Below are 244,275 nucleotides of genomic sequence, written 5' to 3'. Positions count from 1 at the left end.
TTCAGCAGTTGCGAATGAACTTGCCGCCTCAACGCGTCACCCGTTTGTGCACGTTCCTAACGGCATAAATCCTAAAGGACGCTTTAGGCGGGCCTGGGAGGGGAAGATCAACGCGACTTACCTGGAGGAGCCGCTCTCAAAACAAACAACAAAAAGCGGAAACTTTATTCACACGCCCCGTTCCCCCGAACATATGCTCATCCGCTGAGTCTGTAAACCGAGTTTGCAAGCGTACCCAACGAACATTTGACTTCGACTCCCCAAGAGTCTCAAGAAAAGACCGAAGGGAGCCAAACTGTTAAGAAAACCCTTTGTACCCTTTCGCTCAACTAACTTTAGGACGCGGACACCGTTTGAACGTGCTTCACGGAATCCGAAACTTTTCCAGGGAGACCGCGAGTCCCTCACACCCGCATCCCTTGCAAAGCGCCGTGGGGCGCCCAGTTTAACCCTACCCTCGCTCTAACGTTCTCGGGCCTGTGCTGATATCGTTCGTTGCGACAACCGGTCCGTCTGGCCTCTTCAGCAGCAAATACTGGTTCCACGATAGCCGTAACATACCGGCAAAAGGGTTACTCATACAAAAACGTACAAGGCTTGGCGTTTTCTGTAGAGGAGGGGGAAAATATTTCTAAAATTTACCTCAGTGAGGGTTTGTAAAGAGAGGCCAGAGAAGCCGGCCGACAGAACTATTCTTATTACTAGCCAGTGGGTGGAATTTCTGCACCTTTTATTCGCTGTAAGGCAAGGCCCAAAACAGGTGCCTCATTTTTCAGAGTTGATTGCGGCAGTTAAGCAATTGTTAGAAACGCAGCGCGAAGCACGAGGTTATTTTGTACTTCGTTATCTCCCTTTTGTGTGTGTGTGCGCGCGCGCGCTTGTGGCATGGCGCTCTCTTTTAAAACAGTTCAGTTTCGTTTCTTTGCAAATCCTTTCCCCGCCATGAATCAACTCAGCTGGCCTCTTCTTCTTTTCGCATCCTCTGCACATTTGGATCCATCCCTCTTCTATCTATGCTTAGTACTTAAGTATGGCTCAGCGCAGAAGTAGCTGTTAACACGACGAGTGAATATAACATAGAAACCAAGTATAATATACCATGACACTGGGATGAAATGAGAACAGGCTACTAAATAGGAGAGTTAAACCAGGGTTGTCAACCTCCAGGTGGGCCCTGGAAATTTCCTGAATTACCCCAGATTACAGAGATTAGTTCCCCTGGAGAAAATGGTTTCTTTGGTGGGTGAACTCCATGGCATTGTATCAGCTGAAGACCCTCTCTTTTAGACCCAAGATCCCATCCTTAGCACAAACATGCATTATGGTACTTGGATTAAGGGAGGCCGCTGACAGACTGGAAAACTGGGCTAAAACTAACATGAATTTCAACAGAGATAAATGCAAAGTTGTATATTTAGGTAGGAAAAATTAACTTGTCTTGGCAGTAGTACATATGAAAAGGATCTAGGGTTCTTAGTAGATCGAACAATGAACATGAGTCAGTGTGATGTGGGAGCTAAAAAGGCAAATACAATTTTGGGCTGCATCAACAGAAGTATAGTGTGCAGATCATGCTAACTGATGGTGTCCCTTTACACTGCTCTGGTTAGACCTCACTTGGAGTAATGTGTTCAGTTTTGGGCACCACAGTTTAAGAAGGATGTTGATAAGCTAGAACATGTCCAAAGGAGGGCAAATACAAATACAGTGAAGGGTCTGGGCACCATGAGGAAAGGCTGAAAGGCTGTATGTTTAGCCTGGAGAGGAGACAACTGAGAGTAATATGATAGTCATCTTCAAGTATTTTAAAAACTGTCACACAAAGGATGAAATGGAGTTGTTTTCTATTGCCTAGAGGGTCGGACCAGAACTAATAGGTTAAAATTAATCCAATAGAGTTTTCAGCTAAATGTTAGGAAGAACTTCCTAACAGAGTGATTCTTCAATGGAACAGGCTTCCTCGGGAGGTGATGGGCTCTCCTTTGGAGATTTTTAAGTTGAGGCTTGATGGCCATTGTACAACTGAATCAAAATGGTCTTGGCTAAACAACTCTACTTAACACACACAAGCCCTGTTCACGACCTGAGTTTGATCCTGGTGGAAGCCGGGTTCAAGTAGCTAGCTCAAGGTTGACTCAGCCTTCTATCCTTCCAAGGTTGGTAAAATGAGTACCCAGTTTCTGGGGGTAAAGTGCAGATGACTGGGGAAGGCAATGGTAAACCACCCCATAAAATGTCTGCCAAGAAAACGTTGTGATGCGACATCCCCCCATGAGTCAGCAGGGCCGGATTGAGGGGGGGCAGGGGGGTAGTCTGCCCCCAGCACCGCCAGGAAGGGGGCACCGGGAGCAGCTGCCAGCCGCCGGAGCGTGCCAGCAGCCTCACAGCCCCCCACGCTGCCTTTCGCCTGCCCCGTGGGACGGGACAGCCGGCTGCCCACGCCATTCGCCTGCCCAGCAGGAGAGGGGGCAGCCGGCCGCCCCGTCCTGCAGGGCAGGTGCATGGCGCGGGCGGCCTCACAGCCCCCCGCACTGCTTTTTGCCTGCCCTGCAGGACGGGGTGCGCGGCAAGCCGGCCGCCCCCTGTCCTGCGGGGCAGGCGAAAGGCAGCATGGGGGGCTGTGAGGCCGCCCGCACCATTCGCCTGCGGGGAGGCTAATGGTGTGGGTGGCTTCCCAGCCCTGCATGCTGCTTCCGCCGCCCTGTGCGATGTCACCAAAATGACATCATCATGCCATGCCAGGAGCGCGCACGCGCGAGGTCAGACTAGGGTTGCCCCAGGCACCGGCAACCCTAGATCCAGCCCTGTGAGTCAGTAATACACAGGGGACTACATTTACTTACATACCAACCAGTCCATGTATTCCTATCTCTGAACTTTATGCTCCTCTTGGTTAACCTCAAACCATATATATCCGTCCATTGGTTACCAGGCTTAGCAACTCAGGTCTCCGGCTATTCAGTCTTGCATCCAGCATTATTAGAGCTTGTTATACTAAAAATATAGAAGCAATCGCTTCTGTTTAATGCGTCAACTTAGCTTCTAAGGGGGGAATTGTGAGCAAAAGCACAGCCATTTTTTCTTGATAGCTTGAAATACAAAACTGCTTTTGTGCGGCCTTGAGTGTAACTTTACAGAGAAATGCTTGGCCAGCAAGAATAGAAGCAGTAAACAACTACTGGTTGAAACCAGCTAGATGACATGGGAAAGTTTCACTTAAGAGCTGAGAAGCTTCTCAGCAAGAATGTGAGCTTTGTCTTAAAATGTAGCAAGGGGTATAAAAAGATGCTCTCCACCATTTTAGGGTGGGCTCAGAGTATTTTTACTGGCTTGAAACTCTGTACCCCTTTATTCCTGGAATAAACTCTTTTCCTCTTCAAAGTTGTCCAAGTCTTGGTGTAATCACTGGGCAAATCACCAGGTCACGAATCGTGCTATTTTTGCAACAGCAATGCTACTCTGACTCAGTGGTTGATTCCGCACACGTTGGATAATGCACTTCCAAACCTCTTTAGAGATCATTTGGAACTGAATTTTTCCTGTGTGAAACAAAAAATCCACTTCCAAACAATTGCTAAAGTGCATTGAGAGTGCATTATCCAATGTGTGCGGAATCAGCCAGTGTGAATAGGCAGATTGGGAAAGAGTGAGAGCAGGAAGGGATGAGCTGGTGTTAGGTTCTCATGGCCTCTTTTTATATGCCCAGGGTAAAGCTGATCTCCACTTCAGGGGTCAGGAAGGAATTTTCTTCCAGGCGAGATTGGACAGGAATCCTGGAGGTTTTTTACCTTCCTGTGGGCATAGAGCAGTCACTGTGGGAGTAGGAGGTAGCTGTGAATTTCCTGTACTGAGCAGAGGGTTGGATTAGATATATATTAGAGTATCGATTCAAATGAGTTAGAAAACATTAGAGGAATGAACTCTCCAACAGAAATAATACGGGTGGAAATACTAGGGCCTAAGTTTTTTTTTAAAGTGGGGGTATACTGTCAACCTCCCAAATCAAACCCTTGAGACTAATCTCGAGATGGAGAGGGAAACAAGGAAGGTAACATAAAGCAGATAATGTTGTGATAATGAGTTGCCTCAACTACCTTTATATTGTCTGGGTAAATATGTGCTCTAATCATGCTGTAAAAATGAAATTCCTAGACCTCTTACATGACTGCAGTGGAAGAGTGGATCCCTGAGCCACCTAGTGGGGTAGTGATCTTGGAGTTGGTTCTCAGTGGCACTAAGGACCTGATGAGAGATGTAGATATTGTTGGGAACATTGATTAAAATGCTATTAAATTCAGCATTTTTATCTTTACCCTTAAAGTCCAAACCGTTTGATTTCAAGAGAGGGAATGTTACAAAAACGAGGGGAAGCTGAAAGGAAAACAGTCATCCTTACAATGGAAGCTCCTTAAAACCACACTGTAATGTTTTTGGATAAAAGTAAGGTTGACTATTTTATTTCTGTTTGCTAATGTGGGTTTTAAAAATTGTTAAAGAGTTTAAATACAGGCCTCTGAAGAAAAGAGGAGGGGGGTTGGATGGGTGAGTAGAGTGTAATCTGATTTGATAGTAGCTGTACCCTAGGGAGTGAACTACAGTTTTTAGTCTCTGCTGAGGGAAAGCATCTTCCAAGTTCAGTGAAACTGTGTGTTCCTCAAACAGTCTGTGTGTTTTTCAGAAAAAGGATTTTGGCTAAATCGGACAAAGTGAGGAGCCTGAGAGCCTAATTCTGTCTAAGTTAGGCAGACTGAGTGTGCCTGAGCTAAGTCTACCTACGTGGAGGTAGACTAGATAGACCTACGTCTATCTAGGTCAGGCAAGCTGTGTGGAAAGGCCTGAGTGAATCTATGTCTGTGTGATTGTGAAGAGAGTTTGTTCTGTTAGTGAAGATCTGTGTGGTAAATTACTGTGTCTTCTTACCTTTAAAGTAGAAATAACTATATTTGAAAACACAAGCTTAAGAACTATACTGAAACCAATAAGCTTATCAAACTCTGCAACATCATAGTTATGTACTTAAAAATACCTAATAACTATTCTCACGTGCTGACAGTTCTGTCAAATTACCATCCAATAACAAACCTTCCTATATATTACCAGTTAAACTGAGGTATAGTGGCAGTGAAAATCTTTTGGGGAGGCAGCAATATACAGGTCACACAAACACTAAAAGGTGTTCTTGAGGTAAAGGGTTGGGTAAGGTAGAGAATACCTAAATGCTGTGTGAGAGAAATTAAAAAGTTTGTTAGCTGTGACCAGAGCCATCCTGAGGTATAAGTTTAAGGTAATGTAAGGAGGAGCCAAATTTAAGGTCCAAAGGCAAAATTTTTAAAAAGTTATAAAAACAGGGCAAACCATTACAGGGTGGTATAAAAACGAAGCAAATGGTTCAATGTATATAAATTTTTGTATTTAAAAAAAAATGTGATAACTGTGTGATGTGTTATATACATCATAAAATAACTTCACTGATAATTTAGTTAACTGAACTTTCATAAACAGTAATCTTTTTCTCGGGAAACCAGTTCCTGAGTTTAATTCATTAGCAGTACACATCATAAAACAACTGCTAAAGGTGCTATCTAAGGAAGGGTTGCCAGGTTCCTATACTCTTCCAGTGGGAGGGGCAGGGACCTGGCACTTACCTCATGTCTTGAGCGTGCTTCTCATCGCACGGCTGATTCAGCCCAAATTGGCCCCAACGAAGCTCAAGAGCATTCCCATGGCCGGCGCAATGACATCACTTCTGGAAGTGACGTCGCGTCTGTTGGGAGCGCATATGCCTGTGCATAGTCTCTGCCTGTGGTGGGTAATCTCTGAGGGGGCTTGCAACAGGGCAACCCTCCTGGAGTGTGCCTGTCATCAGCGAGCAACTGGGAACCCTAATCTAAGTGCATATGTTCCTGTCCTGAGTACTTTGGATGAGATTTTGACTATACTGGATATAGTAAGACCATGATTTCCCCAATTCAGGCCGGAGTAACTCTGCATAAGACTGCATTGTGCTTTTGTTTTAAAATACTGGGCTGTTTTTAAAAACCCTACATTTATAACATATTAACTTTTATTCCCGGTATAAGAAACTTAAAATAATTTCACACAGGCAATCACAGTTTCATAAATTATACAGAAATTATACAATATGCATGGGCAAGAAAAAGTCACTCATGGAATCACATTACTCAAAGAGGAATTCAGTGTTATGGCCAGCAAAAGTTCTGAAAATTCACAGTTAATCTGTAGTTCAAAGATGCAGAATATTGCACATCATAAAATTGTGAATGCTAAACAGCAGCTTTAGAGTTCTCTTCACAAACATTGGTCATGCAATACTAAAATGAATACAAAATGGCATCATATACCATGGTAAACAGTTACTCACAATGTCAATCAAGTTTTAAATATAGTAGCAAAAAGCTGTAAGTTTTTTCAGTGTAAATCATACTTAAAATTTTACAATTGAACACAGTGTAAAATGAAAAGATATAAAATGCATGTTTGCCACATTAATTTATGAATATCTTCAGTGATCTTCCTTGTCTCTTCCTTTCTTTTCTTTTTCATCCTGCAGTGCACTGCCAAGCTTTTTGATAAGAACAGACAGAACCTTGTCCAAAGGGTCCATAACTCCTCGTTGAAGCCATTTCGGAATTGTAGTTCTTGCATGATGAAAGCCCAGCTTTTGAAGAATATAATCAACACCCACTGGATCAATCTTTCTTCCAGTCCAAGAAATTAATCTAAATTTAAAACATGTTGCCTATGTCAATATGTGAATAAATACACGAAATCCCATTTTTAGAATGTATACATTTTTCTTCTAGGCCAATTAAAGTATTTTACTACTTTCTATATCAGTAATATTTTAGGGAGCATGGTGGTTAAAAAGGATGGTATAGAACAATTAAGTTAATAGGGATGTGCGCTTTGGGTTTCTGATTCGGGAAAAATACCCGAATCAGACCCAATTCGCAAAGATTTGGGATTTCTGAAATGGCTCCAGCATACACGGACCATTTTGGAAACCCTGAATCAAAGATTCCCAAAGCTATTTGTATAGCTTCGGGAAGCTTCAGGGCAAGGGGCTGAAATGTCCCTCTCCATGCTGCTGTGCAGCAGGAGGGAGAGGGACATTTAAACCACTGATCAGCTGTTTGTCAGGGTTTCTGACAAGCAGCTGAGTACAGCTTGCTGGGGTTTAAATTTCCCTCTCCCTGCTGCTGCACAGGCAGGGAGAGGGACATTTAAATCCTGGACTCAGCCGTTGTCAGGGGTTTCCCCCTGCTGCCTGCCAGCTGATAGTTTAAAGGGACCTTTAAAAGGCCAGGTAAGTGGGTTGGAGTGGAGGGGGGTAACTGGGGAGTTGAGGGGGTGGGGCGGGTGGGGGTGCTGGGAGAAAACCCAGCTCCCTGAATCACTTTGGAATGCTCCGAATCTTTACGGAGCATTCTGAAACGATTGAAATACCTGAATCCAAAGTGGCTTGCCGCTTTGGGTTTGGGGTGTTTCTGAATGTTATTTTCTTCCCATCTGAACTAGCATAATCCAATAATAACTCTACCATAGAATTTTACTGGCCATGCAGATTAATGGTTAGATGTAGCATATCACAAAACTCAGTATCAAATACAAAAAAAAATACTGAGCTACCTAAACTAAGCTAAAGCAGTTTGATTTTAACTAAATGCCATACAATTTTTGGTTTTTTAAAAACAAAAAGCAGATTTTTTTTTAAACATTTCAAAATACTTCCCAGTTTTCACTGGAATTAGACCACAGCATCATTTTTGACAGCGTTTTAGCTGCTATCAGATACTCCTTGTTACGGAGACTATTACAAAAATTGTCGCTATTTTCTGAGCGGTACTATTGGATTGGTACAAGTCCTTGTAAATAAAGGGGAAAATCCTGCTAGAAAAACTATTCATTTCTTATGTAATAGACATAGGCCTTCAACTCTGGATTTGTATTGAGCACTCCCAAATGGTAACAAGTTGCAAAAGAAAAATTGATTTAGCTGAGAAATTATTGAGTTGTTATTTGGGCTGTGCTGCTGACTCTGGAAATCTCATCCCCATATTAGGTGGCTTTAAAACAATTAATATATGGCTCACATGTCTCAGGGGCACCAAAGCACTGATTATTCAGGACACTGCTAAGATTCTGTACAGCAGCACTCAAAGAAATACACTGTACTCAGACATTGTGTACAAAAAGTCAATCAGTTAACTGACAAAGTGGGAAGAAAATTAAAATACATACATTAGAATGGCTAAATTGTGTATATACACACACACACACACGGCTTTTTTTCAGCTAGAACGCGGTGGAACGGGGTTCCGGCACCTCTTGAAAATGGTCATATGGCTGGTGGCCCTGCCCTCTGCGCAGCACAGAGGGCAATCTAAACTCCCTTCTATCTAGAGATCAGGGGGCGGGGCCACCAGCCATGTAACCATTTTCTCTGGGGGCAACCCACTGAGTTCCACCACCTCTTTTCACAGAAAAAGCACCCCCCTCTCTCTAACATTTATGTCTTTCTCTATTTTCTATACCTTGAATGAATATGAAATTTTTCTAAACATTCTATACTCCCCCCACCATAAGAATATTAAATTTTTGGATTCCTATGAACAGATGTCTTAGTCTTGTACTGCATATTGATAATTTTTTTATGTGGACTGACCTCATAGGAATATTTTGAAACAGCAGATGCAGAACTGAAATATATGTATCAACATGTTTGCAATATATATTCACACTGGACACTGACTATACTTGAAGCAAAATGTGAATTACCTGAGTGTGGGTTCCAGATGCCATGTGTTGCAGATAAACTCTCTCCAATCTACAGTAGTGTAAGTAATACTGTCTTCTCTCTCAGCAGTGCTGTCATCAACTATGCTGACAGGACTTTTCTGTCCTGGTCGACTAGATAAAATTCGAGGTGGAAAGATGGCTAGGAGATGATAAAAAGTAAAGTTTGCCTCTTAGATCAATATCCAGATCAGATTGTTCATGGAATACAAAAAAGACACTGCTACAGGTATAGAGACACAAGTAATATAAATCTATTTTAGTGGAAGGTTCCTTGCCCTTACCAGGAGTGTTTTGTTTATGACAAAGAAGAGTCACCTACAAAGACCAGTTAGGTGTTGTGCTGCCACTGTTACAGTCTTAGGCTTGCTGGCATGTTGGCCAATGGTTCCTTTTATTATGGCAATCAGGGCAACACTGGTTTGCTGCGTGGGCAGGGCCAACCAGGACAGACTGAACTGGGGATTTCTTTCTGGTCCATTCAATCCTTATTTAAAGAGGCCAGCCCTGAGTGACCTCCTCTTGCAATTTTATTGGATTTTATCTGATTTTACCCAACTTTGATGTTTCACTTGTTTTGCTCCTTGTTTGTATCTTTTTAGCTTTTTTTGTACACCTCTTACAAGATTTTTCAAAATGGCTTAGATGTTTCTTATTACAACTCACAATCAATTATGAATTATGGTAGTTACTACAAAGTTAATTTACCGGTTCGTTACATTTTAAGTGTATTTCGGGAAAAAGATTTTTCAATTCATTTACATTTTTAGTAGATTTACTTTACCTCCATGAACATCTGAACCTAAAGCAATTTGGAGCTAATCAGCAGAAGACAAAAAGCTGTAACACATTGTCCTTCAAGATATAAAAACAGGGTATAAAAACAGAGCCTTCAAAGGGGAAGTGCTCAGTTTTCACACTTGTGACAATTTTTAATTATAACCCATGCCTTCTTCAGATTTCAGGATAGTTTACAAAATAAATTAAAATACAGAATCATAAAACCAATAAGCAATAAAAAGGAACAATAATTACACAAACACTGTGGATTAAATCATATTAAAGTAAAAACGCTCTTTGAAAGAAAAATGTTTTGCATGCCTTCCAAAAAGAAATCCGAGTATGGTATTTCTGTGTTTCCTGGTCTTTCAGGTATATAACTTTTCTACTTGTAAAGAATTTTAAAGTTAAGAACTGGTCTGGCACCTTGAACTGAGCCCAGAAACAAATAGGCAGTCAATGAAGCTGTTTCAAATAGTGGCAGTCCAACCAGTTAAAAGGTGGGTTGCTTTATTCCTCACTCTGTGTAGCTTTGAGACCCTTTGCAAGAGTAGAGATTTACTTGTACAGTGTTCACATCTAAATTATTAGTACTGTCTGCAACAGAATTTCAGCATCATTCCTTATCTTTGGGCTCGGGCAGTAACTCTAAAGGGACAATAAAAATATTTTTTTTAAAAATTGTTTACATTGGCTACATTTGGATGTCATGACAAAAATAGGATTCTAAAATGGATTAAACAAGGACTCTAAACTGAAATTAAAACCTTGGTTTAAATTCCCAGTTTGCAGGAAGGAAACACTCCGATTTGCCCAGAAATCTACATTCAAATGTCATAGCAAACGAGTTTGAATTGAATCTCAAACCAAAATGCTTTCAATCACACTTGGCATATAAGGGTAACAGAGAAGCAATGGGTCGGATGTAGTAGTAGATTTACACTAATATAAGCAGGGGGATTTTTGCTGTATCCATCTTTCAACTGCAAATTTATTCCTCATGTTTTTCGTTGTGGGTCCCCTATCCCTCAAGAACAGCATTTCAGGGAACCCTCTGGGCCTCAGTGAGATGGGGGTGGTGAGAAAATTCCAGTCTGCTGATGGAAATCCCTTCCACTGGATCCAACCCAATATTCATGCCTGTCATGAACAGAAGCTTATTCTGATATCTAAATACAGTGCTGGTGAAAGCCAAAGCAAATTCCATTTTTCTATTGTTGCTCTGAAACACAGCTTGCAAAATGATGTCTCTTTACAGCAGAGAATTAAAAAATTAATTAATGCTGCTGGCTTCTTACTGATTTTGGTGAGTAATGACTGAGGATTTTTTCTGGAAGAAATGTATTAATCAAGAGAAATGCATGTCATCGTTTTTTCTAGCCACTTTTCTACTCTCTAGTTACTCAAAGTGACATACAACTACATTAAAACAAGGGTTATCATATTGAAATATTGTATAAATAATATACTAGTGATAGAAAATGTTATTGTTAATGGATTTGTAACACAAATCAAGACATTGACCTGTATACCTTTTTCCTTTTCTTTAAGGTAGGCAGATACCAAGTCATGCAGGAACATGATCAGTTCAGCATCCATAGTTACACATATGTGATCAGTGAATTCTGTTACTACGCTGCATTCCACCTTTGGCTTAGCATCAGCATCTGAAATGAGATTCTATAAATCAATCTGGCAAAATGAAGTTTACATGTAAGCATGCCCATGTAAAATAGTTATTTTTATCAGCGTGATTAATCAAGGTGTGATCTTGAAGTGAAATGCCTGATGATGCCAGTGGTTCAAGAAACATAGCCTTAGAGCAGTTCTGTACGGGTGATTCTCTTAAGCATTTAAAAAAACAAGCATGATTAACGATTTATAGGAATAACGCAATACCTTTAACATCCTTTTTTTAAAAACCCTCATATTTGTAGAACCTCTGAGATACTAAGGACTGAGTAACTTTTCCCTTCTCTTTTCTGAAGCACTGTAACGCTTAGTTAATGGCTAACTCAAAGTTGAAATTCAATCTGTATTTACCAATGATGTTGTAGTACCAGAATCATACCAGAATCTAGTTCCTTGTTAACTGATTTAAGTTTTTTTTACTTGCTTATGTATCCTCTCCATCTAGTTTTCAAGGTGTGACTTATCTACACTTTGACAAATATTTCTGCATTTTAAGTGAAGGGCTATTAAATTGTTTGCTGTTTAATCGCTAGTGATTTTTTGATATCAGATATGTATAATGTTACAATTACCAAGACTGAAGATCCGTCTGTCACTACCTTCTCTTCTGTCCTTTGTAAGCAACAACTGGAACTAATTTTCTATAATGTTGGAGCTCCATGAAAGCCCTGTTCATTCAAAAGCAGCCAGAACTGGAACCATAGAGAATCTTCCCACTGGAAGGAACCAAGGATGAAGGCACAGTTCTGCCTCCAAAGCAAGAGGGAGGCATAAACTACACCTGAAGTACCTCTACCACTTGTGATCTGATTTCACAAGCATATAGACTTGCGATATATTGTGCATGTCTGAAGATGTTGTGTCTTTTAGTTGGGCTTGTTTGGACCTCTTCAGACCCTGTATTTTTGGGGAGTGCCCGAAGGGGGTGGAGTGTGTAAATTCTCACTGTGTATAGATAGCAAACAAGAAGTCACCCACAATCAGTAGTTAAATTTTATTTTCTTAACATTTTTAGGCCAGATTGAAAACTAAGATCAATTCTCTTGAGCTCTGATATGCAGTAGGCTCACTGTTTAAAAGAATTAAACATGCTATTTTACCTAGCAATGAAGGTTCTTGTGGTTGTTGAACATGAATGGATTTGAAGTCCAACTGCATCCTTGGTAATGCAAAGATTGTTTCAGTCTCATGATTGTAGCTGGAACCACCTCTGAATCCACTTAACAAGCTAGAGCTTTTCACTGTTGTGCTATGCTCTGTGTTGCTTGCATCAACATTTCGAAGGAGATTTAACTCTGGAGAAGAAAAGCAAACACTATCTTTAGTTATCTTGCATAAAACCTCAGATCAGTGTGATAGCTTGACAGCTGGCAAGTTCTACATGGCTACACAGAATTCACTTTAACCATCTCTTTATTCTTGGTAATAATACTAAAAGATACTAATTCTAAAGTTGTCACAGAATCCCCATTCTTAATATATTGCTCTTATTTCAGTTATGTTGTCTGATAATACTGAAGCAGTACTCAAACTTTTAAAACACGCCCCAAATTACCTTCATACAAAAGTATAAGTTAATTATAGATTGTTCTTAATTTATAAAAACTAAATGAAGAACAAATAGTGTGAAGAATGCATTTCCTGTGGAATGTTAATATTATAATGCTTCCCTTCCTTCCAGAGGACTACTAGTAACATATAATGATCAGATACTTCACATTTACAGCCCTGTCCCTCCATTAACACAAACTAGATTAATCAAGGAAAAAAACTGACCATATGCTACATACAGCAGTAAGTAACAGTGCAATCCTATACAGATTTACTCCAATCTAAACCTACTGAAATCTTTTAGCATGGACTGGCGTAACTCTGCAAAGGATTGCACTGTAAATCACTCAAATACTGTTAACTAAGGAGATGCAAGAAATGCTTTGCACCTCTCCTATCCCAGCTAAGTGAGGCAGAGCCATTCTATATACCCCATCTATTAAAATGAGCTAATTAGCTGCCTCAGCTGATTACTTTGAAGATTTGGAAGGAATGCTGGAGTGAGGGAAGAAAGTTTTAATCCTTTCCTTTAATCTCAAATTTAAATAACTCCTCCAAAGTTACAATTAGCTCTGCATATGGAGACTGACACAAGGGTTGAATTAGCTTTTATGTTTTTTGTTTATTAAAAAAAAATAGAAACTCCTAATCATGTTTTCTCCCCCATGTTATCCAGTTTTGCCCTGATAGCAGGTATGTTAAAAGTATTTATAAGGGAAGGAAATATGCTACATGTAATTTAAGCAAAGATTAGAAAATTAACTTAATCTAAAATTTAGACTAAGTCAAAATATTTACCCTATATCAGAATCAAATTCAAGTTGTAAAATTTGTAGACAAAGAACTATTATGATGCAAAAAAAGAGATGCCACAAATAATTAAGAGTCAGACTGGGGTGCAAAATGCAAATAGGAAGACCAGAATGGACTTCAATTGGAGTGAAGAGGGCTGCATCTGACCGCACCCCACATCATCACCTGGCCTCTAGAAAGGGTCCAGAACAGCTAAACATGAGGTTTTGCATTTTTAAATGTCTCTGCCCCTAGCCTGTTCTCAGCTCTTACTTTCCTTTCCCTACCTGTAATCTGAGAGGGACTGGGATATCCTTGGGCTATGCCACCCCACCCCTAACAATCTGGATGGGTCAGTGCTTTCCAAGTTATTCCAAGTACCTCGTGATCAGAGGTGGGAAAGACAAGAAGGGCAGAGAGCAGGCAAGAGAGAGTCCTTAAAATGGAAAGCCTTTGTCTCTAGCTTGCTCTAGACCCAAGTGGAGGCAGCAACATTGAAGGAGAAGGTACTGCTGCTCTAAGACAGCAAGGGGAGGGCTGGTCACCCTGGTTGCTACCCAGAGCAACTGTCCAAATAAAGTGAGTGGCCACTTGGGGGTGCGAAACCTGTGGGAAGAGCAAAGAAGGAAGTGAGTAGCACATAGCAAGACCGAATGCTAAGACATCTCTGCTACCCCCTCAGAAGCAGCATTTTTAGCTTTCCTCAAAGGAGGGGAAATTTCTTTGAGGCAAGAGGGTCACAAGCCTGTCTGATGCAGAGGAAATGTTTTCCCTACTCTGGGGAGAGATTAATGCTTCATAGTGGTGTTCTTTCCACAGGGGAAGGACAATTTCTCCCCTGAGAAGCCTGTGATGATGCAAGCCACTTGGACTCAGGCTGAAGTATGAATGCTTCCCTTCCCCAGTTGCACAGGAGAGGGCACCAGGGGCTGTGCTGCATGGCTCCATGGTGTGCAGGTTTTGCCCCCTTGAGTTAGAGAATTTCTGATCTTCACTTTACAACAATTCATATCTTTAATACTGCTACTCACTGATCAATTAAGATAGTACTTGAAATATAAATTAGCATTGTAGCATTCTTTAGTAAATATGCCACAGTCCAAGGGAACAACTATTTACTGGAAACACAGTAACCACTATCCACATTCTCAGCAATAATATCATTTGTATATCTGGTTGCTTTACCAAGTAGATGTTGTAAAACACTTCTAAAGGATTTACATTGGAAAGGCTACAAATCTATACCATTCAGTAACCAGTAATCAGGTCAGCAAACAGAAATCTGGCAGACTTGTAAGGCCTCACCTTCATTTCTTGTAGCTGTAACATAATTGAACCATTCTTTTACACTTGCAACTCCATGTGGTGGGTTTTCATGACGCCGCCTTGTGATCTTGGTGATTGTTGCCATTGGACTCTCTAGAGCTCCACAAGGCTTTGTGACCATAGTATTATGTCCCAAATGGAAGTCCAGTGTTTGCACAACGTATGTAGAATGCTCACTAGAACCTGTGGGGATAGAAGTTTAAAAACATGGCTATTTGATCACTGAGTAAGTTCATAATCTTGTTAGATATGATTTAGTTAAAAACTGTCAAGTTGACCCAAACCCAAATTTGAAACCCTTTATGTACCTCATATACTACACACACACACACACACTTGATCTTAGCCAAAAGGCCAAGAAGCGATGTACCTCATATATACATTGGTACGATGTGTGCCAATATTAAGTCTGACATACAGCCCTCACTTCAGCTGGTTTGGTTAGAGTGGTCTGGCTGGGACCATGGAGACATGGGTTTAAATACTCTGTCATGAAGCTTACTTAATTACCCTGGGCTAGTTACGATATCTTAGACTGTTATTTACAGGGAAGTTGTGAAGATAAAATGGAGGAAGGAAAAACCACACATTTTGCCTCGAGCTCTTTGGAAGAGGAAGAGTGGGATAAAAATGTGATAGCTACCTGGCTAGCTAAGGAGATGTGCTTCTAAAAAGGTTTAGAAATCTAAATTACAATTAAAGTGAAAAAGTCCCCTTTAAAAAGTTACAAAAATATTTAGCTACCTTCTTGCCAAATTTTCTGCGCTTCTGTCCAAAAGGCAATGTTTGGTTCTTCAAGGTGAAATAAAGCCCATGATTTTGAGCGAAAATTAGGTCCATGGAAACATGCCAATGTCATGTGATTTCCATGCAAGCTCATAGAGCCTCCAAATTGCATTCCATCTTCCGGTAAAGGATTCTGAAATAAGGATATGTGGCACCCTGACACCACCTTTAAGACTCCCGGCCAGTGGCGATGATGAGCTGCATCAAGTACTAGAAAATAACATACACAGGAAGCTCAAATCTGTACTGATGTGAACTTCAAAGAAGCAAACAATATATAAAGTCTAAAACTCGTATGCCAACTCACAAAGATGACAAGGAATTTCACTGATATACATCCAACTCTGCTGAATTTATTCACCCCAAAGGAAAGAGGGAAACAGCAATATCAAGAACTTTTTTTTTTTGCAAATATCAGCCAGATTTGGCTCTTAAAGAAATTTGATCAACCCAGTATATGAATTTACTTTTCATATCAACTTGGAAACAACAGTTCTAGTCATTGGGTTGGATCCAATGATCCATAAGAACAAAGAATATGGATCTTTCCCTTGTTCCCCTTTCTGACCACAGGAAAGTTGACTCCCAGGGTTATGGTGCTCACATAGACTAACAGACATGCAGTTGGGCATGGAAACAAAATTGCCCTCTCCTCCCTCTTCTGTCAGCACAGCTCCACTGATAGAAAAAATTAAGCAGGCCAATTTTAGCCCTTCCCCTACTCTGTGCAGCCTCCCTGAGTCTATGTGAGTTCCACAGCCCTCAGAATCAATTTTCCTGGGGTCAGAAAGGACTGCTGGCAGGAAGGAAACAACAGAAAGATTTGTATATGTCAGTGCTTTCTGCTAATGGATTGTTGAATCCGACTCTTTAAAAGGTATAATACTCATAAAGGTAGGCTGACCATTGTACAAGAGGAACTGGATTTGTTTTAAGAATCGTAAAGCTTTGATGCACATATAGACTGTTATGTTTCTGCTTCCAAACTTCCATTTTGGCAATGGAAAAGGATCTTCATCTCAAAGCACTTATGCCTTAATGCTGTGAAGGTTTACAACAACTTATCAGCATTTGTTAAACATACATGTGACAACATTTAATACCAACATTAATATTTACATGTTCAGTATATCTAAGTCTGAAATGTAGCTTTTAATTAAGAAACAACCTGGAAAAGGAAAATATACACATTAATACACACATTGCTGATGTGAGCTTTTCTCTACATTGACCACAGTTTTGGGAGGCAGATAAGGAACAGGTCCCCAGGTGGACAAAGCTCTCTTGCTGGTATCAAACTGCTGAGTAAAGAATTCTTGGAGCTTCATTCCTATTTTGATGAGGTCTGGAGTAGTTGATCTGGAAATCATTACTTGAAAAATATCCCATTTTAAATCTCCATGGACAAATATTTCACTAGAATGCAAAAATGAGAATATCCCTTGTGAGCTTGTTTATTTAAACTATCTCTAAGTATACAAAAATATACAGGGTGGTTTACAAAAGGGTGGTTAACAGAAAGAAAGAGTAATAAATGCAAATTTAAAGAGTCACTCAATAAAATTGATCTCTCATCAGTGAAACCATCGACATATATAAAAACAGAAATCAATATAATCTAAACCATAAAATCTATTTGAGAAGCATAAAAGCAAGCCACAAAGGCCAATAAAATAAAACAAATAAAATATGGAATAAAATTACAGTTAAAAGCTTGGGTAAATGCAAATGTTTAGTCTGGCACTTAAATACAGTACGGCACAAGTGGGGGACCCACAAGGACTTGCAAGGGGAATCTCATTTTTTCTTTCCCCATGATTTCCTCTTTTGCTTCCCTGAAAGCCAGTTAAGCCTTTCTACTTTTCTTGCTTCCTTCTCTCCTTCTAACCCAGCAGCCAACATACCTTTATCTGTCTCCCTGTCCATCTTCAGCTTTCCTCCTTGGCTCTCCTCCTTGGGAAAACTCTGTGCAGTGCTGAACACCGGGCCAGGTGTATTTGCATAGCAGGGAACCTGCAAGGACTTGTGTGTGTGTGTGGGGGGGGGTCCAGTTTCCCCTTTATCCCCTTCCCTACACCTCTTTCCCTCCTCTTGGCAGCCTTGTACCTTCACTTTTCCTGGCCTCCTTCCCATCCACCAAGCAACCTACCTTTTATCTGCGCCCAACCTTCAACTATATTTATTATTTATTTACTTCATGTATATCTCACCATTTTCCACAAAAGGGACCCAAAACAGCTTACATCATTCTCCTCTCCTCCATTTTATCCTCACAACAACCCAGTGCGGTAGCCTGAGAGTATGAGACTGGCGCAAGATCACCCAGTGAACTTCCATGGCAGAGTTGGGAGTCAAACCTGTGCCTCTCAGATCCTAGTCTGAAACTCTAACAACACAACACTGTCTTGTGTGATGGCTGCTGTTGAACAGTAGTGAGTAGCTTGGCCTGGGTGAGTCATGGAACTGGTAGCAAACTGCCCAGTGCATGCTGCCAGGCCTGGCCCTGGTGTCTCCTCTCTCAAGGGCTAAAACATTCCTGGAAGTGGCCCTGTTCCCTCCCCTGTATTTTACTGACAGAAACCAAGGCTTGAAGGCTAGTAATACAGTTTTAGTTGCCACCTACCAATGGCCAAATAAGGCATTTATTTCTTAAAGCTACAGGTGCTGCTTAGATTCTTTAGATTCTTCTACAAACCTGTGTTTTTCGCAGGTTTGTAGAAAGATCTGTCTTGTCTGTTCATTACTCAAATCACTAGATTTAAGTATATACAGATGGGACCATGTTGAGAATTAGATATACAGTTATTACAGATGAGCCTAAAGGAGGGAAGGTATTCCAAAGTCCAAGTGACACTACCAAGCAAGCTGTCTCTAGTCACCTCACTTTTGCAGGTGGGAGCACAGAGAGAAGGGATTGAGATTATTATTTTTAATATTATTATTTTATTCCATTTTTAGCCTGCCCTCCCTGTGAATGCAGATGAAGTCCTTAACTGGTCAACCAGAATTGGTGTTATCTGCCAAAGGTAATAAAAGGCACTGAGAATAAAAGGCACGGAGAAGATCTGAAACTTAAACTGCAAGCAAGGATCCAGCAGCACCCCAAAGCTATGAACCTGCTCTTAGGAAATACAACAACCTCCAGGACTAGCTGAACCCGCAGTCCTCAACCAGTCTTCCACCTGGTCTGAACTATGTGTCAGTTTATTTGCCCTCAGATATCCCATTGACTTCTCCAATCATTTGTTCAGTGCATGTGCATGATTCAGAAAAGGGAGAAGTAGAACTGGGTATCATCTACATCTGGCTGGCACCTCACTCCAAATCCCCAGCTGGTCTTTCCCAATGGTTTTACGTACACATTAAATAGCGTGGGAGACAAGATGGACTCCTGCAGGGCCCCACAGAATAAATGTCATGGGGCTGAGCAGCAGTGTTCCAGTACTATCTTGTGCAACTGCCTGGCCAAGTAAGCGCAGAACCACTGAAGCACTGCGCCCACACTCTCATCCCAGCTGGCCTCATCAGAACAATACTATGTTGTCTGATGATACTGAAAGGTGCAGAGAGGTCCAGGACAATCAACAGAATCCTATCACCCTTTGGACAAAGACAGTGAAAAAGGGTGACCAAGGACGTTTCTCAAACCCAACCCTGAATCCCTGTTGAAATTGGTCATATTCTTTGATTCTGAAGAAATCTTGTTTAATATATACAACTTTAGCAGGCACAACATGTATGACTTAAGGAAGCATTATTCTTTGATTTGAAATCACATGTGCAAGCGCATACATCTTACCTTTTATCAGTAATGCTGGAATCCAAAGTGTTATATAGATTAACTTTCCATTCATCCTGTAGTTTAAGGTCAGCATTACTGAAAATGCCCATTAAGATACTGGATCCCATGTAGTCAACACGTGCTTCAGTAGAGCCCATAGTAATCTGAATTTTGTGACTTGGTTGCTGGTTTGGATGTTCAGAAATATGAGCTGAAAAACAATTATTAATTCAGTGGCTTAGCAGCAAAGGGATCTCCTTTCCTGTAAGATCTGGAGTTCCCCATTATCTTCTGAGGAACAAGCAGCCCTCTCCTGCAGTATATGACTTGAACTGCATAAGCTAGCTACAACTGTTTGCTCTACTTGTATCCCAAATTCCTTTGAACTCAAGGCAGTTCACATTATGATAAACAATACAACCTAATAAAATATCAACGATTTAGAACTAAAGAGCAAAGCAGAAATTGATACTTACCAAATATGCCAACAGTAGATAAACACCTGAACAATTAAAATTGTCTCACTCCTTTCATAGTTTTCCTTTAATAGACTTTACAACCTTTACAAAAAAATAGATAGTGAAGTTGCTTGCCTAACCTCTGCAGGGAGCTGATTCCACAAAGCAGGTGCAAACCACCAAAAGGCCCTTTTTCTCACAGTTACAGACTTGGGTAAGCAGTACAAGGGACTGCCCATTAAGACTATAGAGCAGATCTTGAGAGCTGTGTAAATTCAGCTTTTGGGTTTGCCAAAACACCAGCCGTTTTCTGAGTAAGAAAATATGTCTAAAATGGTATTGAGGGTAGGTGGGCAAGAGCTAAGCCAGTATAAGGCAACCCCCTCCCCATATTTGTTTAACTTTGTATTTTTCAACTTTAATAAATTACTTTGGATTAGGCTGCAGCAGGTTTTTAAAATTACAATAAGGCTAGCATGTATAGCAGTGCATTTAAGTGTATACAGCCCTTCACATATTATCTCTTTAAAAACCCTTACAAAAGCCTGTTTAGGTAGATTGATACTATTAATTAGATTGATACTATTAATTAGATTGATACTATTAATTGATACTATTCTTTGACAAGCAGTATTTGAGGTGATCTAATTAATTTGCCTACCTACCAATGTTTGTACTAAGTACCCAAATGTTCAGAAAGTTAACAGCCAGTGAACATATGTCATTCAGGTTTTGCCAGCTCATTAAATGAAATGTGCTATGGAAATCAGCTCTCAAGATCTAAACAGCACACTAGGAGATGGCGATGAGCAGAATGAAGGAGTGAATGCTGGGCACAATCCAGCTAAAGTCGTGACTTTTAAAAGCCAGTGACTTCACAGCTTAGCATAATAGGAATGATGTAACTGCCTCCATTCTCTTTTAAGGATGTGATAACTTGTTCTAACTGTAGGGAGAACCAAAATTAGTAACACATACCTTTTTAAAGAACGCATAACTGATATGCTTGCTCAGTTAATACAGTCAGCAATAACAGATGCAAGCTGTTTTCCCAACTTACCCACCATCTCCAAGGCGTTAACATCTATGGTTCCTCCAACCACTCCTCCTCTAGAATCCAAATGGGATCTTCCCAGACCAACTGACATGCTAATTTCCCGATCTCTGTTACTGCCCACAGATAAACGACCTTGGCTCTTCAAACCACTAGTAGTCCACCTGAAATAGACACAAAAAGAAAAATATGGTCCAGCACATGAACCGATCATATGCCAAATACACACAAGTTGCAAGAAGCATTTAAAACTGCCAAAGTAGTAATATCATTGTTTTTGTTGCAACAGATAGAAAAGAGTTGTGTAGTAAATTTCCCATTTTAAAAAGAAAATGTACTTATGGATCTGAGAAACAAAACTGAAACTCTCTCCCCCTAGGCCCACTTAGAGGGAGGTTCTATCACAGGATAACAGATCTAAAGATATTTGTCTCTTCCTGTGATCAATCTATGGTCCTCAATGTTGCTCACTGATGTTTGAAGAGTTCCACATTCATCTAACAGGAAGTGGGGTGAAAGTGAGTACCTTCATGGACCAAAAGCTGATTCTCAACACACAAACTATGATGAAAAATTTCTTCTCATCACAGAAGATCAGAAATTATAATTTTAATAAACTATGTATTAACTTACGTAGTGTTTCCCATTACATTGCTCATGTTCATCTGGACATTTAGTTGTTTTAAATTCATAGCAAACACAACCAGGGTTTCCCACGGAGTCACCTGCTGACCTCCAGCTTTGTTCGATTTATTGAAAGGAGTTGAGGTTTTTGAGAGTGCATCTAAACCAAAACAAGACCAGGACAATTTCATTTTAAAACAGCAACCTCTCAGCTTGTTGAAGTGAGACCCACTTGTAAACTTACTCTGGTAAGTATTTGGGGCAGGGGAGAATATGTGCAAAGCAATTCCATACAACCTCCCCAATGTAAAATACAAAAGTCTTACATCTGTTACCAATGAACAAGTTCACACTTTTAAATTTTTTAAAATATTTATGACTATATACCTTTACTGAGTCATGTATTTCATGACAATTTCCCACATTATGCTGAGGCAAACCCCAATTTGCTCTCAAGCCTCCCAGAGCTCTCACTCCTAGCTCACTGTGTTCCATCTCCTGGCCTTGCAGGCCACCTGAGATAGCTGCAATGCACTTTTGAGAACCATTGTATTAAAAAGAACTGCAATGTATGTATTTATTGTAGACTTAGCCCAGACAAGCCTGATCGCATCAGATCTCAGAAGCTAAGCAGGGTCAGCCTTGGTTAGTAATTGGATGGGAAACCTCCAAAGAAGACAAGAGTTCAAGAAAACACACTGTTCCCAAATCACCAAATATATATATTAAAAAATTTCTTGTTGGTCATGTATATTATGAGCTCTTCATTCATTAGCTTCCTCATTAAAACACATCAATCAAATTTGTTTCCACCAAACAGACTAATTTCAAGATTGTGACAATATTCTCACACTATGGTTGCATTCACCAAGAACATCCATTTGGCATATTAACAGGGCATTTAAAAAAATGGAAATGCTCCTATCCTGTGATATTGAATCATGTGAGCCTTCCCCCCCCCTCTTGTGTCTATACATCTTGAATTATGATCATTTTTCCCCTTTAGGATTATGGGTAGAACTTCATCTCATTTCAACCTATTCTAACTTTCAGTGAGATTTAGTCAGCCAAAACAGATTCTCTAGTATTTGTGGTTCAGGTGACCATAATGTAAATAAACAGATTTTCCATAGCGAATTATGGATACTCTTATTAGCTCCAGCTGCATATATACACTTAGTAATATTACACAGTAATCTATGAATTTAAACAGTACAAATTATCTTTGTACCTCTCTGGGGAACTGAAGAGTCTGATACACTCCTGGATCTTGAAACTGCAGGGGATTTTAAGTTATGAGCTGCTGCTCCAGGTGACATATTACTGCTCGTGCTGTGGTCATTGAAAACATTAGGGGACTGAGCCATGTGGGTAAATGAAGCAGACTGGCTGGGCTGCTCCCAGGTCCTACAGTATGCTTTTCGTGATGATTCCGGAGACATGTGTTGGTTTACTCCTTCAATAGAATCCGGAGTCCCAGGGCCAGAAGTTTCTGCAAAATTTTATTTTATTAGCATTGCACAAGAGATGACTAGGAGCTAAAATAAGATTATTGCAGCATGCATTGCTCTGTAGTGTACTCTATTTTTTATGCCCCTCCAATGTCAGTGGGTCACCAACTTGAAGTAGAACGATTAGTAACTCCTAAGACTGATCCTCATTTGCAAAATGCTCAACTTTAAAGCTAGAGGAGAGTAAACAAAGGAAGGGATAACTCAAAATATATCTGCACATATTAAAAAAATACCCGCTCAGTAACATTTCCATACTAGAGGTCTTTTCTACACAATGTACTGTCAACATCTGCCAGTCAGATCCTCTGTACAAGCCTTCCAAGTCTCCCTCCCACATATATCTCCAACTCATCTACTCAAGAGAACGAAAAAGAGAATTATTTCATCGCAGTTTTACAGGCTATGCAATTTCTTATTACACCTTTCAGAGTACATTAAAAGAAAGACGTTATCTCTCCATGTATCTTAGTATGGTTAGCTTACTCCCTGAAGACTTACAGCAAAAAACAGTTATGTTTATACCATGTGAGAGAATCTGGCTTAAAGCAGAAGGACGAAGCAATTAGTAAAGCTGTCTCCAAGTTCTGGCAATTCAGGCCTTCGTTGCTTCACCAGGGAGAGAACTGCAGCAGATTATGATTCTCCTTCTGCCTGTTAGATTTTATGCAATTATTCCTGTGCAGCAGCTTTGCCTCTGAAGCAACAATGACTGTACAAAAATGTCATTCTGAAGATTCTTCTGATTGTTCCCTCCAGGAGGGACCCAGAAAACCACAAGGAGAGTTACAATTGCAAAACACAGAAGTCCTCCGTGCCCTATACAAGTACTGCAGGTCAGGGAAACCTCAGGAAAACGAGGAATGTAGTGAAAGAAGAAGTCATGGACACTGCAGAGCCCTCCTTCCATGAGCATCTTCCATTTGTGCAAGGGGTGTGGAAATGATTCTTTGATCAATTCTGTTTTCCTAATTAAAGTCTGTTACTCAGATTCCCATAAATCAATAAAGCAGCAAAAAGCCAATTTTAAATTTTCTATTAAGGAAACTTTGAAGATGACAATGCATGTGAAGGGAAAGTTCAGCCTTCCATCTTTTTTTACATTTTGAAGAACTTTCAAAATAAGCCATGCTGGGTTCTCCTATATTATCTTTGAATAACTACATTTTCCTATCGCCTCAGCATCTAGTCATTGTTGACCCTCACTGAGATTGCTGTACCTTTGCTGCCTTCTGTTGCCCTATGTATTTCCACCATAAAAAGTCTCTGTAAAAAACATCACAAGAGGCCATTTCCACTGCACCTTTGAATGTTTTCTTTCCATGTTCAAACAGCCCTATACTTCAAATGCAGAAATAATTACAGGAACGATTATTATTAAATTGTATAAATTAATTATTTAAAGTAAATGAAATTATAGATATCCAACATGATGTTGTGGTTAGAGTGCTGAACTAGGATGTGGGACTACCAGGTTCAAATCCACAATTTACCATGGAAGCTCGCTCAGAGACCTTGGGCCAGTCACACAGTTTCAGCATAACCTACCTCACAAGGTTGTTGTGAAGATAATACAGAGGAGAAGAGAATAACATAAGCTGCTTTGGGTCCCGATTTGGTAGAGAAGTGAAATAAAGGAATCAAATCAAAAATGCGAAGTAAGTAGCAATTTAAAAAATCTTTATAGTGTAACGTGGGCTATTTTTCCTTCCAAATTCATGGGCAGCATACTTAAGACTTATTAATTGTTCACTTACCTGGCAAATTTATGGTTTGGTCACCCAGAAAAAGACGCCTTGCGATGCTCCTTCTGTACCAGGCTCGTGGGAAAGCTAAAATCTCACTTAGTCTCCTCATGTCATACTTAAAAGAAGCAGATCCTATATCACAAACAGCTAAAAAAAATAAGGAATCAGCATTATGAAAGAAGTTTGTTTTACCTTATATGTTTTACCTTATACTCAGTACCTTAAACATGTGAAACATTTCTAAAGGAAAAGAGAAGTACTGATTATAATGCAAAGCATATTAGAAGCCGAAATAGCAGAAGTTTTCCCTCTGAAGCTTCTCAGTGTGGCCCCCACCCTCTGCTTTACCTGCTTACTCTTTGCCTTCTGAAAGTTGTGGCCACCACCAGACAGGTCTATAACCCAGTCAGCAACCGTTAAATGGTGTGCCTACAGCAGTAGAAGATTCCTCTAAGTAAGTGCTAATAGATTCTTATAAGTCTGTACTCCTTTGGTAATAAAAACTAGATTTTTCACCTCAATAGCTAATGCCACAATTCTCTGTCATCAGTTATAAACAGATCAAAGGACTCATCTCGATTAGAGATATTGAGGTGGATCCTTTTCTCAATCACCAACCAGGCTTGCTGCCAAACCCACAGATTCCAATTTTCTTTTTGGAATTTTGGAGCTTTGCCTTGGGTGGACTCCGGCTCAAAACAAAGCCTTGTTACTAAAGAACATGAGTCCTGGTAAGTCATGGTAGGCTCAACTTATTTCCATTGTTTGGAAACTGCAAACACAGTGGAAAGGCAGTGCTCTCTGTTCGGCAGGATTCTGCTGTTTGAAAGCATTGAAGGCCTAACCTGAAAAAATTTACATCTCACTCATTTAAAACCGTTTTATTGAAGTGAAAATATGTATCGAAGGATATGCTACCATTATTTATTTGTTTGGTTTTAATACCACTTTCATTTGGTTAAAAACTAGACTGAGGCCAACACTTTAAAAATGTATAAATACCAGATATGTTTATTAACGTGGTGTCCATCTTGCTTGCAGTTTTGCTTGAAGATGGACTCTCAAAAAAGGAAGCACCTCCTGAACGCCTTATTCTTGACAGACTAACTTTCACAAACTCAAGATTGATGCTTAATGAATCTTTTCGGCCAGTAACTGAAGAGGGTTCTTCATCTACATTTCCTGAAAGCATGAAACACAAAACAGCTGACTTCATTGAATAAGGAAAAACCCAAAGTGTTGCCAGTTCTGAGTTTAGTGCAGTGGGGGCACATACTTTGGTTTATATGATGATTAAATATAATACCAAAATTAGAATATTCAGTCCTTTGCAAAAACATATTTGCAAATTATATTCCATGTACTATATCAAGGGAATGGGATTATGCATAAACAAATTCTAAGATGAGCATATGCAGAATGTACATTCACAAGCATGCTAACGTTTTGTTTGTTCGAATAGTTTACTTTGAACAAGGGTTGGACATCTGACTGATCATAAAAGATTTGGTCAATTGAGTTGTCAAATATTGGTCATATTTTTAAGTAATTAAATTTACTCAGAACAAAAACCTCCCTAAGATCAACAGATTTGGCACCTATGTTAATTAATATAGGAAATAAATTTAATTTGTTTCACAATAAAAGGTGTTTAAACATGTAATAAACTAACTTTTAATAATGTTAAGTTTTCTACAATTAATTAAACGCTTTCATTTGGCTTTTATAGTCCGTGGGCCAGGAGCTAAAATTTGACATGCTAGTATCAACAAGGTGGCAAAACTTTACGTTTTTCTGAAAGGTGTATGTCTATGTATTATGTTTTGATGTGATAAACATTCTAATTGGTAGCTTAAACTTCTTATGATGTCATCAAGATGTCTGAAGCCAATTTTCCTACCTTGTCTAATTTGAGCTATTATTCTTGAACCCAGTGACCCATTTCAAATTTTAAACACTGTTAGAGAGCTAATAAATTCCCTTCAAATGACTAATACTAATAATTACTACTATCCTTTACTGTTTTTGTGATGTAAAGCATAACTCAAAGAAAAAGTCAGTTTTTCCTATATTTTTATAGGGTTCACAGCATATGGCACTTTGCCTAATCTAAAGACAATTGTAGCTTGTTGTTCTGCCTTTCCAATAAGCCACAGCATGAAGAAATTCATTGTGATATGCCATACTAAGGTACAGGAGAATGGATCCACGTGATGATTTTTATACAACGTAACTAGATAACAGGTAATTTTATGTTACTGCAAAGAAACATTTTTAAAGTTTGTGAGTTCAGCAAATGCTCAACGTGTTAGAAGATGATTACGATGATTACAATGTACCAGAATCCATTACCAAATTCTTATATGCAATACTCACTGCAACACAAAAGACAAGTAATAGCCCTGTATGTGTCTGAAGGCTTGTCTCCTCCTCTGGTCAGGATCTGGTATGTGCTGTTACCCCTGGCAAGACAAAGCCCTCCAAGCATATACTTCTTCCATTTGCAGTAGAGTGTATAACAGAAAATGCTGAAGTGATCAAGATCCAGTATTTCATACTCCCAACTTCAAGATACAGTTTTCTGCATAAAAAAGCTTGCAATGTCAGAAGGAGATGCTCCACTTCCACCTAGTATTAACACTGGAATCCCTACCATCTTAGCATGGCATAATATAGGCCAGTTAGAAGACACACTCAGTGACGAGGCAACATCCCACAGAATCAATGAGACTGCTAACCAGCCAAAGATCATTGGGCTTCATTTGCTCAAGTGAATGCCTTATGTCATGTGTTGAAAACCAAGAACAGCCATTTATGTCACCAATGTACAATGCTGGCAAAAGGGAGGGTCCACCACTAATTTATAGACTAGAGGTCCAAGACATCATTCTTCTGTGCCTTACAAAAGAATCTCATATGGCTTCTGGCATACATGTCTAACCATGAAGATCAATGAGCATTCAGCTGGACAGGCTTTAACATACTTTTTCATGATGATCTCAGAGTTGTGCAAAACAACATTGGCTATTTGCCCACAATAAGTACTCCTGCAACTGAAAGGTGAACATTTTATGAGGTCCTGAACCAGTCTATCAACATCATGAAGTCTCTGCAATGGCCCAAGATTGTGTGTGTTTGATCAGGCAATGTATGCAAAAGCAGTAGAAATCATATGGAAAGTTTCAAGATGCTGGACTTTGGGATTTGTGCATTGAGCTGACTCAATGCACGACTGCAGAAGGTTCAGTAGCTGGGGTAGTATATGGTCACAAGTATAACCACGCTGTCAAGACTTCACGAGTTAGTTTATGAAGTGTACATGTGGCTAACCTGGGAGGGTTTCTAGTCACAGTTGAAGGACATTCATGCGGAAGATATTGGGTATCTGGATGAAATGTTGAATGACAGAGGCAACCTTTGTCAAGATGAATGCACAGCTCTGCTGAATGAAATCCTTGATAATCCATCATGTTCAAGAATTACAGACCTCTTTGAAGACTACTGTAATTACCTCAGATACGAAGACTGTCTGCATTCTGAGTATCCTATCTGGACATGGTAGAAAATTTTCTCAGCTTAATTAGAGCATCCCAAGAAGGTGATTGGATGCTTTATGCCCATTACCTTCCACACTATTATGCCCAGATGACTAGTCTTTCCCTTGAATATGAAGACATACATGAGAGTTTCATGCAAGACGGATTTTCAGTGCAGCTAAGATCTCACCAACTCATCTGGGCAATTTCCTGTAGACCACAGAAGAAAGAGTAAGCAAAGATTCTCAAACACCAGGAAGAACAGAGAGATTTAACCTCAATGCAGGAGCTATCAGTGTCCTGTGCTCTGCAGGGCCAGACTCCTCAGGAGTAAGTCAGTTGCTGGACAGCTGAGCTCAGAAATGCGGAGCAGCAGGGGCCTGGAGCTGCAAACTGGAAGCTGGAGCTGAGAGTAGAGAGCTAGCCCCTAGTAAAGCCATTGATCCAGCAATGTTGCCTTCTCAAGCCTCAGCCTAAATAGGTTGAGTGGTAATATGGCACAGCTGCATCTGCTGGCAGGTGTACAGGCTCTTGAGGTTGTGCTTGGGTTCTGGCCAGGATTCTGTGAAGACTCGCTGTTCTCAGCACTCTGCTTTGGGTTTATAGGGAGGTTGAGTGCAGCCACTCTGGCACTTCGCCTCCTTTGTGCTACCTTAGCCTGGACTTTTTGCCACCACAGTCTCTGTGGAGTGGAGGAGGGTCCTGAGGGACTGGACACCTTTGCTGCGTGGCAGAGGCCTGTGATTGTCTCAGGGGGCAGCAGTGAGGGTTTGCTTGCAATTTCTGGCAGGGTGGCTTCTGGTGATGATGAGACATCGTCAACAGGTGTCTCTGCAAAGTCAATCCCTCTCTGATCCTGCTGGTATTGGTCCCCTGGTCCAGGCTCCTCAGGCTTGTCTCCTGGATACTCTTGAGTCAGGCCACTCTGAGCCAGGATCCTCTGAGTCTGAGTCACTGAGCTGGTCACAGCGGGTCAAGACAACCAGTATTATCTGACATCAGAATACAGGAGCGCATTTCTGAAGAAGCTGAGAGGCATGATTGTTCAATGCAGCAGTAAGATGACACATCTGGATTTCCATCTGACTAAAATAAAAAATGAGGAGGCAAATGTCCCAGCTTTAGTTGACCTGATGATGAACAATTGGCTGAATCCAACAAACCACGATCAAACAAATCTGGCTGACTTGACCACTGCTGTTGTAGATACCTTGAGGTTGTTAGGGATCTTCTCACAGCTCATGAAATTGGAGAAGCAGCATATTTGGAATTCAGAAGATGCATTTGGAAATAAGCTTACAACTAGCAATTTTGATGCAAGCTGTCGAAGCAGAACCCGAGACCATTTTCCAGGGTCAATGAAAAAACAAAATGCAGTTACGATAAGCCAAAGGAAGTTGATCTCAAGGCTGACCAAACCCCCTGTGGGCATATGGTCCTTGTTGCCCAAAGCAGATGGTTGCTGTGACAGACTCAGCTTCATTTTTTATTATTTTTTATTATTATTTTCAAAATAAAAGGGGTACAGAAAGAAGAGGGGGAGATACAGGGTCAAAGGAGGGGTAGGATTTTGTACTACAAGAGTTATTAGAATACAGAGTACTCAAAACATATCTTATTCAGAGTTAATCAATATTAAAATAAAGAATACATATACTATCCCAGCTACTGTATATTTTCACATTTGCCTTCCCAAACTAAATACATCATGCAATCTACCTCGTCATTAATATTTGCCCATTTCCATCTTATCATAGCTTTATATTCAATATTTAACAATATATCAATATATAATCCTCATTCCATTATTGCTGCACTATTTCATCTTAACTCTTTATATAACTGATTACTATAGCAATCCTCTCTACTTGTGATAGACTCAGCTTCAGATGCTGAGATTTCCAGTCAGTAAGCTATGATTGACATCTCTCCTCCCCACCCCCTCCCCAATGTGGCTAGCCTGAAATGGCAGTTGGGGATGGAATGTTGGGGAAGCTGTCAGTTGGAGTGGGAGAGAAGAGAGTGGAAGAGAGTTGGAGCCTGGCTTTAGACCACAGAGGGTCAGCCAGAGAATCCTCTGTGAGAGGAAATAATGTTTGTGAAACACTTTTAGTCCTAGGACTAAATTGGGGGAAACCAGCACTAACTCCTGCTTAGACTCAAGAGATCTGGGAATCATAGAGGGCCAAGGAAGTGGGTAGAGAGGAGTCTCCCCTTCAGTGCCAGGAACAGGGTTATAGCTCATAACTATAACGCCTGCCCAGTATCTAGGACGGGCTTGTCTCAGTGGAGCACCCATAAGGTCTGGAGAGGAGGGAAAGTCGTGCCGTGTTTGTGTTTGAGTATATAAAGTGTAACATCTGTGAAGCAGTGTCAACCTCTGAAAGAAGCCAGCAACCTAGTGTTATACCAAGTGTTTTGTGCCTCACACCAGTGAAGTTCTTGTATAAAAACCTTTGTTACATCAGTTCAAACATCTGCCTACATGCCTTTTGATTTTAACCTTCTGTAAATAAACCTTCAGTTACGTTTTGAACCTCCCCAAGCCTTGTGTGCCAGTTTCTGCTAAAGGGAAGCGCAAACCCCTGATGTGTCCCCTACTAAGACTTGGCTGGGTAACCATTCCATTTTTAATAATCCTTAAGGGTGGGACAAGAAGGAAAGTTGAAGCTACACATCAACCACACTACCAGAGGCTGCCCAGCCCAGTATACAGCTTCATAGGCTTAAAGAGCAGAAGTTTTACCTCAGGGTAGGGGAAGGTCAGCCTAAGCCTGAGTTGGACGTGGGTTTGTGGCAGTTGTGTATGAGAAATGTCTCAGCTCATCTTCTGGGAACTTTGCCTTAGGCACTGGCAAATGTAGATGGATCCGTTTGGAAGATTAACAAGGCAGTGCCTGCCAGAGTGTTGGAAAAAAGTGTTTATCCAAAGTTACTTATTTTCCAGTTAAACTGGATAAAAATCACATAACATGGGCATCCATTCTCATGTACCTAACTTTGGCATATCAAAATGAATTTCTGCACACCATGGCTTATTGGAAAGGCAAAAGAATAAGCTACAATTGTCTAATATACTTTAGGTGACTATTTGAATTAGGTAAAGCACCATACGCTATGAACCTTACAAAACTGTAAAAATGAACTTTTTCTTTGATTTCTGCCTTACATTGCAGAAAAGACATTATTAGTATTAGTCATTTGTAGGGAAACTTATTCACTTTCCAACATTGGTTTAAAATTTGAAATTGGTCACTTGGTTCAAGAGGAATAGATCAAATCAGAAAAGGTACGAAAAATTAGCTTCAGCCATCTTGATGACATCATAAAAAGTTTATGCTACCAATCAGAATGGATTTGATCACATCAGTATATAACACACAGACATACACCTTTCAGAAAAACATAAAGAAGTTTTCTACCTTACCTGATACCGACATCTGGTCTGGCCCATGGACTATTGCCGTAGAACACCAGGGTCCACCTACAGTTACAAAATTGAAAGAAAGAAATTGAATTAGAAACAAAACAAAGTGACAGCAACAATATACAAACATGCCCATTTTAAAATGTAGATGTGCTAGGCAGGTAGCAGGCAAATTTTCCAGTAGCGCTAGCATCAAATGGTTTTTCACCACTATCTACATCATCCAATTTATCATCCTCATCATCATCTGAATACTAACTGCCACAGAGTTGCAGAGTTGGGGGACAAATAGCGTTTATTTTTGCCTTACTAACAAATGATACCAACATTACCAAATGAAAAAAATTATGCTCCAGCTACACAGCAGTATTCTTGCCTTTGTGGAATATCTGACAACTGTCAAACAGAAGGCAGTCAACTGACTCCTCTACCAACCCTATTTGGAGTGGACAGTATTCAAATTTTGCAATGAGCCATGTTTGCTTGTAAACTGTGATATTACCTAGGGACCCTGATCCAGCACTCAGGCCAGTCACACTGGTTTTCTGCTTTCCTGCTCCATATGGATGAAATACATAAAGGGAGAAATCAGACATGCAGGCTGTGAAGCTCAAACCAGAAGAGCTACTACTAGAACCGGTCAAATCTGATTGGCTACTACTATGTCGTGTTCTGCCAAAGGGGCTGCCCAATCCAGGTGATGAACCTATAGTGGGTGAAAAAACACAAGTTAATGATATTAAAGCAAACATGTCCCAGCACAATCTTCAAATTCAGCCAACAGCACTATTTTGATTATTATTAAAATCTGCAACACCAATCTTTATGACATGGACATGCTCTTGGTGCCTGTCTGTCAACCAGGAAATGTCTTTTGGTCTTTGAAAAATACTCCTAAGAATATTTATCTGGATTACTGAGCTAAAATTACTTGGAGAAGGGGAGCTTAATATTTTCAGAAATTTCAATTGATACAGATCATTGCAGCCACAAGTGGGTCATAGCTCTAGTCTTGGCCCATCTACACTGGCTTCCAATTTGTTTCCAGGCAAAATTCAAGGTGCTGGTGGTTGCCCTTTAAAGCCCAATATGGTTTGAGTCCAGCATACCTAAAGGCTACCTTCTCAGTCACGGCATCTAAATCACGGAACACCCTCCACAGGGATATTTGCTATCCCCTTCTATCACTGTTTTCCGTCAAGGTGAAGACTTGCTTAGTTTCAGCTGGTGTTCCCTCAATGATCCCTCTTTCCTGACATATGTTTTAATTGTTGTCTTTGGGTTTTATATATGTATTTTAATTTTGGTTTTAATGTCAGACTTTTATAATGCTTTGTTTTCCAATTGTTAGCTACCGTGGCCCTCGTTGAACAGAAAAACAGGATGTAAATTTGGTAAAAAATATTAATAATACATATTGGCTGGGAATAAACTAGGTATTCTAGGTTGCACTCCCAGTGGGATATACTCTCTTCCCCTGAATAGATACCACTCATGGTCCACACCATATCACAAACAACTGTTTTTGAAACTTATATTCTCACCATTTGAAAAACATCTTGACACAAGGCAACTCTTTCAGAAACACAAGTCTTGAGTTCCCTTATTTAACAATATGTATGGTGCTTCAAAGAGCAAAGAGAAAAATGAAATGTCCATGTCTTATTTATTTTACAAAATTTATACCATTCGTTTCCACCCTCAAAGGACCACAAAGGCAGCCTTGTTGTGCTTGAGCCTACATTTCAACAGTAGGAAACAGAGGAAAGGAAAACAAACCATTTCTAGTGATGTCAATAGCAGTTTAGTATATTCTCAAATAGATAGGGATGTAAAACTTCTAGAAATTTTGAAGCCACGGAAAAAAGGGCTTTTTTCCGAAAAAAACCCCAAAGATTTGAGGGGGAATTGAAACATATGCAATACCTACTTTCCTATCAAATGTAAACTTCTTTCACCAATTTAAGTACATATAATGCATTGTTTTTAACTTTGTATATAAAATTGTGCTCTGACTTGGTTAATCCAGGCAAGCCCTATCTCGTCAGATCTTGGAAGCTAGTAAGGGTCAGCATTGGTTAGAAATTGGATGCAGGTTGGATGAAGACTGGATGCAGGTTGCAGAGGCAGGCAATGGCAAACCACCTCTGTTAGTCTCTTGCCATGAAAATCCTACCAGGAGTTGCCATAAGTCAGCTATGACTTGACGGCACTCTCCACCACCACATATAAAATTGAACTACCTGGCATATTTATGGAAGTTAAAAGTAAAATCTTTGTTTTCTATAAAACTGCAAGTAAAACCAGTATTTGAGAAAGAGTTGTAAACAGTTGCACCTCTGAAAGGTAGGAAAAAATAAAAGTTGAAGGCAGAAAAATTCTGTAGTAAACAAAAGACAGAAACTCTCTCATCAAGTCACAGGCTGGTAGTCTAAAGCTAAACTTTACAACATTAAAAACACTGAACTCTTCAATACTGTATTATCAGTAAACACATTATATCATATTAATTACAGCCAAGATTGTATATTTAAACAAAAATTCTTGAAAATATTGCTTATGTCTACAGAATAAGATTTTTTTTCAACACATCCCAAAATTTCCCTTTTTTTCCCCACTGGAAAAATTAAGGAAGTCCTCAAACTTTTTTACGCTATACATTAGGAATGAGTGAAATACTTTCTAAGACAGACTTTTCTTACTCAAAAAGTTTTTTTGTAATGCTACCCCAAATTATCCCAGTTTTCCAACTGAAAAAAAGTGAGAAGTCCTCAGAACTTTTCACCATCACTCCTAATTTTGCAATTGTTCCCATCAGGAAAACTGTAAAAATGCCCTTGGAAAAAATGAAAAAAGAATTTCCCCTTTTCCCCACCAGAACCTTCACATCTTTATACACAAATTATTTTTTATCATCTGTCATGGCCATCTCCAATCAGCTCAGCAACTCAGAGTCCTCAGGGGAAGAGCATGAGGAGCCAAGGCCAGCAGCTGAAGAGCACCAGAGGGACCAGAGAGGGCCTAACACTGCAGAGGTGCCAGCCAAGCATGTGCCAGTGGCACCAAAGGCCATCCAGCCAGAGCCTACAAGAGAGTTCTCACCGCTGGCAGCTGAGATGGCCACCAGCATTCTGCCAAGCATGTCTTGAACCTGGGCTTATAGCCCCATTCCTACTCAGCAGGAACTGCAGCAGCAGAAGGCCCAGGCTGAGGTGGCCCAAGGAGGCGAAGTGCAGGGCTGGCTGCATGCAGTCCCATCATGGATCCAGAACAGTGCTGTGTGAGCAATACCTCCTTGCATAGTCCTGGCCAAAGCACAGTGCAGCCTCAGGAGCTTCAATACCTGCCAGCAGTGCAGCTAAGCCTGATTACCTCCTAGCTTTGAGAAGGCTGTCTTGCTGGATCAACCAGTTCACTAGGTGCAAGCCTTGTACTCCAGCTCCTTATTTTCAGGTCCAGTTTATGCTCCCAAGTCTAACCAGACCTGAGGTCTTACTCCAGAGGAGACTTGACCAGGCCTGCCTGCAGAGTGCAAGGTAGTATTTAACTACTTCTGTCACGATTTAGACATGATACTAAACATAAAGACCAACCAAAATACCTACATTTATACAATAGTACTTGTAACCAGATTTTCTTTCTTTGTTCTAAGCCCTGACTAGTAATTCATTCATCTAGGCTATGGACTAATAATTTAAAAGCATTTTAAATATTAAGTTTTACCTGGTGACACAGTTTTAATCTTTGGTCCACTCTGTGCAGCGTTTTCTACAGGGCAGGTTGTACCTAAAGTTTCCAGTTCCCCTCGATTAGAAGAAAATACAAGATCAAGTGAAGGAAGCTTCAGCATACATTCTACCCTTGATACAGGTAAGCAGCTGAACTTGATCTGTGATGGCTAAATAACAGGGGGAAATAGAAAAATGCAGAACAGTAACTCTGGCCATAAATCACCATAAAAACCAACTGTATTAATTAGTGTTAGATTATGATATACAATTAAAATACAATTTTTAAAAAATGTGATTGATTTGAAAATGGCTTCATATTAACAAAAATTAAATCTCTTGCTTTCTTGTGCAGAAATATAAAAATAAAAGCTATTGAAGTCAATAGTGTGCCACATTCTAACTCTTTCAAGGTAACTGTTGCTCAGTTTGGGAGCAACAAAACATTTTAATTTTTTAAAATTTTAACTATTTATACCCTGAATATTAATATTTGCAAAATGGCTTACACAGGTAAATAACATTGGAACCACCATATAAAATAAAATGGCAGACATGCATCATAAATATTTATAAAAATGGGGAATGTCTTTGGAAGGATGTCGCTGAGGACCTTTAAGGTGACTGAGAGCAGCGAATGCAGCGGAAGGATGGCTTCATTTGCAAGAGGTGAAACTTCACTCAATGTGTAGTTTCACATATTTAGAAGCTAGCTGTCATAGGGGCCAGAAGCTGAAAAGAATATTTCCCCAGCAGAAACTAGTATTGAACCTTAACAGTATGAAAGTTAACTGCGGAGTTAAACATTTGTGAGTAGCCAAGGCATTCACTTCTGATGTATTTGGCCACTAATGCACTTCTAGTATCACTTCCCATACTCATGGCATACTATAACAGAATCCCACAATTTGTTCAGGATCAGTATGACTCCATATACAGAACTTTAATTTCCACCATTCACTCCAGTCACACTCCATTTGCATTCCAGTAAAGGGAGGGAAAGCATGAACCAGTGGGGCTAAACAGCCCATAATACTGTTGAAAAATATGAACTGATACAAGTTTGCTCAAAAGACTGAATGATTTTTTAAATCTTGTGTTATCTCTGGGGTACAATGCAGCATCACAGCTGGAAGAAGGTTTAAGACAACAGCTGAATTTTAAAGACTGACTCCAATTAACATTTTGGAGTATTAGGAAGTGATCTAGCAAATCTAAATGAAGTGATCTAAGAACTGAACAGCTTCCGAATGCACAGTGAATAAATAAAACTATCAGTTTAAGAGCAGTTTCTCAGAGTATGCCCATTCTAAATATTATCAAGAGTAGAGATGGGCATGAAACGAACCACGGAACAAAATTCCGTATGGAACGGCTGGTTCGTTTGAAGAGAGAAGCACGTTCCATGGGACCACATTTTTCAGGAACAAACAAATTTTTCCAGCCATTCCGTGGCCGATTTGGAGTTTCACAGATCCCGCACTGGTTTCGGCCCATCGGCTGAACCCAGCACGGGGTCTGTGAAACTGACAGCACCTGCTGCCCAGGCTGTCAGTTTCACAGACCCCCACACTGGAACCGGTGTGGGGGGTCTGTGAAACTGACAACCCAGGCAGTAGGAGAAAGGGGCTGTCAGTTTCACAGACCCCGCGCCAGTTCCAGTGTGGGGTCTGTGAAAGTGACAGCCTCTTTCTCCTGCTGTCAGAGTGGCAGGCGAAAGGGGCTGTCAGTTTCACAGCCCCTGCACTTGGTTCAGCCAGTGCAGGGTCTGTAAAACTGACAGTCCAGGCAGCAGGAGAAAGGGGCTGTCAGTTTCACAGACCCTGCGCTGGTTTCTAGCATGGGGGCTGTGAAACTGACAGCCCCTTTCTCCTGCTGCCTGAGCTTCAGCAGCTGGTGCGGGGCAGTTGAAATGCTATGAACCACAAACCAATTCCCGAACTGGGAAAAGGTTGGAAGTTCACAGTTCGAAGTTCCATGGAATGAATCACATGGTTCGGGTTTTTTGGTTTGTGCTCATGTCTAGTCAAGAGCATTATGATATTTCAAACAATTCCCACCCATTATGCCATTGGCTTCAATGGGAGAGAAACCACCTCCATGTCATAATCTGTGCTGTCTTTCTCCTCACCTGAACTCTTACATAAACTACCACATCCACGGGGAAGGACGAGTATGCTGAGGTTGATGAGGACACCAAGGAGGCACTGGACTCTTCTAATGGATCCTGCATATCGAACTGCCCAATATCCTCATCTTGTGAGCTGACGGCTTTCAATAGTACAAAGAAATTAGTTTTAAAAATAATGCAAGGGAAGTTAAAAGCAAATTACAACTGTGATAGAAATGAGTTATTTTGTCATGTGATACCTGCATAGTTCCTTTCTATTGGTGTTATTGGAATGGTTTCAAGGGCCTTTTCCAGGAAGTCCAACAGGCAGGGGCTAATCACCATTTCCTCCGGCAAAGACTGGAGAGCAACCCAAGCGTACAATTTTGCTGTTTTCACACCACCACTTCCCTTTCCTTTGGCTGAAAGTTTTTTAAAAAAAATTGTTTCAACAACTTTAATCAGAATACAAATGAAAGAAATAGGTTTTCCAGCTCACTGGCTTAAAAACATATCTTTGCTCATCAGCAGCCAGAATCCTGGCCTTCTGCATACACGTCATCAATGGGGAACAATTTAAATGTATGTGATTGGAAACACCAAGAAAAAAGGCCACCAAATCACTGAACAAGTTTTCTATAAAATTAAACATAAGCCAATTAAAGAGAACAATTGAAGTATGTATGCTTGCATCTCCACAGCCCATTTGGCAGAAAAGCAATTATGCAAGGTTAGGGACAGGTCTTGAGAGAGGCTTGATGGTCTTCTGCCAGTTTTCTTCAGCTTCAGAAAAGGGGGAGGGAGTTTAAGTTGAGCCTATAGTCATCCTCCTCTTTCCCTGGCTGAGCAATGCAGCCAGCTCATGCAATGTTTGAAAAGGGATTCAGAGGGAAACCAGGAAACTCCCGGACAATTAGCCTGACCTCTGTTCCAGGCAGATTAGCAGAAACTGTTGCTAGCTAAAGACAGAATTATCAAACACACAGAAGAACAAAGCCTGCTGAGGGGCCATCAGCACAGCTTCCAAGACAGAAAGTTCTGCCTCTCCACCTTTACAGAGTTCTTAGGGGTTAACAAACACAGAATAAAGGTGATCGAGTAGATATTATATGCTTGGACTTCCAAAAGGTTTCTGACAAGGTATCTCACCAAAGACTTGAGAGTAACCTTAGCAGTCACGAGAATTGGTTAAATGCCAGGAAGCAGAGAGCAGGCTTAAATGGACAGTTCTTGCAGTGGAGGAAAGTGAGCAATAGGGTTGGTATTGAGACTTTTTAATGTGTTCAGAAATCATCTGGAATTGGGGGGTAAGCAGTATATTGTCCAAGCTTGCAGGTGATACCAAATTATTCAGGATGGTGAAAACCGAAGTGGATTGTGGAGAGCTCCAGGAAGACCTCTCTAAACTGGGTTAGAGAGGAATCGTGTGAGAAGAGAACGGGTCCAAAGGCAATGAGGAGGAGCAGGGCAGATCAAGTAAAGGAGGAGTAAGAGAGAGAGACAGAGAAAGGAAAGAGGGAAAGTGAGGAATCAGAATGCAAAAAGAAGCTAGAAATCCTGAGGAGTGGCAGAGTACTCTGCCGCTACAACTGCTCTCCCTGGAGGCAGGAAAGAACTGGAAGGGGTGTTCCAACTGCCAACAGGGAAGAGGAAGAAAAAGTGAACTTCCTGCCTCCCTGATTGGATGAAGGGAAACACCCCAGGATGTCTTCCGCCTAAGAAGGAGAACAAAAAATTCTTACTGTAAACATATGCAGAAGAGGTACGAACTGGCCAAAAATAAGAGGGAAAGAGAGCTGGGCATTGGAGTGGATAGATTAGTGAAAATGCTGGGAAATTCCACGTTCAGAGGCAGTGAGCCTCTGAATACCAGTACTAGGAAGCAACACCAGGGGAAGGCCTTGACCTCTATATTTTTTGTTGGCTATCCAAGGCAATTGATTGGCCACTATGTGAAACAGGATGCTACACTAGATGGGCCACTGATCTGATCCAGCAGGACTCTTATGCCTCCCTGGGCCCTCTGTCTGCTGAGGAATAAATGCACCCATGTGGGCCTCACACCGCCTTTGTCCACTGCTCTTAGGGCCACTCGTGATGCTCAATCCCTACCATTATTAGACATGCTGCCCTGGCACAGTCACCTGTGCCAGAACATCTCCTGCAGCTTCTATCTCCTCAGAGCTTGCTGTTTTGGCTCTTGGTGCGTCAACAACCTGTGCCATTGGCAGTAGCCGAGGAAAGTACTGTAGGAGGTGAGTAAGTGAAGTTAAGACTTCCATATAGAAGCAATCAGGGGGTTTTATGAGTTTAAACAAGAGACCTATGCAAAAACACAATTCAAGAATTCCCATCATTAGCCCATGTGCCCTTTTAAGTACAGAATTCAGTGTAGTTTTGGAAGCTAGTGTAAAATTAAGGATTTCTCTTAAGTTCTCTCCATATGCAGGACCAGGGCTGGTGCCAGGGTTTCTGGCACCTAAGGTCAGATACCTGCACCTGGGGGCAGCTTCAGAGGTGTTTCTGCCCCTAAGTGTGTGCACGCACACACCCAAACTGCGTGATGATGTCACTGCGCGTGATGTTATCACGCAGGGTGTGCCGCTACAAGCCGGCTGCCCCATTGGCATGGCAGGCAGCTGGGATGGTGCGCGGGTGGCCTCCCCGCCCTCCCGCTCAGTTGCCCCACACCACCTGCCACGCTTGGCTGGCCTGCAGCTGTGTGCTGGCAGCAGCAGCGGCAGCAGAGGGCAACTGAGCTCAGCTGCGGGCCAGGCGCGGCATGCAGCTTGGGCATCACAGGGTGGCTTTCCAGCCCTCCTGCTCAGTTGCCCCACACTGCCTGCCACGCTTGGCTGGCCTGCAGCTGTGTGCTGGCAGCTGCAGAGGCAGCACGGGGCAACTGAGTTCAGTTGTGGGCCAAGCACGGCAGGCAGCCGGAGCGGTACACGGGCAGCTTCCCAGCCCTCCTGCTCAGCCGCCAGCACCACGGTGCGCGCCCCTGCCCCCAGTCAGCGCTCAAAGCGGCTGCCGGCACCACCTCCATGGACACGCCAGCCCTGTGCAGGGCAATATGCAAGATCACTTATTTGAATAGAAGTATCTGGAAGCAATTAGTGGGCTGAAAAGTTTTTGTTTCATTAATGGAAAGTAAACAGCAATACAATTTTTATGGACAGAGGCAAAATCTTTACACATAATACGAAAATACGTATCATATTTGATGTTATGTTTATAATGCTTGACCTCAAAAATCTCACCTTGAAATGTCTGCAACTAACTAGACTATTTACAGTCCATTTAAGCTTGACCTTAAAAACCATGTATTTTTAGCCTTGGTTCATTCTCCTATATCCAAAAGCAAGCTTTAGCTCAATGTGTTTTATAAGAAGTCATGGATTCAGTTTGAATTAATATTATAGACTTTTAATATGTTTGCCAGGATTGCATCTAAACATTGTAAACCGGGTTGAACCTCTATCTTCAAATCAAAATCTATCTGAGTGAAAAGTTGCAGGACTCTAGTTTTCCAACAATACATGCAGAGAATAAAACTGAAAGAGAATGTTCAAGAATAAATTTTTATACGTTCAGGATCTAGATCCCAGTATCAGATTTTTAGCATGTAAATTACTTGATGTGAACGTATATGTTTTTTCAGGAGTCATGCAAATAAGATACATCCTAACCAAATCATGATAGATTAGACCAGGGGTCCTCCTCAACCTTTGTGAGCTTGTGGACGTCTATGGAATTCTGACACATGGGTGGTGCATGCAACCACAAAATGGCTGTCATAGAATGTGGAGACAGCCATAAAATCACTGCTGGAAGAGGCAGACCCAACCAAAAATGTGAGGAAGTGACAATCAGAAACCCAGATGGGCAGATGTGCCACCCACGTTCTAAAAACATTTGGCAGGAGCCATGAGAGGTGTCAGCAGATGCCATGGTATCTATGGGTGCCACACTGGGGACCCCTGGATGTCTTTCCCACATCTTGTGGTTTTCTGCAGCATTTTGTGCTACATGGTAAATCTGCTCCTGAGGGCCGGGAACAACGTGGAACTACATCATAAGTACAAAATGCAAGGAAATCTTGGACACCTTCCCCCCGACACCCAGCACAAGCATATCTGCTTGTGCAGTGTGGGCCTCCAAAATTTCTAGGGGTTTTGTACTTGTGCTGTAACCCCCATACCATACCTGATATTCAGAAGCAAATTCCTATGTAGCACAAGGGGCTGTAGAAGACTGATAGAAATAGAGCAAAAATCCCTTCTGTAATTGGAACTCTACTTATGGTTCTTTGAAACACTTATGGTTCTTTGAATCCAACCTGATACTTCTATAATAACAAAAAGAGTCTGCATAATTTACTTATTTAATGCAATCTCAACTATTTCTCATTTGTACAATGGGGAATTACAGTAGTTAAAATGTGGAAAAATAAAATTAATGCATTAAAAAGCAAAAGTTGTTATTTGATAACCAAAACAAAGTAATTTTATCTCTAAAATATGCACATTCTTTAAAAAACTGGAGTTCAGTATACACAAATTAACATTTCATTAATATTTCAAAGCTATTAGGCAATGATTTTAAGTGCTACAAGCCACTGTAGTATACACTGAACTAAGGACAAAATGGAGGACAAATGTTCTTATTTGGTGAAATAAAAGTTAATTCAAAGGGGAAATCTAAAGCAGAAATGAATGAAGAGTCAGCCAGGTCATAAACAAGAATACAGATCTAAGCTTTGATCACAACATGGAAAGAATTAAATCGAAGGGTATAGTTGAAGAGAGAAATATCTACCTGATGGGATGGGTGGGGGTTGGGGAGGAAGTAAAGTTTTAGCCTTGAGGTGAGAAAAAGGCAGGGCAGTATCTTTCATACCATACAGCTTGGATTCTTTGGAAAGGGTTCTTGGCAGTGATGAACCACGGGATGCATTTGGCGATTCAGTCTTTAACATCTTGGAATTGTAATGTAGCTGAAAAGAGACAAATTATTCGTTTCACATCAGCACAGGCATTCTGTTACTAGAGGCATTCGTAGCCCTTGCCACTACGTAAACAGAAAAATTAATTTATTACAATAACACATTTTGGAATATGGGACATTTGACTGAATAACATTTAATAATTAAAAACTTGTTGTAATACACTAGAAAAAAGTGTAGTAAATTGGAACATGTTTTTAGCTGTCGCTTTGCCCAAGTTTCTTTTCTCTATGCTGGGTTTTTTATGTATTTGTGTTTTGATTGGGCTTTATTCTTTACTATGTTTTAATGAGTTTTGGATGTTGCCTGGAAAATAAATAGATTTCCAGTTTAGGCTGTAGTTTGCACTCAACAGAATCAGAATACTGAGTAACAGATATTCATGCAATTGTTGGTAGAAGTATTGTTGGTAGAAAAAAACCAAACAACAAAGCTTTATGAAGTGTTCTTTAAAACCAATATGACATTGAGGTCACATAAATGTGACCTTCTGGGCATGGAGCAGGGGTCACTGGGGCAGTCGGGGGGGTAGTTGTGAATGTCCTGCATTGTGCAGGGCGTTGGACTAGATTACCCTAGAAGTCCCTTCCAACCCTATAATTCTATGTATTTAGCAAAGCAAAACAATAGCATCACTTAGGGATGCCAGGTCCCTTGGGGTTGAAACCGGGGGACAGGTTTTTTTTGGAGGGGGGCATACCTGGAGGACTCACCTTGTATACACTGGAGCACTTCCTCATTGCACTAGGAATGACATGATTCCCAGTGCAACGCAGAAGTGAAAGGACCCGTGTGGGGCTAATTTGATAAAACACTAGACCTAGCCCAACATTCTGTTTCCACCAAGGTGGAAGCCTTATCACAACAGACCATTGTTCCCTGTGCTTAACTTGACAACATGGTTCCTCTATTAAATTGCAAAGGAGAACATACACTAAGAAAGCCACACATGTAACCATAATCGTATGCAGAATGACCACACCTAGAGGTAGTATGAGAATTTGTACTAGGAGCTGGACAGATTGGGAATTCTACAGATGCACTACCCACTGCGCTATTAAACACTTCGTATCGGAGTAAAGAATATAGGGCCTGGAATTGATTTAGTTCTTTGCTTATTCTGGTTTATAATGATTGCCTTATTAAGAGAGGGGATAGTATCACCTTCCTTCAAGGACTATTCCTTTAAGACCTGCCCTGCAGCCAAACATACTTTCTAGCTACTAGCTAACAGTTATCTCTTCTTCAGGGGGAAAGGCACTGAAATAGGTGGTGGCTATTCAAATTCAAATATTTCTGGATTAAACAAACTATCATTTCAGTAAGGTTTCTATTATTTTCATTCTGATGGATGATAATTGCTGTGAAGCAGACATGGAGCATACAATGCTGATAATTCTCCTGGAATTCTTAGTGATGTATAAAACTTACAGTCATGGTATCCCTCTGAACTGTCTGCCTGAGATGGAAACGGTACATTCCAATTGTCTCATCCAGTTCTGGTGGGTTTATTCCAAAAGGCAGATTAGGAGAGTTGTGATCCATTCCATTCACATTTATGCTATTGATGTTAACAAGGTTATAGCTTTTGTCTCTCATGCTTTTTAACATTCACGTTAAAAACTTTGGGAGAAGTTATCTGGGGATTAGGAGTGAGGTATATGGACTGAACATCCAGACAAGATGGAAGTATAGTTGGTAGAAAGTAAAGTTCCTCAGGGAATTTTTATATATAACATGGCAGCACCTCTGGAAGTACCATGGCAGTAGGGAAGAAAATAAGAGATGGAAAGCTAGGCTTACACTTTCCCATATTTGCCTCAAAGAGGAGCGCAGCATTTCTCAGCCTCCCTCTACTTTTTACCTTTACGTCCACACCAGGAATGTAAAATACTGTTGTCTCCAGGTCATTGGACTTTGTCTGCAGAGATGATGGCACTTTCTTTCCAGCCAGTAGGTGAGTAGTTGATGCATAGTTAGTTTGGAATTTCTTCTTTTTTGAAGGAGACTCTTGATCTAAACTTCTAGAACTCCGATCATAGCTCCTGAAAGTAAGTAGCAATACACAATAGTTTTCAACAGGTCCTAATATTGCATTATTTCTAAAGTTCAAAGTGAAAGGTGATAAAACAATTGAAGCCAAATAATATACTGCCAGTCTGCCATACATCTTGCTGGTTTTTCTATAGCCATACTTTTTACCATTCATTCATGTATCATGCAGTCTACTTTTTACAGTCTGCATGATGAAATAACGCCTCCGTGGTAGAGCATCTATTTGGCATGCCCAAGGTCCCAGGTTCAATCCTCAGCATCTCCACCTAAAAGGATCAGGTGGTAGGTGACATGAATGTCCTTCACCCGAGACCCTGAAGACCCACTGCCAGTCTGAGTAGGCAATGATGTTGAAGGACCAAGGTTTTGTTATATGGCAGCTTCATGTTTGTTTGTGTGTGTAATTTAATCAATAACACCTTCAAATGTGTTTTCTTACTTAGAGCCAGTGACAGAAACACACAGTAGCAGAGGCCTCCTGCTTAATTAAGGAAACAGAACGAACACCTAAAACTCAACAGGCTAGGCAGGTAGCTGTGTGGGAACTGAGGTGTCACTACAGTAAAGGCTCCGTCTCTAGGGACCATGTAATTTATTTCTTGGGACATATGGAACATAGCCTCCAAAAGATCAAAGTTGTTGAGCAGGTTCATATGGAGCAAGTAGTCCTTTCAATAAGACCATTTAGAACTTTGAAAGAAATTAATATCAACACTTTAAGATCTGCTCAAAAGAAAACAGGCTTCTTTTAAGATGGGGCAGATATGCATATTCGTCAGTAATCTTGCCATGACGCTGGTTTGAAGCTGAATTTCTGAAAGGAGAAGATCGTTGCACCAAAACCTTCGTTCTAGAAATTTCCAAATTCTTGTTCCGTGCAGGTTCAAACTCCATCAGTGTGAAGCACAGAGATCACAAAGAGGTAACAAGGAAATTGCAGAGATCATTTGCAGGAGAACTCTGTACATGAATGAGAATCACATACTAAACTTCCAAAGTTTTGTTACGAAAACCCCGATATGATGGAAATGCTACTTTAAGACTCTTTAAAAGTTCTTACCTCCTTAAGCTTATGTCATCATGTTCTTGCTGAAGTGTCGTTGGATGAAGAACACACTTCCCACAGTCAATTTCAACTCTCACATCAAGTTCAAAGTCAATATTCCTCTCTGTAGTGGTGCCAGTCACGCTCCTGTTGGCTGGAGTTGTTGGCCACCGTTCAGTAAATAGTTGGTGAACTGCAGCAAAACCTGTTGCTTTCTTACGAGAAACAGTTCTGCAGAAAGCAAATAATTGTTTACAAGTCTGAAAAAATAGACTTGCTTGTCTCAGGTAGTATTTTACTATGTTAAAAGAGACTGCGTACAGTAAACCTACCAAAGCTATCAGGAAGGTGTGGAAGTGGCTCTGATTAATTACCACATGTCCAAGTAGCAATAAACAGTGATAATTTCCTGTAGCTTCAGCCTATGCAAGGTCTTTTGTAAACTTATATTTTAAGAAAGTGTAAATGAAAGTGCCCTGACCTGGATTTTGTTAGATCTCACAAGCTAAGCAGGGCCAGCCTTGGTTAGTAATTGGATGAAAGACCTCCAATGAAGTCCAGTGTTGCAGAAATACACAATGGCAAGCCACCTCTATTAGTCTCTTGCCATGAAAACCCCACCAGAGGTCGCCATAAATCAACTATGACTTGAGGGCAGGATTTCATTCATTTCATAAATTAAAGTAAAATTGATGCAGCATATTCATCATAAATGTTCATTTGTATTTGAAGCGCTCCAAATGTTTAAAGGAAATATCATGTCCATCTACTCAAAACATTTTAAAATAAAGAACAGCAACAGAAATAAAATAAAGAACAGCAAGTTCCCTTAACATAGATAATAATAACACTAACAAATTTTAACTGTTGCTGTATTCACTTCATAGTTTAAAAATACACTTTCCTCACTATAGGAATGCATATTTGTATGTAGATGTGAGATTAGTACTCAAAATTACTAAAAGATGAACATTCATATAGTCTCCCTCTTTTTTCGGTGCCGACTTACGGTGCCCACATAGGATTTTCAAGGCAACTGATGTTCAGAGGTGGTTTGCCATCACCTGCCTCTGTGTAGCAACTCTGACCTTCCTTGGTGGTCTCCCATTCAACTACTGAGCTTAGCTTCTAAGACAAAATCAGGCTACCTGGACCATTCAGATCAGGGCCTGCTTTACATGTGTATACATATTTCAAATAAATAATCTATGGACAGCAGCTACTCAGTAAGAATAAATGATACTGGTACCATGAACACATTATGGAACGGATATGTTACACACAATCATCCTGATACTAGCGACTGGCATTTCTTCCGAAAGGGGCTATGCATGGATGTTTAGACTTGATGTTTGGTATGGATATTCCGGGGCTGAAAATCCATGTGTTGCCCCTTTCAAAAGATAGGGCAATTGCATGCATTGGCAGGATCAAGTGCTGTGCATTTATCCCACATGCACAGTTAAACAAAGACTTTAAAAAGGCTACTGTCTTGCTTTCTGTTTTCACTCCTCACAGTACTAGAATACTAACCATTCAAGCCCCCTTAGACAAGTAGATAGCTCCTTAGACAAGTAGATAGCTGGGTGGCACAACCGCGTTCTGACCGTATGGTGACTTGCCTGCCTGGTGCGAAGGTAGCGGACATTACGCGTGTTATAGATAGGCTGGTAGATAGTGCTGGGGAAGAGTCAGCGGTCGTGGTCCATGTTGGAACCAACGATGTTGGGAAATGCAGTCGTGAGGTCTTGGAACAAAAATTTAGGCTGTTAGGCAGGAGACTCAAGGCCAGGACCTCCAAGGTAGCCTTCTCAGAAGTGCTACCTGTTCCACGCGCAGGGCCAGAGAGACAAACGCAGATCAGGAGTCTCAATGCGTGGATGAGACGATGGTGTAGGGAGGAAGGGTTCAAGTTTGTTAGGCACTGGGATTCTTTTTGGGACAAGCGGGAGCTGTACAAGAGAGACGGTCTCCACTTGTCCCGAGAAGGAACCCGGCTGCTGGCACTTAAAATCAAAAAGGTGGCAGAGCAGTTTTTAAACTAAATGCTAGGGGAAAGCCGACAAGAGATAAAGTGTCTCTGGTTCAGGATGGTTCATCTCAGAGAGATGAAGGGCTAGGTATAACACTTCTACAGGGAGATAGATTAGAGTTGTCAACTGAGATGGAGACAAACAGTGCAGATGACCTAACTACGTCTCGAGGCAAAGTGTGCCGGGGAAGTTACAGGTGTTTATATACAAATGCTAGAAGTGTCCGAGGTAAAATTGGGGAGCTGGAATGTTTAGTGTTGGGCGAATCCATAGACATTGTGGGCATATCAGAAACTTAGTGGGATGAGGAAAATCAGTGGGACACGGTGATTCCTGGATATAAATTATATCGGAAGGATAGGGAGGGAAGGGTTGGTGGTGGGGTGGCTCTATATGTCAGAGAAGGTATACATTCCAGTAAGATTGAGAAGGTAACTGAATTAGATTCGCTTCTGGAAATGCTATGGGTTGAAATTACGGGCCCAAATGGAAACTTAACTGTGGGAGTTTGTTATCGCCCTCCAGATCAGAAAATAGAGGAGGATTATAAAATGATGACAGGATTAAAGATGGCTGCTAAACAAAAAAACTGTGTTGTAATGGGTGATTTTAACTACCCACACATTGACTGGGCCAATGGGTGTTCGAATCGGGGGAGAGAAAGTGAGTTTCTAGACTGTCTCAATGACTGTGCTATGGAACAGATGGTTACAGAACCTACTAGGGGAGAGGTGATCCTGGATTTGGTCCTCAGTAATGCTGAAGACCTGGTGAGAGATGTAAATGTGATTGCACCACTTGGGAACAGTGACCATAATGTTATTGAGTACAACATATGTATAAATAGGAAATTGCCAAATAAGACCAACACAGCCATGTTTAACTTCAAAAGGGGTAACTTTTCTGAGATGAGGGGGTACGTGAAGAAGAAACTGAAAGGGAAAGTAAAAAAGGTCAAAACACTTGGGGAATCTTGGAGACTATTTAAAACTACAATCCTGGAAGCTCAAATTAAATATATACCGCTGGTTAGGAAAGGCACAAATAGGTTTAGGAAAAGGCCAGCATGGTTAACAAGCAATGTAATAGAAGCTGTAAAAGGTAAAAAGGATTCTTTTAGGCAGTGGAAAACTAGTCGGAGTGAGGTTGATAAAAAGGAGCATAAGCTGTGGCAAAAAAAGTGCAAGTCTGTGATCAGACAGGCAAAAAGGGAATATGAGGAGCATATTGCAAAGAACATAAAGAAAAACAATAAACAATTCTTTAAATATATTAGGAGTAGGAAACCAGCTAGGGAGGCCGTGGGGCCCTTGGATGACCAAGGCGTAAAAGGATTACTAAAGGGTGATAGGGAAATGGCCGAGAAGCTGAATGCGTTCTTTGCTTCTGTCTTCACTGTGGAAGATAAGAAGTGCATGCCCACTCCGGAAGCACTGACTTTGGGAGGGGTTTTGAAAGACCTGAGTCACATTGAGGTGACGAGAGAGGAGGTTATGCGACTGCTAGATAATTTAAAAACTGATAAATCACCGGGCCCAGATGGCATACATCCAAGAGTTCTGAAAGAACTCAAGTGTGAACTTGTAGATCTCCTCACAAAAATATGTAATCTGTCATTAAACTCTGCATCTGTTCCTGAGGACTGGAAGGTAGCTAATGTTGTCCCCATCTTTAAAAAAGGTTCCAGGGGAGATCTGGGAAATTACAGGCCAGTCAGCCTGACGTCAATACCGGGTAAGTTGGTGGAAACTATTATCAAAAATAAAATTAGTGGGCACATTGATGACCAAAAGCTGATGAGGAAAACTCAGCATGGGTTCTGTAAGGGAAGATCTTGTCTCACCAATCTGTTAGAGTTCTTTGAGGGAGTGAACAAACAAGTGGACAAGGGAGACCCGATAGATATTGTTTATCTTGACTTCCAGAAAGCTTTTGACAAAGTTCCTCATCAAAGGCTCCTAAGTAAGCTCAGTAGCTATGGGATAAAGGGCCAAGTCCTCTTGTGGATCGAAAACTGGCTAATTAATAGGAAACAGAGAGTGAGCATAAACGGGCACTTCTCACAGTGGAGGGTGGTGAGCAGTGGGGTGCCACAGGGGTCGGTATTGGGTCCAATGCTTTTTAACTTGTTTATTAATGATTTGGAATTGGGATTAAGCAGTGAAGTGGCTAAATTTGCAGATGACACGAAATTGTTCAGGGTGGTGAAAGCCAGAGAGGATTGTGAGGCACTCCAAAGGGATCTGTCGAGGCTAGAAGAGTGGGCATCCATGTGGCAAATGAGGTTCAATGTAGCCAAGTGCAAAGTAATGCACATTGGAACCAAAAATCCAAAATATAAATACAAGTTGATGGGGTCTGAACTGGCGGAGACTGACCAAGAGAGAGATCTTGGAGTCATGATAGATAACTCACTAAAAACGTCAGCACAGTGTGCGACTGCCATAAAAAAAGCTAATGCTATGCTAGGGGTTATTAGGAAAGGGATTGAAAACAAATCAGCCGGTATCATAATGCCTCTGTATAAATCGATGGTGAGGCCTCATTTGGAGTACTGTGTACAGTTCTGGTCGCCACACCTTAAAAAAGATATCATAGCACTGGAAAAAGTACAGAGAAGGGCAACTAAAATGATTAAAGGGTTGGAACACTTTCCCTATGAGGAAAGATTGAGGCGCTTGGGGCTCTTTAGCCTGGAGAAAAGACGACTGAGGGGAGACATGATAGAGGTTTACAAGATAATGCACGGGTTAGAGAAGGTCGAGAAAGATGTGTTTTTCTCCCTTTCTCACAATACAAGAACTCGTGGGCACTCTATGAAATTATTGAGCAGTCGGGTTAGAACAGATAGAAGAAAATACTACTTTACACAAAGGGTGATAAACACATGGAATTCGTTGCCACAGGAGGTGGTGGCAGCTACAAGCATTGCCAGCTTCAAGAGGGGACTGGACAAATATATGGAGCAGAGGTCCATCAGTGGCTATTAGCCACAGGAGATAGATGGTATTCTCTTTGTGGGGAGGTGGTGCTCTGTTGTCTTGGTGCTGGAAGGAAGGCAGTGGGAGGGCTTCTGGTGTCCTGGCCTCACTGACAGTCCTTTAGATGGCACTGGATTTCTAGCCACTGTGTGTGACAGAATGTTGGACTGGATGGGCCACTGGCCTGATCCAACATGGCTTTGCTTATGTTCTTATGTTCTTCACAGTGAAGATTTCATACAGAATGGACTACTTCTTTATAGAAAGTAGTCTTAAGTAAAAAGCTATACCATTTACAACAATAACAAGTATTTTATTCTTAAGAATAGACTTACTGTGTTTTTCGATAAAAATAAGGCTTCTCTCTCTCATGGTCTTCCTCTTTTTCAGAGTCCTCACTGGTTGAAGACAAACTGTCATCTCGTCTTCCTTCTTCAGGCTGGAAGGGAATGCTTGGTGAGAAGACAGCTGGAGTTTTGGGGGAATTGAATACTGAGCATGATCCTTCACTAGTGGATGAATAATGGGATGGACCATCAATGGTTACTGATAAAAGATCCGTTTCGGATTCCTCTGGAAACTGATTATAAAGAGACAAAAAAGACATTGAGATTATAGCGGTTGCTTCTACCAGGGTAAATAATCAGGTTTCTTAAATGCAAGGTTTCTTAAAGGCAAGGAAATAATCTTCAAAATCATATTTAGGACAGGTCAAACTATTCATACTATGCCATGAATTATGTTTCATAAATAAAAGCATGAATGAGCTTGAACAAATCCCTCAGAAAGAGAAATGAAAATCAAGCTATACAAACAACATCAAGCTTAGACTGGCATAAAAATTGATTGTTTAAAGCAAAGATGTAGAAGAGGAAGAAATCCTAAGGCTGCCTCAAACTGAGAAAAAATGAACAGAAATTGTTAGTGAATGAAAGTGCATGCTCAATGTTGGAACAGAATGTACTCCCTAACAGAGATATTTTTAAAAATACTACTAAACCTCTAACAGAATATTGCGATTTTTAGGACAATGCTTTGAAGTAGCCGCTCTCATAGTTCATCTTTGGATCAGCAAAGATCTACAAATGCAGGTTTCAAGTGACATTTCATTAAGAGTATGCAACAGGTGTTTTATGAAGACATGGCTACTTTTAGGCTTTTACACCAAACACACTTAACGCGATTTGGGATCATCAATGTTTACTTGATGAGGAGTACTGATCTGGGTTGACAGTCATCTCCTACGTATTCATATGAATGCCACATTTTTTGTCAGTTCAGGTATCTGGAAACTTTCTGATAAGAAATAACACATCAATTAAAAGACTGGGTCATGCCAATAATACATAAATTGGCTTCAAATAATAAAAGTCTCCAGTGCATCTCTTTGCAACCTGCCTGTATGATAGACTATAATTAGAATTATGAAAAAAAATTTGGAGTCCAAGACTTTAAAAGTCATTTAATAGGCTAACTTGACAACATTGGGCTTTTAGGACAAGATCAGGAAAAGAAGATACTGGATTATGCCATATTGGAAGATTTCTGCCTGTATGTATTATTATGATACATTCTGCTTTGTGAAGAGAGATGATCAATGAAGCAGATTTTTCCATGCAATTGATTAGAACACTTGTTCGTTTTAAAAGTACCTGAAAATACCCTTCCCCTGGACAGCTGGATTGTTGTGTAATCCCCAAAACTGTTTTATTCAACTTAATTAAAATGAAAAAGAAAACAAATTAAAACAAATATAGAAAAGAAACTGATACAGGGAAAAGTGATATAAAATTAAATTTCTCTAATAAACATAAAAATGGTTATATTTGACAAAGTACAAATTGCTTAATTACTACAACATCCCAAACACTAACCAAGACGGAAATGAATCATATGGACAGCATACATATATATGTAGCATTGTGAATGTATATTAAACATATACACACACACACTCTACCTAAATGTTTGTATTTGTTGAGTACCAGTTACTGAAATCAAGACAGATCATGTAGTACTAATCTGAATATATTTAAATTTTCTGTGCTTGCAATTTTGTTAACAAAAAAAAAGCTACCTTCCTAGCACACTGAATTTATCAGATGACATCCTATCCACAAATCTACCTTAGGATCTATCCTATCCACAAATCTCCAATGCCTAGTATGTACTTCATCATGATATTTAATGAAATGAACAATAACATATAGAGATTGCCTTACTGTGTCTTGTATGTTGAAAGTTACTCTGGGTCCAGGAGATGCACCATCTACACGTATTTCTGGAAGTTCTTCACTCTCTCCAAGGCGTGTGCTAATCAGCAAAATAAAATAAAAAGAATAGATCAAATTTATCATTACAAAGATCCCTATGGATGACTATACACCAGACATTTTTACGACTGTTTCATTCCTGTGCAATTATTTATATAAAAATAGATACTATCATTCTAGTGAATGAAAGAATAGATATTTAGCAGTTTAGAGCCAACACTAATATTGTAGATTTAAAAAGTCACATAGTAATAAAAGTGATAAATATGTGCAATAGAAGAACCTTAGGTAGACAAGCTTCATAAACCTATTGAAAGATTTATTTATTTATTTTATTCAATTTAAACTCCGCCCTCCCCACAAATGGGCTCAGGGCGGCTAATAACATTAAAAAATACATTAAAATCACAAAAACATAAACATAAAATAAGATAGATTGTGATAATATCATTGATATGTAAAAAGCTGGATTCTAGATCAGAAATTCATTATGTGATAGTCATACCAACACATGGAACGTGGAGTTAAGTACGCAGTTAAAGAACTGAGACTATGCAGTTAGGGAGTTGAATTCCAAAAATATAAAAATGTATTTAATGAACATTAGCACCTTCCTCCATTGAATAGCCTCTTGGGTCATGTGAAGGTGCCCTCACTCTATTGGTGTTCATTAATCCTCCCTTGCAATAAATTTCCATTCATTCATACTAGAAACAATTAAGCATTTGTTTTTAAAAGTCACTTTACCTTGTCCTGTCCATTCTTTTTAGAGGTGGTCTTCCAGATGCAGAAATGCTTTTTGATCGATTGTAACTAGGTTTGTAACCTAGGCCCCATTTGTCTTTTAGAGATGCTGCCTAAACATATACATACAACATTATTTCTATATTAAATCTCAGCGTAACTCCTAGGTATCTTGACAGTCTATCAAATATATATTTGTGAATACTACACACAAAACAGCAAGCATAATAAACTCACCTGAAAATCTAGAAAAAGTTAAGCATGCTGTACTGGGGCTTGACTTTGCCTGTATGGAAACCCTAAGGCTGAAATCACATGCATGCTAACTTGGAAGTAAGCACCATTTAATGTAATGGGAATTGCTTGTGAGTAGACTTACATAGAACTGTGCTGTAAATTATGTCTGCACAACATAAGGCCAATGTTTTGCAAGGGTTTTTATTCTGGGGAAACAGGCGGGGGAACTCTCACCCAGGGCAACTCCTGGGAGGAGGTGGTGCCCGTTACTACACGTGTGTGAGTGCAGCATGTGCGCGCTCCTGGGGCTACGTGATGATGTCACTTCCGGGAAATGACATCATCACGCAGACCATCCCAAGAGTGCTCCCATGCTGTTTTGGGCCCGTTTTAGCCATTTGGGGCCCCAAACATCCAGGATTGGGCTGCTGCTGGTTGGGATAGTGTTCCCCCACCCGGCAGTGACCCGTTCCAGGCAGATTCAGGCCCGATCCTGGCCATTTTGGCCCGTTTTAGGCCTGAAATGGCCAGGAACGGGGGGGGGAGCCGTTTTGAGGAGCACTGTTCCAGAGTGTTCCAGCAGAAAAAAAGCCCTGGTTTTAACTGCAGGCCATTGATGGAACATCAATAAACCATTAGACTTCCTTTTGTACAACTCTGTAGGAACATCTAAGGACCATCATCCCATCAAATGTAGGTGTGGGAAATGCCTGTATTGTTGGATCTGCATTCTACTCTTCCACTAGAAGCTCAGAGGAGTTTGGTGACTATTTTTCCATCCCATTATGCTGTGCTGCCCAACTGTGTCTGAGATTCTATTACTACAAAAATCATTGAGAGCAAGGCTTTTGTATTGTTGCTGCCATAGAATGGAAGGAATAGTGATTAAATGGCAATTGGAGTAGGAAGACAGAACAATGTATTTTATGGGCAGAAACAGTCTCATATAACAATAATAGTATATTTGGATGTGGAGTTAAAACCAACTCTTCAATAGTGTAGTATCATATACATATTATATCATATACAGTGTCATATGTATATTATGGGAAGGAAGGTGGCATGGTATAGCCCAATCTTGTCAGATCTTGGAAGCTAAACAGAGTCAGTACTTGGATGGGTGACCACCAAGGAAGACTGCAGAGGAAGGCAATAGCAAACCACCTCTGCTTCTAACTTATTACCTTGAAAGACCCTTGCTGGGGTCATCATGTCAGTTGTGACTTGATGGCACTTTACATGCACTGACACACACACACACACACACACACACACACAGTATACAAGCAAGGGACCCACAAGGACCTGCAGGAGGCATGTCATCTTCCCCCACTACTGCTTCCTTTTTCACTCCTCCTGGCAGTTCCCATCTTCAATTTTCCCTGCCTCTATCTCTTTGCCCTATTCACCATCCAAACTACTTTTTATCTGCCCACCATCATCCATCGGCAATATTTATTATTTATTTCCTTCATTTATAACCACCTTTCTCCATAATGGGGACTCAAAGTTGCTTACATCATTCTCCAATTCCCCATTTTATCCTCGTAACAACCCTGTGAAATAGCTTAGGCTGAGTGTCTGTGTCTGGCCCAAGGCCACTGAACTTCCATAGCAGAACAGGGATTCCAACCTGGTTCTCCCAGATCCTAATCTGAAAACACTACATCTCACACTGGTTTTCAAGAGGAGGCTGCTGTTCAACTGTAGGAAGCAGCTACCAAGTGATCATGAAAGTCACTTAGCAGAAAGTTGCCCAGTAGCTGCAAGCCAGCCTGGCCCAGATGAATCCTCCCTCAAACACCAAATCAGTCCCTTCCCCAACTTTTTACTGACAGAAAAAAGGCCTGAAGGGCTGGCAATACTGTTGTGGTTGCCATGGCCACTGAAGACACTCATTTACCAAAGCTGCAGGTACGGTTTCTATAATTTTGGAAGGTTTTTTTTTAAAAAAAGATGTCAGATATTCTGCAAACTTGGGAGTATTCTCAGGTTTGTGGAAAGATGTGTCTTGTCTGTCCATGATTCTGGTTTCCAGATATAAGTAACAGATACGGCCTTGATTAGAATTATATATGTAAGATCTTTTATAGACAAAAACCAATCATATTTAAACAACACACACGGAAAATATGTTGTCTATAACTATAGAATATACAGCAATTATAATCCATTAACATCACTACCATTTACATAAAATGTTCTTACTATATATTCTGAGTGTGCAAAACTTTATTTTATAAAGCATTTCATTCATTTCAAAAGATAAAGATATGGGAGGATTTTTCACTGCTCTCTCAAATGTCTATTTTTTCCCACTGGAGAAACTGCCCAATGTTGTCCTCAGGGAGGAAAAAAACACCTTTCCCCAGGGTGCTTTCACATTTTTGCCTATAGAGTAGAGAGTGAGGGGGCAATGGGACATTTAAATATTGTGAAAAAAGAACAAACATGGAATTAGCAATTTATAAAGTGTGAGGCTCCTCCCTCACTGGTGCCCTCCTATGATGATCTGCCATCCTGCCAACTCTCCCCAGCAGATGTCCTCCGGCCTCAGATGGGCAGGGAAGGGGGTTGCACCACCTTGTTCCTTCTCCTGCCATGGAAGTCACAGCACTCTTCAGCTGCCTCTCCCTTCACTTCCTCCTCAGCCTTCATAGGAACCTGATTTTTAAAGGCCTCCCTTTGTCCCACCTCCCTGGAGCCTCTCCCAATCTCCACCCAGACTCCCTGACTGGCCTTGCTCCCAACCTATCTGAAGGGAGGGCCGGGTAAACTCTGCAATTGCCTGGCTCCACCCACTCCATCCCAGCCTACAGTAGGGCATTTGTTCTGCTTTCTGCGTGGCTCGCCCCTGCTGCTTCCGAATCCTCCCCAGTGGCTCCTTTGGCAGCTTGGGGCCTGTGTCTGCCTGGCTCGAGCTCCTGGCAATCCCCTGCAGCCCTGGCTGAGGTAGAACTGCCTGGGAAACAGCAGGAAAAGGGTGAGTCAGCTGGGTGGCTGCAGGCTGCTCCCCAGGGCTGTGCCTGGGTGTCGGCTGCTGCTGGCCTGATGGTGGCGGAGGTCTGGGACCCCATAAAGGCATCTGCAGCTGAGGTATTGCCAGAGGAGGTGCTGCAGGGCCTGATGATGAGCCTGCTGCTGCAGAGGGAGTGGACAGGAGGACGGCATCGCCGGACACAAAGTTCTTTAAGAGGACACTCAAGTGCAAGAAAGACCTTTAAAAAATTGCTCACCCTCATACTTGACCTTCGCAGTTTTTTACGAACATCTCGGCGGATATCATTTACAGCTACTGACTCCAGCTGCTGATAACGTTGAATTTCTTGGTTTATGGTTCCTTCACTTGCACCCAGTTTCCTGAGAACAGTCAAAGTAAAAGAAATTCTCACTAAGTAACCAGAAGCACCAATTAAAGGTTTATGAAACTGTAACACTGCCTGCTAAAAAGGAACCCAGTTATCACTAATCCCATCATTGACCTTTCAAATTTATCTAACCAATACCAATGTTTAACTTGTTAGAACATTTTCCTTTTGACAAGGCTACTGATTTTTTTTTTTGCTCAAAATATATAACAGTTTCTGGTAACTACTAAGAATGTCTTCTAGGCAACAATCTGGTGTGAAAGGCTGAAGTGAGAAAGAGTTCATCCCTCTTTCTTAACGTGCTGCAAGTATAAGAAAAGTGAGCAGATGGAATGGCTGAAAATTCTCTGTAAGTGGTCATTTTCTCTCTCTCAGTGATTCTGGGACAGGGCAGTCTTTACTTCTGGGAAATGCCTTTGCTTGCTAACAGGCAGAGTCCTCTGCAGAATTACAATACCAAGGGGAGGAGGATTCTTATGATCTTCCAGACTTTGATTGCCTCTGCCCCACATATCCACTTTAGATATCTACATGGAATAAATTGGTAAACTGCACCTAAAAAACATGGAACGGTGTATGTCCACACAACCTGGTTAATATGAAAAAGAAAACATAAGATGGAGCGAGGCTATTAATGATAGGATGTTTTGGAGGTCGTTAATTCACAGGGCTGCCCTATGTCAGAAACAACTTGATGGCACACAACACGCACACAGGAAAGAGAAACATCCCACCAGAACTGAACTAAGCCACTTTCAGAAGTATGCCAGTTCTCCCACTTAAAAAGCATGTATAAAATTCCAATAATAACATTCTCAGCAATAAAATAATAAAAAAACAAGCTGTCTGATCATTTACAGACAGTGGGCCAGCTGCAGAAAGGGGATTAGCCACTAAAGTCTTGGAGGTGAGGATTCTGCAATGCAATAGTGTAGAGAGGATGCTGCAATAGCTGCCTCCTTCCAAGATGGTGCCCACTGCTTGAATACCATGATAAACTACATGACATGAGGAAAATTTGACTACAGCTGAACTAAGGATGGCCTGGCTGCCACTGATTCTTTTCCTGGCCCAGGTGGGGACAGAGAGGAACTGCAGTAGCACTGCTGCAGCTTCTGTGGCAGCACTCCTAATAGCAATACAGTTCTCCACAAGCTGATGATATGAAGGAAATGCAGCAAGAAATGCAGCTCCTGCGGTGTTGCAACTGTAGGAGAGATGACCTTCTGTTCTGAGGACATGGGTAGAGTGTGCAGTAATGTTACCATTGCTGCTAACCAAGCATGGATTGTCCGGAATCATGGGAAACTTCCTTCCCTCGATATCATAATTTTACAGAGGACCCTGCTTCCTACAAAGAGGGGTGTTTTCCCAAGAAAATTATCCCACTTGAGAACTACTGAATGGTTCTTGGCCTAATATCTTTGTGGGCTTGTTTTGCAACAATAATGCTTACAATTTTCTGTAACAAAAAAAGGCTCTCATGAAAAATGCAAGCAGATCGTCAGAAAATCAAATCAAGAGTACACAATGAATCGAAGTGTACAATGAAGTTTACACGTTCCTGCATCACGTGATGCCGCTCCTAAGGAATTAATGAGAATGATCAGGAATAACATAAATTGAAGTGTGGATAGGATCCTTGCCCCTGAGAAAGTCATTGACAAAAGCTGAGACGCGCAAGCTGGCCCCAGTTTGAGCAGGGCACAGACAGGCTTGGACTCCTTCCCCCATCCACGCTGCTTTCTACAGAGAGAATAAATAGACTCATTGAATTCACTTTACCTTGTTACTATTTATCTGCTTTGTTGCATCTTCCATTGAGCTTCTTGCCGACTGAGTTAGAAGAAATTTTAAAGACTGTTTCTCTGAAGATATAAATTTGCACAGTCGGGTGTATAGATTGTATTTTTGTATGTCACGTAAGTTATCAGCTGTTAGTATTTGTGAATGGATGCTATTTATTGGTGTGTGTGTGTGTGTGTGTGTGTGTATTTTCCTATGTAATTTTGATGAAATTATATTTATTCTGGTTTCAAAAAATATATAGCACTGTGTATAAGCACCTAGTCACTTTAAGTGTAAATGTAAAAAAAAATGTACATTTAGAGTCACTGTGTAATACAATTTTTCTGTAGACAAACCAAAAGTCCACTGATTTAATCTGAAGCAAAACAAAAATGATCTTCCGATATTATTAAAGAAAAGCAAGGAAACCAGATCACTGAAAGATTCTAAAAGGAAAATGAACGACACATACTTACTTCAGATCATCAATTACTTTGGCTTGTTCATTCAGTTCCCTTATGTCTACTAAACGTTTGACGTACTTTCTTCCTCTCTGCTCTCCTGTCTGGTTGTTAGATGTTCCCTGCCTCCTATACTCAGCATTCTCCTATTTTAAAAAAAAGTATACATTTTAATTTCTTGTTTGCAGTGTTTAAAAAAGCAGAACAGATTTTAGCACAAATCAAAGCAGCATGCAAAATCAGTGTTAAAAGAAGCCAGCTGATTCTTGATTTGCCAATGCCCCACTAATTCCATCATTTGCTGAAAGATACTCTGTATAAACTACCTACATGTCCCCATGAGCAAGACCTGCCCGCTTTTAAGTGTGAACTGTTAGAATCAGTAGTATCACTCGTCGCTGATCCCGACAGATATTCTACAGGAACAGAATAACGTTGGCTTTTGGGGCTCAAACCCAGCAGGTGATTTACAATCCGCTGCCCAAAAGTAAGCTTGTGTACATCGCCACATAGTGGACCACCATCTGATTTCTAAATGATAATAAACAGGAAGATTAATAATTCAGGAAACCTTGATGTCTCAGTTCTGTTTATTGTCTAGCTCTTCTCTGAGAAATTCTGCAAATATTTGATCATTCTATCCCTTTGAACATTTCCATGAGACTTAGGTTCTTTCAACTCTTCTAGGCCTACATATGCAAGTTACTATCTCCTCTTGTTAACTGACAAGTCTGGTTTAGACCTGGAAAGATGGACACCATTCTTCTAGATTTCAGTGGTCCTGGGTATTTCATTCTCTTACATAAATAAGCCCTTGGCTGTCTTTCGTGTGACCTGATCAGGTAACCAGAATTTATCAGAGTGTGCAAAGTGACTTTGAACTAGGTCAAGATTTATTTATAGCCTTTGCCAGACTGAAAAAAAAATCACTATTGAATTGTCAATAGATTCCTCCAGTGGGACTAAATAGCAGCTAACAAACTGATCTTAAGTTTATTTGGAAGTGAGCTCAACTGATCAAGTCCTTCCTTACCCCTGAAACGTCCGCTATGCCGGTTGCTATTTCACTTACAGTGCAATCCTAGGAAGAGTTACTCCAGTCTAAGACCATTGAAATCAATGGGCTATGACTGCAGTAACTACGCTTAGGATTGCACTGTCAGTATATTAGAATTACCTTAGGATATATTAGTTAGTTCACTAACCGTACTAATAGTGGGAGACATTGTATCAACTTCATCTTCATCAGACAGGTCAGCCATGTTAACAGAGTTAAGGTCAGCGATATCATCTAAATCTTCTTCTCCTGTCAATGTTGTAAGGGTATTTCCCAGAGCATTTAATCTTTTCCCAATGTTAGGGTCCATGTGCACATCAATGCCACACATCTTCCACAGCACATTAAGAGTCCATGTTCCAGCACTATTACTTTCTGTTTCATGGAAAAAAAGAATAATGTGCTTCATCAAGAGATCCAAGGTATACTAAAACCAATTTATTTAATCATTTATGCCACACTTTTCCAACCATTTGCTTTCAAGGTGGCTTAGACAAAATTCCAGCAAGATCACAATAAAAATGTAAAATATATAAAATTTCAATTCACACAGCAACAGAACAATATAGCAGCAGCATGGAAATAACAGTATCCAAAAAAACATCTAGAAAGTAGCTCAGGACTTCTTTTCTCAAGGAAGCCATACATAATGTAAAAGATAACTACAGTTTACCAGAATCTGTAATAATTATTTGGTAAAATCTCACTGGTTTAGTACAATTTTTTTTGTCTTGTTGCTTTATTAAACAAAAATGAAGGCAATAATATGGTTATGTTTTAGAGACAATAAAAGAATGGAGAGAGTTTCTGGAAGCATGTCTGGTCCACATAATTCTTCAAATGGGCAATAAAATATTGCTATTACTATTTTTCTTTAGTCATCTATCTTGAATTCTCTCATTTGTTCTTCTAATTCATGGTTGAATATAATGACCAGACTCTATCTCAGAAGATCCCAACTACCTTTTCAGCTTACAAATGTTACTTGCACCGTGCAAACCTTCACGATTTTGGTGGTCTCAGATGACTGCCGCAGGAGGCAATAAGCAAGAAAGTTCTGCTTCTTCTAGTGCAACTCACTTGCACCAGAAAGGATCCATCTCACTGAAATGTATCATACCGTTTTACATTTTCTTAATTTATTTGTTAAGAGAAAAGCCAAAATGTTTAAACACGACAACAGATTGTAGCTAAAGATATGTTTGCTTAATACAGACTAGAAAAGAATGATACACATATACTGGAAAGGGAAAACCAAACCCAGAGACTGAAATATTTTTGATGTACAATTTCAGCTAAGAAAAAAAAAGCTGTACTGTTGGTCACTACAAATTCAACCTTTTAAATAAACCTTACCTGCAGCTGCCTGTCCTGTTGTTCTTGAACACACCTCATAGGTGCCATCTGGAACTACACCTAAAAGTGGAACCAGAATATAGTGAACCTACCATTATAAAAAAGTTTTAGCTCAAACCTGCACTATTATACTCCTTCCTATATCAGAAAAATATACTATTAAGTTGGAATCTAGCAGGAAGCATTGGTATAGGGACAATTTCTGTACTAATTATGAATTCCTAATGCATACTGTATATCTCTATAGAGTAAGCATAATTCTACATGACTTCTCTTTAATGATTCAAAATTACAGCAACATAGGATCTTCTTTTTCATTTCTCTAAATGTGAAGGTGAAATGCAACTTATTCTCTTTCTGAAAATTCTGCAGATTTCAAATTAGCAACAGCCAAGACAATAACAAACAAAAATGCTTACAAGCATTCATGACCAGATCTCCTCGTATTTCTGGCTTCCAGTCATCCCAGCTTGTTTCAAAGCCATCAGCAAAGCGGATACAGAAGTTTTTAAAATGACCTTTGCTAACCAGAGATTCTGAAGAGCAGGCAGTAATTAAGGTACTTTCAATGGTCAAGACTAATGCAGAGCCAGTGTCCAAATCAGCTGAATGGTTAGACTGTTCATAAAATAAAAAAGTAAAGCAATTCTTGTAACAAAGTCTGTATATTTCAATCACCAGATAACTCTAGTTCAGATATTTACAACTGGGGTACTGATTTCTCAGTCAGTCATCTGATTGATACCCCCTACTGTCTTATAAAAAACTATTCTACAACAATTGGGTTTTTTTTTCCTTTCCAAGGGATACTGGCAGGGATTACTTAACAATGGGCTACCTGGCACTTCTTTCACTACTAATCCCCAGAGCGCGCACACCATTTTCTTTACAATTCAATTAAGATGTATTGTCGAAGGCTTTCACGGCCAGAGAACGATGGTTGGTGCTACACCTCTGAAGATGCCAGTCACAGCTGCTGGCGAAACGTCAGGAACTACAATGCCAAGACCACGGCAATACAGCCCGGAAAACCCACAACAACCATAATTCAATTAAGCTTCATCTATGTAAAATTTTTCTTCTCTGCCTGTATGGGTTTTAACAATAAGCAGGCAACTCCTTAATGCTCATTATTTCCCTAGTTTTAGAGTTTCAGATATTATTAACAAGCAAGCTAGCACATGTAGAGGTCCACGCACAACACAAATCTGGAAAACTATCAATGTAATACGATGTTATGGGACTATCGAAAACATCTAAATCACTCTCTTTCAACTACATTCTATTAAACACGGGAAATACAGCTCATCAGATGTGATTGAGATAACACTTATTACTTACATAGTACTTATTCTGTGTTTCTTTCTGTCCCCCAAAATTTATCTTGTGCCCCTGCCTCTGAATCTGTACCAATATTAAAAGCATTATATTTATATATTTTGGTTATTGCTGTCAAAAGATCTCAAAGCATTACAGGATATGCACTGTACTCAAAATGCTGTGTCATTCAAATATTGGCTGGAGTTGTATTCTATAATACAATATAGAGTATACACCATAAAATTCTAATTGTTTTTAGCTATTAAACTGGACTTTTCCAATCCTCATTATGTTAAGTCTCATGGAAGCAATGCAAAACGGGTTTCCTTGGAAATAAGTCCCATTCTAATCAATTGGGCTTACTCCAGCATTCTTAGAATTGCTGCCATAGACTTTTTTTTCTGGTTCCACAAAATTAGGAATATAACAACTTTCAATTTTATTGCCAGATATTAAATAGTATGCTATCTTTTGCGGAAAAGGTTTCAAGGAATATATATCTTAACATTAGATCTGTCAATTAAAAGGTAACTATCCAATACCAATAGAGACATTTTATAATACTGTACTCAAATGGGTATTATTTATTTTATCTATTTGAGCTATTATTTATACACTACCTCGAGAGTCTTGGCTATGAGGGAGTATAAAAATAATACAAAAAATAACAACAGAAATGTCCTTTATATGAGTTCTGAAGGGAAAAAATTCTTTTCAGATGAAGTGAGAGACATCGACTATACTACCTACTCCTTCTTTAAATGAAACAGCACAAATAAAACATGTTCGTTCATAGATTTTTTTCCAGTTTCAGTGACTCAAATGTTCTTTTATTAAATAACTGGTAAGATTATAATGTTTCAGTTTTAATGTTATAATAATTTTAAACTAAAACAGCAATAAAGCTGTATATTGCTAATGGCTACTTCTAGGTATTCAAGATATAAATGATAAGAAAAAAATTAAGGTTATTACATTTAGGTTTAAGGGCAGGATGGAATTTTTCCAAATAAATAGAATAAATAGTAAATAAAATTTTACACTGAGGAAAATATTTTGATGTTTAAATGCATGTATTGTTGACTTTAGCATTTTGGACATGTTCAGTTTCACAATGTCCAACAAACAAATTAGAAGAATTTTTACAACTGATATCCCTTTCTCTCTCAAAATTTAATACAAGTTAAGCATCCCAATGTGGTTGAGACAAATTGTTAGTTTATTAAGTTTTTTTTTGGTTCACATTGTTAGCATCAAAATATTAGTTTGGTATTTCAAATTATAGAGCTAAAGTAATATTAAAATTTCATAAAGTCTTTAAGAACATTTTACAGATGCAGACAAACTGTTACTTCAATAAAACCATATTTTCTTCAATACCTGGGGCGTATTGGTGATAGGCAGGCAAATTCCTAAATCATTAACCGTTAGCTGGAGAAAGAGGGTCCCGAATGCTTGAGCAGAAGTCTGCTGGATTCCAGGAAACATGTCAACTATTTCCTTCGTAGCCATATGAATGTCTTTATGTAAGGCCAGTCTCTGTTCATTCCAGTTGTCATAAGCAGCCTTGTAGTTCAGCCAGAAAAGCACAGCTTTTTAGGGGGGGGGAAACATTTTGCACAATTTTAGACCAAAATTATGCAGAAAGTCATTTTGATTTTACAAAACTCAAATACATTTCCCTGCCCAAATGCTGGTGTTCAGAATGCACTTCTATCTTGATAGAACAACGAAAGACACAAGGTGTAGCCGTACCTCTATCAAAGGCCACAGGCTGAGCAAAAACAATCGGTCTGTTCAAAGTGATGAGCACGGCTTCACGATCCGATGAGCCGCTGATTTCCTCTCTGAGGGCATTTCTTAATCCAATTCGAGTCTTAAAATAAGCAACCTGATGGAAGTCTGATCCAGCTTCTTCATAAACCTTAAGATATTCCAGACAGAGATATCAAACATGAATCTTCAACACAGCAAAAAACCAAACTTGACATCATGCAACCAAAATAAAATTTAAGGGTGGTTTGTTCATTTACGCTCAATGTTTTATGAAGTTGTTTTTGACATCTCCTTTTTTACCTTATTTTGAGAACCCTACAAAGTGTGTGATGTAAAACAGCCATTCTAGAAACTTACCTGATGTTTAACGATTTGTCCTAATGCCAAATTCAAGTCCACTTGGCATTTACCAAAGAGCTTCAAGTAGCTGGTACTACCAGGCATTGCTTTTGTTTGTATTCTATTTGAGAGCTCCAGTTCTATCAATCCTGTTTCAAATCTTACAGCCCTCATGGATGGCGTTGTGGCTGTCACCTGGATGCCCTGATAAGGCAATCAAAAGACACTGAAGGTGTGTTTCAGTCATCTCTCAAACACTTTTTAAAGAGAGGTTTTCAATAGGAAGCTTTCTGTCTTTCAGATTTCATGAAAAAGCAATCATTTGTTTGCTATTCTAAGCTAAACAGACAAATTCCTAGAGATGTCCAACTTGATGGCAGACTGCTTCAAAATGATTTTTCTTACGGGGAAAAAAAGAAGTTAAAAAGACTTTACTAGTTTCTTGCATTGGGGGGGGGGTGTTTTTCCTAAATTGGAATAGGCCAACTACCAGCCACCACTGCCAAGGCCAGATGGAAAACAGGCAGTAGGCAGACACCCTTTATTACCTGGACTTTGTTATACCTGCCATTTACACCCCTGTAAATGACACATAAATGATTATTTGAACTAGCTGTTGTTAATTTCAGTAAGCTACTTTGGAAGCCAATTGTTTTGGTTGAAAAATGAGGCAGAATGCAACAGAATTTTTTTAAAAGCTCTACTTTTTTTTAAACTATAAAACCAAAAGTAGAACAGTAAGGATGTTACCCTATGAAGAAGCAGAACAAACTACTGAGAACCAGTTAATCTAATACCTGACACAGGGCATAACCTATTTGTTATGGTTCAAAGACTGATGCATAATTCAACATGATTTTAAAATGGGGGAAAAAAGTTTTTGCTAATCAGACTTTGATGAACAACACACAAGATGCAAAAAATACCTTAAACTGCAGACTTAAAGAGTAGAGGAGAATCTTTGGCTTTTCTCCATCAGTTGTTCCATCATGTTCATTCCAAAGAGGAATAGGTTGCTCCCCTCCTGCAAGGATATTTAATGTAATTGCAGAATTTTGCTAAGCTTTACACATTTTCATATTATTTATAAATGAAACCAATGTGTGGCATAACGGTTAGTGTTAGACTAGGATCTGGAAAAGTCAGGTTTGAGTCTCCGGTCTGCCATGGAAGCTGCCTTGGTGACCTTGGCCCAATCATATGCTCTCAGCCTAACCTATCTCACAGGGTTATTGTGAGTATAAAACTGAAGAGAGGAGAATGGCGTGAGCTGCTTTGACCTCCCACTGGGGAGAAAGGCAGGGTGGTGTATAAGTAAAGTAAATAAATACGATCCAACCAGTGAAGCCTTCCTGAAGAAGACTTCCACTCTGAAGCCAGCTTTAAAAACAGGCACAAGGTTTGAAAGTTATACCACTGGTTTTTCTGGCATAAAATTAATTACTTTTGTTTCATGTACACCATAAACACTGGGTAGTTTCAGCAAGCTTTTGCAAAAGGACCATTAAAAATGCTATGCTGAGGGGGCGGGGGATTATGGGACCAGAATGAACAAAACGCACGTAGGATGGGGGCTGTAAGTAAGGAGGGGAATTCAGTGAGATCTAGTAGAAAAGCCAGCTAGATCCAGGCTAACAGGAAGTAAGTAAAGTTTCAGTAAAACTTCAAAGCCATTAAAAGCTTACCTGAGACTTTCTGTATTACTTCATTGACCTCTTTCATAAATACTTTCTGCACAAAAACTAAATGGTTCAGAAGGTCTGTTGTAAGATTATGTTCAAAGGAACCAACCTGGCAGAAAAAGAGGTGTTTATTCATGTGCTTATCATGAAAGAATGCATGATAAATGGCTTCAGATAGCAACAAAATTTTTAAAAAAATCCTGCACCAAAAATTTCCCGCTTCAAGTAAACTAGATCAAAAATTTGTTACTTTAAGACAAGTTTCCACTAAATATGTATATGCAAGGAACTGCAGGGTTGCAACAGAGCTATGTTTTATTCTTACATTACAGCAGCAGTTTTCAATCAGTGGTATTTGCACCATTGGTGAGATGCAAGGTTTCCAAAACTGTTACTAAGAAATTGCACACCCTCATTCCCCATGTCCACCTGCAATCATAGAATTATAGAGTTGGAAATGACCTAGACCAACCCCCTGCATGATGCAGGAAATTCACAACTACCTTCCCCCCCGCACACACCCACAGTGACCTGTGCTCCATGCCCAGAAGATGGCAAAAAACCTCCAGGATCCCTGGCTAAACTGGGCTGGAGAAAATTGCTTCCTGATCCCAAAGTGGCAATCGGCATTACCATGGGCGTGTAAGAAAGGGCCACAAGAACTAAGCACTGATGTAAGCCTTACTGCCCTCCTTTTCGTGATCTGCCTAGGTTCACAAGAATCAGCATTCCTGTCAGATGGCTATCTAGCCTCTGCTTTAAAATCTCCAAAGGGGACCTCAGCACCTCCCGAGAAAGCCTGTTCCACTGAGGGACGGCTCTAACCTTCAATCATAATCAATATATCAAATTTGTAAATCCAGAGATTGTACCCATGAGTGAATACGACAGATCTTTCTACAAACCTGAAAAATGCCCCAAGGTGGCAGAAGTACATCAGGGGGAGGGGGGTAGTTGTTTAAAAAAATGATAAAAGAAGCACCAATAGCTCTAAGAAATGGATTACTTCAGTGACCATTGCTAGGAAACCAACAAAATTATTGCCAGCATTCCAAGTTTGGTTTCTGCCAGTAAAAGGCAGGGGGAGGGGCAGGGCCCTTTCAGGGGCCATTCTGACCTTTGAGACAGAACTCATCAGGGATAGGACTGGCAGCAACCCCCAGTCAATTTGCCGCTGCCACCTGACTTGCATGACTCACTGAGGCCTGGCTGCTTGCTACTGTACAACAGCAGCCACCCTATGAAAACCAATAAAAAAAGCTCCCCCCCCCCACTATCATAGTAAGACCCAGGTTCTTTGACAGAGTGATTGCTGAGATGTAAGATACGAAAAGATGAGAACCACTATGTTATAGCATAACAAGAAATTGTTATATGCAGAAATAACTGTTAAAAAACCGAGTTATTCAAAAAGGCCTTTTTTCTCAGCTAAGAGGGTGGTATTGTAGGAAAGGGATCTCAGATGTTTTGCTAATGAGTTAGAAACCACAGATTTCACCATTATGTTGCCTTACATATTATCTGTTGTTTTAAATATGTACTCCTATATCCTACCTGTGCTTTATGCTGTTCAATGTAAGTCCTAGAATTATGTTCTGTTTCAGCAATTTCTCAACCCCATACTGGATCCTTGCTAATTCTATATCTTTGTAAACTTATATTCTTTTACCCCATGACATTGTTTATGGAAATGTTCTTGACACTGTATGGAAATGCCTGCCCTTGTCCTTGCCACTAATCTCACACTATGCAATCCGCCTTGAGTCTCAGTGAGAAAGGCGGAATATAAATAAATAAATAAATAAAAATAATACACATGTATAAGAAATGATTCTGAGATACAGGTAGTCTTGAATACAAACCTCAGCTACACAACGCAAATAATCTCCCTGGAGATAATAACCCTGCTTAGTCGGCAGTTCATCAATACTCCAAGTCTGATCTGTATAGCTTTCATGCTCCTCCATGATGTATTTACCCGACATGGTGACAGGAGGAAGGTTAAGACTGGCTGAAGGAGGGATGGTAGACAAATCGGTGGCAGAGACTTTAGAAGTGAATCGCAACCTGTGATTTGGCAACTCAAATGTAAACCTTGTTTGTGCACCTGTGGAACCAGGAGAATGATTATGCCTAAATTTAGTATTCATTACTAGCAATACAAAGAACTACTGAGTCAGCCACATGCTTTCTGCTTCAGTGGTCAGTGATACCCATTCTTTCTCTGCAAGTGATGCTAAAACAGTTCAGTTCAGCAAGCTGTGGGCAAGGGGAGAGTTTCTCTCATTCCCAATCCGATTTTCATCAAACTTCACATGGGGCTAAGATGATGTGGTTGAACTTCAGCAAATGTAGCCCTCAGAGAAAATGTTGGAAATTCTGAAAACTGGTTGTAAACCCCCCACATTCATGTCCCCCTGCCCAACATTCGCATGACACAGGGATTTTCAATATCATAATATCAACTGAGAATAATTAGTACTTTCCAAATTACAAAAAAGAGTATTGTCTTCTTAAATTCTCCAAAGAAAGCCACTAGTTCCTGCATAAAATATCTAATATGATGTCCCTCAAAGACTGAAGTAATAAGCAAAGAGAAATCTAGGTTTCAGATATTTTTCCACATGAACAAAGATACAAAGCATGTAGCAGGAATGATAACTTTCCGCCATTAAACTGGTTCATTTCCCCCAGTTTTGGCACATTATGAATTGCTTTTTGTTGTATCCTCAAACTTTCAAAAGAAATTCCCCAGCAATACTGAGGTGCTGCTGCTAGGAAATGGCAACAGCCAAAAACCTGAATATGCAAAGTTTGTCATGAGTTACTCTAGATTGTAACCAAAAACAGTATTTCAAACTGCAGCAATTGTTGACCTATAGTAACTATATAAATACTTGACAATACTTTAGATTCTGCACTTTATTCTCATTCAAAATTCTGATTTTGACCTCAGTGTCTGAAAATTTGTGCTTTGCCCTGTGCTTCTAGCAGGTAGTTAAACCCCCCTTCATGACCACATTTGTCCCTCCAAGAATCCCCTCATCCCACAGACATACACTTTATAAAAAAGAGTTTCCCAAATAGTTTAGATTATGGATGGGAGTCAAAGGAAAGCAGTTCAAAAATCTGACTGGAAACGTTTACAGCACAATGTATTGTCGAAGGCTTTCACGGCCGGAGAACGATGGTTGTTGTGGGTTTTCCGGGCTGTATTGCCGTGGTCTTGGCATTGTAGTTCCTGACATTTCGCCAGCAGCTGTGGCCGGCATCCTCAGAGGTGCGGCACCAAAAGACAGAGATCTCTCAGTGTCACTGAGACACAGAGATCTCTGTCTTTTGGTGCTGCACCTCTGAGGATGCCGGCCACAGCTGCTGGCGAAATGTCAGGAACTACAATGCCAAGACCACGGCAATACAGCCCGGAAAACCCACAACAACTATCGTTTACAGCACACATTACAAGTAGAATTATTACATAATTATTGTATGATGAGTGGAATTTGAAGTGACAAGGTATATAATGATGATATGTCATATTCCTCATATATCCTAAAAAGAGATTTATGAAGCTCTTTGGAACACTGTTACCTGTCATTCCATGGCTTCTCATTCTTCCCATCTTGTACTCTGCTTTTAAGGATGGCAAGAGGGCTGCTCCAATAGCAATTCCATCAATCATGGCACTGAATTTAAGAACAATGGGCTTCTTCTCCAAGCCCTCAGGCAACTGTGGGAATTCATTGGTTTCAACAGGTGTCTGGTTTACACTTGTAGGCGTCTTTTCTGCAGGTAATGGCGTTGCAGTATCTTCTTTTGTAGGCTGGGGTCTGTTTATATTTTTTAAAAACCCACAAACATAAATTATTAGACACCATACATGTTGAGTCCCAGCTGCATGATTACAATATAACCAGGCAAATTTACACAGTCCCCTAAATGGCAACCTATATCAATTAACAGTACTCACATTGTAGATGGCTGTCTGATGAGGTCAGAAATCTGTTTTGAAAGCTGATGAGAACTCCGCACCATCATGCTGTGAAGGGTCGCTGGATGCTGAGGAATGTTGATACTAATGGCACCTACTTTGAACACGGCAGCATTGTTTGTTTTCAGCCCCCTTTGAGCACTGTAAAGAGCCTGTGATTTGGCAATGCTGCATTTCACCACCGTTCTAACAAGAAGAAAATGGTTGTTTATATGTTTTTAAAACAGTTTTAAAATGTAGAAATATATTCAACATTACTAATGGATTTACTTAAACCAAGCTAAGTAAGTTATTAGAAATTTAAGGAAGCATATCAGCCATGCTTAATTTGTAAAACATGAGATGAAAGTTTCTAAAAACTATGCTCATCAAATCCAGAAGACTGGATTACACAGAGTTACCCATTGGTAATGTCACAATTCAAGAAGTTTACACATTTGCCAATCAGGCAGGAGCAACTGGTTAGTTATTACAATAACCAAATCCAGGACTTTATACTAGCTTTTGAAACTGGTGCCGTGAGCAAACATCAACCGAAGAGTATCACAAATTAAGCATGGGTAAATGGATGGCTATTGTCAGTTCACACAGTCATTGCATTTAACTAAATATATAGCCGTGCGCAGCAAAATAATTTTAATCACCACAAAAGACCAATACATTTATGAACAGGAAAACTACAAACACACACACAAACACCATGCATCACTCTGCATATGGGTTTATGAACAATATTTGCTACTGGTTTCTACTCGCAGATAATTTTTTCAGTATTGAACTTGAAGAAAACAATTCCTTTATCTGACAAAACATTCACATTTATCTTATTCTCACAACGCACAAGCTTTTAATGACCATTTTATTATATTCCTGCTGTGAACTGAATACACGAAAATGCACTGCACTGCATTAAAAAAAAATTATGACAGAAGTCCAAATACATGGTTATTGTTTGAATACAGCTGATAGTGGATACATTTGAATGACAACCCTCTATGATCTCTCACCCAAACTTAATGTTAAGTTTTTCATGGCTCAGTGAGTAAACCTTAATACCTTCAACCCAATTTTAAATATACGAGATTTCGGTTTGCAAATGATGATATACTGAAACTTGGGGAAAGTGAATCTTTATGAATTATTAAGAAACATAAAAGATCTAGATTACTCTAGCTCATATACAATCTCAGAGAGTATGCTCCACCCAGTTCTTTGGTATCCTTCCATTTCCAACAATCCCAGCCTACATTAAACTCTTTAAGAGCTCCCTGCGATTGCAGAGCATTTCTACTCACACATCTGAATGCTGCCCCTTCAGCAGTTATATTTAGGAGATACCATAATATACCTTACTCAGACAGACTTTGCCAATGCAACTTGGAAAAGGTCAACTCTTTGTCCCATATGATATTGGAATGCCCTCATTATAATTCTTATTGTGAACTGTGGATTGCTCCTATTTTAACTAAACAACCTACTACTGTGTCAAAAGACAATATAATCCCTTATTTGCTGGTGGACAGAGACGCAAGGATCATGTTGGCTTTGGCTAAGTCTCTCTCCACCATATTTTCCTTAAAGAAATAAAAGACTCCTTATCCGCTGCTCAAGATCATTGGATCAAAGGAGCTTAAAAGGAAAGAAGGAAATACGGTACATGGGATCCAGCAAAATCACCGCCAGAACTTCCATTATTGACTCTGACAAATGGAAGTTCCTTCTCCATGTGAGATTTTTGCCATTTCAAAGAGAGCAGCTGGAGATTCATGTTCATTTAAGTCTTCTGAATTCCAGGCACTGAGTTAGATCCAACCATTTTTCAGTGGTAAAAAAGGGAGGAAATAGTCCAGCTTGACACAAAAAAGGTATGTTGGGATTCATGGGATCTACATGGACAAAAGCCTTATGGGTGGTAGTAAGGATGGGAACTACATACATGGACGAAATGGATGGCAGTATCCCATCCATTATAAGAAAGTCCCAGAGATTTCATTATTATTTACTTCTGTATAAGCACATTCATTTGAAACAGCTCTTTTGTACCATCTTGTTCAGAGACCTCTAGCTTATGCAAGAGAATAAACCAATCATTTTTTCTATGCATTGTTTTTGTAAGTCTCGCATCCAAAGTCACTTTAAAATCTCTTATGAACAAAGTAGTTTTGCATACACAAGGGGGCATTTTGACTTAACTACCGTATCAGGGGGCCCCAATCTTGAGCCTGCAGGCACCTTTGGAATGTTAAAAGGGAGAGAGCACCAACTGAAAATGACTCCAATCTCAAAATGACTGCCATAGAAGTCATACCTCCTGGGAAAAAGGAAGTCTGAAGGGGAATGGAACCACACACCGACTAAAGAAAACCCAGGTGCGTACCAGTCATCCTGATCCTCCAGCTGAAAAACCCTGCCTTACAGCGGCCTTGCCCACATTCTGAAAATTTAGCAGACACCATGGTGGACACCATGGTGCTGGGAACCCTGTACTATATCATATAGGAGGGGACAGACCTCAGTCAAGTAAGAGCCATCAGCTCCTGAAGTAAACTGGACTTGAGCTTCTTCTCCATTTGGCATATATTTAAAAATGTTGTCTTTAATTGCATAATTGCAAGCTATTTTGGTTTACAGATTGCTCATTTCATGGAAGATAATAAAAATAAATTAAACAGGAAGGACAATTTTATACCTGGCATTTCTTAACTTCTGAGTGTTCAAACTAAATAATATGAATGCTTATGTGAGGATTTCTCCCTTTCCAAACCTGATGCTGTATAATGGCAGGTCAGTGAGAAATAAGACGACAACCCTCTGGAATACTAGCCAAGAAGGTAGTTTTGACCTGGCATGTTTGAATGAGACCTGGTTGGCGGAAGAGGAGATAGTGCCCCTTACTCAGTTGACCCTCCCATTTTACTCAGTCCTTCATCAGCCTCGAACAGAAGGACAGGGGTGGGGTAGTGATTTTTCTACGGGATGTGTTTTCCTTTAGGAGGATCCCTGTGCCAGAGATCTCTGGACTTGAGTGTGTTGTCCTAGTGTGGAATGCCCAGGAGAAGGTGGGTGTTCTGCTGGTGTACCGTCCATCCATCTCCAATATTCACACTGGTGAAGCTGACAGAGGTTCTGGCCAACTGGATGTTGTGCCTCCTCAGGCTAACAGTTCTAGTGGACTTCAACATTCATGTGGAGACTACTCTGTCAAAAGTTGTTCAGACTGTATGGCTTCCATGGCAACATTAGGATTCTCCCAAGCAGTATTGGACCCCACACGTGAAGTAGACCACATGCTGGATTTGATCTTGTGTGCAGGGGTAGATCTGAATAACATGGTATGTTGTAAGCTGATGCCATGGTCAGATCATTTCTTTCTGAGGGCCAGGACCTCTACTCTTCCATGGAAGGGCAGCGAGTATATTTTTGCTTGCCTGCGGAGACTTATGGATCCAAACGAATTCAGGGAGCCATCGATCAGATTGTTCCCCGATACCCTCTTCTTTCTTTAGCTCCTTGGTTTAATGAGGAGCTAAGAGAGTTTAAGAGGAGACTTAGACAGCTAGAGTGAGATTGGTGTCAGCCCCATGGTGAAGCTATGAGAACATGCTATAGAGTAGGGGTGTGCACCCCAACAATATTCAGGTTTCCCGAAAACAATATTCAGGTTTCCAAAAACAATTCTGAATAACCCGAATCCCAAAATGGCTTGGGTGTTTGAATCGCTTCGGTATGCTCTGTAAAGAGTTGGAGCACACCAAAGACACCCTTTTCATGCCACTCGCAAGCAGCACGGGAAGGGGAACTTTCAAATGCCCTGCCGCTTGAATCACCCGATGCATCCAGTAAAGCCAGCAGCAGGGTGTTTGAAACTGAAACTTCCCCTTCCTGTGCTGCCAGCGAGTGGCACGGGAAGGGGCGCTTTCAAATGGCGGGGCGTTTGAAAATGAAAGCGCCCCTTCCCATGCTTTCAGAAGGGATGCTTTCAGTTTCAAACGCCCCGCTGTTAGCTTCACCCAATGCGAGGGGGAGTCTTTTTGTGCCACTCCCCCATCAAGGGAAAAAAGTGATGGGGCAGGAAGTCTGAAAGCAAGCAGCACGTTTCTAATTGTTTGCAATGCAAACAGCTAGAAAAGTGCTGCAGGAGTGGCTGCTGCTGCTTTGCCCGAAGCTTCCCGAAGCGATACAAATCGCTTTGGAAAGCTTTCATTCAGTATTTCCAAACTGGGACCTCAATGCTGGGCCCAATTCAGGAATCCCATATCTTTCTGAATCAAGCCCTATTTGGGGGGTTTTCCCAAATCGAAATCCCGAATCGCACACTCCTACTATAGAGGCTATTTGAAGGCCTATGAGGTGATGTTGAAGATGGTGAAGAAATCTTCTCCACCTCCACTGCATCCACGTTCATATCCAGTGCAACTGTTTAGATTGATTCGGCAACTTAACTACTCCTCCTATGATGTCTACCTAGGATGATTTGGCCCCAAGCATTTCATCCCTCCCCCTCCTCACTGCAGCCTGCTCCTTCCCAGCCTGAATGTCTGTTAGCCCATACGATTCTGTGACCTCAGGAAAATTTTTCTAGGCTGGGGGTGGCTGGGGGTGGGATATGGCAAGAATCTGCATCCACCAGTGCATTCCACTGACAGATCTACTTGATTCAATCCTAATATTGTTATGTATTGTACCATTGTTACTTATGCTCTCTGGAATGTTCCAGTTCACAATTTTAGCAAGTAAATAAACAATCACACCAGGCCTTTCTTCCCCAATCATTCCTATTAGAATTTATGCCTCTGTAGCCTCAAAAGTGCACTGTGCTACCTCAGACAATTTTACAGCATGGCAACTGCTTTGTGACACTGGTTAATTACCATGAGCAATTTACAAGGAATCTTTTAAAAATACTATTTAATTTCCTCTTTCTCTTTTTAAAACTTTTTAAAACATATCAACAGGGAACCAACTTGCATAATTTAGCAGAAATGCATGCAATTCAAACCAACATAATCGAATTATGTGATCTCACAGTTAGTAGTACTCTATGTATTCAGTGTATTTATATTCCATTTTCTTCCATTCTAATTCCCAAGACAGCTTGCATAGGATTCCCAGCTGGTCTCCCATCAATTATTCTCTACAATTCTCCAAGCTACTCAGGCACATACCAGCTTAACTTCAGCAAGGCTGCTATATCATGTGCCTATCATACCCTGGTATATATTAAAAGTTATTAGCAACTGTAGTAAAGCAGGTCATCAGCAAAGCTACATAAAAAACCTTTAATGACTACATTCTGTGCCGATGTTTCTAAAATAGGCTGATTAGTATGTTATATCAACTATATTTTGTTTTTAGAATTCATCCATTATAATTAAGGAGTAGCTGGGTACATTTCAAGTCAATAAAATGCATCTTAACTATACCACACACAGTGCTAATTGCAAGCCATTTAAACATCATGCAACATACAGAAATTCTTGTTTGGCTGTGCTTGTTGGTGATGTGGGGAAATCCTCCAGTCTACAGGTGAAGATTGGAAATAGCAAAGAAACAAAAACAAAGCAAAATAAAGAATAAATAGTCATGCAGAATTAGTCAGGTATTTGTAACCCACAATATGACCAATCAACTAAAAATAGTAATTTTTGAAGCAACCTCTCATAGGCAAAGGAGCAACGCCATCAAGGAATTGCCCATTTATTTCAGTGCAGATAACATCTATGAGTGCATAAAGAGAGCTGCATGACAGCTGCTGTAGCACAGTGGTTAAGTGGTTGGGCTGCGATTCAGCACTCTTCTTGTTTGAATCCCACTACTGCCATGGACTCAGTAGATGGTCTTAGGTAAGCCATGCTTCTCAGCTCCCCAGCTGTATTGTGAGGATAATAACAACACTGACTCTGAGTGGGGCACTAACCTGTATAGAAGCCTCAACCCCTCTTGACTCACCTGAGGCTGGTTTGCAGGCTGTGGAGTACAGGGCGGAGCTGCTACAGCATTGCCCAGGCCCAGGCAGCTCCCAGAAGCCCCAAGTTACCACATGGGAGATAATGGGTTCAAATTGCTTGGCCAGACAATCAGAAATAGGCTCTCAGGGCCCGGGGGGGCAAGCTTGGTTGGTGGACTGGGAAGTCTTTAGTCAGGTCCGCTGGGCAGGCTTATTAGAGGGATTCGCCTAGCCGCCACATGCACTGCCGGTGCCAGTGTTTCTGGCGCATACGGCACCCCCGTGTGCGTGCCACAGACTGCATGATGACGTCATCGCACAGCACACACCGAGGGCATTCGCTGGCAGATGACTGAGGTGGCAGGCGGAGGCTGCTCCGCGCTCCGCATGCCGCCCCGGCAGCGGCTCGTGGCTGCTGTGCCCGGCTGGGTCGTGTGGTGGCAGCGGCACGGGGCTGGCTGGCTGCAGCAGTTGCGGGCCAGCCACGCCAGCTCCGCAGCGCGTGCCTCCGCCCCCGACACCCCCTCCAGCGCCTCTCCAGTGCCCTCGCGCCTGAGGCCACCGCCTACCTGGCCTCTATGGGCGCGCTGGCCCTGGCCACATGCAGTTGTTTGCAGCCAGCATCTTACCCAGCCCTCCCTCAGTTCAGGATAGGGTATGCATGCTTTACAAGGAGGCGCTCTTTGGGTCTGTCCTCGGGAAGGGTTATATCTTGTTGCTGTTTATATTTCGTCACAACTTTAGGGCGGCGGTTTTGGAATTGGGCATGGATTCTTTTGGGGGGGAAACTCAGTGTGCGTACAATGCTTTCCCATTGCTAGATATTGCTTTAAGGGATCTTGGGGGCAATGCAGGACAGGGAAAGCCCAGCTCAGGGCTGTCAGGGCATGCCTCCTCCCAGGTTACAGGGGAACCACGCAGAGGCATATGCCCAGGTGGAATCCCATTTGCTGTCATCTCATGGTGCCCCCTCCCTCAGTTGGCAGTCTGAGGGGATCATCGGATGGCAGGCAGGTCAGCCAATCATCAGATTCATGCCCTATGTAGTGCCAAGTGAAGGAGCCTGTAAGCTGTGGGGCCTTTTTAACTTCACCAGTGGTGTTCATGTCTTTCTGGACCCTGCCCTCAAACTCACCCCTTAAACTGATCCCACAAGAGTGGCATATAAGAGCAATTATTATTATTACTTGGAACAAAGCCCGTTGTGGGAAAAAAATACAACGGGCCCTAGAAAGGGGAGGGCAGACAGGCAGGCATTCACTCCTCTTCCGTCACTGATTCCAGCTGGTGAAGGGGGGGTGGGCATTGTCATTTGCTCCATGCCTGAACTGCCTGATCTCAGCCATGTGAAGGGATGGTGGGCTTTGCTATTTGCTCCGTGCCTGATACATGCCGGGTAAAGGGGGGGCATTGCCTCCTGTTCTGCGCCTGACTACGGCTGGCTGAAAGGGGGCAGGCATTGCCGCCTGCTCCGAGCCTGATCCCAGCTGGGTGAAGGGGGGTGGGCATTGCTACCTGCTCCTCGCTGGGTGAAGGGAGGAACAGGCATTGCCTCCTGCTCCATGCCTGATCCTGACAGGTGAAGGTGGGCGGCGTGCTTTACTACCTGCTCTGCTCCTGATCCCAGCTGGGTGAAGGGGATGTGGGCATTGCCACCTGCTCTGCTCCTGATTCTGGCAGGTTGAAGGGAGGGCAGGGATTGCTGTATGCTTGGCTCCTGACTCCGGCAGGGTGAAGACAGGGTGGACATTGCTGCCTGCTCAGTGGCTTAATCCAGTAGTTTGAAGAGGGCAGACATTGCCACCTGCTCTGCTCCTTATCCCAGCTGGGTGAAGGGAAGAAGGGCATTGCCTCCTGCTCTGCACTTTATCCCAGCCAAATGAAGGTGTGAGGTGGGCATTGCCACCTGCTCCACTCCTGATCCTAAACGAGTGATGGCGGGTGGTGAGCATTGCCACCTGCTCTGCCACTAATACTACCTGGGTTAAGGCAGGGGAGGGCATTGCCACCTGCTTCACTCCTAATACCAGCTGGGTTAAGGCAGGGAGTGGGCACTGCCACCTGCTCCACTCCTAATATCAGCTGGGTGAAGGCAGGAGACAGCATTGCCACCTGCTCCCATACTGCTCCCGGCCTGGGCTTCCCACAATGGCACATTTTCTGGAGGGACATGGTGCCTTGCCTAGGCTTCCCTCCATGGCACCACCCTCTGGTGGCGCACCAGGGTATAAAGTGAGTTGTCTGAAACACGCTTACTCAATTATATCGTAAGAAGATAAAAGGCTCTGTATACACAGCAGTTCCCTTTCTATTGAAATAAATGGGAAAGTCCATTCCTGTAGGAGCATGCATTTAACTACTGACAGAAAAGCAAGTTCATACTTTTAAGGAATTTTTAAGTAATGCAGAAAACAGTAAAGTCCTTTCAGAAATATAGAACCAAAAGGTAGAAATATGGAACCAAAAGGTTTGCATGGTTTCAAATCTTTCAAGTATATATATTTTAAAAACTAAAATAGAATATTTTATATTTGTAATAAATATTTTATATTTGTAATAATGAAAGTAAATGACTAGTACTTCTTTTTTAAACAAGAATGCTCTGTAGTGTCTTGCTATTCTAATTTAAAAGGATCAAATGGAAGAAAAAATCATGCACTTTCAACTTAGTTGCGCAAAACATTGGAAAAATAGATCAATTAGGAAAAGCCATCACGTATTCATGCACAAAAAGGTGAAGAAGTCATCTGTATTAACATCAGAGTTAAATTATATAAGGTGAAATAATTAGTATTATGCAACAAAGCAATTTAAACATTCTCTAAAAAGAGATGTTTCATGTACAAAGCACCCAGCATAACAAGTCAACAGTTATTTTAAGCATTTCCATAAATGGTCCAGTGGCTCTTTCACAGTTTGGGTTGGATCTGGACAGTCTGTTTCACCGGCAATGGTGAACTATTCCAGTGTAGTAACTTTTTGCTAATGCAAGAGCCTTTTCTACCAGTGGAAGAACCTGTTGCATCAACAAAAGAACCCCTAGATAGAAAGAACAAGACATCAGAACAGACTGGCAAGATTCAACCCAGTATTAATATTCTCTATTGTAAATAAGCTGCATAGTTCATGACATTATTGATCACAAAAATCACACAGAAATTTGCCTACTATTCCATAACCTCATATTCATGACAGAATTCTAACAATAATAAAATGTCTGCTAGAAAGGAAAGAGGAGAGGAAACAAGAGATACTGAATAGAAAATTGGCAAAGTACAAAATGTTTAGGAATTGTCAGAACGTGCCCTGGCCTAGCATCTCTCATATAAGTTCACATTAAACCTGGACAGATCCATGAACTGTGTGGGTTCTGGGCTCTCAAAACCCTCAGCTGCCTCTTTAGTTTCTGAATCTTGTGCACAACTCCTGCACTGATTGCATCTAAGGGTCAAACTAGACATGCAGCTTTTTAAAGTGTTGGATCAGGGTTGCCCAGACCCAAATCAGATTCCCCACAGCCACACAGCAGCTGTATGGAATGGCTGTTAAAAAATAAAGGAGAACCCAAATGGCCTAATAAAGCCATCACAAAGGGCTCCTGTTTCCCCCTCCCAAGCCATTTCCCCATGTCAAAATAGCATGGGGAGAAGCACAACACACACTCCCCTCCCCACACTCGCTATTTTGGGAAATAGCTTGAGAGGCATATCTACTTTGACGCTGAATGGCCAAAGCTTAATCCTGTGGCCCCAGTGACTGAGCAACAGCGCTCACCAAGCTGTAAACAGCATAGGGACATTATTTTCCATCTTCATTTTAAGTATTATTCCAAATAGTATGATAACAAAACAGATGTGAATAAATAACATATGCGATTGCAGCCGCTTCATACTATGATACTATACAATTTTTGTAATGGCTAATATTATTTGCCCCTGAAGATCATTTGCGGGTGCAGTTACATACCTAAAAAAGACAGAGGGACTCATGTAAGATACTTCTTTATTAGTAATTTGCCTCTTTTAGTTTTCTTGCACAGAGCAGCTTCTTGAAATTCAGTTAAGTTAAATATCAAAAAGAGTCCAGTAGCACCTTTAAGACTAACCAACTTTATTGTAGCATAAGCTTTCGAGAATCACAGTTCTCTTCGTCAGATGCATCTGACGAAGAGAACTGTGATTCTCAAAAGCTTATGCTACAATAAAGTTGGTTAGTCTTAAAGGTGCTACTGGACTCTTTTTGATTTTGCTACTACAGACTAACACGGCTAACTCCTCTGCAGTTAAGTTAAATGTCTAAGAAAGGATTATTGTCCCTTGTGTTATATTGTTTGACTACTACAGATGCCTTCCAACTGGTTAGAGAATCCGTGTCAACTTTTTTTACTTTGCACTTACTGAATATTTGGTGTGATCCCTTCCAGCAGAACAATATTAACACCACCTATGTGAGCAGTAGCACTTGTCTCCGTCATCTTTTGATGAAGTATATCTTTAAATTGAAAAAAATAGGTTAAAGCTGTGTGAAATTGTATATTGCTTGTATTTATTTTGATGAGAACATAGGCAAAGCATAAAGGATTAATTACTTTCAATTACTGTAATAGTTTAAGAACAGGATGAGCAACCTGGATGGAATTTTAACACCAACATTTGGAGTTATTTAAAAAAATGTATTAAAACATTTTAACCTTGAATTTCCTTGTAATTCAGGAAAGCTTACCATAGTAGATTAAAAACATTTACAATTAAAACCAAAATAAAATAATCCCCAAATTCCTCCCTCCGCCCTTAAAAGATACTTAAAATACATCATTTGGGAGTAAATACAATACTATGTTTCTATTTAGTTGTATGACAAATACTTTCTCCATGAGTGTAAATTCAGTATCTTCATGTATTTCAATAAAGAACACACAATGTCAGAACGGGGGCTTTCCAAACCATATGTTATATGACATAATGACATCATATTTATTGCACAGACATGTTAAGCAAAAACAGAGAACTGCTCTACCTTTCATTTTTTCTTTGAGTGTAAAACTCCCATGGATTCTCTTCAGTTCAGCTTCCATTGTTAGCCCACCAATATCTGCCTCAAGGTGAGTGCGATTCACCATGCCTATTCCAAAGACTATCAAGGTCACATGCTGAGGCTCAGATGTGACTAAACTGCGCTTCCTCTGGGTTCTGCTTAAGCTGCTGTTATCCTGCTCATTCTCAAATATAACTCTACATACAGGTTCAGCAGGACTCCGAACACCTACGGAAAACAGAAACCAGCAAAGCAAAAGTACAACGACTGATAGAGCAAAATTCTTAGTTACTTTAAACCTTTCTCTGATGAATTGAATATAGAGGTCATACTTAGTGGGTAAGCAGTTTCATATAAGGATCTCTCACATAGCAGCCCCAAATGCCACCCTTCCAAATGCTGCGCCTGGAGGAAAGAGGACCCCAAGGCACAGCAAGGAGGGGACTGGAGGACTACAGTGGAAAGGAAGAAACTGGCAAAAAATCCCCACCCCTTCTTTCTACAGAAATCCTCTGTGAAATCCAAGTAACTAATAGTAATCAAATAGAAAGTTGTCATTAATGATAAAAATAAATATGGTAACATTAAGAGACTGCAAAATGAAAATGTATTTTTAGTATTTAAATTCAGATCACAGATTAAAACATGGAACACAACAGGCTAGCAGTAGCAAGTGGCAATTACTGCTGCATGTCTGAATCCTGATTCTTGTGATTTTTTTAAAGTACTGCAAATGCTCCAAAGGCTCTCTTACCTGTTGGGCAAAATGTTTCAGAAGATTTTTCTAAAATCCCTGTTGGATCTAAGATAAGAGAATAAAAATTTAACAGTTTATACATATTTTGCCAGCATTCTGCGGAAGGTTCACTCTGCTCCGATACTGTAATTGAATCAGAGTCATCCATATGAATGGTCACGTGATCAACCACATCCTTTGAACCTTTCCTAGATACTTTAGAAGTTCTTCTTTCTGATCTCCCAAGAGAGTTTTTGTTTCGAGATTCTTTTTTATTGTTCTCATTGTTAGGCCGCTTGTTTTTTGCATTGTTTATTCTGTTGCCACCATTGAGGCTTCCTCGAGAACTGCGACTGAAGTCAGAAGAACGAAAGTCTCTATGCTTGCGGGTTTTAAAGGTTGGCGTAGGAGAAGCTGAACCAGCTGTATACCTGCTGAGCTTGATGTCTGTCTGTGTAGCTTTGATATCATCTATCATGGTGCTGAACTGGTGAATAAGACGAACCAGTGCCATATCTACATGCTGGCTTATAGACTGGCAAGAGATTGTAAAATTGCAGTGAAAAGTGCTATAATGACGTTTGTTGAAGTCATGAAAGGCAAGGGCGCTGGTGGGGTTCTGAGGTGTGCAAACTGATTTCTCCATTATAACAGCACTGAGGCTGAACGTTTCCAACATTAATGCAGGTTTAAATTCAAGGGGAGGCAGATTGACTGCTCCTTGCCTGAGAAAGAAAAATAAAGGTTTTAAAATAAGATGCTTTAAGTGTTATGCAGTACTTAATTATCACCACTCTCTTTTGAAGGCTAATCCTTCTTGGACAATTTTTGCCAATGTTTACCGTGCGATGCAATCTCCTACATTAACACTATAGCCAGATTACCATGGCAAAGATCTATGAATTATAATTTTTCATGCCTATATTTCCTCATTCAGTGCTGCAAACAGGAACTAAGGACCATTTCCCATGAGTAAACTGAGAGAAGAATAGAGTGTTCCCTGCTTAATAATGGGTTCATGTTGACAGGTGCTCCTTCATCACTTATCCAGCTTTAACATGCCAATATGTTGCTAGAAGCAACATACTGGCAGGAAAACAAAAAAATGCTAAACCCTATGAAAAAGTCAAGAAAAATAAGCTCCTGCATTGTTGCTCCACAAGCACAGTACCAAACCAAATCTACTTGGCTTACATATGCTCACAAGAAGGGAACCAAGAGCAAGTAAAATGGTATTCTAAGGCAAGTTGTATAAAAGTATACCACTCCAACTTCAACATCAACTAATTTCTCATACTCCCAGTCCACAATTTTCTTCTGTTTGACTTACATCTGACTTTTTAGGAAGAGACAAACAGAAATAAGCAAGAGCAACTGTTCAGAAGCAATTAAAAAATATGTGGATGCTCATTAAACTCATTCTTGGGATGTGAGCATGATACCTTCGTGCTCTTTTGCTTCTTCTTTCCTTTGCGGTATCTGAATCCACGATGTCTGCTCTAAGGCAGTCCAGAGTCCCTGAGAAGGAAAGGTGCTCTCCGAAGTACATCCTGTAGCACAGTGGCGCTGCGTCTTGAGACTGAATTCCTATGTGGCTCAGAAGAGGTTTGAAAACAACCTATTAAAATGATATAAAGAATTTTAAAATTATTTTGACATCTGTAAAAACAAAGCTACAATTCTGAAGTTGCTTCTAATATTTTAAATCACTTCATGATAGCAACCTGTATATTGGAAAAGCAATAATTAACCATTATTTAAACTGTTTATTGAGAATATGGTCCAACTGAGGAAAAAAACAATAAAATCATAATATTGTTCACATCATATCAATTTGTTGAAAACCACTGTTTGCAAACTACAAGCCAGACTGACAGTCATATGGTGCTCCTCTCATGTAAATTTATTATTCATATCGTTATTTACACTACGGTAGTAGCTCTGGATTCCTCAATCTAACAGGACCTGCATACACTATCAAATTGAAACAAGCATCCCAGAATAGGCCTAGTCTGCACTTACAGGAGAATGAAGAAATAATGAAGCGGTATAATTAACATACCACTTCAGATTGCAAATCACATTTTTGTACACTCCCCTGAGTGAAAAAAGGATGATCTTGGAATTGGATTTAGGTATCAAATTGGGTTCTTCTCTTTGGGGCTGGTCATCAAATCAAAGCCCAATCTATGGGACTTCCAAGGACCATATACAGGATATTATTACTTACTAGTGATGTGTGTGACAGCTCTATGGCTAAATATGCTTTCCTTCCAATTCAAGTGCCTAGCTGCAGAACTGCATTCCCATTCAAACTAATATACTAACAGTACAAGCCTAAGAGTTACTCCAGGCTACACCAATTGAAATTAATGGGCTTAGACTGGAGTAACTCTTCTTACGACTGCGATGTTTGCGTACTTATCTGATTTATTGAAAATACAACTGACCAAGGTTTTCAGCAGCTAAGGAAAAACTTTGGCAAGGATCCACTGAAGCATTTCCACCAGGTAGAAGGACTTGCATCACTGAAAAGAGTCCAGTAGCACCTTTGAGACTAACCAATTTTACTGTAGCATAAGCTTTCGAGAATCACAGTTCTCTTCGCCAGATGCATCTGATGAAGAGAACTGTGATTCTCAAAAGCTTATGCTACAGTAAAGTTGGTTAGTCTCAAAGGTGCTACTCAGGGCCGGATCGAGGGGGAGGTAGGGGGGTTAGCCTGCCCCCGGCACCGCCAAAGAGGGGGTGCCGGGCGCGGCTGCCAGCTGCCCGGGAGGCTGAGCGCAGGGTTGGGAGAACCTCGCCAGCCCCGCTGATGGGGCGGCTGGCTGGCTTGCCGCGCAGGACCTCCCAGCCCTGTGCTCAGCCACCCCAGCGCATGCCCGCGCCGCCACCAGTTCCATGGCTCACCGGGCGCTGGGGCGGCCGGCTTGCCGCGCATGACTCCCACCCTGCGTGACGACGTCACAAAAGTGACGTCATCACGCAGCGCCCGGAGCGCATGCGCGCTCTGCACGGGCGGAGCGCCCGGGCAAGGTTTGCCCCAGGTATCCGCGCGCCTGGATCCGGCGCTGGTGCTACTGGACTCTTTTCTATTTTGCTACTACAGACTAACATGACTAACTCCTCTGGATCTACTTCCATCACTGAGTATATCTTTCTCATCTTCCCATTCCTGCTAAAGCACAAAATGCTGAGAGGATTCAGGGGCATTTTGGGCTGCAGCAGGAAAGAAGTGCTGAGAATTGTGTTCCAAGGAAGGAAAATGAAATTGACAAGAGATTAGGATCTACCAAAGCATTTTCATGGATGGGAGGACTTCCATCATTGGAACACAACTCTCAGCACTTCCTTCCTACTACAGCCCAAAATACTGAGTGCTTTCAGGGGCACTTTATAATTATTTTAATTGGGTCATCTGCCTTGAATTTGTTTACTGGAAAGGCAGAATATATATGTAATTAAATGTAAAAAAATCTTATTTTATAAAGAGAAACTAGTGAAGAACAATACAAAGCACAGAATCAGATTGCATGCTTAACTTGAAGGTCAGAAAATCAAATACTGGAACTTCTGCAAGTTTACATAATTCCTTGGGAGAATCAAATATAGCCTACGCATTTCATTTGCTGTGCAGACGTTTCTTTTTCAATTTTAAATATGTTCAAACACCCACCTGAGCATCAGCAAGCTGAACAGCAGGAAATCCCTGGTTACCTTCCTCAATACCAGCAATATCATCCTGACTGGTACTGTGTTGTGAATGAGTTCCATCCAATGTGTTCTGATCACTGGAAAGCACTGTATTGAAGTCAGATGCTGAAGGTATAGTAGGGAGATTTGAGGCTACGCCTACAAAACAATACCACATCTGTCTAAATTCTCTAGCATTACATCTAGTTCTGATAAATGCAGACTTAGTCAATTTATACAGAAAAAGGAAAATATTAAACACAAGTGCAAGGAGAAAGATATTTTGCAGGTATTGCCCATATATAGAAGAAATTACTAGGGTTATGAACATTATCATCTCTCTTTTAAAGACTAAACTTTTCAGAGAGTTTTGGGGTCTTTGATCACTTAGCAAAACTAAGAATCATGACTTGTGCCCAAACTAGTGAAAACTAGAGGCCTCCAACCCTTAAAAGAGAGCCAGTTTGGTTCAGTGGTTAAGAGTGGCAAGACTCTAATCTGGAGAGCTGGGTTTGATTCCCCACTCTTCTGCTTGAAGCCAGCTGGGTGACCTTGGGTCATTTACAGCTTCTCGGAGCTCTCTCACCCCAACCCACCTCACAGGGTGATTGTCCAGGCATTTAGGCTACCAGCCAGGATAGCTAAAAAGCACCTGAGTATTCAGAGGACATGGACTCCCTAATTCCAGATGATGGGGAACAGCTTTGGGACTTCTGGAATTTACTGGCTAGAGCAACATGCTGAACTGGTTTAGATGGTAGCCTTGTTGGTCCACAATAGAACAGCCGGATTTTAGTCCAGTGGCACCTAAGAGACCAACAAGATTTTCAGAGTATAAACTTTTGAGAATCAGAGCTACCTTCTTCAGACGAGTGTTTGAAGTAGGGAGCTCTGACTCTTAAAATCTTACACTCTGAATATCTTGTTGGTCTCTAAGGTAGACATGGGTACAAACAGAAATACGAATCAAATTTCATGACGAATCAGGCTGATTTGTGTATCGCGAAAACACATTTTGTGGGGCCATGACTTTTGGGGCCGATTCGTTCAATCGTGAATGCTTCGTGACACCAGAAAGGCTGATGCCGATCCATTATTTCCCTAGGCAACATAAGCCCAGAATGTCTGCAGACCTTTTGTTGCTGTGGAAACTCCAATCTTAGCCCACATAACCTTGATAGGCAGCTCTCCCTGCCAACCTAAGCAATGCGGGTCAGCACAAGTTTACCTGTGAACTGTAGTTAGAGACTCCTTCCCCTCTCTGTTTCCCTTCTCTGTTTTTAAGAACGGGATGGTGGAGTTGCAGCAGCGGTGGCTGCCTCAGCAGATCCTTCTGCCACTGCGTGCTTTTTGCCAGTTTCAGGAACCCTTCCCTGACTCTCTACCTCCCATCCTCCTGCTGCTCTGACATGCCTTCCCACTCCCCAAGCTCCCCGGAGCAGATCCTGAGTGGATCCGCTCTGCTCAGCTTTTCCTTCGAGAACTTGGAGGCGGGGGGGGGGGGAGGGCATGTCAGAGCAGCAGGAGGACGGGAAGGAAGAGTCAGCAAACAGAACCTGAAGAGAGGAAAACTCAAACAGATCCACTCGACTTTTCTTCCAGCAGTGGCAGAAATCAGGAGGCCAGGAGAACAGGAGGGAAAAGTCAGCAAAGAGAGCCAGAAGAGAGCTACTTGGAGGGTGGCTGGAGAAGAGCCTGCTGAAGTCTCCCTGCAAGTTTGGCATCTCTTGGTATGAAGGGGGCCGTTTCGGAGCCCCTGGATCTGATGAATCACGAACCTAACAAATCATTTCACGAAACGGGACAATTTCGTGAAAGTTCATGGTTCGTGTTTTGTGGAACGCGATGAACCACAAAACTCAGGGTTCATTTTCCCCCTCGTTTCGTGCCCATCTCTACTCTAAGGTGCCACTGGACTAAAATCCTGCTGTTATGCTGATCTGGAGAGATCTTTCGTCTCATTCAACAGGACTCTCCTTATGCTTATATTTTAAGTGATCTGAAGACATCCATGTTTGAGGTTTTTCTGGTTCATTAAGAAACCTCAGGAGGCACTTATTTGAGAGAAAAAAAGACGAGCTGCTGAATGTTTTGCTATAATATCAAAAAAAGAATTTCTGGTTAATACCTGTTGGAAGACTATTGTGTCCAGATTTGGTGACAGGAGATTCTTGAACCATGCTTCCTCTGTTGCCCACAGCATTTGACATCCAGTTATAAAAGCTCACAGATGACGGCTCGGTTAATAAAGGATGTTCTGATAACATGTCGGAGGGCACTGTGTTCACTAATTGGGCATAAAGTACAACACAGTTAATGTATCACTGTGTGTCCCATATGACTGGCAATATGAAGTTATACGTAAAAAAATTTCAGTTCTTTACCATAACAACATATACTAAGGAAACCAAAAATGTCAATTGTGGAGCTAATATTAAACCAGTACAACATGAATATAAGAACAGGACATTTAATAGACCCCATCCTCTGGCTGTTTCCCTTACTGAATGAAAAACCCTTCATCAGCATGTCCCTGTTCTGAAAAGACCAGTGTTTAGGCCCCCTTCCCCAAAAGTTCGTTCTTATTTGCCGCTTTGAACGAACTACAATGCATGCTGCTGCAAGGTTCCATGCTTAAACTATCTTCATACTTGGGGTATGCAACAATGTAGACACTCAGCATTTCCACTGCTGAAATTCAGTAGGTCTCCCAACTAAAACAAATGACTTGATGGAGGTGAAAAAAATAAACCTATAAATAATTTATTAAAAATTTTAAGCGTTATTTTCTTAGAAAGTGCAATGCACTCAACTGCTTATTAGAGATATAAACATGATTCAGTAGATGTCAACTGAAAAAGTACCATAACTTCAATAATAATAGCAACACCAGATATACGCAGCGGCAAAATAGGACAACGTTACTGTAGTTTGTGGACTGGCATCTATTACATTCTTCATGCAAACTTAACATATATAAATTTTGCACAGAAACACTGAAGTTAGCTATGACAATGAATTTTGAAAGTATGGTGCTGAATAAGCTGCTTATTTTTGAGTTTTCATGACACGTTTATAGTTTTACTATGGCTTGCCCTCAAAATTTGAAGTTAACATTCCAAATTTAATGTTAAGATCTCCCTATTAAACTGGAAAATGTTGCTTTTAATGTTGCATAAAAATAATATAAACAGAAATCTTTTTTAAAAGCATCAAGCAAATGCCTAATAGCAGTAGCAGTAGTATTTAGTTAACTAAAGAAACAGCAACATGCTATTTCTTCTCTTCACTAGCTTTCATTACTAGATTTAGTGAGATTGTCCATTAAACCTTCAGTGGGTTCCCTAGCAGCAGAGGCTTGCCCACAATAAGAGTCAAAGATAAACTGCAAATGTCTGGATTCACAATAATGAAAACCAATTATCTGATTGATTACACTTTGCTTTAACTGCTCAAAACTGAAGCACTAGTGCAATGTACTGTGTACCTGTTCTTGTTAAAGAACTACTTTTAGGGGCTGATGCATTTCTTTGAGGAGTTCCTTCCAAGAGATTATGTAAGCTAGGAAAACTTCCGGTCAGGTAGCTGAGCAGACTTTCTTTCCTTGGACTTTCTTTGATAAGCATCCCAGAACGACCAACATGCACTGGTGAGTCTGTAGCTGTATCTCCACTAGTGTAGCTCAGGGAGTGATATGGATGGATACCCTGAAACACAAACACAGGACCACATTAAAAGCCTAACAGCCAAATTCTAAACATGGAAATAAATACAAGGTTCTTTATTGGCTTCGTTACAGATTAACATAGCTCTGTAGTTAGAGTACTAGTGCTTGAACTCTCGGGAAACTAATCAAGAAAATAATTCTGCTGTGATTAATGCAATTATCAAATTTCACCAGTGGTGATGACAGCAGTATTCAGAAGAAGCAAATCTCTGAATACCAGTGCTGGGAGGCAGGAGCAGGAGAGGGCCTCAACCCATATTTGTTTGGCTCTCCAGGGCAACTGGCTGGCCACAGCGTGAAACAGGATGCTGGACTAGATGGACCACTAGTTGGATCCAGCTGGCCTCTACTTATGTTCCTATCCACCCCTCACATTTTCCTCACTTCTAAGGATAATTTTTTTTTACCTTTATTTTAAGAGCAGAATCACTATGTGTATGAGACTTTGATAATTTTCTCATAATCTCAGCACCAGTCACAGGTCCAGAAGATACTCCAGCAGGTGGGGGGCGGGTACCAGTTCCTTCCAGAAGCATTGTATGTTCACTAACAGTGGCTGAAACATGCAACAGTTTGTACAAATTAATTGCAAGGGAAATGTAGCCAAACCTATTTGTTACCGAGAACACTTATTACTAGGCTTGCCTGAAAGTTCTCATTTACATTTGGTACACAAATTGCACACATGGATAAAACCTCAATTTAAGACCTAAGCTTGGGCCAGTTGATATTTCTAGGAGGACAATGCATTTTGGAGGAAGCTGTTCTTCACGCCTACATTTTTGTGCCTGTTGGCCACAACTGTAATCTAGCTTACAATGTGTGTGCTCTTTTCACAATAGCCTTTGTATCAAGTTCTCTTCGTCAGTTTACATCATGAGAGTGATGAACTCTACAGAGCAGCTTAATTAGTTCTTTTGACACACTGTATTTAAGATGAAACAAAATGCCAAGAACCCAAATAGCCATTTATTGGCTCTTTTCCAATAAACAATTTACTTTTTCAATGGTTTTGTGCCAAGCAAAGAAGTATTGCAACACAATTAAGTAATGACTAGAAATGGAACTGTAGTTAGAACTACAATATTCTTTCTCTCATTGGATATATTACATCAGAAAGAACTGCCAGCACTGAATGAGTATGTATTAGCTGCCAAAGTACATTATCCACAACTGAATATATGTTCAAGAGCAGAGCTAAAAACTCCTAAAAGTTTCCATTATTTTTTTTTATTTCACCTTAACCCTTATAGCTGAGGACAGCTGCAGCAGCAGATTATCAGATACTGAGTCCACAAGATGGCAGAAACTCTACTTTGAGGACAAGTTGAAAATGTATTTTAAAATGGGTCAACATGCAAGGAGAACTGCAACAGAAGAAATGCACTGTCTTTACAGCCCAATCCTAATCACGTTTAAAACAATCAAGTTCTTGATGCACGATTGACTTCTGATTTAAATGAAACATACTTCCAAGTAACTGTGCCTGGGACTGCAGGTTCAAGCTGATCACCTGAGTAAACTTCTCCAAATAAGTCAATTTAGCAGAAATATCTTTCCCCTCAAGGGCAGAGGGTGGGCTTTGTGTTAAGGAATACACTTCCTCTTGACTGAAAACAAGGAAAAAGATCCTTCCCATATCAGGGCTGTAGCCAGCCTTCCTCACATGCACCATAACTCTGTACACGCTCAGAGATTAACCAGTTTTTCTCAGCGGCTGGTGGACAGAATGTCTGTTTTAGTTGGGCTGGTGATGGACCTAATAGGAGAAGCTGGGGTATCAGAGGGAGGGAAGAGAATAGCTGCCCCCCCTCCCCTGGATCCATAACAACATCTTAAGTTATCTACCAGAGTATTTAGGAACACAAAATGTTATTTTGAAAAGATGGAACTGAAATACAAAGATACCTGCATCAAACTCAAATTCTGCTCCATCAGCACTTGTGTCACTTTGAAGACCACCTCCATTGTCTAAACCAAAGCCATCTTCTTTCTCATTGAGTACAGCTGACTTGAGTTTCATTGGCTGAGCTGGCCTATGTAAACTCACACCTTTGAAGGCTGGTGTTACAACAATGAATTTCATCCATTGCCTAGCTAAGGCAATGAGACCTTTCTTTAATGTTACAAGAGCAGGAAGGCCATCACTCTGGAAAATAAACACATGTCAAAGAAATCCCAACAACAATATGTGGAAAATGTTCATAATAAGAAAATGTTTTTGTTTGTTGCACTTATATCTTGCCTTTCTTCTATGTTAGACATCATGGTGCTTTGCATGAGATTCCTAGGTGGTCTGTCTCTCATCTAGGCACTAACAAGACCCAAATCTGCTTGGCTTCTGTTTGGAATCCAATTACGTTATAACTTTATCCTACCCACATTTTGATGAAATGCATGGAAAATGGGAAGGGGCAGGAAATAATGAAGTTTGTATCAATGTCATTTGCTTAACACTGCAAAAAGGCAGAGTCTTAAAAAATTAAAGTGTTATATTTCAAATGATACAGTGGTTCAGAAATGCAATCAACACAACTGCCTGTGCTATTGAAACTGTTTATTTAAAAAATGTAATTTGTCTGGAAACTGAGCTTAAAATGTAGGATTCCAACTAAAATGGCTGAACATTAGTTCAGTGTATCAAGAGCTGGCAGATCCAGGCCTAGCCGAAACACCTAGTCTCTGTTAATTATAGCAACACCTGCAAGCAGTCTCCGAGTCCCAACTGAATGGCCTTGAAGACCCGTCTCAGAGAAATTCTTTATCTGATCCTCCCTGTATGTTCTCCTAGCAGTAGTGCCAATTAGTTGCTGAATCCTGATTGGCTCCCAAGTTGCCTGGTGACACACTGAGGCCTAGACAACATGGCCTTTCAGTATGCATTGAACCTACCTTCTTCACCTTGGCAAGCCTCCATCCTGCACCAACTCAGCATGGAGAGGGCCTATATGTCACCAGATAGGTAAGCTGAACAGCTTTTGGACGCCAATCAGTGAAGCTTTAGCTCTTAAAGTTTTAGATATGCAGAAATTTAGTTTAGCAACTGCTAGATTGTGTTTTCTGTACCTGGTTCCCTGTTTTTTTGTTGAGTGCTTAATGCTTTTGCAGACACTCTTTAAAAGCTAACATATGTTTTATTCAAGCAATGTCTGGATTTACTTACAGAGACGTGAGTACACCCCAAAGATGGACCCAGGTGTTTGAGAGCCAGGGCCTTGGTGAAGGCAGAGCTCTCAGCCCAAATTTTAAAAAGGTCAAGCTTCTCTCCTGCCTAACTGTCAGAGTGGCTGTTTTCAGCGCCTGAGGTAGGATGCTGGGGGGGGGGGGGGGAGGTGGCGCTTGGACTCACACATAACCGAATTCACATCTACCTTGAATATGTTAAAGGTCTGACCATTTTTATTCTACTTTTGAAAGTTACCGCATAATAAAAATACAAATATTGTGATGAAATAGCAGGTCTGCCACAACAGACATTAACAGCATTTTGAAAATATTCTTAATTGCTAACTTACCATAGTAGCATCTTCAATGATGGAATAGTTTGCCTGATGAAGATAGTGGTGCAGTATATTACACAGCAAACAGGAAGGATTTTCTTGAAGGTAGCGGGCCAATTTAGTGAGCCTGTTGTACTTGCTTCTCAAAGGAAAGTGGACACTTTTGTTCTGAATGTGTAAAGAGATTAAGAGATGACCAGTGTATATTCCCCGCCATGCAGGGCTACTCACTTTTGTTCAGACATGAATGAACGGGGTGGGGGGTGTCTCAGAGTTATATGGTCCTTCCTACTCTTCCCCTCTATCCTCAAGTAGTAAGATTGTTATTTTTTTTACAATTTGTACAGCTAGGCTCATGAATTGTCATCTTAAACCTTTTATAAAAGACTCCAATATACAATTTTTATAAATTCCCGTTAAATTTATTGGGGTAGATGTTATTACAAACATCTGAAGACTTTTTAGTATGATTGCTTGCTAGTTAGGTAAACTAGTTTCAATGAAAACTACTCTAAAGTTTGTTTGGAATACTGACTTTATATAATCTTAGAAAAAAGACAGCAGTTTATCTGGAGAATTTGATATGAACAACTGTTGGATCTGAATGGATCTGTGGGATCCAACCCATGTTAATATTTATATCCTACGTAGGCACTAAGTAGCTGAGGAAGGTATATATGGAGACTAAGTATTCCAAGCATTAAGCTAGATCAACTACTGGACAGACAGTATTTGCAACCATTAACTCCAAATGAATGCAACTTTGAAAATTAAACAACTTTTAAATGCCAAATAATACATATCATTGTTCAGGTATTTTCCTTCAATCCACGTACCTCTAAAGCTTCAGTCATTATACAGCCCATGACAGCACAAACTCGTAGAGTACCTTCTGTTTCCAATTTGTTTAAAGAGGACTTCACTTGATCAATAGGAACAAGCCAAGAGCCAACAGCAGGAGTTGCGGTGCTTAGAAGGTTCAGCTGCCTATTGGAAGAAAAATCTGCTATGAAAGCAGCAAGTATTCCTTTTAAGATGATTTCCAGAAGTCCATCTGTTTTACCAGATAAAAACAGAAGGATTCATTTGATATTATTATGTAAATGCCAATTACCCTGATAGTGTCAATGCTAATCTTTCATTGTTATACATTAGGAACTCATTCCAAGGGCATTTAAGTATGTTTAAGTTACTCTGAGCACAGATGTGCAGAACAGAAGGAACCAATTGTAGAGAGCCATACAGAATTTGAATAATTATGCCCTGGGGCAACTATTAAGCAGAAACCTGCCATGGCCAATCTATCACTGTGCCAAATATTATACTTGCTGCCATATTGGATTGAAAGGTCTCAGCCCAGAAACCTGAGATATTCAAAAGCTACAGAACACTGAAGGCCATCTAACCTCAACACTGTTCCAGTAATTGTAAGCGCTACAGAAAAATTTACATTATTAAAGACATACAAAAGAGGTAAGACAGCAATGAATATCTTGTTGTATTGTCGAAGGCTTTCACGGCCGGAGAACGATGGTTGTTGTAGGTTTTCTGGGCTGTATTGCCGTGGTCTTGGCATTGTAGTTCCTGACGTTTCGCCAGCAGCTGTGGCTGGCATCTTCAGAGGTGTAGCACCAGAAGACAGAGATCTCTCAGTGTCACAGTGTGGAAAAGATGTAGGTCATTTGTATCTACTCAGGAGGGGTGGGGTTGAGCTGAGTCATCCTGTAAGAGTTTCCCAGGGTGTGGAATGCTAATGGCGGGAGGCTTCACTGTATCCTGAGGAGGTTCTTTTGCATATGGATTGGTACTTGATGTGCTAATCTTCTCTGCAGGGCTATTGTCGGGGATAGAATGTTTTGTTAGCCTGGTGTTTTTCAGAACTGGAAACCATGCTCTGTTCATTCTTAAGGTTTCTTCTTTCCTGTTGAAGTTTTGCTTATGCTTGTGAATTTCAATGGCTTCCCTGTGCAGTCTGACAAAGTAGTTGGAAGTGTTGTCCAGTATTTTGGTGTCCTGGAATAAGATACTGTGCCCTGTTTGAGTTAGGCTATGTTCAGCATCCAGACAAGAATAAAAGAACATGAAAGACACTGCAGACTTGGACAACCTGAAAAATCAGTAGTGGCTGAACATAGCCTAACTCAAACAGGGCACAGTATCATATTACAGGACACCAAAATACTGGACAACACTTCCAACTACTTTGTCAGACTGCACAGGGAAGCCATTGAAATTCACAAGCATAAGCAAAACTTCAACAGGAAAGAAGAAACCTTAAGAATGAACAGAGCATGGTTTCCAGTTCTGAAAAACACCAGGCTAACAAAACACTCTATACTCGACAATAGCCCTGCAGAGAAGATTAGCACATCAAGCACCAATCCACATGCAAAAGAACCTCCTCAGGATACAGTGAAGTCTCCCGCCATTAGCATTCCACACCCTGGGAAACTCTTACAGGATGACTCAGCTCAACCCCACCGCTCCTGAGTAGATACAAATGACCTACATCTTTTCCACTCTGTGACACTGAGAGATCTCTGTCTTCTGGTGCTACACCTCTGAAGATGCCAGGCACAGCTGCTGGCGAAACATCAAGAACTACAATGCCAAGACCACGGCAATACAGCCCAGAAAACCCACAACAACCATCAATATCTTGTTCTTCAACTACCAACACGACTTTAAAATTCATTTTCTTTCAGTCCTTTCTAGAGAGACTTCAGAAGAGCTACCTTATTAATGATATAAAATTCATCTGAACAGAGCTTCACATATTTGATGTTTTGTGATCATCCACTAAAAGTAAAACATACAACTGAACTCAACAGTGCAACAGACTAAGATATACAAAGTTTATAGTTTTGTATGAGGTACATTATTTCAAAGCCACTTACATTGTTCTACTCTCCTCCATTTTATCCTTACCACAAAACCCTATGAGGTAGGCTAGGCTGAGAGTGTGACTGGCCCAAGGCCACTCAACAGGCTCCCACGACAGAGCAGGGATCGAACCTGGGAGTCTCCCAGACCCGAGTTGGGGAGCATACACGGCTGCACCACACTGGCTCTCATGACTTGCATTTAACAGTGTTTAACTTAGTGTACATGAGAGGCAATTAACTCCTTAAGTAGAATGCACTGTACCTTGAAAATATGTGGGCAGGAGAACGCACATTTGTGGGAGCAGCAAAACTGAACCAAATTTCCTTGATTGTCAATTTCATACTACTTGAATCAGGTGGGGGAGGCCTTAAAGGATGGTCTTTTTTCAGATCATCAGATTCAACTCCTTCATCCTACACAAAGATAACAATGAACAGGGCAAGAAAGTCACTTTGTTGATAGATAAACACAAACTCACACCCATAACACACTGATTCACGTAAAGATAAAAGTAACTCTTTTAACAAAAAGTGAAAGTGCACATGGTTTGCAAATTTTCCAAGTAGGATGCATCAATATAAGCAACAACTGTAAAAGAAGCTTAATTTAGCACATTGGAAAAGCTTACTTTTATACTTTCACCAAAAGGAGTAGCTAAAAAGCTGGCCTTGAAAACTTCTTCAGAACATGTTTTACCTGTTCATCTGACACAGAATTTGCATGAACATCTGAAGCAGCACTGGTTTGATCACAAGGGAGGTTTTCCTCAGACACATCAGTATTGTAACCACTACCAGTTGGAGAATCTGAAGAATTGTTGGATGCAAGCAGTCCACCCCTATCTGCAGCTGTAGATTTACCCACATTTCCAAATGTGTTGTATAAAACAGCGCCAGATTGTCTGCCTCCTATAAGAATAAAAAGGCAGAAGGAAGGTGGTTCGCTTGTTCAATTTATTATGTGTGCATCCAAAAGAAATAATTGTTTGTACTGTGGCTCTACCTTTTATTGTTAGGTTTTCAATTCCGCATTCAAACATTATCCAGCCCCATTTTTCTTGACTGGGACCAATCCTTGTTACATCTGGAATTCCTTGGTGATCAGTTTCGTCTACAAAGCTAAAGTCATCCAGCTCTTCCAAAGTGAAAAGAACTTTTGATTTTTCAAAAGGAATAGCTGTTATTGCACATGTCCCAATATCTGCAGCAAACAAAAAATAGCATTTACAGGGCAGTTATTAAAAATGGAAGTGTAATACTATGTCAATAAAAATTTGCTTCTAATAATAAAAAAGCTGTTACAGATCTGATCAATATATCCCCCTCCACACCCAAAAAGGTCAGCCAGCATTTCAAAGCCAACAGACAAGTGCCCCTTGCTACATTATCTGGCTTTAATTTTCCTGTAGCCTGATAGTGTAATTCTTCCCTCTAGGCCAGTATGTCCACTGGTATATACAAACATAACCACATAGCCTCCCTCCCTTTCCTCCATCCTATACTGTTCTGTACCTAAAATCTTCTGCATATCAGTTCTTCATGCTGATTGGGTAAAACTGGGAACTTGGCCACTATTCCTATCTTGTGAAAGATGCATCTAAACTGTGCCCTGGCCTTTACTTGTAGGGAATTATGAAAAACTCTTGCAGAGCGCACAAACTGATTATACTTCCAGTATATGAAATCTCAGACAGTTAAAACACAGCAGGGACACTTCTCTATAGAGCGCATACTATAATACACAGCCCAATTCTACTAAAGGACAAAGGGTTTCATAAAGAACATTTCCAAGTTGGGATTACAAAGGAAGTTACCAGCGGTATCAAGGCCTCTGAGCTGCCCATGAATACGGTGAATGTTAAGCTTAGCCGCGATTTCTTTTCCTTTCTCTACTCCAGCATTGGATCTCAGGGAACCAGAAGACTGAGGCTGCATTTTACTGGTATGGACATACTTGTCGAAAGTTACAGAACTTCTCCTAGCTTCAGCACTATTTGTAGACTCTTCGACCACACCTCTTAAAGAAAAAGATTATTTGTAAGATGTACACGCACACGCACACACTAATTTTATGCATTCAGGAAACGATCTATAATAATGGGGACAGGTCAGTGGGTATACTTGCTCCATTGGCTAGTGCCTCAATGGGCATTCACTCTGCACTAGAGTTGGGAGGGAGGAGCTGGGAGGACAACAACTTCCCAGCAGCCCAGATTCAAAGCTGTCTCCACAGCTGAGGAACTGCCTCAGTGACTGCACCAAGTGCATTTGGTAGTCACATTTGGAGTAACTGGGGGGGGGGGGTCTCTATCACATCAGCTACAGCAGATGTCTTCAAAGGTGGTGGCACTATGAAGTGACCAACAAATTAGAAGGTCAGCTATATTGCTTCGTTCCTTTGGATTATATGACATGTGAATTGAAAAACTCTATGCTGTATTTTTTTCTCCTTCAGACTTGTAAAAGCTGCTGGTCATCTTCTTTCCTTCAAATAGCAAGCGATTGCAAAACTGAGTTTTGACATTCTGAAAGGAAGCTAAGAAACATGGATTATATTACTAGTATTTACAAGGTTAAAGCTCTTTCTCTGGATGTATTGATCGACTTTACTCTTATGATAAGACTGTGTGGACTTTTCATGAAGCTCCAATCCAAAAATAGAATTCTACTTTTTTAAAAGTGCTGAATCATTAAACATTTGTTCAGCCTTGGGATTCAGAATTGCAGAGAAATGGTTTCTTCTTTAGGCTTTTTAAAATGAGCGTTATGTGTATTTAAATGTATCCAAATGTTGAACTGATAGTTAATCATTTTTGCGAATTGTCTCAGTCGATGAACCTATTTTTTATTATTTGAATTATTCTGATTTTTCTAATTAATTGATGGGATTGCTTATAATTAGGGGGCTTCATGATGAGTTATTTCCAAAAAAAATGCAAATATAGTGTACAGTCTATAATAATTATAGACTGTAAAAGCCAATCAATGTTCATAATTGGGATTAATACAGACTGTTCAATTCATTGTTTTCAGTAGATAAATCTGTATGGGTTTAGAATCAAAACAGGCAAAATTACTAACTTCTTAGCTAAAATGGCTCCCATAAAACTCCTAAATCTTCAGATAAGAAACAGAAGGAAGAGGGGAAGCCTGGATTATTAAGAAAGGTATTGACAATGTAACAACTAATATTGTTATTTCCCTATATAGATCTATGGTGCAGCCTCATTTGGATTACTATGTACAGTTCTGGTTACTATATCTCAAAAATGATACTGCAGATCTGGAAAAGGTGCAGAAGAGGGCAATGAAGATGATTAGGGAGCTGGACTATCATATGAGGAAAGGCTAAGGAATCTGGGACTTTATTACTTTTAAAAAGGTTAATTAAAAGGGACATAAAAGATGCTTTTAAAATTATGCATATGGTGGAGAAATTAAGATTCTTTTCTCCCCCTCCTATAATAGCAGAATTCAGGGGAATTCAGTAAGTTGATGTCCAACAGATTTAGGATGGACTTCATTCAATGAGTAATTAAACTGTGAAATTCATTGCCAGTGTCATAGTGATTGTCACTAGCAAAGAGCGCTTTAAAAGGGAATCAGATAGATTCATGTAGGAGAGGTCCAAGGTGACTGAAGGGAACCTCCATACCCAGTTGCAGTTACTCTCCGAATACCAGTATTGGAGCCAACATCAAGGGAAGGCCTTGGCCTCTAGAGCCTGTATGTTGCCCCTCCAGGACAACTAGTTGGCTGCTGTGTGAAACAGGTGGACCAAGAGTCTGATCTAGCAAGGATCTTCTTATATTTGTAAGAACTTTGTTAAGCTGTGCTTTTTAGAACAGCAAAGCTCTCTTAATTATGGAAAGATATTGCCTTACCTATTCATGCGAACATGTGTAGCAATCCTATCAAAGCACAAAGCCACTAAGGAAACATGGATGACGCTTTTTCCTGCAGCTGAGCCTGATGATTCTTCCACTGATGCTTGCAGTAAACACAAATTCACCTACATCAAGTGGCCCAGAGAACAATAAACTTATTCTTCTTTTAAAAAATTACATAAAAACAAGTCTTTCATCCCATCCCCTAGGAATCAAAACATTCTTCATCACCCCACTAAACACACTGCTATAGTAATCAACTTTAATGAAGTACGATGTGTCCAGCCACTGTGCTTTGAAGAAGTTAGCTACCAAGAAAAAGTAAAATTGAAAACAAATATGATTAAATTTATATAACCATGCATATTTCTAAAACATATAGTTAATATACAGCCTGGAATTCTCCATCAAGCAAGGCTATTCACTCAAATTTGTTTTTACCTTGGGAAGTGTAACATTGGCCTGAAGTCCTTTAATGGTCACATTATCTTGCTTGAGAGAAAGATTTGTCTGTGTTTTAACTTGAGTACTTCCTGTTGCAGGGGTCTCTATTTTTGATCCTCTAACATCCTGCTTGGAGGATAACTGGGGGGGGGGGAAGGGGGGAGTAATATCAGTTTGTGTTCAACATGTTCAAATGCTATATTTAATTATCATATATTTTATTCATATGCATTCAAATTGCTGGTAAATATATAACAAAAAGATAAAGTATATCCTCTCCTTGATGCCAGTATCAGATTCAGAACTCAAAGTCTTAGCTTTCAGATAGCTCTTGGTCTGGGATTGCATATGACCCCAGACGGGGAGGAGTGGACTTCCCTTTTCCAAAAACAGGAGGTGTGTATGTATGTGTATCCCTTGGAACAGACACAGTCCCAAGCTGGAGTGGAGACCTTCACACCTGTGCCAGCCTCAATCTCAGAGAAAAGCCTCCCCTCCTAGATAAAATAATTCTGGGGGAGGGATGGAAAAAAGGAGGGGGAGGTCACCTTGAATTTTAAATGGCAATTCCAAGCTTGCTTATGATCTCAGCAGAGCCCCTCCTGACTGATAACAACATGGCCAGTTTTGGAAGCCTAAAGAAGCTCTTCCTCTTCGCACTGTGTGCTAGGCAACACTCACTGTGACCAAGAGGATCTATCCCAAAGATCAAGACTGCCCAATTTTGGAACTATGCAAGGACATTCATTCAGAGAGGAAACCTGGTAGCCAAATAACAACAAAGGAAGTATCTGGGTCTACTTGGAGTTAGAAAATGGCAGCACCCTTTGAAGGACTCAGCAGCTGAAACTGACCTGCTTGAGCTGGAGGGGCTTTCAGTAAATTCCTATTGTTGAATGATGAATACTCAGAAAGTTGGGGGTGAACTGGCTGTTCTGCTATGAGATCTGCACATGAGATATTAGAAAGAGAAGGTGGAAGGAGAAGCTGTAGAACCACCTTCTTCAAAACACCTCTGTCTCCTTCTCAGCCTTCCCCATTACTCAGAAGAAATAGACTTTCTTCCGCCCCCTGTCCCAGGCTCATCTCATCCCACCTACTGCAGAAAGCTAAGTCTGCCAGGACACTGCAGCCACAGGAGTAAAGTTAGAGAAAATCCCTGCTGATTACCCCAAGTGAAAGGAATTCAGCAGGAAGTTCTTCCTCTTTCCTACTCCATGCTGGTTGGGAGAGAACACCCCCCTATTCAGCATGACGCCTGCATGTCTACTTGAGATTCCAGTAGCAACATGTGGAGATAAAAAACCTCTAACAAATTTCACACCTGCCCAGGCTCGAGACTCACTTGAATCCTTGTTTTAGGGCTGTGAGGCATCCAGGGATGCGCATGATGGTCACCATTTGGCTGCAGGCCCAAGAGGCTCCCAGCAGCCTTTGAGGGCTGCGCAGGAGCCGATAGGTTTGAATTCCAAGGCCTGTGAGTCAGGGGCTCCTGGCTGGGCTCTGCTAGGCAGGCTTAAATTTCAGAGCTGCCTGGGCCATGCCACAGTTGTTTCTCACATGGCTTTTGAGCAATCCCTCCCTCAGTTCAGGTTCTTGGTTGCTTTGTCCAGCAAGTCAGTATGTGGGATTTTTTGCTGTAAATATTCTGATAGTCATGACCTTAGGGGGCGGTTTGGCATGAGGCACAGATCCTTTGGGGCGGGGCGAAGCAGGGCCTGTGTGCTCTGCTTCTCCATAGCTGGGGTCCCTTAAGGGATCTTGGGAGCAATGCTTGGCAGGGACAAGCCCGGCTCAGGGACTGTTAGGGCATGCTCGCTTCCAGGTGGCAGAGATCCACACAGAGGTTTACACCCATGTAAAATCCCATTTACTGTCAGCCCATGGTTTCCCTCCTCAGTAGGTGGACTGGGGGGTGGTCATTGGCTGGCAGTCAGGTCAGCTGATCCTGGAATCTGTGCCCCATGCTGTGCCAAGGCTCCAATACACTGCAATCAATAAAGTTGTGGCCTTTTAAATGCTGTGTCCCCTTGCCCTCACCAGGCATCCCGATGGTCTCTGTGTCCCCTTGCCCTCACCTGGCACCCCTAAAGTGCACGGCAATCCTTATATCTTGATCGTGCATATCAATTTCACTTCCCCACCTTGGATTGTAGAAATGAAATGAACTAAGTTCATTCACAGAGTTTTGAAAGATAATTTATTGCAGAAACAAAAAAAAACAGGATTTAAAGACTAATCTACCACAGGGGAGAACAAGCACAGGAACACCATTTTTCTTTTTTACAGGGGCCAGACCACACATTAAGATGTGTATTATTTTTTATCCCCTCTTCCTGAAGCAAGACATTCCCTTCTCTGTTACAATTAGATTCTCTAAGAAATGGTGATGCCATTATTGTAATTTGTTGAATACCTCACAAAAAGAAAAAGTGTGATTGGGGAATGCTTACAGTGCAATCCTAAGCAGAGTTACTCCAGTCTAAGCCCACGGAAATCAATTGGCTTAGACTAGAGTAACTCTTTTTAGGATTACAGTGTTCTTAGCATATAGTCATTTAATACACGTACATTTTCTGAGAAAGTTGTTTTCCTGTTCTGTACAGCTTCCCTGAGGACTTTGAAATGCAGATCATCCACAATAGCTGCTGGGTGGCATGTGCTAGCACAGTGAACCATCGCCTCTATATACCTGTGGGGGAAATAAATTCATCACAGTTTAAGACTCATGCCTAAACTGCACGTTAATATTGGGTATGGTTGAATGCCACAAAGGATTTCTTCCAACAGAAAGGAGGGGGTGATTTCCACCAGTTCTCATCTCTAATCGCAGACCTCTGAATCCTCTCTCGTGCCATCCCCAGGGATTCCCTTTCCCCCATGAGCAGCATTTTGGGATGCAGCAAATGAGAATCCAGTCCACTGATGGAAACCCTTTCCTTTAATGGAAGTGTTCTGTGGGATCTAAACCATATTAAATATAACGCTCCCTGTGAAAGGCCTTTCAAAACTTCAATAGATACAGAATACTGTGACCAAGTTAACAATAGGACTTACCTTAGTAAGCAAATTATGCAGGTGTTCAAAGATCTTCACTGGCTTTCCATTTGTTTCCTAGCACAGTTTGAAGAGTTTGTATTGACCTTTAAAACCTGCAGCAGTCTGAAGTAACTGATGGGCAGTTTTCTCCCATATGAGAATGCCCCACTGGGGCAGAAAGGAACAAGCTCCTTTCCAAAAATTAATAAATACATGTCTAGTGCTTTAATACGTATACTTTGTCATAACAATATTACCGCTACAAAAGGGGAAGAGATGCTTCTAATCCTAGTGTTTTGGATATACTCACTACCTTTCCTACCCCAGCCAAGACTTCTTTTGGCTCACACCTGATGTATTCACTAAATCAAAAGGCACCGCAGAATAACAGCAAGAACAAGGAAGATCAGAGATCTTCCGCGGAGAGAATGAGTTAACAATCAATGAAAATTAAAATGCACCATGCCAATTAATTTACAAATTTTCATTCAATAATTCACAAAGTGCAAGTGCTATCTCATCAATAAATATAGCCATAAATAGAAAATAAATAAACATACAATATCAATGTCCTATAAGCAATACAATGAATCAACATACATTCCAAGTTCACATCCAATACAATTCATTACTAAATTAACTATATATAGCAATAGTGTAATCAGTAGATGGTACTTTCCAAGGGAAACTAAGCCCCACTTTCTCTGTGCTCGTGAACTGGAAGTGCTTGCAATATTTACAGGTGGCTCCAGATGACCAGGTAAGTCTATACAGGTGAGTACCTTTTCCCCCCAGTAATTGTCTTTTGTCTCTTTAATTTCAGATGAAATGCAACTGTTCCATGGGAGATCCAAAGAATCAGTGGATACATCCCAAAGAAGCCTCTTAGAAGCAACTTGCCAAGCCCAAAAAATGCTGGCCACAATACAATAAACGCTCTCTTGAATGAACATTTGTAAATTAATTGGCACGGTGCACTTTAATTCTCAGTGATTGTTCATTCATTCATTCTCTCCACGGAAGATCCCTGATCTTTCTTGCTGTTATGCCTGACATATGCAAACCATCTATAGCTTTGCTGCACATTCTCATGTAATTACTGAAATACAATGCCCTTGGTGTTTTGATGAATAAGCATAGTACCATGGCAAAAGTTCATACAAAAGATCTTATCAGCTACTTGGTTAGTAAACAGGCAATTGGTTCATGTAATTAGATTCAGGGTTTTTTCCCTTCAAAATATGAAATACCTGTCTAAAGCTTCTGCTACAAGTGGAGTGAGAACAACATCCACAGTTCCCTTTATTTCCACAATAGCTGTTGTTCTGGTCTGGGAAATTGGGTGATCCAGAGTCCATTCTTCTGTTATTGTTTCATCATCTGTATTGTCAAGGATTTTTTTTTCCAAGGGAGTGTATGGTGTGCTAAACAAAAACCAGAACCAAACTGTTATTTCTCGAAGACGAGTGCTACAGAATAATTTTCAAGTGCTGCAAGATGGTTGGCAGTGGAATTTATTGCAAGTGATTACTTGCCTAGGTGGATAAACAACTTTTCAAGATGCAGCTATCAGTGCTAAGCAGAGAAGGTGAGAGAGTTTAATAAGCTGTCTAATTTGAAGAGTGGCAGACGTTCATACAAGTTGAATGCAATTGCACGGATAAGAATCACTTGGGCTATGGGGACTGCAGGACTGAATCTTTCATTTATTAGTTTTTTTTCTTAAGTTACTTGCTAGCCTAATCTATCCTGAAAGGAATTTTCTTTCAGCAATTTTGATCATTTTTAGACAGATAAAATCATCTTGTCCTGGCAACTGAGAACATTAAAAACAGAATTGTTGTAGCCAAATAGCAAACACTGTAAACAACACTGTTACTCTCAGAAAAGTAACTAGTATAGATAAGGCAAATGTATTTCTTTTCGTCCCCTTCTATATTATCCAGGAGCCTCATCCAATTGTGACTAATGCAGTGAACTATAAAGGAGAATGATATTACTATATATTCCTAGGAGAAACATTTTTAAAAATACTAAAAGATATACTTTTGGGCCTCCAAAATGATCATTATTTAACTTGCAAACATTAACATCACAGAAAATTAAGCAGCAATCTCAGCAGCGTCAGCATTTAACAGCATGAACTGTGGTATGCTAATGGCATGCATTACATGAATGCCTAGATTATGGAAATTAAGATGCAAATGCAAATATGTGAGAGATGATCAACAGCTCTGGTACAAAATACATTTCAATTTAGTATGAGAACAGCTTGCATTAATTTATCACGAACAAACTATACATGGTGAAAAAGTCTTAACAAAAACACCATTGGAAGAAAAGTAGCATATAAGGCAGTCACATTTACATGACACAATGCCACTCCATCAAATATGTATATGGTTTTCATCGGAAAGATAAAATGATAGAATGTCTCCAGTAAGGGTCTATTAATCCCCAGAAAATCTATTTAAGCTCACAGCACGTAGTCAACAGAAACGCACAGCTTGCTATTTATGGAGTTTTAGTGCTTTCTTGCACTGATATTAAACTTTTTTACTGCAGCTGGCTAGATCTTAAGTATATTTATTGTCTTGTTTTATCCCCTGTTTTATTTACACAGGTTTTAAATATTTACATTGTAAAACTTTATTTCTTGTATCACACCTTGTGCACTTTGCTACTTAACTAAATAGAAAGGCTGAATATAAATGCCCTAAACTTTAGCTGAAAATCATCAAATGTCAGGAAAATGCATAGCAAGGAGAATTTTCACAAAACTTAGGCTGCAATCCTAAGTGTACTTTCTGGGAGTAAACCCCATTGAACAATGGGGTTTCTCAGTCATTCCTCAGGAGCATGGGGTAGAAAATTTTCCAAAATGATTTCCAGTACTATATTTTCCACTGAAAATTTTCCACCCCACATGGAAATACAGTTTGTTTACTGTATTATGCTGCAAATCAATCATGTTAAATGGGCTGAATGTGGAATATGAAGCACAGTCAAATGTTTGTATGGTCCAGGCGTGTACATGGAGTATTTTCCTTCTTTTGCTAACATGATGTAGATATTTAAATTTGAATCAAAAATTTACTACTCAAATTTTCCCAGAAAATGCACCACCTCTCGTCCATTTTAAACTCACAAAAACCCTGTAAGGGGTAACAGGGCCAAGGGCACCCAGCAAGCTTCATGGTAAAGTATTCAAACCTGTGTTGTCCAGATCCTAGTCCAACACTTTAACCCCTACACAATCTGTCTCTCAAAAATACTTATTTATACCCTACTTTTCTTCCCAATGCGGGTTGAAAGAGGCTTACTTGTTCTCCCTCCCCCCTCTATCCTCACAACCACTGCCCTGTGGAGTAGTTTAGGCAGAAGAAGTGACTGGCCCAAGCTCACCCAATGGGATTTTATGGCAGAGTTGGGAGGTCAAAACTGGGTCTCCAAGATTCTAGTCTGATGTTTTAAACAGTACACATCGCTCTGGCTCAAAAGACAACAGAAATGCAAGATGTGAACTCTATGCCTCACTCAATGCCAAACATTTTATACTGCATCAACTAAAATATTTTGGCCTGTGGAAGTACAGGATATAAAATATGTTAAAAATGCTACAGAGATTCACTTTTCAAACTCTCCAAAAAGAGTAACTTCATGATAACCAATGTATTTTCTTCTGCAACATACTCAAAATAAGTAAAAAAGTCTCAAGGGAAGAAAACACAGACCACACCCTAGTTTTAGCTTCCCTTCATACATGCTTATGCTTTCAGCTGGTGTGGTACCATGCTGCAAATGGGCAAATCAGAGGAAGGATAAAAATCAAGTGGGACAGGAGTATGGTCCCAACCACATGGCAACATTAGTTACACGCACTGCTCTGCAGAGTAGAATGATGCTATGTGGAAAGAATTAGGATAAATACAGGGAATATATGTAAAGGGGACCTCAGCATATTGCAAACATACTGCAACTTGTTACTCACTTTGATGTTGATCCTGTGAACTGCATACCTCGGTCTAGTAAAGCATTTGCTGTGAGGCCTTGTTTAACAATCTAGAACACATATAAAACCCTGTTACTTTTCTTCTAGAACTTTTCTATACTACATGTATCTTTAAAGGAAGAATCCTATTTTTATTTTCTCCTGCTCAATAAACATTGCTACAACTGCACATTTATCTTTACCTAGAAAAGGGTATTTGTTTTGCATTCTTGAAGAAATACAGCATCTAAGTAGCCCTTAATACTTAAATATAGATTTTAGATACTGTAATGTAAAATACAAATGCTATGGAACACACTTTACATTGAAATACAACAACATGTTTCTTTTAATGATGACCCACTCACATATAATGTATTTATGATTTTACTGGAAGAAGCAAATGGTACTTTGTTAAATAAGATTTATTCCAAGTATATAAACAACACACTAATAGACCATTTATTATGCACATGACAGAAAAGTTCATTAAGGATTCCAAAGACGAGAAAACATGATGTCCAGATCCCAATATTGATAAGGCTGAGGCAGCCAGTCTGGCTGATCCAGTGACCCAGACTGAGATGAAATAGACTGCAGGGTAAATAGCCTCATCAAATGTAATCTTTAGAGCCCATTCCCTCCAGCTGCCAAGCAGAGCCCACTGTAAATCTGCACCAGAGAGTGTGGCCACCACCTACCATAAACACCAGATGACCCACCAAGAAATCTCTGTTAAATTAGTACAATGTATTATGCACAAACACAGGTTCACTATATCCTAGGGAGGCAGAGCCTACCTCAGACCGTTTCTGACCTTTGGACTCTCAGTTAGCCTGGGAGCTCTCCAAGGTCCTGTCGCAACCTGTTCCTGAATACCTGTTCCCTGCTTCTGTGGCTAACGTCTCCTGCTCCTGGAATACCATTCCTGAAAGAATGTTGCCTTGCCCCCAATGCGTCCCAGCCTGAGACAGCACAACTCATATACTTTTCTAATGTCTAGTTTGCCAAGTAATTTGCTAACCGCAGTTTATTATTTATACTCCAGATAAAATAAAATTTGACTATTAAAAGGAACCACTGAACATACATCTTTTTTACCTTAAAGGCTGGGACAGACAGTTGTTCAAAAGACGAAGAGCTTTCTTCACTAGTTGGAGTTTCTAAGTCTAATGGTCGATGTAAAGAGGATTTAGAGGTTCTTTTGTTTGTTGGATGCTTTACTGACCAATTGACTACCTGGTAGTGAGTAAGGTAGTTTTGATAACAGTTCATTACAGGCTGCTGGGAAGTGATCTGTTCAGTCTCTGGAGCCTTCTCGGCTTCTATGATATATAAATGTTCTACAAGGTCATCTTCTCCTCCCAAAGCAGAAACAAATGAAGCAAGGGAGGGATGTGTTTTCATTGATAGACTCTTTGGTTCCTGACTAGCTTCTCCATGTAGTGTAGTAGTTAAGGGTCCTTCTACACTGTGATAGATAGAGCCTCTCCCATAATCAATTTGCTTAGCTTGCTTTTTTTTCTTTTTTCTTCCAGGATAGGTTCCTGGGCCTTCATCGCTGCTTATGGGTTCAAAGTCCTCAGCTGCTGAAAAATAGGCTTCGCTATCAGCCATTGACATGCTGGAATCCATGGAGCGATATTGATGAAATGAGTTTGAATCTGCAGAAGGGGTGTAAGGGAAAGAACCAAAACTTCTCCTTTGCTTAGGAGAATCCAAGACATTTTCATCACTGCGAGAAACATCACTGCTGAACTGAACACCAGCTGGAACAGGTTGCTTGTCTCCATAGAAAGCTGCAGTAAGACTTTTAGTGCTCCCAAGTCGAGTGGAACATACTGATGCTTGACGTTTTAAAGGAGATCTAAGAGGGGACTGACCAACAGGCCTCTCTTGGGAATTAGGAGATACAGGACTACTTCCTGATCCTTCTGCCACAATACTAAGCAAAAAAAGAGAACATTTTCATCTTTAATGATGAGACATCACATAGAAACCATATTAGCAAATGTATGCAAATTTGCAATATATTCAAAGACATTTTTAACTATCTATTGGAAATACAACCTGAAAATACAGATGTTAAAAATATTGCAATGGGATTTAAGTTCCAATTCGATCTATGCACATAGTAAAAATGTGCCAAGTAGTAATACTATGTCTTGTCCATATTTCTGGTATACTGCTAAGGAAAATTGTATTTTCAATATGCAATGTTCAGCATTTTGAAGGGGGGGGGGCGTTTAACAGAAGCAACATACTTACGGTCCATGGACATCATCTCTTTTTGTAGCCACCAAGAATTCTTTTTGCCCCAAGTTGTCCTCAGCTGCAGAAGGGCTTTCCCTCTCACCTGCAAGCAAGGGAAGTGCAGCACTAGAGCTACTATTCTCTTCTGAAGAGGATGAGGAACTGTGAGATCGCAGTGGTACTTGTAAATTCAGGTGCTGAGATTTCCTTTCCAATTCTATACCCATAGGTCGGCACTCCCATTCTTTCCTTTTAATGCCATTTGCTTTACCTAAGAAGAAAGCAGATGCCAAATACTAGACACCAAAAAAACAGCAGCATCGTCATTGCTCTATGGGGTAGCCAATTTTCAAGTACAATTTTTTTGAATGTACAAAAATGCTAAAAACAGTAACAAGCAATAAAATAAACTATGCTAGTGTCCAATTCAAATAATTAACAAGTTGCTAATAATCAAGTTTTTGCATTATACACTGCATCACCATCTAGTGTGATGTGTATGCCTATAAAATTAATGCATAATAATGATTGCATCATTTCTATGTCAAATAGCTCTAATTATGTCAGGAGTGTCTGAAAAATAATGCACTAAAAACTTTAAAAAACTGCAAAATATATTGACAATGTCCTTAATATACACAAATATACACAGATTACCATCTGTTGTTTTTGGAAGTTCTTTAGTAATAATCCATTCTCCTGGTTGTAGTAAAGATTGTCCATAAAACATATCAGATTCTGCACTTGTACTTGAAAAAGCAGAGCTACTTGAGGGTGTCAGATCTTCAAGCTTGAAGAAGTCTAATCCTGACACTGTGCCACCAAAAAACCTACAGCCACCAAGACAGCCACACTTGTTCTTGCTTCTCTTATTCTTCATGTTATCATCTGGCCATAAAAACCATAACCTACAAAATAAAAAGTGACACATGATGAATATGTAAACTTGACTGGAAGATCTAATTCAATTATTTCTTCTTAATGTCAAAATGTTATAGAAATTGCTGCATGCTACTTCTCTGTTTTGAATGGGTGTTCTAGCTAGCCACAAAGGCCTCAGGGTCTCACCACACGAGACAAAATACACTCGAATTACACAGGTAATTCAAGTGTATTTTGTAATTCGAGTGTATTTGAGTGTAATCCAAGTGTAATTCAAGTGTATTTTGTCTCGTGTTGTTTGACCCTTAATCTGCTTAGATCAAAGTTAAATTGGATTGTTACAAGTGAAGGAAGGAAGATGAAGGAAGTCAAATTTCACTAAACAATTAAATGAGTACTTCCACCTTAAAAGAACATATATATAAAACCACTCTCTTTGCCTTGCTCAAAGAAGTGAATAATGATGCCAGGCACTTAGTAAATATCAGAATGAAAGCTATGAAGAAAATAAAACTTAAAACTTGTTTAAGAAAAGTTATCTTAAAACGTCAGAAATAAGTATGTCTAGTAGGAGTCAAGACTGTCAATCTTAATTGTAGATCAATAACTGTTGAAGCACTGATAAAGTTAAATAATTTGCAAGTATGGCCATGAAACAGTGAACAAAACAACTTAAACTTTTAGTTTGACATAATGTGTACACTGGTGCACCATCAATGTTTAAAAATCTGGTAAAATCTCAAAAGTAAAGTAAACACTAGGGGTGTGTGCTTCGGGAATCCGATTCGGGTAAAATACCCGAATAGGGCCCGATTTGGAAAGCTTCAGCATGCTGGCCCCGATTCGGAAATCCCGAATCAAAGCTTCCCGAAGCATTCGTAATGCTTCGGGAAGCTTCGAGGCCCTGGGGGTTAAGTTTAAAGGGCCCTTTCACAAGTGGCAGGGCCCTTTAAACTTTCCCATTCCCTACCCTTACCCCCCACCCCCACTTACCTGGCAACATGCTGGAAGAGGCAGCCTCCCTGCCGGCTTCTAGTGGTGGCAGCGGCCCTCTCTATTGGCCAGCTGGCCGCGCCGGCCGCAGCTGCATGACGACGGTGGCAGGGAAGGCCCTCTCTGCCAGCCAGTGCAGCGTTGGCTTCAGCTTTCTACCTGACCAGGTAAATGGGGTGGGGTGTGTGGAATGGAGTTTAAGGGTAGGGGTGTGCCTCCCCCTCCCCTTCCCCAGTCACTTCAGCATGTTCCAAATCTTTACGGAGCATACTGAAGCGACTTAGAAACTTGAATACGAAGCGGCATGCCGCTTTGGATTTCAGGGTTTTTTCCAAAGCTATTTCCCGCTTTGGGTAAACCTGAAGCAGGAAACCCAAATTTTTTCCGGTGCACACCCCTAGTAAACACATATTCAAAGTCAATGACCAACATGTTTTTGAACCTGAAAGGAGATGAATTCCAGATTACACAATGCTAAATTTTACCTTAGTAATTTCGTTTTTTTTCCTACAATGTTATTTTCTTAAGATTTAAAGAAATACATTAGCCTACATTCTATTTGTTCTACAGAGAAAGACCCGATATTCTGCTAAAAAACACTGCTGGCTTTTTTACTTTATGTTTATTTTATTTATATCCTACTTTTCTCCCAGATCAGGACCCAGCACAGCTTTTCACATTATTCTCCCCTCATCCACTTAATCCTCACTAGAACAATCTTGTGAGGATAGATTGTGGTGGGCCCAAGGTCACCCAGCAACCTTCTATGACAGAGTGGGGATTGAAACCCAGTCAGCCCAGGTCCTAGTCCAACATTCTGACCACTACATCACACTAACTCTCATTATCCACCTATCCATTCAACATACAAGCACATGCACATCTACAGCAACAAGTCCACCTATCTAGAAACATTTCATCCACAGTGTGTCTTACCTCTTAGTTCTGCTATCATGAGTTTCCAAAAAATGTCTCTGCACTTCATGCTTAGAATGATGGTCTGCTGCTAGAGCAATATCAGCAGTGATGAGACCCAAGTTGACTGATCCTGCTTCTAGCCAGTATGCTCTCCGCAGCACCGCAGGCTGAAGACCGACTCTGCAGTTATTCACTTGTTCAATGTATTGTCGCAGTTGGAGGTCTTGAATGGCTGCACTTATACCTTCACGAACAGACTGGTTGTGTAGGTTGCAATTGGCAATGCGTACAGCACCCATCTAAAATAGAAGCAAGATATCCATTGTTCAATTTAAACAGTGTCTTCCTCCCTAACAAAAGACCCTTCCCAAAGAAAGATCTGGAAGACTGTAGAAATCTTGCTGCTCTACATACCTGCTGAAGTACAGGTAAGCAGAACAAAAACAATGTCAGCAGCTATCAAGCTGTAATCAGGCAAGAAATCAAATTACATGCAATGCTACAAGGTGAACATATGGAGGCTGCCAAGAGGAGGGAAGGAGGAGGGAAAATTGAGGAACCCCCTGCAAGTCTTTGCAGTTTCCCCACATGAAACTGGGTCTGGCTCAGCCAGCACCATTCAACTGGGCCACAGAAGAGAGGAAGCCAGGAGGGAGAGGGAAAAGTGAAGGTGGGGCAAACAAAGGTCAGTGAGAAGGAGGAAGGAAAAGAGAAAGAGAGCCTATGGGGGACAGGAAAGGGAAAGAGGATATGGTGAGGAAGGGGGAAATGAGATGCCCTCCACAAGTCCTTGAGGGTCCCACACCCGTAAAATATAGTATTTTTTGCACACAATGTATGTGTAGATATTTAATGCTTTGCAAAAAATTCCTTGTATCTGAAGTGGTCCATTCTTGTACAGAATATATTGTCAATCTTTCTAGAAAATATTTTTCTACAAAGATTGACAATATATTCTGTTCAAAAATGATCACTCTCTATTTTCGAAACGTGAAATGTTTGGAATGAACCCCCAAACAAAGTGATAAAGAGAAAACTCCTACCTTTATATTCGCGGCACACCCATGCTCTACAATAAACATATCTGCTCCATCTACTGCTACGCGAGTCATAGTGTACTTTAATTCATCAGAGGTTGGACAAGGGCCAGAGATACAGGTCATCTAAAGAAGATTTGACACAGAAAACATAATTAAATATTTTCCTTGGTGTAAATTAACTAGCCTTCAGAAAAAAGATGAACATAGACATCAGAGATGAGAACAATGACTAATTCTTTACAAATTAGGATGTACATCAACTGTTTCACACCTTCTCGACTGTGAAACAGACAACTCAAGGATCTTATTTTTAAGACAAACATTCCAGCTTTCAAAATGTCTTCATTCCTTTATTACCATTCTAAATACTAGAACTGTCTTTCATCTCCCATGAATACCTCATACATGCCAGCCAATTTATCTGAGAAAATATTATGAACCTATATTTGCAATCTGAAGTGGAACATTCCAAAAACAAAGTTAGCTATTCATCTACTGTTTAGGCCATAGCCAAAGTAAGGGAAACTATACAACCTACTTGCAAAGGCCCTTTGATTTAGACACAGCAGGATTGTAACATCTTTTTTTATTTACATACTGGCGTAAGAAACTGAGCTTTAGTTGGCTAAAACTATTAAAATAATCTAATGCTTACAAGCCTTACTGTCATAAGAAATTGGCTAATAACATCTTTTAGCCCATCTCTCCAAAATAGCAAAAGCAAAGACTATGAAAAAATTCTAAAAGGTAACCTGTGCATTTATCACTAATAAGCTTAGAAACGAACAAACTTGCTACATAAAGTTTCTTAAGTTACACTCTTACTATAGATCACAATGAGAGAATACCAGACCATGGCACCAAACGTTACCTTCGATTCACAGAAGCGCCGATCAATTCCGTGCTGACATATGGTAACAGATTTTGGCCTTTCCAGTTCAAACTCACGACAAACCACATGGAACACAAATGTTTGTCCCCACTCAAGCAGGCATGCAAGCTGCAAACACAGAGGAACACTTTGATCACAGAGAATTAATCACATTGATCTTGAAGCGGTCTAGTATTATTGAACCAACTTCAAAAAAGTTTCTACCAGCTGATTCTCATACCACTTCTGTAAGATAATTTGATGCCTTAATAGAAGTTGCTAGGGTCTTTTTCATGTTTTTGAAGTATACTGTTCAAAAACCCATTTTTATTGAAAAGAATCTACTTCCACAATTTCTAAAGCAATTGTCCTCTTTTTAAGATAATAGTTTTATAGTTATAAAATTGAATATTTATAGTTTATAGTTTCCCATTCCTGCAGCCAATTCTGCAACATTAACATCACCAGAATGGAAAACCAATATATTTAGAATAGTTTAAAGCAGAATTGCTTATTCTCTTGTTTCAGGAATTCTTCAACTCTGTGTTCGATTTGAATTGTTTTTAAATCTTTGCAAATTTACATTTATATATGCTATTACATTGTTTATTAAAATGTCCTTGAAACTGACTGTACTCATGCTGTGTAATTCACCTTGAGTCTCAGTGAGAAAGACAGATTATAAATAATGTAAATAAATAAAAAATAAAAATAAATTTGCCCAAATATTCTCTGCTTGCAAAATTCGTTGCAATCTTGACTTTCTTTCAAAAATCAATTTCTACCAGAAGATTGTTCTGAAGAGTTTTCATTACAATTTCCTGTGATACATATTCACACAAGGATTTTTACCACAGACAACATTGTGTTGTGCAGAATGTCTTTAAGTAAGCACAACTTTATGAAACATTGGGGGGGGGACTTCTTATGTAACACTAGACTATTTAAAAAAAATATGGATCCAATCAGATTTTCTGCTGCTGAAAAAGGAAGGATGGGATCTCCTTTGACCACCAAAAAGGCTATGGCTCAGGATTGCAGGACATGTATGGACAAAAGCCACGCAGGATGGAACCTGTAATATGGCACAGAAATAGGTGACACTGAGCAAAAAGCTCACGACTGTCTATACATTTGAAATCTGGACAGTATAGAATGGAATGGGCATCAAGTTCTTTGCATACCTTTTGCTTCTGGCCATTTTACCGATGTCCATCCTAAACGTGTTATCCCCTCTCAATACAAAACCTGGCAATGCTTTATTCATCTTAATTATGTTTTACTAGTTCTGTCAGAAATACACAGATTTCAGGAAAATGTTGTACGGCTGTCTACCAACTCACTTTAAACAAATTGGATATTACAGCCAAATACGGGATATGGGTTTCCTTGTAAAACACAGCTAATCAAAGAACAGCCTGTACCTTATTTGAGCTGCTGCACGTTATTTGAGCTGCTGAAGACTATTGGTCCTCAGAAGTTGCACTGAGGTTCAATACAAAACTACACCCATGATTATTTGAGCCACTGTTCACAAGAATCGTTGTTCTCATTCTGATTTTGTTCAAAGACTCCTATCAACACTTCATTTTAACATTTGCTCATCAATTTGGAGCTACAACTCAATTCTGTGGGAGTTTCCATCAATATTTTGTTATTTAAGAAACAACAAGGAAGTTTAAATACATGTATTCTAATCTCTCGGGCAACTATCAAGCTTTAAGCTTCAGTATATCAAAAGTGACTGAGCAGAAAAGCTGCGCACACATCCGGTGCAACCAAGTTGCATACCTGCGGAACTGTAACCTTGGCTGCCAGACTTCCAGCTTGCACATCAATCAGCCATGCATATTCTAACAAGTCATTTCCCAGGGGCAAACCTTCAGCTGAAAACATCGCATGAGCCCGGAGCTGCAGACCCGAAAGGCTGATATGACCCTCACGGAGTACTTCATCCATAGGGGGTCTCTGTTAAGAATGAATAAATTCTTTATTGAACAAAAAGCTAAATAATCTTTGAATCGGGTAGCTAGAATTAGTCATGGCCATTAGACAGTGGTACTTTTTCTATGAAATAAAGAATTAAATATTTACTAACAGGTAAAGTTACATTTTTGTCTTTCAAACTACAACTACAAAGCAAAGAAAAATTAGATTGAAATGCTTGACTTTTTTGCATTTCAGTCAAGTGCCAAAGCACCAGTTTTTGATTAAGGTTACTGCATTCCCCTCCACTGACCTAATATTTATATATTAAACAAGTCACAAGGTTATCAGAATCAATGTAATATAGCCTTTATAAAAAAATACATAAATGTCACTGTAGTAACTATCACTACTAAAAAGGAGAATGCAATGTTACAATATCTAAATAATCTCAGTATGTAGGATTCATGCAGTGTGTGACACCTGGTAAAATGTCCCTTGCTGAGCCATGGGGACCCATCCCCAACACAGACCACATTGACCATTGCCACCCTTCCACCGCTCAATTCACTTTCAATCAATTTACAGTCAGCTGATGTCTCTCTAACTTCAGGAATTATTTTCCATAATTTTTCCTAGATTGCTCCACAAGCCAAACTAGAATTTATTAGTCTGACTTGGATCATTTTATTCTCCTCCTTGAATAAAATTATATTATATTTACACCAGCTGTTTTCTACCAAATAAGTATATCTAGAAAGTTAAGTAACTGATTAAAAATCTTTGAGATTTAGACTGCTATTTTTAGATTGCAATTAACTAGTACCATCTACCATGTATGAACAATTTATACATGAAAGGCTGTACAAGAGTACACTTAATACTGATGAAAATGTACTTGATATATCAGTTTATCTTTTTATTAAAATAAGATCACTAAGGGAAAGATTGATTCCACTACTGATGGAAATGTAATTTAAAACTTCCGCCACACCAAAGAGCCAAACTGGAAGTTCACAGAGATTCAGCAATAACATTTGCTACACAGGAATACCTCCTTTAATGCTTTGGATATGTTCCTAAAACCAAGCACTGTGTGAAACAAAGTTATAGGAGGTCATTCTAACATTGTTCTATGTGAGATGTTTTTACAGGATCACAATTTCTTACATAAGAGTGACATACTAGTGGACAAACTGAAGGAGGCAACAACCATCGCCTGACTGCTGCTGTTAGGCTTTTGTGTAGAAGCACCCTAGGAAGCCCTTCTGGGTCACCTTCCAGGAGAACTGCGGCCACCTCTTCCATCAGCCTGGCAGCTACTGAGGCCCCATTCCTCAGCTGCACAGACCTTTTAGGTTGCAACCGTAACAACACCTTATTGGGAGGAAGAGCCAATGAATAAAATGGGACTTACTTCCAAGCAGACCTGCTTAGGATTGCCCCCTTATACAGGTCGATTGCTGACATGGACGGTGGGAGTGGCTTTCATGGCAGCTGTGCTTCTCTTCCACATGGTATTTCCCTTTAGCTGGGTGACTGTGCTGTGAAGCTGCTGCCTAGTTCTGGTTTCCCCCCTTGCCCCACATTTTATAACAAAAGTTATATCCAGAACAAATAGCACTATAACAAAAAAGCATTAAGGCGAAGCAGTGTTGTAGGAGGCATTAGTGTATATAACAGTGAAATGGCTGGCCCTGTGTTGATGTGTTGATGCCAAGCCCAGACCACTCACAAAAAAGGCTGGGATCTCAATGGGCTCAGGAGACTCCCCAGTTATGTATAAAAATATGGAAATGAAATTAACCAAGAGAACAACAAATAATCTTTTAAAAAACTTTCTGGATGAGAGAAATACCTTAGAAAGGGTGAAAAACTAAAAGCAGACCCCAGGGGAAGAGAGAAAGCCTGCTCAGACGCCTGAGAGCTTAAAGAATCCTGGAGGGGTATATTAGTCTTTACAGAACAAATTTCAAGTTATCCAAGAGTTTCATGTGCATTATTTCAACATTTCTTACAACAGCCTTGAAAACAAAGGCAGTACGCCATATTGCATTTGAGACTAAAAACTACAGTGACTTGCCTAGAGTTTCCTAGTGAGCTCATGAAGACAGGCAAAATTTGGATGGGGGCCTTCTCAGCTCACTGTTACTACTCTTAGGCAATACACTCACACCACACCAGTTTGCATTTTTTTTAATGTTAAGAAATATGGCTTTTCCATTCTCCCACAACAGTGCAAGAGAGACAGTGTGGTGTGAAAGCCAGTTTGGTATAGTGGTTAAGAGCACAGGACTCTAATATGGAGAACTGGGTTTGATTCCCTACTCCTCCACTTGAAGCCAGCTGGGTGACCTTGGGTTAGTCACAGTTTCTCGAAGCTCTCTCAGCCCTAACCACCTCACAGGGTGTTTTGTTGTGAGGATAATAATAATAACATACTTTGTAAACCACTCTGAGTGGCTGTTAAGTTGTCCTGAAGGGCGGTATATAAATTGAATGTTGTTATTATTATGTTATTAAGAGCTGGTGACTTGAATTTTAAGAAATTATGCCAATATACAAACAGCTTGCGACTTCATGCTTAGTCATAAATGGCAACATAGTTATTTTCAGATACATACACACACATTCTTTTGGTTGAAGGACTGCCTGTAGTAGTGTATAGCTTTAGATTTCACTGATTTTCAGGATTAAAGGTACTATTTCACTAAAGTGCATGTATAGGCCTATATATGTTGTAAAGTCTTTGGACTTCTTAGATCTTTCCCTGGGAAGCAGGCCAACTTGGACTTTATTTTATTTACTATCATAACGCAACAGTTACAGTTCCATAGGTAATGTGTTTACTACAAAAACAATTTCAGTACCTTCCAGTATTTTGCTCAACAAAATATCAAGGAGATGTTATAGAAGCTGCTGAAATGGAAACTCTCTCCACCGTCTTGTGTGAGCTTGTGCCATCATGTGCACTTATGCATAAATTTTATTCCAGAAGAGTAACTATGTTAATTTGTTACATCAAACACAACACAATCCTTCAGTGAGTTAAATGCTATTAGTGACCTAAGCTTTCCAAAGGCTCAACCATATGAATTTGAATAGCCATTAATCTTTACTGTTATCTGCAGGAGGCCTCAAATCAGAATACTGCCTACCTATGAGTTCATCTTCCACTTGTTCAAAAGGCAGTAGACCAGACAGTGAAGCCTTAGAAAAGTCAACAATAGCCTCCTTTTTGTTTCCAGCATGCTATTCTTGCCGTACCATATTTTACTACGTAGCTGGCTAGTACCTATGGCTGCCTCTTACTACCACGGCATGGCACTGACTGGCTTGGGTTGCCCCACAGACTTTAAAGGCTGGCCCTGACAAGACCAGATGGCACCAAGTGTACCAAGCTTGAGTCTTTGGCCCTCCAGAAGCAGGCAGTGGCACAGAAAAGTCCAGTTCTTGCCTTGCATTGGCAGCAAGAGTCAGTTAGCAGAATCCATGCCAACAAACAAACCCTGATACAGCAGCATGGCAGAAAAGGAAAAGCAGAAATCAACTCTCCCAAAGTCCCACTGTCTGTATCACAGGGAGACAACACACACATACAGCTCTGAAGCAGGTAACCAAAGCTGCAACAGGTTTTTACCATAAAGAAACTTATTAAAAAACATTGCACTGAATTGTCTATGACTTTTCCTTCTGGACACTTTTAGGTCAAACAGCAGACAAAGGAATTTTCTCCTTTCCGTTCAAAACAATGATTGGAGAGAAATGTATGAAGATGATAAAAGGAGAAATGCTGCTTAGGTGTGTTTTCCTTAGTTGTTTTCTTTCAAGTCAATCCGAAAGCATCTCGCCTGAGGAAAACCTATATGACAGTCTGAATTCATTTTAAAATAATGAATTGCCAAACTCTGACATATTACCTGGTAGTTGTCATTCAAAAACAAGTTCACTGGTGATAGCACAAGTTGCAACATTGTCTCCTTGTATCCTTTTTTCATCTCAAAGCACAATCTTTCCAAGAAAACTGTAGGACATTCAGGGCCATCACTGCTGCAATGCTACAGCGTAAACCACCAAAAAAGTCAGTGAAAGTTGTTAAGAACTTCAAATATTATCAAATTATGAAAGATAACTATAATGTTCAACATAGTAGGCAACAATTGGAAATTCTGTCTAATACTTATACTACTTGCTCTGAAAGTTCAATAAATGGCATATACAACACAGCACAATATAATCCTTTCTCCCACATGTGGCACTATATTTTCACAAAATTACTTCTAACTTGTAGGGAAATGAGACAATAATCCCTTCAGAGTCAGACTGCTGTAACCATGTCGTATCACAGAGGAATGGGGGGAGGGACCAGTATGGTGATGGACTAGGATCTGGGTGACCCAAGTACAATCCTCCTCTCTGCTACGGAAGCTTGCTGGGGGACCCTAGGCCAATCACATTGTCTCAGCCTAACCTGCCTCATAGGATTGTTGTGAGGAAAAAATAAGAGGACAGCAGAATGATGTAAGCTGCTTTGGGTCCCCATTGGGGAGAAAGGTATGGTATAAATGAAGTTTTAAAAAAAGAGAGAACGAGAACGAGAGAGACAGAGAACGAGAACAGGAGAGAACGAACAAATACACTGCTAAGGCTTGCTCAGGATATCGGAATACAGATTGCCTTGTGGTGTTTCATGTCCCTCTTCCCTTGTACACTCTGGGTATATTGGAAACATTTTACCCCAAATTGGATACAAAGGAAAAATGAAAATAACATAAAGGGTGAATAGACAAAATAATATTTTCTTAGTTGTTTTATATGTTCTCTCTGGTGCCTTTGTACTCTTCTGTTCTTTTACAGGCAAAAATACTTAAAAGACTGACTTCTTCACAGCTCATAACAGCATGCTCAGTGCGACCCCCAAGACATTTTTATTTCTATGATTTAGTTTAAGGTCTAGCCAACCCCACACCAGATAAGTACACTTTTAGCTGGGCAAAGGTAAACTTCTTTATATATTGTTTTTATTGCTTTAATTTCATTATGTTGAAAAGTTTCCTTGAATGCTCTACGGCAGGCAGTTTGCCCAGCAAACTTGAAAAATAAATATTACAGAAGGCAAAACAAAAGGTTTGCAAGGTATGTAAATATCTCAGCAGCAGAAAAATCTTATTTAGCATACCCCACTGTGATGTTTCTCTGACATCTAAAGATATTTCAGTATTTCCATGTACTTTCATTGGTTTATTCATATCACTCTTTAATTCAAAAATCTAGTAACTGGCCATCAAATAAACTGCAAGATTAGAAAGAGGTAAGCCAAGCCAGATGTATCCCTCCTCATCCTGCAGAGTCCCAGCAAGACAGGAATGAAAGGGAAAGGGGGAAAGAGTGTCCTCTCTCCCACAGCTGTTCCCTTTGAAGGTAACTTTCACCCAACACTAATTAGAATTCAAATGCTTGAGGATTAGGGGACAGATCTGTGAAGCCAAAACATTCACTCATTGTTTTGAGCCAAACTTCACTTTTTTCAGAAACTGACACTAGAATGGAAAAGGAAGAAAGAAAAAGAGGAAAAATAAAATGAGAGTTCCTGGGAAGTCTTATTGATCAGCATCTAATCAGTCATCATCTGACTATAAAGAAAATAAATTGCTCATTCCTTCTCACAGGTACCGGTATTCCTTGCAGATCAGGTGGGAATATAAATTGAAATGGGTGCGAAAGTCCTGAAAGAGATGCAGAACTGAAATTCCCAAGGTCTTTTCCCAGGCACGCTGCTCCAGCTGCACTGATAACACCACTTGGCCCAAGCGAAGTGTAGCCAAGATACAAAGGAGGAGGAAAGCTGCCCTACTACCTAGCCCCCTCCAGTAGAAATACTTACCTGCCTGACACCAGATTTCAGGGATCTTAGATATTTTCCCACTCTCTGAAACCCAGATCACCCAGATTTTGGGGGGATGGAACACCCCTAACAGCTACTATGTGTAACACATTTCTAAAAGTGATGCAGTTACATGCAGTTCCTCCATGATCCAGTGGTGGCAGCAATACACTCCAAGTACGGGAGAGATAGACTGCCCTCCTCTCCCTCAACTGTATGTTGTTGTATGGGTTGATAAGCACAGCTTCCCTGTATTCCTCAGTCACACTTTCTTCCAGGGTGCTCATGCCCCATTGGAAGAGCTACACCAAAAGCCCACCACATCTCAGAGACCAAAGCCAGCAACTGCATTTACTTTAAAAGTGTCTACCTCACCTTTGCTGAGGCTGCTCTTCAAAAAGTTTCCACGTGTATCTTTGCATGTATGTTTAATTAAGCCTACTATATACATTATGAGCAATAAAGCACTCAAACTCTTACCACGGGTAGTCGTCCATGCACTCTGTACACATTAACAAGCACGGTAATATCCCAAGGACGCAAAGTAAGTGGATGCGCCTGCCTTCCTGATGTCTCGCTCTCCTTCTTGTCAGCATCCACTCCTACTGCAGTCCATCCAGAACTTGAAGATGTCGACATGGATAGCACAGGGCTTGAAATCACTTCTTCAAAGTCGGTGTACATGTCATCTTCACCAAAATAATTTTCCTGGCAGGATGAATTTGCAACACTTTTCATAAGAGAGCATAACATAAACCTTTATGCCTCAATCAAGCTCTAGTTCTGTAATCCACTTTAAACACACCAATAAAACTTGATTTTTGATTATACCAATATAACCTTCAGGATCAAGGTTAGACATCTTATTACATGCTTCAGAAGTAGATGGTTTCCTGTTAATGCTCATTTTAAAAAAATAGGAAGTTGACAAGATGATAAATAACAAAATAAATTATTTATGAAACACCTAAAATTAAGACCTGCATGGAACAAATTAAGATGGGGTAAATGTTAATGTCATCAGCCTCGCGGAGCATCACTGCAAGCTGATCCGTGCCTGAGCCACAATCATCACCCTCAGATCTGAATTTCCCATATTTACTCAAATGGAATATGGCCCTGAATGTAAGACCCCGGCACACTAAAGATATTATACTACCAAAGATTTTTATTATTGGACATAACTGTAATGTATGCAAATTTAAGATGACCTCCTATTAGAAGGTATATCTGGAAAAAACCTAATACTGCATTTGAGAAAATACAATATTTAGACTTTCCTTTGCACAACAAACACCTTTTACTCAGAAGACCCAGATGAAAGCTAATATTAAATTAAGCCCCTAAAGGGAACAATATTCACTACACTCCACCTGTTTCGCTAGGGCAGGGGTCTGCAACATCGTACAATTAAAAAGCCAAACTATGTCAAAATTCAGAGCAAGTGATCAACAAACAGGTAGTATTAAAAAGTTCATTTGTATAGCTGAAATAAGACGTTAACATTTCTGATACGTGACATGTTGATTAATAAACCATAAAGATTCTGCAGCTCAAACACTCATTGTTGCAAGTCTTTTATTAGGAAGTTGCACACATAAAGGCTCACAATAAGTAATAAATATACTGAGGAGTTCCCCGAGCAATTGTTTTAGTGCACTGACATAAAACTGTGCATGATTCGTATCTCAGTTACTGGAACTCTGTTCAATTCTATTATTTTCCTTCGTATAGCATCTTTAAGAAGCCTTTTAGACCAATAATTTTTATAATCTGTCATTCCTTTTACTAACTGGTTATTCTAGCATCCTACCTACTACAAAGATATCCTTCCTAATTCTTCAATATATACCTTATCTTAAAGATTTGTTTCTCTTTTTTAAAGAGCCATATCTGGTTGCATACTGAGCCACATGTGATTCTAGAGCCAAAGGCTGCAGACCCCCTGTGCTAGCTGTCTATATACTTATCACCTAGGGTGTTCTCCATACCTTTATGGACAGGAAGGCTTTCAAAAGAGGTCCATATAAAATTATATGAGAATCTGGAGAGAGTTCCAGTTCCACACGGAGCTGGTCAGGTGGAAGCTCAGAGGGATCAATGGGGAGGCGGGTAGATGCTAAAGGAGATTTCTTCTGGGATGGTCTCAATCCAGATAACATTGTTTCTTCCATTTCTGATACTTTGTATTAACAAAAACATAAAATAACTTTTGTTAACGGGTTAAACATTTAACTGATGTATAGCTCAGCGAAAGGAACATGGAATAAAATACTTGATATGGGTGATTTGTCCACCATGGATATAGGTAAAAGGTAAAGGTTGTCCCCTGTGCAAGCACCGAGTCATTACTGACCCATGAGGGGACGTCGCATCACAGCGTTTTCTTGGCAGACTTTTTACAGGGCGGTTTGCCATTGCCTTCCTCAGTCATCTACACTTTACCCCCAGGAAACTGGGTACTCATTTTACCAACCTCAGAAGTATAGAAGGCTGAGTCAACCTTGAGCCAGCTACCTGAACCTGGCTTCCGCCAGGACTGAACTCAGGTCGTGAGCAGAGCGTGGCCTGCAGTACTGCAGCTTACCACTCTGCGCCACGGGGCTCTTCACTGTGGATATATTCCCTGAGGAAATGAGTTCCACAAAGTTAAAAACATAGACAATTGCAACAAAGTTTCTCTCTTTATTACAACACCTTTGTATCCCACCCAATAAGCTCTTTCAGGCACACATAGTCCTCCAAACCTCTTTCTAAAATCTAAATAAGGATCTGCGATGAATGTGTACCAAACACAAGTTTACCATACAGCTCTCAATCTGCAACAAAACTTGGGCATTCTCTCTGACTGCTGTGGTAATTGCACTTATACGCTACACCTACGCTGATTTTTCCACTGAGCTTCCTTACTGGGAGATATGATATTAAGCCTGACAATAATGAAAACACTGAAAGAAAGCTGGTACACTGAACTTGTGTGCTTTTTATTACATCTAATATATTTTTATGTCAGGGGTTCCTATAAAGCCCGACTACAATAAGAACTGAAGAAGTTACCACAAAAGCCATCAAAAGAGAAAAATATTAGGAAATGTATGATCAATTCTACCCTAGCCTCCTATTCTTCAGGTCCCACTCCCTACCAATTTTTTCAATACAAGTTATGTCTTGTAGCAGGACAGGCTCCATTGGATAGAGTAACAGCAAAATTGTTTACGGTATAACTTAGCAGCAACAAATATTGGTTGTTAAATAGGGGGAAATGTATTTTCTTACATTAGAAATTGCACAGTGCATTTTGGCATCAGGACTGGTACAAAGCCTCTGACAAAACCTGACAGAGTGAGAAGTTCAACACAGCTTTAAGATGGTGAGATTTTTAGGCTCACTCCCTTCAGATTTTCAAAACAGCACTAAAGATCATTTTATTTTGCAGAGAATATAGCAGTGGTGCCGGACCAGGATTTGGTTCCTCTTAATTCTGCATTTGTTAATTATCACTTGTGTTTTATTATTGGCTTTGAGCACGTTTATCTTTCAGTCTTAATATCAAATATCTGGCAGGCCCCTAAATGATAGAAAGGTGGCATATACATTTTTAAAATAACAAACAAGTTTCCTTTGGGAGCCAAGAACTAATTTACAAGCAGCTCAACAGTCAGAACAGGGGCAAGCACTACATCAAATCCTGCTCCCCAAGCAGAAACCTTTCCCAGCAAGAAATTCAAATTATTGCCTATTCAAATATTTCCCCCATGCATTCTGCCCTCAGACCACACTGTTTCAGCTCTCATATTCACATAGAATCATTCACGCTGAAAAAGTACAATGTAACGACCCTATAGTCTAATCCACTCCAAGCCTAGGGAGACACTAAATGGACCATCACGGCTTATATCTACTGTTTCAGTTGGTTTTCAGTTTATTCTGCTTTGGTTCTAGCTTCTCCTTCAAAGTGCTTCCACAACAACTCTACCATTTTCTTCATGTTTTATTGTTTAAAAGTAATTAGGTGATACTTACATGATTGCTTTAACTGCTCATCAGCTTTCTGGGGATATATTGGATGCCACGCATAGCCAATTGTGAGCATAATACTTGGAACTGTCCAGCATTCGACCCAGCCAGCCCTTTTCAAAAAGAACGTTTTTTCTAATAAATGACGGTTAACAAAATGATTTTCAAACACAGAGAGAAAACACAGGAACCAACAACAATGCCCATAACAAAAGGACTAAGGAATCAATATGCAGTTGGTAAAAGAACTCACTCTTCTTGCGTCATGTTCCTCCACTTTGGTTTGCTTGGTTTTTGACCACTCTGACTTTCAGCAGAATTACAGGACTCCAGATTTAGTTTGTTAAGATGACAATCTTTCACCAACATAAAAAGAGAATATTTACTAGGGTGGCAGTCGGGAAGAAATAAGTGAAGATCAAGACCTTCTCCCTGAAAATATAACATGAAAACCAATATTCATACAACAGTCTCCAAAAAAATGGAAAATGATTTAGACAATATATGGATTGTATGCCCATTTTACACATACATATTTTTTGCAAAAACATACAAAACACTGTCAAGTGGCTACAGTTCTCAGCAGTCAGGTCTAAGTATACAAAAGAGTGACAACGCCTCTCAAGAATTTTGTTATTGAAGAGCTAGGGCTTATTTTGTTTATGATGCAAACAGTTTCAAATCCACTGCACAGAAGGAAGGAGACATCGCAAACAGCTTTAACCACATCTCAGATGGCGGCAGGCTAACACCAGGTACAGAGTTATCTGCCATATTATCGCTTATAAATTGGTCCCTGGCTGCCACTGTTTCCCCTAGGTTTGGGGGATGCCCCCTCTGCCATTAGTCTTCTAATTGGACCAAGAAAGCCCTCAGTAATCTCAGAAGCATAGGGCTCCCAGATTAGTGGATCTATGGTCCTCCCATCTCTGACAGGAAAGGCATAGCCTCTTTATTGTCTAAGAAAATTTTGTGACGAACATTTCCAAACCATTTACCATTGAGAAATGCAGAAGTGGTAAGGTTAGGATAACAAGACATAATGAATAACCAGTTCTTTAGACAAGGGTTTCATCCGGTCACCAGTGAAGCAACCATGCTGTGGTGGAAAACTGGAACGAATCTATGCAAGCATCTGAGGATTTAACCCAGGGTCTCCAAAAGGTAGCTCATGAACTACTAGTAGCTTGCCAGCTCTTACGGAGTAGCATGAGCATTCTGAGAAGACCCAGGAAAAGAAGTCAAAACAATCTACTCTGGGCTTCTTTGTTTTAACTTTTATTTCATGTTTTCCCCCCTCTGTACTGTACAGCTGACCGCATAATTCATGAAGTTGTTCTGAGTCTACATACTGTTTGGGGGGGGGGGGGCAAAACTTGATTGCACCTGGTACACAGGGAAGTAGCTCAAGATATTCTTCACTAGACTGAAGTAGCTCTCTTTAAGTGAAAGGCTGATTTAGCCATGTTGTGCATGTGCTTTCCTAAGATGGAGGCTTCATCTAGTCTAAAAGTTTCTCAGACTAGACAGGCACACTGTTAAGAAGACCTTTTTAACTTCTACTCTCTCTAGCAGGCAGGACCAGAACTGGGAGTGGAGCCCAGCCACTAGAGGAGAGGGAAAGAAGGCAGACCTGCTTCCAAACATATTGAGATGCCCCCCTTCTCTGAAGAAGAAGAATGCTTTTTTACCATTTCACCTGGCAAACCAATCACTTCACCTAAGGAAATATCACGGAGAGAAAGCTGATTGAACTATAAAACAATGAAAGATGTTTCAAGAACAACTGGGCAAATATCTGGTTAACTACTATCATACCAAAGACAATGTGGTGCATAACAGATTACATTATAAGGCTGAGCCAAAATAAGGAGCCCCTTTTCACCAGTTTGCCTCACCCCATGAATAGGTCACCAGATGTGCAGTGCTATGCAGTGAAGACCAATCACTGCATATTCCGCTGTAAAGCAGGATGTTGCCCTTAAAAGCTGCAGTAACATTTAAGCAAGGAAAATCACTCCACTGGACAACCCATCCATCCACCTCTTGCCAAGAAGGACACAGTGGATTGCATATTACTGTGTTATCATATTGCTGATAATTGTGATATTACACAAAGCAGCTACTGACACTATCTTAAGAGAATTGCTCTCCAGCGATATAAGCAACACAGTTCCGACCTCCCTTGCCAAAAGGGGGAAACAATCTGGTCAGGCTCCACATATGGCTTAGACTTCCTTCTGTTAAAGGGCCTGTTACAGAGAGAGTGAGAGAGCGTGTGCAGGGAGGGGGAGGAGGGGGAGGAGGAGGAGGAGGAGAGGGATTATCAAGTGTGTAAAAGAAAATAATTTTGACCAATATACACAGTAGAAAGAAAAGTCAGACTTCATAAAGTGTAATAAACCATGGTATTTGAGCTCTCTGCTATTTAAAGGCAGATTTTTCTTTTCTAAACCAATATTGTGGAAAGACTATGCTACCACAAAAACCCAGGCATTATAAACATGATAAATCCACTTACCCTTAAAGAGAATTTAGTACTGCACATGCTTGGAACAAACTCATCAAAAGGCAAAGAAAAATCTATGTTTAATGTTTCCCCACAGGCTGCCACATAAACTACAAGAGAACAGAAACAATTAAATAACAGTCATCCAAGTTAACTCTGTCCTTGTTAAGACTATCACAACTGCACTGGAATTTGAGCTTCAAGGCCACTTTCATCCTGGAGAGCTTAGAGAGAAGCGAGAAAAAGGAGGAGGGGGAGCTCTTCCTCACTCTTCTCCTTCTCACAGTCTGAAAGCATATTCTTACAGCACAACAGGAGTGGGATAAGTATATATTATTCAGCTAAAGTAGGACATTAGAACAATAGCCAAGCAAGCCAATAAAACAATATGTGGTCAGCACATTTCTGGTCCCCGTGAGAGGTAGCTTTGCTAGTTAAGGAGTTGCAATGAGAAGACTCTATGATGTTACTGTGTGGATCCCTTTGGTCAATCAGTAGGACTGTGTGGTCAGGTGGAGGAGCAGGTACTCGCTTCTGCAAACTTCTCTTTCCAATTTCTGCAACTGCTTTGGCAGCCTGGCAGACAGGGTGAACTGTGGCAAGAGAGGCCTTCCGGTGATTCTTTTTAAAAACATGTACTGCCAGGTAAGGGCTTCAGCTCTGGGGTTTGTGCTTTCCAGCAATAGCATAAGCTCTGGAAAAGTACAATATAGCAGAAAAAGAAAACATCTGGGAATGCGTACTTGAAATGTTCATAGCATATCAACATAGTTGATGCAAGAAATCATATGATGCTTTTGTTTATTGCTGCCTGTGCTCTTTCATTTGCTTTCACTGACTCAGAGGGCGTAACTACATAACACACCTGAAACATGTTGGGTTATGGGTGTGCAATTGGACTTGCAGTCAGATATACATTAGGGGAATTCACTTTAAAAAGCACTTGTTCACTTCATGCTGCAAGGAAGCATTGTGAGAGGAGACAGAGCAATCACTCTCTCTCTCACCCTGCTTTCACCAGTGAAAAGGGCAGCAGGGGGGCTTTCCAACCCATTTCTCTGGCTCCATGTGCCCTAGGAAGGACACATGGAGCCAGAGAAAAGGGGTGAAAACCTCTCTCTTTCCAAAGATGAAAGCAAGGTGGCAGGGAAACCAGAAGTGCCTTCTCCTTCTCACACCACTTCCTTGCAGCGCTGAGCAAATGAACATTTTTATGATGTGTTCCCCCTGATGTCTGTCTGACTGCAAGTCCAGTCACACATCCATGACCTGACATGCGTTGGGTGTATCACGCAGGCTGGCTCTGAGACAGGGGCGGATCTAGGGTTGCCGGCGCCCAGGGCAACCCAAGTCCGGCTCCTCTCACATGCACGCACATGCAGCACGCACGCTCCTGGCGCTGTGTGATGACGTCACTTCCGTGGGGTTGCTCCCTCACTTTAGTATGCTCCGAATATTTACGGAGCATACCGAAGCGAGTAAAAATACCAGAATTCCAAAGTGGCTTGGTACTTCCAAATTTTCCCCCTGCTTCAGGTAAGCCCGAAGCTGGAAACCCGAATCTTTTCAGGATGCACACCCCTAGTAATAAGTCCTTGTATTTCTGGCCCAGGATGGTAAAACACTCCCTGCCTCAAGCCAACTTCAAAACTCCTTAAAGAGTTTTTAAAATTTTCATTTATTTAAATAATGTATATCAAAGTCTGACCTAAATAGCCTATGCAAGCCCAACCTCATCACACCTCAGAAGATAAGCAGGGTCAGACTTGGTCAATAACTGGATGGGTGACCTCCAAAGATGACAAGGGTTGCTAAGCAGAAGCAAGCAATGGCAAACCACCCCTGTTAGTCTTTTGCCTTGAAAATCCCAGCAGAGGTCAACATAAGTCAACTATGACTTGAGGGCACTCTCTATTACCAATGAATATCACACCTTTCCAGAAAACTACACGAGGTGGCTCATGAGATACAAAGAATATTATAAAAAATGAGAAGCATAAAATTATTGTTATCTTTCACTTAGAACAAGAGAGAAAGGGGCATTTGAATTTTGTTTGCACTTTGCTCCTTGTTAAGAGATCAATACATCCACACTAATATGAATCACTGGGTCAAAAGGGGAGCTCATAACCTCAGCACAAGTTATGCCTGAGATATGCTCACCAAAAATCATGAAAGAAGTAGCTGTTCTAATATATGCGCAAATTAAAGCTTCCAGGTTAATTGCTGCTGAGTTTGTCCTTGTAACACACTGAAAATAAAATAGAAATTTATAAACTGGAGTAACATGACAGCAGAATAAATAGGTAGTGCAGCTATATGAGAGAGTCCAAGGACATTTATAGAGTTCCTCTGCTTGTCACCAACAAAAACAGCAAATTCTTTTCAGGTGAGATTGTATTTGTTTTCATTTTCAGTAGCATCACTTCTTGATATGTGAAGGGAAGCTGTATGCCTGCTTAAAATATATTTATATATACTCCTTACCATTTTCCTGTTGCTTTGTGGAACAATCAATCCAATTGTGCTGATTTGCTGCCCAAATCATTTCGAACTGATGAAACATGATTTTAAAATTCCATGTATAGGGAACAAATGCATAGATATCCGGAGCACTGTCACTGGACCAATCTTGGATCAGATCTAAAAACAAAGGGCACGCAGCACAGAGTATCATTCAGAAAAAATAATGTGTTAGTTTAAAAGTCTACATCTTCATCTTTTCAGTTGCAGAAATACTAAAACAGAGCAAATAACTTCTGCCAGATGTATTGTGAAAACCATCCCATCTTTTTACTTCCCCATTCACAAACATATTTGTTTTTTTAACAGTAAATTAATTTCAAGAATAAATATAGCATCGCTGCTCCTTCCTGAGGACCCAGATTGTCCCACGCTACAAAACAGTAGCTGCTGCATTTCTAAAGGCATTAAAAACTTTTGGCAGGACATCTGTGTTCCTAGGCAGGAAGCCATTCTTTTTACTTGTGTGTCACTTGCTACAGAGGCTTGAGGCAAACAAAAACATGCGAGTCAATATTCTTAGTATTTTACATTGCAATCTTAAAGAGAGTTAAGCTGTTAAATGCTTTTGTTTTGTAGAAGTCATGCTGATTTCAATCCTATAATTCTCTTACACCAAGGAGGATCCTATGATTCCCTTTTGCCAAGTTTTCTTTCAACAGAGAAAAGTATCCTCTGGTAAAAGACTCTCTCCTGTAATTACTAATATTTACTGGACAGGAGTCACAGGACTCAACACAGAGACTATGAAAGGGTCAACTCAATCATAAACTTAATTAGACTGCCGCTTTTAATAAATAAATTTTATAAGTGAAAAACATTCACTTTAAAGATGCTATAAAATGGAAAAGCTTAACTGTTCCAAACCTTTCAGCGATTAAAATAGTTTCAGATCTTGAAATTTCGCAAGGTATCTTTGGAACGCATAAGCATTTTGTTTCCTTCTCATCTATTTGACTCAGGACATTTTCAAAATGAGGTATGATAAATTTATATTTGTATTTAAATACATTTTTGTATTTAACGTGCAAACCGGAAGCCCTCAAAGAATTGCAAAGGGAGGAAATTTGGAAGACACACCCCAGTCCCCAACCCTTCCTTTCAAATTTCAATTTTCAGTCTTCACTAGGGTTTTTTCCCCTGGTTAATTTACAATGTTATACTTGCTGAATAACTGGGAAGTTCCTTGGGCAGGAACATGAGAGCAACCTTGCTGGATCAGACTAATGATTAGGGGGTGTGCACATACACACACAATCCATGAAAATTCAGTATAACTGAAATCTGGGTCAGATTCTCTAATCTGGTTTGGTAAGAGTCGAGACATGCACATTTATCAGACCATTATTCCTGATGGGGAAAACTATCCAGGGGCTAGTGGAGCATTTTTAAAGCAAGCTCCACCAAATTTGCAGGGAACCTACTCCCTTCCTGTTCATTAAAAACCTGCCCAAGTTTCAGGAAGATTAGTCCCACGAGTCCAATTTTATGGGCTCCTGAACAAGATGCCCCAAGACACTCTCCACGGTTTCCTACGAGGGAAACATTTCCAAGGCTTTCCAGGTAAAGGGAAACCTTAAGCAAAGACAACCTTTGGCCAAAAACCAGTCCCAAAGCAAGCCCCACTCCCAATACAAGCTGAACCAACAAAGCCGAACAGAATAAAATTACAGTAAGGGAACCAATGTCAAACCAGAGAATCCAAGGGCCAAACAAGAGAACCCCAAACTGAAGCAGGGGTGAGGCTTGCCGGACAAGTCATAGAGGTTAAAATGTGGCTGGAGATTGTCTGAAAGGCTCTTTTGGAGCTCAGGGGTGGATGCAGGATGGGAATCCGCAGCCCTTGCAGAGAAAAGCAGGCAGCAGAGCCAAAGCAGCAGTGAGCAAGAGGGCAAAGGTGCAAAGTGGCTCGAAGTACCGGGACAGGCTCCATGGCAGAAAAATGGCGCATGGCTGGCAGGAGACAAGCAGCAGCAGGCAGAGAGGCCGGGAGAGGAGCCAGCCAGGAGCACAGGAAGCTGTGAGGCCACACACCAAAGGAGATGGTCTTGCCTTCTCCTCTCCCCATGCCTGGAAAGAAGCTCGGAGAAGCCAGCCTCCAGCTTTTGCCTGATTAAACTGAATAAACTCAGTTAACCTGATTTTGCCTGATTAAACTGAATAAACTCAAGTTAATAAACTATCCGACTTCTACAGAATCTCTACTTTGAACTGACAGAGCTTGCCAGATCAGCATAAATCCACCTAATTAACTGGTATACTAATTAACTGGTATACAAATGCCAGATAGCACACCCCATTAGTGAGCCATCTAGTCCTGCATACTATTTCACGCAGTGATCAACCAGTTGCCCTGGAGGGCCAACAAGGCACAAGAGGTAAGACTCTCCCAGATGTTACCTCCTAGTATTCAGTAGTGGTATTCAGAGGCCTACTGCTTTGGATGATGAAGGTTCCATTTAGTCACCATGGTTAGTATCCACTGATGGCCCTTTCCGCCATGCATCTCTCTAACCTTTTTTCAAACCCATCTGTGCTTGTGGCCATCACTACATTCACTGGCAGTGAATTCCACAATTCCACCATTTAATCGCTCATTGAGTAAAGATGTTTTTCCTTTAATTTATTTAATTTATATACTGCCCTTCAGGACAACTTAATGTCCACTCAGAGCGGTTTACAAAGTATGTCATAACTATCCCCACAACAAAACACCCTGTGAGGTAGGTGGGACTGAGAGAGTTCCAGAGGGCTGTGACTAGCCCAAGGTCACCCAGCTGGCTTCAAGTGGAGAAGTGAGGAATCAAACCCAGCTCTCCAGATTAGAGTCCTGCCGCTCTTAACCACTACACCAAACTGGCTCTCTACTTCATCTATATTTTATCATTTAAGCTTTATCATTGTCCCTCTCAGCGGTCTTTTTTAAACAAACTGAAAAGTCTCAGACTCTTTAGCCTTTCCTCATAAGAAAAGTACTCCTGCCCTAACTCTTCTTCTGCACTTTTTCCATCTCTGCAATATCTTCTTTCAGATACAATGACCACAACTGTGAACAGTACTCCAAATGAGGCTGCACCATAGATCTATACAAGGGCAGCACAATATTGACCATTGTATTTTAAATTCCTTTCCTGATAATTCCCAGCACGATTATGGTCTTCTCACAGCTACTGCATGGGTCAACATTTTCATCAAACTATCCATTACAACCCCAAGATCTCTTTCCTTTTCCTTACCTTGGCCAGACAAGGTAACTTATCTTCGAGCGGCTTCATTTTATGACTTTCATAATCTATACTGGGGCACGCCAGTTTATTCTGGAGCTACTTGAATATTTTAAAATAGTGTCAGTCCTATACAGCTCAACTGCTACTTAATATTATGATGCTTAAAAATTAACAATAAGCAGTCATTTAATGTGCAAACAGTTACTATTACAAACTTTATTTTACCAAGGTTTATAAAACATTTTGCTAGTACTGGTTGGCAAAGCAGGGAATCAAAACTGTAACTTCTTAAACTAGGCTTATTCAGCACAATAGAAGACCTTTTGATATTTCCAATTTATGAACATTATGCATCAAGACAATAGCAGAACTGATTAATTCCTCCAAGACATAAATCATTTAGATGACTGCCACACCAAAAGCTCTTCACTGGAACTGCAATGCAGGCACATATTCTGTTGATATTGTGATCAAAATAACTGGTTGGATGACTAAAGAAAAATGAAGTGAACAAGGAAAACATATCTTTTTGTAAAAATTAATAACTGGCATCTGTTCACAAATATCCCATTCAGACTGATACTACTATCACTTACATTTTTAAAAACTTGCAAAATATATGTGTTACATAAAATAGAGCAATTACCTGTAAAAAAGCTTTTTTGGGCAAAGATAAAATGGTAGGTTGCCTTATATACTTCAAGTTCACACTGCCATGTCTGCGGCATGTTCCATATCCGGGGATAGGTGGAATTAATTTGAAACTGAACAAAACACAAAAGCAACAGTGTATGCTCATAATATGAAAATGTATGAATAGGCAAGATAAAGTAATAACTTTGTCCTTGGTGAATAATTAAAAATATCTTACTCTTGAGGAAAACAGAGGCCTGCCCCAGTTTTAATTTTTCTTAAATATTTCAAAACCAAGTCTTTTATTTTTATATGTCAATTTCTAGAAATTAACTACAGTTGCATTACATGTTTGTCATCTGCTTTCAAAGCAAAGATATCAAGCATCATCTTAGTATTTTATATGAAAAACCCATTTTTATATTGCACTATGATAAATAATTAAACTATATTGTAATGCAAGGTAGGATTCTGTAATCCCAACGATAAAGACTGGCACCTACTGGATGAGCTGATTAAGTCTTGGAGTATCTACAAACATTTTAAATACTGTTAAAATGACATAAGAAACATGGAATGCTCACAGACTATCTTTAACAGATTTGGGAGGGGCTAAAGCTTGGCTCTAAAAACAGGAATGGCTTTTTAGGCAAAATGCATAGGCTACATCTCGAAAGCTTATACCCTGAAGCTCTTGATAGTCTCTAAGGTGCCACTGGATTCAAATCCTGCCATTCTACTGCAGACCCAGATGGCTACCTACCTGAAACTGTCATCACCACAACACAATGACAAAGAATAGTGACACCTGATTACGTTTTCTAAGCAACTCTTAGAAGTTGCTCATTGTTCCAGATGTCTTCGGCAGCCACACCGAGAACCAGCATCCGGAATATGAAGAGGATGGTTAGCCAGATCTTGCCAATGATTGCTACACAGGATCATTTGAGCATTATGAACAAAATAACTGGATTGGAATTAGGGACAAATGGCTGTGGTGGAGGCACCTGTCCAAGCTGTGCAACTGAAAACAGACATTATTTTATGCTGCTGCTGATATAAAATTGTGTGTATCAATATTGGTTTTTATCCTATTTATAATGTTTTATTGTATTTTTAATAATATATTTGTTGGAAGCCACCCTGAGCTTGCTAGTGGGAAGGGCGGGGTATAAGTCAAAATAAATAAATAAATAAAAATAAGTAGCACATCCTTTCAAGATATGGATCTGGATAGGGTTGAGGGTTGTGCAGAGAATTGAACTTGTAGCAAAATTTGAGTTCTTAATTTCATTGGGTTTTATGGTTTGGGTAGATATGAACACAGTGTACTTATTATATATACTATTTATTATGTCTATCTTTTTGCTATATCAAATATTTTTGTTTTTAAAAGATATGGCTCTGCAAATCAAGCAGCTAGTGAGGCTCATGAGGCAGTGAAGAGCCAAGATGAATTTCAAAAACGTATTTGGCCTATCTGCTATGCAGCAGGAAAATGAGGTAAACAATGGGCCAGGCCAAGCCTTCGTTGCTTCCTCAGAAAGACCAATAAATGGGAAGCAGCACCAACACAGCTTTTGCCTCCCCCTCCTGTAACAGCAGTAGCTTTCCCTTCTGACCAACACAAGTATTACTGTCACTGAGGCTAGCAAAGAAGGAGAGAAAACACTCCGGCTTCGTTTCAGTTTTCTCTCCCTTTTTGTATCACAATGTGCATTTTGTGACATGCTCCACCTCTTGTGACAGCCATTTTGTGCTGTCACACAGTGTCAGAATTCTAAAGGTGCCCACAGGCTTAAAACGTTTGGGGACCCCTGCCTTATATTTCTGGTTATTATAGAAATTGATGCTCAAGTTACAGAATCACAGCTTCCCCACACAAATAGTGAATTTTAGCTAGACCAGTACTAAAGCAGTGCAGTCTCTTTCAGGCTGCTCCTGAAGACTTGGCAGATGACAAGTTATATGGTAACAAAGCAAAATAGCTGGTAGTCAAATTCTAGTTTTGTGATACTTCATATTCTGGCAAAATTTTAAACAACATACTGTATGGCAGAGATAACTCTGATACTTATATGAATACTTACAGCTAACATTTCTGCTTCTAAGAGAGTCCGATACTGCATACTGCTGGTGGCATCTACGTGTAAAAGTTGTCCTTTAATTGTGGGAGTGTATCCTAAGTAATTAGAACAAAAGAATAAACACCCTTCTCTTTCTCTCTCCTCTCCCCAAACACCACATCATTAGGCTTGCCAAGCTTTCTGCTGGCTGAGCAAACTCCATGTGACTGCAGCCTTTACCCACTGATCACTAGCAATTGGTGGGAAAAGAGAGGCTGCCTAGAGACTGCCAGTCATTGGCGAGAACCTAGACCAGAGTCCGGGAGAATGGGCATGAACAACCCATGTCGCCAGTTGATGACCTCACTGCCAGTGTGACCTAGAAACAATGGCACCACACTGGAGCTGATTCTTTAGAAATTGGCCCAAAATATAGCAAAAATGATGTTTGGGTCAATTCCTAAAGAATCAACCTCGATGTGATTCTGTTGCTTTTGGGTCATGCCCAAAGTGACATCATTATGGGGCAACCTTTAGCACATGCACACAAAGACAGTAAAGATGAGAGCTTCTCGTTGGCTGTCAAGGGGACCTGGCACCCTTATACATGTTAACATTTCAATTTTTTAATCAATATCAATAGTAATCATATGGTTTGGACTGGATTGATTTAAAAATAAATATTTTCTGTTGAACACAGCATGAAGGAGGCATTTATGCATACCTTCTACAGCCTTTCATACACAGATTTGGCAGAACAAGAAGTAACATATGCCTACAACAGATGCTTGCAAAAGTAAACATAAGGAGCATAACAATGTAAATGTGCATGTCTATCTAATGACCAAGAGCTGGTCTTTGTGCAGATACCAAGATCAGCACAGCAGGGCCAGCTATGGCTATCATTAATGGGTCTGCAACCCAGGGAACTCCATAGCTTTGCCAAAAAAATTTAAAAACCCAAACTAGTTGCAATGTATGTGCTTGTGTGGACATTTTTAAAAGCCTATGGTTAGAGATTGGTTGCACTGTGGCTTGTTGTAGCAACCACAATGAATGTGAAGGTGCCTACAGGGAAGTTTCAATACAGGGTCTTGGAGGGGGCCAGGATGAAGATGACACAGTGACAGTTAGCGGGGGACATTATGGCAATTGGAGGAGGGAGGCAATGGCAACCAGGAAGTGGAGGAGGTGAGGCAAAGAAAGAAGTCGGATTTCCCCTCTCCCAATCTCTGCCTCTTGTCATTTACAATTTCTGCATTTTCACTGCCATTAGTACTTCAACATTAATATGAACTTTAAAATGTCTTCTTTCATAGATAGAGGGCAGTAGTAGCCTGGTCCTAAATTCATTCAAGTCTATGCAATAAAGAAGATAGAAAAGCAAATAAACATTCTATTTCTTTGCTGAATGCAAACTAACAGGAGTGTGTAAATATATCAGGGAAAAGTCTCAGATAGTCAGAGATGCAGGACTCAGCTCAGTACTAAAACACTTTGTACCATTCGGCAATACTACCACAATTAAATGAATGTTTGAGACTTGAACCTCAAGCTCATTTCCCCTGATAAATACAAAATGCATTGTCTGAACCCACCTTTTTCATCCACGGTCATAGGAATATTAATCTCCAGGTAAGAGCCTGCGCCAACATTTACATGTACAGCATTAGTTTCCTGCCAATAAAAACCATGCATCAATTCAATTATTTGCATTTAGACTCTACTCTGTCACATTTCAAGCTATCACCATCATGGTTAAACTGCCAGGATTGATGAAAGAGAGTTAGTAGACCATACTTGATTAAAAACATGGCAAAGAAAATTGTAAGACTTAAGATGTGCAGTGATGTTGAAGAGGAACATTGAGTTTAGTATCTAAGACATTGTAATTATTTATTTTAGGCCATGAGCAGAGGAATGGATAACAGCTCTTTAAATTAATGGTTGCTGATGAAACTGAATTCTGTATTCAGTGGTTATGCAGACTAATTAGTCCTCTATGTATTGTCGAAGGCTTTCACGGCCGGAGAACGATGGTTGTTGTGGGTTTTCCGGGCTGTATTGCCGTGGTCTTGGCATTGTAGTTCCTGACGTTTCGCCAGCAGCTGTGGCTGGCATCTTCAGAGGTGTAGCACCAAAAGACAGAGATCTCTCAGTGTCACTGAGAGATCTCTGTCTTTTGGTGCTACACCTCTGAAGATGCCAGCCACAGCTGCTGGCGAAACGTCAGGAACTACAATGCCAAGACCACGGCAATACAGCCCGGAAAACCCACAACAACCATAATTAGTCCTCTCATCATGTCAAAGTCATCTATTTCATTTTTAAAAAGCACTCAAATCAGTACAAAGATTGCACCCAAAGAGATTCCCAGACACCTTGAGCTACCGTTAGCATATTTTTTAAAAATAAAACTACGGTTGCACCTTAGTTTTGAGTTACAAAAGATAGAGGGAGCAAACAAGCATTTTTAGTAACTCCAGTAGCAACTCCTTTGCCTCCAAAAAACAACTACTGCGGGTAGATCTTAAAGCATATCAGACCATAAAAAGAAAGGGAGAAATTGGCCAGAGTGCCTCCATGAAAACTCTCACGTGCATGAACTTCTCACACAACAGTGGGGGGATTTAGCCAAAGTCATTTTTTCCCTAGCAGTTCCCACACTGTATGACATACTGTTGTCTTTTAGCAGCAGCTTTTCAAGAGATACAGAGAGGTCTAACACAAATTGCTTCTGCGTTCACGAAAGATTGAATACAACCTACTATGAACATTTTATTGAAACTGAGTGAGGGTTCTGGGGGGGTGGTAACATACAAAGTCATACTTTCAACATAGTTCAGTATATACAAAGCAAATGCATTACATTATCCAGTTTTATTTATACATACATTACACACACAGCCTTGAAAAATTCAGAAAATTCATTCGATTTGCCTAGGCACAAAAGTATATTTGGGGAAATGTGGAAAATATAATGATACAATGTAAACATGCACTCAACCAACGCTGTCTTTGAGACTTTGAATATCATGTTGTTCCATTTTACTTTAGCATCCATTAGAAGAAATGTATTTCACAAAATTAATTACCCTATTTTTTGTGAAGAGCAAATCAATAGTGGCGTCTGCAATGATATTCATACGCAGCTCAAAAGCAAGGATCTGGCGTGGCTTCCCAGGCTGTGGAATTTCTGATACTTTCATGACTTGATAATCTTGTGGGAAGAAAAATTTCCACAAACAGTCTCTAAGAAAAGCAGAAGAGTAAGGGAGATACTTATAAGGAAAACAACTTGGTTTATTATTTTAAAGATATTTTACAAAGCATAATATCCTCCACAGATAACAAATAGGATAGTTACTGAGTATCATATTCCTCAAATGTCTGACTAGTAAAAATGCAGTCCGGTTTCATCTTAGTATGCACATGATCCATTCATCGTACTAGGATGTCTCAATGATTTTGCTTTAAAGGTCACTTTGAAGGTTTTCACCATTCTGCTGGTATAGCTCAACTCCCTTCACACCTGGCTAAACGAAAAGGGGAAAGGAAACAGTATTCTGAGGTAGGTCTTGAACTCATGCCCAAATTAATCTCCTTTGAGGCTACTTTTGAGCCTTTGCCTGAATATTCATAAAAACGAACACAAGAATTCTAAAAGACACTTTGTGGTTAACATTCTGTGGTGTTTTCCACACTGAGATAGGCTTCTGTAATTTCCCAGTTGCTGGCTGCTACAGTTGCCAATACTGTACACTGGGACTTCCACATGGCAGGTTTCCTCACAGTTTCCCTATCCAGGTTCTGTATATTCCCATCTTTAAAAAATAAGACCTAGCCCCTTTCATTGCAGAGATATGCTTTTCACCTTGTACCTTCACAACCAAAGGGGCTACAGACTTACTTTTTTATTTAAATGAAAACCAGGAATTCAGAGAACCTGATAAACTATGTTGTTATTAAAAAAATAAATAAAAGCCCCACCCCCTAGTGTCCACTGTGGGAAAAGAGCCATGGTTGCTGTGGGGGGAGGGGGTTGGAAGCCACCCAGGTTTTGCTGTGATCCTTTCTGCAACTTTGCAGCAAAGCGGAGTTGGAAAAGATCAAAGAAAAGATCAGAGGGATCGTGGGAGAGATCACAGAAAAGCCAGGGAAGCCAGGGAGGTGCATGAAGTCACCATGATGCTGTGGGGAAGCAAGAAAAAAACTGCTTCCCAGAAACATTGAACCTTGAGCAAATATCCCAAGCAGAAATGGCATTTGTCAACTACTGCAGAGACAGTCAAAAGGATTCACCATAGTACCTTTGCCTGTCAGCCCATGGACCATAGTTGAAATCGGTTCCTTTACCACAAACTATATCCAACCCCCAGCAAGGGGGGAGGTCTTGCAATTTGCTGTCCTCACTACTTGTTTCTCCCTCATTATTTTCCTCTGTTTCTCCTGGAACAAGACCTATATTTAAGAAGACAGCAAACAAATTCAAATAAATATTCAAAGACTATTCCTAACTGGCAGATTATGAAGTTTAAATGTACATCACAAGCTTGCAACAGCCAACTTCTCTGTAGGCAAAAAATGCGCAAAGAAGTATGCAGATAGGGCTTTAGAGGCATTTGTAGAAGACACATTACAGAAATATTTGCAATTATCAGGAATAGATGTAATACAGCCAAATTACAAGCACTTTTGAAAACATACACTAAAGCCTCTAGTTCTTCATTTTTCAAATTCTAAACCTCACTGGTTCTTAACTATCTCTTTCCCTTCTGTCACTACATCTTTTCTCATGCAGTTTGTCACTCTCAACTGTTTCTTTTTTTCCCTTTTCAACACTTACTTAACATGCTACATTAACTAGAATAATTAATATCTTCTTGTTAGAAGGCAGGTTTCCTCTGGGTCTCAAAGCAGCACTGATTAGGACACTGCACAAAACCCCTTCTTAGGATAAAGATGGCTGGGTATTTATCATCAACCTGTTCCCAACCTTCATTTTGGGGGCAACGTGACTAAGCATGTGGTGGCATTTTTTAAAGAGACATCTTCCTTATCCATTTCAATTTAATGGCAGTCCTGGTTATAGGAAAGAGACAGAGACAGCTAGTCACTGGTTAACAGTTATAGAGTTTATATCAAAATAGAGTATTTTAAACTCAGACAGCTAGCTATTCTGATCCCAGTTACCTACGTTTAAGTGGAGGTTAGTTGAATGGAATTGAGCTTCTCTAACCGATATTAAGATTGCAGCCTTAATTATTACCTGGTTCATCCATATAATAGTAGATGTCAACATCATTGGACTGCATCACAACAAAGCCTTCTCCCATTAATCTTGGTGGTCTGTTAGACAGAGAAAAAGAAAATATGTACTCTACTATATTGTGGAAAGGCTACTATACAGTTGCTGTTGAGTCCTTTTCCAGTCATTTGTACTGAAAATGCTTCTCAGACTGCTAGTACCCAATTGTCAAACTTCTGAAAAATGTATTGCATATTCATTTGCCTACTCACTACTGTATGTATGGCTATCAGTTGTTTATATTTCTTAAGCGGAAGAATATCTGCACTGTATTATTTGAATTCTGTAATAATCCCACCCAAGGAGTTAAAAATATTTCATTAAAATGGACTGTAATTGCAGGATTGGTTGTATGCACTTAAACGCACCAGTATCAGTGGAACTTATACAGGACAAAGTGCAGTATTTCAGGGGGAGGGAGAAATGGCAAGTAAACTGGCTAAATGGGCCAGCTATACAGACCAGTTTATATGGTATAATCACAGCAGCCAAGGACATGATGCATAATCAATTTTCCAATTTTGGTTTAGATCTAAACTATGGTTAGTGATAACCAACATTTGCCTAGTGTTGTACTAGATGTTAATGGAAGCAGTCTACTGTACATGATCAAATCCTCCATCAATCCAATGATGCTAGATGGCAGCTGTCCCTCCTCTACTATTGCAAAAGAATGTGCAAAACAAAATGTTTAGGAGGGCACTTCTATAGAGGGATTCTATTATAACAGAATGTAACAGTTCAGGAGAGTACCTTCATAAAGAAATAAACTCGTAAATTACTTGAATGATTATTGTAGGCATCAACTTGCTATTACTGCACTGTCTCCTACATTTGTGATTCCACTTTCAGCATTATTTATAGTAATAATAATAATAACATTTGATTTATGTACCGCCCTTCAGGGCCACTTAACACCCACTCAGAGCAGTTTAAAAAGTATATTGTTATTATCCCCACAACAAACACTCTGTGAGGTCGGTGACGCTAAGAGCGCTCTGGGAACCTGTGATTAACTCAAGGTCACCCAGCTGGCTTCAGGCAGAGGAGTGGGGAGCAGAGATGGGCACCAACCGGGAAAATTCCGAACTGTGCGGTTCGTGGTTCATTGCGTTTCATGAACCATGAACTTTCACGAACTTGCCCTGATTAGCGAACCAGTTCGTTCGGTTCATGAAAATGTCACTTCCGGATCAGCAGAAGATCTGCAGAAAGCCCATCTCCCCCTCCATTGTCTAAGAAACTGATTGATCAGCGCTAGGCTGTCTACAGTGATGAACCGAAATACAAACCAAACAAACTGGGCTAAAATATGAACCAAATGAACTGGCCCAGTTTGTGATGAACTATAGTTTGTATTTTGGTTTGTGCTTGCCTCTAGTGGGGAGTCAAACCTGGTTCTCCAGATTAGAGTCCCACCGCTCTTAATCACTACACCAAACTATACCACTATACCTTGCCTTATTTTGTTATTTGCATTACTTTCTAATTCTGCAATCCTAGTCCTACTACACTATTCACTCATTGTCTTATGGTGTCTCATCAGATCATTTTATACTCTGTAATCCACCCTCAGCAAGAAAGGCAAGCTATAAAGTAAATAAACTAATTCTGCCATCAGAATATATTTGTAACTTCTGCTAAATAATTTGCCATTACTTTAGCTCTTATTGATTAAAATGTGCACAGTGAAATATCATAATATTTAAGAATACTCAAAGGCGAGGGGGAGGAGAGAGGGAGAGAGAGAGAGAGAGAGAGAGAGAGAGAATTTAAAATTAGTTTAAAGAACGAAAGAATGAAAAAACGAAAGAAAAACTATGAGTGGGGGGAAATTCTCACCTTCACCAAAACAATGCAGTTTTAACCTATATCAACTACAAAACCCTTACTTCTAATTTCCCCCAACTTTGCTGAAGACTTGATTTGCCTTTCAAAAAAAAAAGTAGTATTATCCTTGCCCTACATTTCATTTGTTAATGATTTTCCTACTAAAATAGAATCTAGGCTCACAGGGACAGATCATCTTCGGTAACCAGACCAAGAGTGAAACACAGACATACATAAGGAGCAAAAGAATGTTACCTTGAAAATAGCATCTATATTTTTTAACAAACACATTTAGTGCCTTTTATAGTGAGGTAAGTAGAGGATGCTGAAGGAAAGAAATTGTGTTCACCAAGAAACAAGCAATACATATGCTATTTATATACACGTAGTATCCATAATTTCTATTTAAACATATTCAGAGCACTAGTACACTCATCATCCGAGTAGCATTGATCAATGCTTCTGTGTCAATAAGGAAGCTAAGGTGTAGTTCTATCTTTTCAAATCTATATAATGTTGAGATATACATTACAAGATCATTAACTCAAGAAAATCTCATTTCATTAACTAATTTGCTGTGAAGTTTCTAATATATCTAGTCAACAAAGATAAGGCAAATGATTTTAGAGAATTGCTAAAGCAACTCTAATATAGTGTCAAGAGTTTTTCAATCGCAAGTTATCTGGAAAGGATAGGCTGATACGGAACATTTTTGATGGTGTACAGTGTCTTGAGACAATCTCTTTGGAATCAATGCTGAAAATAATCAGAATATTTTACATAAACAAATGCTTTAAGTAGTAATTGCTTACTCATCATTTTGAAGACCAACGTATCTTGGACTCGGAACAAGCATGACCCTAACATTTTCCAGTTTTCCTTTTACAATGTGCATAAACTGGTCAAGATGGCTTGATGGTGGTTTTGTTGTATAAGTTAAGAAAGCATCATCAAAGTTAACACAGATTGTCTGAGGCAAATAATGATTCCCAAATGCTAAACGCCCCTAATTGAAGAGAAACATAATTCATTGTTAGTTTTTAATTCTTGTCATAGAAGTCATTCTGAATACAGAAATAAATACGATATCTGCTCTTCTTTTAAGACTATAACTTGTTCCGGAAAGGTTTGTTAGAGCAATAAATACATTTAAACGGAACAATAGGGCAGTTATGCATTTATGCTATATCAATTTGTCCTCATTGTTTAAGCAAAGGGTATCACATAACTTACAGCAAGAGTTTTTTCTGTTTAAAACACAACATACAGAACAAGAGACAACCCTTCAGGAAACTGGTCACCACAATTTAACTCAATTCAATTAATCATCTTTACTTTTAATTATTATTTGTTTGAGGGCGAACCCAAAACAGTAATAGTACTGCAAATGAAAAACAAGGTTACGTTGTACGGGATATATTTATATTAGTTTCCCAAGAACTTTATCTTCTCCAGACTATTTCTTACAGGAGACCTATTTAATAATTCTCTAAGGAACTTTCTTCTGGGTTGGGCAAAGATTTGGCAATATAAAAATGAAAAACAGCTTCTTTATCCCATGGAATACAGATGCAGAAGTGATCTCTCACAGGAACTTTGAATAATGGACTTCTGGAAATGACACAGCACGATACTAAAATGTAAATCGCTGAATGCTTTATCCAGATAGAAAATATGGGATTGTGAAAGCAATGGGTCCTTTTAATATGCTAATTGTATGGTCTGACCAGCTAATCTTTCAATTTGTTATTAAAATGCAGGCAATAAACTGATCCAGCAAGCCATATTTACATATGAAGTTAGTATATCCCTTTCCCTGAAGACTCACACACTTTTATAGTTCTGTAAAATGTTCAGGGAGAGCATTTTTAGAAAGAGAGCAGGGTTATGTGTTTAATGTCTGTAGAAACTGAGACAATTTTTATTGCACTTTTATTGTATTATTATCCTGTTTTATTGAATTGTTTTGTAATTTGTGTAATAAGTTTTAGTGCATTGTTTATTGTATGTTTTAAACTGTTCTACTGCTTTTAAAAAGTCTGTTATCTGCCTTGAGTCTCAGCGAGAAAAGCAGATGAGAAATGAAGTAAATAAATGTATTTCTGTTATAGCAAATATAATTTGGACTGTTCCATTTGTCCAAGCTTGAGCCAATAGTTTATAACAATATAATATACAGCCAAATTTTTTATCCTTTAAAACACAGTGGACAAGGCCTGGGTAAGGCCAAAAGTAAACACAGTATTTGGAGAAGATACCCAGATAACTTATTGCCCTTGTCTTTCATTGCCCATTATTACAAAATTCAATTCAATGAAAAACCTTCAAAAATACCGTTCACAAATTAAAATCCTGGCAGTGGAAAAATGCATATATTAAGAAACTGTTATTTTCTATAACTAAATGTTGCAATAACCATAAAAATCTGCTGAAAGACACCATTTTCTCATTCTTTTCAATAAGCTCTAGGAATATTCAAATATGTGAGGTCATTACCCTGTGAGTTCCCCTGATCTGGTAATCCATACGCTGATGCAGCAAGAGTCAGGAAAGCCAAAATTTGAAGTCATACACTGAACATCCTCAAATATTACTTGCACAAGAAGACACAGAGCTGCTGTATTCAACGCTCTGCTGCAGCCAAAACTAGTTTTAAAGACAGATGTTTTTGGAAAGATTTTCTAGAGCCTTTAAGAAGCCAAGTATTTAGCCTGAAGATAGCACTTATCTCAGTTAATAGCAGGTAATCATCTTTGGCCCCACAGAAAGAATATTCCTACACTGACTTACAAAGTTCATAACTTCTGAGGCTGTCCAATGCATAGCTTGCTTTCACACTAGAAAGAGGAGGGAAAGCAGGAAAAAGGCAAACAGGAGCGTATTTACTTACAGTGCTAACATTGACTTTGATGACAGGAATAAGAGATCTCCATGATGATGAGGGGTCATAGGATTCACTTTTTACTTTGACGCTGAGGGGGGAAAGCATCAAAAATAATTCTCAGATGCCTCAGTCATATATGGAAACCAACCAGTCTTATTTACTGAAATGGATCTGAACGCCATGTAAAGTGCCAAGGACCACAGCCTAAGCTTGTTAATACTGCCTCAGAAAAAGTAAAAGAGCCTAAGTTCATTAAAAAGACTGAACACACACAACATAGAACCACCACTTTCTTACTTATATTTCTTCCACACTCTAATGCTCCTTTAGCAACACAGATGAAGAAACTCTGAGGCAGAGCTGGAGCTCTTCCGCCTGCAAAAGCCTTGCCCATTACAATGGAAGAAATAGATACACAGGCACATTTCTTTCTGTGCATCTGCTCTAGCATTTTCAGCCCAATCCTAAGAAAGGGGGGGAGTGCATAGGGAGAGAACCAAGGCTTACGTGGGCGTAAGTGGCTCCTACGTGGGCGCAAATGCCCTTCCACCGGTGGTGGCACAAGGCGTGCTACCACTGCCGTGCCGCTGCCAGCAAGAATGCCTGGCGGGCGGACAGAGGCGGAGAAGCGGTTTAGGGCCCCACGTCGGTGCAGGAGGGGGTGGGGCAGAGGGTGGGGCCAGAGTTAGTTTGCTTTCTAAGCCCTTCTAGAAGCGGGAATGCCCACAGCAGCGCAAAAGAGCTATGCCACGAAAAAATAAGGCATAGCCCATAGGCGCCCATTGAATGGGGAAAACTCGGCCCCCTCTCCAAGCGCCCCGCCCCCACAGCCTGGAGCATAGGATGGGAACTACCATGGGGGCCAATCCGCGTGCACTTTCAGCATGGATGAGCCCTCCTCCTCGCACCCAATCACCTGCGGACACATCCTACAAAACATCCAGACCACTGCTCATGACCTCAGGTAAGTGAGCACACAGTTGAAAGCTCTGCCCATTTGCCTTCTGCCGTGGGTACTTTGAACATGAGGCAGGAGAGAGATTACCCACACTGGCAGGCACTGCGTGCACTTTAGGGACTTAGCGAGAAAACTGGGAGAACTTTGCACTCACTCAAGGGAAGAAGGGCAAAGTCCCGACTGTCTGGCCAACAATAACCACTCAAATTTCCTTGCAGGTTATCTGATTCTGAAGTTCCATCTCAGTAAGAAGCGAGGTAGCACTTACAGGTAAGAAGGAGATGGGGCGGTGGCAAACCCAGCTTGCTGATTTGTGCTGGCTGCCCCATCACCTGAACTCACCTGACAGCTAGCCTTGGTGGGGGAGAGGATGGTGACAGCAGCCCCTGCCTGCCCCAGAGGCAGATGCCCAGAAAACTACTCTTGACCAGGTGTTTGTAACTACCTGCTAACTTTCTCCCTCAAAGGTAAAATCACCACAAGGCAGAGTGCTTCCTCACCAGAGGATCTTGCATCAGCTGGTCATTAGCTGCACCTGTGGGGCTGCCGCTGCTGCTCTCTACTATGTGCATCTTCTCAGATGTTGGAGTGTGGGCTTTGGCTCGGCTGAGTTACTTGCTGCACATCTGTGTCTTTCCCTCGCAGGCATGTCGTGACTCATCCAGGAGACAACCAAGCATTTCTGCTTCAGCCCCACCCCCAATCCTCTGCGAGTGTCATTCAGATCCAGCCCAGGAAGCAATATCTCAAGGCAGTCAGAATCTCTGCCCCACCCCTGGGAGTGCAGAATAAGGGCTGCTCAAAATGCGTTGGCTACCGAGGGACAGTGGCACTTTTTCCAGTTTAATAAAACGTGTTGAAAAACAACAAACTTCTGAGTTTGCATGTCTGACTAACTTTGTCATTAGCCCCTCTCTCAACGCCCTGTCACACATGTCCACTCACACATCCCCATAAATGTATCAAGTGGCACCCCATCCAGCCTCCCTACCCGCTTCCTCCCCTCAATGTAACTTCAGGCAGAGGGGTGGGAATTGAACTGTGGTCCATGAATATCTGCCGGGGGGGGGGGGGGAGGACGCTGAGTACTTTCATTCTCTGATAGTCTGAGCTGCTGGCATCTGATAAGCCAGGAAGATGGTCGCTGCAGGTGGAAACCTGCTGCCAGGGGGTGGGGGATGTGTTTGCGGAAGCAGGGATGGACTTGGCGTGGGGAGGGTCTGTCAGTTCACTCTGGAGGGGCATCTCCCCAGTACTGGGGCATGGCTGACAAGGTCCAGCCCCCATTCTTGCTTTGTAGAGATGCAGTGATGTGATCAAATTGCCCAGCAGCAAGTCTGAGCACACTTTTCATTCCCCTCATTTTCAAGCAGCCTCCCGGCCTCCCATGTGGTTCCCAATGGGTGTTCCTGTCACTCATTGGTGGCCCCGCCACCCCCCCCCCCACCTGCTTCTCTGGAATCTGGGGACTACTTAGGGTTGCCAGTCTCCAGGTGGTAGCTGGAGATCTCCCAGAATTACAACTGATCTCCAGGCAACAGAGATCAGCTCCCTACTATCTGGCCCTACTTTTCAGGGAGGGGGACCCTTTTTATTTTAGCGGTGGCAGTGGCGGCGGGTATTTGCAGGCGCACCAAGCTGCAGCCACCAGCCTGGCCCTCCCCACTGGCTGCGCCGCTGGTTGCCCCTCTCCTGAATGTCAGAGGAGGGGTGTGGCCATTGGCTGGTGTGAGCAGGGTTGTCAGGGGAACGGTGGGAGGGCGTCCCACCTCCCAGGGGGCAGCTGAATCTCGCCTTGCCACGCTCGGGCGCCAGCAGGACTATCCTGCAAAAGTCCATAGGGAGCCATGCAGCAGAGCCCTATTTACACCGGTGCACGAGTGACAACGCTGCCCGGGGGGTTAGGCTTGGGCTGTAAATGTAACAGCTCACAGTTGCATTAGGTATGTTGGCCAGTATCCAACTTGCAGAACAAGATTTTCTTGCTTCCTGTTCCCACTGCAGCTCTTTGGAGTCCCCTGAAATTTTGCTCCTGAAGGTCAGTGCTCCTCAGGAACAGAACTGGGGCACAATAGGTGTCCCCAGTGGAAGGGAGGAAACTGGCAGAAATTGCCCCCTGCTTTCCAAAGATGGAACCAAGTGGTAGGATACAAGCCAACAATTCTATACCAGCCATGGAATCTATTTCCAACAGTTGTTAATACTCTACGGGAAAAATAAATCAAAGTAACAGAAATAAATACCTTTCCATCAAACATTCCTAAAAATTGTAAATGTTCAAAGCCACCAGAAAACCAGCTTTCCCATAAATGAGGTTCAAGGAAGCTGGACTAACATCTCTCACTGGAATAACGAAGACATTAGACATATCATAAGACATTATCTTTAAGAGCTTTACTTAAGAAAAAATGCAATGCCTTGTGCTAGAATGACTGCTCGAGAAATGCTCTCAAGTAGGCCTCCAGTCTCCTGGAAATAATATTTACTGAAGTTAATTACAACTACAATTACTCTAGAAGGAAATGTGAAACAGAACAGATGCAGATAATTCCAATGATCTTTAAAACAAAATTTCAACTAATGTACAAACCCTTTAATAGTAAATTAATGGCATACATCTATTCCGATTACTCCTATTGCTGCAATATTTAATTCATCTTGAGTTTAATTTCCCCATTTTACCTTTCAATAATGCATCATCATGAGATCTATGTTGTTGTTTTTTTAAATAATCCCAGTTTTAACACAAGGAGCTAATAATTATGCAATGCAGAAAGTATTACCACTCTTACTTTAAAAATGCCACCTCTTTAATTCTAATAAGAAAAAAATTTTGGACTGTGTTGGAAAAGAAACATTATGTGCAGCATTCTACAAAATTCTGTCACAAGGCCCAAAAAGTTTCTAATTGACCTAGCATCCTAAAAAGAGATGATTATGCTCAAATGTATTCTTTAATTAATTAGAAGGTGTCATTTAAACATTTTTAGACAGAACAAAAACACAAAATAATATGAGCAAATATGACATAATATTCAGGCAGTTCTACCTTCCAATATCTGGGTGTGTTCTTTCCCTCCCATTTTCTCTTGCTTTTTCTTCTTCTTTTTTTTGAGGAATTATGGTTGGTTCCAAACCAAACAGTTCCTCAAGTCGTGAATACACTTCAGAGCGATTGTAGACATGAAATTCAAAATCATTCACCATGATATATAATCTTGTTTCTGCCTTTGGGTCTATCAAGTGCAAAAAAAGGTGAATATTCTATTAATATTCTATTAAGTGGTTTTTTAATAAGATAACTTCAGCAAAAGAGCAAAAGGTACTTCTTTGGAAAATATAATAAACATATAAAATACACATGCGTGCACACATGCTGTATGATAAAACAATAATCCTTACCAACTCGAGTGAAATAACGGACAGACATGCCTAAAATTTCAGTTATTCGGTTCTAAAACAATCACCAGGCAGTAAACATATTCAAACTTGTACACACTCCTCCCCAGATCATGAACAGCAAGCATCAACTCCAAGCATTTTGCCAGGAAAATTTTTCAAACATGTTTTTCTTTTAACTTGGCTCATATTTAAAAACGTGAGTTGAATGTTTGTGGACTTTGGGTCTTGCTACATATTACGTTCACTAGTTAAAAGGTACCTAAAGCCTGCTGTGAAATCAGAGGTTGCTCTGGAATCAGGCAAAGAAAGCTGGAACAGACTGCAGGCAGATATACAAGGAAGCAGGAGCTCCGGGCCACCGTCCTCCATCCCCCATTCATTTATCACCTTGTATCTAACTGTCCCTCTCCAGGAAGAGATAAGATACGCAGAGATAAACAAGAAGGAAAAAGGCAGCCAGTGGCTTCTGCTTCCACTATTTCCCTCGAGTTTTCTCTGGACATTCCCAGAGCAATTTCAGAATTCTCAACAGTCAGAACCTGGCTTCTATATGGCTACTTTTCTCATTAAGAATATAACACAGTGCCAGTCTCCCATTTGCAAGGCTGCTCTAGTTTTGTCCTCTCCTCATCTGCTTCTGTCCAGTTTCTGCTTTCATGCTTAAATTAAAGTTTATATTGCATCTAACTCCTTTACAGATAACGGATTGTAGCAGGTGACATTTGCTTATACATGCCAATAACTTAATTAATTAGCAGTCTGAAAAGATAACTTTGAAACAGTACATGATCACATGTAATGATATAGCACATTGGTGAGGTGCCGAATCTTCAGTTACAAATAGTACGACCTAATTAAAAACATTTTTTCTATAATTACCTAGAGGATGTTTTTTCTTTAAAGACAAACCCATTAGATTTACTCAAGAGACATGAACTGCTTTAATATTCCATTTGTGTAAACTGGGTCTCTGAAATAGACAGTTTCAAACCACTTCTTTCTACACTTTACATCTTTCTCTACAAAGATAAAAAAGTGAAAGTTTACTAAATTCCCCTCCAAAAAGCCCTCTGCCTTACACTTACAACACAAAACGGGATCATTTCCTTTTCTCTTTTAATACATGTGGATATTTTTCGTTGATCCCTACGGGCTGAATCCAACCATTTTTTCCACTCAGTCCTGCTCAACTCTCCTCTTTGCCTACAGCCCTGGTCTAACATGGCTTTTGTCCATGCAGGGCCCGTGACAGACAGCATAACTGATTTGGGAGGTCAAAAATTATCCTTCCTCCCTTTTTCATAGATGGAAAAGCTGGCTGGATCCATCCCTATAGATGGAAAAGGTGGTTGGATCCCTATATATAAACTTGCAACCTGGACTACAGATCGGCAGATATCTTTCTAACTATACAGGGAGCTCTATCATGTATGCAGGGTCGGGGGGAAACCGACCTAATGAAACTATGTATGTTCCATAACAAACAAAATCTTAAGAGCAGAAGATGGTCAACTAAAGGACCATGGGATGGGGGAAGACTAGCCTGATAAGTAAAAAAAAATCCTGGAAGGGGAAATAAGAGGGTCTGAACTATTGTCCCCCAATTCCAAGCAATTACTCACAGGGTCCAGCTTGTATATCTGTATATCATACAATAAAATAATTTATTGACCTCTAACTATGATCAGTGAAGGAAACTGTTATCCCATTAAAAATGTGTTAATATTAGATGCAGTAGGGGAGAGAAATAAACCCAATATACCATAAAATGTTTGTGAATTTACTACAAAAAGAGACAATGTTTTAAAAAAATTACCTTAAAAAATTATTTTAAAAAAATTGAACACCCTCCTAAACAAAACAGTGCTTCCTAAAGCAGGGGGTGGGAATCTCACTAACATTTTCTAGAAATATGTTCCATATGAACAGCACCATTTCCAAAATACTCTTGACCGGGCTGAGGTTTTGGACAGAAAAACGTATGGGAAGAATGGTGGAGAAAAGCAAAACTGGCACACAGATTTGTAACAGGAGAGATGATCCTTTATGTAGGTCAATCTCAGGATGATGTTCTAATGTGTGTGCTCCCTATAATGTGTGGAAAAGTGCACAGTGGGGAGAGGTATGGTACAGAGTGCTTAGAAAATTGCACTAGTGATTTATTCATTATGGAAAGATGTACTCATTCCTCTGATACAAAAGACCACTTAATTGGCACCACTGGTGCAGTTCATAAAGATATCAACTATGAGATCCCACAGTAACCTGTCATACAAGAGAGATCTTCCACAGATCAAAGTTGCCATTAAAACTCTTACCACTAACCACGAGTTATCAGAAATGACCTTGAATTTTGCCAATCTTGGCCTCTTTGCACCAAGCAATTCAATAATGGCATTCAGATTCTATCCGCCATCAGATCCATCACTAAGATCCCATGAACCAATGTGACACAAACTGTTGGGTTAGGACTGGGGAAGACCAGATTCAAATCCTCACTCAGCCATCAAACTTAATGCATGGCATTAGGTCAATCAATCTTTCTCAAGATAATCCAACAATTCCCAGTATGGTATTTATATAGACACCATGACACTTGCCAATGTGCTTCCTGGTGCCCACTTGCTTCTCTCCCACAGCATCACTTCCCCAAGCAAAAATCCAAGCCAGACATTTTGCCACTTTTCTGCAGTAGGAGGCACTTCAGAAGAGCCCAGGAGGCATCACCTTTGTGTCTGCAGGAGCACCCATTTGGAAACTGCTGCTTCTATCACAGGAGAAAGCTTGGAACCTTTTAAACATTTTGTTGAACCTCCCAATGTCTTAAAACTGAACTCAGCCCTTATGGAAGTCATTTTGTGATTCACCCCATCCACCCCTTTCCAACTTTTGTCTAGAGGTGTATGGATCTGACGGGGGTTATGAATGGATTCCTTATAAAATGCACTACCACAAAATGTGGCAATGGCCACTAGTCTGACAGCTTATAAAAAGATACATCTAAATGAGTATGAAATGTTATGGTTAATTCTGTTGTAAAGACAAAAAATCCTCTTTAAAAATAAAAAGTTAAAAAAGCCACACCTAAAAAGGCCTAAACAAATTTAATGGAAAGCACACAAAACTATAACCTCATAAATCTGACCACCACTTGCTGGAGGAGTCCGATGGCAGAAGAGGACTGCTGCTCTCATGTCTTGCTTGGAAGTGTTATACCATGCTTTGGCAAGGTACCTCTTATGTTCTACTAATTTATTGTCTTGGATTTTTTTTCTTGGTGTTTGTTTAATATGAGATATGAGCAGGGTGCTTTGCAAATTTACTGGCTTAAAACCCTTTAGTTAACCCTGTGCACTCCTAAGACTAGAGCAAGCCAGAATAGAGCAAATGAACAAAAGAACTACTTTCATATAACTAAATAATACAAAACAAATGAAATGTTATTAACTCCCAGGCATGTTAGCATCCAGTATATAATTAAAGGAAAATCACCTTACAACCAGTAATATTTATTTACTCGTGACAAAGTAAGGGTTGAGCTAAACTGGATATGTTACAGATATATTGGACCTTTCAAAGTTATTTTCATAAATATAACTATTTTTGCCCTTTACTAAATATAAGGAAGGAATAACCTGCTTCCACATTCTAGAAGAGTTCTTTTCCAGAAAGAAAATCCAGCATTAAAGCGTTATACCTTTAAATGCATTAAGCTTAAGAGAAAACTTACCGTGCTGTTTCTGCTTTGGATTGTACATTTTCCACCAACGAAATATAAGAAATCCATCTTGGATTCTAAAATACATGTTTACATAGTTAGAGACATTAACAACTATTCTGCATGTTTTATAAGTAATGAATTATAAAAATAGCAACAGCCCCTACAGAATAATAACTTTCTTTTATATTGCTTTTTTGAAGGTCATGAAAGGACCATCCTAACTATTCAACTGATTTCCATTTCCAACTAATCTAATCCAAGTCGCGGAACCAGCACAAGAACAAATGGGACCTGCATAGGAATGATCACTATCTTTTTTTAAAAAGAGAACTTCATATTTTTTCACTGATCTTTCCCAACCTTTTTTAACACAATATACATTAGTTTACACATATTTAATGAAAGTTTCTATTAACAGAAAATAAGCACTGACTTCTGCATGAAACCTTATATAGACACTCCTGAGGGGATCCTTCCTGAGTGTCATATGATTAACAGAACTGGAGTAGGGGAGGAAAATAGTGCAGAAAAGAACAGTAATGGGCTTTTTTTCTGGGGGAGGTGGGGGTACTCTCATCTGGGGCAACTCCCAGGAGGAAGTGGTGCACTTCTCACTACACTCCCAAAACTGTGTGATGATGTCACTTCCGGGAAGTGATGTCATCACACAGGCCATAGCCGCCCCAGAAGCGCTTCCATGGTCCATGGCAGGGCCTGATTCAGCTGGGATAAGGCTAAAATTGGCCAGGAATGGGCCACTCCGCTGCAGGGGAGCACTCCTGCACCCGGCAATGGCTTGATTCAGGCTGTTTTGGGCCCAAAATGGGAGAAAATTGGCCCAAGAAGGCCTGGATCAGCCTGGAACAAGCTGCAGCCACATGGGAGAGCACTCCCCTGCCCAGCAGCGGCCCGAACCTGGCCATTTAGGGTACAATAAACGTCATTTTGGGCCCAAAGTGGGCCAAAATGGGAACAAAATGGCCCAAATCAGCCTGGAAGGGACTGCTGCTGCATGACAGAGCACTCGCTGGCCCAGTAGCGGCCCAAACCTGGCCGTTTTGGGCCCAATGGGCCCCAAATGGCCAAAAGGGGCCCAAAATACCCAGAATCGAGTCCAAAACAGCCAGGATTGGGCCACCATTTTGGGCCAATATAGGGCCCCAAACAGCCAAGATCGGAGTCAAAATGGCCCGAATCCTGGCCATTTCGAACCTGATCCTTCTGGGCAGGGGAATGTTTCGGGCCCGATCCTGGCCATTTTGCCTGGCAGGGGAATGTTTCAGGCACGATCCTGCTGGGCAGGAGAATGTTTCAGGCATGATCCTGGACCTTTTAGACCCGAATTGGGCCCAAAATAGCCAAAAGGGGCACCAAATGCCCAGGATTGGGCTGCTACTGAGTGAGGGAGTGCTCCCCCGTCCAGCAGAGGCCCAATCCTGGCCATTTTGGCCCCAATATGGGCCATTTTGGCTCCGATTCGGGTCCTAAATTGGCTCAAAATGGCCAAAATGCCCCGGATTGCGGTCAAAATGACTTGGATCGGGCTGCTGCCAGGTGGTGAAACTCTCCCCCACCCAGTAGCAGCCCGATTCTGGCTGTTTCAGCCCCGATCATGCCAATTTTGGGCCAAAAATGGCCAAAACAGCCCTGAAACGACCAGGATCAGGGCTGAAACAGCCTGGAATGGTCAGCTGCCGGGCAGGGCAACTGTCCCTCACCTGGAAGCAGCCTGATCCTGACCATTTCAGCCCCAATCCAGGCCGTTTCGGGCCCTAAATTGGCCCAAAATGGCTAAAATGCCCCCCAAACGGCCCAAATTAGAGCCGAAATGGCCTGGAACAGGCTACTGCCGGGAGAAGGAACCCTCCTCCGCCTGACAGCAACACGATCCAGGTCATTTCAGGCACAAGCCGAGCCCAAATGGGCCCAAAAGGGCCATTTAAAAATATCCACGTGACACCAATCATGCGAGTATTTTTTAGAGGCGCTGGAACACCATTCTGGGGTGTTCCAGCTCAAAAAAAAGCCCTGCTAATGGTCACATTTCTTTTGGGGAAGAACAGTATTGGAATGTGCATTAGAAATACAAATCAATACAATGACAGTAAAAGGGCTAAAACTGCAAACATATTATACTGAATTATAAGAATAATGGTACAGTACAGGTGTCCAAACGAAGACTATCACCTGAGCTGTATTTTTGTTTGAGGACAATCTTGTTTATAGGGAATAAGCACTATAACTTGCACAAATCTGAAATAAGTGGTAAACAAACAAGTTAAATACCTGATAGACATGTCTGGTGTAATGTAATAGATTTCTCGAACCATGACTTTTCCGGATAGGACAGAGAAGGAGAAGGAACCTGCATTTAAAGTAAGGTCTCTGATAAGTAAACAATCGTTGGTATTAACTTTACACACATAATACATTCACAGCGAAGAAAAATTAAATCCTAAGATTTCACTGGTGCAGATGAGATAAACGCATAATTTGCTTTTTTTATTGAAATAACAGGACAAATCTGGGCCTGTATTATTACCACAATAGTTTTTTGTTTATTCTAAGGTATTTACCTAAACACAAAGAAGACTTACCAATATGAATGTATCCATTTTTATATAATCTATTAAGAACAAATGTTAAAACAAATCCAATGTTCCGGGAGTTGTAATAAGTTAGGTAAATAATCCAGCCACAGGACAAAATTGTAGCTGTAAAAGAAATTAACACATGCATTAGACCAGTTTAAACTGTACAGCCTTTTGCAATTAAAACGCTCATAACAATAAATAATAATATCAGTAGCTTCAGCTGTGATACCACGTTTTACACATTATAGCCTTCCAACCAAAGCATTGACAATGCAATAACCCAATGAGCTCCATATGCATATAAGCAGAATAGGAAGATGAAGCTCTCTACTAATTTTGTAACAGTTACTCACTCTGCCCTTTAAACTCTGGCCCCGAAGCTTCCGGAAACAACCCTAATGCTTCGGGAAGCTTTGATTCAGGATTTTCCGAATCAGGGCCAGCATGCTGGCTCCGATTCAGGAATACCGAATCTTTACAGATCGGGTCCGATTCAGGTATTTTACCCAAATTGGAAGCCCGAAGCACATGCCCCTACTCATTACACCAAAATGGGGGGGGGCAATAGTTTACTAGTAGTATGCCAAACAAAGCAACTAAGCGTTCTCACATATACCTCAGCAGAAGACAACAATAGAGGGGAATAGATTAATCTTCCAGGGGACAGAGTTCAAAAGTTTTGGCACCATGACTGAGAAGGCCCTTTCTTGGTTTGCCTTCTGTCTAGCCTCAGATGGCGGAAGCACCCGAAGCAGGGCGGGCCGTTGAAGATTACCAGAGTGGAGCTAGATCAAGATGGGTAGCCATGTTAGTCTGTCTGTAGCAGTAGAAAAGAGCAAGAGTCCAATAGCACCTATAAGACTAACAAAATTTGTTGTAGGATACATGCTTTCTTGAGTCACAGCCTGGCAAGTTTGTCCAATGTAGAGGGTGAAAGGACATTGCTAATACGTGATGGCATAAATCACATTGGAGGATGAGCAGGAGTATGAACCCAAGATGGTATGGAGTGGAGAGTTAGGTTCATATGGGAGGCGGTCCTTTAAGTATCCTGGCCTAAAGATGTACAGGGCTTTAAAGGTCAATACCAGCACCATGAATTGAGCCAACTGGGAGCCAGTATAGAGGGAACAAGATTGAAGTAATATGGTCCCTACGACCTACTCCAGTCAAAACTCTGGCCACAGTATTCAGTACCAACTTTGGCTTCTGAACAGTCTTCAAGGGCAGCCCCTTGTAGAGCGCACTGCAGTAACCTAATCTAGATGTTACTAGGGCATGCATCACAGTGGCAAGCTTGTTCCCACCCAGGAAGGACTGTAGCTGATTCACCAGCTGAAACTGGTGAAAGACACCTCTGACCACAGCTGCCACCTGTTTGTCCAACAGGAGGCCTAGGTCCAGCAACACCCTCAAGCTACAAACCTGCTTCTTTAGGGGAAGTACAACCCCATCTAGAACAAGAGATATCTTATTTCCAGGGTCAAACCTTCCCCACCAGTAACATCTCCGTTTTCTCGGGATTAAAGTTTCGTTTTGTTTACCCTCATCCATTTCAAAACTGCCTCCAGATCTGCTGGAAGTGCAAAAATAAAGGTGTCACCCATATATTGGTGGCATCTCAGACAAAATCCCCATATGACTCTCCCAGCAGCTTTACATAGATGCTGAAAACTGCGTGGGACAAGATGATACCTTGCAGGACACTGTAGGTCACAGGTCAGGGGATGGATCAAAGGTCCCTCAGCACCACACTCTGAAATCTACCTTCGAGATAGGACTGAAACCACCACAGAACAGTGCTTCCTAGTCCCAACCTCGAAGGGTGATCCAGATTGGTTACCATGACTGGTAACTGAGAGGTCCAGGAGAATTATCACAGTTGCATTCCTCCTGTCCCATCTCCCAGCAAAGGTTGTTCACCAATGTGACCAAGACTGTTTCGTTTCCATGACCAGATGTGAAACCAAATTGGAAAAGATCCAAACAATCCACTTCATTTAGGAATCCCTGAAGTTTGCCAGCCACTACCCATTCAATTGCCTTAAGAATGGTACATTTGAGCCTGGAAAATAATTAGTCAACTCTCCTGAGTCCAGAGCAGGTTTCTTTAGCAGGAGACACAACACTGCCCACTTCAAGGCAGAAGCATCCACCCCTTCTCAGGGAGGCATTTACTGTCTTTCAGACAGTCTCCCGACCCCCAGCAGATTTAAGTAACCAGGAGGGGCAAGGGTCATAAAAGTACATGGTAGGTATCAAACTTCTAAGAATCCTGTTCACATCCTCAAATTGAAAGTTATCTCACACAACAGGACAAATCAGCACCCTGGGACCATGCAAGAGTTATTTAAAATACACAAAGAAAACCAGCACAAACAGATCTGCCTGTATGCATACATAGTTCTTGTTGGATTTTAAGGGGGGGAAGTTATTTAGCTGTTAGAAGAAGAAGAATTATTTACAGTTTTCTCTAATTTTCCATCCTAGGAAATGAAGTAGTGGCAGTTATAAGCAATCAGCTGCCACTTGTTCATGCCATCATACCAAATCAGTGAAAACCAATTTTTGGTTTGGCAAGGAGATGAGTGGGGGGGGGGGCAGTATATAAGTCAAATAACTGTGACTGTTTAAACTCTATTTTTGAAATTACCTTATTGAAAAGGTTTGGTTTGTTTTTTACACTGGGCATCATGAGTTATCCTATCTATACATTAGAGCTATTGATAGTTGTTAATCTACTCTTTTATTACGGATACAGATATATCTATATTGAATATAAAATGGATTATTTTACAATATTGGAAAATACAAGTAATATTTAACACAACAAATTCTACATACCAACTAGGAGCCAAACAACATTAGAGTCATGTTCTGTAAGGAAATTTTCCAACTGAGTGATACTGGGAACAATACTTTCATTTCTTGGGTCCATTGCTATAATATTTCAGTAGGGTCTAAATGACTGAAAAGAGAAAAAAAAGTTTATTTTGCAAAGCAACACTATAAAGATACAGGACTAATTTTAACACACACATTGTCTCTCTTGGACATACTAAAGGAGTTTCACTTTTAGTCTTCATATGTCAGTGTGAGAACAGTTTTAATGCATCACATGGAAGATGTGTAATCATCTCACGCAGCAGAGTCATGGCAACATGCAAGTACTAAATCCACACATCTGCTACAAATGGATATAGCTTTCAACCTGGGTGCTCATGTTTGGGTGAGGAATACACCATTTCTAAAAATCAAAATACAGGACTGGGCCAATTTGTACAACAGGAGTACATTCAACAGACAATTAAATTTCTCTCTTTTGCACTTAGGATTGCCAGGTCCCCTTACCCTCCTGGTGGTGGGGGGGGGGAGGCACTTATCTGGAAGATCCTTCTCATGTGTGTGCAAAGCACACATGCTCCTGGCAAGTTGTAACAATGTCATTTCTGGGAGTGATGTTATTATGCTGGTTGCAGGAATGCCAAATTGGTCCCAAGCAAAATGCAGGAGCATTTCTGTGGCCACCATGATGATGTCACTCCTGGAAATGATGTTGTTGCACCCCACCAGGGGAGTTCACTCTGTAGGTTTACTTGGGAGGTACTTTGCCTCCCAGGCCCATTCTCCATGCCTTTTCCCCTCGCTGGCCAGGGGAGTGGGGCGTGGGGAGAGGCTGGGAGCCCCTACCAGGAATCTGGCAGCCCTAGTTACACCATTAATATAATCTGATATCTCAGCATCAGTTCAATCTTCTATCATGTTTTTGAGCAGTCAAGAAAAGTAATAGAGGATGAGGTTATACAGATAAAGGGAGGCTATTTCAGATTTTCAAGCTTGATATTCAATAGTTAAGTCCTTGGGCAGAAATCAGATTTAGCTTCACATTTCAACAGCATACCTGAAAGCACCCCTGCTTTCTGACATATAAAAGAATGGTTGCCATTCACTCCCATGGAAAATGCAGACCATTGCAAAAGAATGCATTGTGCAGCAAGTGGAAAATCTGTTCACCATTTAGGATAAAGAGCGGTGTAGGAGAGATCATGCAGAGATGTGGATATATGTGTACCACTGACACATATTGGCCCACACAATATACAGTCTCTTCTTCTATTTACCTTCTGCAAATAAAAATGGCAGCCAGGCTAGCCCAATCTTATCAGCCCAGGTTAGTAAAAGAATTCTGAAACTACTCCTGTGGGCCATACTATGTTATAAATGAAGTTTTAATGCATTTATTTGTTACATGTGTTTTTATAGCTATTTATCTTATTTATTTATTTGATTTATATCCCGTCCTCCCTGTGAGTGGGCTCAGGGCAGTCACAATAACATAAACAACAATAAACATTAATAAAACAATAAAATGCTATAAAATACAGCATTAAAAACAAGGAATACAAGTCCACAAGGACCTCCAAGATACTGCTTTCAGACTAACAACTTGGTGTGGGGCAGGTATGGTAGATCTAATTAAGACAGCGGATGCAGAGCAAACCAGGCAAGAATCCAGCAGGATAGTCCGCCAGCTCCTTCCTTCTTATGGAAGTCGTCAAATGTGTTTGAGCTGAAGAGGTAATAACAGGAAAAGGTGCTGGCCAACTCAATTAGTTACTTCCACTATTTAAATTACATAGACGCTAACAACGTACCTTAAGTCAATCTTCAAAACAAAACAGTTTTTTAAAAAAAATAGTAGAGGATTTAAAACAACAGAAATTAAATATCTTGCTGTCAGGCAAGATAAAAAAAAATGTACATGTGATCTAGCCGTATTTATCCATGGAGTTATAAACTACTTATAAAATACTTGATGTATGGCTTGTAGCCTGTTAAGTTACAGGGAAAGGATAGAAAACAATTACAATACTGCCAGGTTCCAAGAATAAGGAGGAAGTTGGTAACCAGCAGTTCAGACCAAGTTTTCTGCAAGGATGGTTCTTTGGCTCAGAGCTCTGCTTGCCATTCCCTCATTCAGAGGCCATTATCTTGCTACAAAGACTTTCCTTTCAACTGGTGTTTACTGATATGATAAGGTAGTACATAACAGAATACATTAGTAAGCTGTGTGACACACCAGGTTTGGCCGCTTGCTACTATTCAACTGTAGCCACCCCACAAAAGGCAGTTTTGTGCAGTAGTTAAAAAGTTTCAGTCTAGATTCTGGAAGACTCAGGTGAATGAGAAGGAAATTGGAAAATCTGAGGATACTGGGGCTACTAGGAGTACAGAAAAAGGAAATAGTGTGACAAGTGGGACACAGTGAAATTCTTTCTCTCTTAAGTGCTTATAGGGTTCCCACCAGGGTGGATAAAAATCAACGATTTAAAAATAATAATAATAATCATATTTTTAAAATTTAATTTGGATTTTTTAATTTAAATTGGATTTTTTAAATAAAATGTTTTTTAAGAAAAATCTATCTAAGGAGAGTTTTCTATTTAAGATACGTTATAGTCCATCATGATATATATCTCATGATGCAGGCTTTATATTCATGCAATGTTTAAAATTGTTGGTAAATGAATTCCATTAATTCATTCACAATGTCAGGCTCCTCCAGAGGTTTCTGTAAGATTATTGGGCAACTTTTCTGTCTAGAAGATATTATCACAGATGCTTGGGGGTTTTTTTAGACCTCAAAACTGTGAATTTGTGTCTGCAGAGATCACATGCCTCTTCTTCACAGAAAAATGTTATAAAATAAACAGACTTGAGAAAAAGACCTCAATCTCATTGTTCTTTTGCAAATCTACGTACACAGATCAACTCCTTACCTCTTAAGTACTAAGTTTCAAAAAATTCAATAAATAGAAGATGGTTGCAAGTGGAACAGATCTGTACAAAAAGCAAAGTGTGAGGAGGAAGGGGCAAGCAGTAAAAATGAAAGTGAAACCTTTTGAGCAGAATATTCCAAAAGTCTTTGGATCTTTGTGTGTATAGCCTGAGGTTTATCATATTATTCTTTCACTGGAGGAGAAACCCTGTAATGGCAGCAGGCTGTGAAAGAGACCCTGTTTGGAAATATTTTAATGAAGTTCCTCTACCTATGGGCAAGGCAGGTATGTGGCAAAATGCAAACACTGCAACAAAGAAAAGCAAGGCCTGGTGGCTCGAATGAAACGGTATCATGAGAAGTGTTGTGTTGAAGTTGACAAAAGGAACATATTTGAACAGGCAGGATCTTCAGGTTGGTAAACATTTTGATTTCATCATATTTAAAGACTGCCTTGAGGAACTGTCATGTTTGAGCAAAATTATATTTGTTATTACTGCATGTTACTGTCATTTTGATACAGTTGTTATGAAGAGATAAAGAGTTGAAACAAGCAAATATTCCTTTTTGAGGGGAAGTACTGAGTGGCAGTGAATACAATGAGTAATACTAAATAAGCAGAAATGGTATAAATAATAAAATAACATCATCGACTTTTTTGGTTTAGAGGAATCCATCATCAACATAAAGGATTCTGGAAACTATCCACCTTCGAGCTCACCGTCCTCCTGTTCTATAGTTTCAGAGTTATTTGTCTTGGAGAGTCACATCATATACATCACACATCCACAGTATATCACCTAAAAGAAAGAAAAAAGCCAACCATCTAGGAACCGCCATAGATTTAAAAAGACTTTTAAATGTTTTTTTAAAGATATTTTGTTTAATCACATCAGTTAACAAACATGGATGTTTAAGCAAATACAAGAATATATATGCTATGTTATTGTTTTAGTTAAATAAAACTATTTAAATGGTGATTATTAAGGTAATAATTATTTTTCTTCCTCCAATAAAGTACAGCAGAAAAGCTGTCCAAATATGAATGAGTAACCTATTAAACTGGAGATAGATAATTATGAAATTGTGAGGTGAACTATCTATGATGTGTTTCTAATAGTATAACCAAGTCAGTAAGTTTTTGACATAACTGTAAAACTAATCTGAAAAGATATTCTAAAATAAAGCCTTCATCTGGTTGTAAATATTAAGATTATACCAGCAAGAATGTGTCTTTATGTAGAAAGCCATGATTTAAATATACTCTTACCGACTAGGGACTTAAATCATGATTTGATTTAAATCAAATCCACCCTGGTTCCCACTGTGCAGCTTGCCCCAGCCTGGCCGGCACTACACAACTTGGCCAAGCCTAGCGGCTGGCACCACACAACTGGATCAGAGTTTTCCTGGAAAAGGCTGCCAGGTGGAGAAATGGAGAGAAAGCTGAAGTCAGGGGAGTAGATAAAGGTAGATTGGCTGGGAAATGGGAAATGAATGAGAAGAAGCAGGGAAAGGGGAGAGGCTATGGGGACTTCCTGGGAAAAGAAAGAGCAGGGAAGAGTAAAATGGGATACCCCCTAGAAGTCCTTGCAGATCCCCTGCTTGTATTAACTGTTTGTTGTATCTTGCTCTTGCTACACTGTAATTCCACCTTTTGACATTCATAACATATCCTGTCTAATATTTATGCTTTGTTTCCTATTTCTGTAATCCCAGTGCTATCACTTCACTTATCAGATGTCTTATTCTACTGATTGTGTAATTCACCTTGTGTCTCAATGAGACAAGTGGACTATAAATAACGTGAATAAATGTTTAAAAGTATAGTGTTACAGTAACTATAATTTAACCTACTGAGCTGTGGGCCAAGCTTTTCACTAGAACCTTATTCCGGAAGATAATGTACTTCCTATCAACTAATGTTTCTTTACAGTCTTTATGCATATTCTACATTCTGAAAGTATTCTAAATTTGACCTCATTATAATAATTAGATGTTATTAGCATGAAGGAGTAAATAATATTGTACCAGTAGCTGGCAATACAGTTGATTCTAGTTCTAGCATACTTTTGTCACAGCTTAATCCTTCATGGTAATAAAAACACTTGCTGAACTTTTAAAAAGTTCTTGCTTTGTATCAGAGAAATGCGCTGTTCCCGGATAGGCGTACTTAAAAATGATCTTAACTTCCTTTAATGATGCTTGACACTTTTTCATTAAATATTACCAACATATTTGGGAGAGCACTTTATATTAAGAGGCAGGATATAAATTTTGAATAAATAAAGTGGTTTGAATTCATGTAATATTAAATAATCCAACTAATTAGTGAATTTCAAACAATACTCAAATACTTCAAGTAAAAAATGTGTTCCTACTTCACAAAGCAAAGTGTAATCACAAACAGCTCCAAGGCAAGGAAGCAAATTCCAGAGGAGCAGCAGCACTAGACTTTCACAGTAAAAACAAGAGTTCGGTGTAACCTTACAATAAATTCTATGCGGATACTGCTCAGTCCAACACTGCTCCCCATATTGCTACTTAAGGAATAATTTTGTGACATTAATAATGGAATAACTGTATTAATAATGGAATAATTAATATTTTATTAAAGACTATGAACAACAGTAACACATGTTATTTAGTTCTCACATCTGGCTCCAACTGATAAACATTTGAATATCCAGAACTCTCACTAAATCCAATATTTAAACACAGCATCATACCATATGAAGCAGGAAAATGCTCAGAAAAAAATGGATGCATGCACATGTACCACAAACTCCACTATCCCAGAATATAACAGACAACAGAACTTTACAAGGAAAGCCATTTATTTGTTGGGGGTGGGGGACTTGGTACAGCTAAGGTGACAAAGCCTCTCTTGTATAGCACACCACGGGCAAGCTAGAAAACAATTGCCAACTACTTTAATTATAGGATAACAAACATTTTGTGAACTGGAGGGTATACAGTGTATACTCTTTGTACTGACTAATTCTCAAAGTTCCAAAAGACTGGATCTGTCTTTCTAATTGAACATAAATAAAACAAGGGAAAAGGTAACTTCTAAAATGAGAACATGATTAAGTCATATAATGTTAACTCCCTCCCCCGACAAGTTTCAATAACAGAATGATCTGAAGTTCCTTCATATTATGACTTCTAAAGTGCAGCACTATTTTAAAAATTCTTCAGTTTGAAATAAAAGAATTAAATTTGTAACTTTTGCAATTTCATTTTTATTTCTGAAGTGACACCTCTGAACATTAGTTACTGCAATTTTAGAGATCAAATTAATCAAATGATTTGGAAGAATTCACAAGACTAAAGTGACTGGGGCTTTTCAGATCAACAGGACAAAGCCAAGCTCCACTGTGCTCCTCCTCCTACCACTAGGCAGACTCACAGCAGCTGCCGATTCCTAGTAAATGGCCAATTCACCCTGCAGAACTTGCCTTTACAGAAGCCATGCTGATTCTTCCTCAGCAAGGGCTGTTCTTCTATATGCTTAATCATTCAACTTTTAATAATAGCTTCTATCAATTTACTCAGAATAGACATTAAGCAACCTAACCCTGGCCTATAATTTTCTGGATCTCTTCTAGATCTCTTTTCACAAATCAGTCTTTCTTTTGTTATCTGGACTCTTCTGGAAGGGAAGCCAACTTTAGCAATAAATTATATGTTTTTGTTAATCAACAATTTGACATCTGAATTACTTAAGCCCCTTGAATATATGCCATCCAGACGCAGTGACTAGTTACAATTTGTCTTGTCAGTCTTTCATCTGTAATTATCTTTAGTAGACTCTTTTCCAACAACAGCTCTGATGTAAGCAAATATCCTATGTTTCTCTCCAGAGAGAAAAAGCAAAGAAATCATGCCGTTTCTCTTCACCTTCTTCAGTTTGGTGTAGTCTTAATGATTATTTAAAACATTATTAGCCCACGTTTTTCTAAAACCAGACTCAACGTAGATTTTTAGCAACATACTCCTTAAAGATTCTTTTTATTTGTGTTACTAGAAGCTTACACTTCTTTGCTCCTTACTGTTCATCTTTTAGAGAAAACATACTTTTTAAAGGAAGCCTTACCTTTTATGGCTTTCTTGACTTTGCTTGTTAACTACATTGCTCTCCTCTTATAATTAGTGATACCCTTCCTGATGTGCAGAATACGTTCTGAATTTCTATTTATCTGCTTACTTACTCATTTACATCATTTACACCCCACCTTTCTCCTCAGTGAGGACCCAAAGCATCTTAGACCATTCTCCTTTCTTCCATTTTTCCTCACAATAATTCTGTGAAACTGATGAGACTGCGAGTGCATGACTAGCTCAAGGATACCTAGCAAGCTTCCCCGGCTCAGTGGGGATTGGAACCTGGATCTCTCAGGTCCTACTCCAGCCCACTAGACACTGGCTTTAAATCATTTCCAAGTATGCTGACAGGACTTGACCCACTTCACCTACCTTTTCAGCTTTCTTTGACGAATCCCCTAATTTTGTAGATGTTTCCTCTTCTGATGTCTAATGTAGTTGTACTGAACTTCTGGTACAATCTTTCAGTAAAATAAATGCTGTATTTAATAATGTTTTGATCACTGCAACACCACTTGCATCTTGCACCAGTTCCTAAGGAGCACAATTCAGGAGGACCAAGTCTATTATCATACCTTCTGTAGTTGGCTCCATGACCAACTGCTCCAAGGTACAACCATGCATAATTAACTTAGGAGATTTGCTGCTCCGAAATACAGCAAGTATAGACATCTTTAAAAGGGGATTATCCATAATCAGGGAGGTTTATTAAAACTGGTGAATATCAAGAACAGGAGAAGGATGCTACTTTCATATGCTACTCTCACAATCTGAAAAGCCATCACTAAACACATAAAATATCTTGGATGACATAATTTTTCAGGATACCAAGACCTGAAATAGATTTTGCCAAGGCAGGCAAGGAATTTCAAAAACAGCCATGTGCTCAGCTGAAATGTAAACGTAAGATTATTAGCAAGAACACTCCAGGTATGAATAGGCTGACAGATTAGACCCAACATTAATGGAAACTGCATCACTAAAATGTACAAATGCACTGAAATGCACAAATCATTTTAGATTCTAGCACCAGTTTGATACATTTTCAAGATGGATCAGATCCAAGTCTCTAACAGCACAATCCTAAACAGAATTACTCCATTCTAAACCCATTGATTGCTTTATAAATATTCCAAAAAGCTCTAACAGAACTTTTTATTTTTCAGTCTTTTCCATGTTTAATGGGAACGTAGTTAGAGCTATTACGGTTTCCAGCCTGTTGGTTCTTGAGCATTTCCATAAACATTATTAACGTTATTCTCTCTCACAAATCAACTGTATTTCAAGTGCCATAGCAGTACTTGACATTTACATGTTTTTGTTTGCTTCCTTTTTCATCATGGAAAACATCAACAGAGCTTAGATCTGAGGGAAAAAATGTGTTTGTTTAGCTGTGATGGAGACAGTAGAGGAAGCAGAGTCAATGATCTTGGCAGCATTACAGCCTCAAAGGCCTAGATGCAGAACATTTTAAAAATGCCACTAACACAAACGTATTTACCGCCATGTTAGACTGCTTATTTTAAGCTGTGTTGCTAACTGCATATGAAACTCGGGAAGAAAGCTATTGTATGATGCAAAACTGCTTGAAAAAATATGGGCATGGATTATTAGGTGTTAATAGCAAACTGAAATAAATGTATCTCATCTCAAAAAGAAACATACAGGAAGAGAGAAAAATCCAAAATAACACTAAAACTGACATTATCATTGAGCGCAAATTACAAGCATTTCATCTGCCGTTCTGTTTTCCAGTCACTCCATTTTGTGGTATCTTTCTGAAGATCTATAGTATTTTCGGGATTCCACCATACAAAATCATCTGTAAGAGGACCTGTCCCTCCTCCTTGACTATTAAATATTCTCTGATATTTTACGTTTGTCAAAAGCTGTTCAAAAGTTCGAGTAAATAGTGCCTATCAGATCAAATCTACCTGCATGCATCTTAATAGTCTCAGATCTAAAAGACTGACAAGACTTTCTCAGAAGCCAAGCTGATTCTTCATCAGCATTGCAAGACTTGCTTTTTACCACAACAATCCTAAATATATTATATTCTGAATAAAATGCCTAATGCTATCTAATGCAACAAGGAACAGCTCTCCAACAGCAGAAGTCCAACTAGGAACGGGGTCAGGGTTCTTACAAAATGCTTACAAATCATCTGCTATGCTAGTGAGCTAGGCGCCTCCCAAATTCTAGCTTTCACTTCATAATGCTTCCCAGCAATTTAGCTGGAACAACAGTTAGACTGAAAAGAATGTTAATTCACATAATTCCTGCCCCTAAACCCTTTTTAAAAACCAACACTGTGTTGAATACCATCAAATCCTCCAGGAAGGAGACTGGCTTTTAGCAGCAAGTTTCATATTTTAGTTACAGGAACACCACTACCACATTTAGATTTTTAAAAAGCTTTTGTAGGAAGTTCACCCTGCTCCATTATTGTGATACTTTAATTGGTCAATTAGTTCTAAAACTCTTGTCAGTTTTATCTGACAGCTTTTCTGGTATGCTTCCCCAAAACAATGGCCTGGTGTCTTCTGTGAGTGGCCATCATCCACAGAGTTGTCAGTTAACATTTCCTTCAAAATAAGGTATTTTTAAGGCATGGTTCTCTCACTGTGCCTTGATAAGAAAAAACTCTATTAGACTCTCCCCAAGTCCACCAAAGAGGCAGATGTTTTGTCTCACAAACACAAAATAAGCAGATCAAAAGGAAGAAACACATGATAAAGGATCCAAGAAAGTAAAGAGTTACACAAAAGACAGCTGGCTCACTAACCTCCAGAACTCAGAGTCACCATAAAGCATATACAAAACAGCCCCAATTCAAAACGAACATTTAAGTTCACATGAAATCCTATCTCCATTTTTTAAATAGTTTAGGTGGATAGCCATGTTGGTCTGCAGTAGAAGAGCAGGATTTGAGTCCAGTGGCACCTTAGGGACCAACAAGATTTTCAGAGTGTAAGTTTTTGAGAGTCAGAGTTCCCTTCTTCAGACATGAGTAGCAATGGGCTCAGGGATCTCCATTCCCACTTGTGTCTGAAGAATGGAGCTTTGACTCTTGAAAGCTTACACTCTGAAAATCTTGTTCATCTCTAAGGTGCTACGGGATTCAATTCATTTTAAAAATAATATTCATTTATAAGCATGCATAGGATTGCAGCTGTACTGTCAATTCCCCCCTCCAGTCTTCTTTAACCATCCTCTTATGAAAACTGGTGGCACAGAAGGTAACAAGGAGAAGACAGCCCCTCCTTTTTTAAAGGCTTTCCCCCCCCAAATTTTCCAATGGAAAAAAATGAAATTTTTAGGAATACTGAAAAAAACTCCTATGACATATTTTCTCTTTTAGAAGTTTTCCAAAGAGCTGCAGAAGGAAAATAATGAAGGATCAAAAGTTTCAGAAACTGATTCTGATTAGAGACTTGAGGTGCTGATACTTTTATTTTTAAAAGTGACTATTTTTGTACATAAATGAAATGCTTTAACGTGCATGCTAATAATACACTATAGAACAGTTCAATGCTTTAATGTTATAAAGTTTAATTACACTTCAAAATATGCTATTAATTTTATTATGCACGTGTGACGTTTTTTCTGACCAAATAATATATTTTGTTATTTAACATAAACTTGTGCTTATGATTTAACTCCTACTTTTTTACTTTTCAGACAGCAAATATTAAGATAAATATCTAAAGGTAGCATAGGGTTCATCTGCTTTAATAGGACAATCAGTATTGTATATATTCCAATTTCTCCCCAAATTTCCATTTTTTCCTGAAAAATCCTTTTTTCCCATGTCTTCACAATTTCCAGAACTTTTATATCTCCATAGTGTACCTTCCATCCTCTGGTTGCAAGCTGTGGAGAACCAATCGCTCCATGGCAATTTGCTATACTTTCCTCATAGCTGTTGCTTTTTTCAAAAGTTTAGCAGCAGCAAAGTCCATAATACAACATGCTTAACAGAAGGGGAGCAGCTATTGAGGCTGCGCTAAACAACAAAAAACACAGACATGTACTACTCTTTGCCTTGAACAGAAAAGTCTGAATATTAGTATCAGCAACATAACATGACGAGTAGCTGTTCTAGTAGTAATCATTTATTCGGTACCTAAGATATGATGGCTGCTCTATTTCTAACCTATAATATTTGTGAAATCAAATTTTAATCTCTTGCTCAGAGAAGTGTGACATATATACAAAAATAATACCCTTCCTAAACGTCTGCATATTCCTTTAAAAATACTGCTGTTTTTTCAAAAAAAGTTATACAAAACAACTTTCAGAAACAGCTATATTTGTCAATTGCAGCAAAACCAACAAAAAAAAATCATGAATGTCTTAAAGCAAGGATTGACAAATCCCAGGCACCTAGGTTGCCATGGCGCCTAGGAATTTTATTGTGGCACCTATGATTTTCATCAATGATTTTAATGTAGTGTCTCTTTCTCAGTCTGTATAAAATATATAGCTTATTTATCATTTCACATCAGAATAATTTTTGTTGTACAACATAAACATGCATGTTATGAAATTCTTGTCATTGCATCTTTATATACTATAACTATATAGTATATATAACTATATATACTACATATGTTAACTGTATATACTTTTATGGTGGCTTCACCAGTTGATTTCTATACTGGCTCCAATATTCAATTAAATGAAGCTTTTAAAAGGAATAATGAAATTATGAGAAGAGCGTGGGTTAAATGTAATCTTTACTCCCATATTTATTTTTACTAGCGACAAGACAATATTGTGTCATAAGAAACTGTGAAGAAGCTAGGATTAGGCCATGTGGCAGCAAAAATGTAGTTATTAAAATAGGAAAACCTGAAGGTTGAAAAATATCTGGCTCCTAAATTTTGTGACTGGCTCCTAAAACTAAAGAACACTTGTCAAGACCTGTTTTAAAGATTAATAAATGTATTGTGGCATAAACTTTCATGAGGCCACTTCATTGGATGCATCATGTTTATGTTCTTACAGAAGCTGATGCATTAGCTCCAGGTACAGCTTTATCCACCCCTATGGAATTAAAACATGTTTACCTCTTAAAGTTTGTGCCACTAGACTAATGTTAATTAGCTAAAAGAGATGGGAAGGATCACCATTAGAATCAGTTGCCAAGTATACTAAAATATACAAGGGATATATTTTAACACACTTTTTTCACATGTGGGCCTGCCTTTTGAAGAACATAGTAAAAACGAAAGAAGAGGGAGTGGACTATGCCTCAATGGCAGAAAATATATTTTGCATGAAGATTTCAGCTTCTATCACAGGCACATCTCCAGTTAAAGGACTTTATGAAGCTGCTGGGAAAGACCTTTGTCTGACTAGACCTCAAAGAGCCATTGTCAGAATAGAAAATAATCAGTCAGATGGCCTAATGGGACACTAAGAGCATTTTTATGTTACAGTGAAATTGCCTTTGATTCCATCTTCTGTGATTTGCTCATCAGTAAAAGTTACCTGACTGTGATTGTGAATTTGATTTAGGCTATCACAAATGTAGGTTGACACTGAAATACTTTCTGCACCACTTGAGAATAACCATGTACTATCTGAAGCATAGTTCCAGGTGGGTAGCTGCACTGATCTGTAGTAGAAGCGGTTCAGAGGTTCAGGTTCATTAGCACCTTAAAGACCAACTAGATATCCAGGGTATGAGATTTTGAGAGTCAAAGCTGTCTTTGACTCTCAGAAGCTCATAAAAGCTCATACCCTGGAAATCTAGTTGGTCTTTAAGGTGCTACTGGACCCAAATCTATCTGAAACATATTATCACCATAAAGCAGTATCTATAATATCCAAAGCAAGTAGATAAGGAAGTAACTACACTTAAACTGGGAGGCAAGAACCCGTTAACAGCAAGCAACTTCACATCATGATTCAATGTGAGTCAAAGTTCTCAGGTGATAATTCAAATACTTCTACTTTAATCTATTTACTAACTCAGACCTCAGAGAAACAACTATACTCAATCCATTATATTCTGGAACACTACCCCATGGCATACTACAATGTATACTCAAGAACATTTGCTCAGAATACTCACTCCTTAATACTAATTTTAACTCTTTTGATGTACCCACAAGCAGGGTGCTTAAAAAGTGCTGAAAGGATACTCTTTTCAGCTTTACAACACACTTCCCAGCAAAGCAGTGATTCCAAGCTGCGTTATTGAGGGAAATCAAGAAAACCAAGGGCTGCAGTTTCTGTTTCTCAGTTTCATCCTTTTATACCGAGTGAAAGGATGCAATCTGTTGTGTGCATATGGGTTGCTTGTGACTGTGAATACAGAACAAGGACGATCAGGAAATACACAAGAAACACCAAAGGGTCAGAGCTCAGGAAGATGCGGGACGAAAGGGGGGAGAAGCTACTAAAAGATAGTTTCAGGTGGGTAGCCGTGTTAGCCTGCAGTAGAACAGCAGGATTTTGAGTCCAGTGGCACCTTAGAGACCCACAAGAGAAGCTTTCCAGAGCCAAAGCTCCCTTCCCCAAATAGTTATCCCTTAAATTTGCAATAAATCCAAATTAAGTGATGAGCACACACCCAGGAATTGGTAGGCGGAGCCCCTCAAAAAGGGACCACCCCTTGCTCAGGAGATTTCAGCACCAGACTCTCGTGAGGGGCTTCTTGCGCCTCAGCTCGTTGCGGGGTGGGAGGGCAGTAAGGAACGAGACGCCTCCGGGCAAAAGCCTCAGCGGCGGCAGCACCCCCATTGCTCGGGGAACCTCGGAGGCGCCCTCGCCGTTATTCCGCGCAGAGCCCTGCCAGGCAGGGTCAGGGCAGGCCTGGGAGCCCTCCGCAACCCTCTTCCAAGAAGTCGCCTCAGCCCAGATGCCTTGACCAGCAGCTCGACTGACAGCCGGAGCTACGCGACGCTCCCGCCGCCTCCAGCCCCCTTCCGCCACTTACCCCATTGTCCGGTATTGACAGTCGACCCCCTCTTTGCTTCTTACTACGAACCCGGAAGCCGCCGCCTCTGCCGCTTGCCGCAAACACCGGCAGGCTCCGCCCTTCCAGTGACATTGGGCCAATCACAGGCCGTAATCATAATTCGGTGACCAATCCAAACGAGCTGTGGCTCAAAGGCATAAATAGAGATCAACCAATAGAGGAATAGGGAAGCTCCGAAGCGGTGCCTTCTTGCAGGGTGGGAGAAGAAGAGCGAGGGAGTTTTGCGCAGGCGCAGTTGTGTTCGGGCGTCCTAGGATTTTCTTAATCTATTTAAAAAGTAAATAAATAGAAGTACTTAAAAGTAAAACACACAACCATGCTAAAAGGGCCTGGCTTTTCCTACTTTGGTTTACCCAAGGAAGGGTTGGTGTGAATGCACTATAACACTTACTTGGAAGTAAGCCCCGTTATAAGCAGCGAAGCTTACTGCTGCATGAGAATGCTGTTTAACTCGTGTTAGGAGGTATTGTTGTTGTTTAGTGCACTATCTCTGTTTTTATCTTTACAGCAATAAAGTGATGAGGGTTAGAGAAATAGTTATTCGCCCTAGGTCACCTAGTAAGTTTTATAGCAAGGAGAGGCTTGAATCCAGGACTTCCCGGTTTTAATGGGGGTCTGTAACCTCTACATCACACAGACTTTATTTGTAACTAAACCAGAAATGAAATGAAATTAAATGTTCAGATTTTTCCTGGAAAAGAGCTGTATAGAAAACTGCAAAATGTACAGAGGGAAGTAGCTTCAGGAGAGTAGTTATGAGAGATAGGAAGAGAGTACAGAATGAATCAGGCAAAAGGTCTAAAACACTTCAATGGGACTTCCATCTATGTGTTTTCTTTAGGATCTATTAACAAGCATATGTTCTTGGAAACAAAAGCACTGAATTAAAGAGAGCTTTTCTTTCCATTGTGGTGCAGTGGTTAGAGTGTCAGACTAGGATCTGATAGATCCAGGTTACAATGCCCACTCAGACATGGAAGCTTGCTGGGTGACCTTTGAACTAGTCATACACTCTCAGCATAACCTGCTTCACAGGGTTGTTGTGAGGATAAAATGGAGGAAAGGAGAATGATGTAAGCTGCTTTGGGTCCCAACTGGGGAGAAACACGAGTATAAGTGAAGTAAAAAAATTAATGTATTGGTTCATCCTCCTCATCTCCCTAGGCACTACTGAGTTTCCTAAAGAAGCTTGGCAGCTTCTTTGTGAGGTGAATGTACTGGAGCTTTGAGAATCTAATATTCTTTCCCATTCAAATTATAAACCAACAACTCCCTGCTCCTGCTTGAGATGATTAAATCTGTGTTCTCATGAGCATTACTTTTAGTTACCATAACATCACACAAACCTGTAGCATTCTTCCCTTTGGTGCTTGCTGTTACTTGTGAAACGTGCAATCCAGAAAGGGAAATACCACCCCCAAGTCCTGGGCTTACCCACGAAACTCTTCTTGGTGAGGTATCAACTAAATATAGGGTGCATATTAGCATTGGACATTGCTGAAGGACAATACAATATTTTACAATTTTACAATAGTAAAATTCCTTTCTCTAGTAGGATTGCCAGCTTCCGGGTAGTAGCTGGAGAGCTCCTGGAATTACAACTGATCTCCAGCCGGCAGAAAATGGCTGCTTTGAAGGGTGGACTCTATGGCATTACACCCTGCTGTGCTCCCTCCCCTCCCTAAACCCCATCCTCTCCAGGCTCCACCTCCAAAAATCTTCAGGAATTTCCCAACCTGGAGCTGGCAACCCTATTTGCTAGTGAAATGTCTAGTTATAGAGGCCTCACCTTGTTCTGGGCTAGACTGCTTTCTTTCTTTTCACCACCCCTTTAATGCCTGAATATGCACTGAACTTTCAGTGTATCATTGCCTGTTCTGGATCTTCAAAAGGTTTCTTTAGAAGAACTGCTAGGCCTTAAGCATGGCCTCTGCTGAGAAGTTTTCAGCCCAAATAAAGAGAATCCCATTCTCTTGGCAGTGTGATTCCTGAGGGCAATTTCAGCTGGCCTCCTCCAACCCACCAGCTCATTTCCTTGCTAGAGTTCAGGAATGTGCACTGCCCATATTGGAGCTAGGGTTCTTCTGGGCCTGCCAAATAGGCAGGAAGTTTGAAAGCACTTATTGAGGCCCTTTCCATTCGGTTCAACATTTCCCTCTACCACTGAGGCAATTTGGTCTTTTGTGTGTAGGGAAGGGAATGTTAGTTTCAGACAAAACGAACAGTGCAATCCTACATATAGCTACACCAATCTAAGTTCATTAATGTCAATGGGCTTAGACCGGAGTAACTCTGTTTCGGATTGCACTGTAAGTACCTGGAAACACAGGCAGCCAGGCAATTAAAGAGACTTCCTACCAGGGTTCATAATACAAGTGGATGTGTATAAACTAAAATGGCTACAGTTGCCAACTCTGGCTTGGGAAATTCCTTGAGATTTAGAGGCAGAGCCTGGGAAGGGCAGAGTTTGGGAAGAAGAGGGAGCTCAGCAGGGATGTGATTCCATAGGGTGCTTCTTCCAAAACAGACATTTCCTCCACGGGAACTGAAGTCTAGAAAGTGGCTGTAATTCCAGGAGAACTCCAGGCCCCACCTGGGGGATAGCAATGGGACTGCCCGCTTCATAAAGTACATCGCTACACAGAACCACGTTGGTGAGGCCTAGGCAGGAGGACTCCTGTACAAAGGTATGGGTCGGGATCCTTTTTATCTACAGGAGTGAATCAAAAGATGTGAGGAACTAGAACATGGCACTCCTCCAAATGAAGCACTGGGAGCTCAGCAGACAGTAGCAACAGTTCCCAAATGCAACCAGAGTGCACTGCACTCACTGTTTCTGTGGACTCATCAAATTGGTTGTTTTGTTTCCCTGTTTCAGATCTCACAAACAATTGTGTGTGACATCTCTGCCCTGATTGGTTGCTTAGCATTATCATTACTAGTCAAGCTATGCCATAATTAAAGACTGAATAGTAGGACAGACCATTTTAAACAATATTTATGACTGTAGCCCTGTAAAGAGGCGCTTATAGTATCATTATAGGTCTCACACACCATGATCTAAACTCTGCCTACATTTTCTATTTGGGCTCGGGTTGCCAGCTCTGGATTGGGAAATTCCTGGAGATTTTGGGGGGGGGCAGGGTTTGGGGAGGGGAGGTACCTCAACAGGTTATAATGCCTTATGCAGCCACCCTCCAAAACAGCCATTTCCTCCAGGGGAACTCATCTCTGTTGTCTAGCGATCAATTGTGATTCTGGAAGACCTCCAGCTTCCACCTGTAGGTTGGCAACTCTAATTTGTGTAGCCCATGATGCCTGATCCTGCAAGGCAAAAGGGGCCGTAAGTATGGTTGCCAGCTCTGGACTGGGAAATTCCTGGAGATTTTGTGGGTGGAGTCTGGTGAAAATGGGGTTTGAGAAGGAGTGGGACTTCAACAGATTATTATGGTTTATTATGCCAGAGACCACCTTCCAAAGCAGCCATTGTCTCCCAGGAAACTGATCTCTATACCATCCTGGTGGGACAGGGAGGGTCCTGATACTTACCAGGAAAATCTTCCTCATCTGTGTATGAAGTGCACATGCACTGAAGACATGATGACATCACTTCTGGAAGTAACATCATCAAGTGACGCGCATCACAGGGGCCAAGTTTGGGCCCAAATGGGCCCCTTTACAAATCTCTGGTTTGGGTTTACAACGGATCCCAGATGTACACTGATCATCGGAACCCCATGTGCATGTGAAAAGCCTCATATATTTGCAGGTAGGAGTTTCAGCCTCCCTCCTCTATTTTTTCTGGCAATGCACCTAGAAGGAAGAGACAGGTGCCAACAGGTACAGAGAATCCCAAAACATTTAAGCCACACAATTTTGCTGTTTATCTAGCCTCATCATCACTCACTGTTTCTCTATCTGATTGTGAACTATGTCCATCAGAGATAATAACCTGGTATTGTTTCTGAACTCATTTGTTTTAAGATGAACAGTGAGATAAGTAAAGACCTTTTGATTCTTTGAACTCCCCAGTAATAACCCCAATGGAAAAACTCAGAGGTTGAACACAGTCCAAGGATTGTTTTCTCAAGATAACAAACTCCGATGTTTTCCTTTCACTATAATGCCCCCCTCTGTTGTCTTGCTGTGCGTCCTGGCAATGTACTTTGCATATGAAAAAATGGACTATACCAATTGCCATGTTGTTCAATTAATGTATTAGAAGCATGGGTTCATTCACTGATTGCTGTACAAAATATTATTAGGAAAACAATGAGGGGATGTTGATGGGAATGTATGGAGCATCTGTCATAGTCCAGCAATCAAAACAGGACTCTTTCAGCAAGCAGTTCTCTTGATAAACTTTAGGCAGTACAATTGCTAAGTCGTAAGAGACTAATTCATCAGAGAGTGGTCTCATAGGTATTATTGTGTCCTGGTCAGCTTGGAACAGAGGTGATGGGGTGCTGAAATGAAGATCTTAAAAAAGAAACCTATTTCTATCTATATCTTTTTTCCTCCTGGGGACAGAAGAGAGATAAAGAAAGAGGACAGAAATCAATATAAAATAATAGCTTTGAGGATATTGTTCTTCAATGTACACAGCATACTAGAGACTATGCCCTTGTGGATATCCAGGCAATTCCCCTGAACCAGATGGAGGTGTCATTCCCCTAGACATGGCTCAAAGCAACCTTTAATCAAGCAACAGCAGTGTGGAATAAGGATGCAATATACCATGTTGCACAAGTCCTTCTAAAATATATAACCCTGGGTGGGACCACATAGGATTTCATACATTTACAGAACCATCCTAAGCAGAGTTACACCCTTCAAAGCCCACTGAACTGCCATCTAAGGATTTAATGAATTATATTATTACATATTTAACCTGACAGTACTTTCCTTGAACTTGCCTGTAAGAAAACCTCCACTGAGGAGTTGTTGTTTGATCTCTTGACTGAGCCTATGTGATCAAAGTGATGTGATAAAGCCACATAAATTCTGTATAACGCCAATCCCGCAGCTGTTAGAACAGCAACCTTCAGTTAAGTAATATGCTAGGGAATATGTGATTAAGTGGAACTTGGATACTGATGTGTAGACCTCAAAGTAATTCAGCCAAGATTCTAATCCTCTCCTAGTGCTCTGGTTTGCAGCCAGTTCCACAAAGAAGTCAGACTCCTGGAGATGAAACACTTTCCCTGACATCTTCAGTTTTCAGTGAATCATTTGTTTGCATTCTCATGAAACAATTTGCTTGTGTTGAATTATTCAGAATTATGCTACCTGACTGAAGAAACACAGCATTTTTGAATAAACATTTTCACCTTGTGCTAAAGTGAAACATGCACTTTGAATGCTAATTTATCATCTTTCTGGGAGTGGAAAGTGCACACCCCACAAAATAAAACTCCAAAGTAAGGTAACATGGAGAAAGCATGAGAGGAGAATGAACTCAGGGCCACACAATGAAGTGGATGAACAGTAGACTGATGACCAAAAATGCAATTTTTCATCATGGGATTATCTAGCACAGTATATAATGATGACTGCTTCAAAAGTGACTAGACAAATTCAAAGGATACATCTGTCAAGGGCTATTAGCCATGAAAGCTAAATGAACCACCATGTTCTGGACCCAGAACATGCTGGGAAGTCAACAGCTGTGAAAGGCTGTTATCTTCAAGACTTGTTTTGACAAACAAGATGGTGGAGCAGATTATCCAGCAGAGTTCTTATGTTCATTCTTCCCTGAATCTGTTGTGGCTATCAGTTACATCTGATAGTGTCCAGTGTGTGCTGTGTCAATAAGTATGATCAGGAATATCGACATTTTCAGTGGACTTTGTAGGCAGGAAATTTTTGATGGGCGTTCTGAACCCTTGCCTCAAAGGAGATTGTCACCTCTGAGATTGTGCTGGGCTTCAGAAACATGCCAGAGCAGAAACAAGTCTTGATGTTTTAAAATATGTCCAAAGCCCAGTATAAGTTCAGAGATGAGTCCTTGCCAATTTTGTGCCACTAATACATTTGCCAGAGCCCCATGGCGCAGATTGGTAAGCGGCAGTACTGCAGCCCAAGCTCTGCTCACGACCTGAGTTCGATCCCGGTGGAAGCTGGGTTCAGGTAGCCAGCTCAAGGTTGACTCAGCCTTCCATCCTTGCAAGGTCGGTAAAATGAGTACCCAGTTTCCTGGGGGTAAAGTGTAGATGACTGGGGAAGGCAATGGCAAACCACCCCGTAAAAAGACTGCCAAGAAAACTTTGTGATGCGACGTCCCCCCATGGGTCAGTAATGACTTGGTGCTTGCACAGGAGACTACCTTTACCTTACCTAATACATTTGGCATGTTAAAAGATAATCATGGGTGAGTAGGGAAACACCTTTGTGGATCTTCAGATATGATTTTCAGATCATATGAAGTACTGCATAACATCCAGTGGCTTGATAAATCACACTATATTGAATGGATTCCATTGTTTGACATCTAAGATGGATGTTGTGACAAATACTACATCCGTTTTGTATCATGTAAATTATTGGGAGAAATGTGTGGACTAATGTTTTAATCTTTGCTGCTTTAATTCAAGGGACGAGGAACCCTTCAAGGTGAATTTTTTCCATTTTATTTTTACTTATGTTTATAAATCCTAAAATTGAAGGCATTCAGATTTGGTGCTGTTTGAAAGATAAACCTTCTTGGTTGTTTGAGAAAGACATTGACAAAACATATAAGAGTACAGTGTTTAAATATGTGCATATTATGTGGCTTACATTATCCCATTTTCTAAGTTTGAATCCGTAAGGCCTAATATTTGTTTTCCAAATCTAACCTTAATTACTATTAAAACTATATTTTACAGTACACAACAGAATACATTCTGTGACATGGCTTTGTAGCCTGCTGTCTGTATTTGGCAATGTTCATTGTTATTAGCACAGTGGTTTTTAACCTTTTTGCCTATGTGACCCCATTCTGAAGCTGGAAGTTTCCCATGACCCCTGCCAATAACAAAGTCTGGTGTGTTATCCAAAAGCAAAGGGATCACATTAAGGACATTGTTTTACATATCCACATCCTTTCAGTGGCCTACAGTAACTATCTACTATGTCATGTGTTCACACTCAGGGCTTTTTTTCAGCTGGAACGTGGTGGAACGGAGTTCCGGAACCTCTTGAAAATGGTCACATGGCTGGTGGCCCCGCCCCCTGATCTCCAGACAGAAGGGAGTTTAGATTGCCTTCGGAGGGCAATCTAAACTCCCCTCCGTCTGGAGATCAGGGGGCGGGGCCACCAGCCATGTGACCATTTTCTCCGAGGACAACCCACTGAGTTCCACCACTTCTTTTCCCAGAAAAAAGCCCTGTTCACTCTACTGCCTAGATGAAAAGATTCCTCTGTAGTATGACTTAAGTTCAATCATACATATCACATGTAAATGAAATGCTGTGTATATTCACGATTAAATAAATAGGCTTGCACCAAGAAAGAGGAAAAGGTGAACAAATGCATGTGAAGGAGAAACAACAGACCGTCTTTATGGTTTTGTTAGACTACCTTCCATTTTAGGATATTGCCGTTTTTATCTACACTAGTGCAAGCTGTGACAGAAAACAGGGAAAGAAACAACCTATTAAAGTATCTACCAAAACCAGATAGCCACCTATAGGAGATTCTCTGGTTTCAATAGTCATGCTTCCCCATTTTCTCTATACAATTTCATAAAGAAAAATCACTGCATCCTGAAATGGAAGGAAGATAGTCTAACAAAACCCTAGAACGTAGTCCTAAGTAGAGTTGAACATCACTGCTTAAAACTTTGAATTTATTGAGCCTTGGTAGGGGAAAGGCTCCGGAAAGGGAGATGCCAGAGGCACAGAGGGCTGTGAGAGAATCCTCCGTACTCACTCATGGTGGAGGAGGGGAAAATGAGATGCCCCTCACAAGTCCTTGTGGATCCCACACTTGTCCACTTCTAATGTAAAGTTCTTTCCAACTTGCCAGAACAGGATAGCAGCTACAACACCAGTGCTGGTTTTATTCTCTTTCACTCACTCCACTTTCCCAACATATTGCGCTCGTATTTGGGACTCCGTGTGTGTGTGTGTGTGGAAGGGGAGGTGGGTGAGTAGATTGGCTCTGTCTCCCGTGGTGGCCATGTTGTGGTGACACTTCCATACAGTGTTAGAATTCCAGCTAGACATATATGGACTGTTTACTTTTAATGTTAGAATTAGGGTTGCCACTAAGAGTTGGAAAATTCCTGGAATTCTAGCTAGAAGAAATCCACAATGAAAAATAAATATTATCTTTAAGATTATCTTTAAGAAACGGCAAGTTTGAAATTCTCATAATTCTAGACTATGGCAAAGTTGCCAGGTGCTTGCAGACATGTGTTGTTTGTATGTGAAGCGCCATCAGGTCATTGATAACTTATGGAGACCCTTGCTGGGGATTTCAAGGCAGGAGACTAACAGAGGTGGTTTGCCAGTGCCTGCCTTTGCGCAGCAACCCCGGTCTCCTTGGAGGTCTCCCATCCAAGTACCAACAGCACCAACTCTGTGAGATCTGATGAGATCAGGTTAGCCTGGGCCATGCAGGTGAGGGTGGTTGCACATATATTACTACTTTAATTCTATTTTTGTAGAGCTTTATTTTACATCAGCTTTTACCTGCTGAAATTGTTAGATACAGACAATATATTTTAATGTTGCTTGCTTTTTCCTGTTTAACATACATGAAGAAAAACAGAAATATATTAGTACATAAATTTATATTGATTTATTTAAATATTTTTACTCGTCCTTTTCTTGAGCCAAGAGGAAAGCATACACATTTTGCTATCCACAGACCACCATTTCAAAGGATTCCTAGAATACCTGTGGCTATAAGACTGTTCTAGGGAAACATTAGATCCCCAGAAAGCTTCCCGGGGATCCCTCAATGGCAAACAGCAATGGCAGATAGCTTCCTACTGTAACTAGTCCTTCCTTGTAAAGTGTGCTTTGCAAAACAGCATGGGATGTTTTAAGTGAGACACTCAGTTCAAGCATAGTAACATTGATGTTAACAAATCTAGCCAGTGCCCGTGTGTGCTATATGCATCCTTCAACCCGCTCTAGAATATTGCACAATGTGCTGGATTTCCATAACAGAAAATTATAGCAAACAAATATGGAAATGATTCCATGAAAGTAGAAAGTATGGAAAGTAGTGCTGTAGATTTTCTTTACCTTTAAGTGGAGTGCTCCAGGATCATTCTGCTTATACTTTTAAAACTAAAATGGCATGTGACTATATAATCTAGCTTTCCAGCCACAATAATGATTGAATGTTTATAAATAATGTTTATCAATTCTCATTCCCAATATTTATTACAACTTTAGTCTTATTTGGTGATCATTTTAAAAATTTATTTCCCTTATAGGTATTTTTCTTTCTGCATTCATAAATCTGCCAAAGCCAGTAACATAGATCTTTTCTGCTCAAGTTCACAAATAAGCTAGATTTCTTTTACCATGGAAATTCCCATTGACTTCTGATGGAATTTGTCGTTGATTAACTTAGGCCAGGCCTTATGGTCCATTCCATCTGTGCTGGTATGTATTGTGTTTGCTCTTTGCTTTATTTAATAATGAATTACACTTTTGGCAGTCTACATTTGTAGTTTTCCGATGTCTGTGTTATTCTTTTCTAAATGCTGCATCTATCTAATAATGTGCTTAATACAGGGAATCTGTGTTTGCTTTTAAACAAAGCATTCAAGCAATTTGTTGTTGGGGACAGTATGTGTACATTGGAGATCAAAGTTCAAATATCTGATTAGCTATATAGTCCATACAGTGACACTGGGTAAATTATTAACTTTCGATCTGGTTTGCAAGGTTTTGGTGAGAATAAATGATATAATAAAACTCTTAAATCCAGCTGGCTCGTCTGATCCCTCTGTGGATATGTGGGTGGGGGTGGGGGGGTGGTTCCCTCTGATCTCAACACTCACCCTCAAGCTACAAGACATTCAGGAGTTTAAGGACTTAGTTTTGCCAACCTCCAAGCTGTGGCAGGAGATCTCCCAGAATTACAACTGATTTCCAGACTACAGAGATCAGTTCCAGGGAGAAAATAGCTACTCTGAGGACTGGGCTCTATGACATTATACCACACTGAAGTCCCTCCCCTCCCTAAATCCCTGCCCTCCCAAGCTGGGAAATGGAGTTGAGGGACAATGTTAAACCTCATCTGTGCCCAAGCATCAAAGCATCACTGCCTTGATCCCCATCTTCTTTAAGGAGAAAATTTAGAAGAAGATGGAAATACTTAAATTAGAGTAATAGAAATATCACAATATCTAACAGTAAACTGGATCCAATGAATGGATGATTAAAACAGCAAAACCAGGTTATTCATGGACAAGGTAGGGTAACTGCACACTCAGGGGACTCCTCAGGTATGCAGAAAAACATGACTTCATAAATTAACCAAAGCAGAGAGCAGGGGACCACCGAAACCATCCAGATGAGGATGGAATGTAGATAGCAGCTGCGAGTGGAAGAAACAAAAGAGGGAAAATGACTTGAAACCCTAAGAGAATCTTGGAGGGGGCTATTTGGGGTGAAGGATTCCCAAATTGTTCCTCCTCCTCCTCTTCACAGACATCCAGCTTGGAATCATTTAACGATAATAGAAAAATAGTTTAACGTGTGATTATTACTAACTGACAGTTCAGTCCTAAAGTGAATTAAACTCTTCCAAATACATTGAAGTGTATGAGTTTAGACGACTGTAACGCATCTAGCTTGTTTTGATGAAGAATCTTCTTGGGGGAGGATCCAAATTAAATTAAACATTATTACATTGTATCTGTTGAAAGTTGTGTTCCATTTTGATCTGAAAGTCAAAATGAAATGAAAACTTAGATTAAACGAAACTAAAGAAGGTGGTTTCATTTGATTTGCTTTGACTTTCATTGCTGAAAATGCTAAACTTTCCAAGGAAATCAAATTATGGTCAAATAAGAAAATAACTTAGCAGAAATGAGATGAGAAGTGCAAATTAGGATGAGAGTGAAGCCTTGTTTTGCTCCTATTAACTTCAGTAGGTTTTGTTTCATGATTTCTGTTGGGCAAGGCTAGTATGTATTACAACTATAGACATTTTTATTAGTGCAAAAAAACAACAACCAGTGCTGGCTGCAAAAACCTATTTGCAAATCTGTACAAAGACATCTATAAAAGATTTCCAAATATCTAAAAATAAGTCCATATGTAATTGCTGTCTATATGCAATATATTCATATGTTGATATTTTAATGTCCTCACTGAATTACAGGAGGTTGGCTTTTGTCTTTCCAATGTTCTAGTATAAATCTTTTAGCAACCGTAAGAGCATAGAAAGTCCATTTCTGTTAACTATCAGTTAGATTCCAAGAGACAGGCAAATAGTTTAACAGTACATTAACATCCTCAAAAATAAATGAGTATTCTAATACAAAATTAATATGATTAATGACTTCCTCCCAAAAGGGCCAAAGTACTAAACATGTCCAAAGCATATGCTTAAGAGATGCTTCTTGTAAATTACACCGCCAACAATTAGACACTATGTTTAAACCTTTAGTAAAAAGGCACTATGGTGTCCAATATACCCTAAACATAATTTTTTTGCAGAATAAGTTGCAACTTAAGATCCATAGCAGCAATAGGTATATGGCTTAAATCCCTGCCCCATTGCTTTAGCAAAATTGGATGCTCCAGCTCATTATTCCATTAATCTCTAAGACTCATTTATTTATTCACTGACTGCAAATATTTATATTAGGGGTATGCGATTTGGGTTTTGGATTCAAGTAAAGTACCCGAATCAGACCTGATTCACAATGATTCAGCATGCTGGGCCCAATTTGGAAACCCCGAATCAAAGCTTCCTGAAGTGATTTATATGGGGGGTTTCCTTCCCCTCACTTCAGTATGCTCTGAATCTTTATAGAGCATACTAAAGTGAGCTAAATACCAGAATCCCAAAGTGGCTTGCCACTTTGGGATTCTGGTAATTCTGGATTTTTGGGGGGTGCACACCCCTAATTTACATAAAAGTATTGAAGGTTTCATTTTCTGTATTGATTCAATAAGAGTTTCCAAAAGTGAAAGAGAAACTGAAGCACTCAAAGCTGCCGGGGCCATATTTGAAGACCAACAAATGTTGCAATTGTTGCAGCTATAGGCATGAGGTGGTACTGTGAATTTTGCCATGAGGATGTTCAGCTGTCAGACTTACTGTATTTGAAGATGACAAACAGACGTGAGCTGGTTGCCCAGTCTGTTCAGTTTGTATTGAGCAGCTGTGCATGCCTGCCAATAGGTTTGCATCCAGTTTTCTCACAACTGCACATGTCCAAATAAGCTTCCACTTCATTGATGTCCATTAGCATCATAAAGGGCTACTGAGGGCCAAGCTACACATGACGAATGACACTTGAACGGCAAGTGGATTGAGTGGAGGGCAAGTGAACAGGGAGAAATACACTTGCTGTTCAAGTGTCATTCGTCATGTGTAGCTTGGCCCTTAGATGACCACCAAAGGGTAGGATTTTATTGAAACACAACATTGATTGATGACTGATTTAAATTATTTGTGAGTGATCTTATTTATACGATAGCGAACTGAGTGAAACAATTACACAAGGATGTGGAGGTAGCAGAACTCAATCAGGCTATACAAGAACATGCATTTGCAAAAAACCAATCATACTGTTCTGTATTGTTAGTAAGGAACACTGTGAAGCAACCTGCCAAACACCCACAAAGAGATCAGCAAACTATCAAACGAATCATTGAAAAATCAAGTCTCTGTTTGCAATTGGCAAACAAGATGCAAGCCAAAGTGGAGGGTGTTCGAGCATCACTATCTTGTACATTTATATAAGCGCGGTTGTTATTGTTTTGGTTGGTTTTAATCATTTTAAAATGTGGTTTTGTTATATTTGTTTTTAATTTGTTAGCTGCCTTAGTGGCCTTTATATTATGAGGGCAGAAAGGTGGGATATAAATCTTGTTAGATAGATAAAATGTAGGTTTCAAATTATGTTGATGATTTTTAGCTATGAAACACTTTATGCAAATTGGGTGAGGGGTCATGAGGAATTTTTCTTCTACCTTAATTAAGGCATTTACCTAGGATAACTAGCTGGCATCCTATTAAGCCTCTATGAAAGGGAGGAGCATTTTTATACAGGACAGCTGGCAATCCTACTTTTACCTGGACTTGTTTAGTTTCAAAGTGTCTAAAGTCCTTAGAAGCTTATTGCATCCTGGACATGCAGGAGACATGGATAAGAACTGGAAAATAAACATGTCATAATATACAACAAAACCAGGCTACAGAAAGTGAGAGAGTTTCTGCTTAACTGAGGTCACCCTGGTCATGCAATAAAACATAACTTTGGAAAGTAGCCAAAAAAGAAATAAAAGGTAGGGGAAAGGAAACAGCCTAATAGGGTTGCCACCTTCCAAGTGGGGCCTGGAGATCTCACAGCATTACACCTGATCTCCAGATCACAGAGATCAGTTCCGCTGGAGAACAACAGCAGCAGTGCTTATATACCACTCCTCTAGACAGATCAGTGTTTTACTCAAGTGGTGAACCAAGTCAGTGTTATTATTATCCCCACAGTACAGCCGGGGAACTGAGGCTGAGAGGAGAGGCTTACTCAAGCCCACCGACTGGACTGGACTGGACCTAGCAGAGTGCTGATTTGCAACCTAACCACTTAACTGCTACACAGGAGAGGGGAGGGTTGGATTGGAATTAGAGATGAGCACAAACCAAAATACGAACCAAAGTTCATCACGAACCAGGCCGGTTTATGGTTTGCGAACCAGTAGTTTGTCAGAGCCCATTTCTGACGAACTGCCGTGAACTTTAGGGCGGTTCGTTTGGTTCATTTTTTGGTTTGTCACTGCAGACAGCCTGGTGCCAATCAATCCATTTCCTAGGCAACGGGGGTTGGGCTTTCTGCACACCTTCTGCTGACCCAGAAGTGACCTTCTGCTGACCCGGAAGTGGTGATTTGCTGGCCCAGAAGTGATGTTTTCATGAACCAAAATGAACTTGTTTGTGAACCGGGGCAGGTTCGTGAAAGTTCATGGTTTGTGAAACATGACGAACCACGAACCACATGGTTTGTTTTTTTTCTGGTTTGTGCCCATTTCTGATTGGGATCCCTAATATTATTTGAAACACTTTAAATGATGGTGTTTTGGACAGTGCAGACATGGAAATATCCTTGCAATCAACTTAAACCTTTGGAAGGACTGAGGAGGGAAAAGATTGTAGAATAATCATATGTTTTATATTTAAGTGTTATCTATTTATTAGATTTCTACCTCATGTTCCAGCCATAAAGCATTTCACTACATTTAAAAAGACACTTAACTCATTTAATTTTTGCAGACCCCTCCTTCTCTTATTGAAAAACCTTATCCTTCACATGGACATAGTTGTGCTGTAGCTCATTCCTCCCCTCCATCATATTGAAACTGATTACAGAAAATCCAATCCATTATCTTATAGCATCAACAGGTTATCCCTCAATAGACTGACATCTTCCTAAACGGACAGGCCAAAAGCACAGAGGAGCCAAGTGCTGTCCTTCCCCAGCTGTAATTCCCTTGATGTATTTTAAACAGCAGCAACCTCAATGGTGCTGTCTCTATTCCCTCCATACCAGGAATAGAGACCTTTCACATTGCGATCCTATGCACAGTTAAACCCATTGACTTCAATGGACTTACAGTGTAATCTTAAACAGATACGTAAGCAGGTATCGGAAGAAGTGAGATGTGGCTCACAAAAGCTCATACCCTACCACAAATTTTGTTAGTCTTATAGGTGTTACTGGACTCTTGCTCCTTTCTACTGCTACAGACAGACTAACACAGCTACCCATCTTGATCTATCCTAAGCACAGTTACTCTAGTGTTCTTCTTTTTCTTCCCCTGTTCTTGGACATAGGTCTTGAACAATATGGCTAAAAGAAAACTTACATAGAACCCATGTCTAGAAACACCTCCTTTCAACACTTCTCTGCAGTCTCTAAAAATCAAGCAACTAAATAAGTGCTTTTAGAGTCAAAATCCTCTAAGAGGAATTGAACCTTTTGCTCTGATGTTGCAAAGGAAACATATTCCATTTATCCAAAGAAGGCATAATGTATTTGTCACGGGCTGGGCCAGCCCAAGCAGGGTGGTTCAAGTCCAAACCTTAATGGCAGAGTCTGAGGGGAGTTCCAAGAGCAAAAGCCAGGTCAAACCGGTGGTCAGAGCACGAGATAACGCCAGGTGTGAGTCCAGAGTCCAAGAGCAAGGTCAGGCACAGTCCAAGGTCATTTACCGGTAGTGTCAGGTCCAAAAGCAGACACACAGAACACAGAACACAGAACACAGAACACAGAACACAGAACACAGAACACAGAACACAGAACACAGAACACAGAACACAGAACACAGAACACAGAACACAGAACACAGAACACAGAACACAGAACACAGAACACAGAACACAGAACACAGAACACAGAACACAGAACACAGAACACAGAACACAGAACACAGAACACAGAACACAGAACACAGAACACAGAACACAGAACACAGAACACAGAACACAGAACACAGAACACAGAACACAGAACACAGAACACAGAACACAGAGTGGTTGCAGGCAATAGACACATTGCTTCCACGCCCGGCAGTTCCTCCAGACTGGCTCTTATAGCCAGGCGTGGTTTTCAGCCAGCTGCTGGGGCTCCATCCTGACACTACTCATCATCACTCTCCAGCAGCTGGCGTTGGCTCAAGAGGCGAGTACTGCGCCGTCTCTCCTGCAGTTCCAGTCTCTGGCGCTGCCTGCGGCGTTCCTTGGGCGTGGGTGAACCTGGGGGGGTGGAGGCTCTTGGCTGCGCTGCACCTGTAGAAGTCCCTGGCTGAGCTTCCCCTGTGGTGTAGGAGCTAGAGGGTGCTGGTGTCTCAGCTGCTGGCTGCAAGCTCTGATCAGCCAGCAGCTGTTGCTCCTGATTGCTGGCTTCTGCTGAATCAGGGCTAGGGCTGGCTACACAGGGCTCCTCTTCTCCTGAGGAGTCCTGACTGGCTACACGAGGCTCCTCTCCTCCAGAGGAGACCTCACTCTCAGACTGGTCCATGACAGTATTTTAGCCTAAACTGGAGCACGTACGAACATTGCAGGAGAATATGTACAAGAGAGTCCACCAACTGGGTGGCAGGCACATTTTGAAAAAAGTATCCCTCAGGACTCAACTATAGTGTTATGGATCCCCTTAAGTTAGCATTATTCTTCTTGGCATTGTGTATGTAGACTGAAAACCAGCTATTTTTCTTGTCCTCTCTGGCCAAGTGGGACGTTCTCTCTGATTAAAAAGAATCTTCAAATGTTTCTTCTGGAGCCTAAACCCTCACTTATCTCTTTTGTTTCTAGCAAGCAACATTGTTTTCATGTCTATCAAAGCAGTTCTGGTGGATTTTGGTCTCAGTGTTCAAATGACAGGGGCAGGGACATAACTGATCTGAAAAGGGGATCCTAAGCAGACAACCCAACAATACCATTTAAAAGGGGCAGTTAAGTCGTGCATGTGGGAGGGCTTCTAGTGTTCCTTCCCCATTGGCAGACCTCCCGATGACACCTGGTTTTTTGGCCACTGTATGACAGAGTGTTAGACTGGATAGGCCATTGGCCTGATCCAACATAGCTTCTCTTATGTTCTACATAACTTTGGGCTAATCAAGGATTCTAAATAAGAAGGGAGTTTACCCTTAGACAGGAGGCCCAAGGCAAGTGGAGAGCACATCCTCCTAGCATGAAAATGGGTATAGCTCTTATTTCTAGCATAAATCAGTTTGGTCACCTGTTTTCTACATTGATTTACCAAGGAATTAAAAAACCCTTCCATCTTAAGATTTATAAGAGATAACTTCTGTTCAAAAAGCTGGAGCCAGGGAGCCTTATAAGAGTCCTTGAGGGTTAAGCTTACCAAGCTACCTTCAGGGCCCTCAAGAAAAAATGAAACCAAAAATTAAAAGCCTGTTCCTAGGCAGAGGTTTCTACAGAGCTAAGACCAACTTCATAACGAAGGGCCAATGATGAAATGCACCTAGGGAACCCTCTAATTGCCCAAAGGCTGTACTCTATTTATAGAGTCATCTACAGAAATCCATATAGGGACACTGTACAAAAGTTGAGAAATCACCACTGAGTTGAAAACTCTAATAGCTGCTGAGATGTACTGTGCCCATTAGAAAAAAAAGGAATGCAAAATTGCCTTCATAGTAACCATAGATTTCTGAGTGACCGGTTGTTTACGACATCTCTAGGACAAGGTAGACTGAAATAAAACACCCAGATACCTAAAAGAGGAAACCTGTGAGAGCCAGTTTGGTGTAGTGTTTAAGAGCGCAGGACTCTAATCTGGAGAGCTGGGTTTGATTCCCCACTCCTCTGCCTGAATCCAGCTGGGTGACCTTTGGTCAGTCACAGCTTCTAGGAGCTCTCTCAGCCCCACCCTCCTCACAGGGTGTTTGCTGTTGTGGGGATAATAATACGATACTTTGTAAATTGCTCTGAGTGGGTGTTAAGTCATCCTGAAGGGTGGTATATAAATCGAATGTTGTTGTTGTTGTTGTTATCTTCTGTCTGTTAACTATCCATCTCTCTCTCTTATTCAAGGAGTGAAATGCAATCTTAATAATTTTAGTTTTTGTAAAATTAATATGTAGGTCCTCATTCAGATAGTAAATATGGAAACTTTTCAAGGCCTGAAGAAGGCTGATTCTGGTTTGGGAAAGTAAGACTGTGTCATCTGTATATATTAAGAGAGGTACTAAAATGTCCAGTAATTTGGGCGAGTCACCCCCAGTCCCTACAGTAGCACCATTCTAAGTCTTTTGATTTCAGTGTTTATGACTCAAAAGCCACATAGGTGGTGTTCTACCTCAGCTGTAAGTCTAGTTTTAAAAAATTCGAGATGTTATCACTCATATAATTTCTAAGGTTATTCCACAAATTTCAGTCACAAGAAAATATATAAATAAACCCCCACAATTTTAAATTAAAAATGTACTTTTATTTTAAAAGAAATAGCTAGATGAAGCTGGTATTTCTAGTTGATCCCGCTTTATACACTTGTGAGAAAATTTTTAATATTTTTCTGTATTACTTATCTGTTTGCAGAACATATTTTATGTGTATTCAGTGCTATTTCACAGGACATTAAATGATTTCTTCTGGGAAATTAAATGTAGCTACAAATCCTAAAGGATATTGCCATTTATTACTGCAATGTAATAAATAGCTTTTTTAAAAAACAAAAAAAAAAACAAATTAAAACTCAACTTAGAGTACTGGGCTTAAGCCATACTGATGATGTCACTTTATCTAGAAACATATTTCACTGTAAGATTTTGGCCTACATGTCTGCTTATTAAACATACTAGCAAAAAAGCTGAAATACTTAATGTGGAAGCTGTGCCATTTATGCCTAGGAGCAAAACAAAGATGCTGTATATATTCCATTTTAAATGCTAATGTTAAAAACTCTTACTATTCCCTCCCCCTGGTGCTCAACTTTACTGCCAATAGAAATATCAAATTAAATAGTGGGCTTAGGCATTCCTATTTTACAGTTATCACTATGGATAGAGGAAAGAAAGCAAGAGATAAAAGTGAACAATGTAGAGTTAATATATTTTCATACATCCCTAACTTTTCCCCCTTTGCTCGCTTTCCAGTCTAGTTGGGTTTTTCTTATGTTCTTATAGAATACCATTAATGTTTCATCTATTGCCTGGAATATATATACCAAACTAGTGTAGGGCAGTGGAATGTGTATACCAGTAGTAGTTAAACTTGTAGATAACTGTATTGCCAAGTCAAGTGCAAAGCATGAGAGTGTTCCATCCTAATGTATACAACATGTGCTTTGTCACAAGTCTGGGAATGGTTTTCCCCATAGCCAGGGCATAAGCAGCCACAGAGCCCTGGAGAAAATAGAAGGAGTAGTAGGCACATCTCTTGGTTTTCCTGCTCCTTCGTGTGCCACTTGTGATGCTCCTGCTACAGCTAAGGTTGCCAGGTCTGGGGTGGGAAATTCCTGAAGATTTGGGGGGTGAAGCCTGGAGAGGGGAAGGGGAAAGGCCTCGGTGGGATATATTGCCATAGAGTCTACCCTCCAAAGCAGCCATTTTCTCCCGGGGAACTGATCTCTGTCACTTGGAGATCAGTTGTAATTCTGGGAGATCTCCAGCTACCACCTGGAGGCTGGCAACCCTAGCTGCAGCTTGGCTTCCAAGGGTGTGGGGACATGCTTTGATGCAATAGAAACAGGATCACACAGTACAGTGATAGGAATGTATTTGTTTATATTCTACCTTTCTTGGCTCATAGGTCTTAAGGTGGCATGGTGATGTCTGCTCCCTGAGCTTCACCCTCTGTCCCTGAACATGGAGAAAGAAGATAAGCCACTACAAGGCCATCCCATGTATTCCCACATCAGCAAGGTGATGAGTCAACAGGTCACAGTCGACCATGTTGAATACCGCTGTGAGATCTACCAGCAACAGCAGCACCACCCCACCGTGATCCAGGTGTCTACAGATACTGTCTGTCAGATTGACCAGTGCTGTCTCTGTCCCATGACCTGGGTAGAAACTGGATTGGAAGTGATCCAGGATAGAGGCGTCCTCCAGGAATACCTGCAGCTGTTCTGCCACAGCCTGCTCAATCACCAAATCCAGGAATGGGAGGTTGGACACTGGGCGGTAACTGGATGGGTTGGTGGGGATCCAAAGATGTTTTTTTCAGAAGAAGTTTCACCACTGCCTTTTTCAAGCCCCCAGAAAAGCCCCAGAGCTCAGAGAAAAATTGACAATGGACTCGAAGTCCATCAGCACTGGCTTTCATCAGCTATGATGACACAGGTCCCTGTCAATCTCCTCCTGGGTGAATAGGATTCTGAGCAGACCTGCTTAGGATGGCATGGTAGAAAAAACCCGCCTCATCCTCTTGAAAGGATTTGAAAATCAGCTTCTGGTGCACCTTCTGTAACAGCATTGGTTCTGGCATTTTAAAAAGAGGAAGGTTTTAACTTTCTGTGATCACCTTTGCAGATTATCACTATTTATGCATTAGATTTCATTAAGTCAAATAACCCAATCCTTCCTTTGCACTACATATAAATAAATGAATATCTTATGAAACAACAGAATGAGGTTTTTATGTTCATTATGCATAATGCTTTTCAGAATCAGGTGGGAGTATTTAAATCATTAGGATATTATCTGTAGATTTCCTTCCTGGCATAATTGTTCCAAGAAACCAAATTGGCCATCCAAAGACTGTGGCTTTTTTTTAATGCTTTGTGCTCCATAATTTTACTGTCTTACAAAATTAATGTCCAGTATTTGAGTAGTGTAATGAACTGCACAGAATTTGAAGATTTTTTAAAAAAACAACAAATTATCACAAATGTGACCTAATTAATATATTGTTATTAAATAAACCTTTTATGAGCATATTGAGCTGATATTTTGAACAGTATTTTCTGTAACATTGTTGGAAATGGTAGTATGACATAAAGAAGCAGCAAGCAATTATATCACATGGCAGCAAGGTGAGGCGGCACCCAGCTAGTAGCAGGGAGTGTTGGGTAATGGCTGGCTTCATGAGTTGAAAATCTTTAGGCTAGCCCTGCTGCCACAGCTCAATGAAAAGACTTTATGTCTGGGACCAGCATACCTAAGGGACTGCCTCTCGCCATATGTGCCCCGGAGAATGCTCCAATCAACTGGAAAACATCTGCTGGTGGTCCCTGGCCCCAGGGAGGCTCGGTTGGCCTCAACCAGGACCAGGGCTTTTTTGGTCCTGGCCCCAACCTGGTGGAACTCTCTCTCTGGGGACACCCGGGCCTGTCAGGATCTTCTATCATTTTGGTGGGCCTGTAAGAAGGAGATGTTCCACCAGGTGTATGGTTGAGGCCAGCATGAGATCCTCACTGAACCTCCCACCAGCCTAAGGGTGGGGTTATACACTGTCCACCAGCCGGCTGCCCAACATATGGGTACAGCACGGGGCTATGTAGTGCCCATTCGTTTGCTGACCCATTTATGGGTTGCAGTACATTATCTGTCAGCTTCCCTCCCCCTGTATGTTGATGGGCAGGAACCTGGAATTGACCCCATCTTGGGACAGTTATTATCTGTTTGTTGATTTTATGATGAACTGTTGTTTTATGCATTGTTTTAATATTTATATTATATTTTTATAACTGCTGTACCTTGCCCTGAGCCCGCTTGTGGGAAGGGTGAGTTATAACAACAACAACAACAACAACTGTCTACGCCTGCAGACTTTTATACTGGAGTCCCAACCTTTTTGAGTTTGTGGGCACTAGAGAAAGCAATGTCTGATGTAAAAAAGAAAAGAAGACCCTTCAAGGGGCAGCAAGAGCTTGATAGACAGGAATGTGAAGTCAGCACTTTTCCTTCTTATAAGTTCCTTTCGAATTCTTCTGACACACTCTACTCAAGACATCTTACATAGGGACACACAAGTGAAAGATCTTACACTTGTTCTCCCATTGTGGATACATAAGCATTGCAAAGGAGACAGAGTACATTTGAATATAAGACCAGACAGAAAGTAAGTCACTTGAGCATCCCCATGTAAGATGTGTTGTGTAGAGAGACTCTCAGTGTGGTGGGCACAACCATAAAATGGCTGCTGCAGGACCAGCCTCGAAATGATTGCAGTAAAAGGCTGAGCCAACCACAAAATGTCAGGGAATGAGATTATGCATTACTCTAAAAGTAACACTTCAACATTTCAGGCAGAAGCTTTACTTAACTAGAAGCCTTTTAAAATGGCAATTAAATGATAATTACTTAAAAGTATCTTCTTGCATACAGACAACTTACCTTCAATCATGCAGTGAAAATCCTTGTGCCGTGGCAGCAGCAGCTGCTGCTAAAGCAATTTTAAAAAATCTGCACCACCCAATCAGATCTCCAGTGGCCAATCAGAAGCCCTGCTCGGAAAAAGCTGTACTGGGTCCCCATCAGGCAGGACATACATCCAGGCCCATAGCCCCTCAAGGTCCTCTGCCACACTGCAGGAACAGTGGTAGGCAGAAATAGGCCAAACGAGGCAAAGTGGGCAGCGCACCACTTCCTGCAGCCTCAGAACAAAGCATTAAGCCTGATGCTTCCTTGCATTCCTTGCATTCCTGTACAGGCTCCTCCTGAGCTCCACCAGATGCCTCTGAGCCAGATTAGCTCTCAGCCTATTCAGGCTGAGGCTTGAGAGTACTGCATAGCTGAATCAACTGGTCTTCTAGGTGAAAGCCCTGCATTCCAGCTCCAACCTATAGTTTCCAGTCCTAAGCCCCTGCTGCTTTGCACCTCTGAGGCTACCTTGCCAAATGACTGCCTGATTCCCGAGGAGTCCAGCCCAACAAAGCATAGGACAGTAAGATTAGCTAGTTTCATGGGCAATCATTGAAAGGTACACTGAGAAACATAAGTAGCAAGTCTCAACTAAATATCCCAGACTTGTTTTTCTTTCTACTGTGTGCCTTTTAAGATTCATGGCAGAGGAGTGGAGGGGCTGCTGCTCCAAAACAGTTGTCTAATCATGTGAAAAAGCAATGTAATCTTCAACTGGATACTTCCGAATTCACTTAAACACATCAAAACCGCTTATGTAATAATCAGTTCTATGCTAGGAACTGGCAAGTGGGACATGAACCAAATTAGCTGTTGTTTGATCATTATTATCTTGCGTATTTCTGGACAAGCATTACAGGTCTCCCTTACAGGTCCCCCATGATTAAAGGCCAAATTTTTCAGGAATTTGCCAAGCCAGAGTTGGCCATCCTGGAGTTGGCAATCCTGTATGCCATATATTTTTCTCCCCTTTCTCCAGCAAGTAACTTATCAGCTTTATTGCATTTTTCAAATATTATTGTGTGGAGAGCTCCTGGTGCATCCTGAGTATTCATTAAATTGTAGACTACAGTAATTGTTTAGTTCCTCCAATAATTGAATCCTCCTGTTGTTTCTAACATTTGCTCTGATTCGCGTGTGTTTTGAATCCATTCAAGTAGATTCTGTTTCTTATACAGTTTCCATAAGACTAAATATTTATATCCTGTATTTCCATGTAAATGTCTGTGAGGTGGGTCACAAGTCACAACAATAAATAGACACACATTATCAATTAACAGCAAAAAGAATAAAAAATGGAAATAAAAATAATGTAAGACTGCATCAGGTGCAAAAAATGGAAAAAATAAAAGCTAATATAAAATCAGAGAAAGCCTTCTAGAACAACTTGCAAAAAGCGGAACAAATATGAGTACAATGAAACAGACTTCTTTTAGCAAGCAGTACAGCTGAGAAACCCCTTTGTGCTGCTTATTTTATTCCCAGTTTATTATGGCTCACCCACCCTTTGCATATGGCAATGCCTAATCCATGATTAATATGTCTTATTACACACAACATTTGTCTGAATGCTCATTAATTTTCATTATACACAATGGACTGAGCCCAGTGCTCAGAAGCAAATTCACAGGAGGATTTTTTTCTTGCCCTTCCCTTCTCCCCAGGAGTACCCTGTGGTCCTCTCCCAAAAATGTTGCTGAAGTTTGGGGGACCACCCAGAATAATATGCCATATATCACAGGGGGATGAAGAAGAAAAGGTAACTCATTTGTAGGTAACATGATAAAAAGGCAACATGCCATTCAGAACCACTCTTGCATGAGTACTGCATATAGTAACAAGAAGACAGGCCTGTCCCCCAATTAAAATACAATTAAAATTCAACACAGAGGAGGCAAAAGTAGGAAGAGGGGAAGATGAAGTGAAGGATAAAGAGAGGAAGAATAAGGATCAATTGGTACAGTTATATTTAGGCTTAGGTTCCATAGGGGATGAGGATCAAAGGATTCTGTTAAGATTATACTGCATTAAGGGCAATTTGAAGTAGCTGTTCATATCTGTTATTTATGATGGATCCAGTGGCTGAACACCACTAAAGGTAAGGCTGCAGTTCTCAGAGGCATCTCCTTCCAAAGAATGTATGGCGCTCCCAACAGTGAGTGTATCCAAAGAATGGATTTGACCTAAAGCCGCTCTTCAAGTATAGAGCAACTAGAGAAGAAAATAACAGTTCCAGAAGAGACTGGGGATTTAGAAGTATTCTTAGCTCTCTTGCTCAGAGAAGTCATAAAGAAGGTCATCGTTTATATAGTTCAAGATAGATGAGAAGTTTTTGAGCACATTATTTTGGCCTTATATATCTGGTCTAAGTTCATGTACTGAAATCCACCATGCAAAAATGGAGGAAGTAATGATGTTCCTGTCAACCACACTGAAAATGAAACACATGTGCTGTTGAAAGCGCTTTTCCCATTCCTGCTGTCAGTATATATGAATGAAAACCAAAACAGCAATTGTACATGTGCAGGTTTCTGGCTTCAGATGTCTGAAAAGCACTTCATTTTTAAAGGCATTTGCACCATATTTCTGAATTGGTTGATAGGCATTTAAGAAGGCTGATTTTATATTGCATTTGAACCTTCTTGTCTTTTCCTATACAAATTTGATTTCTGTCAATGAAATGCAGTGTGGAAGGGAAACTCCATGAGCTGACATCCCAGTGTATGTGCTCTTTTATTGAGCATTACCAGGGGACACATGATTGAGTAGGAGGACCCATGGACCAGCCATCACCCCAATGATTCAGGATGTTATTATGGGTTTGTAAAGCATTCTGTGGCTCATCTTGCTGTGATCACCGCAGGAGGGAGGATACTGGACATGAGGGATCACTTGTGCGATGAGGCATGGCATTTCCTGTGGTCTACCAACTGGCAGGAGAACAGCGGGAACGTTTCCAAGCACACTTAATGAAATTTAAAATAAATAAATGAACATGTGTATCACTCTGTGCTTTTCCCTCTTTAGTGCTGGTTGCCGTAGCAAATTGCAGGTTCTCTTTGGTCTCAGCCTGAGCAAGTTAATATTGCAGTCCTTAAAACTGACACATTCGCAGTGCATTCTGCAATTCAAACATTGATAGCTACAGAAAAATATTAGTTTTAAAATTACACTGAATACAAAAAATACCACTTTTGTCAGTGCTGGAAAGGATAGATAAATTAGCCTCTGTGTATTTAGGCTTCAGCTGTTTTTCTTAAACTCTGCTCTTGTGTATATTTCTAAATTTTAATATACATTTATTGATTATGATTTTATACTTTGTCATGTGGCTGCTAAGAACACAGTCTATACTCTTGTATGTAAAACGAACTAGAATTATAGATATTTGGTTCTATCATTTTCTGCAACTTATTTTTCTATTTTCTGCTAAGACTAATAATCTAGGTTTCAATATGTTTGGTTTGTGTTTTTAAAACTATATTTATAATTCATATTCTTATTAACACTAATTGTCAGCACATACAAGCTTAAGCCAAACATGAGCATACGTTTCAGGAAAAGGAAGTAAAGTTTTAAAAAGTCAGAATTTTTCATCAGGGTTATTGGCTAATAGGTTTTTAAAAGCTGGGTATGTTGAAATCTGAAATTATCTGTTTCAGTGGTGCTCCCGACTGCAATTCCAGAGATTCAAATATTTAAAATAAAGATAATTTTCATTTGATGCTGATCTTGTTTTCAGAGATAGAAAGGGTATTTTTTTAAGGTGGCGCTCAGACTTTGGAATTCTCTTCCAAGCACCACCCCATGTGGTACACAGGTTTGGCCTAAGAATTCTCAAAATAGTCTTGGGTCCCTCTAGAAATCCAGTACATGCAGGGGGGCATTTTCACTAATTCCCTCTCCCATAGGAGACCTCTCCAAGCTATACCTATGCCTCCCTTCCTAGGATTAGCAATTAGGGGGGCATTGGGGTGTCATGAAAGAGGGAATTAGCAAAAATTGTCCCTATCCTTGGACCTATGAAAATTCTAGGTGGGATCCAAATTCCAAGCATTTTAATTTGTGGCAATTTATTTATTTATTTATATCCTGCCTTTCTTGCTAAGATTCAAGGTGGATTACATGGTGTAAGGCAATGCAATCAAATGGCATAAGACATCTAACAAACAATGCAATAGGACTTGGATTACAAAAGTTAGAAGCAATGCAAAAATCATGCATGATATGTTATATAAACAATACAAAAATTAAAATTATGAAAGTAGAAGACAAATTAATAAGAGCAAGGTAATACATACAATGAACAGTGGAATAGACTAACACCCAGTTCTTTTTATAAAACTGTCCCCCATTCCAGAGGTTGTTTTTTAGCAAAAGAACATGATAACTATTGACTAATGTCCCCAAGTGGTAATGCTCTGCTCATCGCACTCACCTTTGCCCATCCTAGAACCACCTTTGTTATCATTTAACTACCACATGAATTCATTATTTTCCCATTGGGCTTTTAAACTCGTATTTCAGATGATTTTGCTGCTGTATTTATACCCGGATGTTTCTACTGTTATTTATTTTGTATGTTTTATTTTTCTAAAAGTTTGCTTTGTAAGCTGCCTTGAAATGTTATGCCAAAGGATGGTATATACAGTCTTTAAATATATAAACAAACAAAACAATGATAGATATAATCCTTTGGTCTATTTAATGATCTTCCCACACAGCATCTAATGAAAGAAAATCCATGTACCAAAGCAGTATAAGCTCATGGAAATTCCTTTGCTACATAGATTTTTTCCCTTTAGATAATGTGTGGGATGCACTTTCCCACACATATATTTACTTTTGTTTCAGCTTCTCCATCACAGTCATCATCAGTGTTTCTGCAGCCATTCTGTTGCTGTTGGCTTCTGTACAATTTTTAGCAACTGCATTTACCACAGCAGCCAAGGGATGTGAACACTGGCCTTTGAAATATCCAAGTATGGCTAATCAAGGAAGGATACACTGTAGAAAAGTAGCAACTAATAAAAGGAGAGAGAGATGTTAACAAGGAATATGTAGATATTCTTTTTCTTGAAAGGCCAAATTCATTCCAGTGGAAGGAGCTGATCTACATGTACATCCTTGGCTGATCTGTTCTCTCTCTAGAAATTATTAATAATGATCATAATAATAATACTATGCTTTTCAGTGGTGTGCTAAGTTTATTAGTATAAACACGCCCTTGCCCCATTTGGAGAATCAGTAGCTTGGAAATATTCTGTATCCCTTCCCTGCAACGACTCTTCTCTACCGCTGGAAGCACTGTGGTCCAGTCCTGGGACTCCTGGATGCCTCAGCTAGCAAGAGTCCACACATCCCGCCATAGTGCTATATTCATACAATGAGGGCATCTTCCTGGCGTGATTTCTGACATCATTGCACCATGATCCTGGTTTTGGCATGATGATGTCAGAAATTGCACCAGGTAGACACCCTCGTTGCGTGCATTTAGCGCTATGCTGGGACATGTGGAAATGACCCTGAAGGCAACTTCAGCCTTCATTCCATTCAGGGCTGCAGGGAGGAAACATCTACATACCAAAAGCGTATGTGTACTGCCAGAGTTAAAATCCTGAAGAAAAAAAAAAGCGTATGTGTGTCACTGCATTCTCTGTGTGGTTTTGGATGCATTTCGGCAAAATTTTCTTACATTAGAGTATTTCATAATGTGTGACTTATTCTTCATAATATAATAAACAATGTAGTGAAGAATTTTTTAAAATGTATTTAAGTTTACATAATGCCTGGCAATGCTTACGTACAAGCTGGGTATCTGGAAAACAAATCCTGGAAAAGAGTGGGAGACAAAGACCAAGTATACAGTTCCATATGAACACCAATTTGAAATAACTTATTTGTTTGTACATGTGTTAAGGTAGGGTGCTGAGGAGGCTGTAATGTGCCATGCCCCAGGTCCCCCCACCCCAATAACAACAACAAGACCTAAGATTTGAAGTTCAGCGTCTATGGAAGAAACAGTTATTCCAGTAGTGACAGGCGCACCAGGTGCTATTCCAAAAGGACTAACTAAATATCTAGGCAATATCAGCATAGACAGGATAGCAACTGGACAGTTGCAAACAACCATGCTACTTGAAATATGCCACATACTATGGCGATACCTCAGTGACTCCTAGATTTTTGGACAAAATCCAAGTTTAGTTGACTGTGATAACATCAAACAATAACAATAACAATAACAATAACAATAACATACAGGATCTGTACCTTGTCTTTCCACCCTAGTCATAGATATACCACTGATGCACTTGTTTCTAATCATCGTTCTAGGGTATCTTCCTGCAGAATACATCGCAATAGTTAGATTCAATGAACTGCAAAAATACATGATTGGGTAAATAGTGAACAGATGTAACTCTGAGGGTGTTGTAGTGGAGCATGGATATGACCTCTTAGCTTAATGGATATATTTCTTGGCTTGTAGAACATGATTTTCATTTCCTGGCACCATTTATTTTACAAACCATTTTAATTATGCGTTCTTTCTATTAAAGTGTGAAACTTTGAGCTGTCTTTTATTTTCTAAAATTGTCTTAATTACACTTTTGGGGGAGAAAGAGGAAAGAAAGGCAAGATCAAGCGCTCCCATCACTAAAATTCACGTCAGAGTCTGAGATAGCTCACTTATCCAGCAAGAGCTCCCCAGAGAGAAAGTCATTTGCAATTAATCCATTCCATTTCTGTGTGTCAGAACAGATGATACAGCAGCTTCACTCTTACAGAAAGGTTTAATATAAAGGCATTATACTTAGTAACACATCATGCTGAAAATAGAATTTTCAAAGGCTTACTCAATGGATGTACTAAAGTATAAGTTTCTGAGCTGTAATGAAAGAGAAATCTCCAATCTGACAGACTAATTTGTGAGCAAAAGGTCTGCAGTTGGGAATTTCAAAAGAAATACTGTATTTGATACTTTAATGTTTGATAAATTTCTCATGAATGATGTTAACTCTGAGCTCTACCTTTGAAAGTCTCATAACACTGCTGAGATTTCTTCCCCCATATTAAATCTGTTTGCGAATTTCTGTTTCCATCAGTTATTGGGAACATACAATTTAGGCAATATTTTGGCAGATTTTTAAAAGTTCCTCCTTTAATGATTATCTGGGCAGTGCTTCAAAATTTGGCAATTCATTAAGAGTGGGGACAAAGACTGCTTCATTAGCTGTAAGTAATGTCAACGCATAAATTATTAATGGTCAATGAATCAGCATGACTTCTTTCACTTCAGTAGATAATCCCTGATTGGCTGGGATAACCCTTATAACTATTCCTAGGATTAACACCAGAAAATAAAAACTGGCTTTAAAGCAGGAATAGATTGCAGAGATGTATAGTTTAGTACAATACTCTTTAATGCAACCTTTTAGTGCATTAGATATAGCATCCCACAAAAACACTTCATTTACTCTGAGAAAGAAACTGCATTTAGCACAGCCCCATGCAACATTCTAGCGTCATTCCAAAGGGGAGATGGCAGATCTGGAGAGTGTGTGTGAAACTGGCCTTGATTTGTACATTCAGATTTGGGTGGGAAATTAACAGTTCAGTCTCAAACATGATGGTGTCCTGCTAGCATAGCCTGCCATTGTAATATAATATGTTCCCCTAGCAGAGAAAAGAAATGCTGAAAAGGACCCAGCCCTAAGAAGCTGAGAGCACAGTAACTGTCAACAGCCACCAATCCTAGAGCTGCTTGCTGGAAGAAAACCCCTGTGTCAGTCATGCATGGAAGCAGTAAAATAATAATGCTGGCACTCCTCCCTAGGGTTATTCTGCCCCTACCCACCCACAGAAAACAATAAGGGAAAGAACAAATACAGCGCAATATCTTGTGATATATGGAGGATTGAAACAACTATGCTCCTTCCCAGGAGCTCTGCAGATGGGTTTGGGTTTGAATGCTCTTCACCAAACACATATCCTTTTGACAGGCACATGCATGGTGAGGGAATCGTGGCTAGAGATGGGCACAAACAGAAAAAAAAATAAACATGATGTTCGTTGTTCATTCTCATCCACAAACAGGGACTCATGAACAACCACGAACATGGCCCTGTTCACAAACATGTTCGTGGTTGGCTGTTCGTGGGGGCCAACAGGCTCTCTTCCAGCCATCATCCAAGTTTGGTCAAGATCCCTACTGCACCACTCCCAGAAACCTGAGCTGAGCAGGCACCAGGAAAGGTATCAATAATAAATAATAGCTTGGCCCCAGAGCCTGGCAGCAGCCCTGGAACTTGAAGAGGTAGATCCCTACTGCACCACTCCCAGAAACCTTACCTGAGCAGGCAGCAGGAAAGGTACCAATAATAAATAATAGCTTGGCCCAGAGCCTGGCAGCAGCCCTGGAACTTGAAGGGGTAGATCCTGTCAGGGCTCGCCGCTGTCAGGTTCAGAATGCTTACCTTAATGTTATAACCAAAGAGACTCCATTTTAATTCTTTGAGTATTCTGAGTGCTTTATTCACAGGTGCCAAGACATTCCCTAGCAGCTATCTCACAGAAGAGGAATGTTTTGACTACAGCTTTGCCAGCCTTGGGAAACTTTCACTTTCTCAGCTTCAAGCGGATTGTTTTGAGAACTAGGTTGGGCCTGCTGAGGTTTGATACTCTGTACCTTGAGGTTTGATACTGGGGGAGGTTGGGCCTGCTGAGGTTTGATACTCTGTACCTTGTTCTGTGCCTATCATTCGTAACAATACACATGTACCAGTCCAGATATTGCATCTGGGCCAGTGGACTATAATGGTTGCTCTTTTCAGTAAATCTTTTGAAAACAACGGACTCTTGTCTGATTGCAGAAGGAAGTCTGGATACAACTATTATTTAGCCACAGATCTGACAGCCGTTGCTGCCGCTGGGCGGGGCTCCAGCTGGGCCAGCCCTGACATCAGAGGGGTGCCAGGAGTGCTGCAGGACCCTGCTCCGTGGAAGGAGGGGTGGTATACATCACCCAGACTCCCTCTCAGTCCACTCACTGGCCTGCTCAACATGGCCTGCTCACCCCCTGCGCCCTCCATCCTCTCCTCCTCCCAGAACTCTCCTCCAAGCCTCCATTCTCACACTGCTCCGCTCCCACTCCACACCATCACTCCTTACTCACACCCACCACCCCAGAGCTCTTCCCAGCCAACCTTTATAGGGCCTTCTCTCACTGCCCCACCCTCCTTGCAGGCCCCGCCTGCCAGGCCACACCCATCCTTGGCCTTCCAGCATTGGCCTGGGCTGTCTCAAGCTGCTGCAGCTGGGGTAGCTGGCTGGGCTGCCTGGGTCAGCTACAGCTGTGTCATGTTGGCTGGCTGCCAGGCCTCGCTGGCTGAGCTGATTGCTGAAGGCAGGCCCAGCTGTGGCCCCTTGGCTGGCTGCCCAGCTCTTCCCACAGAGTGCCTTCAGCAGCTCCACCTGGAGGGGCTTGGCTCTTAGCATCTCCTGAGCCCGGTTACTGTCTTCAAGCTGAGGTGGAGGTTGGGGCATGGCTCTGAGCTGCTGTGGCTGCTTCTTCTCCTTGGCTGGTAAGGGCTCTGTTTGGGCTGCTGCTGGGTCCCTATTCTCCCTGCCTCTGCCTTCTCCCTCTGTTCTGCTCAGCCCCCTATCCTCCCCCTGGAGGGTGGGACTAGCTGGCCTCCCCCTGCCCCCTCTAGCCCTCTGGGGCTTTGGACCTTCACCCCTTTCCCCTGGGGTGGGCAGGCTCTGTCCCTGGCTGCTGGCTGGGATGGCAGGGCAGCCATCTCTCGGCTGCCTCCCGTTGCTTTCTCCCGGCAAGGCCGGGGGCTGTGTCTCAGACCCCGGACAGATCCCTATCCTACCACACACAAAGAAAATTCAAGCTCCAATGCACTCTCTCTATTAAAATGCCAACAGCAACTGTCTCTCTCCCTCTCCACTGTTTGCAGAGCCAGAGCTGGGAGCCCCCCTCCCCCCTGGTCTTTGCTCCCTTGTAACAAATTTGGAGCTCCACACTTGAAAGGAAGACCTGCCTATCAAGCTAAATTGGGCTTAAATTGGGGTTTCCAGGGCAACAGCAGGAGGCAAATCCATAATCTCTTGCAGGCAAGAATTCAGGAATTCCAGAATCCTTGAGAAGAAGCTTTTTGCGAGGCAAAAGGATAGTATAAAGAAAAGACACAACTATGCATTCCTGGAAGCCATTTCAGTCACTTCCCTAATCACTCTCAAAAAGCACTCAAGTGGGAAACATTTCAAATTTTACCTGTGAAGGAGATAGGAACAAGACAAAATTTACACTGTGGCCTGGAATAAGCTGATCTGTAGCAAAACAGAAGGAAGAGGCAGGACTAAAATCCATGTGTCACACACTGGCTCACCATTCCTCTGATCACATGCCCAACTTGACACACACAAAAAGACAGCATGGGACACTTGTAATTTTCCATTGGCCCTGGTGTCAGAACTAATCATATATACCGGGCATAAATGACTACTGAGAAAGATGCAGTGCTGTGGAACAGGCAGGCTTTTCAAACCGTGCATGTGTGAACAACCAGATGGTCCAGAAAGTAGTCCCACTGGTCAGAGAAAAAGTGGGATATAAAATAAAATAAAATAAAATGGAGTCCTAGACACAGCTAGGGCAGTTTTGCTAGCAGGGGGGTTTGTTTCCATCCTAAACATTTTACAAACTGGCTTTAGATTAGTGCTGTAAATAAATAAGGCAGTCTCTCTAAAATAAGTTCTGATTCTTCATTAATATTTGATAATGTAGCTGTTTAGATTTTCCTAATTGATTAAGAGTGTCTAATGGGATCTGAGAAGAGCTATTGCTATGGGGAAAACCCATACAGAGCAATTTGCAAGAAGCTAATTTACCAAGGCACAAAGCAGCAGACAGTATTTGTCCTTAGCATTTATCCTTGATTCTAGGAAAACAGAGCAAACTTCATATCTCCACTTGGGTTCTTACCCAAGTTATAGATTCACACACAATAAGTATACATATGAAAGATATATTTTTGTGTTCATTCAGCTTTGGGGCTTTTTATACTCATGAATATTTATAATGTTTTTTTTACAGTATCAATATCATAGAGAAAGGGACCATGCCAAAATGGTGGGATGTATATATTCAGCTGAAGACTGTAATAATGCTTTAAGGTTTTTTAATCAGAAAAATAATACAAGCTACTTATAAAACTGAAAAAGTAGGTATAATTCCCACATTAATACTTTGCCAGGTTAACAGTTGCTTTATGCATAGTTACAACTAGACCACTGACATACTAATATAAATTCGTAGTGGAAAGTGCTGTCAAGTCAAAGCTGACTTATGGTGACCCCTAGAGAGGTATTCAAGGCAAGAGCCTCTGCATAGCAACCCGGGACTTCCTTGGAGGTCTCCCATCCAGTTACTAACCAAGGCCAACTCTGCTTAGCTTTTGAGATCTGGCTTGCCTCGGATATCCAGGTCAGGGTACTAATATTAATTAGATAAGGATAAAAATATACACATCACTGTTTTGTAATTACAATTAAATTATGCCAAAGCCCAGAACTATAATCATGAAGATTTTTTTTAAAAAAATCTTTCTGAAGATGTTCCCTTTTGTTTGATCAGCAAAGGATGATGCTTGCAGAGAAACAAACTAACAAACCTGCATCCAGCTTCAAAATTGCTCTGTCTTCTCATGATGTAAGCTGGACAGCACTGAAAAATGGTTTGGGAATGTGGGTTGGGAGTGCGATTGAGGCACCTCCTCTCTCCCTTCACTGCTTGCTCCATGTCTTTGCTGCTCCCATGCAATTTCCTCCACGCCATCACAACCTGACAACAGGATTCAGTATCAGGCAGCCTCCATCCTGCTTACTTATATGAATTCTGACCCAAACAGCTAAGAAGGCAGAATTACAGCCATAAATCACAGAACTACAGCAACACTCCTGCTTTCTCATGGGAAATCAACATAGGTTAAGGGTGATTTTCCAAATAAACCGATGAATGGGGTATATGGATAACTACTTACTAATTGATAGCTTAGGCTTGGATCTAGACTAGCATTTCCACAGGTGCGAAGATTTCCACGCATGGAGTGCACCTTTCTTGCCTCCTCCATCCCTCAGTAACCCAAAATGTAACTGTAGCCCCAAAAGTCTTGTTCCTGTTGGACAGGTGTCTAGAACAGTGGATAAGTGGCTAATTAAGCGCACCTGGTGGTTGTCCTTGATTAGGCGGCTCCTCCCCCAGGCTTAAGAAAAGGCTGGGTGGATCGAAAAAGGAAAGAGGGAAGCTGAATCACAGGAGCATGCAGGTTGAGTACCTATTTGTCTAGTGGGCTTTGTTTTAGCTAAGATTAGGTCAAACTCTTTTTTTTTATTGCCATTGCTTTGCCTCAAGAGTGAGTATTGTTATTTTGACTATTCTCTTGAGCTAATAAATAATTATCTTTCCGGTGTCTTGAGTGTCTGCCTGCTGTGCACAAGGGCTTCCAGCTAAGAACCCTGAAACTGGTGAGTCTGGTATAAACAGGTGGGGCATGCTACTCTGGGAGAGCTTCTGGGTTACTGTGTGGCTGTTATCCGCACCAGAACCAGGCCCAGAGGGTTTGCCCACTCTTTACAACAGGGAACCCTTGCACCTCTGAAGGGCTAACCAAGTCTTACTACTGTGTACATATAACTTGGTATTAAGTCCCCAAAACACTGTTTTGCTAGATTTCTCCTTTATGGTCACATTTTCTTCAACGTTTGACTGTAGTCTGGAGAATACAATTACTGCTTGCCAGAAATGAATACATGTGCACTGTGATAAGTTACCTATCAGCAAACGGTTGTCATTTGCTGACTGGTATTCATCAGTATTAATCAAAATCTAGTCTATTTGTATGTATGAATGTTTGTCATGTAGTATGCAACATGCCAAGGAATTATTTTAAATTCAGTCAGCCCATCAGAATGGTGAATTAGCCTCCACATTTAATGCTTGGTACAGTTTGTAGATACTTTTCCATGGGCAGTTTCTATGTGAACTGTGTTATTTTTCCACTTTAGATACCATATAGATGCTTATGGACAAATATAATGCCATGCATATGTTACAATAATATGATGCCACATGGAGACCAAGAAATGGTGGCTTGTCTGACATTTATGAAAGCACAGATGGGGGTATATCCACTTTCCAGCCAGACCACCTGTCACATTTGCCTAGAGCATGCCATTTCTACCCAAATTCATCTAAATCTATTATAATAGCTGTTTGTATTTAATTACAATCAAACAATGTGTACCTCCTAAAAAGGCACACTAGACAATGATATTCATTGCAATTTTGTTAGTTTATCATCACTACTTTATTTCTGCTCTGCTGAATCTCTAACTGTTGAATCTCTGCTCTATCTCTAACTGTAACTGACTTTCACTGTGATTAAGGCCGAATCCACACTACCGTTCTTCTTGCGGCAGTTTTTCACTTCTGCAGCGCCATACTTTAATCGGTTCACACACTCATCTCCCATGACGTCATTAAATCGGCATCGCGTCGCAACAGCCCATTGCACTTTCATTCCGGTTTCTCTTGTTATGAATAAACGGCCCCATTTGGTTTCCCACCCTCTCTTGATCCGCCCCCAAATTCCCTGCCCTGCCTTTTTTCCAACCCCTTTTTTAAAAAATAAAATACTACCGTGTCGATATGTCGACATCTCATCATATTGTTCTCATATCAATTTAACGGACAGACCTCCGATATCAGAGGAACAATGAGCTCTGTTTATTAGACATCCTCGTGACACCTCATTCATGGCTTTTGAAACGCTTGAAATGGCCTGTGCCACTGGACTTGGCACCGCGGTCAAGTTTCAAAAGAGAAAATCAAGCTCTGCCTTTGGATGATGTGGCCGGTCATCATGACCGATCACCCATCCCATGTTGATTTCATTCACTGGCGTTCATCATTGACGTGCACTTGGAATGCCTTTAACATTAACACTGATGTCGTCGTTGTTCCATTGAACCGCTGTTTCAGATTGGCGTAAATTCAATCCTTGCTGTCCAAACTTGCGCATGCGGCATGCCATTTCTTGACCGTTACTTCCCGCGGAAACTTTCCCATCCTTTCCCATGATCCAATGCATGTGGTAGCATTTTATTGACAGACATTCTGCAGCGGAGCACGGAGCCTCAGCTATAAATCTGTTCTAGCACTTAGAACGAGATCTCAGGAGTTCAAGTCAGGTATTTTCAAAATTGTCGAGATGAGCGAACATAGGCATGCCGCCTCCCGTGGAATTGCTTGGAGGGAGAGGGAAATATTGGATCTCCTCTCCTTCTGGGGGGAGGAAAAAATACAGGAAGCACTGAAGAGTTCCTATAGAAATATCGATTATTTCGAGCGCATTGCAGCCCAGATGGCCCTTCGGGGACATAAAAGGACAGCTATGGAGTGCAGGTCAAAAACAAAAACGATGAGACTGGATTACAAGAAGGTAGTGGCGCACAATTCAACCTCTGGAAATGCTCCCATTACCTGCCCGTATTTCAGGGAGCTTGACAGCATTCTCCGGGGGGATGCAAGCGTGAAACCAAAACGAGTGTCAAGAAGTCTTGGCGTTGTGTCCCTGGGGCGGCAATTTAGAGACCCGTGTCCAGTGTCTGATGGCTCGGAGGAGCTTTTTTCGCACGACCTCTTCACCATAGATCATGGACAGATTAGAAGCTCCACTCCATGCCAAGTGGGTGAGTGAAAACCGCTTTTACTGTGGAGGTTTGAAAAGTGCTCATTATAGACACGCATGAAGTAATATCATGACATTCTTTCAATTGACACAGGTGTGAGAGAGAATGTACCTGAGGTTGAGGCAGAGATTGACACTGATGCCACTGTGGATGGCCTTGAGGACAGAGGTGAGTTCGATGAGTTTCATAGGAAAACATCCATATATTGCAGTGAATAACCCTTTAACCTTGATTAGTTATATCTAGTTGCAGGTGTTCTTTGATCTATCGTGGTGAAAAGACAGCTGGAGTCTAGAATCGTGAGGATATGGGACACCACTTCAACACAATTGGATCCATGTTTGGACCACGTGTTCAGGAAAACACGTTATGTTTTCAATGTTTGAGAAACTGTGCTTTGTTTCATTTGTGAAAATTGCAGAGCCTGAGACCCAAGCTACAAGTGATGCCTGACAGGTTGCAAACTTGTTAGCTTTGCTAAACTTTTGATGGGAGAAGTGGGCATCCTTGATTTAGCGCTTGTCTCTCCAATGCAGCTGCAAGACCAGGATACCTACAGTTCCCATCAGAAATTGAGGGAAGCGGACAAGTGTCCGCCCTGTGTCAGGCGTCGCTTGCAGCTTCACCCTAAGCCACTTCCTTCCTGTGTTTGTGTGAACTTCTGTATCCTGCCAGGAATTGGTTTTATGCCAGGACATCAAATCCACCCACTTAACTCACAATTAAATCTGTGAAAACCTCTCCTTTATTTCTAGAGTCTGATAATCCGTGTCCTGACGGTCAAGAGGAAACAATTAGCAACAACAGCTCCAGCACATCTGGTCTTGGCAGCAGCAAAGGTATGTTTTCTCGGTAACGAAATAAAGGGCCAGCAATCGCATAGCATCTCTATGGTTTACCATCAGTAAGAGTTTGTTCACCAAATTTTCAAATTTATTTCCGCAGATAAAGCAAAATTAAACTTGGTGACGTGATATGTAACCCCGACAGCAGTGTCATGTTAACGTCATTGTGTGTTTTGGGGGGTGGTGGGTCCCCTTGGTACCAATTTTGGCTTGAGTCAAAAGGGAAGTCACCAAAGTTTCTTGGCCGGAACTATGGACCAAATGAACAGCACCCTCACATCAGCTTCACATTGATTGAATCCTTGGGTGACATCAGGCAAAAAACGTCAACTGTCCAGGTTTTTTCTCCCCCCAGGGCATAGATGTAAAAACCATGTCTGTTAAACATGGCAAGGAGTGTTGATTCTCAGCAGGAGACCAAAAAAAAATCCTCAGCATGGGGCTGCACACGAGATTCTGTTGATTGATCACTCAAGGGACAATAACTGTGCAGAAAAGTCAATGTCATGCTCTGGATTATGTTTGTTTTTTGATGTTTTTTTGGCTTTTTATCAATTCACAGAATCACCTTTGAAATCAGTGGCGGAGCTATCACCTGGCACACGCCTATCAGCCATTAGATCCAGAAGAAGAAGAAATGCTGGCCTGTTTTCTGTGGCGGACAAGATGATGAGTCAGTCAGGGGAAGAGCACAAGGCACAGATCAATGAATGGCGCATAGACCGCAAGGATAGCAACAAATGGCATGAAGAAGAAAGGAGGTTGCAAGTCGAGTTCCTAGAGGAGACCAGGAAGGAAAGAAATGATTTTAGGGATGTGTGGATGCAGAATCTGCATGTAATGGAATCTGCAGTAACCACTCTCCAAACACTTGGGGAAATGTTGGTGAGTCAGCACCGGGGAAGGTCAGCAAATGCTTGTGAAAAGGGTGACAGCAACTCAGAAAACATCCCACCTAGGTCTGCCACGGCAAAACGTGCATGCGTTGGAAGGGCTCGTGAAAGGCTGACTCTTTAGCATTACTGGACTAAGATGTTTCCGTTTGAATTAATGGTCCCGTTTCCCTATTTTCACTGTTACACTGTTGTTTGTATTACATTGGAGTGTTTTTCAATTTCACTACTTGTTTTACTCCTGACGGCCAAGACATCAATAAACAAGGGGACAAATGGTAACGTTAACAGTTCTTGATTTATTGAAACTAAAGAGAAACTCAAGGGGTGGGAAAGATTGATGCCTCATGCCAGGGCAACAATTACTGATTTTGTTGGCCATGAGCTTCCCTGGCTGACAAGCTGGATTCTTCCATCTCCCGTTGCCTCCTTTCGATGCTGTCCAGCCTCCGGCCAAAGCGCATCATACGACCCTCGTATGTGGCCATACGTCTCTGGATGCTGTTGACTAAACAGAACAAGAATTTTTTAGGCGGTTGCATTGTTTACTGTGGCTGCTCTCCAAAGCACATTTATAGAGATGAACCCACGTGATGCAGAGGTGCGCCCATCCATGCTCTCCACCAAGGCAAATAGGTCATCAAGAGTTCTTCCCTGGTGGCGGGGGGCGGCCTCTGGCGCTGTACTGGTGGATGGAGCCGCTTGAGTTGAATCCGATGTACCCGGACGATCCCCAACCTCCTCTGTCACAATAGAAAAACATATCATTTTTAAGGCTGTTATCTAACCATCATCTTGATGGCCAATCAGAAATGAAACATTGTTTTCCAAATTTAAAAGAAAAATCTGTATTAAGGTTCAAGTGAGTTAAGATACGAGAACACAGTTTGAGACACGCACTCCAGTGTTGCCATGCATGTTTCTAACGCAGAGGGTCTGAAACCAGTTTAAGATTTTGAGATAATCCATGTATGGATAGGTGACCATATAGGTCTGGAGAGGCTCCTTTGTGGTTGGAGAAAAAAATTTAAACAGGAGGGATTAATTTGAAGGTGATCTACATAGAGCAAGATCTCATCAGTGTGTTTGTGCCAGAAAGGGCGCCCAGGGGAAAAAAACCTGTGAATTCAAATGCCAGCGTTTGGATTCCTGTGAAGAGATCCAATGCTGCCGTTCAAAGTGTGTTTACAGTTGCATTTGGATGGACAAATAGTCAATTTCCATTATCACAGCAATGACAAAAGTTGCCTGATTCACAAATCGGTGAAATCCACATGATTTTGCAGTGTTTAACCCTGGGAGCAATAAACATTTATCCTAGAAGCGCCCTTGGGTTCAAAGTGATAAAATTGTGGCGTGCACATTCGAGAATCACAATTCTCTTAGTTTGTTGCATGGTGGTAAAAAGAGAAAAAACTCTGATATTGAGCTGGAGAGGTTATGGCAGAGTAGATTTACACCTCTGTAAACTACAATATCATGCCCTTATCTTTTTGGCACACCATGCATCTAACTATGAGAAGTATGATTTGAGAAAACTTGGGCCATCCTTAAAAATTCTCGGTCTTGACGGTGCAGGAAAATGTGGTCACACCAATGTTTACTGTAAGAAACAGTCTTTTGAATCTATGAATGGTGGACGGTAAGCACTTGTTTGGACCACGGTGCTGTGATGCTTTGGATGAGGTTGCTTCACAGGGCCAAGCTACACATGACGAATGACACTTGAATGGCAAGTGGTTTGAGTGGAGGGCAAGTGAACAGGGAGAAATACACTTGCCATTCAAGTGTCATTCGTCATGTGTAGCTTGGCCCTCAGACCACTAAGATGTCACCTTTTCCATAACTCATGTCTGCTCTAAACTTTCCTTTAAATTGGAAAATGGTCACGTTGCAGGTGATGTTGGTCTGTGGAGAATGCAAAACTGAAAGAATCTGCCAACTGACATCATGCCAGGGCAGCCTTTGGCGCAGAATGTTCTTGACACTTGGATGGCATCACCCAAAGTGGGTGGAGGGGAATGGCTATTTACATGCTGCATAATGCAATGATACTCCTCATGACACCCACCTGCATGTGCCAACTCCTGGTGCACCACGTTGCTCACAGGAGAGGAGCCTGCCGCACTGGCGTGCTCCATCTCATCGGAGGCTTCCCCCTCTGGCTCCTCAGGTTGACTCATCGGCTCATCTCTCCTCCTAAGAGCAGCTGTGGAAATCAGGAAAATATCTTTTTTTATAAAATGGCCTCTATGAAAACCTTGTAATCATACTGTCAAAACTTTACTGACACCCCAGCAAATGCTTTTCCCCAATCCACGCATGCATGAGGTTATGTGGAGTGGTCTGCAAATGTGAATTCCATTGTCCCACAGTATCGATGTTTTGAGAAACAAATTTGGCTTGAACATCCTGTCCATGGGGAGCTATCATGGGGCGGTTTGGCCATTCAAACAGGGTTCGGTATTGTTAAAAAAGCACAAGCATACACCCGCTTCTAGGGTGGTCAGGCACAGCAGTGAACAATGTCCAAGATCTGCGGTTTTTGGACCACCACTCACCAATTCCTCAGCTCAATGTCCTTGAAAAAAATTCAAAATCAAAACACAAGCATAATTGTCATAGGCATAATTTTCTCATCGAGACCTCAACTCACCACCATGATATCGGTTCCTCCAGCTGGGTTTCCCTGCTGCCTCCCAGAGCCTCATCATTTCGGCAAAAAAGGGGGGCTTCCCACTCTGCCTTGGAATCCCTTGCCAGGACTCCAAGGCATCGTAGAAAGCCCCCTTGACGCGCTTAAACTTGGACCGGCATTGTTCGGTGTTCCTGTCAAAGCCGGCCTCACGCATACGAGTGGCTACCCGACTGAAGTGCTGCCTGTTGGGAAGGTGGGTGCTCTTCATGAGGATTCCTGCCTTTCCCGAGCGGAGCACCAGGTTAAGCAGGGCACGGACCTCGTCGTCCCTCCAAAAGACACCTTTCCCGCCTGAAGCCATGATTTCAATGAGACGGTATGTCGACACAGTAATGAATCTTCAACGCGCATGTTCGGCGGCTACACGCGCCCGTTATTTGCGCGGGAGATTCTTCACGACGGAGGCTTAGAGGCGTTTTTTTTATTAAATGGACCCGTGTCCACCCCGCGCTTTTTGCTTCCCGGCTGCACCCACGAAAGCATTAAGTGGACTATGGGAATGACAGTGTCAAGTGATAAGAATTTTTTTTTTAACATATTAATGAGTGATGTGAGGGTTGGGTGATAACCCTTGTAAGGTTCCCTGAGAAATGACCACACAATAGCCTGTAGACCATCACTAGGAAGGACTTAAACCAACGCGGGGTGAACAGATTAGCTGTGTATGAGTCCACTCTGCACATTCCGGAGCAGAATTGGTTGTTCAGAGACAGGGCCATCTGTGTGCCGGTGAGTGTGATTTTGAGTGTCCATGATCTCCAGGATGCACCTCCACGAACAACAGCATCGACTGGGCAAGATTGCAATATTTTTTTTAAAAATGGAAAGGACAATGTGTGGAGCACTAAATTGTTTGCAAGAGGAATATAATTGTTTTCTGATTTGTTTTATTTATTGATTGTTCACTGGTCTTGTGATGATGTGTATTTTTTTATTTTAGATCAGGAGAAAGAAAACAGTTCAATAATGAGATCCAAAAACATATTTTTGGTTTATTTTAGAGCCAACAAAGCAAGGGCTCGTGACAGGATAATAATAATACAATCGTCTAAAGGACCACCACAATCGGATTTCTGAAACATCCATTGGTGGCATGGTAAGCTCTACTCTCTTGATCCTGCGGCGGCCATGAACCTTGCCAAGGCCTCCCGCACTACCTTTCCTGCCGCGAGATTCTCACCATTTGTGGCCATGTCATCATCCTCATCAGCCTGTATGCGAATGGGTTCTGGTGATTCCAGGTCACCCAACACCGGATGACCCCTTTCCTCACACAAGTTATGTAGGACAGCACAAGCAGTGACAACAGAGACCACATTTTGTTCTCTGACCTGCAGACGCCTGGACAAACAACGCCATCTCCCCTTATAACGACCAAAACAACATTCCACCTTGTTGCGAGCCCTGCAAAGTCTCCTATCAAAGTCTCGGTGATGTCCCGCTTCTGCTGTCCGGCCGTATGGCTTCATCAGCCAGGGACGCAAGGGGTAGGCACCATCCGCAATGATGATCGGTGGAACCACCACACCATCCAAATCCAGGCAAGGGTTCCCAGGAACCAGGGAGCCGGCATCCATGGCAATACAGAGGGCGGAGTGGGTAAAGACAAAGGCATCATGATTTTTCCCACTCCACCCTACCTCCACGTCGATGAAGCGTCCTGATGAGTCTACAGTTCCTTGAAGAAGAATGGATGAATAGTTCTTCCGATTCCCATATTGATCTGGCCTTCCCCCCGGAGCGCAAATGGGAATGTGGGTGCCATCTATAGCGCCTATGCAGTGCGGAAATCCAAGGCGATCGAAGCCATCCATTATCTGTTTCGAAAAAGAAAAGAAATTAATCAGACATGTTTTGGGGTTACTCAAACAGCACTCACAGAAGTTTAGGTGATTGTTATTCAAGATTATATCCACGCTCACGGGCATCTGTCAGCGTAAGGCACATCAATGCGCAAGTGTGAGATTCCTAGTTGTCCAGTCAGAACCTAGACATTTTTTGGATGGTCAAATAAAAGCAACTGATATGATTTTGGCACAATGATAAGTCGGAATGACGACATCACATTCCAAAAAAAAAAATATTTTCCACAGTGCAACCCACCTTTCCAACGTCGGGACCAATGCATATTGTTTTCGAGAGAAGTTCTAGTTCCACAGCAAAGCAGAACTCTATTACCGAGGATGCGACCGTGGACCGTCCGATGCCAAACAAGTCACTCGCCACCTGATAGCTTGACCCGTTGGCGAGGTACCACACCGCTACGGCGACTCTCCTCTCCACGGATAATGGCACACGCATGGTGGTGGTTTGACGTTCGAGACGTGGCCGTAGAGCCTCCACCAACTCAAGAAATGTTTGCTTGGACATTCGGAAACGCTCCATCCAACAATGATCATCCCAGTAGCCCAAAACGATGGCATCCCACCAGTGGAGGCTTCGTGGGTAAACCCAGTGCTCCCGTGGCTCTTCAAGTTCTGCCAAGGCAAACCATCGCCGAAACCTGTTTCTAGGTGGTGCACGAAGATAGCGGCGGTAAGCGGAGTGCCGGTTTCTGAAAAAAAGCAATCTGGCAGCCGCACGTCTCCTCCTGCAGATGTACCTTTTATAGGAAAGGCACATGAATGTCGAGCAGCGGAGCATAATCAGAAGGACATGAGCCATCAGAAAAATGATCGTTTCCCGTGGTGCCATCCTACCCTCTCCAAGTCACCTGTAACTCCCACAGAGACAGAAATGACTATCAGTCCAATTTTAAAGCTGTTCAAATTTTGGCGCCTCCACGGGGATCCAATAACCTTTTAAGAGGCTGGTCCGAAAACTGACCAATGACAGGGAAGGAAGGGAACGCGGATTCGTTGATTCAAGATACTTACACGTCGATATAGCGTCAAATTTGCCTTTTTTTAAAAAAAAAAAAATAACCCGGGCCTTTTGGTTTTGTCCCGCCCCTTTACCCGTATTTTTGAAAGGGGATGTGATCAACGGATTGCGCAGGAAAAGCGCTATTCTAAAGGTGATGTGAACAAACAAGCAAAGAACGCGCAATAGCAGATGGAGCAATCAGTGCACAAGAAAAGCGGGAGCTAAGGTAGTGTGGAATCGGCCTAAACCTTCTACAAATTTATTTGGGCTTGGTTGTTTGCAATGGAGAAAAATCATTGCTAATTGACTAAAACTTTAGATGCTTTTCATGATTCCTCATCACAATGACTTTGAATAGGATTGATAACACATGCACATGTGGTTTCTGGAAGGACTGAATGACTCATATGATGGGCCAAACAACAGTTTCTCATTGAAAAGGCTGTATTCCTTTCCATGACTGTATTGCTTATGAAAGCTGAAAAGGGAAATCTGTACCCTTGTTTTTGATAGGAATCCAAGGAAAGTTGTTACTGCATCTTAACAGTTTTATTTCAGTTTAGGTCTGGTTAGTTGCTTAACTGAAAAATTATGCTGTTTTCCCTTCTCTTAAATTTGGGGACAGAAAAGTTCCACAAGAGGCAGTTAAATGCTATAAACAAACAAATTTTATCCTTTAATCCAAGTTTATCAAATGACACTTTGTTCCCATCAAGACCTAAATTATTCATGATGCTAACAGTGCAATCCCAAACAGAGAAGGGCCCCTTCTGAGCCCACTGAAACCAATGAGACATTGACTTCCACAGTTTTAGAAGGGTGGCCAGCTTCTTAGAATTGTGCTGTAAATTTACGTAAGCACAATGTGAAAGACTATTCTAACGTTTTAACAACTGAACTGACTGTTTTCTGAGCACATTTCATAGAGCACAGATTGGAAGCACATCTCTGAAGGCATCCAGAATATCACCTGTAAAACATTGGCTGCAAAATGCTGGATGGTTCTGGACCTAACACAATTCTGAGAATTTAAAGTGATGCACTGAATGGAACGTTTGCCATAAATGCTCACTCAGAAGTAAGTTCTTCTAAGTTCAATGGGATTTACTCCTAAGAGGCTGTGTAGTTTTAAGCAGTTATCAGGAAGGATGCATAAAGACTAGATTTTTCTCTTTTAATGTTTGAAATGAAGAGCTGAAACACAGAATCATGGGATTCATTTGCAAGCAAAGTCAAGAATGAGGACAAAGAGACAATGTCTAGTATACATTAACACACATGAAGCTGCCTTGTCCAGAGTCAGACCATTGGTCTATTGAGGTCAGTATTGTCTGCTCTGACAGTGGCTGTCCAGTGTCTCAGGTAAATGTGTTTCACATCACCTACTACCTGACCTTTTAACTGAAGATAAAGATAGAGAACCTGTGACCTTCTGCAGGCAGAACAGATTCCGTACTACTGAGCCACTACCCCATGAATATCACCTTGTGTCTCAGGAGCTTCAGATAACACATATCAATTAGAAGACAGTTTCATTTATAAGGTGACCATCAGCTATCTAAGGATTGTTTTTGCTGTTATCTGGGATAAGATTTCCTGTTAATTTGTTGTTTAAGCAGTTTTCTGGGGCAGGGTGGGAGGGTGTCCTTGTTGTAGAACCAATTTCTTCTTGGCTTTAAAATGGTATCTCCTCATGCCTTGGTATTTGTCCTGGGCTGGAATTCTAATGTTTTCTGCTGTTTTCTGTCTGAAGAAGTGATCTCTGACCCTTGAAAGCTTACACCCTGAAAATCTTGTTGGTCTCTAAAGTAGGAATTGGAAACAACACAGAAGGAAAGGAGTAGGTGCTATGTTTCAGGGGGCTTTGGGGTAATATTCCCATACCAAGTGAGCTTCTGTGAGTACAGTAGTGGTACAGTGACTGAGTGCATGCCTCACACATAGAAGGATCTGGTTCAGTCCTAGATTTCTCCAGTTAAAGGATCTCATGTAGTGAACATTGAGGGCTTAGAGATCTGCAGCCAGTCTTAGGAAACATCACTGAGCCATGTGGACCAAGGGTCCATCTTGGTGCAAGGCAGCTTCTGTGTCCTCCTTCCTCTCCTTCTTACGTGACTAGTAATGATCACCTCTGTTGATATGTGGGATTTGAAAGACACAGCCTGGTGCTCCTGTTTATACAAGAAAACTGTGAAGAGTGAATAGGGGACTTATGCACGTTCAGATGAATATCCACACAGAGCCTATGTATAAATAGCTATATGCATGTGTTCTGTGCAATAGGAACTCTGCTACATTGGGGACCACTGCCTTAGTCCATAAAGCAGCCATTAACTATTGACTGAAAATCATCTTTTGTGCATCTCCAGGCCTTTTGTCTTTGATGTATGGAAAAATAAAGGACAACTCATGGTGCAGCTTTGTATCAGGGCCAGATCAACGGGGGTCAGGGGGGTAGTCTGCCCCGGCGGCGCCAAAGGTATATCCGCCAAGTCAGCCCACACCCAGGTTTTTGGTAAAAATGGCTGAACTCAGGGCCAAACTACAAGTGACGAATAACACAGGTTGGACACTTGTCAGCTTCCCTCAAGTTTTGATGGGAAATGTAGGCAGCTTGGCGGAATGTTGGACAAGTGACAGTTGAAAAGTCCATTGGACAGCAGTCGGAGAGCCAAGCTGCAAGGCTAGGATGCCTACATTTCCCATCAAAACTTGAGGGAAGCTGACAAGTGTCCATCCTGTGCCTTTTGTCACTTGTAGTTCCGCTCTATGATTATAGGTCCATTGAGGATTTGTCCCATGTTACATTCCAATGTCCAAGATTTGAGGCTGAGCAGAGTAGATATTTGACGACCATTATATCTCAGCTCCCAAGAAGATCAGACTAGGAGAAATTAGCTTTATAATTGGCAGATAGGAACAAATCCATTACTCTCCAAATGACATGGTTCGCCACCACCATCATACCATCATAAAAGTAAAAAAGACAGTGAAGTGTGCTGACCCAAGCATGGTTGGCCTGTAATTGGTCTACTCTAGATCATTGGCCTTTGGATTGTGATGTTTCATTATCAGATATTTGAATGGTGCTTCTGTATTCTTTCTGTGAAAATGTCAAGAAATTGTATTGTATTTTTTTAATTTTATCTTGATGAACGTTTAATTTCCTCTTGTAGTTTTGTTTTGGCTTTTTGTTAACACAATAAAGATTAATGATCAGATGGCAGGCCCTATAAGTTCAGTTAACCTGTTCAGGAAGAAAGGGGAAATATACTATAGTCTAGCCTTTGTTTTTTTTAAGTGCATGAATAAGCAAGATTTTCAGTAGCGAATAATGAAGGAATTGAAAATATCGTATGCTTTCCCAATGCTTCTGATTTAAATGATCATTACGTTAAGATCATTAGCACACTAGGGTATACCTTGGTGGAATATATTTCTTCTTCTTCACTATTATTATTACTATTATTATTATTATTATTAATGTCATTTGTAGTCTGCCTTTCTCACTGAGACTCAAGGCGGATTACACGTTTCCTCCTAATTTCTATGGCCAGCATTGACTTGTGTCTTACCACTTTTGTCAGCAAAGTAGGAAGACTACCTCCAGCCCAAAGAGCCTTCCTCCAGCTTGTAGCTCTTCTTCTAGTAGAAGAGTCACTTCACTTGGTGGGAAGGAGCTTTAGGCTGGTAGAAGGCTATACACTTTGCTGAATGGAGTGATATGATACAAGCCCATGTTTTCTTTTTCTCAAGAGTTTTGTATGAAGAAGGCTTGCTATACTGGGTTTCCATGACTCTCAAGTTACACTTCCTGTGTGGAAAATTAAACAATATTGGCCTAAATAATTGGGATGTTTACATGTCTTATAAAGGAAAATAATACAACTGGTAGAAGGTATTAAGGTTTATACTCATATTATATGTAGTTACTTTGGCCAAGAAAATTTGCCCATTTTTGGACACAGGCTAATTTGGCTACATTGATCCATGTTACTATAACCTAGAGACTGGATTATTGCAACATGCTTTATGCAGTGCAGCTCTTGAAGACAATTCAGAAACTGCAATTGGTCCGGAATGCAGCAATCCACCTATTACAGGGTGTAAGTTGAACTATCCATATGATGATAATATCACAGCAGTTGCACTGGCTACCTTTTTGCTTCCAGATCCAATTCAAGATGCTGATTCTCACCTTTAAAGACCTTTGCACTGTTGGTCCCATGTACCAGAAGGACTACTTCTTTCATATGAGCTTGGAAGGGCCTTAAAGTTATCGCGACAAGGTTCTTTCCCTCCTTCAAGGAGCTGAGATCTGTGACAGCCAAGGCAAGAATGTTTTATATGGTGGCCCTGGCTTTATGGAATGGGCTGTTATCCAAGTCACGTGGCAATATAAAGCTGTTGTTTAGACAGACCATACCCTGACTGGCTGTAACGGTGTTAATTGTGCTTCTTTTTTAATATGTTGGGTTTCTGGTCAGCTTTAATTAATTAAAGCAGTTATTGTAAACTGCTTTAAGCAATGAGGGGAAATGGTGCAGAAATATAACTAGTAAGGAAGTAGGCAAATATATTACATGCTGTTAAAAATATTTATTTCTAATTGATCAGCCCTTTAAATTATAACAGAAACTTTAAAAGAAAGTGAAGCTACAAGCTTCCCCACTCCTCCACTTGAAGCCAGTTGGGTGACCTGGGTCAGTCACAGCTCTTCCAGAGCTCTTTCAGCCCTATCTACCTCACAGGGTGATTGTTGTGGAGATAATCCTACTATATAAAAGGCAAACCGTGTTCCTGACAATTCACTTCCTACCCTGGTGCACCTCCAGAGGGCGCTGCTGTGGAGGGAAGCCCAAACAAGGCAGCCTATCCCTCCAGAGAGCGTACCACGGTGGGAAGCCCAGGCTGGGATTAGGAGCATAGCAGGTGGCAATGCTTCACCCAGCTGGGATCAGCAGGTGGCAATGCTTCACCCAGCTGGGATCAGGAGCGGAGCAGGAGGCAATGCCCACCCCCCTTCACCTGGCCATTATCAGGCACAGAGCCAGAGGCAATGCCCACCTGCCCACCCTCCCCTTTCTAGAGCCCATTGTATTTTTTCCCACGACGGTCTTTGTTACTTGTAGTAATATACTTAGTAAACTGCTCTGAAGGGGCATGAAGTTGTCCTGAAGGGTGGTATATAAATTGAATGTTATTATTAAGCCATTTTGACTGAATTAATTGATTACACTTCTGTGTTTAGACATGATGTCTTTGCCTGATGGGGTGTGAAAGAGTGATATGTTCTTTGTTAGTGCATGAACACTTTTGACTTCTAGAAACCAAGGGATTAAGTACCAAAGTCTGATAAAATGGATCATAAAGCAGCTTATCATGTGTGACAACTAGCAAGAATTAAGCCTGAAACTGCTGAGTATAGTAAAGCATCTCTACACATACTACCATGCTTCAATAATCTGAAATGATGTGTGAACAAATGTTATGGATTGGGAAACACTTCCCAGTGTGAAAATCATATTTATTTACTTTATTTATACCCCATGTTTCTCCCCCAAAGGGACCCATGGCAGCTGCATTTTGGGCGAACCATTTAGGATGGTTCATTTTAGGACCCTCTCCTGCATTTTGTTTTGTGACTGGCCTAAGGTCACCCAGCAAGCTTCCATGGAAGAGTTTCAGATTAGGATCTGGACGTCCCAGGTTTGCATATTATGTTCTAAAGTGGTTCTAAAGGATTACACAATAATATCTGTGAAGGCTTTGAATTCTTTAAAGTACTAAAACATTATTAGCACAATAGTACTTCTGTTAATGGGTTGCTCATGAAACAATTAAAAATTAAACCTTGCCTACTTTGAACGTTGCATTATTTAAGACCAAAATGTCATCTATATTAAACTAAATAGGGATGAGATACTTCACTTAAAATAAATATTAATTACTTAACTCTTTGAAGTGAGACCCATTAATAAACTTATTGTACTTCCCAGGACCCATTTTCAAAGTACCATAATGTTTTTTCCTCCCCAACACAAAATGCAGGAATTTCACATAATTTAACTATAAACAGGATTATATTTTATGTTTAATGCTTTAGCGTTTATAAAAGTATAGCATTTCTAAGCAACAGGCTATATTTCATGGCACATCATGTAGACACAAACTCAAATTTGCTGCCAAGTCTCTCAGAGCCTCTTCTGCCAGTTCATCTCCCTCTTCCCTTCTGGTCTCACAACTCCCTGTGTGAAACCCACTTTTGGCCTGTGATCTGCTGTGAGAACCACTGGCATATTAATAAATGGCAGTTCATTAGAAAACCTACTTTACCCTTTTGCACTGATCTTCAATTTTATTAAACTCACGTCATTAATTATGCAGCAAAGATATGTCTTCTCATCAACCACACTGTTTTCGATGGCCTTCCCTGCGTCTCTGATTTTCTGAGCTCACGTTGGTGAGGCTGCCAAACTCAGAGCCCATTTACAATAAGAAGCCTAAGTGTCCCCCATATGGACTTTTTAAAAAGACATGTTCTGGGATTTTCCAGATGTGAACATAATTCCCAGGCATGTGTGGGCCAAATGTGAATTAGGAACATGGGATATGAGAATAAAGGGCTTCAGCCTCACCCCTGGGCCATTTTCATGGCCTGAAATGCCTCCACGGAGCTGCTATTGGCCTACCGTGGAAATTTATATGTACTGATGGCTACACATAAGTTTGCTGAATGGAAAAAATAGTAGATCTCTGATTCTGTTTCAGGTCAGGAAAAGAGTGCTGGGATTGGGGGAACTGAAGCTCCTTCTTGCATATAGCAGGCCTGATGTGAACTGGACCCCAAATGCTTGGGAATTCAATTCCCTGCACAGAACCCCAGGTGCATGTCTGATGCGAAATCTTTGTGGTGGCCATGTGGACTTCATGAATTGCCTCTTAGGATTCTTCAGGATAACCAACTTGGTCAAGTTTAAGGTTCACGCCCAGGTTCAAAGACCAGATTAAAGCAAAATTGCAACATAACAATCCATATGCAACTCTCCATAGGTTTAAAAAACGAAGGAGCTTAGGGAATCCTCAAATACCTCAGTAATACGACAGGAATATCTTCTATAGCTAATTACATTGATGCAAAATACACAAGATAAAAAAAATCTATATTTATGACAGTGAACAATTTGCAAAAAATATAGCACAATAAAGGGCATTTAATTTAGGTCAGATCCAGACATAACTAGATATTGCACTTGTCTGGGGAGGAAAATTCAGGCGGTAAATGATTATAATAATGAGATGTGAATCAAATATTGTTTAGGATTGCATTGTGAATTACCTTTAGTTATTTTTTATAGTGAAAAGATTCTATACAGTAATAAAAACACCTTGCTTAATATTGGGTTAAATTCTACCACACTTCCTTATAGTTTCCATTATTGCTTTCCACCTGATAACAAATGTTGGCATTTTGAGAGCTGAGCAAATGGAATTCCTCTGCAATGGAAATGCATGCTGGGCTCTGCAACAGTTCTGGGTTCTGCAACAATTTAGTTTTTTTGCATGCAAAGTGCCCACAGTCTTTGTGTATCGGAAAAAATAGGCTCTTGCTTATGAATTCTCATATCTCAATAAACAGTAGGGCCCCTTTTTCTCAAACCTCTGGTGGCTTGGGTTCTTTGGGGACCTGCCATCAGGACCTTTTTACAACAGGTCCATCTTGTTTCCCAACGGTGGGGTGAAGCTCTCCTCTGCTCCTTTCTGTGAGGGTTCCTTGGCTTCTCTGGGACTCTCATTGGCATCCAAGCCGGTTTCAGGCCTCCCACATTTCGGAGGCAATCTTCGGCCAGGAAGTTTAGGGGGGCCCACAGGTTTAGGTGCTCCTTGGCCTCTTACCACTCCTGGGATGGGGGCCCTTGGCCGCAGTTGGGTACGTCCCCTTCCTTCGGTGGTTGGCCTCCACGGCCCCGCATGTTGTTGCATTCATACGAGTTTCACAACTTGGTTTCTATTTTTGACCTTGCATGCTAATTGGATCCATCCTAACAGAGTCTGTGGGTCGTCTTGCATCAGTGCTCTATCTAGCAGGTCAGCATTTAGTCAGTTTCGGAAAAGTTCAATTTTAATTCCTTCATGATAGTCATGAACTTTAGTGGCTGATTGCCTGAATTCTGCAGCATACTCTCGTACAGACCCCTGCCTTATGGTTCTGAGCTTTGTTCTGCCCTTCTTCCAGCGGGTCTTCGAACTGGGCTCTTAGAGCATCCACAAAAGCATTTAAGTCATATAATTTGGGTGCTCCTATTTCATACAAGGTTACATACCATGCGGCTGCTGGGCCCCCTCATCGAGATCCTAAATGGTTCACCCAGCTGTGCTCAGTTGGAAACAAATGTCCCAATCTTGAAAGAATTCCATGGTTTGTACTATAACAAATCCCAAGTCCTCGGGTTTACCATCAAATCTGGCTTCTAATTTGAACCATCCTTGCAGCAGTCCTGCCCCGAGAGCTCCTACTCCCTGATGCCCTGCCGGCTGCTGGATTGGGGTCGCTCTGGGGGGTGGCTGAAAATGTCCCTGTGCTATGAAGGACATTTGGTGTGCCCCATTTGCTCCATACACAATAGGAGCGGCTTGAGTCGCCACTCTGTGCTGTGGTTGAAAGGTTTGTGCTTGACCTCCCATACTTTTCGAGGGGGGTATACTGTGGGACCTCCTGGCTGCAGATGGCCCATTTGTAATCCTGTCCCCGTTGGGATTATGATAGGGGCCCCCTGTGGTTGGCCAGTTTGGGGCACCTTCATCCCTGTGGTGGCAACCGATGCGCCTACGTTTGTTGCAGCCAGCGGGATATTCACTGACTGTGTTCCCCCTTGCTGGGGCCCCATTATTCCTTGGGGTGGTAAAATGGGGACTGTCACTACTGTTGGGGCAGCTTGAACTTGTAGGTTCCTTGATATTCTCATCCCCGTTGTGGCAATTGGCGCCCCTGCACTATTCACGACCGTCGGAACAATCAAGGGCTGTGCTCCCCCAGATGGACCAACCCCCACTCCCCGGGGTGGTATATTAGAGGCAGTCACTATGGTGGGAGGTGGAACAGATCTCCATCTCTCCATTCCCATGACTATTGGAAACGGTGTAGTCATGGGAATTACTTGAGCTCCCACAAACTGTTTGGGAGTTACTAAAAGAGGCCTTCCCCTTTCCGAAGGCATTGATCCCACTGCATTTATTTGTCCTTGGCCAATCTGTGGAGCTCTCCCTTGCTCCTTTGGCAGCGGATGCTGCAGGGAGGTCTTTTGCTTTGACTCTCGGCACTCCTCACACAATTTCACAGTCAGTACCACCGGCAGGCTCATCATTTTGTTTACTAGCTGGGCAGTTTGCCCCAACTCTTCGCTCATCGTTGCCACTTGGGCCTCAACGGTCTTGTACCTTTCTTCCACCTCTCTTGGTTGCGGTGTCTGGCCCCCGAACGGGTCTGATGGCCCAGCCGCACGCCAGTCCACGGTGTAGGTACTGTCATTACCTATGTAGTCTGGGGAACTTTGCCCATTTCCAGGGGGTAATCCAGGACCCCCCGTATTTGTAAATCCACCAGGTTTAGGGTACGTTAGGCATCCACAGAGCCTCTCATCCAACCTCTTGTAAGACCAACAGGTATCTCATCACCTGGAGCTGTTCACTGAGGTAATTCAAACGATCCTCCCCTCTTAATTCCGTCCCATCATCTGGCTCTGGTGAATCTTGGGCGAGGAATAAGCTCCCTTGGCAAATGCTTTTCCATTGCCTGTGAGCATTTCGAGACTCGGGATCTCCCCCTCCTTTTTGAGAGAGATCCAGAGGGGGCTCCAACCCCCATGGCAAATAATTATCCCTCTGCAGTGGGGTATTTTCATAATGTCCCAGCTCCTCATCCCACCACAGGTCTAATCCACTCATGGCTATATCCGCTACTTCTCTTCCAAATGTGTTTTGGGATGTCCTGAGCAAAGAATCCCCCATAGGCTCTATCCCCAGTTCATCCTCAGGAATGAAGGTCAGCTGTGGTTCCATCAAGATGTTGGACACCCTTGTCTCATCCAGGCAGTGTCCAAACAGAGCTCCTCTCTGCCTCACTTTCTCCTCCCGGGTCTGTGGTGCCCATTGTCGGGGGGTTGGTAAAGTTGTCCATGTAAGAGGGGTAACCTCCCTCTTTGGGATTGCCCCCAGTTCTGAATACATTGGGAGGGTTCCTGTGGCTCCAAGTCCCCTCATCTCCACTGTATTTGAGTCCATTAGGTAGTCCAGTCTCATTTGAGTCACAGGCACTAGCTTTCCAGAATTTCCTCCAGGAGTTGCACCTGGTCCCAGTCACAAGTCTGGGTGGCTAGTTGAGTCCCCTGGCTCCATATTCCCCGGGTCTGGCTCTGACGATGTGAAGCCAGTAGCCAGAAGCCAAAAGTTACTGATACAGAGGAATTAGAAAGGATTCCTGTCAAAATGTCAGGCTATGGATGACAGGCTACGGCAGATAGACCCCTGTACTATCACAGCAAGAATCCAGGCTCTTGATTAAAGGTTTTATTGGGGAATCAGATCATTTCCACAGATACGTCCATAGAATTACTCAAAAGCAAGGTAAGCAACTAAGCAGTAAGAACAGGTTGACAGGAATGACAACATGTGGGGAAACCATTCTTCTTAACGAACACATTTATTCCTCCCCCCTCCCATCATTAAAACAGGACTTTTGGCGCAAACCTGTCCTGAGAATGTTTCACATATTTCTACTATCACTGAGAAAGCAGGAGATCAAAGCTGAAACATAGTAATTCATGGAAGCGAGCAGTGTACAAGGTCAGAAGCACTGGGAGCTTCCAAAGTTGTTAGATAAGGCACCTGCAGCTTCAATAAGCCTGTGAAAGCAAAGCAGTTATGGAACTGGCAATATGACATCAAGTTATAGCATGAAACATTGGTTCAGAACAACAGGTCAGCATCAAATAATGGCATGGATGGGGCACAGACATGACACTGGTACACTTCCAAACACTGGAAAATTGTAGCAGCTTGGAAAACAGTAGTGGTACCAACTGCTGCAAAGTCACCATAAAACAATAACTGGAATGCAATGATACAAAAAGAACTTTGTGTGCTAAGAACTTAAATCTTGCTTTTTGCAGGTACGAATATCTTGGGTTGGAGTCTAATAACCCTGTTGCAAATGAATAAAAGTTACCTATTTGGACGATGATGTTTTCAGTTGTGCCTCACAAAAAAACTGATGCATCATTCTTCTCTCTTCCAGTGTCCTTACAACAACCTTGTGAGGTAGGTTAGGCTGAGAATATGACTGGCCCATGGTCACCCAGCAAGCTTCCTTGATAGAATGGGGATTTAACCTGGTTCTCCCAAATCCTTTCCCAACACTCTAACACTACACCCTGCCGGCTCAAAGTTGATCTTGGGTGTAGCTATTTAATTGTCTATTTATTTACCTATTTATAAACAACCCACCTTTCTTTTTGGAAACTGTGTCCCAGTTTGATCAGAATACTGTTCATACTAGTATTCTGTAGCATATGAGCGCTGGGGCTGGCAAATATTTGTTCTGCATTTATAATATATCCTGGGATCACCTACAATATAGGAATATATATAACACATTTTATTTAAATAAGGGATTAACTGGCCCTTTGTTTCATCCTAAATCAAATCTCCACTGCCTTTAACAAGATTGCAGTAATGAGAATTCAAACACATTTTAACTAAACATATAATGTCACTGTGAACAAAGGCAGATATACACACTCCATGCTTGCAATTGCATGTATCTTTGCTTTCAGTTCTCTTACAATGCAACATAATGAGATTCATTTTCAAATGAGGCACAAATGAATACAGTATTATTACTGTTTTCAGCTTACCACTCTTGTTTTCCTATCTGGAAGTCTACATTTGGGCTGTGATTTTGTCAAAGGCAAGCCAGTAAATATATAGCTAAACAACATTAGGTAATGAGCTAATTGTCCTCTTAAAAGTTAGTGCATTTTCTACTGGCAGAATACATTTCTGGAGACTAAAGACTGTGTTTTAGCTGACATCTTTTTGAAAAGAGCATCTGTAATTTAACTTCCAACTTGTGTTAGGAAGGTTATAGTTTAAAAAGAACTCTCTCTTCTACTGTTTGTCTCCACATTGCTTTTTGGGATGCTTCCCATGTGCACACCCACCATCTGAAAAGCTTGCACTTTTAGGCATGTAAAAACGCCCTTAAACTCAGCCAAAGAACCAATTGGTTGTTGTGGGTTTTCCGGGCTGTATTGCCGTGGTCTTGGCATTGTAGTTCCTGACGTTTCGCCAGCAGCTGTGGCTGGCATCTTCAGAGGTGTAGCACCAAAAGACAGAGATCTCTCAGTGTCACAAAAGACAGTCTCAGTGTGACACTGAGAGATCTCTGTCTTTTGGTGCTACACCTCTGAAGATGCCAGCCACAGCTGCTGGCGAAACATCAGGAACTACAATGCCAAGACCACGGCAATACAGCCCGGAAAACCCACAACAACCATCGTTCTCCAGCCGTGAAAGCCTTCGACAATACAAAGAACCAATTCATCACCTTTTTCCTAATGGCCCACAGCTGAGTTAGCCATTACGCCCCTGAAGCCTTTGTCGTGCAATGTACCTCTTAAGCAGTAATAGCACATTCTTTTCAAAAGTAACACATGCGAACCCTTTTTGTGAACCAAAGAACCAATCCATCACCTTTTTTCTAACGAACCACAGCTGAGTTAGCCATTACGCCCCTGAAGCCTTTGTCATACAATGTATCTCTTAAGCTGTAATAGCACATTCTTTTCCAAAGTAATGCATGTGAACCCTTTTCATGGACACGTGCGTTTATCAAAAGGCTCCTGGAGTTGCAAAGGACACTTTGCCAAGTTGCACCCTGAAGTTCTTTTTTCTGGCTGCTGTATCCCAAATTGCCCCTAGTCCCCTTCGGGGTGTGTGTGCGTGTGAGTGTGAATGCCGCCCATTTCCACTGCTCATGTGCCTGCAAAGAGGGGCTATTCCTCCTCCTCCTCCTCCTCGGCTCTCCTCCCTCCGATTGCCAAAGGATTGATGATCTTCTCTCATGGCTGCTGACTCGCCCTCTCTCCTCTCGCTCTGAGTAATGAGGCTGTCCTAGCAGAGAGGATGAAAAGGAGAGCGGGGCGAAGGAGGCAGAGCGGTGGCGGCGGCGCCTTTCTCCTGCTCAGCACCGCTCTCCTCAGGATCAGTCCCCAGCGGGCTCCACGTCTCCTTTCCGGGCGGGCTAGCCGCCGCCGCAGCCGCCTAGAGACCAGCGCTTTCTCTGGCCGGGCAGAGGGTTTGTCGGCTGCTCACGCCCAGCGCTTCCCTTTTTTGCCCAACTGCTGCCAGGGCGGCTTTGAGGCGCCAGAGCATGTCCGGCAAGGGCAAGAAGAGCAAGGAGCCGGCGAGAGTGACCTTCCCCTCGCCGAAACAGGACGAGGCGGCGAGGGCGGCTGAGGAAGAGCAGCAGCAGCCGGCGCGGCGGGGCTGGAGGGGCGTCAATGGCGGGCTGGAGCCCCCTCAGCAGCCGAGGGCTGTGAAAACCCAGCGGGAGACCTACGGCTGCTACCCGCCCTCGCCCATGCTGGGCGGCATGTGAGTCTGGCGGCCGCTGCGGGTTGGGCGGGAAACGGGTGGCAGTTACAGTTGCCAACCTCCCGGTGGGGCCGCCTGGAGATCTCCGGGGATTGCAACTGAGCTCCATACTCCCGAGATCAGTTCTCCTGGAGAAAACGGCTTTCTTGGAGGATGGACTCTGTGGCATTATACACCGCTGAGGTCCCTCCCCTCCACAAACCCTGCCCTCTCCAGGCTCCACCTAGGGTTGCCACCTCCAGGTGGTGGCTGGAGATCTCTTGAAATTACATCTGATCTCCAGACGACAGAAATCAGTTCCCCTGGAGAAAATGGATGCTTTGGTGAGTGGATTTTGTGGCATTATGTCCTGCTGAGGTTCCTCTGCTCCCCAAACCCTGCCACCTCCAGGATCCGACATCTGAATCTCCAGGAATTTCCCAACCTGGAGTTGGCAGCCCTAGGTGGTGGCCCCATTTGGGCGGGAAGGAAACTGCACTGACTCCTCAGTAGGGGGCTCCGAGAGGGTTTGGCCTTTGGCCTTTCTCCTTACGGGCCAGCCAGCCATCCTGAAAGGCCTTGTTTGAGGAGGAAAGCGGCACTACTAGAGAGTGGTGATGCCGTCCAGGAAATGTGACTTGGGAGAGGATCCATTTTGGCTGGGCTCCAGTTAGGAAAGAAATCCAGGGAGAGATTTACACGATCAAGAGTTATCTTAGAGCGGTTGCGAAGAGAGTAAATGGGGGAATAAGAAATAGAAATGTTTAGGAAAAATGGGAGAGGGGGGAAATTTGCAAGCGTTCCTGAGAGTTTTCATAATTGACTTTGTGCTTTTTGGGATTTTTTAAATTGGTAAACAGTCCTGATCTACTCTTGCCAATAGAGTTTAGCCATTGGCGTAATGAATTTGAGTTTGATTGGGTGTGCCATTGGCGTAATAAGTTTGGGTGTGCGTGCATCAGTTCCAGCCTTCCTTGGTTTCTTGCTGACCTAAAAGTAGCATTTCTTATGAGACATATGTTGCTTCCTTCCACAATTGCTGGTTCTATCTTCAAATATTTCTTCACAAACAGTGGAGTTGCATGATTCAGTGTATTCTCTCATATGTGCTCTCCCTCCATTAAATTTGCTGCAGTTTGTGTGTGTACACCTTGAGACTGATCATGAAGGTGAAATTAGCAAAGCGTGTATACGCATGGTTGAAACATTAAGATTCTAATAATGCAAGAAAAGATGAGCATCAACAGCCATAAATAAGTGCAGTGCAAGACATAGGGTGATTCCAAATGGCTTTTTCAGAGTGACTGGCCAACAGAACACCAAACCCAAAATTAATGGGAAGAACCTTTTAAAAGAGTTACTTGTATGCATAGGTAGTTGTAAATATGGAAGCTGCTTAAGCACCATGGTCAGTGACACCTTCCATTCCCTTCATTGGCTCTTCAGTCTGGTTTGGACTAGGAGGGTTCTGCAAAGAAATCATCATATTACCTGCTTGTTCCTGTTTGGCCAATTCAGAACACAAATAATTCACAAACAGAGTATCTAGAAAGACTGTCGGACCTGCCAAAGCACGATATGTATCCCATTAATGAGCAATTAAATTAAAATTAATAAGCAGAAAAAAAGAACTGAAGAGGAACAATGGGATAGACAGGAGAATGTGGTCCACCTCTGTGTGTCATTTCATGTACTTGATAGTGCATAGTGAAAAAAACTGCTGGTCTCGACATACCCTGATGGGATGTAGATATCAGGATTTAGGACAGTGAAGATGTGGCTGAGAACCATACAGGCAGAATGAAGGGCAGAATAATTGTAATGGGGTCAAAAATATTTCTTTTCTTTCCTGAAAGTTGAAATGTGGGATTAGTAGATATCTCTGTCTAGTATGAAAAAGTGTGTTTCTCTTTCATGACTGGTAATATGGAATTGGAAAATATGTAAGGTTAAAGATGGCTGTCTAGTAAGCACAGAAGTCAGGCTTAATTTGAGTCAGTTCACTCATCCATACAACATGTGACATAATAATTGACAGTTGCTCAATAATTGACAATGTGCCATCACTGCCCAACGAAACCACAGCTAGGTCCTACTTATCTTGTATTTCAAGACAGAGGAAATGGCTTTCACACAGGAGGCTTCAGAAATTAGCTTTAAATAGTTGCATGCTTATTCTCTTACAGGGCAATGCTAAATGGTATAACATGCTTCTAAGACCATTGGCTTCAATGCATAGGATCTGCTTAAGATTGCACTGTGAACTAAGTTTCTCCTTTCTCTTTTTGTCCTTATATCCCAAGCAGGAAACAACAAGATAGAATTTTAAAACTATTTTTCTGAACCTAGGAATTGAATGGGCAGAGTAATTCTGTAGCACCCCCTTGTGTTTATCCTTTATGATCTCACAGCACAAACTCTGCAAATAAGCCATTGAATCACTTCCTTGCATATTTTTGTAATACCCTAAGAGCTAGGTCAAAGAATTGGAAGAGTTTCAGGCAGTTGCTGTTATTAACCAAGAGTGAATGATTGATTTATACAACCCAATAGGAATATTTTTCTCCCTCTGATTAATTCATCCCATTTTATTCATACTTACCTAAATAAATATGATAAAACTATAATTAAAATCACCTTTGAAATGTCTGTGAAATTTTCCTTTCTCTCATTCAGTATTTTTCTGGGGTGGTGGTGGTAAATGTGAGATAGTTCTTCAGTCTAGCATGTTTGAATATCCTGCTGAATACACCGAGTTGTCATTTAAAGCATTTATTTAAGAGAAACAGATGAGTCAGGGGTGTTTTTCTCAAACCTCTAGAATAGCTCCTGAGAAGCTCCAATTCCTGTTGATGGCTTGGGAACTGGTGAAATCATTTTGCTCTGCTGCCAGTAAAAAAATTGCATTTTCTCTAAACTTTTTTATGTTCTGAAAGATCCAACAAGAGATGTAAAATGAGAGGGAGAGAGAGAGAAAGAGAATATATATATTGAATTTTAAATTGTGAAATTCACTTATCACTAATAGTACTGTTTTAAGTGCCATTGTCTTTATCAGTTTAACCAAACATAGTGATAGACAGAAGAGTTGTTAAATGTTCGTGTATCTATCATATCCTAACCAGGAGTTCATGTCATGATATCGCCAGGGGGTTCAAAATTTAAAGCCCTCCCATACAATCTCTTTAAAGGATATTGCTTTTCCTCCATCTGCAATCAGAGTTAACAGAGAGACAGCCAACACTTTAGTATGTGCTTTGCACCACAGAAATATTGCTTTCCTAATTTCTTGGTCATGCTGGAGCTTAAACAAGAAACAAAAGCCTATAACTGGCTTATATATGTAGCTATATCTATGTATCTACATACATGTATGTATGTTAGGGGTACACAAACTGCTGCGTGTATGTGCTATTTGTATAGCCTCAAATGCAGATGTGAGATTCATTTGCTGTGTACAACCACCCTCTTAAAAATTGTAATAGCTTAGGAAGGAGATTTTTTTATGGGCACAATCTACAAGCTTCTAGTGCTAATAGAGTCTGCACCATAATAAGCTGTGAAAGTTTTTTTTTTTTTGCAAGTTGTAGTGCGATGAGAGTCTGGAAAATCAGTCTCAGTAGCATCACAGAAAAAGTATACATGGCTGACTTGTTAAAATGCAGAAAATCAGCACTTTCAAATCTCAAAAAGCTTAATGTGTGCTGATTTTTATCTATGCCTATGTTTGGTTAATCCAAGAGACTCAGGTATTTAAAAACAGTTCTATTAATTATGGTTGAATCTGACAAATAATGCACAGAAGAACAAAGAGAAAAGGCATCGCACTGACAGAAAGGAATCAATTTTTTATTCTGAATAGTATCAAATCAATGTAATGCTTCCTACTTACATATTCCCATTCATGCTCATTCCAACCCTTGATAGTCTTGTTTTTTTCAGAACTCTTGTACCAAATCCAGCTGTTTCCTATGCCATGCCATCCCTCACCCAGAGGAGATAAAGATTTTGAATATATGGATGTCTGTGTTAGAAATACATTCATTTTTATCTGTTTGTGGATGGAGCTAATAAATTTCTTACCATTGGTTTCCAACAGCAATAAAATGCTCGAGATAAAGAGAGGAAAATTTTACTACAGAGAATGAGAATACAAGAAAATAGATAACATGGAATTATTCACAATCTTTATGGTGTGCTATAGCCTGCTTTCACATTTCAACATATTAGTCACCACCACCAGCATTTACCAAAGTATGATACAGTTTCCAGTTTAATTCTTAATTTCCTAATGAATGCCTTGTGTTATTATGAGCTTCTTGTTAGGAGTTATCAAATAAGGTGTTTCTAAAAAGGTGATTAATTAAACTCAGGTTCATAGAGTCAAATTCTAAATATGAAACTAGCTCAGGGATTGAACAAGCTTGAACTGGATCAGAGTTTTTCATTGCAAATTGTCTTAAGTCAAAGAAAAACACCAGTTAGAATTTAAGTTCTAAATTCATATGTATAGTTCTCATCATATGACATTTTGCAATTATTGCGTATACTTAAACTAAAAGTAACAGCTCAAGCCTAGCCATGTTTATGTGGAAGTAGATCCTGCTGTATGTTGTTCATTGCCTGGTAAATTTAGGTGCTTGTTAAATAATACATATTTTATTATAATAATAATAATCTGCTCAGAATTGCAGGCTGACTCACATGGCCATCCAGTTCTAAAACCTTCCCCACTGATACCTAACTTTTTACCAAGCCTCAGAAACTTGCCTATAATGGATACACAGCCAATTGCTTCTTTACAAGTCTGGATCCTCTATCATGATTGCAAGGTGTCTAAACAGTAAAAAGTATTGGCCTGTAAGAGAGAACTACAACAACAAACAACCCCCCCCCCGCCCTGAAAATCAGTGTGTGTGTGTGTGTGTGTGTGTGTGTGTGTGTGTGTTTCCATATTACACTTTTGAACAGTCAATCAGCGTGGGATGTGGAGCTACACAGTTGGTTTTTTGTTCGTGAGTAACTCAGGTGAAGAGTGAGGTGGGGTGGGAAAGAGTAGGAAGGTGGTATGTGTTAAACAAAATGGGCAATAGCAAGACATGTGAAAAGGAAATTTTCTTCCAGCATTCAAATAAGAGACAGTTGCTTTAATATGGTGCAGCGGTGGAACCTAACACTGAATGCATTATCTAAACAGTTAGTAATCTAACGGTTTAGATAATCTAGAATGCATTATCTCCCAGTTAGTAATAAGTGCTTGTTTTGAACTTCTCCAAAGGCAGATTACATTCATACGTGTTGGTCATGCCCCAAGGCTCAAGTTTATTGGAAAACAATACAAAAGACAATTTCTGAGATATGGGGATTGGTCTGTAATTTGAAACCTGAAATTTATCTTTTAAATTGTGTCGATACCATAACTAGTGATTCCAGAAAAATGTTGCTATATGCTTTGACTTCTGCAAGGATGGTATTTGCATGTTATTGGAAATGACTGACATTGCCTAACAAATTGGAATTAGGGGTGCTCTCCCCCAGCTGGGGGCTGCGGATCCCTTGCCCTCAGCCTCTGCCCCCACCTCTGCTTACCTGCCAGTTGGGGGGACAGGCACCGGGAGGGAGTCATGTGCTTCCCTGTCACATTGGAAAATGACATTTTCTGATGTTACGGAGAAGCTACAAATTGCGCTGTGGAGGAGATTCATTAAAAGTCGCCCCCGCACTTAGGGTTAGAAAGTAAGTACCCTTCTGCCTCCCCACTAGTTTGGCCCCTGGGAGACCTGGCAACCATAACTGGAATGGTTCTTAAAGATGTGGGAATTGTTTAATTAATTGCAATTCAAAGTTCTAAGTATGTTTTAGATGACAAAAATTAGCAACAATTGGCTGCATTAAAAAAAACCCTTAAGCTTTAGAAATGAATGGATAAGAAAGGAACAACTAGAACTGTGTACATTCTCTTCCTAGATTTGTTTTTGATTTATATTTGCTCTGTGTACTGTTTCTGATTATGTATTGTTGTATTTTAATAAATCTTTTAAAAAAATAAAGCATAGATAAAATGAATGTGACTACATGGCTGCCAGAATGTATTACGAATTTTCAAATAACCATTTGAATCCATCAAATCAATTTTATTTATTTACCATTTGAATCCATCAAATCAATTTTATTTATTTATTTTAATTTATAGTCCACCTGTCTCCCCAATGGGAACCCAAAGTGGCTTACATAGTTCTACTCTCCTCCATTTTTTGTAATGAATAGTTGTTTATGCAGTCATCTTAGGGACTATGCCTAAGTGGTCCAGCAGAAACATATTGCCCTTCTAATAGAACCTTGAAATTGCTGCATACACACATTATATCATCCTAGAGATGCTATTGGCCTTCCTTAGGAAAGATCAGAAAAATAACATGCGAGAAAAAGGATTATGCCTCTCTCCTTAGTTCAACAGCTGCAGTCCAATTCATGGCTTTCTGCAGATGTTTTTAAGATAAGGAAAAAGTGTAGAAAATCATGAGATCCAGTCATGGAATTCCAGTTTCATATCTGGTTGGGACATTAATAGAACTGGACCGAAGTAGTGGCTAATAGTATGGCCCAGGGCTTTTTTTCAGCAGGAACACGGTGGAACGGAGTTCCGGCACCTCTTGAAAATGGTCACATGGCCGGTGGCCCTGCCCCCTGATCTCCAGACAGAGGGGAGTTTAGATTGCCCTCCGCGCAGTGGCAATCTAAACTCGCCTCTGTCTGGAGATCAGGGGGCAGGGCCACCGGCCATGTGACAATTTTCACCAAGGGCGATTTAAACTTTAAAAAACTCCCCCCTTGTTCCAGCTGACCCAAAGTGACGTCATTGTGCGGTCCTGAGTTCCATCACTGAGTTCCACCACCTCTTTTCCCAGAAAAAAAGCCCTGGTATGGCCCATATGTTGAAAGGCCCCAATTAAATTTTCACTTTTGCTGTGAAATATGAGGCCATCCTATGCAAACCATTATAACAGGAGGGTAATTAACCTTGATTACCAAAATTGTAGAAAAGGGCTTATTGAAGCAATGTGTGAAAGTGCTTGAGTAATCTTCAGACACTATAAAAAGTATTAACAATCATACTTCTCTATACAGGTACTCTTAAATTGAGACTAGACTATGATTCTGATGCCCTGACCTGGATAGCACAGGTGACCCTAATCTTGTCAGATCTTAGAAGCTAAGAGTCGCCCTTCATTTGTAGTTGGATGGGAGACCTTCAAAAAAGACTGGGACTGCAAAGGCAGGCAATGGCGAGCCACCTCTGTTAGTCACTTGCCATGAAAACCCTACCAGGGATAGCCATAAGTTAGATACGACCTGAGGGCACTCTCTACTCCAAGTGATTTTGATATGATTTGTATGCTATTACACTGATTTTAAGGGCTGCACGTTTCTGCATCTTCTCCTCCCCGTAATGATACTGGGGTCTTCTATCAAGGACTCTCTGTCGGAGTTGCTTCTTGGAACGCATCTTCTGCAGTCTGTCTTATTCTGGTGAAATTGACCATAGCAGTAGGTGCATCTTCTGGGCTGTTTCTACTTCTCAGTTGAACTATTTAATAGGGTTAGCTGAAACAGTAGATCATCAAAGGCCGTGGGACTCTGGGTGTGCATTAATATTTCGGTGTGTGCTTCACTCCCATATGCACATCTATAAATTACTACCATGTTACTAAGCAGGTGCATTGCCCTAGAATTGCATTATAATTTGTAGTTCATATTCTGAGCAGTATGCATAACGTTAGTGTGACAAAAGGTAATACTAAATCCTGTACTAATTAGTGTGAGATTAAGGCCCTCCTGATTGTTCTGTATGCAAATGCAAATGCAGAAAAGTGATAATGGCAATACTGGATTGTTAAACGAATTATTACCACACTGGAAACATTTTCCTTGTAGATTTTTGAAAACATCTGTTCAATAATACAAAAGGGGTGGTGGTGGCGGGGGGGAGAGAACACTGCTGGCTTAGTCCTCCTGACTCTTTCAGTTTCAGTCGCTAGGCTTCCCATGTCAGTGCAGTACAGATCTCCAGAGAATTGTACTGGTTATACAGACATTGATTTCATGAGTCCTCCTGTGCTGGCAAAGTTTCCTCTAGTGAGACAAGGGATGGAAAATGGAGAAATCTGTCAAAGGGCCATAGGGGGATGGAACCAAGCAACATTTATTGCCCTCTACTGTAGGAAATGGCTACATTTTCCTTTTGGATCAACCTCCTTCTTAGCAGATAAAAGAATCCCTCCTAAAGAGCTTAGATGCAAAACGTCACTACTTTCAGCTACACTGGTGCATGGATTTTCAGTTATGGCCAAGAGGGCTTGGTTCATTAGAATTTTGTTTTGGAGAGATGCAGTGGTGTCTTGATAAAGGATACCCACCTATTGGGAAGGCCACCTCCGATACTCTAATTTGGAGCACTGATCACAGACAGCCACTTCAGCAATCAGGCAGGTGGGATGCATTCTGCTTTGTTTGTGAGACTGGAAGCTCTACTTTTCCAAAAGACCAGGCTTTCCAATCTCCGGGTTTGTTCTGGCGTGTACCCACACCCAAATCATGAATTCTAGACCCAGTATAAATCAAAGTTAATTTTATTAGTTTAAGGAGTATTTTCAAAAAGCATAAAGCACTCTTACACAGCCAACACAGAGACATTAAAATAAGAAAACCTTACTTTTGCTACATAAAAACTGCCTGTCTAAAAACTCGAGAGCTAGCTTCCTTAGCGTCTCTGGCATCCATTGGTTGCTCACAATACAAGAACTCGTGGGCACTCTATGAAATTATTGAGCAGTCGGGTTAGAACAGATAGAAGAAAATACTACTTTACACAAAGGGTGATAAACACATGGAATTCGTTGCCACAGGAGGTGGTGGCAGCTACAAGCATTGCCAGCTTCAAGAGGGGACTGGACAAATATATGGAGCAGAGGTCCATCAGTGGCTATTAGCCACAGGAGATAGATGGTATTCTCTTTGTGGGGAGGTGGTGCTCTGTTGTCTTGGTGCTGGAAGGAAGGCAGTGGGAGGGCTTCTGGTGTCCTGGCCTCACTGACAGTCCTTTAGATGGCACTGGATTTCTAGCCACTGTGTGTGACAGAATGTTGGACTGGATGGGCCACTGGCCTGATCCAACATGGCTTTGCATATGTTCTTATGTTCTTATGTTCTTATTTCACCCATCCATTAGAATGTGAGGCCTCTCCCATGCCTAGCTGGTTCGGCATACAGACGTTCTGAGGTGATGAATAGTATGCAGCTTTCAGCTTCTGTCTGGCATACTTGCATCATGGTCTGAGCTTGGTCAAAGAAAGCTAGCTGTGAGACCAAAGGAATGAAGATTGAATTGGGTGAGCTGAGAAGCCATCTTTTTCAGGACTCAGTGCATCACCCGGCAACCTAGGAACCACTCAGGGCTGAGCTGTTAATTAGTGTTTCAGCTATGTGAAAATCTAGGGAGTGAACATGGAGCCTCTTTGAGAACAGTCTCCCAAGGTCGAATCACTGGCGAACTCAGAGACTGCACCATAGGTGTTACTAATTAGCCCAGCCACCACGTATCTAGCTAGGCCAGAGCCTGACAACACAATTCTGAATCTGTGGGCCAAGCTACACATGACGAGTGACACAGGTTGGACACTTGTCAGCTTCCCTCAAGTATTGATGGGAAATGTAGGCATCCTGGTCTTGCAGCTTGGCTCTCCGACTGCTGTCCGATGGACTTTTCAACTGTCACTTGTCCAACATTCCGCCAAGCTGCCTACATTTCCCATCAAAATTTGAGGGAAGCTGACAAGTGTCTGACCTGTGTCATTTGTCACTTGTAGTTTGGCCCTGAGTTAAGGCCTTTTTACCAAAAACCTGGGTTTGGGCTGACTTTTCCATACGTCCCCCCCCTCTTATTTATTTATTTTTATTTATTTCAAATTTGTATTTTGCCCTCCCCTCGAGCAGGCTCAGGACGGATAACAACATATTAAAAATACAATTAAAATACAATTAAAAATTCATGTTCATTAAAAACAACACATTTAAAACAGGATGGTGGACAGCCTTCACAGGGAGGGTTTTATACGCCCCTTTTTTCCAGGGCCCAGCCTCAGCCATATGCCTGGCAGAACAACTCTGTCTTCCAGGCCTGGAGAAAAGATAGTAGGTCCTGCTGGGCCCTTATTTCAGCAGACAGAGTGTTCCACCAGGTGGGAGCCAGGACTGAAAAGGCCCTGGCTCTAGTCAAGGCTAGGTGGGCCTCCTTGGGGCCAAGGACCATCAACAGCTGTTTCTCCCCTGATCGGAGTGTCCTCTGGAGAATATATGGGGAGAGACAGCCCTGTAGATACACTGGTCCCAGTCCACACAGGGCCTTATAGGTCAATACCAGAACCTTGAATCTGATCCAGTACTCCACTAGCAACCAATGCAGCTCACATAAGAATGGGGTTATATGTGCCTTATTTGGCCGCTGCATTTTGTACCAGCATTTTGTACCAACACATGCCGCTGCATTTTGTACCAGCTGTAATCTCCCAGTCAGGCTCAAGGGCAGCCCCGCGTAGAGCAAGTTACAGTAATCTAGCCTAGAGATGACCGTTGCTTGGATCACTGTAGTTAAGTCACGGGTTGACAGGTTAGGGACAAGTTGCCTGGTCTGCTGCAGATGGAAAAAAGAGGACCTGACAACCACTGTAACCTGTGCCTCCATTTTCAGGGAGGCATCCAAGATCACCCCCTGGCTCTTAATCCTCAGAACTGGCACTAACAGTGCCCCATCGAGGGCCGGGAGCCGGAGTCCCAAACCTAATCCCCCATGGCTCAAGTACAGGACCTCTGTCTTCGTTGGGTTCAGTTTCAGCCGACTCTGCTTCAACCAACTAGTCACGGCTGCAAAAGCATGTTCCAGGACATCCAGGCTCCTGAATATTAATATCTTCTGAATAGGGTTGCCAGGTCCAGGTTGGGAAATTCCTGGAGATTTTGGAGGTGGAGCCTGGAGAAGGTGGGCTTTGGGGTGGGGAGGGGCCTCAGAATGGTATAGTGTCATAGAGCCCACCCTCCAAAGCAGCCATTTTCTCCAGGGCAACTGATCTCTGTCACCTGGAGA

General features: G+C 40.9%; 2 protein-coding genes across 2 annotated transcripts; one reads left to right on the top strand and one right to left on the bottom strand.

The window, feature by feature from the left end:
- Positions 1-5,798: 5,798 nt before the first annotated feature.
- On the bottom strand, positions 5,799-175,443 carry BLTP1 (bridge-like lipid transfer protein family member 1). Its single transcript, XM_054989703.1, has 90 exons — positions 175,393-175,443; positions 165,046-165,136; positions 161,402-161,525; positions 158,561-158,677; positions 158,250-158,328; positions 155,973-156,037; positions 151,890-152,076; positions 147,889-147,970; positions 145,811-146,004; positions 143,130-143,209; positions 142,171-142,321; positions 140,956-141,112; positions 139,459-139,537; positions 137,885-137,976; positions 135,808-135,925; positions 131,899-132,054; positions 129,424-129,521; positions 127,156-127,334; positions 126,909-127,015; positions 124,877-125,067; positions 123,366-123,593; positions 120,922-121,059; positions 116,867-117,043; positions 115,076-115,204; positions 114,208-114,327; positions 113,183-113,463; positions 111,029-111,279; positions 110,387-110,642; positions 109,220-110,063; positions 108,119-108,189; positions 105,378-105,551; positions 103,660-103,780; positions 101,086-101,229; positions 100,642-100,769; positions 98,572-98,774; positions 97,761-97,958; positions 97,455-97,666; positions 97,020-97,171; positions 94,709-94,859; positions 93,888-94,040; positions 92,281-92,521; positions 90,780-90,928; positions 90,133-90,352; positions 88,774-88,932; positions 86,629-86,804; positions 84,392-84,567; positions 82,968-83,674; positions 82,196-82,441; positions 81,577-81,670; positions 76,702-76,752; positions 71,212-71,418; positions 70,833-71,071; positions 69,104-69,348; positions 67,245-67,350; positions 66,486-66,583; positions 65,578-65,763; positions 65,200-65,368; positions 64,825-65,036; positions 63,466-63,528; positions 62,544-62,742; positions 62,125-62,184; positions 60,917-61,143; positions 60,042-60,242; positions 59,727-59,857; positions 57,331-57,454; positions 53,861-53,970; positions 53,063-53,153; positions 52,493-52,555; positions 51,176-51,420; positions 45,842-46,057; positions 44,591-44,771; positions 42,621-42,717; positions 37,982-38,143; positions 37,743-37,882; positions 35,607-35,781; positions 32,386-32,589; positions 31,884-31,940; positions 25,923-26,102; positions 24,930-25,067; positions 22,893-23,153; positions 21,671-21,821; positions 21,044-21,201; positions 19,544-19,736; positions 16,946-17,160; positions 15,703-15,954; positions 14,938-15,141; positions 12,390-12,584; positions 11,130-11,264; positions 8,800-8,959; positions 5,799-6,740 (listed from the first exon to the last, which is right to left on the bottom strand). Exons 3-90 carry the CDS (start codon positions 161,493-161,495, stop codon positions 6,524-6,526), a joined length of 15,243 nt encoding a protein of 5,080 aa, XP_054845678.1. The 5' UTR covers positions 161,496-161,525; positions 165,046-165,136; positions 175,393-175,443; the 3' UTR covers positions 5,799-6,523.
- Positions 175,444-211,874: 36,431 nt separating this feature from the next.
- LOC129336497 (myb/SANT-like DNA-binding domain-containing protein 7) lies at positions 211,875-214,213 on the top strand. The gene is made up of 4 exons (XM_054989625.1): positions 211,875-212,202; positions 212,296-212,370; positions 212,958-213,041; positions 213,610-214,213. Exons 1-4 carry the CDS (start codon positions 211,875-211,877, stop codon positions 214,062-214,064), a joined length of 942 nt encoding a protein of 313 aa, XP_054845600.1. The 3' UTR covers positions 214,065-214,213.
- The last annotated feature ends 30,062 nt before the right edge of the window (positions 214,214-244,275 follow it).

The sequence above is a fragment of the Eublepharis macularius genome, chromosome 10 (genome assembly GCF_028583425.1).
Source record: "Eublepharis macularius isolate TG4126 chromosome 10, MPM_Emac_v1.0, whole genome shotgun sequence".
Classification (NCBI taxonomy): Eukaryota; Metazoa; Chordata; class Lepidosauria; order Squamata; family Eublepharidae; genus Eublepharis; species Eublepharis macularius.
This window is presented reverse-complemented; position numbering and strand designations above follow the sequence as displayed.

Bases quoted from the DNA above. Each gene is read 5' to 3' on its own strand.
- BLTP1 (XM_054989703.1), bottom strand. From the start codon at position 161,495: ATGGACCCAAGAAATGAAAGTATTGTTCCCAGTATCACTCAGTTGGAA. The intron at 137,977-139,458 runs GTGGGTTCAGAC...CTAATTACTTAG, and splicing joins TATGACCGTGGATGAAAAAG to GATACACTCCCACAATTAAA. The intron at 15,955-16,945 runs GTGTGTATTAAT...GTTATTTTCTAG, and splicing joins GAAAAGCTCACATCAGCAAT to TACTTGATGCAGCTCATCAT.
- LOC129336497 (XM_054989625.1), top strand. From the start codon at position 211,875: ATGGCCCTTCGGGGACATAAAAGGACAGCTATGGAGTGCAGGTCAAAA. The intron at 212,371-212,957 runs GTGAGTTCGATG...CTTTATTTCTAG, and splicing joins GGATGGCCTTGAGGACAGAG to AGTCTGATAATCCGTGTCCT. The intron at 213,042-213,609 runs GTATGTTTTCTC...ATCAATTCACAG, and splicing joins TGGTCTTGGCAGCAGCAAAG to AATCACCTTTGAAATCAGTG.